The sequence below is a fragment of the Rattus norvegicus genome, chromosome 2 (assembly GCF_021556685.1).
Source record: "Rattus norvegicus strain SHRSP/BbbUtx chromosome 2, alternate assembly SHRSP_T2T, whole genome shotgun sequence".
In the NCBI taxonomy this organism is placed as follows: domain Eukaryota; kingdom Metazoa; phylum Chordata; class Mammalia; order Rodentia; family Muridae; genus Rattus; species Rattus norvegicus.
This window is the reverse complement of record NC_141535.1, coordinates 233210635-233498992: the sequence shown is the minus strand read 5'-3', so window position 1 is coordinate 233498992 and position 288358 is coordinate 233210635. Positions and strand designations below refer to the sequence as shown.

Sequence of the window (288358 nt, the reverse complement as noted above, 5' to 3'; positions counted from 1 at the left end):
TGACAATTATGTGACGGGAGGTGTTTCTTTTCTGGTCCAATCTATTTGGAGTTCTGTAGGCTTCTTGTATGTCTATGGGTATCTCTTTTTTTAGGTTAGGGAAGTTTTCTTCTATGATTTTGTTGAAGATATTTACTGGTCCTTTGAGCTGGGAGTCTTCACTCTCTTCTATACCTATTATCCTTAGGTTTGATCTTCTCATTGAGTCCTGGATTTCCTGTATGTTTTGGCCCAGTAGCTTTTTCTGCTTTACATTATCTTTGACAGTTGAGTCAATGATTTCTATGCAATCTTCTGCTCCTGAGATTCTCTCTTCCATCTCTTGTATTCTGTTGGTGAAGCTTGTATCTACAGCTCCTTGTCTCTTCTTTTGGTTTTCTATATCCAGGGTTGTTTCCATATGTTCTTTCTTGATTGCTTCTATTTCCATTTTTAATTCCTTCAACTGTTTGATTGTGTTTTCCTGAAATTCTTTCAGGGATTTTTGCGATTCCTCTCTGTAGGCTTCTACTTGTTTATTAATGTTTTCCTGTGTTTCCCTAAGTGTGTTCATGTCTTTCTTGAAGTCCTCCAGCATCATGATCAAATATGATTTTGAAACTAGATCTTGCTTTTCTGGTGTGTTTGGATATTCCATGTTTGTTTTGGTGGGAGAATTGGGCTCCGATGATGGCATGTAGTCTTGGTTTCTGTTGCTTGGGTTCCTGCGCTTGCCTCTCGCCATCAGATTATCTCTAGTGTTACTTTGTTCTGCTATTTCTGACAGTGGCTAGACTGTCCTATAAGCCTGTGTGTCAGGAGTGCTGTAGACCTGTTTTCCTCTCTTTCAGTCAGTTCTGGGGACAGAGTGTTCTGCTTTCGGGCGTGTAGTTTTTCCTCTCTACAGGTCTTCAGCTGTTACTGTGGGCCTGTGTCTTGAGTTCACCAGGCAGCTTTCTTGCAGCAGAAAATTTGGTCTTACCTGTGGTCCCGAGGCTCAGGTTCGCCCGTGGGGTGCTGCCCAGGGGCTCTCTGCAGCGGCAGCAACCAGGAAGACCTGTGCCGCCCCTTCCGGGAGCTTCAGTGCACCAGGGTTCCAGATGGTCTTTGGCTTTTTCCTCTGGCGTCCGAGATGTGTGTGCAGGGAGCAGTCTCTTCTGGTTTCCCAGGCTTGTCTGCCTCTCTGAAGGTTTAGCTCTCCCTCCCACGGGATTTGGGTGCAGAGAACTGTTTATCCCGTCTGTTTCCTTCAGGGTCCGGCGGTGTCTCTGGCAGGGGTCCTGCCGCTCCTGGGCCCTCCCCCATGGGAGCCCAGAGGCCTTATACAGTTTCCTCTTGGGCCAGGGATGTGGGCAGGGGTGAGCAGTGTTGGTAGTCTCTTCCGCTCTGCAGCCTCAGGAGTGCCCACCTGACCAGGCGGTTGGGTCTCTCTCTCACTGGGTCTGGGAGCAGAGAGCTGCTGCCTCTCTCCAATATTTTTAACATGAAGGGGTGTTGTATTTTGTCCAGTGCTTTTTCTGCATCTAAGGGGATGATCATGTGATTTTTTTTCTTTGAGTTTGTTTATATAGTGGACTATATTAATAGATTTTCGTATATTGAACCAACTTTGCATCCCTGGGATGAAGCTTACTTGACCATAGTGAATGATGGTTTTGATGTGTTCTTAAATTTGGTTTGCAAGAGTTTTATTGAGTATTTTTGCATCAATATTCATAAGCAAGATTGATGTGAAGTTCTCTTTTGTGGTAGTATCCTTGTGTGCTTTAAGTATCAGAGTAATTGTGCCTTCATAGACTGAATTAGGTAATGGTCCTTCTGTTTCTATTTTATGGAATAGTTTGAAAAATACTGGTATCAGGTCTTCTTGGAAGATCTGGTAGAACTCTGAACTAATCCATCTGGCCCTGGCCTTTTTTTTTTTTTTTTTTTTTTTTTTTTTTTTGGTTGAGAGGTTTTTAATGACTTCTTCTATTTCCTTATGGGATATGGGCCTATTTAGAAAGTTTACCTCCTCTTGATTTAACTCTGGTATGTGGTATCTGTCTAGAAAATCATCCATTTCGTCTAGATTTTCCAGTTTTGTTGCATATAGGCGTTTGTAGTGGGATCTGATGATTTTTTTAATTTCGTCTGTTTCTGTTGTTATGTTTCCCCTTTCATTTTTGATGTTGTTAATTTGGATATTGCTTCTGGGCACTTTAATTAGTTTGGCTAGGGGGTTATCTATCTCGTTGATTCTCTCAATGAACCAACTTTTGGTTTTGCTGAGTCTTTGTATTATCCTCTTTGTTTCTATTTAGCTGATTTTATCCCTGAGTTTGACTATTTCCTGCCTTCTACTCCTCTTGGGTGAGCTTGCTTCATTTTGTTCTAGAGCTCTCACATGTGCTGCTAAATTCCTAGTGTAAGATCCCTCCAGGTTCTTTACCAGTGCACTTAGTGCTATGCATTTTCCTCTTAGCACTGCTTTCATTGTGTCCCATAAGTTTGGGTATGATGTGTCAACATTTTCATTAAATTCCAGGAAGTCTTTAAATTCTTTCCTTATTTTATCCTTGACCAAATGTTCATTGAGTAGAGAATTGTTCAGTTTCCACATGTATGTGGGTTTTCTGTTGCTTTTGTTGTTATTGAAGACCAGCTTTAGGCCATGGTGGTCCGATAGAGTGCATGGGATTGTTTCAATCTTCTTGTATCAGTTGAGGATTGTTTTGTGACCAATTATATGGTCAATTTTGGAGAAGGTACCATGAGGTGCTGAGAAGAAGGTGTATTCTTTTGTTTTAGGGTGAAATGCTCTGTAGATAACTGTTAAATCCATTTGGTTCATAACCTCTATTAGTTTCACTGTGTCTCTGTTTAGTTTCTGTTTCAATGACCTGTGCATTGGTGAGTGGAGTGTTGAAGTCTCCCACTATTATTGCCGGGGCATTTAACGTGTGTGTTGAGCTTTACTAAAGTTTCTTTTATGAACGTGGGTGCCCGTGCATTTGGGGAAGATGTTTAGAATTAAGACTTTCTCTTGGTGGATTTTCCCCTTGATGAACAGGAAGTGTCCTTCCTCATCATATTTGATAACTATTGATTGAAAGTCTATTTTGGGGTTGAGGATTTAGCTCAGTGGTAGAGCGCTTGCCTAGCAAGCTCAAGGCCCTGGGTTCGGTCCCCAGCTCCGAAAAAAAAAAAAAGAAAGAAAAAAGAAAAGAAAAGAAAGTCTATTTTATTGGATTTTAGAATGGCAACTCCAGCTTGTTTCTTGGGACTATTTGCTTGGTAGACCTTTTTCCATCCTTTTACTCTGAGTTAGTGTTTGTTTTTGTTAAGGAGGTGTGTTTTCCTGTATGCAGCAAAATGCTGGATCTTGTTTGCATATCCAGTCTGTTAGCTTATGTCTTTTTATAGGTGAATTGAGTCCATTAATATTGAGGACTATTAAAGACAGTTGGCTGGTTCCTGCTATATTCGCTTTTGTAGGTAACTTTATGTGCTTGTGATTTTCTTCTTTTGGCTTTGTTGTGAGATGCTTAATATCTCATATTTCTTTGGTGTAGGTATCCTCCTTCTATTGGAGTTTTCCTTCTAGGATCCTGTGTAGGGCTGGATTGGTATGTAAATACTGTTGGAATTTGGTTTTGTCCTGGAATATTTTGGTGTCTCTATCTATGTTGATTGAGAGTTTTAATTTGAGGTATCATAACCTGGGCTGGTGTTTGTGTTCTTTTAGAGTCTACATGACCTCTGAACAGGCTTTTCTGGTTTTCATGGTCTCTGTTGAGAAGTCTGGTATAATTCTGATAGGTCTGCCTTTGTATGTTACTTGGCCCTTTTCCCTTGCAGCCTTTAATATTCTTTCTCTGTTTCTGTGTGTTTACAATTTTGACTATTATGCAACGAGGGGATTTTCTTTTCCAGTCCCATTTATTTGGTGTTCTGTAGGCTTCTTGTACCTATGAAGGCCATCCCTTTCTTTAGGTTGGGGAAGTTTTCTTCTCTCATTTTGTTGAAGACGTTTTCAGGTCCTTTGAGCTGAGAGTCTTTGTTCTCTTCTATTCCAATTATTCTTAGATTTGGTCTTTTCATTGTGTCCTGAATTTTTTGGATGCTTTGGGTTAGGAGTTTTTTATGTTTTGAATTTTCTTTCACTGTTGTGTCAATCTCTACTACTGCATCTTCTACACCTGAGATTCTCTTTTCTATCTTTTGCATTCTGTTGGTGATACTTACATCTGTAATTCCTGACCTCTTTCCTAGGTTTTCCATTTCCTGATTTGCCTCCATTGTGTTTTCTTTATTGTTTCTACTTCCACTTTTAGGTCTCGGCCCACTTTATACAATTCCTTCACCTGTTTGATTGTGTTTTCCTGCATTTCTTTAAGGGATTTATTTGTTTCCTCTTTAAGGGTTTCTACCTGTTTACCTGGGTTTTCCTGTATTTCTTTCATTAAGTCATTTATATCCTCCTTAAAGGACTCTATTATCTTCGTGAGATAGGATTTAGGTCAGCTTCTTGCTTTTCAGGTGTGTTGGTGTATTCAGGGCTTGCTGTGGTGGGAGAACTGGGTTCTGATGATGCCCATGTATATTGGCTTCTGTTGCTTATGGTCTTGCACTTGCCTCTCTCCATCTGATTATCCCTAGTGTTTGCTGGTCTGGGTGACTCTGTCTGGAGTCTGCCTCTTATGTCCCTGGGTTGTAACAGGTCTCCTGGTAGACCTGTGGCCCTGGCTATAGCAGACCTCCTATGGGGCCTTCCAACTGTGGGGTCTTCAGAGGGACAGAGAAGCTGCTGATTTGTTGCCCTGGCTGCAGTAGATCTCCTGGGAGGCCTTCAGACTGTTGGGTCTTCAAAGGAGCAATCACACTATTGTCCAGTGTAAAGCTGTTCTGGAGGTGCATGGGGGTGGGGGGCTGGGGGGGAGAGAATGGACAGTAGTATCTGTTTCCTTTGTGTGCAGCCACACTCCAGGGAGGCTTTCAATCTTTTGGGTCAGTTGCCCTGCATGCCTCAGAGCCCCTGGGAGATCTTCAGACTGTGGCGTCAATTGCCCAATTGCCCTGTGTACAGAGGATGCCTTCAAGCTGTGGTGTCCTGGGTGCAGTGGATCTCCTGGAATGTCTCCAGTTATGGTATCAGATGCCTTGGGTGCAGCAGATCTCCCGCGGCGCCTCACGATGTGGTATCAAATGTTCCGAGTGCAGTGGTTCTTCTGGTATACTTCAGGATATAGCCTCTTCCAGGGAGCAGACTAGCCAGCAGTCTGTCCTAGCAAAGAGGATCAGGCAGAAGGGGATTGGTATTCGGCGGGTAGGGTTCTGGGGGGGGGGGTGATGATTCCCCAGTCCACTGGTCCCCAGCGGCTGCTGTGGAATTTGGTGGGGTAGGATTTCTTACCAAGTGCTGAGTGCAGTGGATCCTCTGGTATGTCTGAGGATATAGCCTCTTCCAGGGAGCAGACTAACTAGCAGTCTGTTCCAGCAAAAAGGACCAGGCAGAAGGGGCTGGGTTTGACTCAATAGTCATTCTTTTCCCTCAAATCATTGTTCTCGGGTCAGGTTCCTTCCTAGTGAAATATACCCATTTAACAGTTTTCTCTTTTTATTTACTGGTTCAGTAACACCTGAAAACCTTCTCTAACTATATTCATGCCTGTGTTTTAATGGTTTCTAAAGTTAAGGGTTAGTGTGCATAAGTTCCTGAAACTGTATGCATTAAGAATGTGCCCTTCCTAGGTACAGTTAGCTCTGGTGTAACGGATGAAGGTCTAACCATCTAAAGCTCAGTAAACCGTGAACCGCACTCCGTGACCTCAGTTATGGAATTTCTTCAATACATGATGAGAAATACAAAGTGTTTTTCACTTCTGACTCAACAATCCTGTTTCCAGACAGTGTTCAAGTACCTAGAATCAGCTTCAAGGCATTCTCCAGGTATTTGTCCTCTGTGGTGGGCTTCTTTGTAACCTTAGCTCCAGAATGACGTCCTCTACACTCCAGATAAAGGTGGGAAAAAACTTAGCAACTCTGAAGACAGCTTGGGGAAGACTGTGTCATTATTTCTGTGAGTCCTGAAACATAACTAGGGTTTCTCTAAAGAAAAGGAATTGTCCCCATAGGACAGCAGTTCATAAGACTGGGGACAGTCAAGACCTGGTGCTTGGCATGGATTGAGTGCCTGTTAATTGAGGTAATTGTTTGAACAATCCTCCTGCAAGCTAAAAGCACTGTTCTGTGGATGTCCAGCAGAGGGCGCCACACAACCAAAGAAAACTGGCTTCCAGCTGAATGAAGCCTTGTAAACCAGTAAAGCTGTGAAATTTCTAGTGAAAGCCAGCACTGAACCTCAAATACAATAAACATAATAAAAGATAGGAGACTCATTTTAAAGACAAGGCTAAAACACTTACACACTTACACAACGATACCATACTTGGTACTAAAAACGCTTAAATTAGTTTTCAGAATTCATTTTTAGCCGTTACAACAAACTCACAAGTACAGTCACCAAGATTTCTACATGACCATCCATCCAATGAACAGTTTGATATAACCATTTACATTTTTAATCATTTAGTTGCGTCTGAAGAGCCTTTGCTCCTGCCTCTTTTGTATTAGCTTTCTGCCCACACTTGGTTCAGATCCACAGACGACAACTTTGCCAAAGAACAACATAGTTTTATCGTTTCCTTATTGGATCTGGGCAGGTAGCAGCACACTTCTGGGGGGGGGGGGACTGCTCTGAGAGGTTAGGTCCACTTTTGTTTTCACATGCCTGTTCAATGAGCGAGAATGTGATTCTAAACCTGTCCTAGTCCGGGTTTCTATTCCTATGATGAAATACCATGACCAAAAGCAAATTGGAGAAGAAAGCATTTATTCAGCTTACACTTCTGCATAGTAGCCCATCATCGAAGGGAGTCAAGACAGGAACTCAAACGGAGCAGGAACCTGGAGAGAGGAGCTGATGCAGAGGCGGTGGATCAGTGCTGCTTACTGACTTGTTCATTGTGACTTGCTCAGCCTGCTCATGGAGGCCAGGACCACCAGTCCAGGGATGGCACCACCCACAATGGGCTGGCCCCTCCCCCTTTCAATCACTAATTAAGAGAATGCCTTACAGGTATTTTCTCAACTGAGGCTCCCTCCTCTCTGATGACTCTAACTTGTGTCTAGCTGACATGAACTGATCAGTAAACGGGGCGTGAGCCGAAAGGCTGTGGAAACAAAATTCAATCGATATATGAGAAGTTCCAGATGGTAAGTAAAGGCATCCGGCGTTTATTTTAGTTACTCAATAGCAAGTAAGCTCCATTTCCCATGAGCCAATGTTATTACATACTTTACTTACAAGCCAGAAGGATGAAAATGCCGAAAAGAACGGTGGAAAAGGAAGATTGTATGTGGGCATCGCCCTTCTCAAATGTACATCCACTAGAGACCCCTAGAGGGCGCTGGAGGTGCAAACGTGTGTGCAGGTTTCCTCTTTGTGTCTTGAATTCTGTGTTTCAGTCACCTGTGGAATATCGCTCTCCAGTGTGTGCTCCTCCGTAAAGACATTGTCACAACGCTGCCTAGACACCTTAGTACCCACAGCAGGACACTAACTAAAATTCCTTTTTCCCCAGTGGAGGATTTATGAAAAGTATTACAAGTAACTCTTAAGATCAGTAGAATGTGTTCATTTGCTGTGACAAGGCTGTTACTCATGACCCCCATGTCATGCATTAAAAGCTGTTGAGGGTCCTTCAAAGTTACCATCTCTGAGGTAGAAGCTTCTGCCTTCCCTAGAATCAAAACCTGAAAAATGATTCTGGAGAGGATTTCCATAACAATACATTCTAAACTATAAGGCTGCGTGAGAGGAGGAGATAAAAGTTCCCTTTGTGGCCAGACACAAGATTCATTGAATACCTGACTGCCGGTCCACATTCGTCTCCTTGCCCTCCACCCAGCTTCAGAATTGTGATTACATAGGATGCCATTTAAATACCGAAGGGCAGAGCTGCCCGTGGGAGATTTACGCAGTTCTCCGGTTGCGACGCATTGATCCTAGATCACCAATTATTAAACATTGACCCTGTGACAAGTGCTCAGGCCATAGAAAAAAAATGTATTTTTCTAGATGTGTAGAGTCTGGCTCAGATGACCCTTAGTCCAGAACTAGCAAGTGACCGAGTAAGCTCCAAATCTAAACATCCAAAAAACACCCATCCTTAGTGACCTTTCTTGCTCCAAGAGTTACTGATTATAAGCACTCCAGGCAGGAGCAAGACGTCTGCCGAGCTCAGGACCTGTGAGCACTACTCCCTTTGCTTTGGATTCACAGGAGGCTCCTTCCTAGATAGGCTGTACTGGCAGATGCAGTCCAGCAACTAAACAGAAGCTGACAACTGAAACCTCACCTTCGGTAGGAAGCCGCCGTCAAGAAGGCCAGCTCTATGCTAACACTGAAGAGCAGAAACAGATCCCAACCCTTCCCACAAGACTTGAGAGATGGAAATAAAAGCTAACCACTCTGTAAGAACCGAGAACGGAAACCCATTCAGGCCAAGGATGGAAACCTGGCCTGAGTCACGAGGGGTGAGCATCCAGTCACATTCAATCATCCAGCCATTCATTCAATCATTCATTCATTCTCTAACCTCCCACTGCCAGTCACTCATTTTCCAAAAACTTCAGTCATTAGAAGAAGCCTTTAGACCTGGGCCTGGTGGCTCACCCTTAAAATCCCACACTAGGAAGCCCTGAGTTAGCGAAATCCTGAGTGGACGTGTATTGTTCGGTCTGGATCACATCAATGACCCTAGCTACAGACCCATGGGAAATGGTCTTGAGAGGCTTGGAGGGAAGGCAAAGCCTTCCTCTGGTCTATGGGCCGATGCTGACAGTCTGTACAGAACATGTCCATTACAGCCTTTTCTCTCTACCTCACAGCCTGAAGACGCTCACCTACAGAGACTACTACTATTAGCTAAGTGTGCCTCCTCGAGTCATCCATAGCCATAAACCCTGCCATCTAGTTTATATGTTTATATCCAATAACCTGACTTCCCGTTCAGATGTATACAATAACCCACATCCCTATTCAACTCTGTATAAGGATGCTGAGGTCCCGGACGCAATGGTTTCCTCCAGACCTCCCAACCCCAGTAGTTCTGTGTATGTCCATGTAAATGCATGTGTCTCTATTCCCTCTCCACACACAGTCAGGTCAAAGCCCTGAAAGCTATGCAAGGATGTAGCATCCTACCAGAGTGGGAGCTAAGGTTAAAAAGATCATAAGTTCAAGGCCAGCCAGAATATAGTTCCGGAATAATCTGAGTGTGAGCCTCTACCTCAATAAACAAAATGATGATGATGATGATGATGATGATGATGATGATGATGATGATGATAATGATACTACTACTACTAATAATAATAATGGTTGGGAATTTAGCTCAGTGGTAGAGCATTTGCCTAGCAAGCACAAGGCTCTGGGTTTCGGTCCTCAGGTCCGGAAAAAATAATAATAACAACAATCCATTAATAACAGCTGCTTATTTGTAAGTTTTCACCTTGTAGATTTTAGAAGTGTCAAGTTGTCTCTCATTTTATATCCTTTCTGTTTACAGAGTTCCAGAGTCTGTAAGACTCAAGTTTAGTAAAAACCAGATTTACAGCAAAAGTAAAGACTTCTTCCAGGTTATACAGTTATTATACTTTCTCATACTCTCTTTTCTGAGTCTCTGCTAAGCATGGGCGCTTCCCTCATTTCTGGCACCGATTCTAATGCTTTACTCCTCTCACTAGTGATCGGGAGTTACACACCCACTCTTCTGTGCCAAACCCTACTCACAGGTGTGTAACACCCTCTCCTTCATGAAACACCTTCAAGACACTCTCTCCATGTTGTATAAAAGCACATAGGCGCTGGTTGGTGGCACTTGCTGGTGGCACTCACTGGTGGCACTTGCTGGTGGCACTCACTGGACTTGTGTTCCTTTTGGCTTTACTTTTCACCAGGAGCCTCAAGTCATGCAGTCCCTGAGTAAGATGGTTCCCATTAACGGTGGCCTTGGCAATGCAGGGCCTAAGACCCCATACTTTGTCTCAGCAGAAAGCAACTGCCCTTCTAAAGGCCACCATGATGATTTTACCTGTTTGTTTTTATTTTTGCTTTTAAGAGGTCTACCAAAGGGAGTAGGTTTGAATAGTGAGTAGCCACTGGGGAGTGATTAGAGTTTACAGTAAAGCTGGTGTTTTCCTGGATTTTCAATAACTAAAGAGGAAACAGCTGCCCCCATTGCTGGTCTCAGGAAAGACACTAGAACTAGAGCCTGGGTATCTTTTACTGGCTTTTCAGTGTTACAATGCCCACGTTAACCTGTCCTGTGTAGTCAGGAATGCGTGACAAACACATATCCCTCCTGGTTCTGGGTAGTTATCGACACATGCAGTTCTCAAGCTGAGCTGGGATGCCCTCCATACTGCTAGTTAGAGTGGGGTGCCTGGGTCCAGATTAACAGGAAAGGAGGGGTGGAAACTATAGGCTTGGTAGGAGAAAGAAATTTGGAGAATGGACTTAAGACACTGAAATACCATTATTTTAGAAAAGCACTTTAAGCCTGGCTTACCTTCATCCTAATCTTAATCCTTCCCAGAAAACAAAGCAAAAAGCTGTGGAGTTTGTTGCTGTTGCTGTTGCTGTTGTTTTGGTGTGTCTTTGGTTTGTTTTAGTTTCTTTTGTTTTGTTATTTTGTTTGTTTTGGTTTTTTAAGGCAGGACTGTGAGCTAGCCTCAAACTTGCTATGTAGCCAATGATGACCTGGAATCCTTGGTCATCCTGTCCCAACTCCTGAATGCTGAACTATATATAGGCCTGTCCAAACATTTCCAGGCAGTGCCTATTTTTTTTAACTCTCATCTTTAGCTATTATAAGGGTGACCAGAGACACATTCTCCATTACCATGTGTGATGGTTTGTATATGCTTGGCCCAGGGAGGGGCACTATTAGAAGATGTGGCCTTGTTGGAGGAAGTGTGTCACTGTGGGGTGGGCTTGGAGACCCTCCTCCTGGCTGCCTGAGGGTGCTCTGTCTGATCCTGGCTTCCTTTGGGTGAAGATGTAGAACTCAGCTCCTCCTGCACCATGCCTGCCTGGATGCTGCCATGTTCCCGCCTTGATGATAATGGACTGAACCTCTGAACCTGTAAGCCAGCCCCAATTAAATGCACTTACATAAAACTTATAAACTTATAAAACTTACATTGGTCATGGTGTCTGTTCACAGCAATAAGACCCTAACTAAGACACCACCATGTCTTCAGCTCTCCAGCTGGGACTCCTTCCCGGAGTTCCTCACTCTCAGACGGCATACGCACTATTAGGATACAACCACACTTCAAGTCAGGGGTCTGATGAAGTCCCAGGTACCTTCTGATGCTCATGATTCAGAAATGGTACTAAAGTACCATTTCCTTAGGCTCCGTGAGGTGACACCATGATCACTGGGAGACACTGGGGGAACTGATTCAGTAGCTTGTCTTAGAAGCTCTTCTTCATCTGTTTACCAACTATTTCTTGGGCAATAATTATATGACTAGGTACTGCCCTTGGCTCTTCAAACATGTCAATAAAGGAAAAAGAAAGATCTTTGCCCTTGGAGAGTTCACAACCAAGCAAAGAAAGTAATAACAAACAATGAATGAAACGCACACACTGTTTTATATAAGTATTAATTTTGTTTTAAATTGGGTTTTTTTTTCACCATTTCAATCACATATATAACACTTTTCTCACCTTTCACCCATTATCTTCTCTTAACCCCTGTACTGACTCTTTTTTTTTCTATCAAGTCTTCCTCTTACATTTCTGTCCTTTTATTTTGCGGTGCCCACTGCATCTAAAATTAGCCTTGCTTACATGGCCAGAGGGGAAGGATTATGTGCTTGAGCCAGGGTAACTTGCCACTGGAAATAAACAAGTAGTAAACATGACATCCCCCTCCCCTACAACTATTAACGGCTGTATAACGTCTATACCTCCTTAAGGAAGGGTGGGTCAGCTTGAGCCCACCCATGTCTATGATGGACTGGTGATGGGCCCAGTCTTGTGTAGGCGGCAACGCTGCTCTGAGTTCATTCGTGTAGCAACCACATCATGTCCAGAAGATAATGTTCATAGCGTTTCCCCCATCTTTTGATTCTTACATCGTTTCTACCGTCTCTACTACCATGTTCCTGGAAGACTTTGAAGAGCTGATTTAGATGTGCCCCATAGGGATAAACACTGTACAGTTCTTATCTGCAGCACATTGGCCAGTTATGAGTCTCTGTGGTAACTATCACCCTCTGCCAAAAGGCTTTCCTACCCTAGGCTGAAAGCAGCACTAACCTATAGATATGTATTAAAATTTTAATAAATTGGCATTGCTGTTCATACTTACTGAAGGAGGACTCAAGGGGCATGGAGGGTGGCCTCGTCTCAGAATCCAGTATGTTTATTTCAAGTGTCCTCTTGTTCTGTAGCAGGCTGGCTCCCTAGTTCTTTAATAGAAAAAAGAAAGAAAGAAAGAAAGAAAGAAAGAAAGAAAGAAAGAAAGAAAGAAAGAAAGAAAGAAAGAGAAAGAGAGAAAGAAAAGTAAAAAAGAAAACACCAAAATAATTCAAGGTAAAACACCATGCCTTTGAGAAGAGAAAGGCTAAATCCTTTGAATATAAGCATTGCCCATGGTTCGGGAGTATGCTGGTTAAGGAGAGTGGCAGTTGCAGGTTCTTCTCCAAGATTCACCACTTTACAGGCCCGGGAAAGTTGACCAGGACTCTATCACCAGGCGTAATTCCCCATTTGTTGAGAGGATCTTAAGTCCAATTAGAGAGCAGTTGATTACCACTAAGGCGTGTGTACCACTACTGCACCTTAGGGCTATTGGGCCAGACTGGTCATTGTTGTGTTTCACAGGCATCATAGGATAGAATGTTGGTCATTTCCCTCCTTTGGAAGCTTGCATAATACCTTCTGGTACCATGAAAGCTTGTCTTCAGGGAAGAAGCCTTCAGGCCAGTACAGCTCAGGGGCCTCTGGACCCTGTGTTTTAAATACAGGCATCACAGCAATAAGAATTCCTTACCTTTCAGCTCTTTGGGAACAAGGATAATAGAAATAGCTTGTAAAGTTTGGGGGAGACTCGTGTACAACCCTGTATCTGATGTAATATCTGCTTTTCATCTCTAATTTTAATTTGAATCATCTCTTCTTTCCTTTTGGTTAAGGTGGCTAAAGGTTCATTTGCCTTATCTTTCCAAAGAACCATCTCTTAATTTTGTTGATAATTTTTTTCTCTTTAATTAATTTCTGTCAGATGTTATTTCTTTAAATCTGTTGCTGTTGGTTTTGGCGTGTTCTTGTTCTTCCAAGGCCATAAGGTGCATCATTTAACATTACTTTTGAGAGAGAGAGAGAGAGAGAGAGAGAGAGATCATTAAATGTTTGTGGACATAATGATTTCCAGCACATTCACAGCAAGCTGGGTCAGATAACTCATATTGTAATACCCAGGATGGTGGAGATAAACAGATCTCTGGGAATTACTTGTCCATCGGCCTGTCAAATCAGTAACAAACCATGTGCAAGACTTTGTCTTTAAAAAAAAATGACATCGACCCTTGACCTCCACATGTACACACACACACACACAAATAATAATAATAATAATAATAATAATAATAATAATAATAATGAGTAATGTGAGGATTTTTAACAAAGAAAAAGGAGTTTTCGTTTGCCAAAGTCCTCACCTTAACTTAGTCCTTGTTGGAGCCTGGGTGGGTTCTAGAATCTCAGCTTGTCAATGTGGCCACTTGTCCTGCAGTGAAAGAGATGGCAATGCCCAATTCTTAGCTAAAGGCTTCTAATTATTTTACTTTATTACATGTATGTTGTTTGGCCTGCATTTATATCTGTGCATTATTAGCATGCCGGGTGCCCTCAGAGGTCAAAAGAGGACATCAGAATCCCTGAAACAGGGGTTACAGGCTATTGCCAACTTCAACATAGGTGCTGGGAATCAAACCCCGGTCCTCTGGAAAAAGAGCATGAGCTCTTAACCACTGAGCTATCTCTCCAGCCATGACCAAGAGCTTTGGAAACCATTAAATTGGGAGTGCACATGTTTTGTTTAGTAGAAAGACAGTATCATTAAGTGAATCGTTTCACTTCCTCAGGCTATTAAGGGAAAGCTCTCAAGACAAGTCCTCAGTGGTGACGGTAAGGTCAAAAGATGAGTGCTGTAAGTTTAAAAGTAAAACCCATGTGGTTGCTTCAGAAATCTACCTTTGATTATTATTACTTATTATTATTACTATTGTGCGTGTGTGAGTGTGTGATGTGGTGTGCCTGTGTGGGTCAGGGGAGAACACTGTGGCAATGGTTGTCTCCTTCTTCTAACGCGCATTCTGAGCTCAGAACAGGCAAGTGCATCACTGGGCCATCTTAACAGCTCTGGTTTTCTTTTGTATCTTAAAGCATATTAAACTCATCGAAAAATAGACTTCCATCTGCCCACTCATTCGCACATGAAGCATGCTTGTTTCTGCCCCCCTCCACCTTCCTTACTAGAACCCCTCTTTTCCTCTCTTTGCTAATAGTCCCCTCTCTTCTTTATGTAATCTGTTCGTTTCTATGTTTAGGTCCCACATGGAGGAGAGCCACTCCAGATATGCCTTTCCAAACGTGCCTGCTTTACTTAGTAGGATCATCTCGGTTCCACCTGGTTTTCTGCCAATGATGTGCTCTTTTCTTCAGTGCTGAGCAACACTTTATTTCCTTGATGTGCACACCATATTATCTTTATGCGTTCGGCAGTTGGCCTAAGCTGATTCCATAGTGTGTCTACTGAGAATTGTGCTGGGAAAATACGGATGCCGTTTCTAGCATGTTAACTTTGATTCCTTTAGAATATACCAAGTTTCGAGTGTGAGTCATAAGGCTCAGTGAAGAGGAGAGAAATATCCCAGGAGGCAAGTTACTTGCTGAATGTTCTTTATAAAGTAATGAGAGAATTTACTTCTCTTGTTGGATGACTTAAGGTCTCATCCCTGATAAATATATATTTCGTACCCCAGAAACCTGACAGGATTCTATTACACCAAAAATTCTCTACTCGGAGGCTACTGAGTCTGATGTTATTTTCTTCATCTATTCCATGAATATGTCCACTTTATATATATGCCAAAATATTTATCTTAATTTATATTTTGATTATGTTTTTGACCTGCTTTTCTAATGCCTAAAGATGATTCTTTGTCTAACAAGTATCTGCAACCAAGGAATATATATATTTGAGGCTGAGGCTAGCACACCTCTTTTACTGCTTCTCCCACATCTCTCTTCTTTTGCAAAAGAGGGTTTGAGTGTGTGTGTGTGTGTGTGTGTGTGTGTGTGTGTGTGTGTGTGTGTGTGTGTGCTAGTATTAGTGAAGTATCCAGAAGTGGATAATAGATCCCTGAGAGCTGAAGTTACAGTTGGTTGTGAGCACTTGATGTTGGTGCTGGGAAGCACCTCAGGTCCTCTGTGTGAGCAATAAGTACTTTAACTACTCTTGGAACACGCTCTCCCCTGATCTTTTCAAGTCACACAAATCAATCCTATACTCATCCTTTTGTATCTTTCTTTTTTTAAATCTAGTACCATATATTGTTGTTGCTGTTGTTGTTGTGTGTATGATATACATGAGAAAGAGAAAAAACATTGAGATGAATGTGTGACGGCCAGAGGACAACATTCAGGAGTCAGTTGTCACCCTTAATGATGAGAGGTAGGATGTAGGATGGAGGTCAGGTGGTCAGATTGGTGCTGCAGGGCTATTACCAGCTGAGCCAGGCCACAACTTGCACACCTTGGCTCTGTATTGCTCCGAGTCTTCTGCCAGAGAAAGCCATGTAAACTGATGCTTCCTAAGAGCTTCTCTGAGAAAAAGAATGTGGCAATGATCACCTAAAAGAAGACCCAGGGATGAGCTGTTGAATGTGTGTTCCTTTACTTAACTGGAATGCCTGAAAGGCAGATGCAAGTTTGTCCCTATCCCTTGACTTCACTCTCCTTGAAATAAATGGTTAAAGATACTCGTTTTGTTAAATACACAACATGCCAACAAAGTAAAAAGTAGTCTAGGCTTCCTGTAGAAGACATGTTTGCTTACTCTAGACCACAGCATGTAAACCACAGCAATTATAGTATGACAGTAAAATGAATTCCAGTTTATTAGGATATACTGTGCGTAGAGCCTACTGGCACATGGTTTTTAGAGTTATGCTTAGAATGTTGACCCATTGTTTGAGATAATGATTACTAAATACAGTTCATTTTTTTTTCACAATTGATAAGAAAATCAATCCATTAGCATGCCATAAATGACCATTCCAATTGAGGTGCCAATTAGACTTCTAGGGAATTTATAAAAATTGCCACCAGAGTATATTTGAGGACACGGGAAGAGGACACTGTCCTGAACATTAAGTTACACCATTAGAAACTGGTCTTTCGTGAACTAGACTGTTGGGGGTAGGGCAGCAATGGGGGGAGGGTTGGGAGGGGAACACCCATAAGGAAGGGGAGGGGGGAGGGGGATGTTTGCCCGGAAACCAAAGAATTATTATTAAGTATTAAATAAATTTAAAAAAAATATTAAATTCCAATTTCCAAAAAAAAAAAGATATCAATAAAGTTTGGTCGCAGCTAGGAAAAAAAAAAAAAAGAAACTGGTCTTTCTACCTACAGCCTCACTTCTTCAGATCTACCCTGTAAATGTCATGATTAAATTAATCTTTCTAAATAGCAATATAGTCACATTACTGTTTTACTTAAAATTCTAGTATGATGATGTCATTATGCAGCAAGGCAGGTCCAGGATAAGGTGTAGCCTATCGTTGGATGAGAAGGAAAGGTAAGCAGGAAAATGCCTAGGAAGAAGGGAGGAGGAGAAGGAGGAGTGAGAGGAATCAAGGTGGAGGTGACAGAGCAGGATGATACAGATCCAGGTAGACTAGGTCAATTTTATCTTGTCTAGGTGGGGGGTTTCTATCTTTTATTAATTGTCGGTGAATTTATTGTGTGGATGTATTGTGGATTGAGAAATTAACATGTAAATCTAATTCCTAAATTACAGGTTTCTGGAACTTTGATATTACCCACACTGCTTTCACAGTGTGTGAAAGCAGCTAACAGAGAAACAGTTCCCTCGGATACAGCAGAGTGAGAATGCTTGGAAACTGGTTCCGCCATTGTTTTAACTTTTACTGCAACACTAGCAACACCTCATTGTCAAAAATAGCTAATCCAGTTGATTACAGTAATGGTCCCAGATGGTTTCAAAAATCAGTTACACTGAGACAATAAACATGTAAGCATAAAAATATACATTGTATCCCTCATAAACATAGGTGTTTTATAACTATCTAATGTCTTGCATGTAAATATTTTATATTTATATAAAATGTGCCTGTGGAGGCCAGAGGACAGCATGTAAGAGTTTTCCCATTCCTTCTAGCTTGTGAGTTCTGAGGCTCGAATATAGGTCAACCCTGGTAGAAAGCACCTCTACCCACTGAGCCACCTTGCCATCCATCTGCTTCATTTTTATAAATAAATTATTCTTACGATTTTAAGTAAAGGGAACTAAGCCAAACATTTGATCCCATGAAATCTCTGTGCATTTGGACAGCACACCCGAATTGTTTCGTTATTACTATGTTTCTTGTACTTCTTCAGGATTCCTTTGGAAACAAGCAGTATTGGATGCTTACTTATGTATACAGGGAGGTGGTTTGAAGCACAGGTTTCAAACATATGGCAAAGCAAATACATAAAAGCATTTGGAAATGAATTTTTCCAGTCATAAACATTCTGAGTCACCTTCGGAAAAATACAAAAGAAGCCTTTATAGCTCTCTGGTGGTGATTTTATTTAAGATGGGAAAACGTTAGTAGTCATTTTTCTTGTGCTTTATTTATGACCTTTCCTCCTTTCTATAAAAGAGCATTTTAATGAGACCATAGCTGAAACTGAGGGGAGGCTTATTTGTAGGTGCGATACTACCCCAACCTGTTTTCACTGTCCAAGTGATCAATGTCAGCATAACCGGGACAATTTTCTTCGGAACTCTTGACAAATTGCATTCTAATTCATAGAATCTTAAACACTTCAAATTGTTTGTGCTTTCTGCCTCTTTCTAGAAAAAGTATAAAGTTCATACTGCCTCTTTCTGAAATGAGTTGAAGTAAGAAAACATATCCCATGTAACCCTGGGATGACCAGTGGGTTAAGACCCTGCGTGTGTTACTCTGTTTCAGACTAATTGATAATGGCTTCCTTCAAACCCTGCCAGGATTCCCAGTTGCAGCATCATGAAGGTAGGTGAACAGCCATTGTGGGGTGACTATTTCATTATTCGAGGTAACACAGAAAAGAAAGGATTGAGTTTGAATAGTCATTTTTCTATAAACTATAAAAATTTGGGGGGCAAAGAATGTTTATGTACATTAATTAAAATTAATAAAGTGAGTCTATACACTCATTTATGAATAATTCTCATATGACCGTAGATGCTTTTTAACCTAACTGATACAATGCAGCCCCTTCACCTAAGGCTCAAGTGAGATTATGGGAGAGAAAACCAGAGGCAGAGGACTCACGTTGCATGATGTGACCCTCTAGACACAACAGGGAAGTTGTAGCCATGACATCTCAACAATGTGTTTCCCTAGATGCTTCTTTAAAATAATGAGAGGAGGGCTGAAGAAATGTCTCTTGTAGCAAAGAGCTTGTCTCAAGAGCATGAGGATCTGAGTTCAAATCCTCGGCATCCTTGTAAAACCTGGGTGAGATGGCTCACCTATTATCCCCCCCCCCCGGGAGTATGGAGACAAGAAGATGCCAGCCTGACTGAAGGCAGACAGTGAAGGTTCAGTGAGAGACCCTGTCCCGAGGGCAGAAAGCATAAGGAAGATACCCAGGATCTCTCTCTCTCTCTCTCTCTCTCTCTCTCTCTCTCTCTCTCTCTCTCTCACACACACACACACACACACACACACACACACACACACACACACACACACACACACACCGTGTCACACACTAGTAAAACGTCAGCCTTTACTGATCTGGTAGCTCCTGCCTCCACATCCACCCCACCAGTTAATCTCATGTGGAACATCCCAGTTTAAGGGTGTCCCTCCAAAGTGCATGTTGAAATGCAATCCTCTTTGTGGTAGTATGAAGTAGGCACAGCCTTTCTGGAAGCCCTTAAGTCATCAGGCTTCACCTCGTGAATGAAATTGATTCCCTATTAAAGAGTCTCTGGTGTAGTATCTGAGCTTCTGGTTCCTCTGTCACATGAGAATGTAGCAAGGGGGAAACCGAAGTCGGCCCCCATTGCACAGAAAATCTGGGGACCTTGATTTTGAGCTTCTTAACTTCTAAAAGCATGAAAAAAAAATTGTAAGTTACCCAGTAAAAATGGTTTCTACAGCATCCAAGAAAATGCCACTATGCCTGTTATCAGAGTCAAGCAAAGGGAGAGGCAGTCTAAGAACAACTGTTTTGGTTGAAGCCAGTTTCAGCCCAGTTTATCAGGACAGTTTTCCTGCCCCTCTGAACAGCAATGAATGCTGGTACAAGCTGCAAATATAAGTTCTTAGTTTTAGGTTGCTAGTTGTTTACTCTGGAGCCCCTGCTATCTAGAGACTTCTCTGTTGATAGATATCTGCATGACCCCGATTGTTTTCTTCTTTGTCAGCATAATTTTAAATTTTAGTTTAGTGTATAAAACGTTTCGTTGTGACCTTTCCTTGCATGCCTATCACTGTAGATTGCTTGTGACTCAAATTATAAATAACCTCCTTGCAGCCTCTGCCACAGCCTCCGCCAGCTAGCTGGAACATCCCTTTGCTTAGGTTTGTACAAACGCATTTGATTGTGTTGGCTGAGATGTGTTTAAAGTTGATGGAAACCCTTTCCTGGCGACCTCCCCTGCCATATGGAATCTGTGTCTTCAGCTACTCTGGCTAGAGTAGGTTTCCTTGAACCTCTCAGCCCTGGTGGATGGATTTATGGCCACCCCTAGAGTCACTGTTTAAGCAGTTAAATACTATACAATGTCACAAAAATACAGAAACCGGTGCTAAATGGAAATGTTCACTAGAGCAATCCATTCAGAAAGGGAGGTCCCTTTGTTTTCGGAGCGCCCTGGCTTCCGTTTTCCTTCTGTATTAATTGACTATTAATAAGTATACTGACTGTGGAAGTTTGTTTTTTCAGACAGTATTTTAGTAAAAAGTTTGTATTGAATTTGCCATTATTTGTCTCAGTCGCCTACAAACTAAACATCGAAAGCGTTTTCCATGTCACCATGGAAAGTCCTAAGGGATTCCGTTTCCTTATTTCTGACTTTCTCAAGTAGCCTCCTTTGAAGCAGTTCCTCCTGAGAATTTAACTGTGTCCAAGGAGGCTTGCCAATTTTCCGCTCCCACCTTTCCTTCCACTGCACAGGCATGTGGTGAGCGGCTCAGTCGTTCCGTCCGTCTTTAATATGTACATTGTGCCAAGGTGTGAAAATAGCCGTGAGTGCCAAGCACAGTCAGAGCTCAAAGCAATTGCTGTCAGAGAAGCCTCATTAAATGCAATTGCAAATCCACCATAGGACTCTGTTTAGTTCTCTCTGCTGTATACGTTTCTGGGCCTACACACAAACCCCCCTTGTGGTTTCCTGAGTTCTTACCTGCCGTCCAGCAGAGCCAGCAACAGTGACAGCTTCTCAGGATCACTTCCCTCCATCTTCCCCAAAGATAGGGAATTCTGTGGGAGAGGGTGGTGATGGGGAATGTGTACCCAACTCGATGTTTCCTCCTTTTAGTCAGTTGGCTCTCTAGTGTTTGAATCCCAGCCTCCATTGACTCTATCCTTCATCCTGTCTCAGCCATTAGCATCTAGGCTAGGCTTTGACGTTTGTCACAATTAAGATACTTGCGCAGTCTCGCGACGCCACAGGCACCCCTCCAGTAATGGAACCACACTGTCTGCTGGTGAAGGTTATTATCATGCCACGAATGGAAGCCAGCTGCCTGACTGGGGCACACACTAGTCTTACCCTCGCAACGGAGGACAGTATCTGTCTGGGCAGATTCTCATCTCTCACCATCTACTTTCTGTTAGCATCTGTGCTAGTCAACTTCCTGAGGTAAGTAACATGCACAGAGGGAAAAAAACGATGAGGAAGCCATCACATCGTTCTGGAGGGTCTGGTATGTGATACTTTGGCCTCACAGCCTTGGGCCTTCACCAGCAGAGCACATTGTGGCGGAAGCGTTTGGTAGAGTACAAATACCTTGCTAGCACAAAAACAACTGGAAAGGAGAAAAGGCTGGAGTTGATCAATTCCCTTTAGGGGAAAGCCACAGTGGCCTCACACCAGGTCTTTCTCCCAGTGGTTCTGCAACCTCCCGATAGCACCCTATCTTCGCCCTCAATTCCTCTGAAAACTGCCCCCCCATTGCTCCCCCCGCATCTTAACCGGAAGTTTTCTGAGAACAAGCATGGAGATCGGAGGACCTCTAGAGTCTGTTCTTTCCTTCCGCTTTTGCATAGGTCCCAGGGGTCATACTTGAGTTGTCAGACATAAGCAGCAAGTACCTTTATCTGCTGAGCCATCTCACTGGCCCATTTTAGTTTTTCAGTTTAATGTGGAAACTAGATTAAGCTGTTTTCCGAAATAATACTAAATTATGCAGGTGGTCTTTTTTTTTTTAATTTAGATCATCAAAGAACAAGTACTTGATTTATAACCAGATTAAACTAGGACTTTCTCTTTATTCCTGTCCTTTAGAAACAATGAAAAAACACATGGCGAAGTTCCATTGTACATGCTTATGTGTTTTCTTAAAAGATCAATTCAAGAATTTTCTTATTGCGCTGGTTTTGTAGATGCCAATCCTTAATTAATTAACTATAAATCCTGTCACTTACAACTCAGCAAAATGCCTGCCTTTTAAAAAAAATGGCCCTGTAGACATTGTAAAGTTATACAGTTGGCATTTGTTCCTCCTGCCTGACTGCTCCTTAAATGTTGGAGACTGAAAGTTCATCTTTCCTCTTTTCTGTTATTCACTCTCTTTTCTCTGGTAAGTGTTGTTAAAGAATGAAAGACAGGTGCTGGGGTGGCAGAGGCTTCTCTTCCATCCAGGACAGTCTTTCTTGGTCGCCAGCAATGCTCTTACAGGGAAAGAAAACAATTTTCAAGCCACTTTCCCATTTTCACAAGATTTTTGAGACAGGGTTGCACTATATAGCCCCGAGTAGCCTAGAATTCAATACATAGACTAGGCTGGCTTTGAAGTCACAGAGATCCACCTGCCTCCTGACTGCTAGAACTAAAGAATGTAGCAGCATGCCAGCATTCAATTGGCTAATTTAGAAAACAAAAATTGCTAGATTTGTTTTTTATTAATTATTTTATTTATTTACATCTCAAATGTTGTTTCCTCCTCCCAGTCCCTACTTGCAGAGTTCTTCCCCCACATCTCCTCCCCTTCAACTCTGAGAGGGTGTCCCCACTCTGTATCCCCCAATCCTAGGGTATCAAGTCTCTACAGGATTAGGCACATCCTAATCCCTTTCTCACTGAGGCCAGACAAGGTAGCCCTTTGCTACATATGTGCTGGGGGGGGCCTCAGACCAATCCAGGGATGCTCTTTGGTTGGTGAATCAGTTTCCGGGAGCTCCCAGGGGTCCAGGTTACTTGACACTGTTGGTCTTCCTGTGGGGTTTCCATCCCCTTCAGTCCCTTCTATCCTTCCCCTAACTCTTCCCTAGAGATCCCCCACCTCAGTCCAGTGCTTGGCTGTGTCAGCATCTGTCTCAGTCAGCTGCTGGAAGAGCCTCTCCGAGGTCAGCCATGCTCCTGTCTGCAAGCACAACATGGCATCAGTAACAGCGTCAGGGATTGGTGCCAGTTCGTGGGCTGGGACGGACCCCAGAATAGGCAGGGCACTGGATGGCACTGGATGGCACTGGATGGCACTGGATGGCACTGGATGGCCTGTCCTTCGGTCTCTGTTCCATTTTCTTCCCTGCATTTTTTTTTAAGAACAATTTTGGGCCGGAAGTTTTGTAGGTGAGTTAGTGTTCACATCACTGCGTTGGGGGTTCTGTCTGACTACTGGAGGTAGTCTCTTCAGGTTCCACATCCTCACTGTTCGCCATTTTGGCTAAGGTTGCTCACATTGCGTCCTCCGACCCTCCCTCATTCCAGGTCTCTGGGGCTTCCTAGAGGTTCCCCCACCCCCATTCCTGGCAGCTGCATTTTTCCATTTGCTCTCCTGACACTCTCCATTCCTCTTCCCTGGGCCTCTCTCCTGTCTCCTCCATTCCTGATCTTGTTCCCTCCCTCTCTCTGCCTCCCAGGGTTATTTTGCCCCCCCCCCAGTGGTATTTAAGCATCCTCACTTCCTGCTTGCTTATCTTCTTTGGGTCTGTGGGGCGTATCATGGGTGTTCTGTACTTTTTGGCTGATGTCTACTGATCAGTGGGTACAAACCATGCATGTTCTTTGGGGTCTGGATACTCACTCATACCATTCAGCTTTTAAGAACAAGGCCACCGTGAATTTTCCATGCAAATGGAGGGATACTAGTTTTAAAGACAAATGTGAATACAAACTTCTACTTGTGCAGAACTGCATCCTAAAACAGCCATTACCTTTTCTTGGCTCCCCAACACCATGAACATGTCCCTTTGTTCTTAAAAGCCAATTTTTCTTATGGATGTTTGGTTATATCCCACTATAAAAATAATAACACTGCTATCAGAATTCTTTACTGCACAACAAAACACCATATTTTTCAATAAAGATACAAAATTTTTATAGAATTTATATAAAATAGATTTTATAAAAAAATAAGATCACAGGGCTGGGGATTTAGCTCAGTGGTAGAGCGCTTACCTAGGAAGCGCAAGGCCCTGGGTTCGGTCCCCAGCTCCGAAAAAAAGAACCAAAAAAAAAAAAAAATAAGATCACTCACTTATGAAATGAAAATAGAAACTAAAAAAGTCTCGTCTTGAGAAACATAGTTTGATGGAGATTAATCTTGAATTAACATTCATCGGTTTAATTTTGGAAAGGAAAAGCTCTACTTCTTTATCCTCCAAAGAGCTAAATTATAAAGCCAACTGGCAAACAGGACCATAGAATAATGGGCTACGTGACTATGGAAAGCCCTGTGAGGCCAATTTAACATGTGTGCAGACCAGAATGTCAGAGCTGCTTGGAATGGCTGTAATTTATCTTGACTTGAACAGAATCATGGTAGGAATTGAAACCATGACCCCAGAAAAATACAGTCTGGTGTGCTGTGTCAGCCCCTGCTTCAGCCAGCTGCTAGTCAGACTCCTCCCCCACCCCTTTCTAAACCTACCACTTCTTGTCATTATGGGAAGATTATTGGAGACAGCTCACAGCCACAATTTGGTGACATACCAAAGGGGGAGGGTGACTATGCTGCACATCAGGCCACTGTCTACAAAGCCAAATGGCACAGCTCACATAGAAGCATTTGTGATCTGTCTACACAGGCAAAGAAAATGTTGCTGTAATAACAAAGCCAAGACCCACACACACCCTGCACGTGCGTACACCATCCCCAGAGGCTGCTTCAGGAATGCTAGTGACAAGGGAGATGCTCTTCCAGGAAAAAATCATCAAAAACAGCATGGACATGGAAGCCAAGTATTATATAGATTTTATGTTGAATACAGGTGACTGTCCCCATATTTGGTGGTCATATTGATGGATATTTGATGTTCCCACTGGGAAGAAGAGAGGTCTTTGGATCAGCTGAAAAGAAAAGTAGAATCTATTTTAATTCAACCTGGCAATAAGATTTACATTTATGAAGTGACCCAAGGATAAAGAAAGAAAAGTTCACATTATTAAATTAAAGCATGCTTGCCTGGCTAAGACGATGGTCATCAGAGGGAACACAGATGGTGATGTATTAGGAACACACACTATTGCTTAGAGAGAGAAATGAGCCTCATCTAAATGAGAAATGGGTTGCCCACAGGAATACCACAGAGAAATTACTGTCAACTGTGCTGCAAATACGAGTCTTGTACGTAATTTATGAGGAACAGGAAACATTTAGAATTCATAAGGTTGAATAAAAATGACGAGGAGTTTGAAAGTAGGTGACACAAAGACAGGCTAGGTAGATGTGACCGTAGTCCCTTAGAAGATAAAACAGGGGGGATAACCACAGCCTGCTAACTCGCAAAGGGACAGTATGCAGATGGGGACCAGCTGTCCTCCATCCTGTGAGCCAGAGGAAATGGTTCCAACCTCCAGCAACCTTCAGCCTGGGAGAATTGGGTTAGATATGAAGAACAGCTTCTCCGTAGCGAGCTGTAAAATACTGAGCAAATTCCTGAGCAACACGTAGACCATCCTTCCCTGGTTATCGTTTGAGAACATAATGTGCTTTTCCATCTACGGGAACAGAGTGCACTGTAGCATTGCAGCGTAGTGAAAAGGGGAGAACTCAGTATATGATATAGCTCCCGCCGCTAGGAGTCAGTACAACCAGAGCTGGCATTTTTTTTCCCCACAGGGATTTGCATAGTTGGGCTTTTTTGTTTTTATTTTTTTGGGAAGTCACCATCCGGTGGCTGGGAATTTCACTGGTAACTAATATGTCTTTATAGAAAGTTCAAACATTATCCTCTCCCTCATTTTAAATATTTGTGGCTTGTTTTTTACTGGTCTTTAAAGGTGAGTCAAATCTGTAAAAACTGCACAGCAAATTAAATGTTGACGCAGCCACTGTTCAAGAACGCACATTGCTCTTTGATCACCCTGTATCTCAATCAAAATTTCCTGGAAACCAGATCAGTGTTTTTAACTATATTTTTGGGGGGTGGGTTGGGTATTGTGCTTACTGCAATACATGAGCAGAGATCAGAAACAACCTGTGGGAACTGGCTCTCTTCTTTCACGATGTGGGTTCTAGGGATTGAACCTCTGACTTGGTAGCAGATATTTTCACCTCCTGAGCCACCTGACCAACTCTTGACACCAGTAATTGTTTTATATCCTTATGAATATATATTGCAACTTCCAGGGAAACCAAGGCTTCAATCTGAGTTCTAGCAATAAGGATCACGGTATTTTATATTTACTTGACACATATATTAAGCATTTATATTTTTTTACAGTTCTCTTGAAAGAAGAGATAAAAACCTAACTGTGTTTCTGAGCGTAAGAATCTGGCTCCCTGCTTCTGTTCTGATTATCAGAATAAATCAGGGAGGATAGACAAGTACAAGGCTTAGTAGCTATGCTTCTGTGTGCCGTGAAAATTAACATTTAAGATCTGTGTTTGTTACTTTTCTGTTGCTGTCATACAGTGCCATGACCAAAGCAAATTGCAGAAGGAAGAGCTTTTGGCTTGCAGTGCCAAAGGGATACCAGTCCATCTTGGGGGTAAGCACCAGGCACAGTGGGAGGAGCAGGAAGCCAAGAGACCACATCCCAATGGCAAGCATAAAGCTTAGAGAGCAACTGGGAGGTGGATGACATTGTTAACACTCAAGCCTGCCCCACTGATAAGCTTCCTCCAGCAAGACTCTGTCTCCCAAAGGTTCCCTAAACAATGCCGAAACTGGGGATCAAGATTTCAAAAAATCTGAGCTTATCTTAATCCGCCACTAAGTCTGCTTTCTGAATTTTCTAAGAAGGCATTTAGGTTGGGTATAGTTTTATCATTTTTATCAAATGAGTCCTTATATAATGTGTAGCATAATGAGGGAACTTGCTCATGTAAAATGACAACATCATGTTTGATATTGAATATAAGAACTTTCCATACTTGTTACCTTAGATCATCACCACAAATATAGTATTTTGACCCAAAGTGGTTAGTAACTGAAGTTAAAACTAAATTTCAGAGACTTTATAGACTGAAGTTGTCCTCTCTGGAATACTTCTCTACTCTGAAATATATTTGTATTACCTTTTTGAGGTACCTAATGACCTCTTTATCATATGTCAGTGTTGGGAGTCAGAATTCACCATGTCTAATCTCTGGTGTCTACTGCTTTTGAGGGATCAGGGTATGCAGTGTTTCTTCCTGGAGTAAAGAGCAGGCAGGTTAAGGCACCTGAAGCTCACAATGCCATCGTGGGGCAGAATTCACTGCAAGCACACATCCCATCTAACCCACTTCAAGTGGCCCGGTAAGAAACAAGTTTTCAAGGAACTGGCACAAGTTTCCATTCTCAGTCATGGCTACGGCCTGGGTTATGAATCATCTTTCCTCTCTGACCCAGGAGTCGGTGCCTCCTGCCAGCAGCCTTGAACAATATGGCTGCCTGACTCGTTTACTAGCAGGTAGGTAAATCTCATACCCTCGCCCTTTCTGACACTTCATCCCTTGTCTGGTTTCACTCGTAACCTCCTTCCGATCCCTGTGCCACACAGACTCATTCAGAGTTGAGCACCACCAACCACACCATGTCAAACGAAAAAGAAGAAACGGTCTTGATTATACATATATATAACACACAGGAGAATGCACAATGATTTGTGGACAACTACTACACTCCTCTTTTCCACATCTGAGCAAAGGTCAAAATCTATCTTTGTAATGTTATTTCCCCAATGTCCCCATTATATTCTCTTTGCCCTTGCTTACATCTCACTGGGTTTGAGGTATTCGTTGATCTAGTATTACAGCACATTGATATGTAATGTGATATACACATATCACATTATATAAAGAGAGATCTCTATAATAGATAGATAGATAGATAGATAGATAGATAGATAGATAGATAGATAGATAGAGACAATGGGCATCTGTTCCAAAATGAGTGGTGCTGAGTGAGGAGAATTGTGGAGACTAAAGGACCAAAGGGAAGAAAGGGCAGCGACACAGGGGAGGACAATCAACCAACATAAAAATGTATGAAGATGCCACAGAGAGACCTGTGAGCCGGTGGAAATAGGAAATAAGGTGCTGTCAAGATGGCTCTGTGCGAAAAGGCACCTGCTGCCAATCCTGGCGACCTGAGTTCAATTCCAGGGACCCACAGAGCAGAAGGTGGAACCCACTCCCACAAATGGTTCTCTGACCTCCACACATACCCAGTCCTCCAACATTTACACTCTAAATTCAAATACACTAAAGATACAAAAAGTAAAAATAAATGAATGAAACTGATGAATATAAATAAATGTTGGATTAAGTGAGCAGCAATAATGAACATGATACAACATTTACACTAAAACCGAGCAGAGACATATTTGGGGAGATATGTGTACATGGTAAAGCTATAATGACAAGAAAGCAGAATATAAACATGAAAAGCAGAATAGTTTTTGTACCTCTGTAGGAAGAAAAATAAAATATTTACACAGCCTTTGGAAATTAGGTAATCTGTTTGCTGGATGGATGGTGTACATTAAGATTTGTGGCATAAATACTAAGTAATAAAAATATAGGCTATAAAGATAATGATCTTTCTACCCTAGTCATAGAAAATTGGTGTAAAATATTAGTTATTTTTCACAGCACTTACTGCCTTCTTTTTCCTCTTATTTCATTGATAAAAACAAACTATGCAAAGCCTCACTTTGGTGCACATCATCTCCTTGAAGAAATTGAGCATTGATTTTATCGTTTTCTAGGTTTGTCCCTCCTGGGGATCCCTTTCCTGTAGTGATTCAATACAATCAATACTGATGGCTTGGTCCACATTTTAGACTGTCTTTCCCTTTCTAACCCAGAGCCATCTACTGGCAGAGGGGCTAACCTTGAAAGCATTTCAGAGTACAATCAGATCCAAGTGCATACAGAAATAGTGTTAATGAGGCTGTACCTAAAATGGCTTACATAGTTTAGTCTGGGTGACACTGTAATGACACCAGAAATTCTGATGATGAAATATACAATGTAGTAGAGGGAAAGGTTGTTGTTGTCATAGATGAGTTTCTCTAATTGAAGTGTTGATGAGAAACATTATAAAGAAAGAAGTGCTGGCATGTAGCTTAGTGTACAGTACCTGCCTAGCATACACGAGACACTGATTTTTTTTAAGATTGAAGATATAGTAACCACAGTAACCTATCTATATGATCTTATTTTTTTTTCTTTCTCAGACAGAATCTTAGCATCAGCCCATGGGGACTCTTTCTTCCCCAGATTCTGTCAACTGCCATTGTTTCCTTAGATAAAATGTAGAACTTCATGTCCACCTCCCCATGCTGGAATTTTTGCCTTGCTTGAGCCATAGTAAACATTCTGCATAATGTCTCAACGGCTTTGAATTCTTAGTTTCAACTGCTCTGCTGTGTCAAGAGACACTCTTTCCTTACAATCTTTCCACCTCCTCATCTACCATTATCCCCGAGCCCCGGGCGAGAGGTATGGTATAGGTGTTCTGTTTAGGATGAGCATTCTGAAGTGTCTCTCATTCTTTGTACCTTGGTCTGCTAGGGATCTCTGTGTTAACTGCCATCTACGGAAAAAAAGGAAGCTTCTCTGATGAGAGTTAACTGATGCATTAATCTAGGGGTACAACACTAAGTCATTAGGTGTCAGGCTAACACCGTGTCCATTTAATAACAATAGCAGGTTCTTCCTGAGGGCTGTTTATGTTATGTCCTATTTTAGCCACGGGTCCTTGGCCACAGTAATGATTCAGGCTATGAGTGTGAACTTGTATAGTTGAATCTAAATTCATTGAGAAACTGACTGGTTATTCCCATAAGATTTGTGCCACTATTGTGCCTATGTGGGTGGGCACGGCCTGCCAAGCCAGTCATTGTTATTTGTTTAAAGATTTATTTATCTATGTGTCTGTGTATGTACTCTGTGTGTATGTGCATTTGTGTGCATATGCCAGAAGAGGATGTCCGATCCCTTGGAGCTGGAATTAGAAGTGGTTGGTAACCCAGCCAAGGTAGGTTGTGTGAACCAAATTTGGTTTCTCTGGGAGAGTAGCATACACTCTTAACCCGTGAGCCTTCTCTTCTTTACTCCTCATGTCTGTTCTACAGACATATTGGATAGAAGTAAGAATTGTGTCTTCATTATTACCTCTCTTGAATGTTCTTTTGTGCGTAATAAATATTTCTTCTATGAATGAATGGATTACATAGCTTGGAAAATCTGCACGATCTTTTAAAGCCTTATAATCCCTTGAGGCAAACAGAACCAACATCCATTCATATAAAGGATGGCGTTCTTGGTCTGAAAATATGAATGCATTCAGACACAATAATAGATTTCTTTTGTGTAATTATAAGACATTAAAGTCCAACTACATATTGAGTATTGTGGGCAGGGGCACCTTTGAATAAATACAAGTGTGTAGTGAAAATCATTTATCTAGAGGTTTGCAGTTATTTCCATGTTCTTAATTACAAACAGAAGATAGTTTGCTGTTGTCTGTTCTAAGTAAGTATATGGTTAACTAACAGAAATTGATTGTCAAAGGAGAAGGATTTTTTTTAAGTTCTCACAAACCCAACGCTTGAGACACTCCCTTCAACACTAAATAATAATGGCCCCACTTGTGTCTGGCCATTGCTTCTGCTCTATAAATAGAAAGGAAGCAGAACAGAGCTCCTCACTTCCAACCAATGAAATGGTAGAGTGCAAGGGAATAAGGCTGAACTAGGCAGAGCTACATGCGTGGAGCCTGACCTTAACTAGCTAGCATTGCAATCCAATGATCTCATTTAGACAAATGGGGAAACTGTGCAGACACCAGGACATTAGAGTGTGGGCTTTGGTGGTTCTAAGAAAACACTGTGCCACCTCTCTCCTAGTTCAAATCAGAGAGCATTTGCTGAAGTTGACACAGGAAGCTCTGTTTTCTACTTTTGGAGCTTTAACCTTTGTCTGCCTAATCTTTTTTTTCTTGCTAGAGAACATTCTTTGGCCCTGTCTGTGTCAAAAGTGTGGTCTGGTTTTGATTTTGTTAACTGATGCTCAACACAATTCCAACACCTTTGACGCTTTCAAGTTTGTCCTTTTGCTAAGAACACTGCACAAAGAGATAAGGCGAAAGACGGCTTCATCTTGTGTGAGACTGTGTTTTACATCGGCAATTGAAAACGCACCATGGTTAATGATACTTCTATTTTAACTGGAAAAGCTCTCTGTAAACGAGCGATTTGACTTATTTTTAGGCTGTATATGACTCTGCCTCCCGAATGACACATTGCAAACTGTGTCAATGGCAGCAAAACCGTTCCTACATTTGGATCCAAGATTTTATTTAATACTCTCTGGCAGAACGCCTACCATTTCTAAGTCCAGTCTCTATCGCAAATACAAAACCAGTTGTCCCTTTAAAATATGAAAACATGGGAGAGGGGAAATACTGGGGGTTAAAAGTTTAAGTGGTGATGGGGTTGAGATGATAAAGGATGGATATGGGTTAAGCAAAACTAAGGATATATATGGAAAAGACCTATGGGAACCACTACTTTGCAAATTAAAAAAATATATAACTAGAGCTAGCAAGACCAGTGTGTAAAGTGACTGCTGCTGGATGAACTATAGGGTCCCATATAGTGGAAAGACACACACACACACACACACACACACACACACACACACACACACCCCTACACTAAATAAATATATAACAAATTTTAATATTGTATTTTTTTAAAGAAGTTTGAATGAAAAGTGCCCTGTATGGGTAGGCAATGCTTCACCCAAAACACATAAGTCAATAAACCAAAATATCAGTGTTGGGCAGGAGATACCTATGAGTTACTGGTCGGGGAAGCCCCTCAAACAACATGGGCTACTGCTTTTGTTCTTGGTTGATCTTCATGGTAAGAGCCTATTGCTGAAAAGACAACACACATTGGTTACAGCCTATGGAGAACTCAAGTTCAAACTGACCTGGAAGCAGCCTCACTGCTAGATAGCTCGCAAGGTGGAAGAAGATACTACACAGGCCACTGGGGAGACCAGTCATCGAAGGCTTTATCCAGCAGTGGATTCTACAAGTTCCAGTAGCATCCTGCCACACAAGAGGCACCCACTGATGCAGTAATGGACAGGACTTACATGGCGGTTGCCAAACACACTCAGATCAAAGTCTTGCTCCATGGGAGGAATCTGGTCAAGAGACCAGTGGAGAGGTCATAGGTCTTAGGGGATAATGTATAGTTTTGTTAATGGACATGTCGATCTGCATTCTGAATTTCTTGATACCCACGCGTTGCTGTTTTCAACCTTGGTCAGAGAAGCTCCTTGTGCAGTCATTGGCAGTAAATGCAGAGACTCGTAATTGTCAAAGAGCTGAGAGTAAGTCACTGTGGAGTGCTCACCCTTGAGAGTAAGTCACTATGGAGTGCTCACCCTTAAGTGGGACATCTGTACTAACCCCCAGCAAGGCTCAGGGGAGGTCACAGGAGGAAGGCTCTGTAAGAGCTAGAAGGAACAGTGAGAGACATTGCCATTGACCCATGAACTCGTAGCTGCTATAGCTACCTGCCCAAGACCCCAGTGGTCAACGTTCCACCTTGAAAGAAAGGGAGAAAGTGAGGTCTCACACCACGGCGTACCAGCTAAGGAGCTACACTCAGCTGCCAGCAGAGGAGTAATTTTTCTTTGTACATGTGGTTGCTAGGAGGTTGCCAATGCTCTGGGGGATGGCAGCACACGTAGACACATGCAGACAGCATGAACTGGACCCAGGAAGTCCCCCCAAAATAAAGAGGACACAAAAAGTACGAGGGGAATGTGTTAGGGCATGGGGTGGTGGTGGTGATTAGAGGGACCTGGTGATAGATACACATCATGATGTGTATCTGTATGAAACTGTCAAGAAATATGTAAAAATAATTTTTAAATTGTTTAAATTATTTCATGTATGCATATGTGTTTAGGTAAATACATGTCACATGAGTTGGGGAGTCTGTGGAGGTATAATATGGCATCAGATCCCATGCGAGTGGAGTTGTAGGCAGTTATTGCCACCGAATGTGGGTGCTAGAAACTGAGGTCAGGTCCTCTGCAACACCAGCAAGAATTCCTAACTGTTGAGCCTCTTCTCCAGCCCCTAAAATTATCTATAATAAAAATAATACTAATTAGAAACTCTCCCTCAAAAAAGCCCTCAAAATTAGTCTACTTTTTAATACATTCTAGTCCTTACCAAAATTGATGGTTTTAGAAAAATGTCTAAATCTATTTAAAATACCAATTGTAACTTCCCTTTTACACAATTTATGACTAAACAGTTGGAATCTAATTTTGAGCTATTTTGCTTGTTTTACTGTCTGTGTGTTTTAATAAAATAAATGTCCTTAACAGCGTGTCATTAAAGAACCTTCTTCAAAAATATTTCCCTGAAACAGTACATAGTTCATATCTCTAATTAGTTAGTAGCAGTCCACAGGGCTTCCAGAAAATGCTGGCTTTCCTTATTTGTGCACAGATATCACAGTTAACAAGAAAACTTCAGAAAAAATTTTACTGGGGTCACTGTGCCAAATTCCTGAGGATCCCAAAGCTCTGTCTGCCGAGATAAACTTGCTGAACTGAACATTTATGGGGTCGTTCCATGGTTTAGGTTTAAATCCAGGGCCTTCTACTCAAATAACAAAATCGCAGCGACATCTCTCATCCACCACTAATTAAATGCAACGTAAAGAGCTGTTCCCACAGTGAGGAAAGATAGAGTGAGACAGAGGTCGGGGCTGAGCTGCTCGCTGGACTAACTGTTTTCACGGTCTCCTTGCAGATTTAGCGTCTCTTAGGAGATATTCCCTCTACCGCATCATCCCACCCCAGCGCTGCTTCGGTGTTTCCCCGGAGAACTACTCCTTACCACACCGTAATTTTTCTAAAGTCCTGTCTTTTTAACACGTGCTCATCCCCTTTATTTAAAGGCTCATACTTTACAGATTTTACGTCCAGGGGTATTTTGCATGCGGGCATGTAAGGGCATCCCGTGCATGTGGTCGTGAGAAACCGGAAGAGGGCGTAAGAATCTGGAGCTATAGAGAATTGTGAGCCTCCATGTGGACATTGGCAACCAAACCAGGTTCTCTGGAAGAGCAGCCAGTGATCTTCATCACGAAACCATCTCTCCAGGGCCATCGAAATGTGCTTTTGTAACAAAAGAATGTTAGAAACTAAAAGTGCATTTGATAGACCCTATGTAATAATATCTTACTTGAAGATTTTAATACAGGCCATGTTCTTATGTACAAAAATGATTAATCTCACCCTCACAAAAAATAATTAAACTGAGAATGGGTACCTATGTCTTTAATAACAGTACTTGGGAGGCAGACGAAGGCTGGTCTCATGAATTGGAGATTAGACCGCTCTAGACAGTTCCAGGCCAGCCAAGGATACATAGGGACATCTCATCTCAAACACAGTAACAATAATGTAAACTGTTTTTAGAAACTGTTTTTAGCAAATTGTCTATTCAATGTTAGTTAAGTACTTGGTACTATCTAAAGTTTTGAAGAACTTAGAAAAGATGTTACAGCGTTTGCTCTGGAGTATCTTACAATGTAGGTGCTCAAGCTGTGCTAAGACCCAAACGACAACAATCTAACAAAGAGCTATTATGGGTAGCTTTTGCTGCAAAACATGTCCGTCAGCCTCAGTGCCTTAAGACAAGTCTTGAGGTGATTTTTCTTTTGGTCTGGCTCAGACATATAGCAGCAATTTGAAGGCTGGGTTGGCTGATGGTGGTGAGGTCTAAGAGAGACACATTTATTTCTCTAGTGGCTGATGCTTGCTATGAGTCGGTGTTGGCCCCGGGCAGGGCACAGTTATTAATGGTCTAATCATCTCCATCAGTATATGGTACACTTTTTAAAATGTAGTCCTGCAAGAGTTCAGCAAGCAAGAGAAAGTGAGCCCTGGTATGTATACAGATCTCTTTATTGCACTCTCCAAGTCTCTCCCCCCCCCCCATTTTATGTGCTTGTCAACTCGTTGGCCAAGTCTGAAGTCACTGTGGAATGGTTTATGCAAAGTCATAAACAAGGATTCAAGAAAGCATACATAAACGGGGCCACTGGAGGGACATTCCACCTCAACATTATAAAGTGTGATGAGGGTGACATCGGTGAGCAGTGCGTTCTTGAGAGAAAATCGTTCTGGTGATAATAGCTTAGGAAGAAGCTCAGGGCACTGCAGCTTGTAATCACTGTCAGGAAAAAGGACAGAAGGTGGGTGCTATGGATGAGTCTCTGGACAGAGGGTTAAGGGCCGGCGAATGAGGAAGATACTGCGAGAAAACCACAGACTGACAAAACATGCCACAGACGCGGGGCAGCAAAGAATAAACTTAAGTAGAATTGAGTGTCCATGTGGAATACTAGAAAAGAGCGTTGAATAGATGTAAGCCAAATAAATTATTAATCATATACATTTGAAAATCAAGCACAGGCTAGAAGCATGGGTGCCCTAAGACACACATCCTTTTTTTTTTAACAAAGAATCATTTAGTTACAGAAATAAAGATGAATGAGGGCAGAAGTACACAGCAAAAAGCATATATACATAAGCACATGCATATGTATGGATGTATGAATAATACACGCATATGTATATACATACATGCATGCATACATGCATACATGCATGCATACATGCATACATGCATGCATACATGCATACATGTATGTATGCATATATGTATACATACACGTATACATAAATGCATACATACATGTATACATACATGCATACATGTATACATACGTGCATGCATGTATACATACGTGCATACATACATGTATACATACGTGCATACATACATGTATACATTCATTACAGTATTCTACATTAAACTAACACTGAGACTACAGAGCAGGAATATAACATATCAAATGAGAAGACCATAAATGGACAACATTGAGACAATGTGGAAGAGTTTTGAAGGTTTGTACGCACACTTGCTCCCCCTCCCCATTACCTTCCTTTGTACATTGCAGTCTGGCATATGTTTGAGAAGAGCTGTTCTGACATGATCGGTATCTTTTTTTCTCTTTTCTTTTTCTTGTTTTTTTTAAAAAATTTATTTACATTTCAAATGTTACCCCTTCCCAGTTTCCCCTCCACAAGCCACCTATCCCCTCCTTCTCCCGCTGCCTCTATAAGGGTGTTCCCCCATCCACTCCTGCCTCGGTGCCTATTTCCCTACTTTGGGTCATCAAGCCTCCACAGGACCAAGGGGCGTCCCTCCCAGTGATGCCTGACAAGACTATTCTCTGCCACATATGCCAGCTGGAGTCATGGGTCCCCCCCACCCTGTGTACTCTTTAGTTGATAGTTTAGTCCCTAGGAGCTTTGGGATGTCCGGTTGGTTGATACTGTTTTTCTTCCTGTGGCCTTGCAAACCCCTTCAGCTCCTACAATCCTTTCCCTAACTTCCCCATTGGGCTCCCTGCATTCAGTCCAGTGTTTGGCTGTGTACATCACATCTGTATTGGTCCAGCTCTGGCAAAGCCTCTCAGGGGACAGCTATACCTGGCTCCTGTCCAAAAGCACTTCTTGGCATCAGCAACAGTATTGGGATTTTGTATTTGCAGATGGGATGTATCCCAAGGTGGTGCAGTCTCTGGATGGCCTTTCCTTCAGTTTCTGCTCCACTCTTTGTCCCTGCATTTCTTTTTGACAGGAAGAATTCTGGATTAAAATTTTTGAGGTGGGTGGGTGGCCCCACCCCTCAACCAGAGGCCATGCCTATCCACTAGATATGGTATCTACAGGTTCTATCTCCTCTTTGTTGGGTGTTTTGGCTAATGTCCTCCTTGTTGGGTCCTGGGAACCTCTTAGGTCATTGGCATCTTGGACTTTCTAGTGGCTACCCTCAGTTCCCCTTCCCCCACTGCTACATCAGAATCTTAAAAGCAATTACATTAGTTTGTCAGATGTTTCTCAGAAGTACATTTACCACCTCTGAACATCCCCTGGTTTCTCAGCAACATTAAATCTGATACCCAGAAACGTGTCCAGAATCTCCCTCCCCTACACCATGGCAGGTCAGCATTGATAGGAGCTCCAGACTTTCACCAACAAAGCTAGTTCTATATTTGTTCATCTTCCTGTGATAACACTGGCCAGTTTAGATTTATTGCATAACACAAGTAAACTCATTAGTAGTGTTATAGTGACGTTCAAAGTCAAGCACTCCTCAAAATTGGATTACTCGCAACTATTTTTTATGCCACTTTAAAATGTATTTTATTTCTATCACATATTCCTATTAGAATTTAGAAATCCTCACTCTAGACTCAAGGAATGTATAAAATCTTTAATGGGAGCCTGCTTTAGTATTATTAGCTGTGGGTGTGCGGTCCTGTGGTACTCCAATGCACAAATGTCTTGTTCAGCAGTCAGTTTGCTCCTTCCCTTGTGTGACAAGATGTCCTGAATAGTTGCAGGATACAACCGCTCTCTCTGATTTTTATGTAAACTTGATCTGTAGAGAGCAAAGAGTTTGGAGTCATGATATATAAATCCACTGGAAGTTAAGATGTTTTCTGTATGTTTGACAAGATGAGTGTAGTGAATATGACAGCCCAATCACAGATATTCCTTACAGTGAAAGACAACTATCAGTGGTGGCTTGACATCCTTCCAGCAAGGAAAGCCACACACAAAGCAATTGTCACTGTGGCTCAGACAAGGCTCCTTCCTCAGTTCCACTCTCCCTTGTCACACATTATGCCAGTTTACTGGACATCATGAGTCCTTCAGCGCTGTAATAATTTTCCAAATACAGAAAATCATTTCACCTGTTTGGCCATTGTCCTAGTTAGGGTCACCATTGCCATGATGAAACACCATGACCAAAAAAGCAAATTGAGGAGGAAAGAGTTTATTTGGCTCTTGCTTCCATATTGTAATTCATCACTGAAGTAAGTCAGGACAGGAATTCAAACTTGGCAAGAACCTGGAGTACTATCTCCTTCCGAGATCCTGAGCTTAGTCACATCTTCAAAGCACACTGTAGTCCAACTAAACCAAAAATGGTTGGCCATGAATCCAGTAGTTTCTCAGTCCACGAGGCTAGATGTCTCAGCTGGTCTTTAGTATACTCTCGAATCCTGGAGAAATAGGTCGAATGCCTGTGAAGGAGTGGACTTGCTCATGAGGCAAGAGCAAAAGCTTCCTTCTTACGTGTCCTGATGTAGGCTTCCAGCAGAGGGCATGGCCCAGATTAGATCTGGATTTAAGGTGTATCTTTCTACCCCCAAAGTCCAGATTAGAAGTAGATCATTCTACCTTAAATTAAGCAGAAATCCCTCAGACGCGTGCCCTCCAATTTGGAGTTTTAGTGAATCCCAGATGTAGTCAAAGTGACAACCAAGAGTAGCTGTCATATATAAGATCAGAGAGTTTTGGCTTCAGGAGGTGACATGCTGTTGCTGTAAAATTAAGATATTCTTTTACCCTGCACTAGATCCGGCACTGTAGTGCCCCATGGCATTTGCTTGACATCTTCACCTCAGTCAGCAAAGTGTCTCACCGCTTTGCTCCATCCCATATCACACTGCTAATGGCTGCTCTCTGAGCCTGGCAACAATTTCTCTACCCAAGCAGGTTGCCACCATGCCAGACACACACATCCCAATTCCATGGCGGCCCAATATTTCCAGCCACCATTCACTCTCTTGAATTCAATTAAATCGCCACAAGAAAGAACACACAACACAGTAATGTCTGATCCAATTCATAAGATATAATTGTTCACCTAGACATACAAAATACTGTACACATCCATCCCTTAAGAATATTCATTTAATATTCTGTAAATGTGCAGAGAGGAATCTTAACATCCACCGCCATGTTCACTCGGCTTTTCCCCCATCCCACTCCAGTCTCCTCTCCTCCTCTCTAAAACTTTTCTCCCGCCCACCCTTCCTTCTCTTCCAATGGTGGGCCTCATTCTATCTTGTAGATAGAAGGTTCTATCTGCCTCCACCTGCATAATGACATCCTCCTACAACATGTACATATCCTGAGGCCTAAATGGTAAAAGATCTCCCACAAATTTGGTGACCATGCATTACCACCTCCAATGTTAAAATATTTTTAGGAGTAAAAACTGTCTATTTTTCACATTTTGTTAAGCATAAATCCTTATGACCCAAACAAGCAAACCCATAATACAGACAATCCCTGGTTGTGATTGGTCAACTTAGCCAATTTTTTTTCCATTTTGCAATGATGATATGATAGTATATACTTTTCAGATAGTAGATAGTTTTTAGATGACATGGCGTATATACATTTTAGAAACCATGCTCATCCAGCCATCACTTTGTAAATGTTTGACGTTGCTGCCTGTATGTTTGAGGAGGGGTCTTGCTAGATATCATGAACCATCCCAGAGCCTGTTCTATTAACCAGGCTGCCCTCAAATTCATGGTCCTTCTATCTTGCCTCCCACGGTGCTGAGATTCCAGGCCTGTGCTTGGAATTGTGAGTTCTCAGACTCTCAATGCTGAGCAGTTGCCATAAACTGTAGCCCCCAGTCGGTCCATGGTCACAAAGACACTGTTACACTCTCCAGGGTGGTGTTAAACTATTGCCTTCAGATGTCCCATGTCAGGTATATCAAACGCATTTTTAGACTTTCAACATTTTCACTTTACAGTGAGTTTTATTTAAACAACTTGGGTGGAACTGTGTAAAGACAGGACTGACAACATTCAGCCAAGTGGCAGCAGGCAACATTAAGACACAAAAGAAAAAGAAATCGGTAGCCTTTCAACACACAAATGACAGACTGAGAAGGAACTCCGGAACAGGACCTTCCACAACAGCCTCAAGCAGATGGCAAATTGGTTTAAGAGCATTATTCTAAAGCAAGGGACTCTCAGAAGCCAGAACTGGAGAAGTCACCACTAGGGGGCAGTATGCTTCTCGCCTGCTGCAACCAGTTTCACCTCTGCCAAATTTCCAGGACCTCTAGCGGTTTGGGAATGTTTCTTCCTTTATATTCGATTACTTTTTCCCCAGCAGAAAACGTCTGTTGTGTAGTATCATTAGCTTTGGAAACTGGTGATTTAGAGAGATAACCCCCAAGTGAGCTTGGATGAACATTTAGAATTCATACTTTATTAATCGTCGAAGAACTAAGAAAGGTGTCACCTAAGCTTTGCAAGGGAAATAATCTCGGGCATAAAGTACCATGTTTACAAGTAAAAGTAAACATGTGAGCTGGCAAAGCTAGACTTCTGCACGCGAACTTTGCCCTTCATCTTAAACAGGCAGCTGCAATGAGAACCCCTTTGCCCAAAATAGCCTTCTGTCAGCCTGTCACTCAATCTGAACTCCGTCAGGGCGGTGCCTCCTGGCTTTTCAGAGTGAAGGCTCCGACCCTCCGTGATAATTCTTGAACTCAGAAGATATATAATATAAATGTGTGTAACGTCTAAAATACACTGCTTAAAATGCTACCATTCAAGGAACCACACACATCGGAGTGTATTGAAAGGGTAGGAGATCAGACGTGCAAATCTTTTAGTGAACAATAAGGTTCTTTTCTTAAATAGGACTATGAACCACAGATGTAAATCCAGTCTTACTGTTACAAGTTCTGGGGTCTGCAAGAAGACAGTCATTAGCCTTAGGTTATATCACAAATCCCACCTTTGACATGGAAACATCTTTATTTTTTTTTTTTATAAATCTCTTTTGAAAACACACCAACTCTCAGAAATGTTAAGTTGTGTACCTGTCTGCCTACAGTTGAGAAAGGTCAGAGTTCCTTTCCTGCCATTCATGTATTAGTACACCTGACAGAATGCTCTTGGAACTGCCTGCACATGGATTTCTCCTGAAGGCATACCAAGGTTAAAGACCTTTTACATATCGGCCGAAATTTGACCTCTCAAAGATGCCACCGTCAAGCGGTGTGTCAAGCTTGACCTGAACACGGTCCTCCGGTGTCCTACGAAAGTACGTAACAGGCATTCTTATCTCAAGTTTCCTGACATCATAGATGAACCATCTCCTGGCACTATTAAAAGACTATCTGGCATCGTGGAGCGGCGAAGAAGGCCAAGATTCCAGAACTTGTGTTGGCTGACGGTGAGGCTGTGCCACTCCGTTTTGGGAAAAGTCAAAGTGCGGAAACTTAACCGCGCACCCTACTCTGGATTCCCATTGATACATATATCAAGCTGGGGACAAAACAGTTCAACTAAGGAAAATATTCACTCAGCTCTGTGACTTTCAAGATAAGGTTCGAAGAGTAAGAAAGGCCACATCTGGTACAACCCGGAGAAAACCAATCTCAAAGATGGCGTCCAATTGAACACCAATGAAAACGCTGCCGTGCGATGTAGAGAAAGATCAGTTCATTATACTGTCCTGGCATCCAAGGTTATTTTACTTGCAGTGCTGAAATGAGAAATGGTTAGTTTTAAGCTTGTCAGATAGAGAAGAGAGGGGAGATGTGAATCATCAGTCACCCTAACAGTACAGGGTCCTCCTAAACGTCACCTCTCCTTGTCTATCACCGGGACAGACAATTTTGGATCACATTTACGTGTGTGGCCCTTTGACTTCAGCAGACACCATAGATCTGTGTCTCTTAGGCTGAGAGACACTAATTCAGCTGATCTCTTTCAAGGTCTTAGACTAGGTGGGCGATCTGTGCATAACTATACCATTAGCTCAGGTTAGCCAAACTGTAGGAGGCTAAACCAGCTAAGCCACCAGCCTCTTCTGTCCCGTGTAACTTTCCCCGTCACCAAATTACAGTACCTTGAAATGAAATCATTGATAGGAAATTCCTCTGGTCGTTCAGAGAACTTTATCTTCAGGCAAAATTATCTGCTAAATGTGACTGCATTCCTACACTCCGTCTGGAAACTAGGAAGGTGATTAGGAACGTTATAAATAGAACGGCTTCAAGTGGTTCCATGTCAGTCTTCAGACTTAAATAATGTTTAGCAGGTGTCAAACCGAGGCTCGCTTCGGTCTGATATTCTCATCAGTGACCTAGATGAGATCCTGGCCATCCACAGAGGCCAAGTCTCAAAAGTATATGATATTGGAAACGCCTTGCTGTGTCCAGCCCACAATGTCCACTCCAGTTTCTCCTCCCACACGCCCAAGCTTCAGCTCGTTCCCACAGCTCACCAGGTTTCGACTCGGAGTTGGTAACTCTGCTCGTGACCATCGAGCTGAGTAACTGATGAAATTGCTCTTCCAGATGTCCTAGATTTTTAAAGTATGTTTATTGAAAGTAATCCATTTAATAGGTAGAAATAGGAATCTTGAATTGTTTACCACCTAAGCTATTGCCTCCTGCCAAGCATGGCTAAAACGCTCCTAAATTCACAGAGTAGCATATTTGAAACTAGAGCGCTCTTTCTGAACTAAATGGCTGAACCCTTTAAGCAGACATCCACAATTGATTAATTAGCCTTTGACAGTTCGTGCAGGGGAACAATTGTCTTCTCTGATTTAATATGTGAATATGTTGCTATTTGGAGGTAGCGATTAATATTTTATTATATCAACACACCTCAGAGCTCATTCTAAATACATCTTTACATACATCTGATATACATCTTTTATTCTCTATGGTGACATTTGAAGGAGAGAAGACTTGACTAGCTTTGGTCCTGTGAAAGGGAGAGCAGCTTGTCCCGTGAGGATGGCTCAGATCTAACAAGGATGCCAGACAGTAATAAAATGCCTGCTGTAATTTGGAAATATGCAAAGGGATGTTTTAACCATATACAGTACACGTTTAATGAATCTAAAACTATGTTCTAAATAAAAGAGCAATGCCAACTGGATAAAAAAAAAAAAAAGAAAAGAAAACCATAGGGCAACTTAAGAGTGACCACAAATATCCCAGAGGCCGAGGGAGCAGACTGCCTCCTGCAGACTTTGCTGTTAAAAATATTCCAGTGATGTATTTTTGTAGCAAACCAAGGGAAAATGTCCATAAATAGCCCTAGGAAGACCGGCCGGGGACTCAAATTGCCAGGGAAAATATTAAATTCACCATCACTAGAAATCTTTCAAATTCAGTGAGTATTTTTAAAGGGGAAAAATGTGGAGACACTAAACCATGGTGATATGGAAGTGTGGAGGGAAATTCCTGCTTGCTAGATTCTTATTCATTCTCTCCCCATTTCTTACCCTATTCACCCAGACTTTAGCTTTTATTTACCATGCCGTTTTATTGTTGTATTTGTGTGTGTGTGTGTGTGTGTGTGTGTGTGTGTGTGTGTGTGTGTGTGAACCTTCCCTCTGAATTCCAAGTCATCTCTCAACAGTCAACTCCTTTGCTCCTTTTATGGGAAAACAATCCATATGGGTGGGGTGGGTGTGAGGTCACAAGAGGAAATGTCCACTTTGTGACACAGGATCTGTATCAATAAGAAGCCCTTCATCCTGATAGACACTTCCTCGGTTGTTAACCGCAGGCACTCAACCATAAAACGAAGACTTGGCAGTCGCAGACTAATCCACCTTCGGGTTTGTGAGGTTTCACAATTTTTCTCCCTTGAGAACAGCCAATGCTGAGTTAGTGCAATCCCACGGAGCCCAGATCTGTGAATAGCACACTGACAGAGTCCATATAAGGAATAGGATACTTGGCCCCTGGCAGCTGAGGAATGCCCGGCTCTTCTGAGTACACAGCAGCCATGATGATGAGCCAGAGGCTTTGCTGCCAATCTCTGAGGGCTTTCTCCCACACTAGATTGAGAAAGAGGGCTTAACAGAAACCCAGGTGCTAGTCAGGGACACTTCAGAAAGATGGCCAGTGCAGGAGACCTTCTAATTCCTTAAGAACAATAAATGCGTATTCGCTCGTAAACCCAATTAATTGGACACGATTTAACTGGTTATACATTTAATCTGGAAAGCTTCTGACATCAAAGGCTTGCGTGCTGCAGCTTCTTCCTCCGATGACTTTATGGGCCATTTAAGTTCTCCTTTTCCTCCTGCTTCAGGGAAGAAAGGGACAGAAAGGGTGGAGAGGCAGGAGGGGGAACACAGAGGGCAGCTCTGTGAAGCCTTCCCCATTGTGGAAAGGATCTCTTCTGTGTTATCTTCAAACATGGACAAGTCTCCCCCTTGAGTTTAATGTAAAAGATATTTTAAAACATTAAACATGTACGTTCGCTCATATTTCAATTTTCTCTCTGTCTCTATTCTCACGAGTCTTTAGTAATCGATTTAAAACACATCAAAAGGGGGGTTGGGGGCCAAACAACAACAAAACAGAACCATCCTGGCTTCCCTTTTTATCCTCTTCTGCCACTCAAAGCAACACAAACACTTCAGTCAGCAAAGAATGCTGTTTTCCTGTTTTCCTCCTGCAGCGGCTCCAAATTCTACCGAGAATTTCGAGGTAAGCAAGAAGTAAGTCAGTGTAAGCAAGAGAAGGGAAGGCCTCTGTGATCTTCAGACTGTGATTCCCCCCAAACCTGTGAGCTTCAGAAATGTCTGTAGGGTAGTCCAGAGGTATGCAGAATAGCCCGGGATAGATTCGATCTGTCCCTCACTTATTCTCTAACGTAATAAAACTGAGGTTTGGGACACTGAAAATTATCCTGGTTCAGAAAGTTGGTTCGTGACTCGCTGACAATTCATGTGTAATGTGTTTGCTAACGAGGAGGGAAAGGGAAAGTTACTACTCCGAGTTCAGCAGAGAGGTTTTTGGTCTCATGACAAGGGGCCACATGCACTCTTCGATGTAGCCCACCAGTTTTGGGTACCTGGCACAAGTGTACGGAAGGCTAATAAAGCCCTCTGGAATTTTAATTTCCCAACATTCCTGTGCATAAACTTAGGTGAACTAGCAGCCGATTGGAACCTGGCACTAACAGGTGACAATGACGCTTGTTTCTCACACAAAATGCTCAGCAGACAAAATGGGAAGGAGCCAGGAGCTGTCGTTTCACGACATCAGGACTTCCACAATAGTCTTGGTCTCCAAATGCTTCCCCTTGTTCTGCCCTCTGACTAATCCACCCACTCAAAATCTTTCCTGTTTACACTGTAAAAGAATGGTATTTATAGACCTGTTCTCCTTCGTCAATGAGCCCGACGTAAAGCCTTCACAGTAGCATACACAATATCTTTTATTTGAAAACCTTTTGAACGTAGTGATACCTTTACAAACCCCACACATAGTGCAAAGAAATAAAAAGTTAAACCCACAGACACTTGGCTACTATAAACATATTAACATCAAGTGTGCTGGAGCCTAAGGAGGATCCAAATTCTTGCAGATGTTACACTAACTCCCAGTCTTCTAACCCACAGAAGGGATACCAAGCCTTCAGGAGTCCCCAGCCTTGTTTTGTTTTATCTTGCAAAATGGATCCGTGCTGTGACTTAGATTTCAGAGCTTCCTTGAAGACATTGTTAAACACGAACAGGAGTTTGTTTCTGAATTTTTTTTTTCCGGAGCTGGGGACCGAACCCATGGCCTTGCGCTTGCTAGGCAAGCCCTCTACCACTGAGCTAAATCCCCAACCCCTGTTTCTGAATTCTTAACCAAAAATAAACATCTCCTAACACAGTAGGAGAAGCTCCTCTACCATTTCCCTAAGATAAACAAACTGCCTACAGCTGAGATGTCCAGAAACGTCTTTAATGGCTCCTAACCCGTCAAAGGTCAACTGGCTTGAGTTTGTTTTACTTTCTCCCCTCTGTGGGAATTTCCAAAATCACTGTTATCTTTTAAGAGAAGACCCCGTGTAGTTCCATACACTGGGAACTGTTGGGGCTTCTGTTCCGGTGCATGGTGTTTCACTCTGCCCTTCTGCGGGACGGATGCTCACCTCGTGGTTTCAGTGAACACTTGAATGACGGTCATTTGAATTTATCTGCTGGTATTGTTTTTCTATCTCCAGGACACCCCCAATTCTGCAAGATATGGCGAAGGCTGAGTTCAGATCACAGCAGAAAGCATGGATGTTGTTCTTCAGTGTTAATTTCTGCCTGATCCTCACTGTCGGTCAACACACGGCAGCCAATGCCTCTGCCAACCGCTCAAAGCCACGTTTTGCCTCTGTTGCTTTTGTGGTTTCTGGGGCCGGAGTGTGAAGCTCCGCTTACTCATAGGCGCCTCTGTGGTCACACCAGCTACCACGCAGAGGCTTTTACAGGTCCTTGTAATTCACCCCTTCCCATAATCCTCTGCCCTTAAGCATCTCTCCCCTTTAATCATTCCATAAGAAAGCAATCATAGCCGTAAGCCGCAGTTAACAATAAATGTAAGGTATCATTACTATACAATTTGGCTAAGTAATTAACATGAACTAAACGCGTTCGTGTTCTTTGACACCCAATAATTCAGGACAGAGTAGCAAAGTCAGGTCTGGGTCCTGAGCTCCCAGCTCTCTGCTGCTGCCTAGACTGAATCGCATGAGGAAATTACGCTTGTGGCCACACCAGTGAAGGCTCGCTCATGACACAGATGGGTGACTGCACTGGGTAGGGGGGAAAGAATTCTCTGCATTTGCTCAAAGAAGTCAAGGTGTCAAAACAAGCAGGGAAGGGCAGAAACTTTGAACTCTCAGGCCTCAGCAAAAATCAGATTGGATGAAGCAGAAGGGGAGCCACAAAGCTGGAGAAAATGGGACAAAGTGTAAAGGACAGGCCTGCCTACTGCCTACCCACTGATTGCAGCTCTGACAAACAAACTTCACACACACACACACACACACACACACACACACACACACACAGGCTGACCTGAGACAGAGATCAAACACATACACACACACAAAATGCACACACACACACATACACACCACACACACACACACACACACACACAGGCTGACCTGAGACAGAGATCACACACATACACACACACAAAATGCACACACACACAGACACACACATACACACCACACACACACACACTGACCTGAGATAGAGATCACACACACACATGCTGACCCTGTGACAGAGAGAGATTACACACACACACACACACACACACACACACACACACACACACACACACAGGCTGACCTGAGACAGATCTCTCTCTCTCTCTCTCTCTCTCTCTCTCTCTCTCTCTCCCTCTCACACACACACACACACACACACATACACACACACACACACACACACACACACACTGACCTGAGATAAAGATCATACACAAAATGCATGCACGCTCACATACATGCACACATACAACACTGATCATCTTAAATGGAGCTATCTGCCCCGCTCCTTCTCTCTCCCCCTCTGACCCCTGCTTGTTTTTTCAGTCCTGTAGCCTTCTCTACCATTCTCCTTACTCTGAATAACAAAGCCTCAAGTCCAGTTTTACAGACAGAAATAAAAGCCTAGACCCCCTCCAATATAGTACAAGATGCCCTTTTCCACGTCCAACATTAATTTATTGCCACAGTTTGGCGAAAGTTCTTTGAGCGAAGCAGGGAAATGTCTCTCTTTCACTGTGTTTTTTCTTTTCTAGTTGCATGGGTGATGGGGACGGAACCTTCCTAAGTGCCTCTGCTGTGACATTACATCTGGGACTCTCTTATTTTTCTTGTTTTTCTCTTGATGGCAGACACATTCCAATGATATACAAGTGTAGACCAATAATCATATAAGATACGTTTGTATTAACTGTGTTTGATCGAGATGCATTCTTCATTTGGACTATCGATCTCCTTCTTATTAGATAAAGAAAACCCTCAGAGAAAGTGAAGAGCTGTGGGCTCAATGGGAAACTTTGAAGTCAAGTGTGTACATGAATAGATGCAAAGACACATGAATGTAAACACACGTAAACAGTGAATACATGAAGCAGTGATTTCACGAAGAGCATTAGTACTCAGAAGGCAAGACAGGCAGGCCCCTGCAGACTCAAGGCGAGCCTAGTCTACAGAGCAAGGTCCAGACCAGGCCGGGCTCTGGGGTGAGACAATCTCTCAAAATAAATACATAAGTAACCGAGTAAATAAATAAATAAATAAATCTTATGCCAATGACTTATATAATCTATACATTAATGTGGGGACCTACACACCCCCACATTCCCTTAGGTGGTTTGCATGTAAACAGCTCATTTATTCTTCAAAATGCTAATTAAACTATGAGATGAGAACTACTCTAATCTATTTATTCGTAACTACTAATCAAGTATTAAGTGATAGTAAGGTTCTGGGTTCAAACCCTAGCACCTCCTGTGCCCTGTCCCACTCCAGCCCAATTCAAAGAGCCTTGTCCTCCTTGGTGAATTTGCAGCATTTAGCTAGCCACTTTTCTACAGTCTCCATGGAGTCAGCCCCGTTGTCCCCAGCACAAATGATCACTCTCAGACTCCCCATGAAGCTTAGGATCATCAAATGAGAACTCAAAACCAGGTGTGGGACTACATCCTTATCGCCCCAACACTTGGAGGCAAAAGGGTCAAGTTGACACGAGAGGATCAATAGCGCAAGACCAGCCTAGGCTGAATAGTGAGGCCCAATCTCAAAAGCACAAACCAAACCCAAACAAACACTGAGAAGCTCCTCTGGCATGGTTCAGAGCCACGCATTAAAACGAGGTGCAAACGCTGGAATGAGAAGTACTGATAGGCAAGTGAAGGAAATTCGTGGGACAGACTTGATCCCAGAATTGGTTACTGGAGTAACAGAAAGCAAACAAACACTGGCCTCTAGAAGTCCCTGTCCCACACAGTCAAGAGATCCAATGTTATTGATCTGCATGACCTTACCGGTCAAAGATTACTCTCCACGGTTCTTCCAAGAGACACTAAGCCCTCAGGAAAGAGGCCCCTGCCCCCACAGCTGACTATCAATAACAATCCCACCTCAGGCTGTCAGTGAAGAAAGGGAGTGGATTGTTTTCATTCGTGTTACTTTGTGCTTGAATAAAACAATAAAAACGGAATGAGGGTGTGCACAAGGGAGGACCGTCAGAAATACCCTATCCAAGGTGACCTTGGGAGTAAGTTAAGGAGACAGGATTCTATCACTGGCAGCTTGGCACCTCAGCCCAAGGTACAATTTCACCACTACAGCTTTAATACAGACAACACTGGTGGAGAAAGTGGAACCAACAGTCTTAGCCATTATGGGCCAATGAGTGCCCACATATTCAGTCTAACATTATTCTGGATGCGTTGTAAGGGTGTTTTTACTTGAAAATGTCATTTAAATTGGTACATTAAGCAAAGCAGACTGCCTCCTTAGTGTGAGTGGGCCTAATCTAGTCTGTCAAGGGCCTGAAGAGAACAAAAGGACTGATCCTTCACCTAGCAACAGAATTCCTTTGGCCTGACTGTCTCCACACTGAGATAGAAGCTCTGCTTGGCTCTCCAGCCTGCCAGCTGCAGGACTAGAATTGCACACAAGCCTTCTGGAAACCAAGGCTGCGGACCTGAGGCACACGATCAACTCTACTGCGCCCAAGCTTGCCATGTTCCCCTGAGCCTCTGGGATTTGCCAAAGGCCTCCTATAAACTTCTAAGCCTACCCCTTGTAATGCATCTCTTTCTGTATATGTTTGTTTTAGTTTCACTTCCTGTTGTTTTGATGAATTATTTTGAGGGAGAAAGGCCTTACTTTAGTTTACAATTCCAGGTTACATCCATCGTGGAAGGGAAGCACAGTGGTAGGAGCTTGAGAGAGCTAGTCACTTTGCAGGTGCAGTCACATTCTGCATGCAGAAGGCAACAGTGCACCTGCCATTTTATTCCCTCACAGCATAGGGTGGGACTTCCCACCTCAGTTGGCCCAGTTAAAAGCATTCTCACAGGTATGATCACAGACCGACCTAATCTAGACCATTCCTCAATGAGATTCTTCCCAGGTAACTCTAGATTGCGCCAGGTTGACAAGGATAACTAGTTGTTACTAGATATAGACCCAGATGGCTCCATTTCTATCAAGAACCCAGACGGATAAAAAACTCCATGTACATACGCCACAGAGAGTCAAGGTTCTTTACTGAGATTCTTGAAGTTGAACTAAAGGAAAATGAATATTTTACCATTATCATTTCAAAGATGTAAAAACATACTACCTTGTGTTATAACTTACGATTCTGGAAGGTTTTAGATATTCATAGAAAAATCGATTTGAAATTTAATTTCCAAATGATCAACCTAAATGTGTGAGTTCAGCAATTCACATTCATATCTCAACTTAGTCATGTAACAAACCACAAAAGCTTGTTAAAATGTGGGAACAATTTGGGTTTTTGCTTGTCATTCTTCCATATGTTATTTACTTATTTGTAGTAAAGAGAGCAGAGGGAAAGAGAGAGGGAGGACAGACAGTAAGAGTGAGAGCGAGAGAGTGAGTGTGTGTGTGTGTGTGTGAGAGAGAGAGGAGGAGGAGGAAGAAGAGGAGGAAGAGGAGGAAGAGGAGGAGGAAGAAGAGGAGGAAGAGGAGGAGGAAGAGGAAGAGGAGGGGGGAGGAGGGAGGGAAGGAAGGAGGGAGGGAGGGAGGGAGCCTGCACCATGCTGCACACTGGGAGGTCAGAGAACAGCTTGTAGAAGTCAGTTCTCTCCTTCTATCATGTAGATCTCAGGGATCAAACTCGGGTCTTAAGACCCAGTAGCAAACACCTTTACGTGCTGAGCCTTCCTGCTGGTCCAACAGCACCTCATTTCAAGGGATGAAATAGTTTGTTTTGGTTTTGTTGTTTTGTTTTTTCTGCTTTTGACTGTGTTCTTTCTCTGAAACTTGTCTGTAACTTGATTTTGCTTTTCGGTAAGACTGTTCTCTGTGGTTTCCTTCTTAAGTCTTGACTGCCCTCAGACATGCAGTTTTCATTTGCAGGTCTGATTACCACGTGAGCTTTGGGACTTGATTTTCAACTGAGAAATCTTACTCTTGGGAGCTGTTCGCTAATGTTGTTAATTGATCAAATACAAAATCTCCTCTTGAAATAGCATTAGAAATGCCAACGGCCTGTGGTTCAGTTCCCTTTATGGTTAATTCAGTATAATTTCTTTCTCCTGTTGATAAACAAGTTTTGACACAGAACATGGCCTCTCATAGTCAGTGTTCTGAGGTTTTAATTAGATAAATGTCTAGCTATTTCCTTTACTTTATGGCCTCTTAAAAATTGCCTTTTGGAACGTGAAGATTAGATAAATCTCAATCAAAAGATTAAAAATAGAACTCTTCAGAATATAAACTACTAGGTCTATGGCTTCCTGATGTAGTTATTCCTCTAATACAATAATATTTACGAACTAGAGCCTCATTAGGTATAATTGCATTCAGCTTTTTGTGTTGCTGATTAAACAGGGGAGCTGGTGAGATGCTACAGTGGGGTAAGGTGCTTGCTTAGCAAGCATAAAGACCTGAGTTTAGCATTCAACACAGCTAAACCCAGCACGGAGGTTTCTTAACAAGAAACAGACAGACAGATCTTGAAAGCCTACTGGCCAGGCAGCCTAGAAAACACTGTGAGCTTTTGGCTCTGTGAGACATTTCCTCTGCCACCTGAAGGTACTCAGGTGAAGAGCCATGAAGGGAGACACTCCATGTCCTGCTCTGACCTCCAGAGGTGCACACAAATGTGTACATGTGTGTACATGTCTCCTTACACACATGTGAATGCTTCACTACACACACACACAAAAGAAAAAAGTTAACCCAAATCAAAGCCTCTTCTTAGATTTTAAATTTATGTTCCTGTCTCCCAATAACAGACATTCAGTACGAAAAGATTGCTTGACGTAAAACAGAGACTAACAGGGAGCCAGTTATCCGGACAGTTTCGATCACTGTAACTTCCGGATAAAGGGGGTAGAGAGAGTGCCTCTTTGCCACTAAAGAGACACCTTCCATCCAGTTGGTTGGACCCACAATGGATTTCTAGGATGATATAGTAATCATCTTTCTGAAATTATACATATATAAAGGCTTAACTGACTGTTAAATGCAGATACCTCGTCTGTAAAACAAGTACCAATAGCTATTTAAATGTTGAATTAATTTGCTGACTCACTAGGAACTATCTGGGGAAGCGAGCATCTGAACAAAATAGGATAACCCTTATGCGGCCACACTGATCATTCTCTTCCATAACTGAGTTTAAACTATAAACTCGTCTTTTGTCTCTACTTAGAGGGGAGTGAAGGGGATTCTGTGTTCAAAGTCAAGCCTTCCAGCTTCAGGAGTCCTCTCATTTCCCACGAATTTCCAGGACATGACCTTCCTTTATTAGCCTTTAAATTCTTTTTACTTTCTTCTCTGGGAGAAAAATGAAGCCACTGTGAAGCATAGCATTTTCAATCCTACATTTTTATTTGTCTGTTTGTTTTGTTTTGTTTTGGTTTGGTTTGGTTTGGTTTTGGTTTTCCTGGAGCAGTTTGGTTTCATTTGTGTGACTGTGCATGTGAGTGTGTGTGTGTGTGTGTGTGTGTGTGTGTGTGTGTTTGTCTGTGTCTGTGTGTGCATGTGTGTATGTGTGTGAGTGTGTGTGAGAGTGTGTGTGTGAGTGTGTGCATGTGTGTATGAGTGTGTATGTGTGTGTGAGTGTGTGTGAGTGTGTGTGAGTGTGTGTGAGTGTGTGTGAGTGTGTGCATGTGTGTATGTGTGTGAGTGTGTGTGTGCATGTGTGTATGTGTGTGTGCATGTGTGTATGTGTGTGTGAGTGTGTGTGTGCATGTGTGTGAGTGTGTGTGAGTGTGTGTGAGTGTGTGTGCATGTGTATATGTGTGTGTGAGTGTGTGTGTGCATGTGTGTATGTGTATGTGAGTGTGTGAGTGTGTGTATGTGTGTGTGCATGTGTGTATGTGTGTGTGAGTGTGTGTGTGCATGTGTGTATGTGTGTGTGAGTGTGTGAGTGTGTGTGTGCATGTGTATATGTGTGTGTGAGTGTGTGTGTGCATGTGTGTATGTGTGTGTGAGTGTGTGAGTGTGTGAGTGTGTGTGTGCATGTGTATATGTGTGTGTGAGTGTGTGTGCATGTGTGTGTATGTGTGTGCATGTATGTGTATGTGTGTGTGTGCATGTGTGTGTGTGCGCATGTGTGTGTATGTGTGTGTGTGTGAGTGTGTGTGTGTGTGTATGTGTGTGTGTATGTGTTTGCTGAGTTGTTTGGTATAGAACTGTATCAAAATAGAAAAACAGATTTAATAGTTACACCAATTTGTTAGCCTAGAGACAGGGCGCTCCTCCAAGTGCAGTGGACTAGATCTGGTATTGAGAGGAAAACCAGAATTTTGCTTTCTGTTTAACAGGACAATGATTAGTCTGGCTGCTGAGATAATTGTAAAATGGAGGAGGGGAGGACTTGATTTTAGAGTCCAGCAGGAGAAGGAGTTTGCAGAAAATATTAGCACAGTTTGAGTATCACTTGAGGTTTTCGCACGCTTCATGAAAGGTTAATGTTAAGCGCTGTGAGTGATAGACTGTTCACAAGATAAGATTCCCTAGGAACACCGGGAGGGATGCTCAGACACATTGCTCTCCTCCAGTTATCTACTCTGACAAGATTAGGGGGCCTCTGGGGCCTTGGTATTCCTCTGCACTGAACCACAAGTCAGCCTGCAAATCGTGGGATTGAGAGTACACAGCACTCCCCAGCCCCTCCTTTCTTAAAAAAGCGAATGGTATATACAGATTTGTATAGGAAGGAGGGTTTGGTTCCTATACTATTAGTGATTCGAGTAAATAAACCACTGCTGGCTGTCAGAGAATCGAGAACGGAGGGTTAATTCAAGTATTTGCCACTGCCAATGTACATTACCAACAGAGCATCTGAGAAATACCAGAACACTTTTTAAACTGTCAAATAGCTTCCAGAGACAAAATACACAGGAGAGGAAGTACTCTTGCCATGACTCCTTCTCCGTTTGTCAAGCAGAAGACTCTCTATAGCGCCATGAATAAGTCTTCAAACAGCTTCTCAGGTAAGAAACAATACTCTGACTTTGCAGGTGCAAAAACTGGGCGTTGGTTACATAGCCCATCATCAGGTGTCAAGCCATGGTCTCACTGACTCCTCTCTGTCTACAACTTTGCCCAGTCCCCAGTGATCAAAGACAAGTGTGTGCTGCTGAGAATAGGAGCCTGTTGAACTTAGGAAGGTGTCTTGTTTCTGTGAGTGTCTAGGGGAAGACTAGGCACCACAGGATTCAGAGTACACAGCACCGCCCAGCACAACTGTGCTCTGAGGTAGGATTGGCCAAAGCACCAGAAAAACCCAAGACCAGTTATTTTCTTTGCTTTCTTTTCTTGCTCACAGATTTCTGAGGAGTGACAATTCAGCACCTTCCTGCCTATGGCCATGGCATTTCAGTGGCTGTCCCAGTGGAATGGAAAGCACAAATGAATTGGTAATAGGTGTTTGTGGGCCAAATTTGGTGCTAACATCTATACTTCTGCCTGTTCTCACACAAAGACCCAGTCACATAATTCTTCTGCGCCCAAACAGGCCGAGTGTTCGAGATGGAGTCTTTTGGAGATATTTTCTTTTTTTTTTTTTTTTTTGTTCTTTTTTTTTTTCGGAGCTGGGGACTGAACCCAGGGCCTTGCGCTTCCTAGGTAAGCACTCTACCACTGAGCTAAATCCCCAGCCCCTGGAGATATTTTCAAGATGGAGTCCTGCCCCAAGGGAATAGTGGCTTCCTGGAGGTTGAAGGAGCTGTTCACTCATCCATTTTGAACTCTCTGTTGTATGTAGATAGGGCACTCATTGAATGTGAGTTGGCTGGTGCTTTGATCTTGCGTTTTTCACTTGGTGTTGAATTTTTCCGCCTTCAGGATGTAAGAGATACAAATCTGTAAATGACATAGCTCAGACCATAGATCAGCCCTCATCAGAAGAGCTTCTTCCTGCAGTAAGTAGGAATTAACACAGAAATCCACAACTGGACAACGCACTGAAAGAGACTTCAGAGCAGTCAGTCCTAAATGGGATGTCTTCATCAACTCCTTCCTGCAAGGGATCTATGTGGAAGAAGAGGCAGAAAGATTATGATAGCCACAGGTGGTTATGATTCCGGGGAATCAGTGTCTTCCAGATACAACAGGACTGATGCATATATGAACTCACAGAGGCTGTGGCCATGTGCATGGGGCCTGGAGTATCCTTGGTTGTATCAACCACACTCGGGGACAGGCTATAAGCCAAGGAGTAGCTGGCCAACACAAAACAGACTGTGTGTTTGTTTGCTTGCTTTGTGGACTGTTTTGTTTTGTTTTGTTTCATTAATTTTGTTCGGTTGGTTTAGTTTTATGTGAGTGCTTTCTGTTTGTTTTTGAGAGAAGAACATGAGGTTGGATACATAAGGAGGTGGAGAGAAGTAAAGAGGAGTTGGGGAGAGGGGAAGACATGATCAAAATAGATTGTGTAAAAAATTAATATAAAAGAAATGTATAGCTCAAGATATTTCATAGTAGAAGAATGAATGCACTAAAACAGTGTATTGTCTGTAAGAGGAATTGACTTTGAGACCCCAGCTTGCTATCTTAAAAAATAGAGCCACAGAGGCACAAAATTGATTTAATATTGATAAAGGGAAAATGTCCCTTTGCACAGTTAAGCAACCACTGCTTCTCTTTTACTTCTTTACGGATTTTTGCTAGTGCTTTCCTTTATTTCTGTCCGTAAAACTGGACTTGAAGTCTCCTTATTCAGAGTGAGGAGAATAGTAGAGAAGGCTAAAGAACTGAATAAACAAATGGGGATGGGGTGGTCAGGGGGAGAGAGAGAGAAGGAGGGGGCAGATAGCCCCATTTTAAGTGATCGGTGCTTGCTGTGCGAGCATGCATTTTTGTGTAATCTCTGTCTCAGGTCAGTGTGTGCGTGTGTGTGTGTGTGTGTGTGTGTGTGTGTGTGTGTGTGTGCAGCCCATGACATACACAGGGAGGTCAGAGGACAGCCTTGGTGTCGTCAGTCTTGACGGAGTTTCTTGTAGCTGACCCACAAGCTTCCTGGTATTCTTTCTACTTGGCACTGCTCAGATTGTAAATGGACAGATCTTGCATGAGTTGTGTGGGCTGAACTTAGTTCTCCTGTTTGCTTAGCTAGTGTGTTACTCATAAGCAATCTTCCTAGCCCTTGTTTGCACTCTTATTATTATAGTTATTTTTTTCTTTTTTCACATGACATACATATATTAGTGATAAATATGTCAAACTGCTTTGTTATTGAAATTATAGAATTAATAAAATGTGCATTCTACTAGAATAGAGTAACAGGGGAGAAACTTGCCTTCCATATTAAACAATTAAGCATGAACAATAAATTTAAACGGATACTTTCCAGATACTGAACATCCTGTCCCTTAGTGCTGTTGTCCCATCCTGTGGTTTGGATGGGGAGAGTTCTCCAGAGGCCACATCTTAACTGCTTATTCTTCAGCATGGTGCTGTTGGAAGGTGATGGGACCTTGTACATGGTGGGATTAGTAGGAGATCCCTGGGCTATGGGTAGACTTTAACTTGAGTATAAAATACCAATCCTTGTCCTGTACCCATTTTCGTCCAGGGGCTGAAGCCATAATGCTAAGTGAACCAGTGTTTCTAGGTTGATGGTTTCAGGTGCCTTGATTCACAGTGAGACAATAACACGATTCTAACAAACAAAATCAACGCATTGGGAAGACAGAGTTCAGAATCTGGGAGGCTAAACCATTTCCTCTTACAGAATAGGAGCCAGTTGAAGAGAGTGGAACATGCCAAGGTCTGCAGGGGTCAACTGAAGGATTTGGCTCAGTTCTGTTATGCATATGTATGAGACAAGATCACCTTTCAGAGCTTAGGAAGGAAAGACCTCCAGCAAACAAGGAGCTGAGAGTTCACAGTGGAGCTGCCAATTGTGTGTTCCCACCAGCCAGAGTAGAAAAGCCTTTAAACACACAGGCATTGGGTACAATCCTCACAAAGATATATCCTAATTAGGGAATAAGATAACTGTAGTCTGGTCTAGATGCTTCTCTGGACACATCCTACCAAAGCTAAGGTAGCTTGGAAGCCTCAAGCTAATTCCAAGGAGTTTAACTCATTTTGTAAAGGCCTATATTATTTAAAGGAATATAGCAAAACACAGCACACGCTTTACAGTAAAAAAAAAACACTACGGTATTCAAAGTCAGAGAAACGCATGCACACACATATCTGCCTGTGCTCGCAAACCCAAAGAAAAATCAGGAACATATACCCCCCCATAGAGATGACAAGGTTCTGAAATGAGGAGATAAAAACTCACTATAAATATGATTTTGTTGCTCAAAATAGTAAGAAAGAGATAAATGGTACAGAAATGTAGAAGACACAAGAAGACTCGAAATTTGTTTAGATTAACAGTATAGTTTATACAATAGAAAGTATACTAGATTAATTAGACAATTAACAGGACATTGGCCGCTACAGTGAGACCAATTAAGTTAACACAGATACACGCCTAGAGAAATGGAAAACAGGAATTTTTTTTTGACAGTGACCAGTGCCTGACATGAAATATAGTATGAAATAGTCTGTTGTTATTTTTGTTGTGTTTTGTTTTGTCTTGTATTAAACGAAGTGTCTCACGTAACCCTGACTGGTGGTAAACTCCCTCTCTAGGTTGGGCTGGCCTTGGGCCTTTGATTTGCTATCTTCCCCGCTAAACAGTGCTGTGTGTTCCAGATGTGCTAGCATACCTACATCCTGGTATTATGTGCCATGCATATAAGTGGAATCTGGGAGAAGAGCATGGGAGACGATTTTCAGTACTAATTCTAAATTTACCAAGAACCATAAACCAGTAGATCACAGAATGTCAATAGACCCCAAGAAAAATAAATTAAACAGGTTCACATCACAAATACATTGATGAGGGCGGCTAGAGGCATAGGTCAATGAGAAAGCCTTGCGAGTGGGGCCAGTCCTCAGGAGGATTGAGCTTGGCTTTTGTTTGTAGGTGCAAGTGGCGCATACCTGCAATTCTAGTAGTCAAGAGGCTGAGGCAGAGGATCATGAGTTTCAGGCCAGCCAGAGCACATACTGAAAAGTGCCCAGTCTTAAGAACAGGATTGATGACTCTTCTCCTCTCCTCCGACATCGTGCGCACTACGCCCAATTCGGCTCCTCGCCAAGTCGTCTCACAAGACTTTCAGAATCAAGTGATTCCTGGCCAAGAAAAAAAAGCAAAATCGTCCTCTTCCTCAGTGGATTCGGATGAAAACTGGTAACAAAATCAGATTCAACTCTAAGAGAAGACACCGGAGGAGAACGAAGCTGAGTCTGTAAGGAGTCACACAATGGCAAGACTGAGGGTCTATACTGAATCGTGGCTGTCGATCAGTCCTACCAGATGACTGGAGACTCGCTCGTGCCTAAATTAAGGTGTTTGTCCAGTAATAAAATTTAGAGCCTTTCAAAAAAAAAAAAAAAGGAAAGAAAAGAATTGACACACAGTGAAATCTAGTTCAAGAATGAAAGTCAACTAATGACATTTTCCTAGCAAATACAAACCAGGAGGGTTCATCGCTAGAAGACTCGCCATGAAAAAAGAAATCAAAGGAAGTTCATAGGCAAAAAAAAGTAGAATGATACTAATCAAGGACAGGAAAAGAAAAGTTCCTGCCCCAGGACACGGTCAGAGTGGGAAAGCAGCAAAGACATTGTTTTCCCATTTTAAAGCTTAGCAGTGCTATAGAATAGCTCAGTGGGCAAACATGCCTGGCCTGCAAGTGTGAGGACTTTAGTCCAAGTCACAAGAACCCAGATTAGAACAGGCCACTTAGCAAGAATATCTGTAAACCCAGCACTCCTGCAGAGAGATGGACAGCAAAGTCAGAAAAACCCTGAAAATCTTAAGGGCCAGCTCTCTAAACTACACAGCAGAAAAACAACAGAGATTGACAAAGGCAGGAAGCTAGGATCAACACCCAAGGTTGTTTCCTGGCCTCTACTGGTGAGTGGGAACGTGTATGTGCTGACCTTTCCCCGTCCCCTCCCCACACACATATACAGTGTATACACACACAGACCAAAAACAAAAGGAAACCAGTTAAGGATTTGAAAAATCACATCTTCATGAGTACTGAGTTGACATTGTGAGCTGGTGGCAAACTTGAAAATGAGGGTCCAGTACAAGGATAGGGTAGCTCTCTGGGGGAGCATAAAAGGAATAGATCTTCCAGCAGAACAGCCCAGTGTTCCAGGAATTCCAGGGCTGCGAATACTAATAGAAGCCTAATCTTTTCACTATAGGAATCCTCTGAAATGTTCCCGACAGCTTTGGCTACTCTCTTACCTAAACAGAAAGAGTGATTCATCGCTCTTGTCTGCTAACTGACTTCATGCTGAAGGCATCAGGTAATACGGCAAGCTGAAACACTTGTAATTGCTACCAAGCTCCAAAGAGCAAACAAACAGGCCTCCTGGATCTAATGAAGGCCAACTGGTCCTGGTCTTGGGCTTTACTGGATAAAGGACAGATGACAAATACTTTGGAGATGGATGTGTGTGAACGGTTTTAGAGCCTGAGGCAGAACATATCATGCTACAACTGCAGCACAGGGAGGCATAGCTGGGGAAAGAAAGGAGGCTTTAAAGTAGGGGACAAGCCCAGTTCCTGCCAGAGAGAAGGAGCTGAAGTTGCACCTGTCTGTTTTAAGGCTCACTAAATGCTTGAGTGGCTTTAATACCCTGCTAAGTATTTCATTCTGGTGGTTTATTTACCATCTGGTTACTTATTTGCCATTTAAAGACTTAATTCTTATTACATTGTTACTAGTATATTTAGGAGATTTTTCACTACAAGTAGGTCAGTAGCAAGATTGTAAAATCTGAATGAATACAACAATGTAAAAAAGAAGAAAACTATGATAACTTTCTCAGTGCTGATTCCTGTTCCCTACCTGGGTAACCAACCCTTCAGTGGTCCTCACAATGCAGTGAAATCCCCCCACCCCACCCCGGCCTACAGTTCAAGCCTCAGCTGTTCTTTACATCTCTGACCACACATTTAGCTTCTCTCCTACTACCTCTCTGTGGCCTTGACCTCCCTGCACTGCTAAAAACATTACAGGCACATAATGTTAGATACTTTCTTTTTTAATTGGATATTTTATGCATTTACATTTCAAATGTTATCCCCTTTCCCAGTTTCCCCTCTGGAACCCCCATCTCCCATACCCCCTCCCCCTGCTACTAGAAAGGTGCTCCCACTCCCTCCCACCCACCCACTCCTGCCTCACTGCCCTGGCATTCCCTTTCACTGGGGAAATCAAGCCTTCACAGGATCAAGGGCTCCTCCTCCTATAGATGTCAGACAATGTCATCCTCTGCTACACATGCAGCTAGAGCCATGGATCTCTCTATGTGTATTCTTTGGTTGGTGGTTTAGTCCCTGGGAGATCTGGAGGTTCTAGTTGGTTGATATTGTTGTTCTTCCTATGGGGTTGCAAAACCCTTTAGCTCCTTCGGTCTTTCCCCTAACCCGTCCATTGGGGTCCCCATGCTGAGTCCAGTGGTTGGTTGTGAGCCTCCAACTCTGTATTTGTCAGGCTCAGGAGACAGCTACATTAGGATCCTGTCAGCATGCACTTCTTGGCATTCACAATATTGTCTGGGTTTGGTGTCTGTATTTGGGATGGATCCCCAGGTTGGGCAGTCTCTGAATGGCCTTCCCTTCAGTCTCTGCTCCACACTTTGTCCTTGTATTTCCTTTAGACAGGAGCAATTCAGAGTTAAGAATTTGGAAATGAGTGGGTGGCCCCATCCCAGAACTTTCCAGCTTCCAGTTATTACAAAAAAAAAGGCTGCTATGAACGTAGTAGAGCATGTTTCTTTGTTATATGTTGGAGCATCATGTGGGTATATGCCCAGGAGTGGTATAGCTGTGTCCTCGGGCAGTACTATGTTCAATTTTTCTGAGGAATTGCCAGACTGTTTTCCAGAGTGGTTGTACCAGTTTGCAATCCATCCCACCAACAATGGAGGAATGTTCCTCTTTCTCCACATCCTTGCCAGAATCTGTTGTCACCTGAGTTTTTGATCTTAACCATTCTGACTGGTGTGAAGTAGAATCTCAGGGTTGTTTTTGATTTGCATTTCCTTGATGACTAAGGATATTGAACATTTCTTTAGGTGCTTCTTGGCCATTCAATGTTCCTCAGTTGAGAATTCTTTGTTTAGCTCTCTGTACCCTATTTTTTAATAAGTTATTTGGTTTTCTGGAGTCGAACTTCTTGAGTTCTTTGTATATATTAGATATTAGTCTTCTATTAGATATAGGATTAGTAAAGAATTTTCCCCAATCTGTTGGTTGCCATTTTGTCCTATTGACAGTGTCCTTTGTCTTACCGAAGCCTTGCAATTTTATGAGGTCCCATTTGTCCATTTTTGATCTTAGATCATAGGCCACTGTTGTTCTGTTTAGTATCTGCCTCCATTTGGGGAAAGATATTGTGCAATTTTGGTTTTGCCATGTAATATATTGATTTCTGAGACTTTTTTCTGAGATCTTCAATTTCTTCAGAGACCTGAAGTTCTTGCTACAGATCTTTAACTTACTTGGTTAGAGTCAGACCAAGGTATTTTATATCCTTTGTGACTATTGTGAAGGGTGTCATTTCCCTAGTTTCTTAGCCTGCTTTTTCCTTTGAGTAGAGGACGGCTACTGATTTATTTGAGTTAATTTTATATTCAGCTACTTTGTCAAAGTTGTTATCAGGTTTAGCAGTTCTCTGGTAGAATATTTGGGATCACTAAGTATATTATCATATCATCTGCAAATAGTGATATTTTGACATCTTCCTTTCCAATTTGTATCCCTTTGATCTCTTTTTGTTGTCTGCTATGGCTAGGACTTCTAGTACTATATTGAATAAGTAGGGAGAGAGTGGGCAGCCTTGTCCAGTCCATGATTTTAGTGGGATTGCTTCAAGTTTCTTTCCATTTAGTTTGATGTTGGCTACTGGGTTGACGCATATTGCTTTTACTATGTTTAGGTATGGGTCTTGAATTCCTGATCTTTCCAGTACTTTTACTGTGAAGGGGTGTTGAATTTTGTCAAATGTTTTCTCGGCATCTAACAAGATGATCATGTGATATTTTTTCTTTGAGATTTTTTATATAGTGGATTATGTTGATGGATTTATGTACTTTGAACCATCCCTGCATCCCTGGGATGAAGCCTACTTCATCAAGGTGAATGATCATTTTGATGTGTTCTTAGATTTGGTTTGCAAGAATTTTATTGAGTATTTTTGCATCAATTTTCTCAATCTATGGTAATTGATGGTTTTGCTGGGTATAGTAGCCTGTGCTGGCATTTGTGTTCTCTTAGGATCTGTATGACATCTGCCCAGGATCTTCTAGTTTTCACAGTCTCTGGTGAGAAGTCTGGTGTAATTCTGATAAGTCTGCCTTTATATGTTATTTGACCATTTTCCCTTGATGCTTTTAATATTTTTTCCTTTTCTTGTGTATTTGGTGTTTTGATTATTATGTGACAGGAGGAATTTCTTTTCTGGTCCAATCTATCTGTAGGCTTCTTGTATGTTCATGGACATCTCTTTTTTTAGGTTAGGGAAGTTTACTTCTACAATTTTGTTGAAGATATTTACTGACCCTTTAAGTTGGGAGTCTTCAGTCTCTTCTATACCGAGTATCCTTTGGCTTGGTCTTCTCATTGTGTCCTGGATTTCCTGGGGGTTTTGGGGTAGAAGCTTTTTGTATTTTGCATTTTCTTTGACTATTGTGTCAATGTGTTCTATGGTATCTTCTGCCCCTGAGATTCTCTGTTCTATCTATTGTATTCTCCTGGTAATGCTTGCATCTATGACTTCTGATCTCTTTCTTAGGCTTTCTATCTCCAGTGTTGTCCCACTTTGTGATTTCTTTATTGTTTCTTTTTTCATTTTTAGATCCTGAATGGGTTTGTTCAACCTGTTTGGTTATGTTTTCCTGTAATTCTTTAAGAGCACCTACTTGTTTATCTGTGTTCTCCTGTATTTTTTTAAGGGAGCTATTTATGTTCTCCTAAAGTCCTCTATCATCATCATGAGATGTGTTTTTAAATCCAAATCTTGCTTTGCTGGTGTGATGGGGTATCCAGGACTTTCTGTGGTGGAAGAACTGGGTTCTGATGCTGTCAGGTAGCTTTGGTTTCTGTTGCTTAGGTCCTTGTGCTTGCCTCTTGCCATCTGGTTATCTCTGGTGTTAGTTGGTCTTGCTGTCTCTGACTGAAGTTTGTCCTTCCTGTGGGCCTGTGAGCCTGTGATCTTGGGAGTGAGAGCAGTCCTGGGAGACCAATTCTCTCTGGGCATGATTTGGGTATGGAGGGCTGTGGGACAGCCTCAGCTCTAGGTGCAGATGGAGACTGGACGGATCCTGTTCCCGGCTGCTCCATGGTTTCTGTGCCCTGTGTGCTCCTGGCCGGTTCCTATTTGGACAGTTATTGGAACAAAAGTATGTCTCCCCTGTGGGCTTAGGGGTGACATCATTCCTGGCAGACCAGCACTCTCTGGATGAGATTTGGGTACAGAGGGCTCTGAGACAGCCTTAGCTCTGGAGTACAGATGGAGACCGGACGGATCATCTGTTTGATGCTTTTATTCTTTCCTGAGATGTTCATAGATGTTTGTGTCCCTCATTCTACTATATCACCCAGTAGTTTGCTTGTTTATATAGCAGCCGTTTAGAAAACCTTTGCCCAAATATTGCTCTTAGGGACTATGCTGTTATCTTGATTTCATTTTTGTACAGTAGTTTGTCTAGCATCTATTGTTGCTTGAATGGAGTCTATTTACCCATTAGTGCCCAGAACATACACCAAAACATTGGGGTTTTAGACCATGTTTATCCTATCAGCCACATTTGAGCAAGTACTCAATAAATGGATGAATTAATGAATGAATGACCTTCAGCAATGATAACTACATAATTTAATGGAATATTTTCTATTATTTACTTTCTATGTTCCTACTACTCTGTATACTAGGCATAAACAAAATTGGGCACGAATATCGTTTTTCTTTGGAAAGGAAGCAAAGAACGCCCTAATCAAAAATACCTGAGTCAGTGCCATTCCTGGTTATTAAAATACTGCCAACAATCCAGCGCACTGGAATGAGTGATTAATTATGTGTTGAAAACTGAGTTGCAAAGTAGGTAAAGGGGAAAAAATTTAACGAACTCGACATTAATGTTTGTTTTCTTGCAAGGCCATTTGTCCCATCGATTCGTTTAGATTCAGTTTAGGTTCTATTTCGATAGTTCTAAGTGTCCCTAAACCACAGTAGTGCTCATGTGTGCCGACCCCACACATGTTTGCTGGGAACAGTCACCTGACTCTCCTCAGGCTTTGCCAACGCCATTCTATATCGAGCTGGACACTCCAGCCCAGCTGGTTCTGGAACACTGCCAAAGCCATGGATGTCTTCAAAGGCCTTTTTCAAATTACAGGGCAGAGCTGTGTTCTCTGGGAGCTTATGTGTGATCTTCTAGATATGCATGGTGACCTTTTCCCAACTCCAGCCATCACGCAAAGATGGCTTCGATCTATTTACAGACACAAGAACTCACTACATGGCCCAGAAAGGTGAATTCTATCTTTCCCAGCATTCCATCTAGGCAAATGAAATACTGGAGTGAAAAGCTCCCCTACTAACCTCTCTCTGAGCATTTGTAGCAGTTTAATCCAATACTGTGCTCCGCCATATATATGGCAAGATGATATCTAGTAACAAAGTACGACAGCTGGCTGAGGAAGAATGTTTTCTCTGTTTATGGTTTCCAAAGAGATGCATACTTTTCAAAAGATTTTAGGATTTCAGTCTGAAACATCTTGGAGAATGGAATAATCAAAATCTCTATAAACTTGGATGTTCTTTGAAGCTATTACATGGTCAAGTGGTTCTCGTTTTACCAATTAAGCAAAAGAACATTCAGCATGCCAATGGTTTTAGGAATCACCTCTTGATGGGCAGTAGTGCCATTTTTAAACCTATGCGTATGAAGGTATTGGACGTCAGGAGTGAAGATACCAGGTCTGACTTGCAAGCATCTGCCTGAAGCATAGGACATTGTAAACTCTGTCTAAATTGGTAATTGAAGGAAGCAAAAGTAGCATTGTCGAGAATCCCTACAACCGCTCCCAACAGGCCTGAAAGGCAGTAGAAAACACCCTGTGTTTCTGGAGGTCACTGTTATATTTGAAGCTATGACAACTGATTCATGCCAAACTCAAGAAAGAAAAGGGTTTACCAATGTTGAGTGCTGCGGTACTCGTTTGAGAGTGTCTCTGTTTGGTTCTTTATACTCCTCTGAATGTCCCGTGGATACAGACCACAGCTCAACCAGAAAAGGTTTGGAAGATCACACTGAAACTATAACAGCTCGCACGCAATCTCCAATCGACACAGCCTTCCCCCCTGCACTTCATATATTGCCTTATTTTAGAAATGATGCTTGCAGTTTTGGCTTAGATCAGTGGTTCTCAACCTTCCTTATGCTGTGACTCTTTAATACAGTTTCTCGTGCTGTGGTGATCCCCAACCAAAAAATTATTTTTGTTGCTATTTTATAACTGTAATTTTGCTACTGTTATGAATCATAAAGTAAATAGTTTTATAGCCAGGGGTTTTGCCAAACAGGTCATGACCCACTGGTTGAGAACCACTGGTTTAGATGTTATGACATATGGTTTGTTGTTTTGTTTTGCTTTTTGTTTTTATCTTTATCACTTGTTAGAAAGTACGATGAAATAAAGAACAAAAGGTTTTTTTTTTTTGGCTTTATTTTTTTTTTATTTTTTTTTATTTTATTTTTTTTTTTATTAACTTGAGTATTTCTTATATACATTTCGAGTGTTATTCCCTTTCCCGGTTTCCGGGCAAACATCCCCCTCCCCCCTCCCCTTCCTTATGGGTGTTCCCCTCCCAACCCTCCCACCATTGCCGCCCTCCCCCCATAGACTAGTTCACTGGGGGTTCAGTCTTAGCAGGACCCAGGGCTTCCCCTTCCACTGGTGCTCTTACTAGGATATTCATTGCTACCTATGGGGTCAGAGTCCAGGGTCAGTCCATGTATAGTCTTTAGGTAGTGGCTTAGTCCCTGGAAGCTCTGGTTGCTTGGCATTGTTGTACTTTTGGGGTCTCGAGCCCCTTCAAGCTCTTCCAGTTCTTTCTCTGATTCCTTCAATAGGGGACCTATTCTCAGTTCAGTGGTTTGCTGCTGGCATTCGCCTCTGTATTTGCTGTATTCTGGCTGTGTCTCTCAGGAGCGATCTACATCCGGCTCCTGTCGGTCTGCACTTCTTTGCTTCATCCATCTAGTCCAATTGGGTGGCTGTATATGTATGGGCCAAATGTGGGACAGGCTCTGAATGGGTGTTCCTTCAGTCTCTAGAACAAAAGGTTTTTATTTCTAGGTTTGTTTGTCTTGCCGTAGACAGATAACCTCTAAGTGTTTAATTCTCAGTTTTCCAATTTAGCGATGGAATTGAAGTGCTACAAATTCAGTAGTAACTCTTTAAAAAAAAAACCTGGGCTAGAGAACTGTGGCATGAGATTCTCAGCAGCAATGAACCACAGTTCTGTCAGAAACCCGCTCATGAGGCTCAACAGCTGGGCTACTGCAAGATCTACTCTTCTGCTAAACTGCCATGCTCCTACAGTAGACATATGCTATTACATGCATGGCCAACCTAAATGTTTTCTCTCCCTAATGAGTATATTTGGATACAGCCTGATGTTAGTCAAGGAGCATGAGCTTATGGCTTTCATCAAAATTTCATTTCTTGTCAGACATTGTGGTACACATGTGAACCCCAGCACTTATGACAGAGGCAGATGGATTTGAGGCCAATTGGGTCTGCATAGGGAGTTCCAGGCCAGCCAGAGCTACACAGTAAGCTCAATCTCAAACAATAATTGTCTATAACTTGAAGTGGAATAAAAGAAAAGGTGACCCAGTCAGTGGTAGAGCAGAGGTGAGCTCCTTGGCAATGCACATGCAAAAAGCAGTAATAAGTCCGCATTAAAATACCCTTAAGTTAGGTCTACTACGGAGCACTTTACTCAACCTACAATGAGATTCTTCTAGGTTGTTTGTCTTTTGTTTTCCCTCAAGAGCTTTCAGTTTTCAGGGTTTGAGCAATGGGTATCTATCGGGATTCTTAGACAACAGCAACAGGAATAACAAAGTACTCTCTGAAAGAAAAGGAAACCAGTTTAATTCATTTGCGATTGTATTCCTTCTCATTTTTTTTTCAAGTAATCAGAATGGGTTCTTTAATGAGAGAATGAGACTGTGTTACATAGTAATTTTATAAACCAGTTACCACTGAGCTTTTAAAAATAGCAAGAGTTGTCTAACTGCTATAAAGTTTTACTTGCTAATAAATTATAAAGATCTAGAATGCTCTATGACCTGTACAGTGGAGTGCTAGTAGTTAACCATGCTTCTTGTGTTATACATTTAAATTGTGAAGAGGGTAAGTCTCATGTTAATTGTATGTTCACCACTAGAAAATCCCAGAGGGACTCGGTGTTGGGATATGATGACTATGTCTGTGTCCTTGACCTTGATGAGAACCTATCACAGGTGTACACATGCCCAAAGTCATCAGATTGAATACATGAAGCATGTGCCATTCACTTCAAAACACAGTTAACTGAATAAGACAAAAAAAAACCTTCAATAATGATTCAAAGTGGAAGTATAAATTTTAGGCATTTAGTCAATCGAATACCATTATGTGGCCAACACCCTTCTAAGACTTGGACAGACAGGAAGAGAGAGCCAAAGTCCTGGCCCCCTAGTGGAGACCACACTTGTGAAGGAAGATTCCTCTTGGGCCCCACTCAGAAGGCCAGAACCTGGAGAATTTTGGTAACTTTTATCTCACCAGCTATGCTTGACTTCTAGCTGCCTGGAAGATAAGGGATGAGATTCCTACTAATTGGTTGGTGCAGTTTCCTTTAAGAGACAGGATGATACGATACACTTCGTTACAATTGTATCCTCGGGAAGAGACCACCAACACTGCTCACCCCTGCCCACATCCCTGGCCCAAGAGGAAACTGTATAAGGCCTCTGGGCTCCCGTGGGGGAGGGCCCAGGAGCGGCAGGACTTCTGCGCCTGAGACACCGCCGGAACCTGAAAGAAACAGACCGGATAAACAGTTCTCTGCACCCAAATCCCATGGGAGGGAGAGCTAAACCTTCAGAGAGGCAGACAAGCCTGGGAAACCAGAAGAGACTGCTCCCTGCACACACATCTCGGACGCCAGAGGAAAAAGCCAAAGACCATCTGGAACCCTGGTGCACTGAAGCTCCCGGAAGGGGCAGCACAGGTCTTCCTGGTTGCTGCCGCTGCAGAGAGCCCCTGGGCAGCACCCCACGAGCGAACCTGAGCCTCGGGACCACAGGTAAGACCAAATTTTCTGCTGCAAGAAAGCTGCCTGGTGAACTCAAGACACAGGCCCACAAGAACAGCTGAAGACCTGTAGAGAGGAAAAACTACACGCCGGAAAGCAGAACACACTGTCCCCATAACTGACTGAAAGAGAGGAAAACAGGTCTACAGCACTCCTGACACATAGGCTTATAGGTCAGTCTAGCCACTGTCAGAAATAGCAGAACAAAGTAACACTAGAGATAATCTGATGGCGAGAGGCAAGCGCAGGAACCCAAGCAACAGAAACCAAGACTGCATGCCATCATCGGAGCCCAATTCTCCCGCCAAAACAAACATGGAATATCCAAACACACCAGAAAAGCAAGATCTAGTTTCAAAATCATATTTGATCATGATGCTGGAGGACTTCAAGAAAGAAATGAACACACTTAGGGAAACACAGGAAATCATTAATAAACAAGTAGAGGCCTACAGAGAGGAATGGCAAAAATCCCTGAAAGAATTCCAGGAAAACACAATCAAACAGATGAAGGAATTAAAAATGGAAATAGAAGCAATCAAGAAAGAACACATGGAAACAACCCTGGATATAGAAAACCAAAAGAAGAGACAAGGAGCTGTAGATACAAGCTTCACCAACAGAATACAAGAGATGGAAGAGAGAATCTCAGGAGCGGAAGATTCCATAGAAATCATTGACTCAACTGTCAAAGATAATGTAAAGCGGAAAAAGCTACTGGTCCAAAACATACAGGAAATCCAGGACTCAATGAGAAGATCAAACCTAAGGATAATAGGTATAGAAGAGAGTGAAGACTCCCAGCTCAAAGGACCAGTAAATATCTTCAACAAAATCATAGAAGAAAACTTCCCTAACCTAAAAAAAGAGATACCCATAGGCATACAAGAAGCCTACAGAACTCCAAATAGATTGGACCAGAAAAGAAACACCTCCCGTCACATAATTGTCAAAACACCAAACGCACAAAATAAAGAAAGAATATTAAAAGCAGTAAGGGAAAAAGGTCAAGTAACATATAAAGGGAGACCTATCAGAATCACACCAGACTTCTCGCCAGAAACTATGAAGGCCAGAAGATCCTGGACTGATGTCATACAGACCCTAAGAGAACACAAATGCCAGCCCAGGTTACTGTATCCAGCAAAACTCTCAATTAACATTGATGGAGAAACCAAGATATTCCATGACAAAACCAAATTTACACAATATCTTTCTACAAATCCAGCACTACAAAGGATAATAAATGGTAAAGCCCAACATAAGGAGGCAAGCTATACCCTAGAAGAAGCAAGAAACTAATCGTCTTGGCAACAAAACAAAGAGAATGAAAGCACACAAACATAACCTCACATCCAAATATGAATATAAAGGGAAACAATAATCACTATTCCTTAATATCTCTCAATATCAATGGCCTCAACTCCCCAATAAAAAGACATAGATTAACAAACTGGATACGCAACGAGGACCCTGCATTCTGCTGCCTACAGGAAACACACCTCAGAGACAAAGACAGACACTACCTCAGAGTGAAAGGCTGGAAAACAACTTTCCAAGCAAATGGTCAGAAGAAGCAAGCTGGAGTAGCCATTCTAATATCAAATAAAATCAATTTCCAACTAAAAGGCATCAAAAAAGATAAGGAAGGACACTTCATATTCATCAAAGGAAAAATCCACCAAGATGAACTCTCAATCCTAAATATCTATGCCCCAAATACAAGGGCACCTACATACGTAAAAGAAACCTTACTAAAGCTCAAAACACACATTGCACCTCACACAATAATAGTGGGAGATTTCAACACCCCACTCTCATCAATGGACAGATCATGGAAACAGAAATTAAACAGTGATGTCGACAGACTAAGAGAAGTCATGAGCCAAATGGACTTAACGGATATTTATAGAACATTCTATCCTAAAGCAAAAGGATATACCTTCTTCTCAGCTCCTCATGGTACTTTCTCCAAAATTGACCATATAATTGGTCAAAAAACGGGCCTCAACAGGTACAGAAAGATAGAAATAATCCCATGCGTGCTATCGGACCACCACGGCCTAAAACTGGTCTTCAATAACAATAAGGGAAGAATGCCCACATATACGTGGAAATTGAACAATGCTCTACTCAATGATAACCTGGTCAAGGAAGAAATAAAGAAAGAAATTAAAAACTTCTTAGAATTTAATGAAAATGAAGATACAACATACTCAAACTTATGGGACACAATGAAAGCTGTGCTAAGAGGAAAACTCATAGCGCTGAGTGCCTGCAGAAAGAAACAGGAAAGAGCATATGTCAGCAGCTTGACAGCACACCTAAAAGCTCTAGAACAAAAAGAAGCAAATACACCCAGGAGGAGTAGAAGGCAGGAAATAATCAAACTCAGAGCTGAAATCAACCAAGTAGAAACAAAAAGGACCATAGAAAGAATCAACAGGACCAAAAGTTGGTTCTTTGAGAAAATCAACAAGATAGATAAACCCTTAGCCAGACTAACGAGAGGACACAGAGAGTGCGTCCAAATTAACAAAATCAGAAATGAAAAGGGAGACATAACTACAGATTCAGAGGAAATTCAAAAAATCATCAGATCTTACTATAAAAACCTATATTCAACAAAATTTGAAAATCTTCAGGAAATGGACTATTTCCTAGACAGATACCAGGTATCGAAGTTAAATCAGGAACAGATAAACCAGTTAAACAACCCCATAACTCCTAAGGAAATAGAAGCAGTCATTAAAGGTCTCCCAACCAAAAAGAGCCCAGGTCCAGATGGGTTTAGTGCAGAATTCTATCAAACCTTCATAGAAGACCTCATACCAATATTATCCAAACTATTCCACAAAATTGAAACAGATGGAGCCCTACCGAATTCCTTCTACGAATCTACAATTACTCTTATACCTAAACCACACAAAGACACAACAAAGAAAGAGAACTTCAGACCAATTTCCCTTATGAATATCGACGCAAAAATACTCAATAAAATTCTGGCAAACCGAATTCAAGAGCACATCAAAACAATCATCCACCATGATCAAGTAGGCTTCATCCCAGGCATGCAGGGATGGTTTAATATACGGAAAACCATCAACGTGATCCATTATATAAACAAACTGAAAGAACAGAACCACATGATCATTTCATTAGATGCTGAGAAAGCATTTGACAAAATTCAACACCCCTTCATGATAAAAGTCCTGGAAAGAATAGGAATTCAAGGCCCATACCTAAACATAGTAAAAGCCATATACAGCAAACCAGTTGCTAACATTAAACTAAATGGAGAGAAACTTGAAGCAATCCCACTAAAATCAGGGACTAGACAAGGCTGCCCACTCTCTCCCTACTTATTCAATATAGTTCTTGAAGTTCTAGCCCGAGCAATCAGACAACAAAAGGAGATCAAAGGGATACAGATCGGAAAAGAAGAGGTCAAAATATCACTATTTGCAGATGATATGATAGTATATTTAAGTGATCCCAAAAGTTCCACCAGAGAACTACTAAAGCTGATAAACAACTTCAGCAAAGTGGCTGGGTATAAAATTAACTCAAATAAATCAGTTGCCTTCCTCTATACAAAAGAGAAACAAGCCGAGAAAGAAATTAGGGAAACGACACCCTTCATAATAGACCCAAATAATATAAAGTACCTCGGTGTGACTTTAACCAAGCAAGTAAAAGATCTGTACAATAAGAACTTCAAGTCACTGAAGAAAGAAATTGAAGAAGACCTCAGAAGATGGAAAGATCTCCCATGCTCATGGATTGGCAGGATTAATATAGTAAAAATGGCCATTTTACCAAAAGCAATCTACAGATTCAATGCAATCCCCATCAAAATACCAATCCAATTCTTCAAAGAGTTAGACAGAACAATTTGCAAATTCATCTGGAATAACAAAAAACCCAGGATAGCTAAAGCTATCCTCAACAATAAAAGGACTTCAGGGGGAATCACTATCCCTGAACTCAAGCAGTATTACAGAGCAATAGTGATAAAAACTGCATGGTATTGGTACAGAGACAGACAGATAGACCAATGGAATAGAATTGAAGACCCAGAAATGAACCCACACACCTATGGTCACTTGATTTTTGACAAAGGAGCCAAAACCATCCAATGGAAAAAAGATAGCATTTTCAGCAAATGGTGCTGGTTCAACTGGAGGGCAACATGTAGAAGAATGCAGATCGATCCATGCTTATCACCCTGTACAAAGCTTAAGTCGAAGTGGATCAAGGACCTCCACATCAAACCAGACACACTCAAACTAATAGAAGAAAAACTAGGGAAGCATCTGGAACACATGGGCACTGGAAAAAATTTCCTGAACAAAACACCAATGGCTTATGCTCTAAGATCAAGAATTGACAAATGGGATCTCATAAAACTGCAAAGCTTCTGTAAGGCAAAGGACACTGTGGTTAGGACAAAACGGCAACCAACAGATTGGGAAAAGATCTTTACCAACCCTACAACAGATAGAGGCCTTATATCCAAAATATACAAAGAACTCAAGAAGTTAGACCGCAGGGAAACAAATAACCCTATTAAAAAATGGGGTTCAGAGCTAAACAAAGAATTCACAGCTGAGGATTGCCGAATGGCTGAGAAACACCTAAAGAAATGTTCAACATCTTTAGTCATAAGGGAAATGCAAATCAAAACAACCCTGAGATTTCACCTCACACCAGTGCGATTGGCTAAGATCAAAAACTCAGGTGACAGCAGATGCTGGCGAGGTTGTGGAGAAAGAGGAACACTCCTCCATTGTTGGTGGGATTGCAGACTGGTAAAACCATTCTGGAAATCAGTCTGGAGGTTCCTCAGAAAATTGGACATTGAACTGCCTGAGGATCCAGCTATACCTCTCTTGGGCATATACCCAAAAGATGCCTCAACATATAAAAGAGACACGTGCTCCACTATGTTCATCGCAGCCTTATTTATAATAGCCAGAAAATGGAAAGAACCCAGATGCCCTTCAACAGAGGAATGGATACAGAAAATGTGGTACATCTACACAATGGAATACTACTCAGCTATCAAAAACAACGAGTTTATGAAATTCGTAGGCAAATGGTTGGAACTGGAAAATATCATCCTGAGTGAACTAACCCAATCACAGAAAGACATACATGGTATGCACTCATTGATAAGTGGCTATTAGCCCAAATGCTTGAATTACCCTAGATCCCTAGAACAAACGAAACTCAAGACAGATGATCAAAATGTGAATGCTTCACTCCTTCTTTAAATGAGGAAAAAGAATACCCTTGGCAGGGAAGGGAGAGGCAAAGATTAAAACAGAGACTGAAGGAACACCCATTCAGAGCCTGTCCCACATTTGGCCCATACATATACAGCCACCCAATTGGACTAGATGGATGAAGCAAAGAAGTGCAGACCGACAGGAGCCGGATGTAGATCGCTCCTGAGAGACACAGCCAGAATACAGCAAATACAGAGGCGAATGCCAGCAGCAAACCACTGAACTGAGAATAGGTCCCCTATTGAAGGAATCAGAGAAAGAACTGGAAGAGCTTGAAGGGGCTCGAGACCCCAAAAGTACAACAATGCCAAGCAACCAGAGCTTCCAGGGACTAAGCCACTACCTAAAGACTATACATGGACTGACCCTGGACTCTGACCCCATAGGTAGCAATGAATATCCTAGTAAGAGCACCAGTGGAAGGGGAAGCCCTGGGTCCTGCTAAGACTGAACCCCCAGTGAACTAGTCTATGGGGGGAGGGCGGCAATGGTGGGAGGGTTGGGAGGGGAACACCCATAAGGAAGGGGAGGGGGGAGGGGGATGTTTGCCCGGAAACCGGGAAAGGGAATAACACTCGAAATGTATATAAGAAATACTCAAGTTAATAAAAAAAAAAATAAAAAAAAAAAAAAAGAGGAGCGCTGGAACTAAAAAAAAAAAAAAAAAAAAAAAAAAAAAAAACAATTGTATCCTCATCAAAGTAAGTGGAGTGGTGAGAGACTGCAAATCGCTGTGTCCAATGGGAGTAATAACTGAGGACCAAGGCCATGAAATGGGGGCTGGATGATGGCTGAGGAGTTAAGAGCACCGGATGCTCTTTCAGAAGACCCATGTTAGAGCCCTAGAACTCACATACAGCTCAGAGTTGTGCATCACTTCAGCCCCAGGGCACTCAACGGCCTTTTCTGACACCCTTGGATACTAGGCATTCAGGAGGCTCGCAGGCGTGCATGCAAGCAAACATGCACACACAAAATTAGATCAAAACATCTCAAAAGAATTTAAGGTAGATTCCTCTGCAAAAACGGCATATTAGTAACTTCACAGTTATAAGTCATGGGCCTCTTCATAACATAGCCATAGAACACCCCAGAGTTTTAAATTAAACTGATTTCAAAATAACCAGAAGAAATAGAAATTTTGATACACACTGTTTTGAATTATGACATTAGGGGGTTGGGAATTTGGCTCAGTGATAAAACATATGCTTAGCATGTGTGAGGCTCTGTGCTTAATTACCAACATACACACATGCACACTCACACACACATGCACATTCACACACATGTACACTCACACACATGCATGCTCATACACATATGCATACTCACACATATGCACACTCACATACATGCACACTCATACACATATGCACACTCACACACATGCACACACACACACACACACACACACACACACACACAGTGTACTGAGGATCATCTTCCCAAGAATGCAAAGTGTAAACTGACATGGCAGACAGGTGTATTAGATATATTACTATGAAAAAGTGTCATGGTATTTCCCAGGCTCCTCCCTGCTGTCCTTAATACCACACTTCATTTTGATACTTTATCCCATTTGGCACTGTAAGGCAAAACAAATAATGGAAATATTATTTATCTTTTGAGCCCACAGAAATTAAGACACCAGCAGTCTTGGCTGCATATGCCTGTAACATCAGCATTGAAGGTGAAGGGAGGCAGATCTGGAGAGAACACGAACCAGCCCGTCTAGTTGAAATGACAAACTCTTGGTTAAGTGCCAGACATTGTCACAGGGCAGTAATACAGGGAACAAAAGAGAAAACACACAATGTCCTCCTGTGGCCTCCACATATGCACACATGGGTGTGCATGCCTGCACACACACACACACACATATGTGTGTGTATATATATTATATATGAAATTGTCTAAGAATAAATGCAAAAAAATGTTTTAGAAAAGGAACACACGCTCTGCCTCTTACCCTGAACTTGCTCTGCTCATAGTAAAAAGCATCACTGCTATTTGCTATTTTTCTTAAGCCAGATGTGCAAAAAATCTTACACACCCACTTGAAAACATTTGTTTGTTAAATATATATTTAATCAGTGTATATTATGTTGTCTCCCACTTGCTAACTGCTAGGAACATATTAATGAACAAGTAAAACAACTCATGGTGCTTAGGGTCTTACAAGCAAGAGTGACGTTAGGTAACAATCATTCCAATTATAGATTATGGGAAGAGAGTACATGTGCTATAAAACCTAAATCCAAGGCTAACAAGATGGCGCACCCAGTAAAGGTGTGTGCTGTCAAGCATGTCAGCAGGACTTGGGTCTGAAAGACCCACACAGTAGAAGAAGTGAACCAATTCCCACAAGTTATCCTTTGACCTGCATGAATAAATGGCACACACACACATACACACACACAACACACCAAACACACACACACACACACATACACACACACATCAAACACACACCCACAGACACACCAAGCACACACACCAAAGACACACACATCAAACACATACAAACACCAAACACATACACAAACATCAAACACACATGCACGCTTGCGTGCACACACACACACACATGCAATCTAAATTTTTCTGTAAAAAGTAAATCTAAGTACATTGTGTCTACCTGTACAGTCTTCTCTTGGGAAACCTGAGAAGGCTGACACCAGAAAGTAACATGTAAATCAAAATCTACAGTCAGGAAAATAGATTTGTAGGGATGGTACTGAGGAAATGTAATGAAGAATCAAAAAAATAACCATCATTTCCACTGAAGATACTTTTATTTAAAAGTGATAGAAGAAAATTTTTCCTCGTCTCCACAGTCTGAAACTATTAGTCTGTTAGTGTTGATTTCATTAGATTTTCATACTCAAGGGCCAAGGAGAGAAAATTTTAACTAGTGAAATATATTAAAATTAATTAGCTTGCACAAAATCAAATATTGCGGGTTGTACATGCTAAGAACTTTTAAAATGAAGCTTCCAAAACCAAGGTTCTATGGCATGTTTACATGCGGAGGGATTTGGCTTTATTTTCTTTGGAGCCTCTTTACATGTTTGTATTTTTAGGCATCACTGCAGAGTGGAAAGAACTGGACCTGACGTCAGGAGATCTGGGGTCTATTTCTGACTGCTGATCTTCTGGGAAGCCATGGGGGAGGCACTTTAATAAAGGGAGCATTACTTACTTGAGTCACAGAGCTTAGCCCAGGGCTACCAGCTCAGGGGAGGAGAGTGTTCGCAGCAGAGGGTTCCTCAGATCTCTGTCTTCTCTTACGTCAGCATCACATAGCTCTTCCTTTTTGGCTTAAGGACATTTGGGGGGGTTGGTACGGGTCTTATTACCTTAAGATTGAAAGGAAATGGGGGAAAAGGCCCTAGTGATGTTGATAATGATTAATTAATAATTACATTATTATGAATAATAATTAAGATGAATAATTATCTTGAGAGAGAGACATGATGGGCACTGGAGGCTACTGTCACTTCAAGCCACTTGGAAACTTCACCTCCTCAGTGATCCCTGGGGATCTCCCACCAACAATAATACTGCTCCGAGCCCCATTCTTGTCACAGAATGTCTTTTCTCTATCTTGTTCTTTGTCAGGAAGCTGGATGCCTGCCCTGACCCCACTCATCTGTTCTCTCTTCCTCCTTTTCTTCATCTACTGCTTTCTTTTCCTTTCTTGATTGACTACTTTACCCCACAAGAATGTAATAATTAATGACCTCTAATTAAAAGTCTTAGTAAACAGTTGAAGCAAAAATGTGTCATAATAAAAGCCTCAAAATTTCTAATCAGTGTTTTGGCAACATACTAGGATAGTAACGTTGCCAACAAATAACACCGACAGGCCATTTCAGGAAGTAGTTACAGGGCTCTTTCTTACCTGAAGTACTATCCTGCCACGTGTTGCTACTTAAATTTTTGAAGAAAAAAAGTATGAAGATTGGGAGTTATATTTATGTTCACTGATAGGCTACTTTGAACTAAATATATTATTTTCTGATATAGTAGAACATTTCATGTCATTCTGTAATAGACACTTCAAGGAGGTGGTCAGCTATAATATTTTTAATTGCATAGACAAGAAAACAAATACAGGCAAATACACTTGAACCAAAAAATGTTTGATTTATATTTTGTAGATTAACCATAGGATTTCTTTGCAATTAAAACTAAAATGAAAATCACTTTTGGCCAGAAAATTTATATGAAATGTTTTATTTGTACATAAGATAATGAACTGTGATAATTTCAGAGATTATATATATTTGGAATAGCAAGATAATTTCTTAGTATCACTACCATGCTGTTACTATATGGTCCTCTAGCCAACCACCTTGGTGGAGGAGGAAATCCATTTTTGACATGCATCACAACAAACTGTGTTAGCAGTCAACAGGGGTGTGCTGAACTTTTTCCCCAGATGTTTTTCTTTTGTTTGGACTTAACTTTTAAGAATTTGCATCAGTACACATTAATGAAATCTGAGGTTTCCTTCTCCAAAACGTGATAACATAGAATTTCAGAAGCAGAGACATGGGAGCTTCAATCTCTGTGCCCCATAGGAGTAGGCCATTAAAGAATTCTCTAACTTTCCTGGAGGGCAGGGACACCCTGATGAGAGAAGCACTTTCTCAAATAGATAGCATAAAGTATATCTGAAAATATGATCTGTGCCAAGTTCCTCTCCGCTTATTGCAAGTAGGTCAGTTTTCCCCCAACAACCTTTCTCTACAAGCTATCTGCTTCTTCATCAAACACCAAAGAAAACCATGTAGGTTTCAATATTTCCTCACCATTCCTGAAGACTATATGACACAAAGTGTAGACTGTGTTTGCGTGCTTTGTTTCCTTGGCAATCTGTCCTTTGCTGTAGGCGATCTGTGCACAATGCTAACAATCTTATCATCCCTACATGGTTGATCAGGTCAGATTCTAATGGCTTGGCAAGGGCTGAAGCCAGGACAATGAAAGAAGTCACAAGTTGTCTGGCTGTGCTGGCCGGGTACATCTTCTTAGTGGTCCTTTATTGATTGAGTGTTAGAGCTAATCAAAGAGAAGCTGAAATCAAATGTTCTTGAAGTTCTTGCAATGTTCTCCAAGTGTGCAGGGGAAAAGGTGAGAAGGTAGTGAGGTCTTGGCCTTCCCGGTCTGTCTTAAAACATTTTAAGCTTTAAGATGTTGGTAAGTGACGCTAATATAGTAATATTATATTGACATCATGTGCATACATGAAGGGAAAAGCATCCATTTTTATTAATTTTACAGATAAATATTTATAGGGTCATGAAGTAAACAAAAAGATATTTTTCTGTAATGTTCAACCTGAAAACAAGGCAAGAACTTGGATTGTTTGATAAGCTGTCTCAGAGAGAGAGGGTTGCTATTTTGTCCTCCTATGTTTGCTTTCAGTGTGATGCAGTGTGTGTGTGTGTGTGTGTGTGTGTGTGTGCGTGCGCGTGTGTGTGCACACGTGCGCTAATGCACACATACCATAACACATATGGAGGTACATAGACAACTTCAGATGTTAATCCTTGCCTCCTACCTTACTTGAGTTCTGTTTGCCCCTGAGTATGCCAGGCTTTCGAGCTTCCAGAGATAATCTGGTTGTCATCTCCCGTCTTGCTGTAGGAGAACTGGGATTAAAGATAAACAATAGTGACTGTGGGTTCTGGGGATGCAAAGTCATGGGCTCTCATTTGTGTAGTCAGTGATTTACCCATGAGTCCTTTCCCTAGCTCCACTTTCTTTAACTATTTTAGGAAAAAGAGGAGGAGGAGGGGGAGGGGGAGGAGGAGGAGGAAGAAAAAGAAGGAGGAGGAAGAGAGGAAGAGGAGGGGGAAGAAGAGGAGGGAATCGAAGGAGAAGGGGAAGGAGGAGGAGAAGAAGGAGAAGGAGAAGGAGAAATGCTACGATTCTTTCTCTGATGCCTGGAAAAGTAGAAAAATTCTGAATACTCAGGGCTCCATAGTAGTTGATCATGTTTCTTCCTCAAGTTTGGCAATGTGCCTTGGAGTTTACTAAAGATAAAGGACTTTAAAATAAAATGGCGCTCCTGTGGATAAGCTGCAGCCATAGTAGTGTTTCAGGAGTAAAGAGAAATGGAAACCAGGCATGTTGAAAAGGAAGATTTGAAACAGCCCTTTGGTGCTGTCCAGGCGTGGGCTAGGGGAAGGAGCTATGCCTATCCTCTACTCCTTACTGAAGTCATCACCCATAAGAAGAATCCATCCTTTACAACAGCAATTACCCATGAGAAGACTCAACTCTTACAACAGTAGGCACCCATGAAAAGTCTATCCCTTACAGCAGTTATCACCCATGAGAAGAATCCATCCCTTACAATAGCAATCACCCATGGGAAGAGTCCATTTCTTATAATAGTTATTACTCAAGGGAAGAGTCCATTTCTTACAATAGTTATTACCCGTGGGAAGAGTCCATCCCTTACAGCAGTTATCACCTATGGGAAGAGTCCATCCCTTAGAACAATAATTACTCACGGGAAGAGTCCAACCCTTAGAACGGTAATTACTAATGGAAACAGTCTGTCACTTGCCCTAACAATATGAGACTTACTGGAATACTTGTTTCTCTCTTTATCTCAGTTCAGCAAAGTTCTAATCAAAAATATATTTTCCAATTACACATTTCTTTGTGTAAAATGCCTGAGAAATTGAAGACTGCCTTAAAAACATCTTTTTAGTGTGAATTAATACAGTTTTCATTACCTTCTAGAAAGCTTGTTTACTGGTATGAATGGGTCTTGGCATACCATTCAATTATACAGTTGAACTGAACGAAAGCAAATTTCTGAACATACTTAGTTTTAATTGAAGGACCTCTCTGTGTCTATCTCTCAGTTTCTCTCTGTCTCTGTCTCTTTCTCTCTGTCTCTGTCTCTCTGTCTCCTGTCTCTCTCTCTCTCTGTCTCTCTCTCTGTCTCTCTCTGTCTCTCTCTCTGTCTCTCTCTCTCTGTCTCTCTGTCTCTCTCTCTCACACACACACACACACACACACACACACACACACACACACACACACACACTGTATTTGCCTGAGAATTTCAATCTAAAAAGAACCTGTCAAGCACTGTTGTTGCCAAGATCTTTACCAGATCTCGCCAGACATAATATTTATTTAATTAAAAATTAGGTATAAAAATGGATTTTGTGAGGTTGGGGATTTAGCTCAGTGGTAGAGCACTTGCCTAGCAAGCACAAGGCCCTGGGTTCGGTCCCCAGCTCCGAAAAAAAAAAAAAAAGAAAAAAAGAAAAAAATGGATTTTGTGTTACATCAATGATAATAATTAGTGAGTCTAGATAATGGATGCATTGAAGTTCATTGTAGCATTCTTTCTATTTTGTGCACATTTGAAAAAATCCATGAAAAACTGAAACAAGAATAAGACACAAATCAAAAGACACACCAGGAGATTTAAAAACCATCTTCAAATAAATTGTACAACTGAGGTAATGTAGTTGTTCCGTGCCTGGACTCTTCCTGGATTTGTCTCCACAACAAGGAAAACTTTAGCTCCAGTTACATGGGCAAGAGTATCAAGTGTCTGCACTCTGCCTCCTGCGCTCTGCTATTCCTTTGCCAGAAGGCACTATATTTGGATTTGTGTGTAACTGTCAACACTCAACTTCAAGCTGTAAAGAATCAGCTTGTTTCTTTTCTAGGTGGGATTGATTCCTGTCTGCCTTTGCTAAGGACTTTTTAAAATATCTGTGGTAGAAAATTTAAATTTCTGCCTTCTTGATAAAATAACTGGACATTATCTTAGAATGATAGCACTCTTTCCCCTCAAAAGACATACATTTTATTTATTTATCTATTATTGGATAGTTTATGTACTTACATTTCAAATGTTATTCCTTATCCTGTTCTCCCTCTCCCCATACCCCTGTCCCTGCTTCAGTGAGGAGGCTCCCACTCTCACCCACCCACTCCCACCTCAACGCCCAGTCATTCCCCCACACTGGGGAAACAAGCCTTCATAGGACCAAAGGCTTCTCTTCCTATTGATGCCAGACAATGCTATCCTCTGCTACATATGCAGCTGGAGCCATGGGTCCCCCATTGTATACTCTTTGGTTGGTTGTTGAGTCCCCGAAGCTCTGGGGTGGGGGTGGGGGTCTGGTTGGTTAATATTGTTGTTCTTCTTATGGAGTTGCAAAGCCCTTCAGCCCTTCAGCCCTTCATCCCTTTCTCTAACTCCTCCATTGGTGTTCCCATACTCAGTATGATTGTTACCTGTAAGATTCTTAATCTGTATCAGTAAGGCTCTGGCAGAGTCTCTCAGGAGACATTCATACCAGGATCCTGTCAGCAAGCACTTCTTTTTTTTTTTTTTTTTTTTTTTTTGGTTCTTTTTTTTCGGAGCTGGGGACCGAACCCAGGGCCTTGCGCTTCCTAGGTAAGCGCTCTACCACTGAGCTAAATCCCCAGCCCCAGCAAGCACTTCTTATCATCCACAATAGAGACTGGGTTTGGTGTTTGTATAGGGGATGGATCTTCAGGTGGGACAGTCTCTAGATGGCCTTTCCTTCAGTCTCTGCTCTGCTCTTTGTCCCTCTATTTTGTTCCCCCTTCTAAGGACTGATGTATTCACATTTTGGTCTTCCTTCTTGAGCTTCATATGGTCTGTGAATTGTATCTTGGGTGTTCTGAGCTTTTGGGCTCATATTCACTTATTAGTGAGTGCATACCATGTGTGTGCTTTTGTATCTCGGTCACCTCACTCAGGATATTTTCTAGTTCCATTCATTTGCCTAAGAATTTCATGAAGTCATTGTTTTTGATAGCTGAGCAGTATTCCATTGTATAAATGTACCACATTTTCTGTATCCATTCCTTGTTGAAGGACATCTGGGTTGTTTCCAGCTTCTGGCTATTATAAATAAGGCAGTTATGAACATAGGAGAACATGTGTCTTCGTTATGTGTTGGAGCATGTTTTGGGTATATGCCCAGGAGAGGTATAACTGGGTCCTCAGGTAGGGGAATGTCCAATTTTCTGAGGAGCCTCCAGACTGATTTCCAGAGCAGTTGTATCAGTTTGCAATTGCACCAACAATGGAGGAGTGTTCCTCTTTCTCCATATCCTCACCAGCATCAGCTGTCACCTGATTTTTTTTATCTTAGCCATTCTGATTGATGTGAGGTGGAATCTCAGGGTTGTTTTGATTTGCATTTCCCTGGTGACTAAGGATGTTGAATATTTCTTTAAGTGTTTTTTGGCCATTCAATAATCCTCAGCTGAGAATGTTTTGTTTAGCTCTGTACCCCATTTTTAATAGGGTTATTTGGCTCTCTAGAGTCTAACTTCTTGAGTTCTTTGTATATTTTGGATATTAGCCCTCTATCAGATGTAGGATTGGTAAATATCTTTTCCCAATCTGTTGGTTGCCGTTTTGTCCTAATGGCAATGTCTTCTGCTTTACAGAAGCTTTGCAGAATTATGAGGTCCAATTTGCCCATTCTTGATCTTAGAGCCTAACCCATTGGTGTTTTGTTCAGGAAATTTTCCCCAGTGCCCATGTGTTCGAGATGCTCCCCACTTTTTCTTCTATTAGTTTGAGTGTATCTGGTTTGATGTGGAGGTCCTTGATCCACTTGGACTTAAGCTTTGTACAGGGTGATAAGAATGGATTTGCATTCTTCTACATGCTGACCTCTAGTTGAACCAGCACCATTTGTTGAAAATACTATCTTTCTTCCATTGGATGGTTTTAGCTCCTTTGTCAAAGATCAAGTGACCATAGGTATGTGGTTCATTTTTAGGTCTTCTGTTCCACTGGTCTATCTGCCTGTCTCTGTACCAATACCATACAGTTTTTATGATTATTACTCTGTAATACTGCTTGAAGTCAGGGATAGTGATTCCCTGAGAAGTTCTTTTATTGTTAAGTATAGTTTTCATTATCCTGAGTTTTTTGTTATTCCAAATGAATTTGCAAATTGGTTTTTCTATCTCTATAAAGATTTGAGTAGGAATTTTGAAGGGGATTGCATTGAATCTGTAGACTGCTTTTGGCAAAATGGTCATCTTTACTATATTAATCCTGCCAATCCATGAGCATGGAAGATCTTTCTGTCTTCTGAGATCTTCCTCAATTTCTTTCTTCAGAGACTTGAAGTTCTTGTCATACAGATATTTCACTTGCTTGGTTAAAGTCACACCAAGATATTTTATGTTATTTGGGACTATTGTGAAGGGTGTCATTTCCCTAATTTCTTTCTCAGTCTGTTTATCCTTTGAGTAGAGCAAAGCTACTGATTTGTTTGTGTTAATTTTATACCCCCACACATTGCTGAAGTTGTTTATCAGGTTAAGTAGTTCTCTGGTGGAACTTTTGGGGTCACTTAAGTACACTATCATATCATCTGCAAATAGTGATATTTTGATTTCTTCCCTTCCAATCTGTATACCTTTGACCTCCTTTCGTTGTCTGATTGTTCTTGCTAGGACTTTGAGTACTATATTGAATAAGTAGGGAGAGAGTGGGCAGCCTTGTCTAGTCCCTGATTTTAGTGGGATTGCTTCAAGTTTCTCTCCATTTAGTTTGATGTTAGCTACTGATTTGCTGTATATTGCTTTTACTATGTTTAGATATGGCCCTTGAATTCCTATTCTTTCCAGGACTTTTATCATGAAGGGGTGTCGAATTTTGTCAAATGCTTTCTCAGCATCTAATGAAATGACAATGTGGTTCTTATCTTTGAATTTGTTTATATAGTGGATTACATTGGTGGATTTTCATGTATTAAACCATCCCTGCATTCTTGGGATGAAGCCTACTTGATCATGATGGATGATCTTTTTGATATGTTCTTGGATTCTGTCTGCAAGAATTTTATTGAGTATTTTTGCATCAATATTCATAAGGGAAATTGGTCTGAAGTTCTCTTTCTTTGTTGGATCTTTGTGTGGTTTTGGTATAAGAGTAATTGTGGCTTCATAGAAGGAATTTGGTAGTGTTCTGTCTGATTCAATTTTGTGGAATAGGTTGGACAGTATTGGTATGAGGTCTTCTATGAAGGTCTGATAAAATTCTACACTAAATCCATCTGGTCCTGGGCTCTTTTTGGCTGGGATACTTTTAATAACTGCTTCTATTTCTTTAGGAGTTATAGGGTTGTTTAGATGGTTTATTTAATCCTGATTTAACTTTAGAACCTGGTATCTGTCTAGAAAATTGTCCATTTCCTCCAGATTTTCCAGTTTTGTTGAATATAGGCTTTTGTAGTAGGATCTGATGATTGTTTTAATTTCTTCTTATTCTGTTGTTATGTCTCCCTTTTCATTTCTGATTTTTTAAATTTGAATATACTCTCTGTGACCTCTGGTTAGTCTGGCTAAGAGTTTATCTACCTTGTTGATTTTCTCAGAGAACAAGCTCCTGGCTTTGTTGATTCTTTGTATAGTCCTTTTTGTTTCTACTTGGTTGATTTTAGCCCTGAGTTTAATTATTTCCTGCCTTTTACTCCTCTTGGGTTTATTTCTTTTGTTCTAGAGCTTTTAGGCGTGCTGTCAAGCTGCTGACATATGCTCTCTCCTGTTTCTTTTTGCAGGCACTCAGAGCTATGAGTTTTTCTCTTAGTACCACTTTCATTGTGTCCATAAGTTTGGGAATATTGTATCTTCATTTTCATTAAATTCTAATAAGTCTTTAATTTCTTTCTTTCTTTCTTTCTTTTTTTTTTTTTTTTTTTTTTTTTTTTTTTTTTTTTTTTTGGAGCTGGGGACCGAACCCAGGGCCTTGCGCTTGCTAGGCATGCGCTCTACCACTGAGCCAAATCCCCAACCCCTCTTTCTTTATTTCTTCCTTGACCAAGTGGTCATTGAGTAGAGCATTGTTCAACTTCCATGTATATGTGAGCTTTCTGTCATTATTGTTGTTATTGAAGACCAGTCTTTGTGCGTGGTGATCTGATAGGATGCATGGGATTATTTCTATCTTTCTGTATCTGTTGAGGCCTGTTTTATGACCGATTATATGGTCAAGTTTTGGAGAAGGTTCCATGAGATGTTGAGAAGATGGTTTACCCTTTTGATTTAGGATGGAATGTTCCATAAATAACTGTTAAATCTACTTGGTTCATAATTTCTGTTAGTTTCTCTATGTCTCTGTTTAATTTCTGTTTCCATGATCTGTCCATTGATAAGAGTGGGGTGTTGAAATCTCCTTCTATTATCGTGTGAGGTGCAATGTGTGCTTTGAGCTTTAGTAAGGTTTCTTTTATGAATGTAGGTGCCCTTGCATTTGGAACATAGATATTTAGGATTGGGAGTTCATGTTGGTGGATTTTTTTCCTTTGATGAACATTAAGTGTCCTTCCTTATCTTTTTTTATGACCTTTGGTTGAAAGTCAATTTTATTTGCCATTAGAATGGCATCTCCAGTTTGTTTCTTCAGGACATTTGCTTGGAAAGTTGTTTTCCAGCCATTTACTCTCAGGTGGGTCTTTCTTTGTCTCTGAGGTGTGTTTCCTGCACGCAGCAAAATGCTAGGTCCTCTTTACATATCCAGTCTGTTAGTCTATGTCTTTTTATTGGGGAATTGAGTCCATTGATGTTGAGAGATATTAAAGAATAGTGATTGTCACTTCCTGTTATTTTCGTTGTTAGTGGTGGAATTATGTTTCTTTGTCTCTCTTTTGGTTTCATTGCAAGGAAATTATATTTTTGCTTTCTGTATGGTGTAGTTTCTCTCCTTGTGTTGTTTTCTTCCATTTATTATCCTTTGTAGGGCTGGATTTGTAGAAAGATATTGTGTATATTTGTTTTTGTCATGGAATATCTTGGTTTCTCCATCTATGTTAATTGATAGTTTTGATGGATTCAGTAACTTGTGCTGGCATTTATGTTTTCTTAGGGTCTGTATGACATCTGTCCAGGATGTCCTGGCTTTCAAAGTCTCTGGTGAGAAGTCTGGTGTAATTCTTATAGGTCTGGTTTTATATGTCACTTGGCCTTTTCCCCTTACTGCTTTTCATATTCTTTCTTTGTTTTGTGCATTTGCTACTTTAATTATTATGTGAAAGGAGGAATTTCTCTTCTGGTCCAATCTACTTGGAGTTCTATAGGCTTCTTGTATGTTTATGGGCATCTCTTTCTTTAGGTTAGGGAAGTTTTCTTCTATAATTTTGTTGAATATATTTACTGGCCCCTTCAGTTGAGAGTCTTCACTTTCTTCTATACCTATTATCCTTAGGTTTGATCTTCCCATTGTGACCTGGATTTCCTGTATGTTTTGGGTTAGGAATTTTTTGTGTTTTACATTATCTTTGACAGTTGTGTCGATGTTTTCTATGATATCCTGTGCCCTGATATTCTCTCTTCTATCTCTTATATTCTGTTGGTGATGCTTGCATCTATGGCTCCTTGTCTCTTCCTGGGGTTTTCTATATCCAGGGTTGTCTTCCTTTGTGCTTTCTTTATTGTTTCTATTTCCATTTTCAATTCATTCACCTGTTTGGTTGTGTTTTCCTGTAATTCTTTCAGGGATTTTTGTGTTTCCTCTCTAAGTACTTCTACTTATTTACTTGTGTTTTCCTGCATTTCTTTAAGGGAGTTCTTTATGTCTTTCTTAAAGTCCTCCATCGTTATGAAAAAATATGATTTTAAATCCAAAGCTTGCTTTTCTGGTGTGTTGGGATATCCAGTATTTTCTTTGGTAGGAGAACTAGGCTCTGATGACGCTAAGTAGTCTTGATTTCTGTTGCTTCGGTTCCTGCACTTGCCTCTAGGCATTGGGTTGTCTCTGGTGTTTGCTTGTCTTGCTGTTTCTGAGAGTGACCTGACCCTGCTGTAGGCCTCTTTGTCAGCACTCCTGTAGAACTGTTTTCCTGTTTTCTTTCAGCCTTTTCTGAGAACAGGTGCTCTGATTTCAGGTGTGTCAGCGCTCCTGGAGACTGTGTAGGTGGGGGCAGGAATCAAAGGTCCTGCCCCAGATTGCTCCTCGGTCCTTGCACCCAGGGGGCACAGTTGGCACTATGCGATTTCCTCTTGCATCTGAACTGTGGGCAGAGGGTAGTCTCCTCTGACTTCTCGGGAGTGTCCACACTTCTGAGGTTCCAGCTCTCTCCCCCAAAGGATTTGGGTACAGGGAGCTGTTTGGCTGGTTCAGTTCGGTCCTGGGCGCAGACCAGAACCTCGGGTACTGGCGGCTGTCTGTTCCAATATCCCTGTGTCCAGAGGCACTGTGCAGTTTCCCCTCGCACCAGGGATATGGCCAGAGGTGTGCAAAGGTGGCAGTCTGACCTGCGCTCTCAGGATGTCTGCCTGAACATTTCTTTACGTACTTCTCAGGTATTGGACATTCCTCAGTTGAGAATTCTTTGTTTAGCTCTGTACCCCATTTTAATAGGGTTATTTGGTTTTCTGGAGTCTAAATCTTGAGTTCTTTGTATAGATTAAAATAGCCCTCTATCAATTTAGGATTAGTAAGGACATTTCCCAATCTATTGGTTGCCATTTTGTCGTATTGACAGTGTCCTTTGTCTTACAGAAGCCTTGCAATTTCATGAGGTCCCATTTGTCTTGATTCTTGATCATAGAGCATAAACCATTGGTGTTCTGTTCCCCTGTGCCTATGTGTTTGAGACTCTTTTATTTTGATTTAATCCATCACTTATTTTCCCCTTCCAACTTCACCTGGCTCTCTCTCCTCCCACACCCACTAGAACTTTATATATAAAGTTCCCCTCCCTCCCTCCCTCTTTCCATCCACCCCTCCACCACTCCTCACACCAAACCAAAAATCTTTATTGAGTCCATTGGCTGCATGTATGTGGCCATCGTGTTGTGCAGTGCAGCATACACAACCAAACATACTCCTGGAATCTTTATCGCCTCCGTTGACCAATTTCCTACCTGCAGCCTCTCGTCTAGCAGTAGGTCCTTGTGAGCATGCTCACCCTTCCATACTGAAATATTGAGTAGGAGACCTTGGTGAAGGTCTTTTGTACTCAGCCAGAGATGTTGAAGTTTTATGATTGCGACTGCCTGTCATGTCCAGAAGATGTTGTTCCGTGGCAGTCATACTTGACTTTTTTTTTTTTTTATTAACTTGAGTATTTCTTATATACATTTCAAGTGTTATTCCCTTTTCCGGTTTCCGGGCAAACATCCCCCTCCCCCCTCCCCTTCCCTATGGGCGTTCCCCTCCCAACCCTCCCCCCATTGCCGCCCTCCCCCCATAATCCAGTTCACTGGGGGTTCAGTCCTAGCAGGACCCAGGGCTTCCCCTTCCACTGGTGCTCCCACTAGGATATTCATTGCTACCTATGGGGTCAGAGTCCAGGGTCAGTCCATGTATAGTATTTAGGTAATGGCTTAGTCCCTGGAAGCTCTGGCTGCTTGGCATTGTTGTACTTTTGGGGTCTCGAGCCCCTTCAAGCTCCTCCAGTTCTCTCTCTGATTCCCTCAACGGGGGACCCATTCTCAGTTCAGTGGTTTGCCACTGGCATTCGCCTCTGTACTTGCTGTATTCTGGCTGTGTCTCTCAGGAGCGATCCACATCCGGCTCCTGTCGGTCTGCACCTCTCTGCCTCATCCATCCTGTCCAATTGGGTGGCTGTATATGCATGGGCCACATGTGGGGCAGGCTCCGAATGGGTATTCCCTCAGTCTCCGCTTCAATCCTTGCCTCTCTCCTCCCTGCCAAGGGTACTCTCCCTCCTCATCCAAAGAAGGAGTGAAGCATTCACACCTTGATCATCCGTCTTGAGTTTCGTTTGTTCTAGGGATCTAGGGTAATTCAAGCATTTGGGCTAATAGCCACTTATCAATGAGTGCATACCATGTATGTCTTTCTGTGATTGGGTTAGCTCACTCAGGATGATATTTTCCAGTTCCAACCATTTGCCTACGAATTTCATAAACTCGTTGTTTTTGATAGCTGAGTAATATTCCATTGTGTAGATGTACCACATTTTCTGTATCCATTCCTCTGTTGAAGGGCATCTGGGTTCTTTCCATTTTCTGGCTATTATAAATAAGGCTGCGATGAACATAGTGGAGCACGTGTCTCTTTTATATGTTGAGGCATCTTTTGGGTATATGCCCAAGAGAGGTATAGCTGGATCCTCAGGCAGTTCAATGTCCAATTTTCTGAGGAACCTCCAGACTGATTTCCAGAATGGTTTTACCAGTCTGCAATCCCACCAACAATGGAGGAGTGTTCCTCTTTCTCCACATCCTCGCCAGCATCTGCTGTCACCTGAGTTTTTGATCTTAGCCATTCTCACTGGTGTGAGGTGAAATCTCAGGGTTGTTTTGATTTGCATTTCCCTTATGACTAAAGATGTTGAACATTTCTTTAGGTGTTTCTCAGCCATTCGGCATTCCTCCGCTGTGAATTCTTTGTTTAGCTCTGAACCCCATTTTTTAATAGGGTTATTTGTTTCCCTGTGGTCTAACTTCTTGAGTTCTTTGTATATTTTGGATATAAGGCCTCTATCTGTTGTAGGATTGGTAAAGATCTTTTCCCAATCTGTTGGTTGCCGTTTTGTCCTAACCACAGTGTCCTTTGCCTTACAGAAGCTTTGCAGTTTTATGAGATCCCATTTGTCGATTCTTGATCTTAGAGCGTAAGCCATTGGTGTTTTGTTCAGGAAATTTTTTCCAGTGCCCATGTGTTCCAGATGCTTCCCTAGTTTTTCTTCTATTAGTTTGAGTGTGTCTGGTTTGATGTGGAGGTCCTTGATCCACTTGGACTTAAGCTTTGTACAGGGTGATAAGGATGGATCGATCTGCATTCTTCTACATGTTGCCCTCCAGTTGAACCAGCACCATTTGCTGAAAATGCTATCTTTTTTCCATTGAATGGTTTTGGCTCCTTTGTCAAAAATCAAGTGACCATAGGTGTGTGGGTTCATTTCTGGGTCTTCAATTCTATTCCATTGGTCTATCTGTCTGTCTCTGTACCAATACCATGCAGTTTTTATCACTATTGCTCTGTAATACTGCTTGAGTTCAGGGATAGTGATTCCCCCTGAAGTCCTTTTATTGTTGAGGATAGCTTTAGCTATCCTGGGTTTTTTGTTATTCCAGATGAATTTGCAAATTGTTCTGTCTAACTCTTTGAAGAATTGGATTGGTATTTTGATGGGGATTGCATTGAATCTGTAGATTGCTTTTGGTAAAATGGCCATTTTTACTATATTAATCCTGCCAATCCATGAGCATGGGAGATCTTTCCATCTTCTGAGGTCTTCTTCAATTTCTTTCCTCAGTGTCTTGAAGTTCTTATTGTACAGATCTTTCACTTGCTTGGTTAAAGTCACACCGAGGTACTTTATATTATTTGGGTCTATTATGAAGGGTGTCGTTTCCCTAATTTCTTTCTCGGCTTGTTTCTCTTTTGTATAGAGGAAGGCAACTGATTTATTTGAGTTAATTTTATACCCAGCCACTTTGCTGAAGTTGTTTATCAGCTTTAGTAGTTCTCTGGTGCAACTTTTGGGATCACTTAAATATACTATCATGTCATCCGCAAATAGTGATATTTTGACCTCTTCTTTTCCGATCTATATCCCCTTGATCTCCTTTTGTTGTCTGATTGCTCTGGCTAGAACTTCAAGAACTATATTGAATAAGTAGGGAGAGAGTGGGCAGCCTTGTCTAGTCCCTGATTTTAGTGGGATTGCTTCAAGTTTCTCTCCATTTAGTTTAATGTTAGCAACTGGTTTGCTGTATATGGCTTTTACTATGTTTAGGTATGGGCCTTGAATTCCTATTCTTTCCAGGACTTTTATCATGAAGGGGTGTTGAATTTTGTCAAATGCTTTCTCAGCATCTAATGAAATGACAATGTGGTTCTTATCTTTGAATTTGTTTATATAGTGGATCACGTTGATGGTTTTCCGTATATTAAACCATCCCTGCATGCCTGGGATGAAGCCTACTTGATCATGGTGGATGATTGTTTTGATGTGCTCTTGAATTCGGTTTGCCAGAATTTTATTGAGTATTTTTGCGTCGATATTCATAAGGGAAATTGGTCTGAAGTTCTCTTTCTTTGTTGTGTCTTTGTGTGGTTTAGGTATAAGAGTAATTGTGGCTTCATAGAAGGAATTCGGTAGTGCTCCATCTGTTTCAATTTTGTGGAATAGTTTGGATAATATTGGTATGAGGTCTTCTATGAAGGTTTGATAGAATTCTGCACTAAACCCGTCTGGACCTGGGCTCTTTTTGGTTGGGAGACCTTTAATGACTGCTTCTATTTCCTTAGGAGTTATGGGGTTGTTTAACTGGTTTATCTGTTCCTGATTTAACTTCGATACCTGGTATCTGTCTAGGAAATTGTCCATTTCCTGAAGATTTTCAAGTTTTGTTGAATATAGGTTTTTATAGTAAGATCTGATGATTTTTTGAATTTCCTCTGAATCTGTAGTTATGTCTCCCTTTTCGTTTCTGATTTTGTTAATTTGGACGCACTCTCAGTGTCCTCTCGTTAGTCTGGCTAAGGGTTTATCTATCTTGTTGATTTTCTCAAAGAACCAACTTTTGGTTCTGTTGATTCTTTCTATGGTCCTTTTTGTTTCTACTTGGTTGATTTCAGCTCTGAGTTTGATTATTTCCTGCCTTCTACTCCTCCTGGGTGTATTTGCTTCTTTTTGTTCTAGAGCTTTTAGGTGTGCTGTCAAGCTGCTGACATATGCTCTTTCCTGTTTCTTTCTGCAGGCACTCAGCGCTATGAGTTTTCCTCTTAGCACAGCTTCATTGTGTCCTATAAGTTTGGGTATGTTGTATCTTCATTTTCATTAAATTCTAAAAAGTTTTTAATTTCTTTCTTTATTTCTTCCTTGACCAGGTTATCATTGAGTAGAGCATTGTTCAATTTCCACGTATATGTGGGCATTCTTCCCTTATTGTTATTGAAGACCAGTTTTAGGCCGTGGTGGTCCGATAGCACGCATGGGATTATTTCTATCTTTCTGTACCTGTTGTGGCCCGTTTTTTGACCAATTATATGGTCAATTTTGGAGAAAGTACCATGAGGAGCTGAGAAGAAGGTATATCCTTTTGCTTTAGGATAGAATGTTCTATAAATATCCGTTAAGTCCATTTGGCTCATGACTTCTCTTAGTCTGTCGACATCACTGTTTAATTTCTGTTTCCATGATCTGTCCATTGATGAGAGTGGGGTGTTGAAATCTCCTACTATTATTGTGTGAGGTGCAATGTGTGTTTTGAGCTTTAGTAAGGTTTCTTTTACGTATGTAGGTGCCTTGTATTTGGGGCATAGATATTTAGGATTGAGAGTTCATCTTGGTGGATTTTTCCTTTGATGAATATGAAGTGTCCTTCCTTATCTTTTTTGATGCCTTTTAGTTGAAAATTGATTTTATTTGATATTAGAATGGCTACTCCAGCTTGCTTCTTCTGACCATTTGCTTGGAAAGTTGTTTTCCAGACTTTCACTCTGACGTAGTGTCTGTCTTTGTCTCTGAGGTGTGTTTCCTGTAGGCAGCAGAATGCAGGGTCCTCGTTGCGTATCCAGTTTGTTAATCTATGTCTTTTTATTGGGGAGTTGAGGCCATTGATATTGAGAGATATTAAGGAATAGTGATTATTGCTTCCTGTTATATTCATATTTGGATGTGAGGTTATGTTTGTGTGCTTTCATTCTCTTTGTTTTGTTGCCAAGACGATTAGTTTCATGCTTCTTCTAGGGTATAGCTTGCCTCCTTATGTTGGGCTTTACCATTTATTATCCTTTGTAGTGCTGGATTTGTAGAAAGATATTGTGTAAATTTGGTTTTGTCATGGAATATCTTGGTTTCTCCATCAATGTTAATTGAGAGTTTTGCTGGATACAGTAACCTGGGCTGGCATTTGTGTTCTCTTAGGGTCTGTATGACATCAGTCCAGGATCTTCTGGCCTTCATAGTTTCTGGCGAGAAGTCTGGTGTGATTCTGATAGGTCTCCCTTTATATGTTACTTGACCTTTTTCCCTTACTGCTTTTAATATTCTTTCTTTATTTTGTGCGTTTGGTGTTTTGACAATTATGTGACGGGAGGTGTTTCTTTTCTGGTCCAATCTATTTGGAGTTCTGTAGGCTTCTTGTATGTCTATGGGTATCTCTTTTTTTAGGTTAGGGAAGTTTTCTTCTATGATTTTGTTGAAGATATTTACTGGTCCTTTGAGCTGGGAGTCTTCACTCTCTTCTATACCTATTATCCTTAGGTTTGATCTTCTCATTGAGTCCTGGATTTCCTGTATGTTTTGGACCAGTAGCTTTTTCCGCTTTACATTATCTTTGACAGTTGAGTCAATGATTTCTATGGAATCTTCTGCTCCTGAGATTCTCTCTTCCATCTCTTGTATTCTGTTGGTGAAGCTTGTATCTACAGCTCCTTGTCTCTTCTTTTGGTTTTCTATATCCAGGGTTGTTTCCATGTGTTCTTTCTTGATTGCTTCTATTTCCATTTTTAATTCCTTCAACTGTTTGATTGTGTTTTCCTGGAATTCATCAGGGATTTTTGTGTCTCCTCTCTATGGGCTTCTACTTGTTTATTTATGTTTTCCTGGAATTCTTTCAGGGATTTTTGTGTCTCCTCTCTATGGGCTTCTACTTGTTTATTTATGTTTTCCTGGAATTCTTTCAGGGATTTTTGCGATTCTTTCAGGCATTTTTGCGATTCCTCTCTGTAGGCTTCTACTTGTTCTCTAAGGGAGTTCTTCACGTCTTTCTTGAAGTCCTCCAGCATCATGATCAAAAATGATTTTGAAACTAGATCTTGCTTTTCTGGTGTGTTTGGATATTCCATGTTTGTTTTGATGGGAGAATTGGGCTCCGATGGTGCCATGTAGTCTTGGTTTCTGTTGCTTGGGTTCCTGCCCTTGCCTCTCGCCATCAGATTATCTCTAGTGTTACTTTGTTCTGCTATTTCTGACAGTGGCTAGACTGTCCTATAAGCCTGTGTGTCAGGAGTGCTGTAGACCTGTTTTCCTCTCTTTCAGTCTGTTATGGGGACAGAGTGTTCTGCTTTCAGGCGTGTAGTTTTTCCTCTCTACAGGTCTTCAGCTGTTCCTGTGGGCCTGTGTCTTGAGTTCACCAGGCAGCTTTCTTGCAGCAGAAAAGTTGGTCTTACCTGTGGTCCCGAGGCTCAAGTTCGCTCGTGGGGTGCTGCTCACGGGCTCTCTGCAGTGGCAGCAACCAGGAAGATTTCCGCCGTTGTGCCGCCGTTTCCGGGAGCTTCAGTGCACTAGGGTTCCAGATGGTCTTTGGCTTTTTCCTCTGGCGTCCGAGATGTGTGTGCAGAGAGCAGTCTCTTCTGGTTTCCCAGGCTTGTCTGCCTCTCTGAAGGTTCAGCTCTCCCTCCCACGGGATTTGGGTGCAGAGAACTGTTTATCCGGTCTGTTTCCTTCAGGTTCCAGCGGTGTCTCAGGCAGGGGTCCTGCCGCTCCTGGGCCCTCCCCCACGGGAGCCCAGAGGCCTTATACAGTTTCCTCTTGGGCCAGGGATGTGGGCAGGGGTGAGCAGTGTTGGTGGTCTCTTCCGCTCTGCAGCCTCAGGAGTGCCCACCTGACCAGGCGGTTGGGTTTCTCTCTCACCCATACTTGACTTTTGACTCTCACAATGTATCCATCCCTTCTTCCATGGTATTTTCTAACTTTTGTGGGGATGGAGCATAGAAACATTCCATTTTTGGATGAAAGCTTCTTAGTCACTCATTTTCCGTACTTTAAACATTTATGGTTCTCTGTCTTAACCTCTGTCCACCACAAAAAGATACCTGTGTGGAGAGGTGAAGGTTGGACCTGCCTGTATATGTAAGGATAAATATTTAGAAAGCAGTTGGATACTACATCAATTTAGCAAAATTATAGTGGTAAGTCTTCCCTTGGTGTCTACAGCCTCTTTAGCCATAGGTTCTTGGCCAAATTCATATTACCTGGGAGGAGTTCCTGCCTGAACATGGGGCCTTACAGTCAATCCTATAGCGGCTGGTTACCTCACACACACAATGTTTGTGCCAGTGTTGCACAAAGGTACCTATCTTGCCAAGAATGTCAATGTCTGAATTCTCCTGTACGCCAAGTGAATCTCTTATTCAACACACACACACACACACACACACACACACACACACACACACACATATATATACATATATATATATATATATATATATATATATATATCTGTCTTTGGGCTAGAAACACTTAGGGTTACCGTGTGACTTCTTAAATAACACATTGATATAATTAGCCTTCCAGTTTGACCAGCACTCTTTTGGGGGAGATGCTGTCCTTCCTCTACTGTATATTTCTGGCTTCTTTATAAAAATCTCAGGTTCCGTAGGTATGTGAGTTCATGTTTGAGTCTTCATTTGGTTGATCACTGTATCTGTTGTGCCAATACCACACTTTTAATTACTGTAGTCTGTAGGAAAATTTGAGATGGGGAATGCTGATACCTCCAGAAATTCTTTTATTATTTAAGAGTATTTTAGCTATCCTGGATTTGGGCGTGCGCGCGCGTGTGTGTGTGTGTGTGTGTGTGTGTGTGTGTGTGTGTGTGTGTATATGTGCTAATTTTGTATCTTGCTATTTTTCTGAAAGTGTGTATAAGAAGTTTCCTCATGGAAATTTGAGGTTCTTTTATGTACAAAATCACATAATCTCAAATCCAGTTAATTTGACTTAGTCCTTTTCTGTTTATATTCTCTTGGTTTCTTACAGTTGCTTGTTCCTCTAGCCAAGACACAATGTGCTACATTGAGTAGATATTGAAAGTGGACATCCTTGGCTTGTTCCTGATTTTAGTGGAAATGTCTTGGGGTTCTCTTCTTTTAGATTGACCTTCACCATGAGCTTGCTCTAAATTTCCTTTATTATGTAGAGGTATGCCCCTTGTGTCCCTAGACCTTCCCAGGGCTTCTATCATGAAAGGGTGCTGATTTTGTTAAAGGTTTTTCAACATCTAATGAGATGGTACTGTGTTTTTTTTTTTTTTTTTTTTTTTTTTTTTGCTTTTCAGTCTGTTGATATGGTGAATTACATTTGCCAATTTATGTATATTGAACATCCCTGCATCTCCGGAACAAAGCCAAGTTGATCATAGTAGACGACATTTTTCATATGATCTTAGATTCCGTTTACAAATATTTTTAAAATAATTTTTGAGATGTAGATCGCTCCTGAGAGACACAGCCAGAATACAGCAAATACAGAGGCGAATGCCAGCAGCAAACCACTGAACTGAGAATAGGACCCCCGTTGAAGGAATCAGAGAAAGAACTGGAAGAGCTTGAAGGGGCTCGAGACCCCATCAGTACAACAATGCCAAGCAACCAGAGCTTCCAGGGACTAAGCCACTACCTAAAGACTATACATGGACTGACCCTGGACTCTGACCCCATAGGTAGCAATGAATATCCTAGTAAGAGCACCAGTGGAAGGAGAAGCCCTGGGTCCTGCTAAGACTGAACCCCCAGTGAACTAGACTGGTGGGGGGAGGGCGGCAATGGGGGGAGGGTTGGGAGGGGAACACCCATAAGGAAGGGGAGGGGGGAGGGGGATGTTTGCCCGGATACCGGGAAAGGGAATAACACTCGAAATGTATATAAGAAATACTCAAGTTAATAAAAAATAAATAAAATGTAAAAAAAAATAATTTTTGAATCTTTGTTCATAAGGAATCATGACATAATTTTATCCTTTTGATGGGCATTTGTATGGTTTTCATATAAAAATAAAGGCTTTGTAAGAAAAATTTGTTGATGTTATTTCCTGCTCCTATTTTGTGAAATAATTTCAAGAATATTGAAATTAATTCTTCTTTGAAGGTCTGGCAGAATTCTGTACTGAATTCTTTTGGCCTTGGGATTTGTTTCTTTGTTTGTTTGTTTTGGAGGTCATTAATTACTGCTTCTATTTCACTAGGAGCAATGGGTTTGTTTAAATTATTTATTTTGTCTTGATTTAACTGGGGTAAGTTGTAAATATCAAGAAACTTGTCCATTTCTTTGAGGTTTTACACTTTAGTAGAATTAAAGTGTTATTCTACTTTTAAAGTAAGCTTTTTAAAGTAAGCTTTTGCTATACTTTGAATTTTCTCAGTGTCTATATTACTGTTCCCCTTTCATATTCATTTGGAGCTTCTCTCTAGATATTTTGGTTGATTGAGCTAAGGGTTTGAAAATCTTGTTGATTTTTCTCAAAGAACTAACTCTTCATTTCATTAATACTTGGAATTTTTTGTTCTTATTTCATAGACTGAAGTCTCAAGTTTGATTATATTTTTGGGCTCTATTTTTTACTTTCTAGACCTGCCGGGTATCCCATTGAGTTAATAATATGAATTCTCTCCCCCTTTTTGGATATAGAAACTTAGGTGTATGAACTTGTCCCTTAGGACTACTTTTATCATGTTCAATTTTAGGTATGCTGTATTTTAATTTCCTATACCAAGAAGGTTCTAATTTATTTCTTTGTTTCTGTACTGGCACCATTTAGCCAATAGTTAAGTTTTTTCAGTTTTCATACATTTGAATACTTTTTTCTATTTCTGTTGCTGTTGATGCCCAGCTTTAATCCCTGGTGACCAGATAACATACATAGTATTGTTTGCTTTGTGTTTTGATATGTGGCCAATTTTGGAAATTTCTATCTGCTTAGACATAAGTTTTAGTGTTTGGGTGGAATGTTCCATAGATGTCTGCTAAGTCCATTTGATTTTATAATATTATTTAGCTCTAGCATTTCTTTGTTCAGTTTTTGTCAGGACGACATGTCTTTTGTCAAGAGTGGAATAGTAAAGTTATTTACTACAACTGTGTGAGGGTCAACAGGCGATTTAGCTAGAGTACCATTTCTTTTATGAACTTGGGTACCCTTGTGTTTGATACACAAATAATCATAGTACCAGCTTGGATTTTTTTCTTCAGTGAATATGTGTTGTCCCTCACTATTTCTACTGATTAGTTTTGGCTTGAAGTCTATTTTGTCAGATATTAAAATAACTGTACCTGCTTGGTATTTGAGACTATTTGCTTGGAATACTTTTTCTATCCGCTTACCCTAAAGTGATATCTAACTTTGATAGTGAGGTGTGGTTTTTTTTTTTTTTTTTTTTTTTTTGGATGCAGCAAAAAGACAGATCTTGTTTTCTTTCATTTTGTTTGATTGTTTTACTGTTTTTCAGAACAAGTCTTACTATGTACCTCTATATTCTTACTATATTCCATAGATCATGGAACTCACTCTTCAGAGCAGGCTGGCCTTGAGCTCACAGAGATCTGACTGCCTCTGCTTCCTAAGTGCTAGGATTAAAGGTGTGTTCCATATTTTAGGACAGATCCTTTTTCTAATTCAACCTGTTAGTCCGTGTCTTTTTACTGGGTAAATGAAACCATAGATACTGAGAGTTATTAATGAACAGTATTTATTGATTCCTATTATTTTGTTGTTGTGCTATGTTTTCTTGCCTTTTGCTTACTATTCTGGGATGATTTACTCCTTGTGTCTTTTTTTTTTTTTTTGGTTCTTTTTTTTTTTTCCGGAGCTGGGGATCGAACCCAGGGCCTTGTGCTTCCTAGGCAAGCGCTCTACCACTGAGCTAAATCCCCAACCCCTCCTTGTGTCTTTTTTATTCCTCTTCAGATTGAACTTTTCTTGCTAGTCCCTTCTGAGACTAGCTGGATTGGTAGACAGAATTAGTTATATTTGTTTTCATTCTGGGATGTTTTTCTTTTTCAATTGCTTGTATGTAATAGTTTTGCAGGGTATAGTAGTGTGGGTGGGTATCTGTTGTCTCTTAGAGCTTGTAGAACAACTGTTCAGTCCCTTCTGGCTTTTAGAGTTTCTACTGAAAGTCAAGTGTTTGAACCTGCCTTTTTATGTGACTTTATTTGGGATTGAAGGCATGTGTCAACACCACCCAGATACTGGCTGGATATTCTACTCTTGCTGTTGGCCATTGTGGATCCTAACCAGCTCTGGTGACTGTAAGGTCCCTTGTAGAGGGCGCTTCTCATGGTTGGTGGTTATACAAAATAATAAGCTGGAATAAAAGCAAAGCCTAAACAGGACATTGGAAAGAACTGGGGGCCCTTGGTCTATTGTAGAAGGCATAGTCCCCAGAGAATGGAGATGGGGTAGAAGGAGAACCTCCTATAGGCAGGCTTCAACAGAACTAAGAGTAAGGCTGGAGAGACTAGAGTAGGAAAGATAACAAAGGTCGCCTACTAATATCTAGCCTACATGGCTATCAAAGGTTCGTTTGCCTTGGAGGGTGATTCTGTGAGTCTGTTGGTGAAATGGGCCAGAAGGAAAGGCTGAGTGGGGTGGCAGGAGATACTTAGCAGGGCCCTGGATCTGCGTTAAGGGGCATATTGCCCAGGGAATATAGTGGAGGTGCGAGGAGAGGCTTCTGCAGGCAGGACTCTAGAGCTATATTTTTAATGAATTATTAGTTCACTTTCAGCACTCCATCCCTTCAATTTGGCTACGAACGGTATGCCTTCATGCTTTCCACTGTGCCTATAACATGAATGCCTTCCAATCAAAACAGCAGTTCCCTTGCTTTTCCATACAAGGGATTCTAAACACCCTTAGCGGAGGTAGTATTCTTTGGATGGAGGGGTTTTACTGTAAATAAAGCATGGTAAGATTATATTTCCCCCAAGGATCTTTCTAATCCAAAATACTACTTAAGACCTCATTTGTCCATTAGCTTGTTAATTATGTCCTTATAACTCTACCCTTGATGGAGAAATGTGTGGAAAGGTGTGACATTCTAAACCCCCTCTCCATAAATCTAAGAAAGACTATTTATTGAACTGGCAGATTAACTTCTTGCCACAACCAATTAGTAAGGTCTGCTCCAGGTCCCTTTCTTTCTTTCAAGACTCCCTCCCCAAACATCTTCCTCTGCCAAACCTTTTCAATCACTGCCCACACATTTCCTCCAAAATCATTCACGGGTTTCCAATTTCTCAAGGAGCGGTGTGAGTCCTCAGTGAATTCACCGAGGAAAACAGTGATTGTCTGAAGAATTTTTCTACTCTGCTATCTCAGACACGGAGCTCCTGCACCATTTTCAATGTCCCTTGGAGTCTCACTTCTTAGTCATAACTTACTAATCCAGCCTTTTTGTTCACTAGAGACCGCCAGCAAGATGCACTGCCCCTTTAAGAGTGTTCTTCTTATTTCAGCAGCAATTATTAATATCATTCAAAAGGAGAGACTTGAATCACTTAAGCAAACTGAAACCCTGCCTTCTTATTCGAGTATATGTTTCCTTGGTTGCCTAGAAGGTCTGGTTTTATATTCATGACCATCCTTTTATTTCTTTCTGTTTTCTCTGTACTCACCCTAAGTCTGACCTTCTCCCAAGAGTCCTATGCGTGCATTTGATTTCCATTAGAATAAATAGCACAGTCTTCTGTTTCTCCCCAATACTGAATATTCAAGTGTGAGACTAGATAATGCTGCGTCTCTGTTATAGATCTTAACCAATAAACCGGCATTCCCTGACAGTGCTTTGGAGATTTAAGATATACATTGACATAAAGTAATGTAGAAACTTTAAGGTGGTTGGTGGCTTATAAAAGCTCATCCTGGCCATGCCCTCCCATAATGAAAGGTTTCTGTTATTTTTGAAGGACTGCAAGGGGTTCTGAGTCATATGTTGGATCATAAAATGCTAAAGCAAACATTTATACACTTAGGTAAATACTATATTTGGATGGAATAGTCTACAAACTCTTTTGCCACGTTGGTTAATCTTTTGGTCCCCACTCCCATTTTGGTTCCAGCTGGTTTTGGTGGAGTTTTGAATATGGTTTCATTTTTCTACAGTGCCTCATTGCTTTGCCCTATGAGAATTGACAAGCCCATGGATGTTGGTTTGGTTTCCCAAAGGCTCAGCTCTCTTCCTGCTAGTGTGAAGTCAAAGACCGTCCGTCAAATCATGACTAACCATTTTATAAATGTTAGTCATGAAGGAGAGAGATGAAGAGGAGTCAGAACGGCTCAGTGGCAGCTCACAACAAGGCAAGTCAAGGCGTATGTCCTCCAGGATGTGGTTCATGGAGTGCATTTCCCCTCACAGACCAATAACTGAAAATTTACTTTCTAATTTGCTACAAATGGTACACGAGTGATTCTCAGAATGTTAGATTTTAGTGTTTCTTCTTTCTCTGGTTTGTAAGACTCTCTAACCTAATGAAATGGCAGTTATTTCTCATTAAATTAAAAGTATTTTATTACTTTATTTTTTATGTGTATGGGTATTTTTAAACCGTAATTTATTAATACTTTGAGAATCTCATACACGCATGATGCGTTTTGATTTTATTCCATTCTTTCTTTCAACCTTCCTTTCCTTAGGCCTTCCAAGCTTTGTATCCTTCTTAAAATTATTTTTAAATTTTTTTTGAATTACAATATTCTTACATCATCTCCCTCTTCTTCTTCCTCCCCCCAGACTCTCCCAAATACTCCACTTTGGTCCTATTAAAATTTATCGTCTCTTTTAATATGTTTTGAGAACTGGCCATTTGGTATTAGATAACCAACTGGAATGCTCTTCCCTGAGCAAACTTCCTGTCCTTCGGGCTCTTACTTGTTTCTGCTCCCTTCTCTAACGATCCCCGAGCCTTGAGTGCTTGGATTATGTTGTAGATCATTGGGGAACGGGTTCCAAATCTCTGAGTTTTGATCAGTTGTGGTTTTCTGTAATGGTCTTCATCTGCTGTGAAGGTAATTTTCCTTGATAAGGGTGATAAACATTGTTTGTGGGTAGAAGGATAAATATTTACAATGTAGTTAGGGATTATGCTGTTTTAGTAAACTGGGAGTTTTAGGTTCTCCTCCAAGATCAGTGACTTTACTAGCCTTGGGTAGTTAGCTAGATTCCCAGCACCAGACTGATTTCCCTTCCATCGGATGGGGCTTATGTATAATTAGAGAGCTGTTGGCTACCCCAAAGGCGTATGTGTTGTCACCTTAAGGGTACGATGACATGCTGGTTGCTGTTCTTGCTCATTAGTATCGTAGCTGGTTGCGTCCCTCCTTGGGAATTTTGCATGGTGCTTTCTGGCGACATGAAGACTAATCTTCAAGGAGAAGGCTTTAAGATCAGATCTAGCTCATATCCTCCGGGTCCTGTGTCAAAAATGCATGGCGTCTTCAGCAGCAGAGATTTACCTTCCACTTCCGGGTGCAACCGAACGGAACAATAGCCAGCATTCCAAGAATGATGTGGAAGTCTCTCTAGGAAACCATGACTCTCAAAAGAGGGATTCTTACACCTCGTGTTAGGGATTTTGTTAGAGAGTTTATGGCTCTTGGGGAGAGCATTGTGTTTTACCTGCATGGGCCTATGTATCACATAAGTATCTCATGCCCTCATGGTCAGAAGACGGCATTGTATTGCAGGCGGTTGTGAGCCCACATCTGCGGATTCTGGGAATCAAACCCAGTCTTCTGGAAGAGCAACCAGTACCCTTAACTGATGAGCCATTTCTCCAGCCCCATGGCTACCATTAAATTTAATCATGCTCCTCAACCACCTGTTTCCTTCTCTGAAAAAAACATGGTTGAAGGAAATTAAAGTACCACAAAGAGTGTATATTCATAATAGATGCTAAAGTTCCCTACTTATTCTTTATGACATACTAATCTAATCAATTAGGGGAGTTTTTTTATAGCTATAATTTAACACCTACTTGGTACCACTGGTACCACGCATGCTTTGTGGTGCTTTGTATATACGATCCAGACACTGTAGTTGGAATTTTGTATCAGAGGATTGAACATAACACAGAAGCATACTGTTAGAAAAAAATTATAGTTATCCAGAGTATATACAGGCATTGTTTCTTATCTCTTTCTTTATAATGCAACATAGTAACTATTTACCCTGTGATATGTAGGGTATTTAGAAATGATTTAAAGTACCAGAACTATATACATAGGCTATGTACAAACTCCACAGGATTTTACAGGAGGAATGTGAACACCCAAGGACTTTGGCATTGGAAGAAAGCCTGGAACCAATAAAGTAATATAGTTGGTATGAAGCAATATCCACAGCTATTTATAAGATAAGTGCTTCTCACCTAACCATTGTATGCAGTTAACTGGAATCTAAGAACATTTCCAGGGAAGTAGTTTTGTGAGGTTTTCTTTTGCTGTGTGGTGCCTCAAGCGGCGATGGTGGTGGTAATGGTGATCTCGGTAGAGGTGGTAATGGTGGTGGTGGTGATGATGGTGATAGAGTTGGTGGTGATGTTGGTAGGGGTAGTGATGGTGGTAGAGGTGATGGTGATGTTGGTAGAGCTGGTAGTAATAATGACTGTTAGGGAGGCTGTGGTAATGCTAGTGGCGTTACTAAGAAGAGAATGAGGCCGTCACACACATGCCAGACAGGGTTATAATTTTGGAGCTAATTATAGTTTAATAATTTCCTGGAAATGGAATGGATAGTGTTTATTTAAAAGTATGATTTTGGGAGCCATAACTAAGGGTTCTAAGTTTGGATGATACTCAGGAAAAGGCCACTTTCCAAGAGGGCAACTGGATAAGTAACATTTATCCATTCTTATGCTTATTCATTCTCCAGGCTTTGGACTGGGGCTGGGGAGGTACAGGGCCAGGTTTCCAATTAGGACTAAAACTTAAGGTACATTTGGGGGCAATCTATTCACTCTTAGCCCTTCCCTTATCATCTCAAGGTGCTTATTCTCTGGTGCTATGGTAATGAAATGGCCTTGATCTAGTTCAATTTTACTGTGTCAGCAACCAAGCAGAGGAGGAGGTGAAGAGATGAACTCTTATAAGGTTACACCAGCGACTGGCTTGTCACAAGTGGCATTGTGTATCACATGTTATAGAATCTGTTGCAACTTTAAATTTTTTAAACATTGTAAATAAGGTTGTCATCCATCTCATGGAGGCAATTGTTAAGGCTTACTATTTGATTTGCATGGGGTACTTGTTTCCATGTAGCCATTTTTAACAGTTTCCTTTTGGATGAGCTGTGAAACATAACCCTAAAACACACTAAACCTACCTCACACTGGAAAAATCTTCCCTGCAAACTAGTTTCCTTTTTAGAATGTAGTACAATCAAAAACTGTCCAACAAAATAGGCAAGTCACATCCTAGTATATACATTAAAACAGGAAAATAAATTTTAACAATGTTGTAAATAAGCAGATAATATCAACATGTAATCAACATACTTATTTTTTAAATTCACAAAGTTTAAAAAAACCCGGTACATTTATGTCAAGTTGGCCACAGTACAGTGAAATGTAGTCCTAATGAAACTTATAGTTATTAGAAATCCTATCCTATTCATATGTATAAATTTAGATTCATAAGGATAATATAAAAGGTTTTTACAGTGAGCTAAATTTTAACTCTAAAAAAAAAATCTCCTGGGTTCGGTCCCCAGCTCTGAAAAAAAAAGAACCAAAAAAAAATCTCAGTATCAACATTTCCAATAATAAATAGTCACTCCTGGCCAGTGGCTACTATTTCAACAGCTTTGGACCTACTCTAGAATTTTGCTTGCACCTCTAGGGCAGACTTTGTACCTCTAGAGGGACCTCTGTTGAGGTTTATTTTTGTTTGCTACGCCACTTGGTTAACACTTGTGCTTTTAGTATTTTAAAAGCCAATTCAAAGAGTTAGAGAAAACTGCACGTTTCTTTTGGAATGTTCACTAAACTTTACCAAAGTTTGCTTGTGAATAAAAATTCTTTGGGCAAAATCAAACAACTTTACAGAAGTAGGTAAACGTGCTGTTGATTTGGAATTAGAAAAGTAAGCCGAGGATCGGTGGCTGAATCACTTTGCCTACTGCTTTGTGTGGCTGTCTTTTAGCTTGACGACAGATTTAACTTCTGCATATTAGGGTTAGCGATTTTCACCTTCCTGACAAGCAAACTTCAGAGTTTGCACTTCTCGAGAGTATACAGAGGTCTTTCACAAAAGCAGGCGGTAGTCGCTGAACTCGCTCCGACAGACAGAGATTTAGCTAAAGCCCTTTTCTATTTTTAGCCAGACCAACTGCGGGTCAATTCAAGTTTCTGCGGGAGTGAAAAGCGCCTAAATACAAAACAGAGAAGCGGAAGGCCAGATCTTTGCCGGGTACCACTCCAAGACTACACCCCGGAGACTACGCCCACCGAAACTCCACTCGGGGAATTGTTTTTGAGGCGGCTACAGCCGGCCCCAGCAAGTCCCCGCGTACAACCCGGAGACTCCATTGCCTTCAAAGCCAGCAGCAGTGCGGCCCCGCCCAGCCCGGACCAGGGGGTGTGGCCATCAGAGAAGGGGCGTGCCCAGCCTTGGGCGCGGGGCGGGTCGAGCGCGGAGGCGGAAGTTCCCCACCGGCTTGAGAGGGACGGCGCAGGCACCGCGAGCCACTTGTCAGCGCTGGTCTGAGGCGGAGGGTGCGCCGCGCGGGTCCGGAGGTGAGTGACCGCGGGCGGCGGCGGAGCACGTCCTCCTCCGCGATGGGAGAAACGGGTGACGGGGTGCGGCGCGTGGAGGGGCGCAGGACGGGAGGAGGACGGGGTGCGCGTTTCCTCAGAGCCGCGGCTCCTCAGGTGCTCCCGGTGCGCGCGGAGGTGTGAGAAGTGCGGGGCAGGGCGGCGCGCCGCGGGTCAGCGTCCAGAGCCGGGACTCTCCGGGACCGGCGCTCGGGAGAGCCGGACGCACCAGGGGGCGCCCGCGGAGCCCGACCGCGGGGGGCGAAGGGCAGCACCTCGGCCTGGGGAGCGCCAGCCCCCTGGGAGGCTCTGGCGAGCGGAGAATGTGCGCCTGCACGGGAAAGCGGCGCTATTTTGTTTGCTGGCTCCCGGGCTACGGAGAAGCGTTTATTTTCTCCTCCGTGAAATATTTGCCGTTGTGTAACCTGTTAGGGTTACAGGTCGGTGCGTCTAGAATGAAAGGCCACTTAGATCGGTCGCGGTCGCCAGTTTTATGAAACTGGTGGACTTTTTGGGGCTTTGGCCAGATTGTGCTTCAGCGGCGTTTGACAATGAGTGGAAAAAGGAAGGGCGTATGGACTGGGCAGAACTTGGAAAGAAAATTCGTGACTGGGCTGGGCAGGTCTAGGGTGTGATCGCCGGATCCTATCCCAGGTCCGCCTTCTTGACCCGAGGACGTCTGAACCCGCCTGCTACGGAAACTGCTAGCTGGGGAACCTTATTTGGCCAACTTGGCTAGGCGTGAACCCTAGCTGGGAAACGTCTCATCCTCTTTCATCCTAAGCCTTAGCTCTTTAGTCCGCCCACCATTCTATCTCCGGAGGAGAGAAAGAATCTCTAGGTAGTCTTAATTGAAGGGCTTACCACTCACCACAGTAGGTCTGCCCCGTTACGCACACCAAAGAAGCTGACACTGAAGTGTGGGAAACCACTTTTAGCGTCCCTCACCAGCAGTAGATGGAAGGCATTATTTAGACTGCCCCTAAAAGAAAATCCAAAACTCTACAGAAATTCCAACGTTTTTTACATGTTTGAAAGCAGAATAAGCTGTTATTTCCTGCCTGCTTGGTTGGTATTTTAGCGTTTGGGCACTAATAACCACATGGGGGAGACTTGGAAAAGGCCAATGACAATTCTGCCGTTGCTTAAGGATCAGAATATTTTAAGACAAATGAATTCCAAGTGAAGCTAGCGGAAAGGGAGTTTAGGGAAGAGACTGGTGTTGCGGTTTGGCTGACTTGACTAGTACTAGAAATGTTAATAACAAATGGGAGAAATCAGGAAGGGAGTCCCTAAGAAAAGGGAAGTTACATGGATGTGGGCTGATACCCACATTCTCTCCTAGGGAAAAATGGAGCCAGAGTGCGTTTAGCGTAACTTTCACATTCTTCCCTTGACACAGTTAAAGATTAAGAGACGACAGTGGCCTGGGAACTATCAGTTGGTTTACTGATTTATTTGTACTGTATGGCACGATCAAGACTGCCTCTACTGGTCTTGGGGAGATCCTGCTCCAGCTTGTTATTAACTCCCTAGCATTTAGTTTTCACCTGCCCGTTGGCTTCCTGTGGGTCTTTTTCTATAGCCACTGCTTACTACTGCGGTACAGAAGTAACGCTACAACACAATAGTTCGGCACTACCATTCCACCTTAAAAGATTTGCAGTGCACAATATCCCGGAACTAGATTTCCTTTAAAGTGTTGCCTCATTTTCCATTCTTGAGAAGAAGGCGTCCGTTTTTTGCCTTCTCTGTGGTACGTGTGCTGCTGCTGAACTTGATGACATGGGTAGGTGTTAAAGTGGATGTAAAAAGTAGTATATTAACACGGTTGATCAGACTTCATCTATTAAATCAAGCATGTCAATATACTATATATTCATATATATACTCATATATATATATATGGCCTCATAAATGCTACACAGACTCTGTACCACTGAGATATATTTCTATCCCCAAAGCTTTGTTTTGACAAGTGTCTTTAAAGCATTATAACATCATATACCTGCCATACTTTTAGACAGAAGAACTGTATATCTCTATTATTCTTTTTAAAGAGGGAACAATGTTCATTATTCCCAATGCCTCCTAACTACCAGTAGGACCCTCTTAAGTCAACTTGAGCTTTTAAAAGAGCTACCCTGAAGTCATTATGAGCCTAAGAACAGCAAGACAGGAAAAAAAAAAAAAGAAAAAAAGAAAAAGCACTGCATCATGGTAATTTTCTAAGGCTCCAATTTAGTTTCATTAAGGTTAACCTTGTATTTCAGTTATGGTTAACATAGCCTCATTTACTCGCTTAGGAAGGCTTAGTCTCTGCTCTGCTGGATTATGTATAAGCATAAAAGAAAACAAAAATTTAGAGTAAGATACTACCTGTTCTGGAATGTGGCCCATCACTGCCTAGATGAAAGAAAAATAAGGACTTAGGTTTACTTCCTAACCCCATAAACAAAGAACTAGACAAACAAAAGCCTAGTTTTAGACATATTTCATACTTAGAAATTCTGAACTGTTACATCAGCAACCTTATCTTTCCTTCCTTGTCATACTTTTACACATTTTAAACTCCACCTAAACTTCTCTTCTATCACACCAGATTTACCAGCATATGTAGATATCTGACCCACTGAGGATGAAGCCACACTAGTTTTAGGGATTCTAGTTTCTAAGGAAGAATGACTTCAGGGATAATGTGCACTAAAGGTCCCTTAACTGTGGAAAATACCATGTTCCAATAGAGGAGGCTAGGAGTTACGGTTCTAAATCAGAATAATTACAATTCCAAAATGCTGAACAGTTTTGTTGGCTTTATAGAAAATGCATTGATAAATGAAATTAGGCTTTTAATAAGCATTTTAATTAACTATGTAATTTTCTTTCATTTTCTAGAACTGCACATCGAATCCTTCGAACCATGAGCAACTACAATGTGTCATTGGTTGGCCCAGCTCCTTGGGGTTTCCGGCTCCAAGGTGGCAAGGATTTCAACATGCCTCTGACAATCTCTAGTGTAAGCAACCTTGACAGACGTTACTGCAAATGCTGGTTCCCTGTCTGGTCCTGGGAACTGCAAGACTGGATTGCTAATTCTCTTTTGATTTGTGTCAACTCATTACAATCGTGGGGTCTTGTTTTTTCCTTCTTACCAGGTTTGCCAGTCTAATAAAGATGTACATGGAAGGTACCCGACAAGGATAGCTTATCTAAGTCCAGCTTATTTTCAGGTTCTCTGATATTAGCAGAACTAAAATAGGAAACATCTAACTGAGGAGCCAATCGTAAGGTTTTGAATAGCCCCTAGTTTGGGAAATTCTCTGAGCTTTAATTTCTTCAGAAGTACTTCTATGGCATTGTACTATCAAGTTTTAATGACCCTTTCAGTTCCCCAAACTGTGTGTTAACATGAGTGACCGTGACTGGTTTAGGCATTATTTCCTCAGCTCACATTCTAGTGGAGGTAGTGTCAGCAGTCAGATGGGAAAAAAAACTCCTTAGGTCTGTGGAGAGAAGGGTGAGGATCTCCAGCTACGTGGTCAGCCTATGAGTCATTGAGATTTGACTTTTTACCACATTGGGGATTTAGCTGGATACAGTGTGTGTGTGTGTGTGTGTGTGTGTGTGTGTGTGTGTCTGTCTGTCTGTCTGTCTGTTTGTCAAGATAGATATCTCTGTGTGTCTGGACACAGAGGGAGAATGAAAATAAGGGAAGAGAGTCAGGGGAGAGACTGACACTGTGTAGCTCTGGTCTGGAATTTTCTATGAAGACCAGGCTGGCTTTGAACTCTCAGAGACATCCTGCTCCTACTCCCCAGTGCTGAGAGTAGAGGTGTGTATCATTATGTCTAGGCTTAGAATGTCTTGATGATTTTGAGAAGGGGATAATTACAATCAGGCCTAGTTTCACTCACCAAGAGGTGATTATTACTATTATTTATTTGTATAATTCCGTGTGTGTGTCTGTGTGTGTGTGTGTGTGTGTGTGTCTGTGTGTCTGTGTGCGCGTGTGTCCTGGCACATGCTAGTCTAAGGTACTAGCCTTGGGTTGTGATTCTGATAAGAGGGAACACTATGTACACACATGCATGCCCTTCCCTGGCACAGAGAAATGCTTTCCCTGTGTAGACAGAGTGCTAATTAAAGGATTTTGAACATGCTGATTAAAAGCGACCACTCTAACAAAGCGGCTCAGTTATTTCTGTTCTCTTACAAAAGTGTCTGCCATCTCCTGTGACCTTTTTGGGCCTGTGCAGTGGGGCATGCAATTCATTCTGGACTGGACAGGATCGGGAGGGGAGGGGAGGGGAGGAGAGAAGGGAATGTTGGCTCAACTGGGAAGCTAGGTTCTTGGCCTCTTAGTATCCTTATTTTTAACCCCTGAAATGGTTTCAGTTTAAACATGCCCAATACAGTGTCTAATGAAAATTTGTGCTAATAACATTTGTATTGTGTCAAGATTGTTACTGTTACCAATGCCATATTTACTTTAATTACCTCAATGATCACACTTATTCTGCTTTTTTATATAGAATGGTTGGAGTATTTTTCAGTGATCATCAGGTTCTTTAATTAATACTATTAAGAAGCAGTTAAAACGTGATAGCATGCCTTAAAATGCGTAATTTAATGGTTCTCTTATGTAATGATGCATGTGAATGTTCTATCAAAGTTTGGTACATTAAAACCTCAATTATTTATTGTCTTTTGTAATAATATATGATGAAAATGAAAGGCCTGAAACATTTAATCTCTCAGTTTTAGGGACTATGGCACTCATTATTATGTTATTACTTTTACTTAATGAATGTTCAAACTGAAAAACAAAACCAAAAGAAACACAGAAGCCTGTACACCTTTATCTTTAGAATTCAGAAATCTACAGTTTTTCCTTGATGAGATGTGTTGAACTCTAAGAGTCATTTCCAATCCATAGAACACTGGCCCTTTGGGGGATTAAGCTGTATTTAAGGTAAATATAAGCCCCTGTCAGGGACTTAAAAGTTCCATTTCCCTGAGATTTTGTTGTAGTAGCATTTAAGGATGCTGTTCTGATCTGGTTGGACAAGCAAGCATACTACCAAATTAGCATTTTACCAAGCTTTTCCATTTATACTGGGCGATGTTCAGTGGGTGGGCTTCTAAGGTAGGCTTAGCAGCTCCCACCAGTGTTCTCAGCAGTGCTCAGATTGGGACAACAGTGTGAGCATGTCATTGTTTTCTGTTTTCTCTCTAAAATGGAGTGTTGCTGCTGGAGTTCGCAGGCCTCTTTTTATGACCCTGTGTTTATGGGACCAGCCCTGAAGCCATGGAATGTGGGGATGGGTTTCATTGTAGCAATGTTGGTTTGTTGGTCTTTGCCAGTATATTTTATAAGAAGAAATAGGAGACTAGTTGAACAATTCAAGGGTATATTTTGTCAAGCTGTTTTTTCCTCTTGGTGAAGTTATAAGAACTTTTTGTGTTTAACCATCTTTATGATTCAAGACCTCAAAGTTGAAGTACTTTACTGAGTGTTATTATCTGACGTTTGACCCCAGAGGTCTTTTCTTTATTACTAGTGTTTGGATTCCTCCAGTAAGCTCCCAGTTCTCCAGTAAACTCGTTTTGGAAGTTGCTTTAGCAGAATAGAATGAGGTTAGGTGTTTTTTTATACTCTGTAAAAAAAAAAAATCGATTCTGATTTTCAAGAGTTAGAGGAGAATAAATTGTTATAAGCTCAGACACATTTCCGTTGGATTTTAAAAAGTAGAAGAAATAGGCCAGTTTTTCAAGTATGGAACTCACTTTGTGGGTATATCAGGGAATATGGAAGACTTGGCTGGGAATTCATTTACTTGGACGTTACAGGCAGTCCTCCTGGAAGCTGTTGAAGCTATAGTTTTGGGAAATACAAAGTTATATGGTAAAGAAGAAAGGCCAGTTCTGTAGTACTGAAGAGTGTGTTATATTTATCACGTGACAGTATTTGATGAAATAACAGGCATGCTGGTCATGTTTTTCAGTTTTAGTGTGTGTAAATCTTCTGTATTGGGAGGGATTTGTTTCTTTAAAAGGCATTAATTGAAATGGTCCTCAAAGGATGTAATTTGAATACCTCCAGTTTTTCTGTCATTTTTCAGTGTACTATGAGATTAAATGCTTTCCCTGTCATTGCTTGACTCCTGGTTAACTGTGAATGCGGTTGAGTGCTTCTGCAGACATGCCAACTGCAGTTTCTCTCCTGGGGAACAGACTGAAACACCCTCCAGTCCCTTTAAGCTGAGATGAGAGAGAACTATCTTACTTTGACTAAATGGGTCCATTGTTAGCTTAAAGCTGTTGAGTCATGGTGCCCGGTTACAAAGTTAACTTCGTTTATGTGACTACATAATGTATATTTCACATGTATGTTCACTTGCTGCTTTTAAGATACTGATTGCCATGTTTGAGGGGATGGGGTGGGGAGTAGTTTGGAACTCTTACTTTTCTGGTGTGATTTTCTCTTTTGTGGCCACAGATGTCAGCCACCTTAAGGTAATTCTGAAGATAGTTTTCTGTTGTAAAGGAATAAAAAAAAATCAATCTATTTTATTACAAATGAGTAATTTTAAAGATTTTAAACTTATTTGATCTTCACAGATACTGGTTTTGTAGGGAAGTTATTTTTAAGAGGAATCTTACTGGTAAGAAGAACTCTTGTATTTCATGGAGGAAACAGTCCTACAGGGCTTGGCTTGTCAGACTAGCACTTTAGACCTAAATAGAGAAGGGCTTCGTTAAGGGCTTCGTTGTAACTGTTCACTTAGGAGTTAGTGTTTCCCCTGTGAATGGAGAGGGCTGATAGAGGCTTGTGATCTACTTTGGTTAGTTGAGAACTTTGGTGGTGTTGGGCATGGTATGTGTTGGTATGTGTGGATATGAAGTTGACCTGTTGCCTTTGTGCCTGACGTTTTATTTGTGGCTGTTCTTGCCCAGATTCCCATTTCCTCAGGATAAATCTTGATAAGATTTTACTAATCTAGGTGCTAATACTGGTTTTTTTTTTGGACACAAGAGCTTGTTCTTTTGGTGACTTCAGGGTATTATTGTGCTTCAGCCTCAGCAAGGGAGACTCTAGGCCCTTACTCCATGTCTGAGGTGAAAACAGAGACTGAGCGTGTGATGTAGAACTTGACAGAGTGAAGCACTGTGGTGAGAAATGTCAGTGTTTCTCTGCATGCAAGTAAATGGCAGAGGGGAAATGAAAAGGGAAAGCATTGATTTGAGAAAGTAAAGGATAGCAGCTCACCGCTCACCCATCTTCAGCTCTTCCAGAAGCAGAGCAGCTCCAACCACACTGAAGGCAGGGTCCATTTACAGTAATGCAGAGAGAATCACAGTAGTTCTTAGTAATGAGTCAAATGGCAAAGCAATATATATTGAACTTAAATGTTGGATTTGGGAGAATTTTCTTATGCTGCTGGTTAAGCACAATATCTTTTTTCTCTTTAAAGATGTTTTTATTTATTTTTATTTTATGTGTATGAGTATTTTGCCAGTATGTATGTAAGTGTACTGCATATGTACATGGAGCCCACAGAAGGTAGAAGAAGGCACTGGATTCCCTGGGAATTGGGGTTATGGTCTCTTATAAGCCATCATGTGGGTGCTGGGAACCAAACCTAAGTCCTCTGTAAGAGCAGCAAGCGTTCTTAACTCGGAACCATCTGTCCTGCCCCTAAATTGAATTTCTTAAGTTTTATGTTCACCTTGCCCATCGTCCTTAGCCTTCTTTCTTGTTGAGTAAGTGGAGTAATCCACCCTTTCAGCAGATACTCTAGTTTCTTTTATAGCCCATAGATATGTTGTTATCCATTTATCTGTCAATTGCTGGGGCAGAGTTCACAGTGCTTGTTGGCATTTGTGCATTTAGTACTCAGGAGGGCTACACAGGGGCAGCCCATGTCCCTGAGAGGCCTACAAGTAAGAGCTTAAAATTAATGTTGAACATTAACAGGAAAGAATGAAAAAAGAAAAAAAATAAAAAGAGAAAAGAAATACTTTTCAAAGCCTACAACCTCAGACAAATATGATCTTTAAGAAATCCTGCTTAATCCTTTACCCCTTCCTGCTATGAGAGTTTTCTTCAGTCAAATATTCCTCTGCTTTAGAATTTAAAGATTTGAATGCTTTTGCCCTGTTACTAATTTCTTTCTGTAATATTCAGTTTTAGCATTTTCTTCCACATACTTCTGGAGATAATCTGTATGCATACATATAAATCAGTGTATACCTTTTTGACACAAGAGCTAGTTACTATCTTTAAGAAAGAAAATCTCGGCAGTTTCTTTCTTCTCTTAACATCAGCTAACATGTCTTCCTAAAACAAAACTGCTACAGTTCTTTCGGATATGTCATAATTTATGTAAGCAGTTTACGTTAGTGGATTGTTAGATTTTTTTTTCCTAAGTTTTTTTTATTTACTGACACTGGTATAATTTTTTTATGCAAGTGTATACACACACACACACACACACACACACACACACACCTACCTACACACACACACACATACACACACACACACACACACCATCCCACACCCCCAACCACACACACACACACACACACACACACACACACACACACACACACCATCCCCCCCACATGCACCACACCCAGATGCATACACACACACACAACACACACATGCACACCCCCACAACCCCCAGTGTATTTACTAGATGAGTTCCTAGAAATGGAACAGCAAGTCCAAGACTTGCATATGTTTGTAATTTTGGTTGGTGTTGCAAAATATCTTTGTAGAGACCCACCAACTGGTGATACGAGGTCGTCTTCTTTCCCCATACCTGTGCTAGCATGAGTGGAAGTAGACTTTTGATCTTTTTCAATCAGATGGGCCAAGTTCCAGCTGTTTCCCCTTTCTACAGGGTTTAATTACAAGTGATAGACGAAGATTTCTCCATCTTAAACAGCTCATTATTTTCTATTTGCAATTGAGCATATGAGAGAAAAGATTTCTGTCTTTAGAACTGATATTGTTAATTTCTTAGGGATACCTAAAAAGTTTCTTCATCCAGACATTTTGTTAATAGTTATTTCTTTCATTTGTTTTTTTTTTTTTTTCTAAGTTCTCCTCTCTGTTACCACAACTCTCTGGATACATGGCAAAAGATCATTTTGTGTGTGTGTGTGTGTGTGTGTGTGTGTGTGTGTTTGCCCGTGGTTGTGGAGGTCAGAAGTCAACAACTGATGTCTTCTTCCTCAGCCACTTTGCATGTTATTTTTTGTGACAAGATCTTCCACTAAATGTGGTGTGCTCTGATTTGGCTAGGATGGCTGTCTAGGGAACCCCAGGGATCCTCTTGTCTCTGCTAGCTCTGGGATTACAGGCACATGCTGTCATATCTGTTTCTTTCTTTCCTTGTTAAAATGTGGGTTTCTGGCCTTATGTCCTTATGCTGGCTTGGCAAGCACTTTACTGATAGTCATTTCTCTGCTCCTCTACTCCCTGGTTTTGTAGAATAGTTTTTGACACAGCTCTGTCATAGTTGTTTGAGCAGTTAAGCAAACCATATTTAAGAGTTTCCAAGTTGTTATTTTTCTCTAGCTGCCTGATGAAATGCACTCTTTTGTAACTCTCTTTGTATGATATGATAGGTGCTGGGCATTCTAAGGTGCTTTATCAATTGTAGGCATAGTAAACTCATTCTTGTTCTGCTGTAGAATTTTAAATGCAAAGACTTGAATTAATAAGGAATTTCTCACTTCTATGAACTATTGCACAAACACATGCACGTGCACTCAAATGCACACCGAACTCACAGGGGTGAGTTCACAATGCACTCTTCAACACATATGTACACATATTTGCACACATACATGCATATACACATGCACATGCATGCATACGTGTACACATACGCGCGCATGCGCGCACACACACACACACACACACACACACACACACACACACTCTCCACCCCAGCTAATGGTCCTAAAGTTGATTTATCAGTAGCTATCATTGCCACAGATATATATTAATTTACCAAAAATGGAAGTATTTATTTTAATGACATTAAGAATTGAATACAATTACCATTAACTGGACATAGAATCTGTGTTGTGATTTAGTTGGGATGGGAATGTGTGTTGTACACATTTCTGTTACAGTAACACAGTATCAGCTTCTAGAGAAAGGGCTCATTTTGGCTTCTGCTTTCTAGACATTTCTACGACTGAGCATACATATTTGTTTTAGGCCTGTGATTGGGAGCCAGCACATCATGGTAGGAACACGATTCATAGCAAAATGGTTTACCTCATGGCTAGGATGAAGAAATGAGAGGGCACTGGAGAGACTAATTCTTACTGGGGTATGTCCCCTATGACCAGACTCCTACTCTTACGGTTTCTTCTGCCTCCAGTCGTTGCAAGCTGGGTGCTAAGTCTTTAAGACATGGGCCTTTGTGGGACATAAAAGATCCAAACTACAAAGGGCTCAGTTGATAATCCAGTATTTTTTCAGTTTCTGAGACATTAAATTGAGACATGTAGGCAGAAGAAGTTTGTGGATATGTTCCAAAACCCCTTAGAAAATAAATGCTTTATGCCTTATATAGGGCCTCTTAAAAGATGCTCTGGAGGAAGAAAGCCATCTGTGTGTAAATACAAACATTGTCCCACGATTCCCTGGCTTTAATCTTTACCTTGAAAGTTTGTCTGTGCTGTTCTTTTTTTTTTTTTTTTTTGTTACCATATATATTAATTTTATTTTATTTTATTTTTTTTTTTATTAACTTGAGTATTTCTTATATACATTTCAAGTGTTATTCCCTTTCCCGGGTTCCGGGCAAACATCCCCCTCCCCCCTCCCCTTCCTTATGGGTGTTCCCCTCCCATATGCTGTTCTTTTTAAATATATTTCTATCCACTTTAGGTGGTTCGAGTTGCCTAGCCTCTAGTTTCCAGAGTAATAATTTTGATATTTTAGCAGACTAGGGGGTTCCCAAAATTGGAGCTTACCCTATCACAGTCTGATTCTTTGTTCTCAGGAGGACATCTTGCCCAGGCAAGAATTACTGAATCTTATATTTAATACTGTCCTATTTTAGAACTCCAAGAATGTCTTATTAAATTCTTACTTGACTCCTCTATTATTATGACTCCTCTATGTTTCATATAAATGATCCCATTTAATACAACCGAGTTTGTAGTCGAAAATATCAACTTTGAACTCTTAAAAAGTCTTTGTTCTTTATTCTTCGTTAAAGGCCTACCTATCTTCTGAGGCATGTTCATGTGTTAGATGCTCTTTAAATGTCTGAGTAGTCAAGCTCATGTGGGACTTCCTCTTCTTCTATTAGACTGTAGTGATGGAAATGTGCTAATGCTTACTGCGCCCTTGGTTTTGCCTGGGTCCTATTGAAGATGTTTTGTTCATGTGTAACAGGATATGTAATCCTCACCACATTTCCAATGGAGAGTTTCTTAATTTTAAATCTCTTAACTTATAGATAAAGAAACATGGAAGTTAAGTAATGTATCCTAAGTCCCATAGAATCAGACCTACGATTTGAAACCAGTTTAACTAAGTAGTAGTCATTCTTAAATCATTATACTCGAGCACCAGGGACAGTTAAGTGTGTATGTACATTTCACAAAGCATAGATATTGTAATGTTGGGGGTGGTGGTGCACACCTGTGATCCCAGTACTCCGGAGATAGGGGGAGTGGATCTCGTGAGTTTCAGACCATCCTGATCTATATATGGAAAGCTTCAGTCCAGCTAGCACTGTACATAGTGAGACCCTGACTCAAAGAAAAAAAGGAAAAAAAAAAAAAAAAAAAAAAGAAAGAAAAACCAGCAGCAGCAGCAGCAGCAGCAGCAGCAGCAACAAACAACAAAAACAACAAAGGAGAAAGAAAAAGATGCTCTAGAGCCAGAGACTTGTTTTTACGGGAATAATTGAAATTAGTAATTAAAATCTGAGAGTAGTTTCTAGACTAATTGTTCCCAGTCCTCAACGAGACTTTAGAAGTGTGGATTCTGTGATTGCTACAATTTCATTTGGCTGCTTGGGATTCCGATTTACATATTTTTAACCAATAAAGTTTGATTTTCTTTGTTTTTAATATTGACCAGGGTTAAAATTTTTAGAATATGCCTTACAAATTATACTAGAGACCTTTATCTCACAAAGTATAGTCTTCCTTTGTGGTCAGCCACAGTTGAATTTAACAGTTATTTTTTCAGTGTTGAAGATAGGTAGAGTTTCTTCGGATAAATTGGAACACTTAATGACACTGAGCAAACATCGTCCACAGAGGTCACTGTGCCAGTCAGTGTCTATTCTAGTAAGGTTTTATTGTATCCAAAATCTGTAGAAGACGTAGCTTTCCCAAGGGTGTTTCCTGACCTTTGATTGACAGGTCCGTTTGGATAGAGTCTTATAAGGAGACACGGGTAGCTTCTGGCTAGACAGTAACCCTGTGATCTTCTGGGCAGTTCAGAATTATTTTATATATATTTAACCACCCAGCAGTTCTAGCTTTGTTTTCTAGTGTTATTCACTGAAGTCACTCATGGCTATATTTCAGTGTTTCACATAGTTCAATGAGTTATATTTCTTGAGGTGGCAAATAGCTTAATATGCTCAAGGAATAGAAAGGCCAGTATTGTGGCATGGGAGTAAGAGGAAAGCATCCTTAGATGAGGGAATTGTATGACATGTCTAACATGAGACTGAGAGATAAAAAGACAGTGATGAGTATGGCATTAGGGGTGCCAATAGGAAATCCACAATTCGAGTTTGATTCTGATTCCTTTGAATTAGACTGAGCTGAACAGAGTAGAGTAGATTACTAATTGTGATCTCACTGCATCTACAGGATAATGTCCTTTGTAAATTGCTTTTCATAGAAATTCCAGGGGAAGAATGTATAGGAGGATGACCTTGAATTTTTCTCATCTTCATGCCTCCTCCCAAGTGCTGGTTATTCCAGCTGCGCTCTACCATGTGAGCTCTAAACCCTGTCTGTTTTTAAGAAGAGTGAGTTTAGTCACTTGGGTGATCAGGATAATGCCAAAAGCTGTTCGTAAAGACCTTTTTATTATTTCTGATAAGGGTTTAAATAATTTGGAATTTTTTTTTACATTTATGAAATTTCAGAGATATCATTTCAGGGTTAATGTTTTCTAGAAAAAGACTGGTTGATAGTTAATAATTCTAAAACTAAGGAATTTTAATACCTTAGGAACATTATAGTTGGGCAAAAGTCATTAGTTTTATATAATGGTAGAACTACTATAAAAATCATAATGCCTATATTTAGAATAACAGTTCAATTTCTCACTTTATATTTAAGATTAGCTTTTTATAAGTTCAAGAAAATATGAGGTTTGAGATATATTTACAAAATAATGCTTAGAAAACCCACCTCTGTGTTACATTAAATAGAGAAATGAATATACCATGTATAGAACATTATTTTTCTTAATGATTTTATCCTACAATTTAAAGCAATTTAATTGTCATTGATTTCTCACTCAACAAGAATTTAAGATAACAGATTATATAGCAGATGAATGCTTAAATATTTGTGAGCATTTTATAATTAGGTAATTGTATTAGGTCTTTTTGAGGGAACAAAACACATATATAAAATCCTTCTCTTTCTTTCTTTACATATACTTATTAGATTGGCTTATAGGATTGAAGGATGGGCAGTCCAATACTGGTTGCCTGCACCCAGTATGGGAGCTAGAGCACTCAGTAGTCTGAGTTCACAGAAGGCCGGTGATGCAGCCTCACTTAGGGTCTAGAATCCTGGAAAGGATAGACATTAATCACTGCTAAACAGCAGTGATTTTACAGAAAACTATGGTGGAAGAAGCTTGGTGGGGGATTCTTTAGATAGAAAACAGAGAGCTGAGACAGTAGGGGGAGGGACAAAATACCCAGAATCATGTGCTTCAGGAAGTAGTTCCTTCCACTGGGCCCAAAAGTACCACCACTGGGAGGTGGACATGCAGTCACCACAACCTCTCGTGGGAACAACTCAAATTTAAGCCGTACATAATTGTTTCTAGAACCACCTTTACAGATACACTAAAAACCATGATTTTGGTAATTTCAATCTTTATTTCAGTCAAGGTTATGCTAATATATTAGTATTATTTCTTCATTTTTTTTGTTGTTGTTCATGGGACTTTTATCACATTTATATTTTCTCCCAAAATTCCATTTACTAGAAGATTTTGGTTACTTTTTTTTGTTTGCTTTCCTATCCGTTTGTTTGTTGTTGTTGTAGTATGTATATTTATGTGCAGATCACAGGACAACTAGGGGGAGTTGTTCCTCTCATTCCACCATGTGGGTTCTGGGGTGGAACTCAGTGTTGTCAGGCTTGGCAAGTGCCTTAGCCCAGTCAAGCTTGGACTGTTTTTGCTGGACTATATTCCATAGGCTTTATGTATAGTTACTACAAGGATAAACTCAGAACAGAATGTGTATGTGTGAAACTTGGCTCTGTAATTTATTAGCTATATACATTTGGACAGCTACAAATTACTGAACTGTACCCGGGTTCCTGACTTGCTAAATGATGTTAAAAATGGTATTTATATAATTGAATTCTTCCTTTTTTTTAAAGTATAAAAGGAAGTTTATTTGGGACTTGGTGGGGCAGTCTGGAAAAGGAAGTAAAGGCAGAGAAAAGAAGGGGGCAGAAAAGGAGAGAAAGAGAATGAGGGGAAGAGGCAGACCGAGAACACATGGGGTGAGGGGGGTACGGGGGGGGGGGGGGAGGTGCGGGAAGAATTGAATTCTTTAGAGAAATACATAGACCTATGCAAAGTTCTTAGAATTAATGTCCGGCATATGGTACGAACACTGTTAAGGATACCTAATAATTAATGTATCTTATATACCAATTATTTATTGGTAATAACTTAGTTGAAGCAATTTTGAAATAATATTTCATAGCTCTCAGTTACTACTTTTGAAATCCAGTTCTGGTTTTCTGTTTGGAAGAGTAAACGTCGTAGAATCACTCATCCTAAATTAAGTATATGCATGTACATATATACACATATACCCTTACAGCCTGAATTAAATTGCCTCCTTAAGGCTCTTCTGTGTAGTACATGTGTAATATACATTTATTGAATGACTGGCCATGTTGGTTAGTTTCTCTGTCAACCAGTTCTCTGTCTACCCAAAGCTAGAGTAATCTGAGAGGAGGGAACCACAATTTAGAAAATGTTTCCATTTGAATGGGCTGTAGGAAGTAGCCCATCTTCTTAACTAGTGATTGTTAGCAGAGGACTGAGCCCACTGTGGATATGGACAGCCCTAGGCTGGGTCCTGGGTTCTATAAGAAGGCTTAGCAAGCACCCCTCCATGACCTCCACAGCAGCTCCTGCCTCCAGGTTCCTGCCCTGTTTGAGTTCCTTCTCTGATTTCCTTCACTAATGAATATTGTAAACAAAATAAATCCTTTCCCTTTCAAGTTTCTTTTGGTCATGGTGTTTCATTACAGCAACAGAAACCCTTCCTAAGACAGGGGTTCATTTTCTTATTGCATCTTTCATGGCCTAAGCTATCAAAGACATTTGAAAGGCATCTTGATACGCTGGTGCATTCAGTTAGGTAGTCTATACACAGTGATTGGCAGTCACTGTAGTTTGTTTTCATTTTACAGTCAGGTGATATACTGTGTTCTACTGAGAAGCAGCTGCTTGAGGGACTAGTTTTCACTTGTGCTAACGAGTAAGCTTAGTTATAAAACAAGAGTTTCCACTAGGAAAAATAAGCGACATGCTGCCATTTCTTCTGTTGGCTTTCCAGGAGTGCTCATGCCCTCAACAACCCTCTGTGTGCAGGTCTCTGTGGCCCTTGTTTTTTGTTCCAGCCACAGCCAGCTAGCTTTGTGTGGGATGAGCGCCTGCAACCATTTATAGACAAAATTAGGAGACCGGTATGTGACCACACTACTTGCAGGCTTCACGAAGTTTATGACATATAAAGTTCAGCCAGTCTGAACTTTAGTCATGCTATTAAATGTAAATAATTATTGCTCATTCATTAATTTATTTATTCATTCTACAAATATTTGGTAACTTTGTAATATGCTAGATATTATCCTAGGAAACTGGTCAAAATTGCCTAAATTAAACAAAGGTTCACCCTCTTACATCTGTATTTAGGTAGGCAAGGAAGAGACAATAAAGGCAGTTTAATAGGAGGTCGATGAAGTTAAACAGAAGTATAGGCGAGTAGCAGTGGAATGGGTGTTAATACTTGGTACAAAGCAAGCAAGCAAGACCTCATGCATAGGGAAAAGACATGGAATCGGGAAGAGCAGTGCGGTAAGAAGAAACCTGAGGTGATCCAGATGCAGGTGGTTGGAGGAGACAGTGAGGGGAAGTGGCAATAGATGATTTTAGAGTTGAGGGCAGTATTTCCCCGTATTAGCTAGACCAGAAGAATCCAATGGTGCGGCTCATTGGTGGGATAGAAACTTTTTTTCGTACCTAGCTTAAAATAGGATTTTAATAGCAGAATGAGTGTTTGTCTCTTGGTAATAGATGTTTTGTTTTTTTTTGTTTTTTTTTTTTTTGTTTCAGATGTTCATAGATGCAATGCAATTTTATTAAGAATTGATGCTAATTATTAATAGTGTTTGAGACTTAAGTGGTAAATACAGACATTTATATTGTTCATTTATAGGAAGAATGACTATGAATGAAACATGGGATGAGAAAGTGTCCTTCACTGATAACTTATGGGATGGTGGTCACACACTTATTTTCATTGCTACCATCCTAGGAGTAATAACGCAGAAAATTAAGATGAAGTACTTTATTTTGTCTTTACTTTTAGCTTTAATTTTAGCTTAAAAAGGAAAATTAAGAAATTCTCGTGTTTATTGGGTACACTCCAAAGAAGTTTATTAGTCTATGCAGTGTTTAAGCATTTGTTAAGCACCATTTGAAGTTGTTTTTATACCTTTTATTTTAAGAAATACTTTGGTTTTTATTCACCTATTCTTGGTATTAATGACCTCTTGAAGACAGGTAATTTATCTGGTGAGCTTGGTAAACATTGGTCAGTTGGCTTCTGTTATAGTCACGAGAATGGATTTGTTACAGTTTTAAATAACAAAAAATTTTTCTTTGGGAGAGTGGTTTTTTAAGAGTATTTTTAGTTATTTCAAACCACTATTCCCTTAAAGATATAAACTTTTAATTTCTGGATAAGTATCTAAGTCGTCCTAATTAAACATTTTATTATTTTCGCTCTCACACTGCCCCCCCCCCCTTTCCTGAGGGAGGTGTAGAGGTGAGGAATGAGGGGGATGAAAGGAAGTGTATGAAAGGAAAGCAGAGAAGAAGCTACTGGGTGCAAACACACAGGGTGGAGGAGGCCAGCACACAGAACATTAGTTTTGAACATGCTGTAATGAAACCTAGTTCTTTCCTATTTGATTAAAAAAATTTTCCTTATTAAGGAGATTGCTGGAAGAAGGAAGGGGTCCATTCTAAGTTTAGTTCTCGGGCAGTGCTCTCTATGCAAATTGCTTCCCTAGGCCTAGTAACAGTCTACAAACTTCATTCTCAATGATTATGGTAAAAGGAGGTATTATTGTTTAAAAGATTGGAGGCTGTTTTAGCAAGTGGTTTAGTTTTGTGAGTTTCTTCTTATTTTGTTGATAGAGCAGACTCAATGTAGCTGTATATATTAGGATTGTTACTATTTCTTTTTTTTTTTCCCTGAAAAGTTAACATTTCCTTAAAAATAAGAAGAAAATAGGGGGAAAAGTAGATTGGTGGTTAGCAGGAATAAAGAAATTAGCTGGAGAATTATTTAATGTTTTACAAGATAGAAAGTTCTGGACCTGTCACGCAACAATGTAAATATATTTAACACTGGTGTCTGGGTACTTAGTGGTTAAGGTAGCAAAGAAAATAGAAGGATAGCAGCGTTTGACCTGTATGGACTTTAAAAACATTACACAGCAAATGTAGGACTTAATAAATTGATGGAAATTTTTTTATATGATGAATACAAAGTAAATGACTTAAAAGCCTTTGTTTCTTACTGGATGAGAAATACATATATTTTAAAAAATTATGTATGTGTTCTCCTACTGACAGCCCAGGCTCTTTCACCATCCAGGCTTATTTTGTTTGTAGAGAAGATGTCAATAGGAAAAGGGAAAAGAGAAAATCATAGAGCCCTTCATGTGATAGATAGCCACTAAAGTGACCTTTTCATCACTGAATTCTTAAAAAACAAACAAAACATGGGTTCAGTTTCTGTGGAGGACTAAGAAAGTGAAGTCCTGTGTAACTCAGGGCCTAAGATTTCACCAAGCTTCTTAGTATTTTTCAACCCCTGCCTATATGCAAGCCTCTCAATTAAATGATTTAGTGTTAAGAAAAATTATTCCCTTGTGTTTACTGACATAATCACCTTTAAAATAAACGTGGGTCACCGAAGATACACATATGGGCTGTTAAGTACCTCTTTCCAGATTACCAGTAATAGTCACATCTGAGTTTGAATGTTGATCTCCACCTTACCCTGCAAACAAAGGCAAAGATCCTGCAGTCAAGACTTTGTATCGTCCCTTCTGTTGCAGAAAGAGGCACAGGTCTGCTTTAGGTATCAAGTAAGTCGGGAAATGGAAACTAGATGCTTTAAGTAAGACAATTTCACATGTGTGTAAAACAGATTTTGGTTTACTGAGTACTGTGTATTGGTGAAGCAACTTAGTAAGAGCCAGAAAGCAGGCCCATTCTCTGGTTAGGAATGATGATGATACAGTGTTACCAGAGCCTGCCTGTGGGACTGTTTGGCAGGACTGAAAACTTCAGGGAAGGCATGGACACACAGCTAGGACCTGGGGCCATCATGAGACTCATAGTACCATGAGACCTATTTAGAATCCAGACAGCTAGGAATCTTGGGGAATGTAGTTTCTTGTTACACAAGGAAAGGCAGAACAAGGCAGGGATAAATCTGAAGTTATATACCAGCAGGAGGAATAAAACAAACAAAACAAACAAACCCAGCTGATTTCTTTCCTGAAGCTAGTGTTATTAGTGTTTTTGTATTCTGAGACACTTCTCTATCTGCAAGGTTCAGGATTCTTTATAAAGGAAGGAATTTTATATATGGCACATTTTTATGAATGCTTTATATTTTAATAGTAGTAAATTGTTCATTGCATTATTTCTACCAGTATCTGAATTTTTCTTAATTGTATCTTTATTGTTCATGCAGTCAAGGTAAGATTTTATTTCCATTTGTTGATATCTGTTTTTTAAAATACTTCTATAAAATCTGAAAGTCATTTAACTGTGATATGATATTTGCTTTTTCAAGGTTTTAAAAAGATTTGTTTGATTGTGTTTTGATAGGGTTTTGCTCTGTAGCCCAGGCTGGCCTAAGGTGGGTTTGGCCTGGACATCTTCCCAGTATTGGGATTATTGGCATGTGCCACATACCTGGCCAACTTTCAGTATTTTTAGTGATCAACTTGAATTATTTTGGAATTAGTTTTGATATAGGGTTAATGCATTATTTTAATATACACTTTAAAACATATTTTACTAAAAAAGCCTTAATTTATTCTCGTAAAATTTCTTATGTCTCCTGTCTTATATAAGTTTATTAATAACCAATGTTCATAATCCAAACAATATTTGAAGTGTCATTCTACCTAGTTCATCAATATATTGGTTTAAAAATTACTTTTTAAAGATTTGTCTTTGGAGTAGCTATCAACATTTTACCTCCTTAATATGAAGAAAAATGTTTAGGGTATCAGTTGATTTGGCTTAATTTTAAGACAATTATTAGCTATCAAACTGCTCAGAGTATAGTTTTGATACATCAGTGTTGCTTTTTATGTGAAAGTCTATAGAGAACTGTCTATGAGTGTCATTTAACATTTAGTCTTAACAGAAAGTAAGACTGAGTAATAGATGTCTAATACTGAAGAGTTTTGGATTGGCTTTAAAAATCAGTTACAGTCATCATATTTTTCTGGTAGTTATAGTACATACAGCATTGTCCAGATGTAGTAGACAGAAAGTAAAAGCTGGGGCATCAGGAGAGGGGGAGGATTATCGTTCAGTGATTGGCTGCATCATGAGTGTACTCATTCCTTTTGACACACTGGGACTCCATAGAGTCAGCGTTGCTGTTTATTTGCTTCTGACATAGTGTGTCAGGTAACAGAATACCATTCCAGGGCAGTGACAGAATTCTCAACTGGTCATTTTCAAATAGCTGCTTGTGGTGAGTGTGCGTGTGTGTGTGTGTGTGTGTGTGTGTGTGTGTGAGAGAGAGAGAGAGAGAGAGAGAGAGAGAGAGAGAGAGAGAGAGAGAGAGAGAGAGAGGGAGAGGGAGAGAGAGAGAATGAGAAAGTGTTAATATGTATTAATATCAGAAAAACTGTCTTCTCACTTTTAATTTCAGAGTGAGGGATTTTTTAATGGTGTTTTGCCTGCCTTTGTCTGTGTGAGGCTGTCAGATCCCCTGGAGCTGGACTTAGAGAAAGGTGTGAGCTGCCATGTGAGCCTTGGGATTCGAGCCCTGGTTCCTCTGGAAGAGCAGTCAATGCTTTTAACCCCCGAGCCATTGCTCCAGCACCTCAGAGTGAGCATTTTTTGTTTTTTGTTTTTTGTTTCTTTTTTTTGTGAATGGTTTTTTTTTAAAAACCAATTTATGTTCACAATGATACATTTTTGCCACAATTTGGTACAAATTAGCAATCCAATGGAAAAGCTAAAATCTTATTTATTTGGTTATTTGTTCATTTATTTACATCCCAAAAGTTGATCCCCACTTTTGGTCCCCCCTCACAGAGTTCCTCCTCTGCCTCTGAGAGGGTAGTCCCTGCCCCAATATCCCCCTACCCAAATGCATCAAGTCTATGCGCCTTTCCCAGTAAGGTGAGGACAGCCCTCTGCTACATATGTGTTAAGGGCCTTGGACTAGCCCTTGTATGCTCTTTTGTTGGTGGCGACTCAGTTCTGGGAGCTCCCAGGAGTCTAGCATAGTTGATACTGTTTGTCTTCCTATGGGGTTGTCATCTCTTTTAAGGCCTAAAAGGTAAAATCTTTAACAAACTTTTCAACATCTATAAAAGGAGAACAATATGATGAATCCTGTGTACAGTTTCTGATGTTCAACAGACATAGCCAACTTGTTTTTTCTCATTTAGTACTTTCATTTGAAGCTAATTCCAGCACATATATAATGTTAGCTATGCATTTAATGATAATTTGATTCTTACCTCTAAAAGTAAGAATGTTTATTTAAAAATCCTTATCAGAGCTGGAGAAATGGCTTAATGATTAAGAGCCCTGGCTGCTCCTCTAGGATGTGAGGACGTATGTTGAATTCCCAGCACCAGCGTGGTGGCTCATCGCCATCGGCAACTCCAGCTCCAGTGGATCTAATGTCCTCTTCTGACCTCTGAGGCACCAGGCATGCATGTGGGGCACAGACATACCTGCAAACAAAAGACTCATACACATAAAATAAAAGTAGTGAGAACTTAAAAATCATACTACTAGCATGTTTCAGAAGTTAATATTTTTCTAGAACCACAGTTATTTGCATTTTTAGATTTATATATGTGTACATATGCATGTATTTTTTTTCAACGTTTGAATTAGGATTTAGGTAAGGTTCATAGTTTTTGGTATTGTTCTGTAAAGTTAAGTTCATTTTTTTCCCCTGTAAGTTCCTTTTTAATAGTAATTTCTTGGGATTTTGTATTAAACTAGGCCATATGTTGAATAACACATTCTTTGATGAATAACTTATAGAAAAGTTAAATGACTTGACATTAGCATTTAACCAATTGGCTATTTGTTGCTGTGTTCATAATTACTGACATACATTTGGATTCATCATTTGTCTATTGCTGTTATGATTAATAGCCTGTTTTAAAAATAAAACTGCTCACTGTGAATTCTCATATTTGTAGAATGATGACTTGGCGTGTTTATCTTAAGTATTTTTTTTTTTTTTATTAACTTGAGTATTTCTTATATACATTTCGAGTGTTATTCCCTTTCCCGGTATCCGGGCAAACATCCCCCTCCCCCCTCCCCTTCCTTATGGGTGTTCCCCTCCCAACCCTCCCCCCATTGCCGCCCTCCCCCCACCAGTCTAGTTCACTGGGGGTTCAGTCTTAGCAGGACCCAGGGCTTCCCCTTCCACTGGTGCTCTTACTAGGATATGCATTGCTACCTATGGGGTCAGAGTCCAGGGTCAGTCCATGTATAGTATTTAGGTAGTGGCTTAGTCCCTGGAAGCTCTGGTTGCTTGGCATTTTTGTACATATGGGGTCTCGAGCCCCTTCAAGCTCTTCCAGTTCTTTCTCTGATTCCTTCAACGGGGGTCCTATTCTCAGTTCAGTGGTTTGCTGCTGGCATTCGCCTCTGTATTTGCTGTATTCTGGCTGTGTCTCTCAGGAGCGATCTACATCCGGCTCCTGTCGGTCTGCACTTCTTTGCTTCATCCATCTTGTCTAATTGGGTGGCTATATATGTATGGGTCACCTGTGGGGCAGACTCTGAATGGGTGTTCCTTCAGTCTCTGTTTTAAACTTTGCCTCTCTCTTCCCTGCCAAGGGTATTCTTGTTCCCCTTTTAAAGAAGGAGTGAAGCATTCACATTTTGATCATCCGTCTTGAGTTTCATTTGTTCTAGGCATCTAGGGTAATTCAAGCATTTGGGCTAATAGCCACTTATCAATGAGTACATACCATGTATGTCTTTCTGTGATTGGGTTAGCTCACTCAGGATGATGTTTTCCAGTTCCAACCATTTGCCTACGAATTTCATAAACTCGTTGTTTTTGATAGCTGAGTAATATTCCATTGTGTAGATGTACCACATTTTCTGTATCCATTCCTCTGTTGAAGGGCATCTGGGTTCTTTCCAGCTTCTGGCTATTATAAATAAGGCTGCAATGAACATAGTGGAGCACGTGTCTTTTTTATATGTTGGGGCATCTTTTGGGTATATGCCCAAGAGAGGTATAGCTGGATCCTCAGGCAGTTCAATGTCCAATTTTCTGAGGATTCTCCAGACTGATTTCCAGAATGGTTGTACCAGTTTGCAATCCCACCAACAATGGAGGAGTGTTCCTCTTCCTCCACATCCTCGCCAGCATCTGCTGTCACCTGAGTTTTTGATCTTAGCCATTCTCACTGGTATGAGGTGAAATCTCAGGGTTGTTTTGATTTGCATTTCCCTTATGACTAAAGATGTTGAACATTTCTTTAGGTGTTTCTCAGCCATTCGGCATTCCTCAGCTGTGAATTCTTTGTTTAGCTCTGAACCCCATTTTTTAATAGGGTTATTTGTTTCCCTGCGGTCTAACTTCTTGAGTTCTTTGTATATTTTGGATATAAGGCCTCTATCTGTTGTAGGATTGGTAAAGATCTTTTCCCAATCTGTTGGTTGCCGTTTTGTCCTAACCATAGTGTCCTTTGCCTTACAGAAGCTTTGCAGTTTTATGAGATCCCATTTGTCGATTCTTGATCTTAGAGCGTAAGCCATTGGTGTTTTGTTTAGGAAATTTTTTCCAGTGCCCATGTGTTCCAGATGCTTCCCTAGTTTTCCTTCTATTAGTTTGAGTGTATCTGGTTTGATGTGGAGGTCCTTGATCCACTTGGACTTAAGCTTTGTACAGGGTGATAAGCATGGATCGATCTGCATTCTTCTACATGTTGACCTCCAGTTGAACCAGCACCATTTGCTGAAAATGCTATCTTTTTTCCATTTGATGGTTTTGGCTCCTTTGTCAAAAATCAAGTGACCATAGGTGTGTGGGTTCATTTCTGGGTCTTCAATTCTATTCCATTGGTCTATCTGTCTGTCTCTGTACCAATACCATGCAGTTTTTATCACTATTGCTCTGTAATACTGCTTGAGTTCAGGGATAGTGATTCCCCCTGAAGTCCTTTTATTGTTGAGGATAGCTTTAGCTATCCTGGGTTTTTTGTTATTCCAGATGAATTTGCAAATTGTTCTGTCTAACTCTTTGAAGAATTGGATTGGTATTTTGATGGGGATTGCATTGAATCTGTAGATTGCTTTTGGTAAAATGGCCATTTTTACTATATTAATCCTGCCAATCCATGAGCATGGGAGATCTTTCCATCTTCTGAGGTCTTCTTCAATTTCCTTCTTCAGTGTCTTGAAGTTCTTATTGTACAGATCTTTTACTTGCTTGGTTAAAGTCACACTGAGGTACTTTATATTATTTGGGTCTATTATGAAGGGTGTCGTTTCCCTAATTTCTTTCTCGGCTTGTTTCTCTTTTGTGTAGAGGAAGGCTACTGATTTATTTGAGTTAATTTTATACCCAGCCACTTTGCTGAAGTTGTTTATCAGCTTTAGTAGTTCTCTGGTGGAACTTTTGGGATCACTTAAATATACTATCATATCATCTGCAAACAGTGATATTTTGACTTCTTCTTTTCCGATCTGTATCCCCTTGACCTCCTTTTGTTGTCTGATTGCTCTGGCTAGAACTTCAAGAACTATATTGAATAAGTAGGGAGAGAGTGGGCAGCCTTGTCTAGTCCCTGATTTTAGTGGGATTGCTTCGAGTTTCTCTCCATTTAGTTTAATGTTAGCAACTGGTTTTCTGTATATGGCTTTTACTATGTTTAGGTATGGGCCTTGAATTCCTATTCTTTCCAGGACTTTTATCATGAAGGGGTGTTGAATTTTGTCAAATGCTTTCTCAGCGTCTAATGAAATGATCATGTGGTTTTGTTCTTTCAGTTTGTTTATATAATGGATCATGTTGATGGTTTTCCGTATATTAAACCATCCCTGCATGCCTGGGATGAAGCCTACTTGGTCATGGTGGATGATTGTTTTGATGTGCTCTTGGATTCGGTTTGCCAGAATTTTGTTGAGTATTTTTGCGTCGATATTCATAAGGGAAATTGGTCTGAAGTTGTCTTTCTTTGTTGTGTCTTTGTGTGGTTTAGGTATAAGAGTAATTGTGGCTTCGTAGAAGGTATTCGGTAGTGATCCATCTGTTTCAATTTTGTGGAATAGTTTGGATAATATTGGTATGAGGTCGTCTCTGAAGGTTTGGTAGAATTCTGCACTAAACCCGTCTGGACCTGGGCTCTTTTTGGTTGGGAGACCTTTAATGACTGCTTCTATTTCCTTAGGAGTTATGGGGTTGTTGAACTGGTTTATCTGTTCCTGATTTAACTTCGGTACCTGGTATCTGTCTAGGAAATTGTCCATTTCCTGAAGATTTTCAAGTTTTGTTGAATATAGGTTTTTATAGTAAGATCTGATGATTTTTTGAATTTCCTCTGAATCTGTTGTTATGTCTCCCTTTTCATTTCTGATTTTGTTAATTTGGACGCACTCTCTGTGTCCTCTCGTTAGTCTGGCTTTATCTTAAGTATTTAACTGTGAAGATAAACGTTTTATTCATTTACCACCTTGAGTAGCACACATTGGGAAACACTGCTGTAATATTCATGTTGTGTCTCCCGTTCCTTCCACTCACCTCCTGTGCTGAAATCTAATCAGGTACCTTAGGAGGGGCCAACTTGAAACCTTAGAAACATTTCCTGTATGCGTCCAGAAACAAGGTACATTTTGTACAAAGTATGATTTTGCTAGCACAGTGCTAGTGAGGTTTGTTACCAATATGAGATCCTGGTGTAGCCACCTCAGCGTTTTCTATCTGTCAGGTTCAAATTCCATCACATGTGGCGTGTGGCTGTACAGAAGGTAAAATAGAAACAGGAGCCTCCTTTTGGATTGCTAGTAAAACCTGAAGTTTGTTATTAATAAATAAAGTTTAGCAATGATTGGAAACATTTTTCTGTGGAGTAGGATTTGGTTTTTAGGGGAAGTTAAATTTGAAGAAGATAAAACAAAAAGACAACAGTGATTTTTTTTTAAAAAAAAATACCTGAAAATTGTGAGAAAGGCAATTCAGTCTAACTGATTTGTTTGAAAATAATGAACTTTGTAGGGAATAGAATTTCTTGGATATGTCTTACATGGGTTTTTATGTGCAGCTAATGATGTCATGTATAAATGGATTGCCATTGTTTGCATTTAAAAGGGAACATATTGTATGTAAGTAAGTTCCTAAAGTTCTGGTGGTCAGGGAATGTCCTTGTTTTTAAGCTGTGCAGCTGAAGTTGTAGAGGACAGGAAGAGATGGGAAAAGAGAAGTTAATGTTTAGAGAACTGAGACAGGAGGCAAATACATGCCTCGCTAACTGTTACCTGATGGTAATTGTGTCAGTCATCATGTACAGAAGACTGAGATACAGATTCTACTTAATTATAGCCATAGTTAATCTCGCTTAGGTATCCTGGTAGCCCTCCAGTTTATTTCTCTTAGGCTTCACCATTTATGAATGTTAGCATTTTAGAAGTTGGACCACAGGGTATCTTCCCTTGCCATACTGTCTGATAACGTAGTCCAGATTGTATTTATTTCACACACCATGGCTCTAGATTATAGGATTTTAGGAAATTATGTGGTTGGAATTGAGTGAAGCACAGTGAGTTCTGTGTAGTTTATTTTATAAGCCTTGTGTTTCATGAAAAGCTTGACCTCCAGTGGGCTTTTTAGCTCCCAAACATTACATCATGTGATGGGTGTGGGTAAAGGGCAGTTGATTCTGAGTTAGGACCAAGGATGGATAGGTGGCTCTAAGGCCTTCCTCAGGGACAGGGAAGTCCAGCGTGTTTCCTAGTCCATCTCCCAGATAATCCTTTCCATCTGTGGTCTTCTGCCGGGACATCAGTTGCATTTCCTGTGCTCCAAGTGAGTAGAGCCAAGGACCGTATATTTTAAAATTAGCATTCTTTCTTTAAAAGTCTTTACATTTAATTTTGCACTTGATAACATGGTCAAGTATTAAAATACTATTTTTCTTTTAGCTTGAGATGAGCTAGGTAGTTTTCTTTTTTTTATTCTCCATCTTTATTAAATTGGTTATTTATTATTTACATTTTCAATTGTCATTAACGTTCCCAGTTTCTAAGCAAACATCCCATAATCCCTTCCCCTCCTTTTCTATATGGGTGTTCCCCTCCCCATCCTCCCCTTACCGCCCTCCCCCCAACAATCCCATTCACTGGGGTTCAGTCTTGGCAGGACCAAGGGCTTCCCCTTCCACTGGTGCCCTTACTACTCTATTCATTGCTACCTATGAGGTTGTAGCCCAGGATCAGTCCATGTATAGTCTTTGGGTAGTGGCTTAGTCCCTGGAAGCTCTGGTTGCTTGGCATTGTTGTACATATGGGGTCTCGAACCCCTTCAAGCTCTTCCAGTTCTTTCTCTGATTCCTTCAACAGGGGTCCTATTCTCAGTTCAGTGGTTTGCTGCTGGCATTCGCCTATGTATTTGCTGTGTTCTGGCTGTGTCTCTCAGGAGAGATCTACATCCAGCTCCTGTCGGCCTGCACTTCTTTGCTTCATCCATCTTGTCTAATTGGGTGGCTGTATATGCATGGACCACATGTGAGGCAGGCTCTGAATGGGCGTTCCTTCAGCCTCTGTTCTAAACTTTGCCTCCCTATTCCCTGCCAAGGGTATTCTTGTTCCCCTTTTAAAGAAGGAGTGAAGCATTTGTATTTTGGTCATCCTTCTTGAGTTTCATGTGTTCTGTGCATCTAGGATAATTCGAGCATTTTGGCTAATATCCACTTATCAATGAGTGGATACCATGTGTGTTTTTCTGTGATCGGTTACCTCACTCAGGATGATATTTTCCAGTTCCATCCATTTGCCTATGAATTTCATAAAGTCATTGTTTTTGATCGCTGAGTAATATTCCATTGTGTAGATGTACACAATTTTCTGTATCCATTCCTCTGTTGAAGGGCATCTGGGTTCTTTCCAGCTTCTGGCTATTATAAATAAGGCTGCGATGAACATAGTGGAGCATGTGTCTTTGTTGTATGTTGGGGCATCTTTTGGGTATATGCCCAGGAGAGGTATGAGAGCTGGGTAGTTTTCTAAGTAGCCTACAGAGTAAGGCTCTAGGCTGGGCATTAAAGGAAGACCCTTTGTAAGCAGGGTGTATTGATGGATGAGACTGAGAAAGTGTGAAACCTGGAGGGCTGGCTTTGGTTTGGAGTTTGACACACGTTAAGTCTTTTCATCCCTTATGGGTAGAAGTGCCTTCTTCCTTTTGGCTGTCAGGGTGCTGGCCTAAGAGATTAACTTACAGAGACTTTGCAGTGTACTCTTAGAAGATGAGGGAGGGAGTCCTATTTTGCCGAGTCAGGTTCCCTTTCTCCCCATTCCCTGTGGCATTTCCTTCTCTGTCCGGAAGTGGACATAGTGCTCGGAATCTCTTCTTGCTCCATGTGGTAATGAGCCAGATGGAACCCGTGCAGCTGAAGAGAGAGAATGCGTTCAGACCAGTGGTGTCTTCTTGTTTGAGACAACCACGCCTGGCTACAGGGACCTCATTTTGAAGCTATCTTGGACTGCTTTTCTTTACACTATTTACAGAAAGAGAATACAGTTATTTCTTTTTGAAATGACAGTAGAAGATTCTCTTTGCAGCTGAATGTAATCCTTAAAATTTGCTGTGTAAGAATCACTTCAGGTTTTATGGTAATGTGTTCGTTATTAACGTTCTCAGACACTGCTGCTATGTAGAGTTACCAGTGGATTCGCAGCCGTCGAAGACCCTAACGTGGTAGAGAATTATGTTAAGAAGCAAATTTTCAGTATAATATGAATATAAAATAATAATTCACCAAAGACCATGTGAGTCATGCTTATCTAAAAGTTTGGGTCTTATGATCTGGTGATTTGATGTCTGTGTATTGTTTTGAGGTTTTATGAATCTTGCAGTATGGCCTTTTCCTAAAAGATGAGTGGTTCCATTTCGGGCACATTGCTTATATATGGGAATTCATTATATTCTTTCTGATATTAGCTTGCCTCTGTTCCCTTTGAAATACTCATGAGGGGGAGAGTCTCGGTTGTGTTTTTGCGTCATAATATCCACAAATTGCTTTATTTTATGTAACACAAAATCATTTGTATTTTGCGTGGTAATGGAAATGTTTATATTTTCCTATAAGTGCTTGAAAATGGGTTATCTGTGGTTCTTAAGAAATGTGAAGGAAGCTGGGCATGGTGGCGGATGACCATAATTCAGTGTTTAGGAGGCTAAGAATTACAAGTTCAATGCCAAGAAGTAAGGCAATCTCAATGAACTACTTCTTCCCCAGACAGAAAAAAGTATAAAAAAAACCTTGACATAGAAGAGTCTCCGGAAATTGGTATTACTAGGAGTTCAGATGCTTGCAGATAATTCTGGCCCACTCAACACTTACTAAGCTCTCATATTTAGGGCAAGAGGTATGTGTGTCAGTCTTTCTTCCTCTTTTTCAATCATCATCATCATTAATCTGCATATGGCGGATGTTTGTATGTGTGCACTGACTGTGGTGGGCACATATTCGGAGGTCAGAGGTTGATGTCGGGTGTTTCTGTTGTTGTTTTCTATCTTAGTTTTTGAGATTGAGTCTTCCTCTGAGTATGAATTCCACCTCTGGATTAGAAGGTCAGTGACCCTCTGCAATCCTCCTGTGGCTACCCTCCTGGGTTGAGGCTGCAGGCATGCACCATCAAACCTGGCTTTTTATATGGACTTTAAGAATCTGAAGTAAGCTATCTCCCTGTCCTCTTGGAGACTATTCTTAAGCAGTGTAAATGATGTAGGAGCAGACATGTTCAGGAATCCTCTTTTGAGTTCTGTTGATTATACAGGCTCACACTGGTCCTTGAAGGTGCACTTGTAGAATAGTATCGTCAGTCTGTTCCTCTACACAAGTGTATTTCCTGTTGCTACTGACAGCAGTGCATTCTAGCTTGCTGAATAGATTAGCTCTGTAATATGAAATCAATTTTTAGCTTGTTTTTTTATGTGGCTCCTTAGAATTTGAGGAAATATTTTTCTTGGAGTAATTGAAACTATTCTTGAATGGAAACAGCCTAGTTTTCTACAGATGGCTAAGGAATTGGTTTTCCATTAATGGTGCTTGTCCAATTTGTAGGATTTATTTTCAGGTTGTCCAGAAACTAACTCCTATTTCCTTCATTTAATTGGAGAAATCGCCCTTGCTCCTCGTTCTCTCTCTCTCTCTCTCTCTCTCTCTCTCTCTCTCTCTCTCTCTCTCTCCCTCTCTCTCCTCCTACTTATAGGTGTTAACTTTTTAATCACTTTTTCCCTAGAGCACTTAGAGATGGAAGTTTTTAAGTTAAGGGAAGTAGAGCTTACTTATACTTTGAGTGGTTTTTACAAATGTAGTCTTGTTTCTAGACCCCACCCTTGGCTTTAAATGTGTATCACAGATAGCTATGGGACAGGTACTTTTTTCTTTTTCTTTTTTACTGACATAAAATTTTATTTCCAAATAAAACACACAAGGAGGACACAGCTTCACACATGCATTCGAAGCTGTTCCTAGTAAAGTAAAAACTGCGTATTTTGAAATGTCCCCACCTGTTGTGTAAGCTAGCTGGGAGATGTTTTTGAGGGCTTCTGGCTGAGCATGTGGTCTGCATTCCTCTTCCCCACCCTCTTTGTTCATTAGGCTTTTATTCATCCTAAAATACTTTACTCTTTACTAAAGCACATGCTATGAAGGATCTGCCCTAAGGGCAATTACTTCTCTATGAGTAACATCCAGGAAGAGTCCTATGGAGGTAAAGTAAACAGAATACTTCATCTCCTTTTATGGGAAGTAATTTTGCAGGAAGAACCACCTTGTCCTCCTTATTAAGAGTCAGACGTTTCAGAAAATGGCCATTTGCAATGCTACTAAAGGTGTCTTTTCTTCTGTTGATGACATAAAAATAGGCCTTGAAGGTTTGGCAGTCTCTAACTTGTGTGCTGCCTTTGGTCTTCAGGGAATAGATAGTCAAATGAGACAAGTATCTATCCAAGCCACTCTAAATCAGGCCTGTATCAGTCTGGGACATTCTGTTCCTGGTTCGGGAACTCTACGGCCCCTGGCAGTATCTGTCTGTAGGTTACACAATAAGCAGTTCACTGGAATGCATGTGTGTCTGTGATACATACCTTAGACAGAGTTGCATAGCAGTGTAAAGTAGGGCGTGCATTGAAATAATTCTAGGATTTATTGCTTTATGGTTTGGCTTACAGTACAGCCCTGTCTAATTAGGTTCAGCACATCTAGAATGTTTAGTGGTGTCTTGTAACATCTCTTTTAACACACACATAGAAACATAATCTAAAAATTAGAGTTGAATAATTTACACAATTTGAATGTATAAAGTAAGAATGATTTAGCTAATGTTTTACTTGTCATTTCTGTGCTATAACGTGTGTCACTGTCTTCTATAAAGGTAAGGCCTGAAACTTCCCTGTGTTGTGTGGTACATAGCATCAGTACATAAAAGCATCTATTTGTGCATCAACAGATTTATTAGTAATCATTGTTAGCATAGAGCTTTAAAAGTGCTTACCTTTGCCTAATGTATGCATGCATTATGTCTTCCTGTGTAAATAAGAAAAATGGGATGCAAAGTATCATTCTTTCACTGTTGAGTATTATTTGCAATTTTAGTTAAAATTGGTAAACATTTGAAAAATGACCTGTACAGCTTTATCAACAGTACCTAAAATGTGATAAATTCTGTTTATGAATATATTTCTTTATATACTTCAATGTAAAATAGCATTCTGATCGTATTTTTTTGCACCAAGTTCTTTCGTAAAACAAATCTCTGTGTAGTCCCTGGAGTCCAATATTTTCAGGACCTCCTGGGTCCTTCAGGAGGTCCTGAAAATATTGGACTCCAGGGAAAGGACCAAGCAGCAAAGATAAGGAGAGATGCAGCTCACTGCTCAGGCTTTGCAACAGGTATATAGGAGAGAAATAGCAGCAGAAACACACAGTCACATCTTTGCTAATCATATCATTTAGATGTAAAAAATTGATAGAATATCCAAGAAGTGATAGTTCCTGATATAAAATTATAATAGGCCATTGCTCTTACTGATAATAATGTTGCCCTAAGAAATAATTCGATAAATTGATTTGAAGAAGGTAGGAATGGATTCCTTTTTTTTTTTTTTCCTTTTTCTTTTTATGAATGATTCCATCCATTTACATCTTATATGATATTCCACTTCCCGGTTACCCCTCCACCAGGCCCCCCCTCCATCTCACATCTGCCCTCCCCCCTCTCTTTTGCCTGTATGAGAGTGCTCCCCCCACTCACACTCACCTGCCCCACCCCTCCAGCATCTCCCTACGCTGGGGCTTGAAGCCTCCCCAGGATCAAGGGCCTCCCTTGCTGTTGCTGTCAGGCAAGGCCATTGCCCGCTACATATGTATCTGGGGCCATGGATCCCTCTAGGCACACTAGGGATGGATTCTTAATAAGCCTTACACCCAGTTCTTTTAATGTCACTATGTGAATGTGAATTTTATACCATACGTGATTGTCATTCAAAAAATATTTTTATTGGCAATAGCCAGGAGCAAACCTTTATTTAAATCTTTGTCATAAATCAGTATATCTACAATGACTGGGAAATTTTATGTGCCAGTGTATAATTTTGCTTGTGTTCAATAACAAAGATTCTCAACTTTGATTAGGGATGTGTTCACGTTTGCATTTTGGAAGCATTGGAGTGATCTTCCCTTCGTTCAGATAAAGCAAGGATTGACTGACTACTGGGACCTCAGTTTTGTTGGCAATCTTGTATTTGTGCTGGTGTTGGTTATTGTTTTTACTTACTGGAGCCAAACATCTGACATAAACAACCTAAAGGTGGAAACCTTTGTTTTGACTCATGATTTTAAAGGGTTTGGTTCATGGCTGCTTGACTCCCCCACACAGAAAATGTCTTGGTGGAGTGAGAGAGTGGGGGGAGCTGTTCTTCATGTTAGACAGCAAGCAGAGGAGGAATTGGATTTAGACATTTGGTATAACTGTCTGAGGTCCATCTCCTCCTTCTGCTAGGTCCACCTCCTACTTTTTCATAACCTTCCAAAGTAGTGCCACCAGCTGGGAACCAAGTTTCAAACACATGAACAGTTAAGGGTCATTTTACATCCAAACCATGACAGTGCTTGAGACAAGAAAGTAGATGCTTCCAGCTTTTTGAGGTGTTCACTGTGGTGTGATTAAATCACTCCCCGCAGGCACTTCTTAACTTTGACATTGATTATCCTTAGCTGATAGAGCATTAACATCATCCTGTGACAGAACTGTTTCCTATTTCTTGTTCCTACTTAAATCCTGGAACACTTTCCTCTTCTTCTTTTGGACCAAGAACAAATTAGATATTAAATACTCTCTTAGGAATGTATCTTCAGTGCCAGTTAACTTGTTGAATATACCACTGGCATGTTATGTTGCTGTTCTTTCATGGCCTGGAATATTTCTTAATAATAAACAAGGTTTATAATCCTTATGACTAGGGAATATCACCTGTTCTTTATTGAAAACATCGGTGAGATGAATTCCCATTTTTATCATCTTTAAATATCAGGATCAGAAGACTATCACATATTGTGAGAGATATATTTAATGTCATTCAAAATGTTTCTTTTTAATTAGTTGCTTTGATTTGGTAGATGATGATTATGTATACTTATGGGATATAATGGGATGTGCTGATGTGTATAAACAACATAGATTGGATGATTTAACCATGTCATCTAAGGAGGTTTTTGATTCTTTTGTTTTTTTATTACTTCTTATGAAAGCCCCAGAGAACAAAGTTGCCCTTTGCACATGCCACATTTCTTTTCTTTTTTTTAATCTTTATTAACTTGAGTATTTCTTATTTACATTTCAATTGTTATTCCCCTTCCTGGACCAACATCCCCCTAACCCTCCCCCTCCCCTTCTATATGGGTGTTCCCCTCTCCATCCTCCCCCCATTACCACCCTCCCCCCAATAATCCCGTTCACTGAGGGTTCAGTCTTGGCAGGGCCAAGGGCTTCCCCTTCCACTGGTGCTTTTACTAGGCTATTCATTGCTACCTATGAGGTTGGAGGCCAGGGTCAGTCCATGTATAGTATTTGGGTAGTGACTTAGTCCCTGGAAGCTCTGGTTGGTTGGCATTGTTGTTCATATGGGGTCTCGAGCCCCTTTAAGCTCTTCCAGTCCTTTCTCTGATTCCTTCAATGGGGGTCATGTTCTCAGTTTAGTGGTTTGCTGCTGGCATTCGCCTATGTATTTGCTGTAATCTGGGTGTGTCTCTCAGGAGAGATCTATATCCGGTCCCTGTCGGCCTTCACTTCTTTGCTTCATCCATCTTATCTAATTGGGTGGCTGAATATGTATGGACATGCCACATTTCTATATTCATCACTGAATTCTGGAATTCTCCATCAGGCCATCTTGGTAGTGCCATCTTTGATTTTGTGAGGCAGTGTCTCTCCCACACTTGACCTCATACTCGTTATTCTGCCTCATTCTTCATCGTTGCTGGGGCTATAGGTGAGGGGCAACATGCCCAGCATTCCTTGGGATTTTAAATAACTTTCCTTTCACCACATCACAGTTACTCCCAAGCTGTTATCGATTTCCATAAGCAAACTTCTGGTATTTTTCCTCTTAAATCTAATTTTATTTTTCATTAGGTGTGTATGTGTCAATCTGTGTCAGCACATGGTTTATTTAATTATTTGAAATGAGTGTTTTACCTGCATCGATGTAGCTGTACCATTATGTGTGCCTTGTGTGTAGAGATCATAGGAGGCCATAAGAGGCCCTGGAACTGGAGTTACTGATGGTTAAATTCCAAGTGATACCATGTGGGTGTTGGAAACCGAATGGCCCTCTGCAAGAGCTACAGGAATTCCCAGTCATCTCTTCAGTACATGGAATGGTAATTTTTAAAAACACAATTTGCATCAATCATATATGAAAAATTAGTAGAAGTAAATTTAAAAGCTAAGAGCAAATAAAAGTTATGAATGTTAATACTGTTTTAATTGCTATAGTTTCATTTTTCATAATCGTTATAGATACCTTTTCTGTCTTTGTGTGTGCAATGTCTGCATGTGTGTGAATACGCTTGCCTGTGCATGTATCTGAAGGACAGGCAGAGGTGGGCACCAAGTCTTTTCTCTTTTCCTTTTTTTTTTTTTTTAGGAGCTGGGGACCGAACCCAGGGCCTCGAGCTTGCTAGGCAAGCGCTCTACCACTGAGCTAAATCCCTAACCCCCAAGTCTTTTCATTGATGGATCTCTACCTTATCTTTTGAGACATGATCTCTAAATGATGGGCTCAGGATCTGGCTCTCCCTCTATCTCCCACTGCACTTATAGGCCTCTGCTGCCAGACCCAGCCTGGACAGTACAGGGATCTGGACACTGCTCCTCAAAATTGCATAGTGAGTACTTCATCCTGTGAGCCACCTCCCCAGCCTTTTCCTCCTGAGCTGCTTTTTTTGTTTTGTTTTTCTTCCAAGTCTTTGCTCAACCTTCAGTTCTCTAGTGTTTTAAAATATGTGTGTATGTATCCATAATTCACATAAATTTCCTAGATATTGAATATAGATCCCCCCATTTGTAAGCTCTATTAAATAAAATGTTAACAAGATGTGCCCATATTCATTTGGCAAGAAAAATTATTGAAAGAATTCAGATGCTAATAAAGTTCACAGCTTTTCAAAAAGTTTTACAAGGTTTCGGAGACTCTAAAAGGGGCTACTTTTTCCAAAAGGCACAGTAACTTATCCAGAAGAAAAGTCTATTTTTATTTATTAAGGCATGTATAATGACTACTTTTTATGATGTTTTAGCAATTATAAAGATTTTTTATTAAAATTTTTCCTACAAAAGGAAATATTCATAGTTTCACCCTATAGAAAAAGCATATAAACACTAAAATACTATATTTCATCTATTTTGGGAGCTAAACTATCAGCATGAAAGCATATTGCCAAGATAGAGAGGAAGAGATACTCCGATACATTACTGGAAGATAGTTTGTCACTGATACATTAAAATTACATGTGCACTAGTTTTCCCTTTGGGAATTTGCCCTACAAACAACTTCACACATAGGGAAGGAAACACATTGGAGATTTTTTTTTTTTTTTTTGGGTTCTTTTTTTTCGGAGCTGGGGACCGAACCCAGGGCCTTGCGCTTCCTAGGCAAGCACTCTACCACTGAGCTAAATCCCCAACCCCCACATTGGAGATTTTAAAGGAGTAATTCTTCATGATAGTTGGGAATTTGTTTGTTACTGTACTCATAGACTCTGTTTCCTCCTTCGACTTTCTAAACTCTTTCCAGTGAGTCTCTTTAGTGTATGTATACCTTACAAAAGTCTCTGCAGGATTTTAAATATATGGAGGGAAGAACCCACTCATACAATCCAAGTGTTTTCATGGACCTACACCACTCAGGATAACACATTTCACAGCTGTTGAGAGCTGTTTCTTCATATACCAAGCAGTACGTTTTCAGAGGGTGCTCCAAGTCTTCAGTTCTGACACTATATGCGTGTAGACAGCCATACGCCGAGGACTTAATTCCACAGGACTGGCCCTAGTCGAGCTCCAGGTGTAAGCAGTGGGCTGTTATCTATTCAGATTGTATATTGAAGTTCCCATATCCCTCTTTGGGTTTGATTGATTTGGTGGACTGACTTCATTTGTTATAAGGGCTATTTATTACAAAAGGTGTGGATGGACGCACAGATGGAGGAGATTGCATATCGTGTACCTTGCGAGCCTCACAGCCAGTGAACTGATGATACGTGTGAGATGGAGAATTAACGTTGAGTCAGAACCATCTTTTCAGGTACTGCGTCAGAAGCTTCCAGAGTCTAACCTTGTGGTTTATTCTTCTTACACAATTAAGGATAGTAAAACTTTGTGAAGGAGTTTCCACATAACAATTATCACAACAGAACTTTAGGCATAGCTCCCTAGGAGCTCCCTAGCAAGGTAGCCCCTGTATCTGTACAATGAGAGTGGATTCGACTGGCTCATAAGCAGAGCTTAGGGCTAGGGCCTAGAGCGAGGATCTGTGCTCAGCATACGGGAAGATCCTGTTGGTGGAGAGCATGGTGCCTCTTTCATAGAGATGGGTTCGCTTCACTGAGAGACAGAGCTCAAGATTATAGCCTAAATAATGCTCAGGATGCTGAGGGGTTCAGGCGGAAGCTGGCTCCTAATAGCATAACAAAGGATCACCAGTTTGTTGGACCGCTTTCAGGCTGGCATTCCAGGTGACCAGCCATCTTTGATTTCCGTCCATTGAAGAAATAGGCCCATGTGATTGATAATCCTGGTTTCCTGAAAACTTTCTTCTGTGCATTGTACAGATTGGAGCAAGGCGTACGAGAGAGACAGTATCCATGCTGTCTCTGGGTGTGCCACTTTCCAGAGACTACCTTCTTCAGCTATCTGGAAGTTCTTTATAACGTTTTTATGGAAACCTCATCATATAGGAATGATTGGTAATGTCTTTGCCTATGGTTGACCAACTCATCTGTCTCCCTCTCCCGCTCCGCTTTTCCTTGCCTCTTAAGTACTGGGCTGAATTTTTTAGCTCTTTATTCACGATTTGGTCCTTCCAGTGACCACTCCTCATCCTGGTGCTGTCTAGGGTCTCTGAACCATCAGTTATCTCAGAAACTGACAAAAGTCATTCCTACCAACTTAGAAGTTCAAAGTTTGGATTTTAAAAGCTATATGACAGAAAGTATGGATGAAGACAAAATACCTATTTCATAGTATCACAGTTTAATCAAGTGTGTGAAAATGATTACTTTGTCCGATATAGTGACTTTAGTCCATTATTGTATTCCTAAAAGCAGTTTTTATATCTTAATTTGTTCTTTGAAAATGTCATGCCTTTATGCAATGTATTTTGATTATATCCATTCCCTACTCCTTCCAACTCTTCCCAGAACACTCCTCAAATCTCCTACCTTATGTTTTTTTTTTTTTTAATAACTCACCAACAGCAATTCCAGGTATTGCTGCTTCTATGCACAATATCGTGTGTCCCATCAGCAGTCACACCTCCAAAGAAAAGGACTCCTCCTCCAGTAGCTCTCAGTTGCCAATGGCTTCTCAGTTAGGGACAGCCTTTCTTCCATCCCTGCGGCAGATTTGACTGACTTGATGTTATAGGGGACTACAGTTGCTTGACATTTGCAGCCAAGTGCTGTGTTTACATTTATCATTCTATTTTTTTGTTATCTTGAAGATGTAAAGAGCTTTTGGTTTTTTTTTCCTTCCAGAATAAAGCACACATTCTTTTCTATACCAAATTTATTTCATGTCTTCAAGTTGGTATGCGTTCCTTCTAAATTAAACAAGTTGACTGGGGATGAAGTTCTTAGAAACTTGAGTGTTGAGTCAGCTTCAATAGTTGGAGTTGGTGTTGCTGACATCGATTATTGTGGACTTTTGAATGTGAGGATTTGGAAAATAAAAGATTACAGTGATTACATACCTAGATATATGTGTTAGTCAGTGTTTTCGTTCCGCAAACCAGGTACTTGATATTCAAAAATAGGATTTATTTTGGCCTACCGCTTCAGAGGTTTCCGTACACAGTCCTCCTGTGCTTTGTCGTTCTGGGCCTGTGGTGAGGCAGAAGGTCATGGAGCCAGAGCAAGCAGCCAGGAAATGGATACTCCTGTACTCACTGGTTTCTTCCTCCCCTTTCATTCCAGACAACTCCTCCCCTGTCTTGTGTAGAGGAGCTCTCACAGATACATCAAGACATGCTAGTGCTATGTGAGTTTAGTCAAGTTGTCAATAAAAATTAACCGTCACAATATAGTTTTAGATATCTGAATGAAAAAAGGAATATACCAAAAGTTGATTTGAATTAGCTAATGGGCTTAGTGCCAGGTCTTTTGTTTTTACATCCACTCAAGGAGATGATTTTGATTTGCAAGATGGTTTTGATGGAAGATAAGATACCCAGTACTTTTCTTCTATGATTCTTCCAGTTAAAACAAAACACAAGAAACATAATGCTTATGTGAAAAAGAAAATATCACTCCCTCTCTCTGAAATCTGGGAGTGGAACATGCCTAAGGGTGGGTACCCTTCCCCCAGTCTGAAACTCGCCCTAACTCTCAAGCAAACAGTCAGGGAACATTTGTTATTATTGCAGAGGTTTTGGATTAGAACCATTTTTAGTTCATAACATGTTTTCTTGACTTAGAAGCATTTTGAGGAATCTATTTCCCATCTGAATATTTCTGAGTAATAAGATTTGTGTGCCGTTATGTTAGTCTTGTTTGGTCCTGTAATATTGTGTAGTATATAGCTAGAAAAATCATAGAATAGAGTCATTTGTTCCTGGAATGAAAGTTTCCAAACTCAAATGATAGTTGATATTCTGGCTTCTTTCTACCTTTCTTGGAAATCTAGGAATGGACTTAATCAAAAATGACTAGTCAAGAATAATAAGTTAGATTTTCTTAAAAATACATTCTTAATGGTTAGCTTTTTTTTTTTTTAATGTTTCTTAAAGAAAGATTATCTGTTAACCCATGAACTAGAAGAGTAAGTTAACATTCCAAAAACAAGGCATTGAGCAGAGATGGCTCAGCAGTTAAGAGTCCTGAGTTCAATTCCCAGCAACCACATGGTGGCTTACAACGTGTAATGGGATCTGATGCCCTCTTCTGGTGTGTCTGAAGAGTGCAACAGTGTACCCGCATATATAAATAAAGATTAAAAAAAAAACCTATAGAAATGAGTCCTTTAAAACCTCTTTCTGTCTGATCCTTGTCAATTTTATAGAAGGTATAGAAATGAAAAAGATTGCTTAATCTAGTGCCTGGGATGAAGTGATTTTTTTTTTTTTTGGTCAGAGGGTAGGTACATAAATATTTTATATGTCCATTACTTTTACTTTCAACCTTTAAAAACTGTCACTGTGTGTGACTTCCTCCTCCGTTTGTGCAGATCTACACATGTACACAGAGATACTTTGTGTACTGCTGTGAGTAATGTTAACTCAGGTCAACAGTTTGCTGAAACAATGCCTTGTGAGCAACCCTGACGTTTTGAGATTGTCCCAGTCTCACTGAACCAGGGCCTCACTGATCTGTAGGCTGCCAGGTTGCCAAGCTTCAGGGATTCACTGTGTGGCCCCCACCTGCTGCCTGGCACCACGCCTGGCTTCTCCTCTTAGGGGGTGGGTATCTGAACTCAGCTTGTCATGCTCCTGCATCAGCTCCTTTGCCAATTGAAACATCTTCCTACCCCCCAAAGGCTCACTCTTAGAATAGCTTTCTGAACCCTTTCTCTGTTCTGTTTCTCTTTTATATGATTCATCCTGTCGTGTTATTATACACTTTATGGTTATTCACTTTTTCTTCTTTTCTCTTTCCCTGGACTGAGGTTTGAGTAAATTGTATTATTGTTGCATCATCAAGTCTGGGACAGCCTAACACATAGTAAACAATAAATGCTTGCTTCTCCTACTAGTCCAGTAGCTCATTCTTTACCACTGCCTAGTTCTTATATACTAGGAGCATAGATAGTGAATGAATGCACACATGATGAAGTATTAAATGTCAGAGGGCTCAGATGCTACGACTGGAAAGTGTTTCCATCCTTTAGATTAAATTATTAAATTAATTATTATTTAAATTATATTTGTTTTGAGGTCTGAACAAGTGTCAACTATAGATGTGCCTGTCTGAGTGAGCTCTGAAATACATTTGTTTGGGTTTCTAATGTTGCTATAGGTTTTCCTTTGGAGAAGTATATGTGTTTGTGTGAAGAGAGAATAATTTGTATGCTTCACACCTAAGCATATGTGCACTACTTAAAAAATATCTCTGTTTCGTAACTGTAGATTTCTATTCTGTTCTCACTTGTTGGAGTGGTTCACTTATTTACTCATTTTATCTATATTCTGCTTTAATTAATATAAGGAACCCAGATCTTTGGTAACTTTGAATCCTGGGTATTGAAATTTATCTTGATTGGTTTTTGTATGCTTTTTGAGACAAATACATAGCCCTCTACACAGCCCTTGTTGGCTGTCCTAGAGCTTGTCATGGAGCTCCTGCTGGTCTCAATCTCAGAGGTCTGATTGTCTCTGCCTCTCCAGTGCTAGGATTAAGGCATGCACTATCCCGCCCAGCTTATCTTGATTCTTACTCAATTATAATATCAATTTTGTTGCTGCTTTGAACAATTTCATAAAACCTTGATTTTGGTTGTACAACAGGCTTTAACAATTTCATGCAATCGCAAGAATTTTCTAAGTCTAATGTTTCGCAGCAGAGAGATAGGAATCATATATATTAAGTATGTGGGCTATAATAAAAATTTATGACAGTGAAAATGGCTACTAATGGTGATGGCAATTAGATAGATGGAAGATTGTGAAGTGTGTAAAGCAGCTATTACCTTGGAGTTGAAAGAGGCCCTAGAGTAACTTTATCGCACCATTCTGTCCATCCCAGCAGCATGAAGACACAGATGGCAGTGGCTTGCTCAGAGCACAGGAATTGCTAATGGCTGAGCTGGAACTGCCTTCAGGTTTCCTTGTACTGAAATGTTGGGCAGATGTTGGTTAGCATACAAGTGCATACAGCTTGTGCAATTGGCCACAAATATTCTGCAATTCATTTTAGTGTCATCGAGCAAAAATTGAAATGTATGAAGTTTACCTTGACAAAAGCACACTGTTTTTCCACTCTGTATTCAATAGGAACAAAATGCCTTTGATTTATACTGTAGTATTTTATCATGCCTATGTCATTTTCTGTTTAACCCATGAGTGATAGACCAAAAAGAAATATGTGATACAATGATTTCCCAGAAGGAGCATGCTTCCAGCATGGTGACCTGTAATAGTGTGGACAGACTTGAAATACGAGAATGGAGAGTAACTGGTTATAGAGCTTGTATAGTAGTTGGGCAGGATTAGTGTGTGTGTGTGTGACTGGAATGAGTACTTTACTTTCTTTTACAGAAATGTGTTAGATTTGTAGAATAATTGTATGGTAGACTGGGTAGGATGGAGGACTTTGATCTCAAGCAGTCTGAGAAGCTTTGCTTTGTGGGGAGAAGAGTATACCTGTGAAAAGTGAGAGTGCATAAACTGCAGACGAGACAAAGGGCCATGTCTTTTTATATTTTTATTGGGGTGCAGGGTAGTACTTTATTGGAATAACTATTAAATGTTGATTTATGGTATGAAGATTAGAGTTTCAAAAAATTAGGTATTTTAAAGCTATGCTTATTTCCTATTTGTATGCAAATCTTCACACACACACACACACACACACACACACACACACTCATTAAAAGCACATATCCATTTTCCTTTGGCAATTCTGACGTTTTCTTTATGTCTACGAGTTTTTATCTTGGGACATCTGAAAATGGTTTGCTTGTGGGCGATGGAAGGTTTTCTCCTCCCTGTGGAGATGGTGGTGGTGGTGGTTAGGAGCCATGTTTTGAAAAGCTCTGTGCTAAGGTTTTGCTAAATCATAAGTTCCTTGGTTTTTGGTCATAGATGCCTTTCAGAGTCTGGAGGAAGCTTTGCTAGATGGAAGATATATGCATGCTTACATGCATAGATGACGTGTCTTGGCTTGACTAGAACCTGGTGGAGGAAGAGGAGGGGAGATTAGCGACATATGCCTATCCTTGTTAATCTGTTCCATGGCAAACTAGAACTCACTATTTTAAAAAATTTCAGTGGTAGAGCGCTTACCTAGGAAGCACAAGGCCCTGGGTTCGGTCCCCAGCTCCGAAAAAAAAAAAAAAAAAAGAACCAAAAAAAAATTTTTATAATTAATCGTGACTTTGTTTAAAAAGCTATTCCACTAAGTATTCCAGATAGGAACACTGATTTTTCTACTTGTGACAAGTTTACTTGGTTTTGAAATGCTAGTGGATGTGTCCTTTTTACAAACAACCAAACCTTCACATTTCTGGTAGACTGGTATTTATATGCTAAGTGAAAAATTCATGGAATCTTTAGGCACAAACAGACAGATTAACTGTAACATGCAAATATTAATTACAGCATCTCAGTAGTGAAGCACGAAGAAGATGTTGTGTTTTATTTGAACTTGGAGCAGAAGGAGGATCGTCTAGGAAGCTGGTATGAGCACAGGTCCTGTGTTTGAATGAGGTGGCTGACTGACTTTAAGGATGGAGATGTAAACACTGTCTCACCTCTCTTTGCTTTTGTCATTCCCAGTGACACACAGTTTGAGGTATTCTCTGTACCGTGCCATATAAGGTAATTTCCCTCTAACTTTGGGTAGAATTGCTTACAGTTTGACTCACAAACTAAAAAATAGAACCCACAGTTAAAGTGCTTGCATGAGTCAGAGTCTAGTCCTTTTATTCAGAGAGGATGTCAGTGGTTGCCAGCTTTGCTGCTCCACTCTTCCAACCTACAAAAACCAAATCATTTTATGTCAAAGAAAAAGGCTTTAAATACAAAGCAAGCTCAAAATTTAAAGGGATTTTTTAATTTGACATCTGTTAGTCTACTTTCTATTGCTGTGACAAGATACTTGATTTGGGGCACTTTAAAGAGGTAAGAATTTGATCAGTTCATAGTCTTAAAACACATCACATCTTTGGGCATGGATATATAAATTAGCTATAAAATGAAGCAAACCACCTACATGCCTATATTTTCTAGCGTTTGATAGAATAGCTATTTCAGTAAAGGAAGGGGAAGGTAGGCATTTAACAAACAGCGTTCGCAGACTTTCAGTTTTAGAGAATGGAAGTTCAGGGTCATGTTACACACGGGTGAAGGCCTTCGTGCTCTGGTAGATATGTGATGGATTAGCATCATCTGGTGACAGTGTGTAGGCACAAGTCATGTGGCAAGATGGGAAGCCAGAGAGAAGGGTTGTGCCCAGTCTTGCTCTTTTATTAAAAACCTATGCTTGTGGAAGCTGAACACTCACAGTAATCCCTTCTGAGGACTGTGCATCCATCAGTGCTTCTAGTGTGCAAACCACAGCCACACCACAGCCATTTCCAAAGCAGCGACAGCCATTTTAAAGTGATCCTTAGCATCGTTTGAGGACAGGTTCCTGTACAGACAATATACCATAAGACAGAACATTACACACTCTACTGTAATATTGTAAGATAGATTAATAAGGATCACAGTGATAGCAAGCAAGTTGGGATTTGAGAAAAGCCTTAGCTGAAATTTTTTTCAAAAGAATACTACTTTATGATCATTTTATTCCTTTTGCTTTTGCTTTTTTGTTTATTTGTTTGGTTGATTGGCTTATGAGCCTCTAGTTCAGTGATTCTCAACCTTTCTAATGCTGTTCCCCTTAATACAGTTCCTCATGCTGTGGTGACCGCCGATCATAAAACTTTTTTTGTTACTACTTCATCACTGTAATTTTGCTACTGTTATATGAATCGTAAAACATGTGTGTTTTTCAGTGATCTTAGCTGACCCTGCTGAAAGGGTTATTTGATCCCCAAAGGATTTATGACCCACAGGTTCAGAATTGCTGTTCTAGCTGCTAATAGAACCCCTCTTGCATTTTATTTGTGGTTAATGGTGGTGGCAAACACTCACCACTGGCAAGAAAAGAAGACCTCTGTTGTAGGTGTGGCCTTTTACATCCTTACGTGCTTCTGAGAGTGGATGGAACAAGCTATGTTACAGCGCCCTGAGAAACACACTGCGGGTAGGCAGGTTCCTACAGCATTTCCACCATAGACCCACCCTGAGAAACACACTGCGGGTAGGCAGGTTCCTACAGCATTTCCACCATAGACCCACCCTGAGAAACACACTGCGGGTAGGCAGGTTCCTACAGCATTTCCACCATAGACCCACCCTGAGAAACACACTGCGGGTAGGCAGGTTCCTACAGCATTTCCACCATAGACCCACCCTGAGAAACACACTGCGGGTAGGCAGGTTCCTACAGCATTTCCACCATAGACCCACGCTTTTGAATTTCACTGTTAAATTCTACAATAGACACAGTAGATACTGGAAAATACATTTTAAAACAAATTAAGCATTACTCATTAATTAGACTTAAGACTATCTTTTCCAGTTCTTTGCCTCAAGAAAATCCTATTCATCAGATAAATGAAGCTTTTTAGCATTCTGAGCCCGCTAAGCCCCCTCCCCCCACCAAGTAGTCGATTGCTGTTTAAAGAAAAAAAAAAAACAACAAAAAACAATAGCTTTTATTTTCCCATGGTTTGGTTCTCATGGTTTTTGACATGGGAAACTTCTGTTAGCGTTCCTTTCTGGAGCAATCATATTTATTGTTCCTTTTTTACCCTGACTATGTCTGTGGCATTCCTGCCGTACTGGTGGTGCTAGGGTCATGTGTTTCTAAGCATTCCATATTTGTTGAAAATATGCAGAAAGCAGAAAGCTATGACTTGGTAGCCTCTCATTAAGGAGGTATATGTCTCCTACTTGTTGCTCTACATCTTCATTATAAGACACTTTCAAAAGTATTTTTTTTTTAAAGAAAAACTAACAGCAAGTGCTGTGTTTAATAAAATCAAAATGTTATATATCTTTAAAGGCTGATTTCCTATGATGAATTTGGGTTCACATATTTTAGTAAATTGTGTCTGTGGTATTTCTTTGACTTTTTGAACTGCTAGCTAATTTCCAATGAAATAAAAAAAAAAGGTTTCTACTTTTTATTGAGCATTTTTTATAATTTAGAAAGGTAAATTTCATTAGCAGATTCTAAGACAGTCACTACTGTGACCAAGCTTTGCACAGTTTAGCTGCTGGACTAGACGGTCACTTTAAAGGAGACTTAGGAGGTAGGCTGCTTGTGTGTCTGTGCACAGATGTGACGGGATGCGGGATGTGGTCGCCTTCAGGAGTGGGTAGGATGGTTTTCTAACGAGCATTGCTGGAGACAGCTGCCTTGGTAGTTTGCCTGTCTCAGATGCTTTCATTTCAGTCTTAGATGCAATGAGGCCTTTTCTTTTTAATTAAAAAGTTCTAGGAAGAAACCCTATCGGAACCATGTATTTTTAAGGAAACTACAGATTTTAGCAACTCCTAGTTACTAATTTTACTTAAGTTCTTAATTTAATTTATTATTTATTGAGTAAATTCTTAGGTAAATTAGAAAGTTACACTGTTGCACTAGTAGGTCTGTCTTGCCAGGGTGGTCATTGTTATAACTTACAAGGTTCACAGCTGGGGAAGATGGATGACTCCTTTTCTACTTGGTATAATGGAGCAACAGTGTCCCTTCTAGACAATAGAGGCCAACAAATTAAGATCTAGTCCCACAAATGGGTACCTTTTATTAGAGTTGTTAGGTTAGAGTTACAGCATTATGGAAGCTGACCAATAGGAATGGAGCATTTAGATCAGTTCCAGCATTATTTCTCCATGTTCTATGACATGAGTGGTGTTACAGAGGGTCTTACTGTCACACAGCCTAGCTATTCATCAACTGATAAATAGAAAATAAAAATATGGTATATTTACACTTGTTACTCAGCTATTAATAAATATAAAGTTATTTTATTAAATTTTAATAAAGTTATTTATTAAATAGGTGGAGCTGGAGAAATCCTGATTGACACAAGCCAGGCCAATATAAGCAAATACTGTGTGTTTTCTTTCATTTATGGGGTGTTAGCTTTGACTCTTTAGATATGTGATTTTCATTTGGAGTACTCATGAGCATCAGAAAATTACTAAGGGGCCGTATGGGAGGTTATTTTAAGGGAAGGGGGAATAGACGGCACTAGTATAAAGGCTTAATTGAAAGTGTAGAACAAGGACAGATAAATTAGGGTTGGAGAGGGGAGGGCAGGAGAAGATGGAAACTGGGAGGGATAAATAACACTAAAGATTTTTTATTATGGAGTTGCCCTAAACTGAGGCCTAATTGTTCCAGTAGGGACTAGAACAACAGAGGCTAGCAAATAAAGACCTAGTCCCAGAAGGGGGTACTTTTTTGAGTTGTTGGCCCTTGAGGTCCCAAAGACCCCAAACATTGCCGGCTATTGCCAGAGACCTTAGTTACCCTGCAGAACTTGACAGTCCTTTTTTTTTCTTTCCTTCCTTCCTTCCTTCCTTTCTTTCTTTCTTTCTTTCTTCTTCTTCTTCTTCTTCTTCTTCTTCTTCTTCTTCTTCTTCTTCTTCTTCTTCTTCTTCTTCTTCTTCTTCTTCTTCTTCTTCTTCTCCTTCTCCTTCTCCTTCTCCTTCTCCTTCTCCTTCTCCTTCTCCTTCTCCTTCTCCTCCTTCTCCTTCTCCTTCTCCTTCTCCTTCTTCCTCCTCCTCATCCTCCTTCTTCTTCTTCTTTCTTCTTTCTTCTTTCTTCCTCTTCATCTTCTTGCCAATAGTGCAGTAAGAGTGTGTAAGCTATATATAGAAAACAATTTTATTTTGGGATGCCATTCTGGAGGTCCACAGTTGACAGACCATACCTGGTGATGGCATCTTTTTTTTTGACAGAGTCCCATGAGTACAGAGAGGATGTTACTTGGGAAGGCAGGGGTGGTAAGGCAAGTTCCATTTCTGTTCTTTTTATAAGAGCCGTCAGGATTTCATCTTGGGAGCTCTCTCCTAATTACCACATTGGATACTAATCACCATGGGTTAAACTTCCAACGTCACAGTCTGGTTAAATTTCTTCAGTACCTTACAATGGAGATCAAACCACAGCAACTAAGTCTTTGGGAACACACTCAAACCATATTTAAACTTCAGAGACCACTGTTTTGGAAATGCCACTAGGGCAAAGGAAAGCCCAGGAAGACTGAGGTGGAAATTTGCATTGTAGACAAGTAGACAGGTAAGATGGAGGTGAAAGGTGATCTGTGTGTGGTCAGACAAGGAGTAGTCTAGGACTGACAACACTTAGTTATTTCTTACATGTGGTACTCAGGAAAGGAGCAGAATTCATGAAGCTGTGTGAGATTTCCGTGCTCCCTGACTTGGAAGTAAGGACAAGATAAAGACAGCTGTGAGAGAGAAAATGCTGAGAAGTCCGTTGTAAACATTGTGAGAGTAGGTAGGATCTTAGCATATAGTAGGGGCATAAGGAGTCAGAGTACAACATTCAGTTTTTGATCCTGTCTTTGGTGTAATTATATTCTTTCTGCATCCTTGCTTTTATATAAGTGCTAGAAATACAATATTCAAATTGCTTCCGATTAGCGTTTTTAGATTCAGTTTCTGTTTTAAGACTTCTATGCAAGAGGATGCTAAGTGTACAGTTAGGGTATATTAATTGATTATATTGATACTGCTAAACAGTCATCATCCCTGTTTATTGAAAAATCTTACTGTCCCAGTAGAGTCTTGGTAACATCTTCCTGGTTGCTTCCTGGTTTTGGCTTGGTCTCATCTATCTCCCAGCCACCCATGATAACGTAATGATCTGCTTACACTAATTGGATACTGAGCTTGCCATTGGGTTAAAATGGCTACTTTTGTTTGGATTTGTTTCATAATTTCTAGATATTAATGAAACCTGCATTGTTTTTCTACATACTGTACTTTGGTATGTGTTTTCCTGAGGCAGCGCAACACATATATTTGCAGCTTGAAGGAGGTCAAACTAAATGATGTAAACATTCAGACATTTACAACCAAAGAAACACTGGGAGTTGAGGACTCTGATACACAAAAACGTCTGGCAGTCTCAAATCAGCATTTCCTCCCCTTCCTGTTAGATGCCTTGAACAGGAAGCACACCCAGTATGAAAGATACTTGGGCCTGTGATCTAAAAGAAGTTAATCCCCAATGCGGATGTAAGCTGGACTCCAGAGAGGAAGGGTGCCAAGAGCCTCCTTTCATGCTTTGTGCAGACAGAAAGACAACAGTTTAAAGAGTTTTAAGTTTTTTTTTTTTTTTAAAAGTAATGTACTATGTTTTAGGTTCTATTTTTCTTTTGCTAAAATGAGAAATTTTCATGGATACTTTACTTCTCTTTCTGTTTTTTTTTTTATCACACACTACTGCAGTTTAGTAAATAAATGAAGTTATCAGAGACCATTTTCTAATATTGTTTGTTTCATAATAAAGAATTTAAGGAAAAAAAAGCACGAAAATCACTTCAATTTTAACCTCTTTTATCAAGCAAAATAATTTCACGGTGCTCTAGTACTACATCAGTGCACTTTTCTGTATTAGGAAGTATATCGTGTCCGCATTAGTGTTCTTGTATTTTAAACAGTGAGGTTTCTAATGAGATTTCTTTATTACAGCTGAAAGATGGTGGCAAGGCATCACAGGCACACGTCAGAATAGGCGATGTGGTTCTCAGCATTGATGGAATCAGTGCCCAGGGAATGACTCATCTCGAAGCGCAGAACAAGATTAAGGCTTGTACAGGCTCCTTGAATATGACTCTGCAAAGGTAAGAGAACCCAACACTCGGAATGTGCCTCTGTGCTTGCTTCAAGCTTTGGAAGATGCAGATTCTCTGCTGCTGTTTCTGGTAGACCAGATACACAGTGTCTTCGGTTGGATATGCATGTGCTGCGAGAATCGGTGAAAGACGTGGGGTGTTTTCATGTTGTCTGTGTCTTCATAGACACTGGTCATATGCTTTTTGAGAATTCAAGAATTCCCTACATTTCTCAGTAGAGCTCATCAGGCTAAACATTCTTAGGATAGGATAGATCATTGCTTCATATTCAGAACAATATGTTAGGGTACAGACCTCTTGGATATAGTTTCATTTTCCCCAGTTTCTTTCTTACCTTTCTTATTTTGAATAGATATTTTTAATATGTGCATTCGAAGAGTGGACTTTTAATTTTTTTTAAGTTCTTCTGTTTCCAATAATAAATAGTTCTCTTACTGATCCTAGACAGATATTTTGAGCATTCTAACACTGACCTGCACTGCAGTCACTCAGTGCTTCTTAAGAGCAATGTCGTCCATGCTGCATACAATGTATTTGGATTATTCACCCAGCTCTCCCTAAGTGTTCTTGATTTTATCATATGTGGAAGATACCATGCCTCACCCCTCCGCCAATCTCCTAACCATATTTTCCCATAAACTGTTATGTAAATTGTGATACTCAAATAAAGGAATAAAATACAGAGTGTATCCTAAACATATTTTTGATAGTAGAAACTTCCCTTTCAGATTTTCTCCTAAGATTAGTGTTCTATGGGGAACACTTTGGATACCTCTCTCCTCTTTGCTGCTGATGTTCCAAGGATAGATACTTAAAACATTAAGGCAGGGCAGAGTACATTTGCTTCTTTAGATGAGTATCAGTGTAAAACTGGGTAGATGAAAGCTTTAATATTTAAAGTTACTTAGATTTGTGGATCTAATGTGCTGTATTATGATATCTAACCGATTGAATCTTTCCGTTCTTGTAAGTTGAAAATTTTTTCTTTCAGTGGGACCATTGAATTGGCAGCTATACATATTTAAATTTTTGATAGCTATACATTTTAATGCATGGGAAGACAAGCAGTGAAAAAGAAAACCAGTCTACTGTTAATGTTTCCCTGCTGCCTGTCTGTCTATGTAGACGTGTGACATAAACATTGTTACTGATTAATTGAAGATGTTCAGTTTTATTTATCAGTGTCTTTGCCAAGTTTGACTTTGAAAGGCAACAAGTACTTAAGAAGCTTGCCGAGATAATTAAGAATATAAAACAAGCACATGCGATAATGGCTGCTTTGCACAGCCTGAAATCGAACTGACTCCATGTAGTCGTAGCTGCTCCTTCCTGGGTGTGATCATTTTTTCATAACTGCCTTCTTGTTTTCACATTGTCCTCTTTATTTTATAATCCAAACGCTATATTCCTCATTTTTATAAACCAGTATTCAGTATCTTACTTTCTTTTGAAAACCCTGAGTCTCATAAGAACAGATGAAAACCAGATGTTGCCCTTTTTGGATGCATTTCCAACTCCAGCAGTCTGCTACTCACTCTAATAAAACTACTGAAGTAGAGCATCTGACTAACGTACTAAACCAACTCAATACTGTAAACGTCTTGGAATTGGGTTGACTCTTCTTTTTCCAACATTGATGTTCGGGAACCCAGAATATGAAAAAGAACTTTAGAATTCTGTTGTAATTTATTGTAATTCTCTTCATGTTTCTAAAGATGTGTTGTATTGGGTAATAAAATAAGTGCCCTTTGTGATACTATATGTAAATTTGTGGTGTGTGTGTGTGTAAAAGAATCTACCTAAGATGTCATTTTCATTGACTTGTTCCTGGCCTATTAGACCAGGCTGACCTATTAGACCAGGCTGGCCTGTGAGGGGTCCCTAGGGGACTGGGCTGCCTGTTTCTATCTCCCCAGTGTTGTGATTACACTCCTGTTTTGTTTTGCTTGTTTTTTGTCTTTGGGTCTTTTTGTTTGTTTGTTTCTTTTTTCTTTTTTCTCCAAGGGTTCTGAGAGTCCAACAGGTCCTTTGGCTTGGGTGTCAATAACTTTCTTCACAAAACTATCTCCAGGTCTATTATGGATATTTTTTAGTTTATGATATAACACTGACAATACTATTGAAAAGTACTTTTCCTACAAAGGCTCATGTCTTTTTCAGTTCTTTTTCTTGTATCACAGCAAATCCTCTGAATTTGAGTAGTGTAATAGATTGCTTCTTCTTGCCCCTCACCAATCAGACTGTTCTTAACTCTCCTTCCGGGTTGAATTACCCACAACAACACTTTTCGTATGGAATGATTTTTTTATAAACAGTCTTCTTTGTGAATATTAGTCTTACTTTCCTAGAACCAGAATGTGAGAATAAGTGTTCTTGTGTAAGTACTAACTAAAGGTCTTCATTTTAATGTTACTTACAAGACTGAATGAAGCAGGATTAGTTAGAAGCAGGGGTGAACTTATACAAAGACAAGTGATTGTGATTTCATAGAGACAGCTAGCTGCCTTCTTGGATCTAGCAGGAAACTTGGGAACAAAATGGAATCTTAGCATTCTTCTTTCCTTGAGTCAGGAAACTGGACTTACTTCCTTGTTTTGCTCTTGTTGGTCCTTGGTGACTAGCTTTCTTGGAGGGACTGGGAGAGGAAGAGAAGGGCATGATTAGGACCTAGTTTCTGTTGGTTCTGGCGTAGACTTTTTTTTAGCAGCAGTGCAGGGAACCCCAGGGGTTTGGTGTGCTGGGATCCAGGCCTGACAGCAGCCTATTGTGAGGTTTTTGCCTACACCTGAGGCCTCTGCTTAGGAGGTTATGCTCCAGTTTTCTTGGAGCGCTGTCCTGTCCTCTCAGGTTACCCTTACTCATCACTAATGCCCCTCATTCTGTTTGACTGAGGTTTCTCTCTTGTCTCCGTGCTGCCTCATCAAATTCTTTTTGTCTGTTTGCTGCCAGTGCCATGCTACCAAACTTGCTTGGAACCTCATCTCCTGCTGTCCTAGTTTGCATTTCTGTTTCTGTGACAAAACACTGACCAAAAACAACTTGGGAGACGGAAAGGTTTATTTGGCTCACAGGTTAGTCTATCACTGAGGGAAGTCAGGACCAAGACTCAAAGGCCCCAACCTGGAAGCAGGAACTGAACAAAACCCAGAAGGAATGCTGCCTACTGGCTCTCCCTAAGGCTCCCTCAGTTTGCTCTCTTATGCAAACAGAACACCTGCCGGGGCAGCACTGCTCACAATAGCTGGATCTTCCTCCCACTTCTGTCATTAATCAGGCCATCTGTTGAGGCTGACTTCATGTTTTATTGCTGTGAAGAGATAGAAGCCTTAACTGGGACAATGACAACTCTTATAAAGGAAAACATTTGATTGGGGGTGCCTTACAATTCAGATGTTTACTCCATTATCATCACGGAAGGAAGTATGGCAGCGCACCCGCAGACCTGATGCCCAAAGAAGGAGAGTACTACGTCTGAATCAGCAGACAGCAGGAAGAGCCTGACATTGGGCCTGGCTTGAACGTTTGAACCCTCAAAGCAGGGTCCCCACTGACCACCTCAACAAGTCCACACATCCCAACAAGGCCACACATCCTAACAGTGCCACTCCCTAAGAGACTATGTGGACTTGTTTCATTCAAACCACCCCAGAGGCAATTCCTTAGCGAAGTTTTTCTCTTCCCAGTTTGTGTCCAGTTTTCAAAACACTAACTAGCACACTTTGTCCTTAGATTCTTTCTGTTGCTGCAACCTCTTCACTTTCCCCACTAGACTTGGAGACAGTATATGATACTCATTTCTGCATTTAATTACATGCTAGGTACAATGTGAAATATCCAGGCTAATTTCATGAGTCATTTACAAATAAATCTAATTAGTTAATAATCACACCTAGTGCTGCCTGTTATTAAGATAATTATCTCGTGTATTTTAGTACTCTTTCTTTGTCTAGGCCAATGGTTTTCAACCTTCCTAATGCTGTGATCCTTTAATAAAGTTCCTCATGTTGTGGTGATCCCTAACCATAAAATTATTTTGTTGCTACTTCATAACTGTTACTTTGCTACTGTTATGAATCGTAATGTAAATATCTGATCCGCAGAATATCTGATAGTGGCCCCCAAAGGGGTTGCAACCTACATATTGAGAACCATTGTTCTAGGCTTTGTAAAAGCAAGACCGTGCTTTCTGCACTATTTGCATCTGATATAATATATTGTATACTTTTGTGTTTTTAATATGCAGAATAACTATTTGGTATGTCAGCATTACTTATCAAACAGAATTATTTATTTCAGAAATATCATTGAGCTTTGCTGTGAGGCAGGCATTGCTGTCTATGCTGAAAACGAAACAGGGGGCCAAGCAGACCAAAACCATCTCCTCCCTCATAGTTCTGTCTGTGGACAGACAGACAGAAACCAAGTGTAGAGTGTGTTAATGGCAGTAAGTGCCACCAGAGAAAGCATTTAGGAGAGATAGGACGTGCAGATATCTGATAGCTTTATTAGCTTCCTGGGCACTAGGGCTTCAGTCCTGGAGGCGGAGGGACAGGATAACACTTTGTTCTTTAGAGCACTGCTAGGGAAGCAGTGTGTAGAAGGGGAAGTCAGAGCATAGAAATGGCTTTATTACTAGAAAGAGAGCCTAGGAAAGGGAGGATGAACTGTGTTGCTCTTTTTAGCCATGTACAAGTTCTAGATGAAGACCACTGATGCCAAATTCCTACTTCTATCCAGGAGCCCATTGTGTGTGTGTGTGTGTGTGGTATCTAAGAGAGATCACAATAAAAAAGAAAATTTTGCCATTAATAGTATAAATCAACTAATTTTTAAAGTTTATTTTTAAAAAGTAATTTCATCATAAAATTCAAACTCAATTATCATACAATAAAATTTAGTTAAGTAAGAAGGTTTTTTGTTTGGTAAGATTGTCCTGTAGCTGCTAATCCATATCTTATCTAGTTTTCTCAACCGGTAGTAAGGCGAATATTGCTTCTGTAATAACTTAAAAGAGTCAGGCTCAATTCTTCTACTACAGGTATGAATGAATAAAATAGTAAGAAATTTTATTTTCTATTATATTCCTTTTCAAGAATAGGGTAAATAAATAATTCATTTATTTGTATGACTTAAACTAATTCTAAGATTGCTACAACTGTACTATGAGAAATTCTAATTACTTCTCAATTATGATAATCAGTTAAATAGAGTGATTATTTTTAAATACCAAATCCATTCTGTTTATGATTTTTATCTAAGTCAAAATGCTTAACTTTAGAAATTGCATTATTTCAGCCAATGAGTAAAGGAAATAACTCTCTAGTGCTCTTTAGTAACAACTGACTGAAATAAAACTAGATTCTATGAGTAAGACTTTCCAGCTTCACATTTCAATAATTCTCCACATGGGGCATTATTAACAAACTTGCTACTAACTTATATGATTTAGGGAAGGTCATTAAACTTCTGTGACTTAATTTTCTTGACTATAACATGAGATCATAATTGATTTCAAAATCCCATCTTTCAGTGAAAAGTCTGGTTCTTGTTCTGGTTTTTCAACTGTAAAGGATAACTTCCCTAGAGCTTGCCTCTAGATCAAACCAGCTTCATTTGCTTATCTTGGCTGAGAGAATCAGGAAGTTGGACGTTTTTCACTGGAGCCATCTTACCCTGTGCCAGGTTAGCAAAGTGACTTTCAGGTGAAAGGTATGTCAGATAGATATGCAGATATCCAGCGCAGAGGGAACAGACACTTTTATCCTTGTTTGTTATTTTTAAATTAGGCCTGTTGAAGTCACAGAACATTTATGTATGGCTTTTTTGTTCTTCCTGGTTTTTCATTAGTGGTGGCATTTCTGGGGGTTCTTTTTTCTCCTGTTTTTCCTCTTTAAGTTTCACTTAGTCTATGTGACTCATTTGGTAGGATTGGAAATGAGAGGTCTAAAAGGGGTGAGTTTCAAAACATATTGATAGCTTTTCTTCTTGCCTCCTTTGTCTAGAGCCTTCAAAAAAACAAAACAAAATAAAACAAAACAATACAAAACAAAAATTGCCAGGGGCCCAGTCACTACTATTAATGAATGGCAGATCGGAATAATTTAACAGGCGCATTGAGTTTGAAGAAAAAAAGAGAAAGTGGTCTTGAAGCAGACTGAAGCTATTAGTCATCTTCTGTTTTGTTTTACTGGATTGCTTAATGCGCTGGTACTGAAAGCCGTGTGGGCTCTGCTCTACAGTTGTTTTGCTAGGAGCATGGAGGCTGGTTTGTGTTTTAAGATCAGATGTTCTCAGTTCTGTATCTGCAGTAATTGAATTAAAGCTATTAATCGAGTTATCTTTTTAGTAACTGGAGCTGCACATCATATTGAGCACCTTGTTTTCTTGTCATTTCACATGTCTTTTTAATACCTGTTCTGCAACTTGGCACTTACTTATTGGCTCTGGGTTTTAATCCTTAACTTGGAAAATAGCTCTCTTTCTGAAGGACTTTCTGATCATCTCCCCACCTACCAGCCTCACTGTTCGCAAGTGCTGTGTAAGCATGTATGTGTTAGGGTTAGGGTTTAAGCATGTTTGTTTTGTGAATAACTTTTCATACACATCACTTAAGGCTAAGTTAGTCCAGTAGAGGATGGGGTTAGAATGCCTGCTTCTCATAGTGTAGAGCTCATATGATTTGCCTAGCAAAACCAGTTCAAAGGCTTCCCTCAGCCTTCCCTGCCTTAACCTTCTAGGATCGCAGGCATATAACCGGGTCTGGCTGTCTTCTTTACTTTTCCTGTTACAGCAAGGAGTTCGGTGACTAAATGACTTACTCGAGTATACTTTAAACGATGGCATAGAAGCACAATAGAGATAGCTGAGTCCCAGACTTGAAAGCTTGTGGATCTCTCTGAAAAGAGTACTTTTCAGTTTCTCTCACTTCTCTGTATACTCTTCTAAGAGATGAGAACCCATTCATTTTCTTTGTGCTTAGAAAGACACTACAAATAGCCTAGCGAGCCACTAAAGGCAGTGCTGGGTGGTGGCTGCTGGGTATTTATTTGGTTGCCCGTTCTAAATTTGAATGCTGTTTGCTTTTCTTTTCCAGGTTGACTGTTCTGCTAAATTTTTATTGCTGGATTACAGTTTGAAGTTAGATTCTGTTTTGAATTAAGCTTCTTGTATGCTATTATAAGTAGTTCTGTATTCAAGAATTAGAAACAATGTTTCTGTTTAATGTGACTAGAAAAGTAGTACCTGTCTTGTATCTTTGTTTAATTCAGAACTAATAAATATTGTTAGAAATAACCATTAGAGTTCAATATAGTTCATTTGTTGAGTTGTCAATAGGACTTTGACCATAAACAAACCTGGTACACATGAACTTCACATCTTGAAAGTGTGCAGTTGTTTTAAACATGTAGCCATTTATTCTTCAGAAAGGGGAAAAATTTTCAGTGTTATAAACCCTAGGAAAACCCTAGGAAATAATGCATTTAAAGACTTGTCTGTCACTTGTAAATCAGCTCCACAGCGCCTGTTGTAAAGAGTTATTATAATGTATTATAATGAAGTGTATATAAAGAGCCTGTAAGGAAATTCAAGTATTTTTCTCTCCTTTTCTCTGTCAGCTATAGAAGAGTGTTAATGTGATATCCATTGTAAAATTACATGGAAGTCATATTTGTTTTGTCTCTTGGAAACAGCATTGGGTGTGACTGCAGGAAAACAGAAAATGAAAGAGAACTTGGCCGATGGGTACTTCTGAGGAAGAAAGATACAAGTATTAGAAGATAGGATTCTTTAAGTTTCAAATAAATGGCTTTTGTAATTAAAACTTTTCCTAAAGAGTGTAATGGTTGTACCATTCTGTCTACTGCTTATTCACCACTGCTCTGGTTCATAATTATCTTCACCCGTGATTTATGTGCCATCTGGTAGGAAAAATTGTGATGCAAAGAGGAACCAGTACACACATGTTTATTCTGTAAGACCTTGTTCTCATTAGAAGAACAGTGGAGTTACAGTTCTCTTTCACTGCGGTCAAGTCAGAAAGAGCAACAAAAAGAATGACTTTATTCCTTAACTTCTAAGTCATTTGTGTTTCCTTTAAAGTAATTTTCTAGGTAACATTGAAATCAAGTAACGTTCCAATTTTTGAACTACGCATTTAAGAAATGTTTAGAAAGAATTTTGTTTTGAAATCTGGTGTTCATCAACAGTACCATTAATACTAATGCTTAGTTGGGAAACATCAGTGGTCATGAACATGTACTTTTTCATTAGCTTTACCTTATGACTAGCAGGACCTTAAAGGGTACATAGTGATTTGTAATCTTTTCCTTTAAGAAACTTAAGAGTTTTTTAAAAATAAGGTCTTTTTAAACTTATTCATTTTTTTAAAGACTTAATTATTTAATTTTATGAATGTGAATACCGTGTCTTCGTCTTCAGACACACTAGGAGAGGGCATTAAAGATGGTTGTGAGTTACCATGTGGTTGCTGAGAATTGAACTCAGGACCTCTGGAAGAGTAGTCAGTGCTCGTAACTGCTGAGCCATCTCTCCTGCCCCCAAATTATTCATTTTTTATTTATTCATTTATTTATTTTTATATGGATACATTGTAGCTGTCTTCAGACACACCAGAAGAGGGCATCAGATCCCATTACAGATGGTTGTGAGCCACCATATGGTTGCTGGGAGTTGAACTCAGGATCTCTGGAAGAGCAGTCAGTGCTAACCACCAAGCCATCTCTCCAGCCCCCAGAATTTTTTCACTGGGATAAATCTTAGAATGCACTACATTTCAAAGGAGCACATGATCTCATTTAAACGAACCACTTCTTGAAGATGCTCAAACCTGGACCAGGCCTCAAAGGATGAAGAAGATGACTAGCAATGTGGACTGAAGTAGGTGGTGAAGACAGACGTCTACCAGGATGTGTTGAATGGACATTGTTACCCAACTAGAGAAAAATGAAAAGAACTTTGTAGGGTCCTAGAACTATTCAATATTTGGTCTAGACATGACAGTATTTAGTGATGGATCCTGGAGGAAGATGACAAGAGAGAAGTCAGATATGGCAGTAATTGAGGGCTTGTGAATCCCAATTCTGTAAGACATAGCATAGGTGAGTAGGAAGATTGAGGGAAGATTATGTAGTCCAACTGAGCCTAGGATGTGATTTCTGTCTCCTTCCCCTTGCTCCTCGATTTATTTTAGTATGGTTTCTGTTCCTTTGTGTTACTAAAACTGAGTCTCATTTGTATATCTCATAGATTCCTCTAGGGCATCCTGTACCTTGCCTCACAATTTTGTGTCTCTTACTCAGGAATGCCTTCATGAAGCACCCAACAGCCATTTCATTGCCCAGAGTGAAGAACTCTTTCCTTGTCAACCTAGCATTCATCTGAGGGCATCTGGTCCTTAGCCTTTTTATATGTGCCCAGACAGACTGTTTGAAACTAGAGTAAGTGTGGAGAGAGTGCCAGCCGCTGGTGTGCCGGTCATGGGGCATAGAAAAAACAGTCCCCGTGTTTGCCCATAGGAGATTTCAACTTTAACTAAGAACTTCTCTTTTTCATATGAAACATTTTCTTGGACAACTCTTCCCACTTCATTAGGGTAGTTAACAGGAGATTTTGTAAATACTGTAGTGCATTTTTAAATGAAGAAAGGGGTTTCTACCTTTATTATGTGTATGTATTAATGTATATATAATGGATCACTTGTAAAAACAAACCTTATGACTGAGGTTGGGATGACTAGCCAAATATATCTTAGGCCATCGGAATGTCAGGGAAGGGGAGGAGGTACACGTAGCAGGAGGGTGGAGAAGAATGTTCTAGGAAGACATAGACCTATGTCATAAAAAGACAAAGACCAGGCAGTTGAAGGAGAGTAACATGGAAATATTCTCCTGACTGGATCTACTTATCAGCAGATGAAAAGGGGTATTCCATAACACTGGATTGTATCAAATTAACTTTGTCTTTATTATAATTTAGAATTGATAAAAGGCTCATTGGAGTTTTAAGGTGAAACGAGTGGAAAGGAGTGTTTTAGGCCTGCCATCCTGGTTTAAGCAGAAAATACTCACTGCATACTTACTGCCTTGAGTTGTAGAGCGTGTTGTGCTTTAAAATAACAGTAGTTTTTGCTGTTATTGTCTGATAAGCTTAGAAATGGGAAGGTAGAAGTGAGACAGAATGGCCATTCTTCTACATTTAATGGCAGCAGTCTCCTTTGAGTTCCAAATAAACATGCTTGCCCATAGCTCAAGGAACCTTTGAAAGGGTTGAGATTCAAGCTACTCCCAACTGCTGTTGCTATTATACTCTAAAGATTGCAATAGCTCAGGCTTTATAGAAATTGGAAAGTAAATGGGAGTGGTTGGCTGTGTCAAACACATGTGGGGCAGAACGTTTACACTGTCGAGCTTGTTGTTTAAAAGGACCTCCATTTTCAAATATGTAAGCTTTACAAATACTTGGCTTAATGTCTCTGGTTCTTTTTCATAATTACATTTTTTTCTCCCTGGATTCCTATTAACAATCTTTTCAGAAAGCAATAGGAACTTTGATTGTTTTGGGTAAAGGATCTATTTTCATATTACATTAATCATCCAGTTGATAATCCTTATTTAAATTCCTGTTTTACTATTGAGTTCCCTTTATCTTGGCTCTTTTGGCTGACATTTCTAGCAATGTTTTCCCTTGAAATTCATCCTGTTACAGTGACTACACGGGACTTTCCAGAACATTTAGCTTTACTGGAATTATGTTATATATGCCAGGTCTGAAATAATGAATTACTTATTTGTCCCATGTGTTTTTGTTATCTGAGAATATTTTTGGTTATCAAATTTATACTAAAAACTAAGTTTTGTACTTGAAAGGTAAGGTAGAGTTCACTGCCTCTCTCAAAGTAGAACTTAAATGTCCAACATACTAAAATAAAGAATAATATCTTTTCCAGATTTCAAATGCTATAGAATGTTGGTATAGATTTCATTTTCTAATGTGAAACCTGGATCCCTGTAGTGTGTCAGAGAATTGCTCCAAGGCATCAAAAATGAATTGTGGAATTGTGTTGTGATGTTTTTTATTTTTGCTTGTGAATTCCATTGCTGTGTGATGCTTACAGTTGAAGTTATGTTAATAGTATGCAGAAACTCTTTTTCTTTTTTGTTTATTCATTTGAAGATGTTTATATTAATTGTAACAATATTTGTGTTTCCAAGAACTTTTGGTCATGGTTTTTCCTCTGAAATGTGAGGGAGAATATGCTAATGTTTGGCAGCTGTCTCAGTGTTGTTTTTAGTGCAGCATAAGAACTTACTAAGATTACTAGAGAAGTCACTTGGCTTTCTAAGATACAGAACAGGAACTCTATATGCATTAGTCACTTAGTTTTAACATATTTATAACAGATATTGCCTAACAAAAATCCGCTAGAGTTCTATAATTCATGTATATAAATGAAAAGTTAATCTAAATCTCTTTTCCTATTGTAAATTAGTTTTCTATATTACTACACTGTCTCAAATATAGAAATTGAAAAATGCAGTCATTTTAAATGATGCCTCTTGCCTGAAAGTTCATTTTGTTCTTCAAAATATGGAATAAATAGTTTTGACATTAAGTACAGTTCTTAGGAAATGAAGTTTTACAGTAGTTTGACTAAGTTTAAGTCATGTGGGCAATAGTAGCAAGGAGTTAAGCCTATTTGAAAAATTTTAATTTCTTAGAAGTTCGCACAATATTCTAGTAGTAGCATTACCTCATCGTTCACTCAACAGCCCCAATGAAAGGACTTTTGAATGAGTTAAAACAGCGTTAATACTCTCTTTTATGAAGTAGTTTTCAGTTGAATGAAAAGGCATGACAACTTTCTCGTTTAAAGTCTTCATAGATTTAGAGCAGTTTAGAGTTGGAAGAAACACTCCTTCTAACATCATTGGTTTCTACTTACACCTTGAAGAAAAGTTTGAGCACCCTTCAAGTTCTGAGACAACTCAATCTCAGTAGAAGCCTTGGAACTGGAGTTAGGGACAGGAGTCGTGACAATAGCAGCAGGTCTTGAGTTCCTGGCCTTTCTGCCATGCCTGCCAGTTGACCTTCATTTACTGCTTTTTCTATCTGTGGTTCACTTGGAGTGTTTTAAACACTTAGTATTATGAAATTCTGTGACTGTTACACTCACTGGTCTCTGCTTCCCATCTTATCTTTTCCTCCTATTTTATTTTGGATTTTTTATCTTTCTGAATTCTCATTTATGGAGTGTCCCCATTTCTCCACCAGCCTCTAAGATATCAAAATATCCTCTTTAAGACTATATGTGTCTGAAATTTGTATAATCCATATGTAATTGACTTACAGAAAGACCCTGGGTTCAATTCCTAATGCACAAATAATGAAACATAAATAAACAAATAAATAATAAGTAAATCAAAGGATTAATAACTGTAGGTAGTATTTTTATTGGTAGGTATGATTAATTCAGAAATCCTTTGTGCCTCTCATTTAATCTTTTCAAGAACTATTTGAGTTAAAACTGTTGTTGTTGTTATTATTATTATTATTATTATTATTATTATTATTATTATTATTATTCACTTCTGAGATGACGAAGGAAAGGGAAGAGGATTGCCCCTTGGTAACCTGCTGATGATCGTAGCCAAGATTCAAAGCCCAGGTATCCTGCCTGGTGCAATGAGCAGGGTGGAGCAAGAAGAGACTTGGTTAGGAGCCAGTTTCCCAAGAGTAGGTAGGAACTGCCAAAGGCCTGCCTCAGGGTGGGGTGAGAGCTGTGGGGCAGCCTGGGCCCAGAACAGGTTGAGTGACTTTCTGCTGAGCAGCTCTGCTGATCTTTGTCTCTTGCTTCTCTTCTTCTGTTGCTTGTTTAGAACTCTGCTCTGCTGTGTTTGCCTTTCTCTCTTTCCCTCTTTCTAGTAACATTCATTTACAAGCCCTTGCCAGCTTGTCACACTTGCGTCCCTGCTTCAGTTGCTGTTCAGATACAGAGGAAGGAAAGAGCGCCTGTTTTACCTAAGTGTTCCCTGTGGACCAACAGGGACGATTGCCAAGTCTAGAAAGGCCCTCGAGGGACCGCAGCTTATGGGGAGTGTGCATCAGTTGCCTTTATGCCTCGTCACCGCCTCACTGGATTAGAAAATATTCGAGATAATCCACATGGGCTACTCAGTGTGTAGCTCCCTGGTTTCCCTAAGGTTGGAACTTGGCCGTCTTTAGTGCCACTAATCTCTCTTTACAGCTGCAGACTGTACCTGAGACCCCTCACTCCTCAGTTTTCCAGAAGCTTATCCTGATGAGGAAAGGTAAAACCTTCTTAACACCTGCCCTCGACCTAGCGCCTGTGGAGACAAAGGTCTTCCTGTCATTTCAGTGGCCTGCTTGATGTTCCTCACAAGCTTACTGTGTGCTGAAATACTCACTGAACTGAGTACTGATCTCACAGTGAAAACCTTAAAGTGCTTCTGACCAAGAACCAGGAAATCAAAGTGCAGGAGTGAGTAAGGCTAATGAGCATGTTTGATGCTAATTTGACACTAAATTGTGGCCACCAGTGGGAAAAAAAACCAGCAGTAACATAAGATCCTCATTTTAATACCTGGATTGTGTCTCTAGTTCCTTGTTCTCATTGTCAACTGAGGAGACATCCCCACCTACCCATCATGAGAACAGAACTTCTGATCTATTCCTTCCCACCTGTTGGCTGATGAAGGATACAGTTTCTGTCCTCAGGATCAACTCTCACTCTGGGTGTGTGTAGCTCACTGGTCCTTGTTTGATAGATAGGGTCACAGTTAGCAATCTGTGAGGTAAACAGTGCTCCAGTAGGGATGTCCTCCATGTTCTGCTTTCTCACCTTCTCTTCTCATGCGGGGGTGCTCTGGGCAGAAGACATAGGTGGGCTCTTTCCAGTTTTTAATCTTTTGTTTTCACAAATGACTGGAGTGGCGGGGGAGAGAGGAGAATGGGCACTTAAACAAGATATCCCTCTGTTTGTTCTAGTATAAATCTGAAACCCTAAATTAGGGCTTAAAGGGAGCTTGAATTTGTTACATTTATTTCTCATTTGCTAACTGTTCCTTTGAAAGCATAGTCCCACAGAGACACTTGTTACCTCCTCTGTGAGAAGGGATTTGGAGTCATGACTAGTCTGTATTCTTCACATGCTGCTTGAACAGCTCTCGGTTACAGTTAGAAGTCACTGTTTTTTAATGCGTGTCCATTCTGTTGGGAAATGGGACTTTTATTATATTAACTTATTCACTGTATTTTTACTAATTTCCATTTTTTATCCTGATCTCTTAATTATTTTGCCTTCTTAATAGGTTCGTAATGATCTTTGTAAGCTTACCTTTAGCATATGTCACTAAAATAAATAAAATCACAGAAAGAGGGGTTATTTATCATTCCTAGAAATACACTGCTCCCAGACAATAGCAGCTAAACTAAGGACAGTCTCTGATGAGCTAAGCCAGACTTCCCCTCTGGCCTCAGTTTCCTACTCTGTGCGCCTTCCAGCAGCATCTGGATGTCCAGGAGTCAGGGAACCCCAGCTTGGGCCTCAGCTGATGCTGTTTCTAACTTGGGCTGAGGTCCCCACTCAAAGCTGTATTCTCCCATCCTTTTGAGTGTTGCATCAGTGCCTTCTGAGAGCCCATCACCCAACAGTGGGCAGTCTAGCATCTCCCATTTCGCCTGCCCGAGCAGAGTTCCTACACCCTGCTTGGAACTTGGAACCACACGTTTTCACCTTAGAGAAATACAAGAGACTACATTTGTATATAGATAGAGTGGGTGGCCTCTTAAACAGGTTTGTTCATGGATGGTAAAGTTACTATTGTTTGTTATATACAGTAGGGCCTTTGACCATACTACTTCATCAGATCCTTTCAACAGGTTTTGGTTACTAGAGTCGTTTTCCAGTGGCCCTGGTATAAATTACTGGAAGCTGAGGGATTGAACAATAGAAGTTTATCCTGCCGCACGTTGAAAGCACTAGTGGGGCTGCATTTCCTATGGGGGATACTGCTCCTTGCCCATCAAGCTTCAGGTAGATGTTGCTCCTCTCCTTCCGTGAGAATGTTTTTAATATTTTTAGGTGGCATACTTGGTATGACATGGCATTTTGACCTGTGCATATGGATTCCTTCATATTCATTTTTGTGGGACGTTTAGAATCTACTACTTGGCTGCTAAGACATCTCAGTGGTAAAGTGCTTGTTGTGCAAGTCTGAGGACCAGTGTGGATCCCCAGCACCCACGGAGCAAGCCAGTGCTCCTATAACTGCAGCACTGGCACGATGGAAACATGTAGGTCTTGGGGGCTTACTGTCCCTCAGGTCTGTCCTTAGTAGCACGCTCCACGTTCATTGAGAGGCCATGACCAAGAAATTAAGGGGGAGAGCACTAGAGGAAAACACCTGCCTTTGACTTCTCTTCTACACAGGCACATGCACCCGCACATATATGCACGCTAAAGTAAACAAATGAATAGTAAGATGTTTTCTAAAAGCAGTTTTCAAGAGTATAGTACATTTTTCTTAAGTGTAATCACCATGTTGTAAAATGTTTTTATTCTTGGTGGATTCTAAGAACATGATACACTGTCATTAGCTATAATTACTATCTTACACAGTAGACCTCTTGAACTCATTCCTCTGAGATTTGTATCCTTTGTCCAGTTCCTCCCAAAAGACTCTCCATCTTTTCAACCCCTAATAATCACTATGTACTCTCTACTTCTGTGAGGTCAGCTTTTTTGGAGTCTGCCTCTATGAGAGTTACTGATGCTTGTCTTTATGTGCCTGACTTAGTGTACCTAAAACCATTCCTACAGGCTTACAATTTGTTAGTACAAATTACATATTTTCTCCTTTTTTAAAGGCACCTTAGTGGTGGGGTTTGTGCCATACTTGAAATGCTGGGTTCTATTTCTGTCACCAGAAAGATGACAACAGCAGCGCCGATGAGGATGTCTTTGGTGCTTCTGTACCACTTTTCCTTGGTGATTTCGTTCATTGATTAACAGTTAGGATAATTTATTTCCTATTGTGTCTACTGTAAATAATGGTGCAGTGAGCGTGGGGATGCAGATCCTGTGTCAGCATACTTAGATAAGTTCCTTGGGGGGGTATATGCATGTGCATACATACACACACATACACATATATACATACATATTTATTCACTAGCAAGAATGTTAGATCAATTAATAGTTTTAAGTTTGTTGTAGAACCTCAATTCAGTATTTAAAGGATTTATATTACCGTTCACGTGTATATCATATCCCTTTCCACTGTATCCTTACTGATACTTTTAATGTAGCATTCCTTGTGGTTGCCTCAATCTAGTTTCTGCCTCTGAAGTCACTTTGCCTTTTACTTTTCAATGTCTGTGTCTTTTATGTCTTATAAAGACAATTGTTCTTGAATCTAGGGGGCCAGGGTGATTTTATTCAAAGGTTTTAACTTAATTACATCTGCAAAGACCCCCTTCCAGGTAGTCTATGCTTGGGTCCATAGTAGGGCGTGTGGAAGCCGATTCAATTTAGTTAGTCATGTCCTTGCTTTACAGGAGACCCTGAGTGAGAAAGTCCTGGCACTGGACAGACAGGAGTGGGAACCGGCCCTCTTCATCCCCACAGTGTGACGCCATGCTTATTTCTGGATGGCTTGTTTTGAAGCCTTACTAGTGTGATCTTGAGTTCTTTTACATAGCTGGACAGTTTTTGTTTCTGATTGTGTGGACTCTCTTTTGGAAGGTACACGCCTAAGATTCGTTGGTGAATACTGCAATGTCAAGACAAATGTTCTTTTCTCCTAGTTTGTTTCTTTGTTCCTCTGATGTTTACTAAAACTAACTGCAGCCTACAGTTTGCAATTCATCAGGAGAAGTTGAGGTAGCAGATCAAGAGAGAATCTTGTGGGGAGGAATAAAGCATGAAGAGACATTGCTTCCTCAGTACCTTTCTCAGACAGTTCAGGTACCGTAGCCTAGGGATGGCATCGCCGACAGTGGGCTGGGCACTTTCATATTATTTATTAATTAAGAAAATGCCTCACAGATCAGCCCGATGGAGGCAGTTCTTCAGTTGGGGTCCCCTCTTCCCAGATGACTAGGACGACATGTGACAAATGAAACTGTGGCATGTCATGGTTAACTCTAACAGGACAAAAGGCATCTATCTGACAGCAGCAGACTTGTTTTTCTTGTTTAGTGAAACTAATCAGAAGCATCAGGCTTCTAATCCCAACTCATTACAACGCACTGGCCTCAATGAACAGACTTCTCCACTTTTTATAATTTGTTTGTTTACTCATAAGTTAGGAATCTCTGGTTTATAAGTATTACTTTTTTTTTTTCTTTCCATTGTTTGTAGTGCTGGCAGTTGAACTGAAAGCCTCATCCCTGCTAGGCAAGCCTATCATCACTAAGCTACTTTCCCAGGCTATTAGCCTAGTTTTAAACTTGATGTTAAGACGCTATTGCTGAAGATACCTGTATTCGGTTTCTTTAAAGGAACAGAACTGATAAAATGAAAAATAAATATATTTCCTGATCTCGTGTGTGTGTGTGTGTGTGTGTGTGTGTGTGTGTGTGTGTGTGTGTGTGTGTAAATCTCTCATTGGCATTCCCAGCTCCCTGCTTTTGGTTGATTCCAGATATACACAATTTGACAGCTGAGATTATCCACCATGTGATATACTTGACTGATAGTATATGGAGAAATTAGACTGGTACGGGCAAGTTTCTGATTGGATTTAAAGCTCACTCTACAAGTTAAAACCCATTAACTGCCACCATTATTGGGGTCAAGAGTCTCTGCTAGACAGGTCACTGGCCCTAGGGCAAAACCTGATACTGTTCCACTAAATGGATGTAGTAAGTATTAAACCAACTCCTAATGACTTACCCCTGTGGGCTGGAGAGATGGCTCAGCTGTTAAAGGCTAGGCTCACAACCAAAAATGACTTACCCCTGCACCCATAAATTAGTGCGTTTCTCAGACCTCAACAACGCTTCTTGTAGTAGATGGTGGTTAACACAGAGACTTCTAGCTACTCACGATGCAGAGACTGAGAATAAGTACTGACCTTAAATGGGACATTTATATTATTTATACCGCTTCCTCTCAAGGCTCAGGAGTCAATGCATAAGAGGGAGTGGGAGGGTTGTAAGAGCAATGGGTTAAGAACTGGTGTTTTCTAGACACTAGGGTAGATAACCTTGAATTTACAATGATTGTGACAGCAAAGCTCAAGTCAGTATGAACCCCAGGATGAAGCTGGGAGGTGGGCAGTGCAGTCTAGCTGAAGAGCTGTTAGCAAGTGACAGCTTCTGGGAGACAGGGTCAGTTTTGGTCAAGGCTTGCTCCTTATGCTCCAGTGGACAGCCCCACACCGAAGACTTAGTTGGGCAGCACAAATTTTAACAACGACAGCAGCAACAGACAGTTTGGTGAGGAGGGAACTGGGGATTAGATCTGAGAAGACTTGGAAGGAGGGTTAATGTTATGGAAATACAGTGTATGAAATTTGCAAAGGATTAACGTAAAATTTAAAAAGGATAGAATCACAATGAATCTAGTTTTACAGGAGAAAAAGGTTAAGAATTTGGTGACTACTTTGCCTGAATTAAACATGGAATTTAAAATGTTCTTAAGTCTTTTCAGTGTGTGTGGTATGTCTCCGTGTCTGTGCATCATGTGTGGTATGTGTCCGTGTCTGTGCATCATGTGTGGCAGGGACTGTGGAGAGTATAACTGGGTATCAGATTCTCTGAGCTGCTACATGAGTGATGGGAGTTGAACCCAGATCCATTGGAACAGATCTTTTTATTTATTATGGGAAGTTGGGATTATATTTGGGATTATTCAGTAGCAGCAGTAAAATTTTACTGATAGATACATATTGAGTGGATGAGCTCAAATATACGTTATATCTGATGGATGAGTGTTTATTATCTGTTATCAATGCTTAGTGACTACTATCTAAATAGCTCTCTTTTATCCTGTGTGGGTTTCCCTGTGGGGTAAAATTCTAGAGATGAAACTGGTAGGTTAAAAGGTATATCCATAGAAAGGGAAGATAGGGTGTTATTTTATTTATTTTTAAAGTAAAGGTATTCTTCAGCAAATATCCAAATACTCTTAGAGAGCCCGTGAGTATGAGGCTTGCAAGCATTGTCACCCCAGAGTACACATGGGGGTCACTTAAATTCACATAGTATTATAAACTTGATCAAGGGCAAATAAGAATGACTGATACTTGTGCAAATGCTTACTCAGAGCAGTCAAGAATGTAGGAGACTGAGAGGGGTAACCCATGGGAATCCGGACAGTCAGACCAATGTTGTGCAGGTACTTAGTCCAGGATTTACATGATGAAATTCAAGCAAAATAGAGAGCATGACCAAATGAAGGACACCAAATCACTGCCCAAAGGAAACTGGATAGGGAAAGTGAGTTGAGAAATACCTATTTATCTCTAAATAAGCAGGACTTACAGGGAAGTGGGTGTGCCCCGAAGATTAGATGAATTCCTAACGTGTTTTTAAAGCAGAGGCCTGTGAGTCACTGGTAGGGAATAACCAGGCACTTAATATTTGATATTTCTTAGTTCACCTCTTTGTGATTTTTTTTTTTAACCTTTGATTTAGGAAAATAAAAACAGACCTTTTTTTTTCTCACATTGAAAATCAGATGAGCCATCTCTATGGAAACCACCAAAACCTAGCTCCACTCTCCTGTTCTCCGCAGCGGCCCTGCACATGAGTGAGGTGGGGACAGTGTTAGCGGCCCAACGTATTTCTGCCTTCCTGGTAGCAAACACATATTCTTAATGTTAGGCTCAGACGTCCACTTTCAAAATTATCTTTATAAAAATGTCACAACACAGACTTAAAAAGCAAAGGCTGTCAGTGTCTGTGAAGAGTGAGTGAACCAGTGAAGGAAAACCTGGAAGCCTTGTAAATGCTGATGGCCTGCTTATAAGCTCCACCACCACACACCGTATGCTGGGAGAAATGTGGCTGCCCTCGACCTTATTGTTACTTCTCAGAATAACTCCTGTGTATTATCTCCAGTGCTTAATTGATGCAGTGTCCCTCAAAGACCCACAGATCAATAAAGCTTCAATGACTTGTATGTCCATAATTATCTATTCTGAAACTCTGAAAAATACTCAATTCTAAAAACTCTTATTGGGAAATGCAGCTATGTCCAACAGAAATCCTCTTCGCCGCATTTATAATTAGTGGTGTTTTATTTATTTCTCTCTAAAATTATCCATCATAATTTGGAATACTCTCTGCACAAGCTAGAAAGAAATTCACGGAAATTGTATGCAACATTTCTTGGAAAGTAACTGCCCAGAATGAGACTAAGGTACTTGTTAGCATAGAATTAAATGTGTAGAAATATCTAAAAGAGTGAGGAGTCATTAAGAGATGAGACAGCTTGAATTATACATTCTGATTCCAGATTTCAGAGGAACAAACTCAGCCCCAAGAGCAGTTTAGGGACATTAGAAGGCAAGGGAAAGGACTCCCTCCCATCAGATCAGAACAGGAGCTAATTGCAGGGTGAAGGGTGTGACAGGCAGACAGGTGTGACACAGCGTCTTATGCTAAGGTAGAAATGATCATTTCTGTGTCCATTTTCAGATTAGGAAAATGTAAAGGGCTGTGTTGTTTTTTAGTGAAACTATTTAAGTTTTGCCATTTTTTTTTGAATATGCTTACTGTTTGCCTGTTCTCTGCCAATGATCTGGCAAGAACTACAGACAGAAAAGTGAGTCACCCAAAGCGTGTCCTCTTCATAAAGTCTCAACCATAACATTCCCACTTAGGTTACCATGTCTGTCAAAGCGGAACTGTAAGAATTTGTAAATGGTCAGTAAGTCGATAGACTTCCCGTAGCCTCTCCCAAAACAAGACCTCAAAACTCGACTGAGTTTACAAAGTTTGAAATAGATGACTAGAATCTATCGCAAAGAAGACTCAGACGTCTTTCTTCTCACTCTGTAGCTCATGTGTTCTGAACTATTAAGGTGCTTGAAAAGACTCACTTCATAATCAGCTGTCTTACACCTTTCTAGTATTTAGAGCAATGTTCTGACATCAGATGATGTTAAGTCTGCATGGATATGAGATTTTAAATCAGTGCCTCGGTTATATAATTAGTCACCTGTCCATCTATGAACTGTGTAGAAAGGCACAGTAAGGGTTGAAGTCAGCTCGCAAAGGAAAGTCTTCCCTGTAGTAGAGCCCGTTATTCTCTAGAAACAAATGCAGGGCTGGAAGAAGTTTCTTTGCTGCAGCATACAGAGAGGCTGATGGATGGATCTTTTTTTTCGTCTGTGTGTACTCATTATTTAGATGTTAAATAGGCAAAGAGATCTCACAGTCAAATTTTAGTTAAGAAGGTAGGAGCTTTGACTCTGCCTAAAGATATTGAAGATTAAATCATTGTTCTTAGCTGCTTCCTAATTTCTGACAAGAGTTTTTGCAGCTGAGATGACCTGTGGATATACACACACACTTTTACTGCTTTAGTTGTAAAACAGACGTTTTGATGACTTTTTTTATGTGTTACTGCAGTTAACTATTTTCAGACTTTGGGGAACTCCACTCCCAGCAACAGCCATATATTGTGTTTGGTGACATGGTTTCTTGGCAGTGTAATATATATTCTGGCATAATTTTAAGCTATCTACAGGTCTTTACATAGAGTGTCTGAGAGATTCGTTCAAAGAAACATCAACATTCTTGTGGTTGGAAAAACTAGGGGGTGAAATGAATGTATTGTTTAAAGCTCGTATGATGAAATAGATTATATCTCAGACTTAGTGTCTCTAAAATAGACTAAATTCCAACCCTTTTGCTTGTTTATGTGCTTTGAAGCTGTGCCCTGCTTTGTAGCTAAGAGTGGTTCAAGCTCTTAATTTTCCTTTCTCAGTTACACTCCCAAATTCTGGGATTATAGCTATTTGCCACCTCACCCAGCAAAATTCTACCTCACTGATACTAACTACTCCCATTTAAATGCTCTGAAGAAATAGCGTTGTTTTTAACTTCTGACTATACATAGTGTGGCTGCAGTAGAACATTTTTTGATCAATTGAATGAAAATAGATGTAAAGCTATCTTAAATTCACTGCCTATTTTAGGCGAAAATATTTTAATATATAATTTTCCATATAAACATGTAGCAATAATATAAAATTTTTCCTCAAGAAATAATATATAAATAAAAAATGCATCATGAAGGAAATGACTTTGTTTTAATTTTGTTTATAAAATAGTGGTATTTGAAATTGGCTGAAAACCTAGCAGAGAAGTGGTGGTCTTTAATCTCAGTACTCAGGAGGGAGAGGCAGGCAGATCTCTGTGAGTTACCTAGTCCACAGGATGAGTTCCTGGACAACAAGGGCTACACAGAGAAACTATGTCTGAACAAACAAAACAGAAGAATAAAAAAATTGGCTAAAACATAGAGATCTGAATGTAGTGCCTGTGGAATGAAGGCACAGAACAGGAGACCATCAGGCACATGTATGACATAGTCACAGAATTTGGGGAGGACAGGAAGGACAGGAAGTAAGGAGGCGTTTTCTTTTTTTTTCTTTTTTTTTTTTTTTTCTTTAAGAGTTTCTCATCTCAGTCAAAGTGACCAGTGATTTCTCTTGGCATTTACTTCTATATTTCTAAGAAATAGCTAACTCCTAAATGATCAGTTGTATTTCTTTCTGACACCCTCTTTGGATAGTTGAAGACCAGTGTGGGAATGTGGCTCAGTGGTCTCGTGCTTGCCTAACCGGTATCAGGCCTTCCGTTCCATTCCCAGCATCATATTTCCAAACAAAACAAAACTGAATTTGAAGATTTATTTCCTTTTTCATCTTCGCAGGCTTTTATTTGAGGATGGTTGGTTATTTAACAATAATATCCAAAAAGTCCTTATTAATTCTCATGGCAAACCATGAGCAATTTCAGCATATCAGTACACAGGGCCCACAGAGAGCGCCTGCTGCTGTGTGGTCTAAGGAGTGTTCAAGCCTGGTCGTGCTCGGACGTCCTTAGTGTGCTGTGTTCGAGCCCTATCACAGCACTGACCCTACATAGGTGTGTTCGAGCCCCGTCACAGAGCTGACCGTACATAGCATGTTCGAGCCCCGTCACAGAGCTGACTGTACATAGGTGTGTTCGAGCCCCGTCACAGAGCTGACCGTACATAGGTGTGTTCGAGCCCTGTCACAGCACTGACCGTACATAGGTGTGTTCGAGCCCCATCACAGAGCTGACCGTACATAGCATGTTCGAGCCCCGTCACAGAGCTGACTGTACATAGGTGTGTTCGAGCCCCGTCACAGAGCTGACCGTACATAGCGTGTTCGAGCCCCGTCACAGCGCTGACTGTACATAGCTGTGTTCGAGCCCCGTCACAGCGCTGACCGTACATAGCGTGTTCAGTATCTGTATACTCTATAGTCTGACTCTTGCATGTTGAGAAATTCAGCTTTTCATACAGCATGTATTTGTATGCCATCAGAAGAAGAATTAATCTGGTAAACTTATAGTTCTGAAAAAATTTAAAGTCGTTTCTTTTTTCTATACTCTTGGTATGCTTATACCCTTCCAGTGTTCTCTCTACACAATGTTTTTGCCAGTCAGTTTGTCATGAAAGCCAATAAACCTGTGGTTTTCAACCTGTGGGTCATGACCCCCTTAGGATAGAACAGACTGTTTTACAGGGCTCTCCTAAGACCATTGGAAAACACGGGTATTTTCATAATTCAAACAGCAAGATGACAGTTATGATGTGGCAGTGCTGTGGTCGGGGTCTATACAACATGTGGAACTGTGTTAAAGGGTTGCAGTGCTGGAAAGGTTGGGAACCATGGCACTAAATAGTTGTTCCTCTTTCTGTAGTTGGATGTATTACCTTTCTATTATTTGCACACAGTTTTTACAGTTTAGTTTTTTAACCTAGGAGATTGAGAATTAATTGCATTATCCATTTCTCAAGTATGGCAACCATCCCTGTTACAAAGGCAGTTTTCTAGCAAGACAAAGATAAAGACAGGCATGTGACTCACACATGACACTGCTGCACACAGGAAACTGAGGCACAGAGATTGACTAACGAGTTCCAGGCCAGCCTGACATACACTAGGAGACAATCGGACCTTGTCTCAAGAAGAGAATCCCATGTCCATCCAGAGACTGCAATCATTTTAGTGTACATCATTCTAGAATTTTCCTCTGTTTTTTTATTTCTAGGTATGTACATATGCACACATACACAGATAGATGTGTGACACACACACTATTCTTTCACCACATCTTCAGAAAGACAGACTTGTACAACTGCTATACTAGCTCATGCAAGAGGCTGCTAGTCACATAGTTTAATTTTGTGTGAAATCATGTTGTTTAAGAGCGTAAAGAATTTTAAAGAAGGAATAGCATTATAAAATTTGAGCATATTTTGTCACTGGTAAAAAGCTTACTATCTTGCTATGCAGTAGACTGCGTTTGTCACAGGCCAACAGCTGTTAGAGCCTCTGTAGTCCAAACAACTTGAAATTTAAAATGTTTGAATGGGCTCAGATTATGGAACATTTCTGATTTCATATTTTGGGATTAGAATTGCTTACGTGGTAGTTTTTGCAAATATCCTATAAATACGAACACCCTTGAAGTCAGCACACCCCTGCTTCTTAGCATTTTTGATAAAGGACACAAAACATTGAGAGAGAACAATCCTTCATTCCTGATGTGTTCAAGCTTGCCAACTGTTAATTTATTATATAATTTTGGCCTAGTAGAAGGGAACATTGGTGTGAAAAAGCCCTTCTACTTTTCATCTTCCCTTCGGCTACCCAGCTCTGATTTGAATGCTTCCTTTCAGTTCATGCAGAAGTGCCAGAGTGCTTCATGATGAATTTGCTCATGAATGCTCCGTATGGTGATTATAGTGTTAAGTGGTCCACCACATAGACACGTGGAAGTAACATACAAAACTCAGCTAGTTTGCTGATTGTATAAGCTGTGTATATAGTATGAGATAATTTACACTTGGTACATAATTTGTGTTGGGGTGAGGTGCACATGTGTGGTATATACATTTATGGTGCGTGCATGTGAGCATGTGGGTTTGCACACATGTGCTCACACATAGTAAGCCCAGAACAGGACATTGGGCTTTTCTTCTGGTGCTATCTGTGTTATTGGGCTGAAATAGGTCTCTCTTCTGTGCAAGCTTGTCCTTTCGGCTAGGCTGGCAGTCTAGCAAACTCCCAGGATGCCCCTGTCATGGCTCCCTGACACCAGGAATTCTAGGTTCTCATGGACGTGCCCTGCGTTTTATGTAGGTGTTGTGGATTCAAACATAGGTCCTTTGTGGTTCCTAAGTGGGTGCTTTTAGCAATTGAGGCATCTCCCAGTCCTTTCAATTTTTTTCATTTAATTTTTTTGCAGTACATAATTTAGTTCTCTGATAGTAACATCTTTTTTTTTAAATAGAAGAAACCTAAAATTAACAGTGGGGACTGCTGTAACTCACAAACACATTTTATGTTTTTATTTTCTTGACATTCAGTTGTTTGTATGCTGTTAAATGAGACACAATTATTATGCTTGTTTTGACTTTGAAAATAGAGGCACCTATTTGAATAAAATAGAATGTTAGCGTTTATGTTAGAAAGGGCCACAAAACAGAGCTGTTCTCTCTGAACTTGGATTTTCCTCTCTCTCTGCATGTCAGACCCTCCTGTACGATCTGAGCTTAGAGCTGCCAGCAGCTAGTGGAGTTTTCTGCTCTTTGCTTGAACATCATCCAGAAATGCTGTTATTTTTTCTGTTTTCTATAAAGTAGTCTTTTGTCTTTAGGATTTATTTATTTTATGTATTCACATGAGTACACTGCAGCTGTCCTCAGACACACCAGAAGAGTGCCTTGGATCCCATTACAGATGGTTGTGAGCCACCTTGTGGTTGTTGGGAATTGAACTCAGGACCTCTAGAAGAGCAGTCAGTGTTCCTAACCGCTGAGCTCTCTCTCTTCAGTCCCATATCTGTTTTCTATAGCCTGGCTTTAAATATATCAAGTATAATCAAGAATTATAATATTGGCCTTGTGTGAGATAATAAAAAATGGAGCTCTGGCACTTAGCTGCTGCGTTTTAGTTTTGTTCTAGGTAAGATTATGAAAATGTCAGTTCTCCCCTCTATTGTTGCCTATAAAACGATGTGTCATTTTTCTAAGGGATACTAAAAAAAAAAAGTTATTATAAGTGGATGATAATCATGGGTGTTTACTTCCAAACCTATGCAAATAGTTATGATTCATAGGTTGCTTTTTTGTTTGGAGCATTTCAGTTGTAACAGTGGTATTTTGAGTCAGTGTTTCTGCTGTGTTGGTAAACTAAAGAATAAAATTCATACTATATAATAATGATTTTGATTTTATTAGGAGTGAATTGCGATAGTTTTATAGAGACCACCTTACTTTTTCCTATTATGGAAACCAAATAAAAATGAATTATTATGACCTTGATGTTTTGATGTTTATATTGTGTAAGGGAAGTCTGTGTGGACTGCTTGTTAAGGGCCATGCCTTTTTTTTTTTTTTTTTTTGCTTCTTTATCCATTGCTGAAGAAGTGATTCAGATTTCAGAAACTGTCATACTTGTCTCATTGTCTACCTTTATCAGTCATAGATCATGGAAGATATTAAGAGTACCTTTGGAAGTGCTTCTGAAATTGTAATTTTCTGAACCAGATCTGTTACTGCTGTTTAATCTATGCTATCTCCCTAAATGTCCCTTATAAGTGAGTAGCTGCTTTTAGACACACTCAGTGTATCCTAATACATTGAACTGCTAGTCTCCTTCATAGCTCACACAGTTCACTGAGAGTGGTGAGTCATTCTACATCTTGTTTTCATAGAGACGCAGAGTATAATCATATGCCAATGTTTGCTGTGGGGTAGTTTTCCTCAGAAGAAGACATCAGTGGGATGCTGGAGTGCATGCAGTTTTATGTGCCAGACAGCTGAAAACACGGCCCTGGGTGAAAGCAACCAAACACTTAGATGTTGTGCATGTCAAAACGGGAACAGAGATCATCCTGCAAGTTCGCTTTTCTGTAAATATGGAGTCCATCATTAATTGAGTTATGTAGCTCACCACAGCTTTGGGTGTGGTCCCTGAACACAGCTGCTGCTTTGATCTCTAATTATTACATTTATTGCCATGTATGACGGGGCCTCTGGGTTATTACTAGTTATGCAAATGAAGAAGGGCATGTTGGTGTACAGAGACATGGATGGTTTTGGCTTTTGTTGTTTGTACCGTCATAACCTATTTGCTCATGAAGCTTAAACCAGTTGGAATTATTTGGAGAAAGGTTTGACATTGTGGATTTCTTCATAGGGATCAGGAGTAATGATTGTTTTCTCATCAGTCTGTGATGGCTTCTTTTTGTCATTTCTTTTATTTTTAAATGATAATATGATACATATTCCTATTCCCCTTTTCTCCCTCTAGACCCTCCAATATACCCTTCCTTGTTCTCTTTCAAGTCCGTCTCTTTCCCTCCCTCCCTCCCTCCCTCCTCTCCCTCTCTGTCTCTCTCCCTTTCTCTCTCTCTCTCTCCCCCTCTCCCTCCCTCCCTCCCTCCTTCCCCCCCCCCCCCCATCCTAAATACATGAATAGAGCCTACTTGGTCTGTATAATGTTACTTGTAGGTATGCTTTCAGTGCTGACCATTTGGTATTGAATAACCTATTCGTGTCCTCTTCCTTAGGGAATGGTTTCCTGTCTATATGGACTCGTATTTTCAATCGCTGAACTGCTTTTAGAGGCATCCATAGGCCATATTGCCCTGAAACATCCTCTCTGATAGCAAGAGCACATTACTGCATGCCATAGCCTCCTAAGTGATTTTCTTCAATCTTGGGTTCATGTGAAACCCAAGAGTACAGAAGAGAATCCGTGAATTCACATTGTTCAGAGAAACTGTTTTCTCTCATATAGTGCTGTAGATAGGAACACAGCCACCTCAACACTGGTTGCGTAGAAGACAGGACGTGAGTCTTTTTCAAGGACTTGGGGATCATTCTTTCTATTTGGGTGATTTTGAAGTGGGCTCTGTCATCTTCTATCACTACCATACTTCTTTTATTGTTATATCAGCAAGATCTGATATTTTCTTAAATAACACTACTGGTAGGGTGGCTTTTAAAGTCTTCCCTCATAAAAGACAAGATTCTAGAATAAAGTTATAGTTGACATTTGTATTCGGTTTTCAAATCATAAAAGTTGATAAATACAGCTGACCCTATGACAGAGTCTACTTTTATGGCAAATAACTTCATGGTCATTTTTCTTTTGTTTACTATTATTAGCATTCCGTTCTGATGGGAGGAATAGGGTTAGAATCTGGGCAATCTGCTTTTGAACCAGGTGTTCTCCTGGACAGTTTAAGGGCTATGATAATGCTTTATCAAACAAATCAGGTAAAGATGGATAATTTAAAAAAATAGTCCTTGAGGACCCTGTAAATACCTGTTGTTTTTTTTTTTAATAGTCTGTTCTGGTTCTTTCTGCTTATCCTGTCTTAAAAATAAATAAGTATAAAAAGTAAAACAGTCAGGTAATATAGACATGTTATCAGGGTAAAAAAAAGAAAAACAAAAAAATCCAATCCAGTTTATGCGATAGAAATGCTTATGTTCTCAGAGCTTCAGAGGTCTTGAGGGCCATTTAGTTCCCCCCACCCCCCACACACACACACAAGAATTTCTGAAGCAGCAGTTCTGGCCCTAGGTGGGCATCACTACTCGATACCCATTTTAGTTACACAGCTCCACTGTAGAGAGTGTGCACTCATGGAATTCAGCAAGGACATTTAAAAATTATTTATTTTATGTGCATGGGTGTTTGGCCTATAGATATGTCTGTATACCACACGCGTGTCTGGTTCCCCAGTAAGGCTAGAAGAAGGATCCTGCTCCCCTGGAACTAGAGTTACAGCCCATTGATAGCCACCCTGCAGATGCTGATGATGGAGCTTGGGTCCTCTGGAGGAGTAACCAGTGCTCTCAACCCAGGAGCCATCTGTCTTGCCCCAAGAAGAACATTTTTTAATACAAATACAGTGAAAATGTTAAAAAACAAAATGGTTTTGAAAAAAGAATGGTTATCTTGAGAGAGGCAAGGAACTTTGGTGTTGAGGTTAAGTAAGCATGTTGGTTTGCTGTGAATGCTTCAGTAGAGATTACACGGTAGAGCATTGTGCTTGCTTGCTTCTTCCCTCACCCTGTGAGAGGCCACACGGAGAGGACATTAGCAAGGTAGAACTTTCCTCATCTCGGTCTTCTGCAGGTCTTTTCAGAAATTGTAGTGACCTCCTTAGAAGAGCATCAGGGTGGAGGGTGGAGGGTGGAGGGTGGAGGGTGGAGGGTGGAGGGTGGAGGGTGGAGGGTGGAGGGTGGAGGGTGGAGGGTGGAGGGTGGAGGGTGGAGGGTGGAGGGATCTTTTCTTCCTCAGAAGAATTTACTATATAAGTTAGCCATCTTAAAACCTGTGTGGCCTGTCTACACTTTCAGACAGGAAAGCGCTGTTTGTTTAGTTAAGCATTATGTGTCCCTGCTAAAGGACATTATTGTAGGAACAACACATGTGATCTTCAGTCATTGTTTGTATTCTTGGTAGTTATGTCAGAATTAGATTTGGGCGGATGAGCTCTGCAGACACATCCTGTAGAGAATCTTCTGTTGCTTAGGGTGCTGTTACATCTATTTCTTTTATGCATTTGAGTAACACACAAAATAACACTCTTTAGATGTTAAAACTACTTTGCTGTACAGGGGTGCTATTTCAGAGCAACTCAATGAATATATATTAGTGTGTGACTGCTGTTAGCCAGAGTTCCAGTTTGTTAAATGGCTATAAAGCTGTCTCAGCTCCCTGCCATTTCTCAGCTCTCTCTGCCTTCGGAGCTGGATTAATGCTTATCATTCAGTTCATAGGCCCAACACCAATATCCCACACTGAGGGTAATGCATGAAAATATGTATTTTATTGGGTTGTACTTTCACTGGGTAGATCATGACATTAAATATACATCTGACTATACATTGTGATAAAATTGGAAAGAGTTGTTTAGGGCAGAACAACTCAATTATTTGTGGGCCCTGGACTAGTTGCACTGTGACATTTTTGTCATTGGTCTGGAGATGGATGCTGAAGTGGGAATAACGGCACACAGTGGTTGGACACCTCCTGAGATTTCACGTGAGCAAAGGGATTGTCTTCTGACTGGTATAGGACAGTTTGGGTTTTGAGCCTCTATGGGTATATTGTGAGCAATGTCCTGTTGAACACTGTTCTAGTTTACTTCCTAATAATGTAGTATCAAGATGGAGAAATGTAGCTAATTTGGATGGTGACCTTGTCATTTATTGAATTTCTGTCCTTTTTGTCTCTTGTGATTAGTTAGCCATTGTCTGTTCTCTCTGTAATGTGGAAAGGGGATTAGAGTGGAGAAGAAATTTTGTGTTTCATACGGTTGCTATGTTAAAAAGAAAGTGTAATACCTTGTTAATATTGAAAAGCTTTGGCATTTTGATTTGTCCTAAATTTTACAACAAAATCTTTTAAATTATCAGTCAGAAATATGAGCAGATCTGTGTTCTTTTACAAACAACCCTGTTTTTATAAGCAGAAAGTTTCCTAATAAGTAAAAGACACAAAATGAGTTTTATGTTCTTTTTGTAGTCAAAGAAATATGACTAGGTCACAAAGGACTTAGTAATGCTCAGAAGTGTTTGCTATGTCAGCTGACTGTTTTCTCTTCAGATTTTACTTGGATGAATTTGAAATTCAGTGATGAGGCAGCTGGACAAGATTCTACTTCTTAACCAGTAAATGAAGAATCAGAACTGACCCTGAACCTTAAGCAAAGATAGGCCTTGCTGATCTGTGCCTACAAACACTATATTTTGTAATTTCAAGTGCATTGACTCGGACTGTCTACCTCTAGATTAAAGACAAAAATTTAAACTTACCCATTATTTTTTAAATGTTAAGTCAGTGGGAAAAACTAAGCTGACTTTAACAAATAAAAAAATTTCACGTTGTATGTTCTTTACAAAAATAGCAGACCGAGTGCATGCCTAATAAGGCTATGTTAATACTGGAATGCTTATCCCTTTAAATTTTACTGAAATACCTAAAAATACCCCTTTATAAAAGTTTGTAATGAATGTGTTTTCCTGGACAAGAATAGCAAAGAGGATGTGTGTGGAGAAAGTGAGAGGCAGACCGCCCTGACCTTAGTGCATGGCAGGGCACACGGGCGCCCAGCAAGCTTGGCCACACCCAGGTGACCAAGATGCTAGCAAAGCAGGGAGCGGACTGGAGCTTTGTTGCTCACCTACACTTGAGACTTTGGTTAGTGATTTGTCCTACTTCTCAGAAGTTCCCTTAGCGCAGAGGAGTTTGGACATGAAAACAATATTGGTACCCTTCTGGGACTCTGAGTTTTCCTACAAAGAACAAGCTAGTCTTCAAGTTATGAATTGTGGCTGCCTGTGCTACCTCATGACCCTCAGTGAGGTTTTCCTGAGCTGCTAGTTAACTCTATCCTTCGCTTAAAGTCTGTAAACATAGTTATGAATATTTTTACTAATGCTTTCTGTTGTAATGCGGACCATCCCCTTCAAGTGAAGATTGGAGCACTATGACAGTAGATGAGAGGATGGAGAAACACAAATTGAACTCTTCCTTTGGTACAGATTGTTTGCTTTGCAAGCTCATTATTCTAATGTCGAATGTTATTTTCACATTATTTTCATACGAAGATAAAAATATTTTTCTCTGCTTTATAAAACTCTAAGGGAGAATTTTTCTCTATTGTGTTTTTAATAAACTAGAAAGGTATTATTGCCTATGGTTGATACACAATAAAGTATAGACGGGTGGTAAGCATGGGAATCATGCTGCTCAACCATTTTCATGATAGTGTATTCTTCCACTTGTTCTCCTAGCATGTCTTTAAACTGTTCCCAGTAAAGTGTATGGGTGTGTGTAGAAGACAAGGGGAGAAGGAATGAACGGAGGTGCAGGATAGCAAGGTTGAAAGGAGGCTGAGATTAAACCTCTCCTCTCACCAAATTTCTGGAGTCACTGCCTGACTGTGTGCATTTCACATGAGTGGTGGTGTGGGAGTTTAGGTTCATTTACCCAGCTCTGAAAAGTTTGACATAGAGGTTATGGAAAGAGGATTAACATGCTAGGACCTACCACCTGCAGAAGAATAATGAAAGTTTCTCATTTTCTATATGTATCCTGGACCCACTAAAGTGATTTTTATCATTTGCAGAATGATTCTGAGCTTAGAAACCCAAACAACCATGATTATGTAGGATTAGCTCCAAAAATGTTTGTTAATGTCAAAACTTTAAAGTAAGCCACTTGTGGCCATATCTGTTATCCCAGAACTGAAGACCATGAAGCATGAATAGCCAGCCTGTGAAACCATGACACACACACACACACACACACACACAGACACACACACAGACACCCACACAATCTAAACAGAAGCTGACAGTCTATGCCTTAAAATCTGAGAATAGTCCACACTCTGCTTATGTGAATAAAGTTTTATTGAAACCCTATATTCTTATTGGTCCAGGTTTTCTCTTTCTACAATGACAAAACTAAATAGTTGAATTAGAGCCAATATGACTGACAGAGCCTACACTGTTTGCTATCTTGTCCTTGTCAATAAATTTTCCTATTTCTTAATTCAATTCTTTATATAAAACCATTTATTGAAATGGTGCTTTCACATAATGAAATTTTATAGTAAAACTGGATTTTTATGTATTTTAAAATTCTTTTTTATCCTTTAGTTTATCTATGTTCTATCCATCTATCTGTTTTTCTGTGTATATATCTGTGTATCTCTCTATATCTGTCATCCATATATCTTACATTGCTTTAGACATAAAATTTTTTGTAAAGCCCAACTGGAAAAGATCAGTTTTCCCTTAAGTTACCCTGAGGTTGTTTTTAGTATGGATAAACAGCACAGTGAGTAGGTAGATTTTTTTTTCTTCAGAAAATATTATTGTGGAAAGAAATGTAAAGTATAATTTTTCTTTCTCTGGAGTAGAAACCATTGGAAAATTGCACATAAATTAAAAATAGCTGTAAGATAATAAATAAGTAATAGAATATAAAATGCCGTGTGAGAATTATCAAGTGACATGTGAAAGTTATCGAAGCTAGATAAATTCATCAGCGAATAGGATTAAATTTCCCAAGATTATGTAAACTGAACTTCACATATACAAAGGAAGAAAGAAAGGCTTGGTCTAGAAGTGGTTCTGAGTCTGACATAGCATAGGAAAATGAGAACACTGGTGAAAGTTATCACTGGTCCAAACTATTTTGATATATATAGCTAGGCTTTCTTTCTGAAAATTTGAGTACTATAGTGTGTCAAAGATCCTTAATTCACTCTTGAGCTCATAGTAATGCTGACTTTAATATTCATACTTAGCCTTTTAAAATTTAGCCTGCTAACTACTAACCTTGGCTTCTTTCTATCTTGGTAAAATAAGAAAACCATTAGGTTTGAGAGCTTAGCTGAATTAACTTCCTCCTTCCCTTCTCCTTACCTTTCTCCCATCCATCCATCCATCTATCCACCCATCCGTCCATCCTTCCATCCATCCATCCATCCATCCATCCATCCATCCATCCATCCATCCATCCATCCATCTGTCCGTCCATCCACCCACCCATCAGCTCTTTAGCTTGACTTATAACTGGTTGGTTAAAATTGACCTCAAATCTTTATCAACTGCTATCATCACTTCACAAGGAAAAGTGCAGCAAGTGATCTCAATAGAAGCAGTTACTGGGAGATAGCTTCCTGTCCTTGCTAGCTCAGAGCCACGCCCGATTTCCAGCTATGTGCAGGCACCAGGACAGGGCCCTAGATATATGGCCAGAGCAGTTGCCATGTACCTGCTCCCTCCTTTTTTGTCTGTGCATAGATATTCCATCCACATTTGTGCTCCTAGGACTGAGCAATGTGTTTTACTTACTGTAGTCAAGAAAGATGTGGAGAGGGAGTGAAAGCATTAGCACAGCACATGTGAGGAGAGAGTTTGACAAATTGAGGGTTTTTGTGTTTGATACATAACTACGTTGTGCTTTTATTTATAGGAGATATTCTCAAGTAATTTAGAAGAGGCCTGGGAAGCATGACCACAAGTGTTCAGTGCTCAGGGTGTGAGGGCAGGGAAGTACAGGGGGCTTTGTAAGAGGCATCCATTTGCACCCTTGCATGTTTGCTTTCTTTCAAGTTTGGACTTGCTTTGTTATTATAAATTGACATCTCCGTAATTACAGTGATTAATGGTGTGCCTTAGTGTTTATAGGTCCTAAGGTCAGGAGGTCTAAAGATGGCTATGCTGTGGGAAATTTAGAGCTAACTTCATAAAAGATGAACCGGATCCCACCTCCTTTCTGTGTGGCTGTTTATGAGTTAAGTGCTAAACGGGGTTGAAGGAGACACACAGCTAACCAAAAATAATGTAAATTAATTTTTATCCAAATAGTTCTGTTGCCTGATTCCTTGTTCTTAAACATTATCATGGAAGTTTCCGGGCTCCTTTTTAAAATAAAAGCTACTTGGTTTTGTAGAGCACTGTTGCAAAATGCACCATGTAAACCCATGATTTAAATATCAGCCATTGACAGAGTTGCGTTTTACATGATTCTTTTGAATCTAATTCATGACTGAATGATGTCTAGTTTAGGATCATTGTTTTATAGTCTTCATTCTAACTAGAACATCACAGTTCTAGATTTTCATAGGTCTCTTATAGCTAAAGTCCTTTCAGCTCTTAAGCTGGAAGCCCTGAAACTGGTTATATCCGTTCAGGGGTTTCTCTTTCAGATACTGCTTTTATTAAAAAGAAAACAGGCAACTTTCAAAAGCCTGTTGTGGCCACAGGGACAGCTTTGTCCTTTGCACTCCCTGTGCTGGGGATAGCTGAGCTCAGGCAGTGCTGTCTCACCATGCAGCTTACGCTTGTCAGGGCTTCCTACTAAGAAGAGACAACAATAAGCCAATTGTTGGGCCATGGCACCAGGCCATTGCCAGGCTCTCAGCAGACTGGAAACTCACCCTGAGCAGGAGGGACTCACGGTCCCTGCTGTCCAAAGGGAGAGGCAGTATTTTATGGTTTGCTTCTTAGTCCTTATACTACAGTTCCTAAATATTCATTTGTTTAAACGTCTTAAATTTACTCCTTTCCAGGTAATCTGTGACAGTGCTAAAAGAGAAAATGCTTACTGCCTGTTAAACTTAAGGAAAATAATTATAACAAATTTAAGTTTGGCAAATAATTTTTCATATTCATATGTTAGGGCTTTCTCCACAGACAATACTGAATACATATATTCATAGATATACTTGATAAAGGAAATAGAATCTACTTCTCTAAACGTGGTTATATTATGCTTCATATAAATATCCTTGGTATTTTATTAAACAAAGTTTAAGAGAGCACTAGTGAGTCAAGAAAGATAATTTGTATAGCAAATTTTTTTTAGATTATACATTATAAAGTTTTATGATTAAATATTAAAATAATTCTTTCCCTTAATTTTATCTACTACTCCTGGAAACTTAAGTAAACATTTCAGACATTGCAAAGATCTGTTCATTCTTTAAATATTTATTTTAAATGATGTTTCCCAAGCCTTATCCTCAGCTCTGCTCTTGAGAATTATTCCTAAATAACAAGCAGCCTTTCAAATATGTGTGTATGGGAATTTATAGTATTTTAAATATTTTAAGACTTGAGATGATGGATAACTTGGGCCTTCATTTTTTTCCACATATATTTCATAATAGAAGGCTTTATTTCCATTTTTACAAGATAGTTTACTATGAAATAAACTTTGAGAAAGTTTTTCTTATTATAAAAACCACATTCATTGTATATTTAGGGAAGGGGTACTCAAAAGAGACAAAATAAGTATCATTTAAATGGAAGCTTTCCTAAAGTGTTGCTAATAATATTGGTGTATTTTAGGTACATCACTAACACTGTAAGCATTTTCTCATACAGCACCAAAATGAAAATTGTTTTGAGATGGATTTTAGGGGTAAAAAAAGAAACTTTATTTACTTGAAAGGCAAAGTAAAGCATATTAATAGAACCATTTTAACAGAACATTTCAAACCTCTGCTGAAAATTTGAACTTCAATAAATACTCAGATGTCACATGATACTAAGGATATAAGAACTATAAGAATATGTTGGCATATAAGAAAACTTTTCTGGGAATTAAATAATTGTATTGGTCATTTTGTGCTTAGTGTTTAAAACAAGGAAGCTGACTTTTATTGCACTCCGTGGTATATCAGCTGTTTCATTTGGCTTATAATTATACACTGATCTATTTTTCCACACAGTAAGATGTTTGTGTAGTGGACCCACCCTGGGATTTTGAGGACACGTTGCCAGCATTCCTAAAAGACTTATCTTACTTCTTCTGAAGCCTTGTTAAAAGGCAAATAGGGTGTGTTCTGAATTTTTTTCTGTAAGTTCAATTTTTTTCCAAATACTAAATTTATAGAGCTTTCAGTTAATAACGTATGCATATCAGCATTCATTCTGAAGCTGATAAGTTGTGGGAGAACAAAATTAACAACGATATAGTTCTATAGCTTGTGTTGCTATAAATTTGAGGGAACTCTATAAAAACGAAGGGATTTGTTTTCATATATGCGGGGTATCTATATTGTTGAGTGTGGCAGCCTGGTAACCATTCAGAGAGTTTTGCTCGCTCGTTGTGATGCCGAGGATTGGACCCAGGGCCTTGCTCATGGTGGGCAAGCTGAACTACACCCCAGCTATCACATAGCCTGACCTTTGTTTACACAACACATTGCTGGACATGCTGCATGAATCTTAACTCATCCGCATGAAAAAAGATACTGCCTTCTCTATTTTGGCAGCCTTTCAGTAATGTCTTGGGTCATTTTAATGAGGAGATCCTATGCGATTAAATTGGACCATGAAATTCCAAGGAAGATTCCATTGCTCTGGACTTGAACTTCTTCTTTGTTGAAATAACCCTGCAAGTTAAAGAGAAGTTGTTTGAGAGAACACATGGGAAGTTGTGCAACGCACCTGTACTACAGTAGCCGAGTGTTAGTATCCGCTGTGGCCTTTTAGGCTGGTCCACTATTCTGTTGGTGCTTGCAGTGAGATTAGTTGCCAGTGGAAAATTTAGCTGCAGCTAAAATGTTAATTAGGGTTCATTACTAGGATATGTTTATTTAGAGATCCACTGTTCTCGGCTACTTGTGATCTGTTGTCTATTTCAACAAAACAACCTCATGTTTTATATAATAAAATTACTATAAATTACTATTTACCTACTATTCTTGCATTCTCTAAGTTCTACTCTGATGAGGCATTAGCTTGCTCTTGGTATGTTAAAGATAACCTGCAGTGAGGAAATAGAGGAGTAGAGGGGAGGAAAGGGAGGTCAGTTTGATCAAAGCACATTATATACATGTATGCAGTTCTCAAGCAGTTCTTGGAAAAGAAAAAGGAACACTTTAAAATCGAGGAAATAGCACATAAGGTATCAGTGTTCTCTATTGTTAGTAAAGACAATACTATAAAGACACCATACTCTAAAGTGTCACAGCGTGGGGCTTAGCTCTACTCCTAAGTAATTCACTTGAACTTTGAAGCCCTTGTTTCAAAAGGGGAAGATAATCGTAGTTTTATTTTATAAGGGATAGTTGCTGTAAACCAATTATTGTTACTGTTTAGCTCACCTTACCAAAAAGACACATAGACAAAACAAGGGCAGGTTGAAAGTCCCAGTCCACTTGAACTACAAATAGTCGGCACATGCCTGGAGTTTTGTTAGACTTCCCTTGATCTTACCCCTGCACATTCATTACTGGTAATGTATTACCTGCCCGGTGCCGCAGAGACATATAGATAAAAGCAGGACACGCGTTGCCTTTACAAAAGGGTTAACCTGGTGAATTCATTGAACTTGGTCTTTAACATGATATAGTAGTTACTTTTCTTACTGCTCTGACATACTACACTGGCAAGAACAAGTTTGGGAAGGAAGAGTATTCTGTGGCTCACAATGTGAGGAATGGGGACCACCATAGTGGGGGAGGGTCTGGTGGCCGAGCTTGAAGCAGCTGGTCACATTACCTCTAACCAGGAGTCACAGGTGATGAGGTCCTGCACTGGGCTCATTTTCTCTTTTTGTTCAGTTTAGGACTTCGGCCCATGGGATGTTCCTTCCCGCAGTCAAGATGTCTCTTCCCACAGTCAGTTATCCTAAGCTAGATTATCTCTCATAGACATGCCCAGAGGCATGTCTCCTAGGGGATTCTAGATTTAATGAAGTTGGGAGTTGTAGTGTTAAATATAAATATAATTTACTTTATTAAAGGTCTTAGCTCCATGTAAATATAATTGTTAACTTTTAGAAAGAGACTACCATCTGTAGTTGTTCTCATGAATATTAGGAGAAAAACACAGCTACTACTGGAAATGAAGATTCAGATTAGGTCATTGAAGAACTGCTCCAGGATCAGGAAGTCATGCTACTTTACGTTTTAATGTGGGGCTTGCCTTAGCTAGAGAGTTAAGAGCATAGGTACAATAGCAAACAGAATTGGTATTTTTTTTTCTCCTCATCTGAGCTTACAGAACTAGAAAGACTGGTAAATCTTTCAGTGTATAAGGATATTTATAACACTGACTTCTAATTACATAAATTAATTAGATAAATCCAAGCACTCTAGAGGCAGAGGTAGGATCTTTTGAGTTAGAGGTTAGCCTGGTCTACAAAGCGAGTTCCAGGATAGCCAGGGCTACACAGAGAAACTCTGTTCAAAAAAGAGCCAAAAAATGTGACTAATAAAAATTGATTTATAAAGGTATTAATTCTGGTTATTCAATTTCTTAAAGTACACAAGTAGTAGAATTCTGTTGATGACATTTCTAAATTACAAGAGGCTCAGTATCTTTTTCTTCTTCCCCCTCCAGAGCTTCTGCTGCTGCCAAGTCTGAGCCAGTTGCTGTCCAGAAGGTACGTTTCTAGTTCAGCCATGTTCTCGCTGTTCTTGTCTCAAGTTATAGCAATGTCTAGTTAACAGTCTCAACACAGTTTTTGCTTATTCTTTTCCATTAAAAACAAAGAGGGAAGTAGAAACCAGAGCTTACAAAGTTCATAATGCATCCTCGTGTTATCGAAAACCAGGTTTTTAGTAATTGATTCATATACTCTGAAGCTTTTCTTCCTCAGTTTTTGGCAGAGTATTCAATTGTTCATATCATTTAATAGACTTCTTCAGTCCTAACTTATTATTGTCTTCTTTTTTTTTTTATAATTAAGCATTGGAGTTACCAGTACATATATGTATATATATATTTATATTTTTTTAAAGAGCTGATCTGATTTTTTTGGGGGGGTGGTAAAGTGAAAGTGGTTTTTGTGTGTGAATTGTAGAAATATAATCTTATTTTAAAGGAGCCAGCTTTGAATATGAGCCCATATAAAGTTTTCCTAATTCTGGTGATTTTTAGAAAAACTGGTCTTCCTTGTTAGTCTTTGGCTCCTAGCAATGAGGAGATATATAAGATCATGTTTTTTCTCATGAGACTTATATTTTATTTTGGAAAAGGAAATAATTTTATTCTCTGAATTATATCTTAACACACCCAGGGAGGGCAACAGAAGTGATCAGAGGAGCAACACAGGATGATAGTTCTTTGCCCATCTGTGTCACATCCCTGCCCCCATTCTTCACTCATAATGACTATATGACACATACTTTTGAGTTAGGTGAATTTCCTTAATTGAAGAGTTTAAAAGTTGGTGCTTTTCATGACTCAAATAATTACACTGTGGAGAGAAATAAAATATGTTAGAAAGATGGAATTATAATTGAGGCCTTGGGTATTTTAAAGATAAAATGTTTCAGTTAATAGTAGTTTATTGATGTGGAGTAAAAATATTTATTTAAAATATATCTAAGTTGACATTTAATGAAGGCCTATAGGGTATTTCTTGCTGGTTTTCTGTTCTTTTTTTAAGTGTTTTGGAATGTTAATTTTTATAAATGAAAATGTGTTTCCTATATGCGTTAGTTTATGCATGATGAGATCGGTTAGAATGCATGTCATGCTATGTCAACTCATTGTTTTTCTTGACATTTTTGAGCTGCTAACATAGTGTTTGTCTTTTTAAATTTGGCTCTGTGTTTATGCACTTAATATATTTTGCATGTGTTTGGTGTGTTTTTCGTATATATTTATTTTTATTTCACATAGGGGGAACCTAAGGAAGTAGTTAAGCCTGTGCCCATTACATCTCCTGCTGTATCCAAAGTCACTTCCACAACCAACATGGCTTACAATAAAGTGCCACGGCCCTTTGGCTCTGTGTCTTCACCAAAAGTCACATCCATCCCATCGCCATCGTCCGCCTTCACCCCAGCCCATGCCGCCACGTCATCACACGCTTCCCCTCCACCTGTGGCTGCTGTCACTCCCCCTCCACTCTCTGCATCCGGACTGCATGCTAGTGCCAATCCTAGTGCTGCCCAGTGTTCGTCTCCACCAAACACTGGTAAACCTGCAGTTCATGTCCCACGGCAGCCCACAGTCACCAGCGTGTGTTCCGAGTCTGCTCAGGAGCTAGCAGAGGGACAGAGAAGAGGATCCCAGGGTGACATTAAACAGCAAAATGGGTAGGTGGTCCAGGGTGGTTTCTGCTCTTTTCCAAACTCTTCTTTCAGGCACTTTCCAGGGAACAGTGTACTTCTTCCTCAGCTGTTCTCTGAAGGAAGATGAAGTTATATTTGCTGCACTAACAGTGGCCTTCGTTTATTTACAAAGTACTACAAAGCAGTTACAAGTTAATCAGAACTTGATTATGCATTTTGATATGTTCTGAGCATGTAACATACTCTACAGCTTTGCCCTCCGAGTTCCTACAGTGTTGAGCAGCTGGCACTCATAATGCAAGGCAAATGAATCTTCTATCCTTCTTTCTCAAAATTTCCTTTTATTCATCACCAAAGATTTAAGCAGGGTGACTGTAATTGTTCTCAGCATATCTGCACCTCCTTAAGGAGAGGGGAAATGAGTTTGTATTGATCTTTCTCTCCAGGAGGAAGTCTAGAAAGCTGAAAACAAATCACATCTGACTCATATCTCTGTATGAGACAGCTTAGAGCATTCAGGGGTTACACGTTAAAAACTGTGTTGAGGATATTAAATTATTCAGAGCTCCAAGTTTTAAGGTTGCACATATGCTTTTGAAGCCGTTACTTCTAGTTAGGTAATCTATTTCTTTTAGAATTCAGTGAAGTTGTTTGCAGGCAAAAATGATCTATGTACAATTTTTGTTGGATTTGTTGCGACAAAATGTACTTTTAGAGGGAAATACTCGTGATGGGCTTTGCCAGTGCAAGTCTCCAGGAAATTTATAATTAAAATGACTGTGTATAGGCCCATTCTGAGAGCTCTAACCCCTCTGGAATGTTAACTCACTTAATGAAGAGGATGTGCTTTCTGTAGTGCTGTTACCATGGCAGCTCCTGGGCTTTGAAAGAGGAGGTGGCAAGGCTCCCGGCTGCTGCTGAGGGAGCAAGAAGAGCTACTGGCCGGCTCTGTGTGGCTCTGTGGCTGTAGTGGTTTTAAAGTATTGATGTAGACATTGAAGTTAACTAGTGCCCTTCCAAGAACGTTGTCTCCTGTATCCAAGGAAGAGACTGTGTTTGTGTGTTTGCTTTTATTCTTTGTTGTAGGTCTGTGTTTGACCACAGACACTGAGGAATAAAACTAGGTAGCCAGCAGAGAATGATGCTGCCTGTCAAATGCTTGTCCACAGAAAACTGGAGCACATGTTTACTATATTTATTAAATCCTAGTTTGAGTAGACAAAAATTCCATTAAAGGTAGTCATGTCTTAACTAACAACCTTTTAATACTTCTGGAAATTTTGTAAAAAGGTCTTTTCGAGGTAAAAGAAAAGTGGTTTCGAAAAAGTATTGAGCTTACAATGAGTTTCAATTTGAGCTTGGTGGACATTTCCTGAGTAGTTGAGGTTGAAATGATGTGGCGCTTATTTTGTGCAGAAATAGCGGTGCTCTAGTTTCGGGACCTCAGTGGCAGCTTCTTAATGAGTCTGCAAGTGTTCACGCAGCAGCACATGCCTGGTGTTCACCACAGAGTAACACTGAGGGTAAAGGGGATTATTACATGTTTTGCATCATTAACAAGCAAGCTACTGCTTTGCACTGGCAAACTGAACATGTTTAAAAATAGCCTGATTTCAAATGCTGTCCAGATGTTAGGACAGTAAGAACACAGTTTGGTGCCGGGCTAATTCGTGTTCTGTTTGTTACTGCATTTCAGTCGGAGGAGTGAAGAGTCACATACTTGACTAGTCAGTCTTGGGTTTTCCTGAAGAGTTAGTGTTTTGTGGCATCGATGAGTGCTTTCTCCATATCAGGTGCTAACCTGTTTCTGTCAGATGTTTTACTGCTAAGCTTCCCAGGTTTTTATGACACCAGTAAAACAAACCTCTTGTAACCTTGAGAGCTATTAGTCTTTATTAATTACTTTAAAAATAGCACACACCAATGACCAAACATTTAAAAGTTTAAAAGGATATAGTTAGTGAATAGCTTAGCTGTCTTTTACGCAAAGCATCAGGACTGTGGGTTTTTAAATGCTTCGAAATGATTGGCTAATTTGCCAGTTTTATGGGTATCCCACCCACATTTGTGTCGAATCAACAAACAAGAGACATTTTAAAAGCAAGTGCTGATTACATCATTATTAAGATAGCAAGTAGCTATTCCCTGTATAGTAAGGAGTCTGGTTAGCAAACCAATGGCTCTGAGAGTAACTGTTAATAACTACGTAGCTGTTCTTGTAACTAATAATGATTAAGGCATTTTAAAAGAAATTTAAATCCTCCTTCTGTCTATAAATTATTGCTCTTGGCACACTGCTCCTTTCTGCTACACTTTTACTCCATGAGGAACAGAATAGGGTTTTTTTATATTCCTGACTGGAAACAAGCTGTTTTACATGAAATAGATTAAGAGATTTGCCTTTGACCATCCCCATGTCCTGCATTATACTGTGCCACTGCTCTCAGGAGGTAAGTCTTTTGTGTATCCTCTATTAATTTCAATTTTCTTTGGCTGCAACTTTAACAGTTTGTATGTGGTGTTTTGTAGAATCTCCTCAAAAGATGCAAACATTAATGGTATCTTCAAATAATGGTGAAAATGCTTTTCTCTTTACAGAAAGCACACGTGACAAAGTTAGTGTCTACGTCACTGGGAAGCAGATGTGGTGACTTATAAATGAGCAGGCAGCATGGATGCTCAGCTTTTGCAAAAATTAACTTAATGTTGCAAAAGATTTGTACTTTAGAAAAAACCGCAGTGTTGGTAATAAGTTTGGTTTGCATTGCTGCTTTAACAGGTCGCCGTACGGTAGTAGTTGTATTGCTAAGCTATGTGTAAGATGGGGTAGGTTTGCTGTGCAGTGGCTAAAAGTTGAAATGCCTGGAGAAATTAATTCTAATCAGTCAGTCAAGACTGTTACAAGATAAAGATAAGCTAAAAATTTTACCAGTAGTAAGTAATATATACAAAAGCTGAATTATTTCCAAATTGATATCAAAAGTCAGTATTTCCAAAGAAACCTTTGTGATATTTTGGAGTATTAAATCCGAAAATGTTACTGGCAGGTTTAGATATGTCTGTGCAGTGTGTGTGTTTGCATGCCAGTTCTGGAAAGTCCGTGTTAAAATTACTCAAAAGGCATGGTCGACAATCTGCTAAATGTTTCAGATAGTAGGCATAGACATTGAAAACCTGACATTTTTGTTTTTCTTAATTCATATTGACAGTAAGTAAACTGACTAGTGATGGCTATCTGAAAAACTAGATTAAAACTAAATTGTGGTAACAGCTTAGCATTTCTGTATTAATTGAGCTGTGATTATTCTGAACCTATACAGAAATTTCTTTTACTAATGCACCACAGTAAAGTCTGTTTGGAAATAGGAATTGTCTATTGTCAGACATATTCAAGGGAGTTAGTTACTGAATTGTTACAACACCTTCTTTCTAATTGTCTGCAATCTACTAATCTAATTAACCCCAGCACATTAGTAAGATTCTCAGACACCCTAAATTATTGTCAATTTAAAGTTAACTGATTATATATAAAATCTGACTAGTTAGTAGGCTGCAGTGTAGCACATAATTTGTTTGAAAAAAAAGAAACATGGCACTTGAATAAAGCGTTCTTTTTTTTTTTTTTGGAGCTGAGGACTGAACCCAGGGCCTTGCGCTTGCTAGGCAAGCGCTCTACCACTGAGCCAAATCCCCAACCCCCGAATAAAGCATTCTAATAAAGAATGGAAACATATTAAATAGATAGCTTCAGAGCTCAGAATTCAGATCTATTAAGTTGTGGGCTATTACCCTATATTTTACTGTGTTTCTAAATACTGGTAACAATCCTATTTTAGTTGAGTGACCAGGAATATATTTTCTTGTCACACGTCTTGTTTGGGAGCTAAGATTTGATCCTGAGCCAAATTTGGTTGTGCCTTCCGATATGTCTGTCTCCAGATGTCTTTTTGTCAGTTTGATTTGGTGCAGCCAGGAGACCGCAGACTCACTGGGATTCTACCAGTGAGTTAGTACGCTTGGGCTACACTTCGAAAGCACTTTTCTTGAGTACCTGTGCCATATTTGCTCCTACCAACCAGTATTTGTCCGGCTTTCAAATACTTTATAAGTAGCCCTTGTAAGAAGTCTGAAGGGCAGGAAGATTTTACTGTAGAAGAAAATGTGCTCTTCCCATAACGTGGGGAATGGGCCCCTTAGCTAGTGCAGGCCATCTGGCGCTCCCACGTCATTGCTGCGTGTAAAGCATATCTGTTTGAGCATATTTTCTAAAATATGTGAACGTATTTGTTGATTATTCCAGTCGATCTCTTTAGGTTGAAATCAGTCATCTATCTGCTCATGATCTTCAAGCACAGGTCATTGCCTCTATAATTTCATGTTAACACAGAACCATTTCCTCTCAACTCTTAACTGTTGTAGTGTACATCCACGGTTGTAATGAGAGCTTATGTTGCAAAGTGATAGTCCTCTAGTGTAGTGTTGAGTGTGCTTTGCTACCACAGTTCTCCACCTGTGGGGTAAGGGGGCAAATGATTGTTTCCCCAAGGTTGCCTAAGACCATAGGAAAATACAAATATTTACATTATGATTTGTAACAGTAGCAAAATTATAGCTATGAAGTAGCTACGAAAATAATTTTATGCTTGGGGTCACCAACCAGAGGAACTACGTTAATAGGGTCACAACATTAGCAAGGTTGAGAAGCAGTGCTTACCCTTGTGAGAAAAGAAGGGTAGTACGGGGATCACCTTATTTCTGTGTTCAGTCTCCTTTAGTGGAACTGATCCCTCTGTTGGGTTTTTGCTGAGTCAGCATGTAGAAATACCATGGCTCTGCCCAGTTTTAACATTAAAGCTGGTGGGTAGTTTCCCTCACTTTGTTTATAATGCATTTCTACTCTAAACTTTAATGCAGAGTTGAAGAACCAGCTTGTTCTTCATAGCAATATAGAATAATGGAGCACAGGTGCATTTGTATTTAATAATTTTGCACATGTTAGGCTATGTAATGAACTGTATTTTAAAATTTCCCCTTTTCGGGTATTAACTGAGTTCTTTTACCATATCAACTCAGATATACCCTTTTGAGCAGTAATTCTACCCCCTGTAATACAGAGCTATGTAATTCCCACGTGCTCCTGAGTTCCTGGTGGCAGTCCTGAGTAGAAGGGAGAGATGATAACGTTGGTAAAGAGCCCACTATTCCTAGTATGCTGTCCTTTCTACATTTTCATCAACGGCTGTATTTATAAGAGAAAATGTAGTGTAACGTCCTTTTATGTAGTCAGTGTGATTTATAGGAAGAGATTTTTGTTCTTGCTAAGATACTTCTATATTGTGAGACTGAACAGTTTCCTTTCTGATTTTAAAATCCATCCTTAAACTGATCTCTAAGTGATACATCAGATTATATTTTATTATGTGCTTTTATAGGAAAATAACTGAGTTCATAACAAAATAGTTTTTCTAAGAACTTAGGCATTAAAAGAAATACATGGTTCTTCCTTGGTATTTAGGAGTTAGGACTTGAACTAACATCAGTGCATAAAGCCTTTGTCAGCGTTTTGTGGGATAAAAGCAGCTGTTAAACTGCTGTCCTCATGGTAGCAGTGCAAGAGTTTGGACTGACGCAGTGCCCGCTTGTCTGTGGTTCCATAGTTATTTTGAAGCATGGTTTGTGTGCCATCTCTTAAATTGTTTTGGATTCTGCTGTTTCATATTCTCTCCCTCTCCCTCTCCCTCTCCTCCCTCTCCCTCTCCCCCTCTTCCCTCTCCCCATCCCTTCCCCCCTACCCCCTCCCCTCCCCCTCCCCTCCCCCTCCCCTCCCCCTCCCCCTGTCTCATTTCCCATCTCCTCGTCATCTATGCTTCTGTCACCCTGGAATCTCCCTGTCTCCCCTGTCACATCTTTCCTGTGTGCACTCTCTCTCCTCCAGTAACCCTGGCACTGTGTAAGTACCCACCTGATGGTTTGTCTTGTAATTTTCACCATTCTCTAACTTCCCAACTTACCATCCCACCAAATAGTCTTAGGATCATCTCTTTGTAAGAATTTTCAAATGCGTTAAGCAATATTTGCCTGGGGGTGGGGAGGGTTCACACTAGAAGCCTTTATAGGAATCCATGGGTGTGTTTGGAATGCCCTCATCCCCACAGTAGAACACTTTAGTAAGGCTCACTAAACAGAGTGGCTAGCATTACATGCATCAAGCCCTATGTAATTTAGGTGTCCCCTTTTAGTATTGTTTTAAGAAATAACTATAAATGACTTTCCTAATTTGAAGGTCTATATTTTGAAATAAATTACTTGCTCTCAAAAGTTCAGTTTTTTTCTGCTTTAAAAGATTTAAAATACCTTATTTTTAAAAAATCTTTAATTTTATTTTAAAAATATTAATGACTTTAAAATCATCGTATTAAATTTACACTGAAGAAGTACTAGGTAAATGTTTAGAAATGTTTTGTTATTTAAGCTGAGACTTTGAGGCTGTGATGGTAAATGCCATGAGGGCTACGATGTATATTCTGTAAATATATCATGGTAACTACTTCATGGTATTGTGTTGATATTCTTTGTTCTTACCTTGAAGCCATTGTATCATGTCTTTATAGATGGAACTCATATAGAGGCTAAAGCGAGTCATAGTTCCAAGACTCTAGATTCCACCCCTGTCAGTGCTTGGCTGGGTGTGACAGCACACACCTATAATTCACTTAATATAATTCTAGTACTAGAAGGTGAGGCCAAGAGGATCAGGGTCAGAGGATCAGCCTCCATTACCTACCAAGTTTTGAGATCAGCCTGAGCTCTATGAGAACCTATCTAATTAAAGAACTTATACTTGACATTGGCAATAATTTAAGAATAAACAGTTCTTAGGAACTAATTAAAGAGAAGTTTAAAATTAATAAGCTTCCTATCTGCTACAAGTTTTTCAAGAACTTGTATAAAATTAAGAGCCTTTTAATATATGCCAAAGACTGTTTATATAAATAACTTCTTTTTCTCAGTCTCTGAAATTTTTGTTTATTCTTAAAAGGATTGGTTGTTGTTCAGTATTCATAAATATTAAGTAGTTCACCTTCATAATCATGAAATATCACTGTAAATTATGTATCTTGCTATTTTCTGCACAAATATTGATTCTTCTATTACGTATGTCTGTGACCTGTAGTCTGAGCTCAATTTTAGCTGAGCTCATTTCATATTCTTACTAAAGAGCTACCACTGATGTTTGTGGGTCATGATCTGTGAAAGCCATCTACATACATCATTGTGGGAAGCCATCGACACACATCATCTGTGGGAAGCCATTGACATACATCATCTACCTTATTTATTCCTCAGAGCCACCTTTAAGACACAATCCCCAATTTTCAGGTCTGAGACTCAGCGCAATTAAGAGACTTCTGTAAAACACATCGAGCAGAGACCCCAGCCCTTCAGTCTGTCCACATGAATTCAGAGCAGTGCTGTTAAGTTGGAATAACTTGGTCCTGACAACTAGACTCAGGTCTAATTGGCGTGACAATTAGAAAGCTTACAGTCCTGCCCTGCGGTAGTTTTCTATGGTGTTAGCCTAGCAGGTCTCACGTCTGCATCTGGACACATTTGGAGCATTGTCTCTACTCACGTCTTAGGACAGCATTCTACCAGACAAGACTTGAGCTCGCTTTGTTTTATTTTCTGAAATTAAACCCATAGCTTCCAATATCTGGCATTTGACATATTTCAGGAGAAGTAGGAAATACTTATTTTGTTCAGTTGATCCTGAGATGCTAAGTAATGTATATCATAACTATCTTAATTTTTATGCCATATTAATAAAACCATGAAAGTTTTTGACGAACTCAGTGTTTGAATACCATCCTTTCCTTGTCTTTGACATATGTGGTCAAACTTAATTCTCACAGCACCACTTTATGTGGTGGTGGTTTCTTTTCTTTATTAATGAAAAAGCCGGCTCAGTGAGATGGACCTGTCCAGAGAGTGATGGAGGCAGAGACTCAACCCTGGCTCCGTAGAGAAACTGACATGCTCACTGTGCTGACCCGGATCATGGCTGTCTATAGGACTGAAGATGATGTATATCCAACAGAGACAGTTGTAGAAATAACACATGTCCCTTTTCAAAATTAGATTTGAAATTGCTAATTTATCCATATAAACCATTCTTGGTTCTGGAGCCTAGTAAATATACAAAATCTAATTTGTAAAAGCTAATCAATTATAGCATTCCAGAAGAAATATTCATATAGAATGGCTAAATATAAATTGATTTATGTAACCCAGTATGAATATGACAGTTTCACGTTGTTGGAATTTTTATTGCCTCAGGCTTTCCATTGTCTGTTTTCCTCATTCTTTTTCTTTCCTTTTCTTCATGTTGGGAATCTTTCCTCTGCTGCCTCCTCTGTCACTTAACAGGAAAATTCCACCCAAACGGTAATCTTTCTTTCCAGTACAAGCCTTTAGCACTGTTTACTCTAACCTGTACGTGTATTTTACCACTGTGTCTATTTAGAAGGGTATTTTAATTGAGTATATTTACACAAACAAACTATGTATATAAAAGGAATATTGAGAAGTAAATATATAATTGATAGCTTACAAAAATATTTTTATCATCAATGAAATTTAAATAATTATTGATTTTTCCCTTTTTTGTAGCCCACCAAGAAAACACATCGTGGAGCGCAACACGGAGTTTTATCACATACCCACTCACAGTGATGCCAGCAAGAAAAGGCTGATTGAGGACACTGAGGACTGGCGCCCACGGACTGGAACGACACAGTCTCGTTCCTTCCGAATCCTCGCCCAGATCACTGGGACTGAGCATTGTGAGTGAGCTTCTGGAGGACATTGGAGGGGAATGGTTGGGCTCTGATAGTAAGATTTGGGCTTATCTGCAGTTACAGAGAACAGCCCTGGCAGAGATCATATTTAAACTATGTTGTACAAAAGAAGATGCCAGTCCAGGGAGTTGCACTGGAAAGAGGGCATGCGTACTAGCCTTGGTGTCTAGCCAGTGTAATAACGATATGGATTTGTTTCAGTTGTCTGTGAGGGTTTAACATTTGACATTTATGCCGATAATTATGGAAGCTATTTTGAAGTTAAAAATTTCTAAAGGTTAATTTTGGATCTGTTTACATTGCAGTGAAAGAATCTGAGAATGACAATGCGAAGAAGGCAAAGTAAGTCTCTTTTTACGAATTGGATGCTTTCTTTTTGTGAATGGTCTCAGTTTGTGGTCCTCAAACTTTCAAGTGTGATGCTGCACTTTTGTTGCCTTTGTAAATAGAAACTAAGGACTTAACCCATAGTGCCTTTCCTGTGACCTAAATGTGAAGCAACAGATTTGCAGATTAGCTGGGATTGTCTGGATTTTATGTCTAAATCGTTTTCTGTGTAATACTGAAGTAATGAATTGGCAAAGGATATTTTGCTAACAGTTCAGATCTCCGTGAATGGGTTTCTGTGCTGTCTTGGACTCCCTTTATTTGGTGCATAAAAAAATATTCCCAGGAGGACTCTGCAGACTAATTTCTGTATTTCCAAAAGCTGTCTACTTCTAAACTTTTGCTATTTTTAACAAAATGGCTGTCTGAAATAATTAAGCTTTTGCAAGGCATGTTTTTCTGCATGTTGAAATTAGTACAGAGAACCTTTTCCTTCCACCTCCTTATGCCTCTTCTACCACTCTTCTTTTATTTCCACAGGGAAAAGATACCCCTTCACGTCTTTAGTCCCAAATACACAAAATTACGTGACTGGCACCATGAAGTTTCAGCACGTGCTCTTAATGTACAGTGACTCTGAGCCTTGCTCCCCCACCTAAGCAGCTGGCACATACCTCTCATTCACATTTTCTTTCTTCCATCTCATAGCAAAATCTGTTTTACATTTGACTCGTGAAAACTAGAACAATTGGTGTGCTTTCCTAACAATTTCCAGTTGTGAAACTCAGAAGACTGAATATGCTGTGTCCTAATCAGTAGCTCACAAATACAAAACCAAAGGATGGAAAGGCCTGACCCCTTCAGTGTATTTACACCTAGTCTCACTGCCCCAGTCATGACCTTGGTACAGGCCGTCTGTTTGCAGGGTTGGTTGGTGGAAGCAGAGGTAGATGAACAAACAGTGTCCTTGTCCAATTGGGAAGTGAGCCCCTTAGGCTGTTACATTTCCTCAGTTTACTTTCAGGTTCATCATTAAGGAACGCTCAAAGTTGACTGTAAATTCTCCCAAGACAGCAAACATGGGAAGGCAGATTCAGCACAGACGACTAGTAGAGCTCATCGTAGACCTAGGCGATTGAAAAGCTGTACTGTTTAGGCGACTATCAAAACAAAACAAAACAACAACAGAAAAATATTTTACCCTTGCTTGCAGTGGGGAAACAGTATTCTTTTACTTTAGTTAATTTTTAAGATCCTGTTATCTACTAAAGGAAGTATATATAAGGCAGTGGATGTTTTCATGCTTTACACAACTTTTAGGTGCCAACAGTAAGACATGTAGAAGATAGCTTTGTTGCTTCTTTATATTGGAGGAAAATGGAAAAAATCAGTTTCAGTTTAAATGTTTATGATACTGGGGAGATATTTTTGGGGTTATAAACTACTGTGCGTGTTGTTGCTGCTGTTCTTACAAAGATATATTTTGGGCAGTATAGGGAAATGCAATATATCTGATTATAAATGCCTTCTGCCTTGTAATTTAATATGTTATATATTAGATCTAACCTTGGTAATAAATGCACTTTGACGTTTGGAGAGAATTGTAATAAAGTTGTCTGCACCTCTGCTCTATACTTGTTTTCTTTCTTTGAGGCTGGTGACCTGCTGTCCTGGACTTGTTAAAATGTTACCTGTAGGATCAGTGACTACCTGGTCTTTTCATTCGGGAACATTTACTCCATGAAGTTACCAAAGTGGGGATGTGAAACATGGCACCAGCCTCCCTCCCCTTTTGTCCTCCTGAGTTGTTAATTGTTTAAAGCAGATTCTTATGTGAACAATATGTGACCTGTCTTCCTGTGACAAGCCAAGTCTCTCTGTCTGTGACAGTGACTACTGGGGTTCTTGCCTACACTCAGAGACCAGTTTTTCCTTTTTCCTGTATTACTGACTTTTATATCTTCATAGACTAGAACTACTGTGGAGGGTAAAACAATTAACATTAATTTGGTTAGTGACTTGCTATTATGCAGCATTTGGCCTATCACGTGCATTTAAAAATAGTTCTAGGATTTAGGTGCGTTCCCCATCATGTTAAGGATGTCCTTTTATTGGAGCATTTTCTCAGATATATGAGGGCTTGCCTACTTGTGTTTTTATGATCTTGACATTATTCCCAGCTTTTACCCTACCTCTGACCTCTGAAAGAAACTCATTCTTAGACCAGGCTTTTTGTGTCTAATAATTGCTTGGTGATTTAAAAAAACAATTTCTGAAAGAAGATTGAATTAGAATCACTTAAAAGAAACCCAGATTTCATGAGAAAATATAGAGGTTGAAGAACTATTAGAATTTTAGATAAATATTTTTCCTAATACAATGGACATGTGTAGAACATATTTTTTTTTTTAGTTGAAATAGATTGTGTTGGAAAAAGAGTACCTTGCCTGATTTCAGTAGTGTCGAATATATCATCAGAAGGGCAGATGACCAGAATTATCTGCATGGAAGCGTGAGTCACCTCCAGCAGCATCAAGACAATGTTCCATTTCATCTGCCAGAACTTGGATTCCTGAGCCCAGTGACTCTTCTGGGACAGTGTATATTCCTAGCTTAAAAATCTAGCCAGGCCTTCTAAAAGTTTATAAAAAGTATTTTGTAAGTGTAGTTACCTGATTTATAACTTGTCTCTCTTATACAGATTTCATCACAGGCTCCTTTTCAATATGAATTAGGAAGTTACTCTCAATAATTCTCAACATATTTTCACATAGTGGTTTACTAGTCAGAGTATGGCATGTGCCTTTTGTGTCCATGTCCCCAAATATATTCCTCTTGCAAACAAAGACATACTTTGTTGTCATTATGCTCTTTAGGAAAGAGTGTGTGTGTGTATAGGTACATTAGCTTGTATGAATAATGTCATTAAATTAGGATACAGAATAGCAGTCCTTTTTTTTTTTTTAAGTATAGAATGAATTAGGTTTTCTTCAGACAAATAATTTTATCCTTGCTTTGTTTTTGATGTGATTTTTGACCATTTCCCCCTTGGCTCATGCATTCTGTGCTCATTCTTACAATTGAGTAGTTATTTGAACACCAGGTACCAATCTTTCCTATGGATACCCTGGTAATAAGGGATAAGTAAATGGTCCAGGTAGTTTTAGTACTAGATCATAGAATAGGCTAATAAGAAACAGATTTGGCTGGGCTAGGGCAGATTGCTGGAGATTATGTGGCTCTCTGTGGGCTTGGCCTAGTGCTGACACTTTGGAGAGAGTAAGTAGGCTGTATGAGGGCCTGAGTGTCTGAGGAAAGGAGACAGGTGACAAACAGGGTGCAGGTCTGTGGATAGGGGAGCAGGGTTCAGCCAAACCTGTGGAGGAAACAGGTATGAAAGCAGAATTCATAAGCATGTGAGCAAATAATACTTATTCCAAGTTTAACTACTTCAGTAAAATTCAAGGTGAAGAACCAGGATATGCCGGGGTGCTGGCAACTTTTTAAATAAATACATGCCAAGTAGTATGTCCAACACTGACAGTTAACTTAATATTTTTTTATTGATATTTGATGAAGATTGTAGGGGAAAAGGCTTAGGTGCACCATCTTCATACTATGTATAGAACTGAATATGCTATGGAACACAGATGACATACAACACCACAAAGTTTGAAGGTCTATGGCCTACAATCCAGGACCCATAATTTAGTTGGTGGGTTTAACGATGCTGTCCTCTCTCCACAAAGCTGACTTGAGTTATTCTTTTTGTTCCTCTTATCCAACATAATTTCATGATGCAATTTAGTATTTCCTTGATAATTTCTTGAAAAATATCCATTTGCTCTGGCTGCTGTTAGAAACAGTGAGAAATGGAGCCATCAGTGCTGGGTTCACACTCAGTTTTGTTGCTGACTGAGTTTCCACTTCAGCAGAGGCTGATCGCTATTACTGGATATGTGTTGGCCAGGCAGCCTTACTCTGATTCACCCCAGTGAGCTGATTATCTTGGTGTGGGGGATGTAGTGGTAAAAAGGCTGATGATTTCAGCCCACTTAGAGACAGTTGGTAATGTCGCCTGCATCTCTGGGACTGCCGTGGTAGATCAGCAGAGGTTGCCCCAACCCTGAATGGCCCAAGGCTGAATGCTTAGCCCTGCTACCTGACTGCTTTCTTTTATAGCTCTCGACTCTTCCTAGTAGGCGCCTTCCATGCTCAACTCTGAAACCTGGTCAGCAGACTTGGTTACACAGGTTCAGCAGCACGGTCCTCCTCATCATCTCTGTCTTCAGTCTCCCATCCTTACTCCTTGATCTTCAGCACAGACCAGAGCCACAAGATTAAAGGAAGTCTTTGAAGTGAAAGCTTAGTTAGGGTACATGGAAGTTGAAAGGAGATTCATTTACTTTTCTTTGCCTTGAATCAAAAGTGCTTCTTTGTTCATTACATTATAGGCCACCTAGACTTAATGAATGGGTAAAGGTCTTTAGAAATAAGTGATAAAGCTGTGTCGATAAAGCAATAAAGAAAGGAAAATAACTGTGTATGTGTAGTGCATACCTGAAATATTACAAGTTGAATGTTGTAAATTTAAGCCTTCAGCATTTTAGAATCCTAGGCATTTGTCTTTTGATGAGCCATTTAATAAATTTTATCTGGGTGTGTCTGTTCTCTGTACATTGTTAACTGTTCCTCCTATCCCTCCTAGGGGTGATGCTACCATTCCCTGTCCCTTCGTAATGTGTTGCATAGCATGCAGGCACACAAGGTCAGGGGGTGCTTCTCAGAGAAGTCACTGGATAGCTTTGAATGCACAGAATAGCCCAACCAATTGAAGACTTGTCCAGCCTTCAGTGCCAGTCCGTGATACTGAGAACAACTGGCCGGAGCGCTGCTGTCCTCACAGAGCTTTCTGACTCTACAACTTCACTTTGCATATTCTCCACAATTTACCATCTCTATCCCCACCCCACAGTGGCTGTGAGCATACTTCTGAACTAATTTGCTCTTCAGACTTTAACTCCCGATGCCTCTGTTTTTGCTTTTATTTATTAGTTTTTGTCTACATGTCTTGATTTCCTACCAGCCCTTACAAGACGGGGTTTTCATATAAAAATACAAATTGGGGGGTTGGGGATTTAGCTCAGTGGTAGAGCACTTGCCTAGCAAGCGCAAGGCTCTGGGTTCAGTCCCCAGCTCCGAAAAAAAAAAAAAATACAAATTGGAAGAAGAGTCCCTCTCATGGGTGTAATATTTTCGTCCGGATGCAGGTGTGAGTCTATAAGCAAAGGTCTGTGTGGTTCTGTGGAATGATTCACCTCGAAGACATCTTAGGGCCTATGATTCTCAGACCACCTCTTGATTAGAAATATGCTCTGTCAGGCAGGCTACTACAAATGCACGTGTTAGGTGGTTTGAGTGGATAGATTCATTTTTCTTATAGTTCTAGAGCCTAGAATCTAGATTCAGCAGCAGACTTGATTTCTGGTGAAGTCTGTCTGTCTGTCTGTCTGTCTTACCTACCTTCTCACTCTCTTCATACAGCATTGTTTTTCTCAGCTGCCCACAGGATAGCATAATATCAGGTAAGACGAGTTAGCCTTTTAATTTTCCCTTCTTCTGCTTATAGGACACTAGTTGTATTGCACTTTTCTCCCATATATTCTTAAGTATACATTTAAAGAAACTCTGAATACATTCTGTCACACTGAAGGTGAGAGCTTCAATATATGAGCAAGGTGGGGAGACCTTTCAGTCCCCGGCAACACCATGGCCTCCCCTAACCCTCATAAGGAGTTACTGAAGGGGAGTTGCTGCCCTGGACCCATTCGTCAGCACTGTCACTTCCTCTATGCTACCCTTCCCGCTTTGGGTAACAGGTATTTGTACCCATGTCCTGTGGGCCCAACTAGGATATAAGGTCCTAGAATGTAATACCAAGTTCCTGCTGAACTTGATATTAGCAGTCACTGTTGAATGGAATTACCCAGTTTTCTCCTCTGCTAAACAATTAGGAGAATTAGTTATAGAATAGCACACCATTCCAATGAAAGAATCAGTAGTATAGGGTCAATATTTTTGTTACAATATCAACATTAACGCTTACATGAGGAGTAAAAAATGGAACCTACCTGTCTCTTGAAGGGAAAATTACACTACTTCTGACCATGCATTTGCCTGTAGCTGACATTTTCTACTGTAGTAATCTGCTCGTAAAACAGGTTTGGAAGTGTTTTGTTTGTTTGCTTCTTTAAAGCAGCCTTTGGTTTTTAGTCACTCTTTGGAGTTTATGGGATGCTTCTGCAGGCATCATAGTGTCTCATGGGTCGAGAAAATAACTAATCTTTGAAACAAATACATGAGACACTTAGAGCTCTGATTGGGAAAAGAAATAAATCATTTGCCATTTATATGTAAAGAATCTACTTTATAACATGGACTTACAAAAGGCAACAGCAGGGCCACGGTGTACTTTGAAGTCCTTGTTCTGTATGTGTTAAGTCCTAGGTTTGGTCCCCAGAACTACAGACACAAATAAATAAGCTAAGAAGCATCATGTTAGTCACACAGTGTAACTATAAAGGAGGGTGATGATGATGGTGATGGTGGTGATGATGAAGAGTGTGTACTAGGGTAGAAAATTATAGAAAGCCATTGAAAATTTTTAAAAATTACTTCCTTAAAACATTTATACATAAAATAAATAATTTTTATCAAATATGATATGACCTATTTAAAACTAAAGGATGCTCTTCATGGTGTCATAATTTTTCTACTGAATAGGAATATTAATAGTATACAGTTTACATGTAAATAAGTATAAACTAGCATTTTAGTTGAGCAAGAGAGATTGCTTAAATTTGTTAGGATCAAGCATAGTTCATCAGTCTTTTATCCTTCTTCCACAACAGAGGATGGGGTTTTAGTATTTTAAGGTAAGAATTATAACATGGTACTGAGAAGGCGTCTCGGCAGGTAGAAGCACTTGCTATGTAAGCGTGAGGACCTGAGCTTGTGTCTCCAGCACTCAATGTAAAGAGAAATCCAGGCATGATTGGCCATGCCTGTGACTCCAGTCCTGGGGCACGGAAAGATGGATTCTGAGAGCTCCCTGACAGCTGGGCTGACAGAATGGTGAGCTTCTGATTCAGAGAGAGATGCTTCTCAGGCATCGGGGAGAGTGGTCTGTGGAAGAAGACATTCGGCATCCTCTTCTGGTCTCCACATGAATGTGGATAGGCCCACAGCACATACAGTACCGCACATATCACTAAACACACAGAGAATTACAACACAAGATGTGGTTTTCCAGTTTTCAAAGAATTAAAATGATTGGCAGATGAAAAAGTTTGTGAAAAGTTTCAAACTGGGATCTCCTGTTATACCACGTGAAGCTGACATAGTTGGGAAGAATCTTCTCTTCAGGGTTGCCGGTGGCACCCAGTGACGCCCACGAGTCCTGGCTTACAGTCATCAGAATGGGATTTTCCACTGGAAGAACGCATCTAAATTACTTCTGAACAGAGCGCTGACATTTTTTACATGTTCATCAACAATTTAGAAACAAGCTGCAGATTTCCATAATACATTCTTTTGCAAGTTAAATTTTTTACAGGCCAATAAATATAAGCCCATAAAACTTGGGTAAAACTTTCTGGCCGATTTCATGTCTTTATTATTGTTCTATTTTAGAAACATATTTATTAAGACACACGCAGGGCCTGAGGAGATGGTTCTGTCAGTGAAGTACTTGTCCTGTAAGCATGAGTTTAACCCCGTACACATGTAACAAGCCTGTCGTGTGTGCTGGTGAGGTGGACACAAGAGTCACAGGGCTTGTTGGCCTGGTAAGCTTGCCCAGGGATGAGCTGTGCGTTCAGGGAGAATTCATCCTAAGATTTAGGTGGAAGGTGATAGAACAAGACACCCTTGCTGTCTTCTGGCTTCCACATGCACATGTACAAAAGTGCTCACACACCTACATACTAATATGTGTGTATACCTACACATACACAAGGGTACATGCTACTTAAGCATATTTGTTAGCCTAAACTGCTATTTCCTAAGCTCTGCAAACAAAGTGAGAATTGTTCCCCATCTCATACTTGTTATGAGATCAGTTAGCAATCACTCTTAAACCCAAAGGACAGAAGGCCAGAACCTCTACATCCGTCTAATTTTAGAAAATGATTCTGAAAATAGCTAGGTAGAGTCCCCTGGGTACCACTGTCTTAAACATTCCCAAGTTGTATGTATGACCATCTGGAAAAGAGTCATAGGTTGGGAACGGGTACATGAGCGACTCATTCATGTCTTGTATGTATAGAGTATTTGTATGTGATCTCCACATTCTGTTGGTACATTGTTCCGTGGTATATCCGTGGTATACCAACAGTGTTGGTGACTAATGCACCTGTCGCCATCTTCTGAACACAAGTGGTTACTACACTTGAGTCTCCTGCAGTTCTTAGGTGCTCTGTATTTTCATGTATTTTTAAGTTGTCCTCTGTAGAGTTAAAAAACTGCTTGGTGATTTTGTCGAATTATTTGTGGCTCATTCCATTTTATAAAGCTCTTTATTATAAGAATCAGTATTTTAATATGTAGACTTGATTCATTTATAGAGCCGTAATCTATGCCAAGTGCCCTAGAACTTGGGCACACTTGTCAGCTCGGTAAATGTTCCGATGCTGCTTGAGTTAATTTCACCTCCTTCACAGAATAACCACAGTGTTGTTATTGTCCGTTCGAAAATGCAGTTTCGAACAAGATTGCTGTAGGCTAACTTTTCTAACACAAAGCAAACGACAATGTGGAGTACTTAGTAGCATTGGCAACAGGCAGTTCCACCATGATGAAGGCTTCATTTGACCGCTTTGGCTTCTAGTTAATTTCATTTTTCAACTACACTGATATTTCAGAGAACGAAATTATTCTGCTTTGATGTTCATGCGAAGATGTTTTTTTTTTATTTTATCTGATAAAAGAAATGAAGCTAATACATGATAAAGAAGTAAAGGACAGGAAGGACATTATAACAACTTAATTTCTATTTTCTTAAAGAATTTGATTTTCAAATTATAAGCATCTTAAAGCCTATCTCAGTTTGTCCCAGCATCCTCTTCTGTGCCTGCGTTTCAATACCTATTGAAAGGTGTCTGTGCAGCTACCCTGTGTCTGCCTTAGCGGTAGGCGCTCAGCTCACATGTCTCTCATGTGCAGTTAATTGTTCTTTTTGGTGTCTGACCTTACTGCTTTGGACAGAACAGTAAAGGTGGTAATCCTGAGGAAGTCTTGAGGTAACTTTGTTTTTTCTTGTACTTTATTCTTTGTCTAGCAATTCATATGACAGAAACTGAGAACGAACTTTTGAAAGGTTTTGTAACTTCAGATACTCGTTTGTACTGGTTAGACAGTAGGTAATTTGAAATTTGATTACAGAGGAGGCACATGTTTAAACAGTAAAAATCAAGGGTATCAAGCTGCATGAAAGGAGGCAAACGTGTAGCTCTTACAGAGGAAGTTGTAAGCATATCACATGATGTTAAGAAAATGAACCTTGATCTAGACCACTTTCTGTTGCTGTGCTAAACACCCTGGCCAATGGCAACTTGGGGAGGGAAGGGTTTCTTTGGCTTATGCTTCCCAGGGCACAGAGCATCACTGAGGGAATTCTGGGCAGGAGGTCATGGAGAAACCATACAGGAACTCTACTCAGACCCACCTGTCCAGGGCTGATACAGCCCACGGTCGGCTGGGCCGCCTCCCACCAATCTCAATGAAGACAGTTCATCACAGGCATCGCCACAGGCCACTTCTTTAATTAAGGTGGGCTTTTCCCAGGATACCTGTGACTGTGTCAAGTTTCCGATAAGGACTAACAAGCACACACCTCTATCTGAATAAATAAAGCAAATTACCAGACAGGATTAATTTGGGGCATTAAACAAGGGAAGAAACAGCAGCAATGTGAAGTTTTTGTTATTGTTGAAAGATATAATAAGACAAAGCTAACCTGATTTCCGAAACACACACTGAAAAAGTTTTGAATTGCTCACCTCTGGAAGGAATCAGTGCCCACACATACACTGATTCTAAACTACTTTGAATCAGTTTTTTCCTCCAGTCATATTTTTCTCAGTGATTTACAAAAGAAGATGGCTAAGGAGCATTGTCTACATTTTTTTTAAGCTGAAGAATGGGAAAGAAAATAGAATAAGAAGAGGAAAATATTCTTTTTTTTAAAAAGGAAAGGTTTACTTCTAGATATGCTAGTTTCAATTTGAGCTCACTTGGCATGAAGCATGAAAATCTAGATGACACTCTGAGAGACGTGGTGGGGGAGGAAAGAACACGTTCTCGCTGTCTCTGTCTCTGTGTGTGTGTGTGAGTGTGTGTGTGTGAGTGAGTGTGTGTGTGTGTGTGTGTGTGTGTGTGTGTGTATGTCTGTGTGAGAACTTGGTCACTTGTGTGCCATGGTGTGCGCATAGATCAGAGGGCAGCCTTTGGTACTGCTCTTTCCATCTTTTCTGAGACAATTTCTCTCGGTTGGTTTTCTGCTGCATATGGCAGGATAGCTGTCTTGTGGGCTCCCAGGAGTTCTGCCTTTGTCTACCATTTCCCTAAAGAGGGTAGAGATTACAACTCTTGATACTTTAGCTTTTACAGTCCTGGGGCTCTACATGCTTCTGTGGTGAACACTTTTACCCATTAAGCCATTTTGGTATTCTTAAACACACTGCTTGAGAGAGAGCAGACAAGTGAGCAGAACTGACAAGACCCAGAATGAGTTCTCAAGACGTAGATCACATGCAACCATGACATGGGTTTCAAATGGTTGAGGAAAATAGTAATCTCAACAAATCATCAAAGAAAGGGTCTTCAGACCTCTGTACAATTAATAACAATTGACGTGTATTTATATTCATATCAGGTTGGTGGAAATTAAGCAAAGAATATTGCTTAAAGGACCAGCCACTGACTTGTGTGAAGACCTCCACAACCCTGCCCCAGTTGTGGACACATGTGAAGATATGCGTCTATTACCGGATCATCCTTCAAACATGTATTGGGAATTTATGAAATTGAACCAATTCTAGTGAATAAGAAGTACAAAATTTAATGTATCTATGTGTAGTTAAAACCAACATCTTTTACTCTTCTGTGATTCTACCTCTGTATTTTAAGAGCAAGGTGTTTGAAAGTAAACCTTACGAAGTACAGTCATGTCCAGAAGACATTGTTTCGTAGAACTTCTTATCCATAAGCTCTTACCCCACCCCCATTCTGTGATCGTTATTGTAGCCCCTAAATATATTGGCACACGAGCGCAGTACTAGTAGATACCACCTCGTATATTACCTTTCAATCTTGACATTGGCTTCTAAGAGCTTCATTAGTAACCATCCTGAAAAACAAACAAGCAGGCAAGAAATTACTGGGCACTGATGTACTTTTGGATCGGGGATTGTTATATTATGCATCGAACATTTTGCTTTAATTGCAGACCTCATAGATTAGCAATGGCTCAGGCTCACGCTTAGTTCATTTGGCCCTCCACAGCTATGGGTCCTCATCCATAAATCGACCCGACTATGGATCTGTATTTTTTCCATCTTGATTGTATAGGCTTTTATTCCTAGCCATTCTCTACATAGCATAACACCTCTGTCCATGACATTCGTGTTATGTTTGGCTTTATAAGTAGTAATCCAGAACCAGTACCAATGCTGTGCACCTTTGATGTACTTACATAGGGTGGTGAGAGAGGAGAAGGGGAGGTTCAGGGTGAGCTTGGGTGGCAGAAGAAGACCTTAGCATAAACAAGCAAAGTCCAGCAAAAGCTTATGCCTTTGTCCTTACTTTGTGCCACTCACTTTCCAGATGCTAGATCATGGGAGAAAGAGGATGCTGACAGAGTGTAGTAGGACATACAGTGTGACGAGAAGTGCAAAGGTGGTTTCAGTTTACTCTGCAGCTTCTGTGTGGTGGCAGTGTGATGCGTCATATGGAAGAGAAGGCTGAGATCAGTAGGCACTAGTTAGGGATTCCCATTTATTAAAATCCCTCAGCATACACCACTTTACTCAGTTCCTCAGTCTCTCACTTTCCTTCCTAAGGTTCATGGACAACAGCCTTCTTTAAATTCCAGACTAGACTGTCTCATCTCTGGGTCACCCAGCTCTGGGTCAGCAGCTGTCTCAGTGCCCTCTTCTTTGCCTCACCCCACAGTTGTTACTACTTACCTCAGTGACGGTATAGTGAATCACAGAATACCTGGGTGACTGAATTCTTTGACTTATTTCACTTCTGGGACATACTTTTCCAAAACTAAGCTTAAGTCTTGGATTATGACAGCCACACAATCCAAATTTCTATGCAATATGCACAAAATCTAGATTTTTAAGCTCTCTTACTTACTCTCTTACTTCTTGATTTCTATCAGCCTTTTCCCAGAACGAACTTGGGTTGTTCCTAAACACAACATCATGTCCAGCTCTCTCTCTCTCTCATTCTCCAGTATTTCTACAGCCCAGCTCCTCCTCTAAAGCACACCACCAGCTCCACAGCAGAAAGGCGCAGAGGGTGCTGCCAATGAGGGGACTTAGCTGGACTAGGAAAGACACAAAAAGGGTGAAGTATGAGTAGGAGATGATGGATGAACAAGAGGAGAAGCACAAGAAGAGTCTTTGTTCAGGCTTATGGAGAAAAGAGGCTCCAGCAGGCGACCCTTTGAGGAGAGCTTTCACAGTGAAAAGTGGTTCGTGAAGACATTGTGTAGAGGCTTCCGCGCTCTCTCGGTGGACTGTAAAGCTAAGGATTTTCGATGTTGTTCTAAGTACAGCAAATACCCACCGAAGTTTTAATCCAAAGAATGCTAGGAAGAAAGACATTTAAAGGAACTTAGACTGAAAGAAGACAGGATTAAGTTGGACAAAATTTGGGAATGGTGAAGTAAGAAAGAAAAATAGCTACTTATTACAGTACTGGTAAAAGTGCTCAGTCAAGTGGAAAAAAGATGAAGACTGTGTTATGGAGCAGGAGGATGGGTTCAAGGTGGACTAACAGGGGCGTGGCAATGGAGCCAGAGGTCATGGTGGAGATAATGCAGGTAACGTCTTTCTTCTAGTTTCTGACAATAGTATGGCCATAAAATGGAATAGCATACTTTGGAGAAAATGAGAGTTCATTTTGAAAGAAAGTTCATTGTGAAAGCAAGTTCATTTAATTTTTGATTTGAGACACACACAAATAATCTAAACTATATTCATAGCACAGGCTGCTGTTGACAAATCACTGAGATAGAGACTATGTTACATTGCTATTTAAAGATATGAAAGAGTATAATGTCATTCTACAAACTATATTATTCTGGCAGTGACCTGAGAGGAAGAGTAGCCAGCAAAATACTGATATGGTAAATGTGGGGTTGTGGCACTGAACACAAGAGACAGTCACTTAAATCAGATATGGAGACTGGGGAATAGAGACTGGGGAATAGACCGTTCCCTGTGTAAGTATCAACAGAGTGGGTGAGCATTGTAGACTTAAGATGAAAACATTTGGAGTTGGTTCATAGAGCTAGTTATTTAACAGTACTGAGCTATACATTAAAATAACGATAGCACATTTTGTGTTTTGTAGTTTTTAGCCACAATAAAAACATGATAGATACAAATTGTTAATCCAGTTTAGTCATAAAGAAGTTTCTAGTGACCTTGACAAAAATATGATGATTATATTGGGGCTGAAGAGTGAGCGGTGGTGGTAAGTACACGGTTGTTTCAGTTTGACTGAAAGGGGCATAGGCAATAGAAGACGAAGGTAGTTTGCTGTCACTGATGATGTCTTTCAAAAGAACTCCTGGCATTTTGAAGGGCATATATATGAGATACCTGGTGTGGGAGAGCTCAGCTGAGGTGCTTGAGAGAAAGGAAGGAGCTGGAGAGACAGCTTAAGGATACTAGACAGCCGTGCAGGCTGGAGGCCAGAAAGCATTCTTCTCATTGGATCCTGCAGAGTGGTGGAGATGGTAGTGACTGATTTGCCTAGATAGATTATGAATATGGGTGCAAATGGAAGCACTTAGGCATGATTGCAAAGCAAAACAGACCACAAATAGCTCTTTGTTCGCTTTTCCTGAGAAAAGCAGCCAAAGGCTGCAAGCCCAGGTCTGCAGATGTATCTGGGAAGCAAACCTTCAGACCTTCCTTGTGGGAACTGAAAGCTCAGTTAAGCACAGTCAGGGCAGAAAGTCTGACTGCTCTGTATGTGCTGTTAGACAGAACCCTCCATGCTAAGAGGTATGAGCATTAGGGAATGTCAGGATGAGAGTACACGTTGTCTCCGCCATATTAGAGGTTTTAAAGTCTGACATAAACCTTGTCTTTTTAGAAACTGGCTGAATAATAAATAGGGAATCATGGAAGTTTTCCATGTGTTATGCGTGATTGTTCAGAACTTGAGAAATCTAGCTTTTAAAAATATTGTATAAATTATATAAATCTTAATCCTCAAATATTTCCAGACAGAATAGCTTCTAGAAACATCGGAAGACTTCTTTAACCCATTCTTTTAAAGATAGATGCTGATTATTAGTTAGCATGTAAATAATGAAAGTGCTTTATAGTTCTCTTAAACTTCAAGGGCTTGTTATAACACAAACGCGCTCTGTGCACGTGTTTTGAGCCCTAGTCATCCCTTCCATCATGTGTCCTTTCCTAGTCATTCCTTCAGTCATGTGTCCTTTCCTAGTCATCCCTTCCATCATGTGTCCTTTCCTAGTCATTCCTTCAGTCATGTGTCCTTTCCTAGTCATCCCTTCCATCATGTGTCCTTTCCTAGTCATTCCTTCAGTCATGTGTCCTTTCCTAGTCATTCCTTCCATCATGTGTCCTTTCCTAGTCATTCCTTCCGTCATGTGTCTTTTCCTAGTCATCCCTTCCTTCATGTGTCCTTTCCTAGTCATTCCTTCAGTCATGTGTCCTTTCCTAGTCATTCCTTCCATCATGTGTCCTTTCCTAGTCATTCCTTCAGTCATGTGTCCTTTCCTAGTCATTCCTTCCATCATGGGTCCTTTCCTAGTCATTCCTTCAGTCATGTGTCCTTTCCTAGTCATCCCTTCCATCATGTGTCCTTTCCTAGTCATTCCTTCAGTCATGTGTCCTTTCCTAGTCATTCCTTCAGTCATGTGTCCTTTCCTAGTCATTCCTTCCATCATGTGTCCTTTCCTAGTCATCCCTTCCATCATGTGTCCTTTCCTAGTCATTCCTTCCATCATGTGTCCTTTCCTAGTCATCCCTTCCATCATGGGTCCTTTCCTAGTCATTCCTTCAGTCATGTGTCCTTTCCTAGTCATCCCTTCCATCATGTATCCTTTCCTAGTCATTCCTTCAGTCATGTGTCCTTTCCTAGTCATTCCTTCAGTCATGTGTCCTTTCCTAGTCATCCTTTCCATCATGTGTCCTTTCCTAGTCATTCCTTCAGTCATGTGTCCTTTCCTAGTCATCCCTTCCATCATGTGTCCTTTCCTAGTCATCCCTTCCATCATGTGTCCTTTCCTAGTCATCCCTTCCATCATGGGTCCTTTCCTAGTCATTCCTTCAGTCATGTGTCCTTTCCTAGTCATCCCTTCCATCATGTGTCCTTTCCTAGTCATTCCTTCAGTCATGTGTCCTTTCCTAGTCATTCCTTCAGTCATGTGTCCTTTCCTAGTCATTCCTTCCATCATGTGTCCTTTCCTAGTCATTCCTTCCGTCATGTGTCTTTTCCTAGTCATCCCTTCCTTCATGTGTCCTTTCCTAGTCATTCCTTCAGTCATGTGTCCTTTCCTAGTCATTCCTTCCATCATGTGTCCTTTCCTAATCATTCCTTCAGTCATGTGTCCTTTCCTAGTCATTCCTTCCATCATGTGTCCTTTCCTAATCATTCCTTCAGTCATGTGTCCTTTCCTAGTCATCCCTTCCATCATGGGTCCTTTCCTAGTCATCCCTTCCATCATGTGTCCTTTCCTAGTCATTCCTTCAGTCATGTGTCCTTTCCTAGTCATTCCTTCAGTCATGTGTCCTTTCCTAGTCATTCCTTCAGTCATGTGTCCTTTCCTAGTCATTCCTTCCATCATGTGTCCTTTCCTAGTCATCCCTTCCATCATGGGTCCTTTCCTAGTCATTCCTTCAGTCATGTGTCCTTTCCTAGTCATCCCTTCCATCATGTGTCCTTTCCTAGTCATTCCTTCAGTCATGTGTCCTTTCCTAGTCATTCCTTCCATCATGTGTCCTTTCCTAGTCATCCTTTCCATCATGTGTCCTTTCCTAGTCATTCCTTCAGTCATGTGTCCTTTCCTAGTCATCCCTTCCATCATGTGTCCTTTCCTAGTCATCCCTTCCATCATGTGTCCTTTCCTAGTCATCCCTTCCGTCATGGGTCCTTTCCTAGTCATTCCTTCAGTCATGTGTCCTTTCCTAGGCAATAGCATGTGTTTGGCTGTAACATGTCTCTAGAGCTACAAATGTTCTAAGACAAACGCATACACATTATCATGAGCTCTGTATTTGAAAACAGGAAGTTTCACTAATTCAGTCAGTAAATAGTTAATTTATGATAAGTACTATATTATATTTAATTTTGTATTCATCTATATCATGGTTTCTGATTTTAAGAACATTTTTGTTTAGTGAGAGAGTCTGACTTTAAATAAATTAGTCACACAAACAGTACAATATAATAACACACTGCCTGGAGGAAAACACAAAATGTTATGAACACATGTAACAGGGACAGTATCACAGAGGAGATGCCCTTAAACTGAGTTGAGAAGGATGCTCAGAAATTAGTCATGTGAGGTGTGATAGAGACGTATGAAAAACAGAAGTAGCGGAGTTTGGTCTGTTTCAAGAAGAAATAGAAAGCTAGAGAGAGGAAGCACTCAGGGAGAATGCTGGAGAACAGCTAGAAGTCAGCTGTCCATACATCAGTGCTGCAAGATCAAAGCAACATGTCACAAAGTTTGTGCTTTAAAGGGCAGTATGAGAGCTACACACTGTTCTCTTTCTCTGGGATAAGGCTCAACAACTCAACACTACACTCTTTTTTTTTTTTCTTTCTCTTTTTGGCTTACTCAATATCCAGATCACAAACACATTGAATTTTGTGGGTAATAAAGTGTGCCATAATCACTCAACTCGCCACAAACTATTAACAGATAGGCATCTATAAATGAAAGAGCTTAGTAGTGTCCCAATAAAACTTTATATATACATACCAAAATATGATGCCATGTACTTTGCATGAATAAAACCATGGGAAATATTCTTAGTTTTGTAAAGATCACTTTTTAAAAATATGAAAACTATTTTTAGTTTGTAGTCTTTGCAAAATAAGGTGGAGGCCGTTTGTGTCCACGGGGCTGTATTTACTAAGTTGTGCTGTGTGATTCTTATCTGTTTCTGTGCCTCCTATACTTTATTTCTATATGGCAGTTCCTCAAGCCATGGTAATTTTTCATCACTTTAATAAAGAGATGGCCAGTTCTAAATATAAAGTGGCAATACAAGCACTCCTTTCCTTTTTATCTGCCTTAAATTTGCATCCCCATGGAAGAATCAGAATAATATGGCTGACCAATCCTGTTTTTCCACATATGGGCTTTTTTTTTTCCTATTCTTTTTTTTTTGGAGCTGGGGACCGAACCCAGGGCCTTGCGCTTGCTAGGCAAGCTCTCTACCACTGAGCCAAATCCCTAACCCCCACATATGGGCTTTTAAGCAAATGGGTAATTTTGTATTTTTCTTGTTAAATCCTCCCAATGTTACATTTGGTGCTTGCTTGTTTTCAAACCTACACTTTGCTGTTTCTGTCTTTTCTTTAGGAGATAACATTTCTTCTAAACTTATTGTTGCATCCTAAGAAAAAAATTGACATAGATAATTAAAAAAAAAAACAGTGAAAAGTCAAGGACAACAAAATATGAAAGTAGGAGAGAGATTTGAGAAAGAAGAATACAAGCAGACACTGGGGAGACTTTGATCAAAGAACATCTTTATAATAAATATTTATATAAATTGTAAAATTTTAAGAAGGATTTGTAGGAATTCAGAATATCAATACAAAAATTGTATACAAGTGTTATTATAAATTTAATTACATAAAAAAGTACCACAGCTGACTGTAGCTGTTGACTGTATAGCTAAACTATTTTCTTTATGTACATCAAGGTGTATACCATCCCTGTGCTTTCACGTCTAAAAAATGCAATGCATTACCCAAACCAGTGGAAACAGTAAGGGCAGACTTGGTCCAAATTTCATGTGACTCATATTGTATGTGCAGTGTTGGCACCTTATTAAGTTCTTAGAGTTTACATTTTTTAAAGTAATTCAATGCCGAGTAGTCAGTGAATGGGAATTTCCAGCCACCTTTCCCTTTAAGCATAATCTCTTAGTACATGGCTTTAGCCATCTTGAGTGATTTGGGACAAGAGCCTATATTTGGTGTTGAGGGACAGTGTTGGATTTGGTTTGTAGATACAGAGCTACAATAAGAGTCAATTAGTCTATTTCTAGATGTAAATTACACTGAAATGACGGCCTGCCAGGTAAACATGGTCAAAACTTTACATTAATCTTTCCTTTGCCTTGTTTTGTTCACTTCTGAAAACGTAGGTTTTACAGTTCTCTGGAAGACGCACATAAGACCGGACCACACCCACCCGCAGCTCCCCAGGTGTTAAGTGCTCATAGTCAAGTGGCCACAGTTTCTAGAGAAGCAGCCACTTACTCTAGGTAGAGTTCTGGTTTCCATCTCAGTGCCGGTGATGAGTCTAACTACTAAACTCACTGAAGTGGGAGCACGGTTGTGGTAAGGAGCTAACGTCATTAACAGACATACTTAGCCTCAGAACCCTGCTTTCCACGGCTTTTATGTTCTGTGCATACCTTGGTTTAGTTTTCAACTTCTAATACAGAACAAAGCAGTCTGTGTCCTTTGTTTAGTCACTTTGAGATCTGTTAAACTAACTTCTGAGTTTGAATTAAGTCTGCTCTTCACTTCAGTGATTTATCTCTGAAAGAAGAGAGGTAGAGAGAGATCTCATGCTCCCAACAGACATGTTCTTAGACAACAGAGAAGTATACTTACTGCCTATAAGACATTGATAGTTCTTTTGCATTTATTATTTTTTATTAACCATTGGATGGAAGAACTTCATTAGTTTCCTGTTTTCCTAGGCTGTGGGATGGTTTGCTGTTATATATTTAGCTGCCTATGTTAAACCCTGTTTCTGCTTCTGACTCACCTTCACTTTTGCTCAGTAGTAACTGTTGGCTCAATGATGGTAGTGACCGATTAACCTGAACATCGAATCGCTCGGTACCTGCTCTAGCACCCACGTGTCCTCACTGCACTAAAAACATCTTCATTTTCCCTCTTGCTTCTTCTTTTCCTAATTCTTCACAGCAGGTGTTAAAACTTAGCCCTGCTGTTCCCGTTACAGATGTGTGGGTCACCTTTGTTTCCATAGAATATATTGAAACTGATCTGTAGTTTCCAATGATTTATATAATTATATCAGTGGAGTTGAGCTCTTTTTTTTCTTTTTCTTTCGGAGCTGAGGACCAAACCCAGAGCCTTGCGCTTGCTAGGCAAGCGCTCTACCACTGAGCTCAATCCCCAACCCTTGGAGTTGAGTTCTTAATAACCTTTATGGACTTTGCCTCGTCATGTGTTAGAGGTGGCCATTGTCACAACCTTTTAAAACAAAAGGTAGTTCTAGTGCTATAGTGGTGTTAGTATTAGTAACTTACATCTAAAGAGGAAGATAAGGAAACCCCACACCATGTTTTTAGACTATCCTACTTAGAAAAAAAATGTCAACTAACCCTTGCTCACCTGTTTTGAGTGTCCTGCATCCCATTGCTGGAATGTAAATCTTGGCCCAGATATTTTTCTGTTTGAAAAAAGAAGAGAAATAATTATTTTAATAAGAACACTTTTGAATATGAAATTTTATCTCATTTAAAATCTTACACAGCTAATTCAAAATAGAATGGGGGATTCTGCAGAGAAGACGATGCTTTAGTTATTTATATTCTTAATTACTGTTTTATTTTTGCAAAGATTCTTACCATCCAGAATAGCTCAACTTATAATATTTTAAAGTTATTTCTTGTTCATGTTAATAAATGCTGTTGCTTCTGAACACATAGCCAGTTCTGCTTCTAAACCCACATCTAATTAAAATGCCATGCCTTTGGTGTGTGTCTACTCCTAGACAGAACTTCTTTTGGAAAGACGTTTTGAGGAAAGTCGCCTTATCTCTGCTTATAGAAACACAGCTCTTATTTTCAGATTCATTTTCTTCTTAGTTGTATATATCACTCTTCAAATATGTGGTATATAATTTTGATGTAGTTGACATTACATTGTGCTTGGTGAAAACCAGCCAGTTTTAGATAGGCTTATGCATTAAATTTAAATGTCTGAAATTTGGGATATAATTTTTCAGTGACCTAAACAGCTGTCACTCCTTTACATGGCTCGCCTTCAGTTCAAACACTGGTCTAGAATTCGTGCTCTTGCTTTATTCGGTTGCTTTTTCTCACTTTCATCTTTCCTCCCCCTCTCCCCGCTTCCCGTCTTTCTATCCCTACCAGCGTAAGCAGCTCTACAAGAAGTGTAGAAGGTTCTTTGGAAGGTTTTGGAAAGCTTCCTGCCTTCTCCCCTCCTGCTACATACAGTGCTGTAGTTGTCAGTGGTGCGGCTGCCACTGTGTCTGCTGCTCTTGCTGCAAAAACCAGGTAGAATTATGTGTGCAGAGTCTGTGTGTGGTTCCAGCCTCTTCCAGTGTCTGGCGGGTCACTTCAGAGAGAACTGACCTGTCCAGAAGCAGGGTTCTGTAATGCACTCCCCCTTGTGTTGCATGCATTTTGCACAGGTTCTAAATAAATCCATGGGACTGGAGAGTGTTCTTGGAAAGCAGCCATGTCTGTTTTCACAGCTACCACTCATGTGTATCTCTCAGTTGTGCTCATCATTATGTGTTATGTCCTTGCAGACTTTAGCATTTTACCGCTTCCAGTTGTCACTGAGGCTGAGTCAGGTAGAGATTAAATTTCTGATGATGCTGTTATCCTATTCCACAACGTTGAATAACGTTGAATTAAAGCCTAGTTCACCAATGAAACAGCCCTTCTATATGCTCTGTTTCTATATTATTTCTATCACAATTATAGGTTTACATGTGTTTGAAAGCTAGCCTTGCATGACTGTAATAAAAATTCCCTTAGTTATTTTTGTTTTTTGAGACATGGTCTCTCTGCATAGCCCTACCTGTCTGAGGAACTCACTTTGTAGACTAGGGGGTTTTAAATCAAATTCACAGAAAGAAAGATCTGCCTGACTCTGCCTCTCAAGTACTGGGATTAAAGGTGTGTGCCACCCTGCCCAGCAACTTTCATCAATTTTATGTAAATGAATAAAATAATACAATGTCTCTATTCACCTTCCCCACTGCTTCGTACTCCTCTCTCTTTCCTCCTCCCCATCTCTCTCTCGCTCCTAAAGGGAATGTCTCAGATCACAAACTGACAACCCACTCTCTTTTGTGGACACTGCACGTTTTCTCTGATGCCCGTCTCTGAATGCTTACCAGGCTCTCCGGCCCTGAGAACTCCCAGTCCTTTCTGGATGCGCTTTGCATCAGAACTGTTCCCAAGCCTCTAGCTTTTTCCTGTCTTCAGTCCTCTGAGGAGTCAAGTGGCTCTATCCATGTTAAGAAAAGCAGGTACTATGGGAGGGAACATGGCATGTGGAAGTTTGTTTCCTCTAACGGCGTATTACAATTCCAGCAGGCCAGAATAAAACATTGTAGAACTGACGTAACCGGTTTTGAATTAGCTGTAGTTTCAATGTAGTGCCCACGCACACGCATGCTCTCTTCTTTGCATGTCAGCTCACCTTCTAATCCAGTGTGATACTTCTAATAGCACACTTGATGTTTGGTGTGTAGTCATGAATTACTGTGCCAATATTTGAACTGTAGTGGAATCTGGACTTTTATCACATGGCTCTATCTGTAATAGCATAGTCAAATGACTAATAAGCCATGCATCTTCAAAAGACGGAAAGCAATATAATTATTATGGCTGACTACTATTTTATAGTTCATACACATGAGAATTTTACTTGAAAAGTAACTTAATTTTTACCATATGCGCTGAATGCTTTATATGGCTGTGATAATATGCATGAGGTAAACAGTCTGTGTGGAGGTGAAGATTATGGTGGCTTGGGGTTTCAATATGCGGTTGCCTGGCTCTGTTACTTTATAGTACGGTATTTAAGCTGGTAACGGAGGGCAGACCGTCTCTAGGGGAAATCTGAAACTGTTTAAGTTTTGGGTTCTTGAGTCGAGTTGGACCACACTTTAGGAACTGGATGGAATGTCTACTCCATCAGAGTTCCTGGGCTCATGGCCACACAGGTCTGCCTGTAGCTCCAGCCTGAAAGAAGCTCTCTGGGGACCCTGTGAGAGGGAACACTATTAGTCCGTACTTTGCCTTTTATCAACAGTGATATGACAGCACGCATTTTGATCTATGAGACAGGGTAACAGGTTTTCACAAGATAGGCTAATAGTATTCCCAATTGAAGGAATGAGGGTTTTCTGAGAGCAGTGAGAAGGCTACTGCGAAAGAGCAGAGGACATAGTTCCAGTATATTCTCCCTTAGCTTAGCTTCTGTATGATACCAACTTTCTAATTAAAAGTATAGAGCTAGGGGCATGGCTCAGTGGAAGAGTGCTTATCTGAGAATTCAGAGTCTGGGCTCTGTGTCTGTCACTGGAAAAATAAATATAATATACATAAGTACATGTGACTTAGTTTTTATAGCTTCTCTACAGTGTGCCTCAAATCCTTAATGTTTGAAGGGTAAGTTTAAAATGTAAGTATTATGTGCCATTGGTGAGAGGATTTATATAAACCCTTGTATACAAAGTATAAATTAAAACACTTTAGCTTACAATAGTCTTCATAGGACTTTTAACATAATTTAAATAATTGTAATTTAAAATTGTACCTCAGATTAAAATCTAGGACTGAAACTATATTTATTTATAATAAATTGTTATAGGAAGTATAATTTAGTAACCGTATTTACTAATACTGTCATTACCATTGACCTACATACTTAGAACATAGACACCATCATCAGGGCCATTTTCAGTACATAACCCCGTGCTGAGCATTGTACAAGTCCTTTATGAGCGAAACCTAGAGTTTTAGCTCGTGCTTGTTATAGCCCTGGAAGAAAGGCAATATATTTATAGAAATATAATATATAGTGAAGAAATTTACCAGGGTAAGTAATAAACCCCTCACACGGCAATGTTCCCCTCCTCAAGTAATGTACAATGTAGTTAAGTTGTAAAAATGTAGGTACATGTAAAACTTACAGGTTTTAAAACAGCCATCACAAATGAATGCAAATGTATGTGCTAGATATTAAATGATAATAAATAAATGAATTACAAGTGCCTCTACTTGTAGCAGCTTGGGGAGTTAAATATAGAACAGTGATAACTGCTTATCGTAGAGCACAGCACTAAGTGGGTACCTTTAGTTCTTCTGAAAAGCATAGGTAGAATTTGGATGCTTGCAAAAGGAAGGTGTTGAAGGATACCTGCTGTACAAAGTCTGCCTGGAGAGAAAAGTAAAGTGTAGAACAGAGAATAAGGATACCCAGAATGCACAGTTTCTGTGACACAGCAGGAGAGCTGATGGAGACCTAGCCGTTATAGCCATGTCTTCCAGGCTTGGGCTGACCTGCCGAACTGTAACTCAGTTCTCCTCTCTCTTCTTGGCCACTCCTATTTAAAGTTCCCATCTTCCCTAGGTGCCTCTCTGTTGTGACAGGACGTTCAGTGTGTGGCGCACAGGAGTTTTCCTTTGAATGGTTTTCTGTATTAGGACTGCATCCTTTATTGAAAGGCATTCACCTTGCCACAGCTTGGGTTACTGAGTAGTACACAACAGGTAACCGACCATGTAGAAGCAGCCCATGTAGATGTGCAGGGGTGCCAAAGCCACTCAAGGTTTTCCGTACCTCGGGCCATCTAGTACTGGTACTTCTAACACCTCGATTCACTAGCCTTGGCACTGGGTTCCTGTCACCCGGTTTACTGACTCATAAGTTTGGAAGATATCCTGGAAGGCAATTGTAATTTCTTCAGATGATTAAATGGACTTTAGTATTTCTGGATTTATTTTTGTATATAAGCTTTTCCCTTAAAGTCATTATGTAGCTCATTATACTGTGTAATATACATGAGTAATTTAATAAGAATAAGACGTTCCTGTGCCTTAAGACTAATTTATTTGTAATGGGTAAAATATATCGAATATAGGTAGTTTATTATTTTTATATTTATTTAATACTTTTATATTTATTATATATTATGAGTATTTTATTATTTCTATATGTTTATTATGTGTTAAGCACACTTTCTGTGCCCTTCATTCTATTTGTAGACTAAGCATCTTATATTTAATTATTCTGCTTAAACTATATGAGGTTTTTATCCCCAAAGTATTAATGACCCTATTTAAAGTTTAGATAATAGGCTCTAGAAGCAAAATAATTGCCTGTCGGAACTGAGAAAAGATAATAGTAGCTGAATCTCTTCTTTACTGGTGTTACAAACACTGGGCATTCTAGAAGGCAGGAGTTCCTGTCTCTTTGTTATACCATCCGGCATAGGCCTATGGTAGATGTCTAAGTACTCTGTCGTGGGTGAGTGACTGTACAGTGGACAGTGGTGACGGGCAAGGTGCCAGGAAGTGTGTAAACATCAGAAGAACATGTAAAAAGAGCAGTGTTGATACCGTTTCATACAAGTTATTAAGGATACTCCCGTAACTAATGCTCTTTATCTGATGCTTCTTTTGAAATGCTAACTAGGAATGGAGAGGGAGAATTCACTGGGAGGATTGGTTACATAGCTTATTGTAGACGATTTGAAAATAGTGTCCATCACACAGAAAAGAAATGTTAACTGCTTTTTCGTCTTAACAGAGGGAAGCCCTTCATGATTTCAAAATTATTTGTGTATTATTTGCCTGTAAAGCAGCAGACTTCTGTGTGGCATTTTCATTTATATGCTTTGTGGATTTTCTACTGTGCTCTTCTCTAACTCCTCACACACACTCTCCATGCCAGTGTTCCACTTCCCGTTTAATGTCTTGTGTTCTGTTCCCCAACCCACACTCGGAGTTTCCTTTTTTAAAAATAAGAGTTCACTGCTATTTTGTTTTCCTTAAAGCTTTAATGGATTTGGAGAAGAAGGACCCATTGCTGAATGAGATTGATCCACCTCACCACAGCTGTTCTTTTCTTCCTCACAGTAGCACTCCGGAGCCTTCTCAGCAGTCAGCTTCACCTCTGAGCGCGGCGGAGAGCCTGGAGAGCCCAGGTTCAAACAGGCCAGTGGTGGCTGGCCTCAGGTCCGCTGCTGCTTTCAAGCCTGTAGGATCCACCAGTGTCAAGTCACCAAGCTGGCAGCGTCCAAACCAAGCAGGTATTCCATAGAAACCCCTCACTCTTGGCTTTTCTAGAACAGAATTTTGAAACTGTGTACAGTAGACTTTGCTAGTGAAAACCATTCTCAACAATTTGTGATTTAGGAAGAAGTATAAAGAGTATCAGTGTGTGCTTTGCTCTTCAGAATGCCTCAGCATCACCCTCTGCCCCACACGTGCCTGTGCCTGTTCTGGAGACATACAGACAACAGGGGAAAGGAGCACAGAGTACCGGAAACAGTATTAAATACGGACACATAAGACCTCAGTGAAGAAAGCGGGATTCTCAGTCACCTCCATAGATAAGAACTTCAAATACAACATTCATCCCTCTGACCCTCAATCTTCTGATATATAAGATTCAGGAAGTCTAACCCACCTACTGTTTCTCCAACATAAGCAACACCTATAGGTATATAACAGAAGTAGCTGTGCGAGGAGTACGGAGATAGCTTAGGTGGTCATTAGCCAGAAGGTCTGAGCTCGGACCCCAGAATGCATATAAAACAGCCTGCATAGCTGTATGTGCTTGTAATCCAAGCATGGGGAGACAGAAACAGGAGGACCCCTAGTGCTCCACAGCCTGCCAACCTGGCCTACTCAGCAAGTCCCAGACCAGTGGGAGGTCTTGTCTCATGAAACTAGACAGATGACACCTGGCAATCCACCACAAGGTTGGCCTCAGGCTTTCACAGAACACACATACACACATGCACCACATGCACCTCTCTCTCTCCCTCCCTCCCTCCCTCCCTGCCTCCGTTAAAAGGATGGGACTGTGCTTTGGGACTTACCAACCCCAAGTTCAGCTCAGCATCTTCTCAGTGTTTCCCTTTGCCTGGATAATGTGTTACCTAGGTTCCGTATACAACCTGACCATTGATTATTTGTAACCCTGTGTCTGATGATCTCCAGCGTCCTCAAGCCCTTTGAAATGCTTGCTGTCCTGTAACATTTCAAATGCAGTGCGCCTGAAGATGTGATTTCCTACGGTGGGGAATACAGTCTGGTCAGCAGCAGATTATGAACTTTAGACTACACTTCTTCGCGCAGTAACCGTTGCTCACAGGCTCTCTGGTGTAGCATTTATCAAGCCTGCTCTCTCCTTTGCCATGGGAAGCCATTGCTTTGGTGCAGGTCCTCATCAGCGTGTTGTTGCTTGTATCATGTCATAGTGGTGTTTGTTACATGCTGTTGATTCTGCGGAGAAGCTCCGAGAATTGTCCCTCAGTCTGCATGGAAGGTTGACTCAAGGCTCTCTTGCAGATGCACAGATCCCTTATTGAAAATGGCATAAAATTTGTCTTCCCTGATGGCCAAAGATGTTGAGCACCTTGCTAGTCATTTGTATTTCTTCTCATGAAGAACCTTGGTCAGTTTTACAGCCCGTTTTGGGGGTTAGGTCATTTGTTTTGTTGTTTACTTGGTGAGTTGTTTGTCTACCCTAGATACCAGTTCTCTGTTAGATGTATCCTGGTAAAAGGTTGTTTTTTAATTCTGTAGGGACCTCTTTCTTGATTGACCACTTTATGGTACGAACCCTTTTCAAGTTCATAGGTTCAGTTGTCCTTCGTTGGCCTTCTTTTCTCAATGGCCAGAGTCCTACTGAGAAAGTCTTTACCTATGCTATGTCTTGCTGTCCTCCCTGCTTTCCCGTTAACCCTAGCTTGCGCCTATCACTATTCCATGCTGGTTTCAAAACAGGCTCAGAAGTCCCACGGGGAAGCTCCACTGTTTCGCAGGTCTCCAGGGATGAACACACTGTTTTTGTCAGTGGCGTAGCCACTAAATAAGTTGACCAAGCTCCAGTAGTCCTCCATCCGTGCTCTTGCAGACCACTCAGCACTCAGTGAGTCACCAAAGCGTGTGCACATCCTTCTGCGCACTGTCTATAGGTTCCCTGCCTACTTAGCATAACGTAAGTGACATGTACATATTGCTATACTGTATTGTTTAGGAGATACGATGTGGAATAGAAGTGTGTAGATGGTCTGCACAGACTTCTTTGCCCCTCAGATACATTTTATCCAAACAGAGACTTCAGAATGGAGGGCTGGCTGTATCTGTGTCTGGAGGAAAGAAGATAGGTCATTACATATAACATAGACCTCTTTAAGAGAATTAGACTGCTCTATTATTTCTAAACACAAAATGTTCAGACTGGCCTCTGACACTTTTGGACTATTTCTGTGGGGGGAATCATGATACAGCATATCCGTATTGAGTTATTTCCATTCTCCTCAAGCCCTTGTGTGGTGACAGGGACTCACTAGTTACATTGCTTGGGCATTTAATACCAAAATACTTTTAAGAAAAAAAAAGAAAAGGCTTTGATATAATTGGAATGTGTCAGGACAGTGTCTTATACAATAAAAGCACTTCAGAACACCCATTCAGAGCCTGCCCCACATGTGGCCCATACATATACAGCCACCCAATTAGACAAGATGGATGAAGCAAAGAAGTGCAGACCGACAGGAGCCGGATGTAGATCGCTCCTGAGAGACACAGCCAGAATACAGCAAATACAGAGGCGAATGCCAGCAGCAAACCACTGAACTGAGAATAGGTCCCCTATTGAAGGAATCAGAGAAAGAACTGGAAGAGCTTGAAGGGGCTCGAGACCCCAAAAGTACAACAATGCCAAGCAACCAGAGCTTCCAGGGACTAAGCCACTACCCAAAGACTATACATGGACTGACCCTGGACTCTGACCCCATAGGTAGCAATGAATATCCTAGTAAGAGCACCAGTGGAAGGGGAAGCCCTGGGTCCTGCTAAGACTGAACCCCCAGTGAACTAGTCTATGGGGGGAGGGCGGCAATGGGGGGAGGGTTGGGAGGGGAACACCCATAAGGAAGGGGAGGGGGGAGGGGGATGTTTGCCCGGAAACCGGGAAAGGGAATAACACTCGAAATGTATATAAGAAATACTCAAGTTAATAAAAAAAAAATAAAAGCACTTCATTCCTAAGGTCAGAGCTGAAGTGCTGACAGAAAATATAGCTGATGATTAGGTATTTCAAAAACTCGTATGAAAATATTCTTCCCGAAGTAAAAAATTCCCTGGGAAAACACTACATTAAAACCACCACAAGAGGGCGATAAAGTACTTTATTCTCTGTGTCTTAAGAGAATAATCAAACCAGACAAGCAGCAACTGTAGTCATGACCCATATGCCTAGTGTTTAAAACATGGTATTTATGGAGAAACTATAGTTTAATATGAAAAATGTTATAATCTGTTAACATATATCATAAAACAGTATTGCCAAACAAGAATATTTTCCTGTTGTGAAATTATAATTGAATTACATCCTGACCCTTTTCTCAAAATAGAAAATTCTTTTGAGACAATGCTATTACCTTAGTCTGAGGACCTAAAAATAAGCAGTTAATGCTTTCTTACTAGACAGATGCTAATTAATTTACATTATTTTGTAGAATTTAAAAAAATGTTAATTCCCAGCCTCTCATGTTTCTATTATACCGTACCTGGAAGATGTCATTTGAAAGAGAAAATGACAGTCCTTTAGGACATCCTGTTAGTATTTGACATTTCTAGGAGAGTCCTAATGAAGATTTGAAAGTCCTTTGGAATTAGGGCATGGTTGGTGGTTCTTGATTGTTTCACAGTTCACCTGTGAAAGCGGCAGTGCAGGTCAAAGGGCAGCAAAACCTGACAGCGCAGGTCACTGGGCCACCGTGACTCACACAGCATGAAAGCCAGTGACATGGCGCTGCCCCACTAAGAGCTTCATGCTTGTTTTTCTAGTCAGTTCATAGCTTTGCTCTAGTATCCAAAAAGGAAAGGAAAGCAGACTTGATCTAAGCGTGTCGGAATAATGCCCGTGGTTGTCTGGGAGAGCGGGTCGGAATGAGCAAGTTCCAATCTGAGATCGACTTACGTGATCTGAAGTCAAGGTGGTAGCTTGGAGATAGCATTTACTTAGCTCTGTTTTGTCGGGACATGTTTGTAAATCTTTACAGGGTACATTCTGGTAACTTGGCACATGTGTGCATTGTTTATGGCAGAATCAGTATAAGCAGCTCCATTTCCTCATGAGGAAGAGCATTTTACTGTGTGGGACTGTATCCTGCTGTGTATGGCCAGCATGCCCCCAGATAAAGCAGAGTGGTGTAGAACATAGCAGACTATTGGACGTGCTGTTTAAAAGCGCCGTGAGTAACTGTCATTTTATAAACATGTTTCTTGAGGTACCTCCATGAGGAAATGTGGGGATGTCAGAAGCCAGCACACACAGATATGCTTTGGATCAAAAGGTGAGGCAGCGTGCTTCTTACTGCGCTATACAGTGTGGAAAACAGTGCGAAAGACTTGATTTTAAAAACATTTACTGCTCTTTTTGGTAATTGAATTGGTCATGCACTTTTAATTGAAAGTCTAAAAAGCTCAAAAGAAAACAAAAGGAAGGACTTTACCAAAAAGGTTTTTTGAAATTATAAGACCTTCTAGTGTATTCCGCGCCTGTCCTTCACTTCTTGTAAGTCTCCTGAAGCTCTGCCTTTATTAGACGTTTCCCTTGCCGTGCTGTCGAGCTTGTCTGTACTATACACTGTAGTATATTTAGTACATGGTACACAGTATGTAGTATATACTTGTATGTAGTACTCTGGCACCTTCCAGAGAACTGTGATACTAGCCTAGATGACAGCGAGGGGTTGAGCGGTCGTGTAGCAGTTCCCGCTGCACTGTGGTTTTCTGTATATTCACATAGTTGAATAGACACTTCCTCATCACTGCCATTTCACTTCATCATTAAACACTTGCTAGCTGGTCCCAGAAGCTATTTTGAGGTACAAAATATCTAAAATTCATAGACTAGATGAAAATAGTAAGATAGAAAAGGTGGTAGGATGTCAGGCTGTTTCGAACAGGTCAGCAGCATTACTGCCTACTTCCCTCATGCCTGTGTAGTGTGACTGTCATAAATAACATGTAATGACTTTCAGAAACAGTGACTTGAGTCTAGGGAGGCACGTAAAAATGGAGTTTTTTCTTATTATTTGTCAGAATTGGGATTTTCTAAAAGCTATATCGAATCACTTTTGTTTGTTGGAAGAGGTGGGGATGAATCACAGGGCTTCATACAAACCAGGCATGTGCTATACCGCTGGGCTACGTCCTACAGCTTCAATATTTCTATCTGTCAGTTATCCATGAAAGCTTCATAGTAATATAAATAATAAATGGCTAGGTGAGTATTTTAAACCTTTATAAATTTCATATTAATAGTTTAAAAACATATATCCGTGGTTCTGTAGGTGACCTAATTTGCTATGTAATGGTTTTTCTACATTCCTAGTGAGTTATGATTAGCAGATTAGGTAAATTTAACTCACTAGATGCAAATACATGTATAAAAATACTACTGTCTTACCAAATGTAGTAAAACATTTTTTCGTGATGGCACAGAGGGTCATTTTGTGTTGGAATAAATTAATAAGCTTAATCAAACACAAAGTGCAAATGATGAACTTTCTGGAATATAAGCAGAGCCTTCTCGGTCAGGCTCCATTGTTCACTGACCTCTCGTATGTGGCAGGGGTGGCTCTGCTGTATTTAATGTGTGCCCCACCAGGAGTAGTTCTAGAGGGCTACCCTTTACAGTTTTATGTTCCTGCTTTTTCAAACAGGGTCTTGTATGGTTCTGGCAGACTTCAACCTGGAGATCCTTCTGCCTTCACCTTATATCTCTGTTAAAATAAGGATCTTAAAGTGCCCCTGTAGCACTGTTGTGGACACACGATCTGGCATATTGCTGTGCTTAGAAGGCAGAACAGGAAGGGTTCAGATTCCAACCTTTGACACTGTCATCACAGTACCAAGAAGTTATACTGTTGTGAGCCAGCAAAATGGATGTCACAGAACTTCCCTGTGTCTAGTGGTTTGGAGTTCCCTGCTACAGGTAGTGTAGCTTCTTCCCCCGGCCTTCAGCGAGTCTCCTCCTCACCTCCACTGTCTTCTGCAGCCTCATTTCATAAGGTTGCTCCATATGTTTCTAGTTCAGTTGTGAGAAGTTGCTGACAGTCTTTATTCACACACTTCCATGCTGTGTACAGGCTGCTCTTGTGTGAAGTACTTGGCCTGGTCTCCCACCCTGTAACTCCTTTAGTCAGACACAATGGGGCACTTACTCCTTGGTCCATACAACTGTGGCAATGTCTTTACCATTAGAATTCGTTATGTTCGCTTTAATTGCTTATATAGACCTTGAAGGGCGTGGCCAAGGTTTACTGTACCAGTCCTTGCTTTAAAGCACCTGCCTGGTATGTGGCAGTTTCTTTAGTAAATGTTAGTGACAGAGTCCATAGACCAAATGCCTTATTTTGAAGCCTTTCATGTAATTTGGGGGACACAGTATTGCCTTCATATTGTTCGGTGTTCTTGGGCTTCAGATTTCTTTAAGTGTTACTGAACAAAGGTGACAGCAGTGTCTACAAAGCAGCTATTTAAAAATACCAAAGCACTGAGGATAAGGCCGTGCTGCTAGCCTCACGAAGCATCAAATTAAGAGTTAGAGGAGGTGACTGTAAGCACTATTGTAATCACCTGCTGCCCTCTATCCAGTAACTCAAATATTAGCAGTTCCTAACCAGGGCCCGGTTTTCTTTCTATAAATAAATAAGTAAATAAATAAATAAATAAATAAATAAATAAATAAGGAAGTCATTGTAACAATTGACCAAGCAGTGGAGTGCAGTGGGAATATTGGGGACCTGGGCTCATCTTACTTTGGATAGTAAATTTGAGCACAAAGCACCAGTATATTGCATAGAAATCAGCAACAGACGTACAGAGAAAAGGTAACTCTGATTACAGGGCCCAGGTCAGTTGTGGAACTCGGCATCAGCAGAGGGGGAGTAGAAAACACTTGAGTAAGGAATACAACTTGGAGGTGGAAAATATATTTGTTTGTGGTGGAGTTTTATTTTGTTCAGGAATAAAATTTTCATGTTTATGCATACAAAAAGGAAAGGAAAGAAAGGAAAGGAAAGGAAAGGAAAGGAAAGGAAAGGAAAGGAAAGGAAAGGAAAGGAAAGGAAAGGAAAGGAAAGGAAAGGAAAGGCCCAAAGAACCTCAAGACCTTAAGGCTTTAAAGGAAGTACAAGTTGTGTGGGATGTTTTGGCGTCAACAGAGAAAGTAGGATTAGTGGATTAGTAGAGCGCCTGGCCAGGAAGCACGTCATAGGGTAATCTGTGTAGTGGCAGAGTGGGATTATTGAGATGATTGAGTGGCTCGATTGAGAGGTCAGTACATCTGTGGTGGTTTAACAGACCATGCCGACTTCTCTGTAGTGAGAGAACCCCATGGTAGAGGTTATTGAGGTGTTCTATCAGAGGATTAGTGATGGCAGATAGCAGTCTTCCTAGACACTGGTGATGGGAATGGAGAGAGTTCTGGGGAGAAGAGACCTGTGACCTTCTTAGCATCGTCACCTGAGTCAGGTGCTGCTTTAACCACTGTTTTCCCAGGGAAGGTGTTGTGGTACAGGACTCATTGTCAGAGTGTCAGAGTGATGAAGTATGTTAATTGTGTAGCTTAGAGAAAACAGACATTCAACCTCTTCCCAACCCCACACGCCGTATTCCAGGAATCTACCTGCATGAATTTAGTCAGCCTAGGATTTCAAATGTATGTTACAGGGAGAAAAAAACGAATCTGAACTGAAAGTACACATTTTTCCTCGTCTCCACTCCCTTAACAGTGCAATATAACAACTATTTGTATGACATTTCCAGAGTTACTCTAAAGACCTGAGATAGTTTAAAAGTATAAGATGGGCTTAGGCTGTATTCAAGTGCAGTGCCTACTACATAAAGGGCTTGTGCGTCTTGAGATTTTGGTATCTATGGGGGTTCTAAAACAGATCTCCCATAGACACTAAAGGGTTATAATTAGTTATAGGCAACTGATACCATGGCTGAGGCAAGCCATTGCCATATATTTGGTTTGTAATGTGATGTGTCAAGTTACAGTATATAAATCTGAATCGAATGTGACTGTTACTCTTTTGATGGCCTGATTCATGCAAGTTTCCTTTTGCTTATGCACTTATTTCTCATAATAAACATTTCCTTCTCATTTTCAAAATTGTTGATAGGATCTGCAAATGATAATAAATTTACTAACATTGTTTATCTTTGATAGATAGATACCTTTCCCCAAATTTCTTTCCCCCAATCATTGAACAATATATGGATTAATATTCAGTTGACATTTTCTGTTTGGAATTTTCTTTAGTTTGTAAAAGAGTCATTAAAATTAAGCATTTTGATGTTTTGTGTCTTAAGGTTTCTATTGCTGTGCAAAACACCTTGAGGAAAGCAACTTAGAGGAAAGTGTTTCTTCACCTTGCACTTCCACAGGACAAGTCACTGAAGGAAGTGACAGCAGGAGCTCACACAGGGCAGGAACCTGGAGGCAGGAGCTGATGCAGAGGCCATGAAGGGGTGCTGCTTCCTGGCTCACTTCACATGCCCTGCTCAGCTTGTTGGCTTATAGAACCCAGGACCTCCAGCCCAGGGATGGCACCACCCACATTTCCAGACCCCTCCCCACCCCCACCTCCCAGGGAATCACTAATTAAGAAAATGTGCTCTAGGCCTGCCCACAGCCCAGCCTATGGAGGTGTTTTCTTAATACGTTCCGTCCTCACAGATGATGCTGGCTTGTGTCGAGTTGACAACAGACTGTCCAGCATTTTCTTTGGCCATAATGTTAGATTTGCTGCGTCTTCTCATTTTGCTGTTTTCATTAACAGTTCTTGTGTGGTGCAGCATCGCCTGAGCGCTGGCTGTCCTCAGGTGTGTGCATGCACAGCTCCAGGTGAGCCTTGTCTGTTTCCATGTCAGCTGACGGTGGCAAGAGATGAAGGAATTTAAAAAAAATAGCTTTATTATTAAATGCTTCCATGCAAGTATAGCTATTTTGATTAAAGCATTGACCTGATATTATGGCGAGATTCTCAAACACAGTGGGCGTATGCCATTTAGTGTTTAGCATACCTAACTTCTGATGTTCCCTATTGAAAAAGCACCGATTTCCTTACTAATTTAAGTAGAGCCTCGCTCTATAGCCTTTATCGGCCTCAAACTCATCAAACGACTCTTCTCCCAGGTGCTGAGATGACAGACAGGAACCCGTACACCCAGCTCTTGTTCTCTTTATAAGAATCAGTTTTTATTAAATGCTTGCTCTTTTCTTTTTGGTATGTGAGTATATATGGTGCAGGAGTGTGAGCACTCGGGTGGGTATGCTTGCCTGTGATGTCCCTGTTAGGGACAGAGGGTGGCGTCTTCCTCTCATTCTCCAGGATGTTTTTGTGACAGGGTCTCTCACTGAACCTGAAGGCCATTATTTATTTAAACTAGATTGGCCCTCAGTTCTTGGCACTGCTGGGGTTCTGTGAGCATGCCACACACTTCTTTAGCACAGATGTAAACATACTTCATAGCATAGATGTAAATCTGTGCTAAGCTCTCCTGCTTGCTGTTTGCACGGCGAGTACTTGCTTTTCCTTTAAGACACAAGTGTGTTTTCATAAAAGCAGGGGAACCTTAACTGGTGGTGATGTCAAAGTATAAAATCGGTGCTTTTTAGAGAATATAGGCTGCGTTTTGGAGAAGCACAATACAAATGAGCACGTTTCTATTGTATTATAAAAGAGTGATGAGTTAGAGGTATTTAGGGAACAGTACCTGTGATGGGATCAGAGGTAAAGGAAAGTGACAAGCCGTAGTTTACAGAGCACTTAGTTGACTATAGAACTTCTTCACTCTCTGTTGAGGGAGAATTCATATCCCTACTTGAATACAGAGGCAGCCTAGGAAGACTAAACCGAATCACCTAACAGTAACATGGTAGATATCGTTCATTAGCAGTAATCATTTTAATGATATTCCACCTTAAATTGTTACAATTAAGTTGACTGTTATCTTACTAACAAGTTAACAGGCTCTAAGAGACGTAAAAGGAGCTCTCCAGTTTATAGTACAGTGAACTATTACTTTGACCCCAGATAGCACGTTTCTGGTGTCGCATGATGGCATTAGTGATTACATCAGGGGACCAGACCTCAAAGGGATGGCATAGAGAGACTTCTTGTTGAGGACAGAGAGAATTAGCAATGTACCTGGCTGTTAAATCTGTTTTGGGTGGCATATTGTTTGCATCTAAACTTCACGTTTAAAATTCAGACCTCTTAGCTATGATTTAGTTAATCCACCCCTTTATTCCGTGATGCTTGAACTGTGGTGTACAGTTCTGAAGTAAAATGCAGCCTTTTGCTTCATTATGAGTAGACAGTGCTGGGGAGAGATCTGATATGCTATTTTTCTTTCCAAGAAAGACTCATTTATTTGTGAGATTTGATTAGATCCAAGACTGAATGATGCTCATCTCAGTTCTAAGTGGATATAAATTCTATCTTTATTTGAAGGCTAAAGTAGATAGGGGTGAGAAGGGAAATTACTGATATTACAGCCACCCCAAATTTCATTGCAGGCTTTGTGCTGCACTAATAAGTCGAGGTAACAAGATTTGCTCAGCTTGGATGGATGGATGCATTGGTTCTATTTTTAAATTTTTTGTATGAGTAAGTAAATTGCTACAAGTTACATGTATTTCATCTCTTCTAATAATATTTTATTGCCATCTGGTCCCTGCATTTTTACATCATTAAATAGTTCACTCACTACAAAGTCCTGAGTGGAGCTGCCCACTGTCAGAATCGGATTGTGATGGAGAGAATATGCTTGCTGTCTTCATAGAGAAAATCCATTCGAATTTAAAATCAGGATTCTTAGGGGAAAAATGAGAGTAACACGTGAACTATTCACTTTCTCTTTTTGCAAATGTTTTCCATGGGAGCTGTTTTGGTGTTGGAGTCTGTTTAGGGTTGTGATGTAATCACTAATGCCATCATATAGCACATCTGTAATGTGTCTAGGGCACATCTGTAGAAACCCTACATGCTTCTCACACTAACATCTCATGCTAGCATACTCACCCTTTTTATAAGAGAAAGATTCTAGATCTGTCATAAATGATTTTCTTAGAGAGTCACCACTCATACTTCATACATTTGATTCAGATGTCCTTGGTCACATCTGGACTACCTGCTATCAGTTGTTTTAAATAAAGTTTTATTGAAGCATGGCCATGCTCATTTCTTTACATATCACCCAAGGCTATTTCCAGGCTTCAGTGATGTATTTAAATATTTGCTGTCTTAGTTGGGTTTTTATTGCAGATGACTATAGCAACTCTCAAGAAGGAAAACGTTTAATTGGGGGTTTCTTACAGTTCATTATCATGGTAAAAATCCTGATGGCAGGCAGACAGGATGCTGGAGAAGGAGCTGAGAGTTCTACATCCAGATTAGTAGGCAGCAGGAAGGGAGAGTGAGCCACTGGCCCTGGCTTAAGCTCCTGAAACCTCAGAGCCCAGCCAGACCCACTCCAACAAGCCCAAACCTCTCAAGAGTACAGCTCCCTATGGACCAGAAAGTTGTAGTATTAACCCCGTTTCACATGTTATTACTTATTTGCTTATCTGTAGCTAAAAGATGTTCAGAGGCAGGTGCTTATCCTTGGGTATATCTTTCAAGTTGAGTTATTGGTGTAAATACTGAGTCTAGTTAAGGATTGTTTTAATCATTGGATTCTTTGTTAATCAGATCAAGTCTCATGTTGAGTTTGACACCTCACATTTATGAAGCGTTTTGTGCACATTCTGTAATGTAGGTAGCATTTCCTTTACACTGCTTCACTTTCTTTCTTCCTGTTTGGTGGAAGTTATTGTTTTCCAGATTGGGAAGCTGAGCACGAATGATGGCATTTCTAATGCTGCAGCTTAGAAAACGGCATCATTTAACATGATAAAATCTTGCATTTTTATCTTTTTTTTTCTTCCTATGTCAGTCTTATCCTTGTCTGGCTAATAATGATTCTATTTCTATGGGTACTTTGAGTCCTGTTTCTTCTCTTCCTTCCTTTTCACTGAAATTAGGCTGTTTGTTTGTTTGTTTGTTTTTATTAAGAAGATGGTAAACATTTTATTGCATCTTGAAAACTATGAAATAATATATATACTTACATACTTTCTTGTGCAAATACACTCAAAATTACAGTTATTTTTATAGTTATATAGTCCAGTCTGCTTCCAAACTCACTCTGTAGCTAAAGTTGACCTGAACTCATGACCCCCTGCTTCAACATTTTAATAGCAGAATTGTAGGCGAGGACCACCATACCTAGCCAGAAATGCAATATCCATTTTTCTATGTGTGTATGGATGCACATGTTTTTATGTGTTGAGGATGGAGGTCAATGTCATGTCTTCCTTGATTGCTTCCATTTTTTTTTTTTTTAGGCATGGTGTATTAGTCAGGGTTCTCTAGAGGAAGAGAACTTATATAATGAATATATGAAATATGGGGTTTATTAGAAGGGCTTATAGGCTGTGGTCCAGGAGTCCATCAATGGCTGTCTACCAACTGAAGGTCCAGGAATCCGGCAGTTGATCAGTCCATAAGGCTAGATGTCTCAGCTGGTCTTCCATTCAGTATATGCCAGAATCCTGAAAAAGTAGGCCCAGTGCCCACACAGGAGTAGGCTTGCCCGAAAGAGTGAGGACAAACAGGCAAAGAGAAGAGCTTCCTTCTTCCTTGTCCACTAACTTTAATTTTAAGATTTAAAGTTAAATCTGGTGGGACCCAGATTAAAGGTGGATGTTTCCACATCAAAGGATCTGGATCAAAAGTGAGTCTTCCAATTTTAAATGATTTAATCAAGGAAAGGATTCCCCATAAGTATCCCCAGCCTCTTGGGTTTCAGTTAGTTCCAGATGTAGTCAAGTCTAGATGATTCTCAGTTTATCTAGACTGGCTAGCAGCAAGCCCTAAGGCTTCTCTTTCCTCACCGTGCCTGGGATTTACATGCTGTCACCGTGCCTGGCTTTATGAGGGTACTGAGGATCCAAGCACCAGTCTTCATGTTTGCGTGGCCAGCATTTTACAACTGAACGGGCTCCACAGGCTGCAGATAAGGCTGACAACCCTTTTTAATATTCCTGAGTTATAAGCCACACCCCAGTTTTGCGTTTTACTGTAATGTTTGTTCAGGTAAATAGCTGAGCAGTTATGTGCCTGACATCACCCTTTATGAGCGTCATTTGATACCTAGGCACCTCATGATGGACCGACTCCTGCCTATCGAACCCTGACCATCTCGTGTGTGCCGTGGCACATACACAAACACGCAGACACATGCTAAATAAGATTTTTAGATTATTTTCAAAAATAAATAAATGTTTGTTTGAGTCCTTTCTTGTTTCTTTTGCTCTGTATTCTTTTTCATGATACGAGTAATGCTGGCGCCCCACGATAAAAGTTCCAAAGTTACATTACTTCCCACCGCATGTCATACATAGCAACAATAACGCAATTATTCAGAAAACGCTGCACAAATTATGATAAATGAAATTATTTGCTGACTTTAATTAGTATAGTAAAATCCCATGTGTTAGCATCTTGTGTTTTTTATATGCTGAGAAATTGCAGCTGTGACCCAAAGAAAATTTTTGTGTAAGCTTAATAGAGAGAAATAGGCAAGTCTGTGTACTGAGTAGTATTTGGTAACATGCAGTATAAAAAAATTTAAAGAGAATGGTGCCTAATCCAAGTTCCTCTATTCACTTTAATTAAGACTTTCTAGATCCAGTCTAATCTGAGTTCTTAACGTTGAAAGGATGGCTGCTAATGGGAGAGGCTGTCCTCATGAGGTAGCAGTGACATTCGATACTTAGCCTTGGGTGCACCTGTTCCAGTTCTTCATGGCATACATGCCAGCATTCCCCACTGCTTACATAGATGATAATAGTTTAATCTCTCCAATTTTGCTTTTAATCATTGAATTAAGCAAGTCCTTGATTCCACTTCATAAAAATTGCACAAACCTCCGAGTGTCCTCTGATCTTGGATCTTGGCTTAACTCTTTCCATTTTTGCTGCGTATAATTTCACGCCTGGATTATGAAAAGTAGACTGTTGTTTATGCTTTCAGCATAAGGAGCTTGATAGAAAAATGCACAGACCCTGTTTTCTCTTGGCCACCATCTGTTTAAGATGTTTGGGAAGGGGCAGAGAAGAAAGGACTCACTGTCCACAGTACTATGCACTTGTGTGGCCACACTGCTACTCGATCGAGTGTGTGTAAAATTGCTACCATACCTTTGAGAACACACTCGGCTGCTGAATTACAATTCAAAAGGGGCAGAGTGTCGCTTTGATATGGACCAGTTATTTATACAAGCCCAGGATTAGCTTCAGTGTTTCAAATAGGAACGCTCCTTGCAGTTCAAACGGTTATTTTTCACATCATAAACTCACATATGATTTCTGAAAGCTGAGCCAGGACAGTGGACACTTGTCTCTTTTCTTTCTGGTAACATTCATATTCGTTAACATTTTAAAAATCAGCTCATTCTTCTGACAAGGAGAGTAAAGTATTACACGGTTTTTATAAGAAATCAGAAGTTTATGGTTACTTCTAGGTTAATTCCCATAATTTGCTTTGTTGCTTACTCATTCAAAACTGTACAAACACAAACGCATACTCTTTTAATTGTTTTTAAACATAAGAAATCCAATCTTACATATATATGCTACATTTGAAGAATAGATAGCCATGTTTAAAGAAAGAAAATATTATTGTGGAAATTAAAATAGACTTAAAATATTTTCATGTCTTAATATAATCTAAGCCGTTAGAGGCACTAGGACAAGTTTGTTCTGTTTTTACAACAAAAAGGAAAAAAAAAATAATGCTTTCATACATTTTCCCTAAATTATCCAAGTATGCTCATGTTCTAGTTTGTTTTCTGCTGCTGTGATAAAGCACTCTGACCAGAAACAGTCTGAGGAGGAAAGGGCGTATTTGGCTTAGACTTACAGACCAGTCCATCATTGTGGGATGTTGGGCAGGAACTAAAACAGAAACCACAGGCAAAGGCTGCTTGCTGGCCGTTCTCTTGCTTCCTCTCTGGCTCGTGCTCTGCCAGCATCCTTGTATAGCTCAGTCCCACCTGCTAGGGATGGTGCCACCCACCGTACGCACGTTCCTTCCACATCGGGCTCCCTCACAGATATGCTACAGGTCAACCTGATCGAAGCAGTCCCTCAGTTTGAGGTGCCTTCAGATGACTCTAGGCTGGGTCACATTGACAACTGAAGTGAGCTAGGGCAGCTTAGTAAAGAAATTAAAAATTAAAATAGCAGAAATTAATCATCTTGATTATGATCAGAAAGTTAGGAGGTGGGAGAAGGATGACCCAGATCTGGGTGGTCTTGAATGGCTCTAGGCAATTAGGTATATTTCTTAAGGGATGGATTTCTATAGGTCAATTTATCTTATCTAGGTGGCGGTTTATATCTTTTATCATTTGGTTCTGAGTTTATCGTGTGGATGTATTGTGGATTGAGAGTTCAGCAGATAAATCTGGTTGATAAATTACAGCTTACTGAGTCATGATTTTACCGGGTAGTTGGGAGTTTATGCCTTAACTACCAGGGGAAGTTGCGGGGAGTGTGGGCAGCGTCCCTGGCAGGGAGTTGCGATAGGCCAGCCCATGCTGGACTTCTAGAGCCCTGATTTTACCTGGTAGCTGGAACCAGAGAGTTCACAGCTAGCAGAGAGCCTCCAGAAGAGATACTAACCAGAGATGAATTGTGGTTAGATCCATACGGCCCCACGGGTGCTGGAGAACTAAACTCAAGGGACCTTGCCATGCTGGAACGGCTTGCAGACCACCTGGGTCCGAGAGGACTTGGGGGCAGTGTGGAGCTGCTGAGACATAACTACCCCACAGTGCCATGTGGCCCTATGGGTGTTGGCACTAACACAGGATAAAAAATTACAGCCTTTTTAATATTTACCATAACACTTGAGGATAACATTTGCCTTCATATTTTAGTGAATCGAAGCACTCACTGGCAAAGAACACGGCTTATAATTGGTTCGTATGTGTTTGAATGAATGAATACATAAGAGACAAAGACTTCAGAATTGAATGTCATTTAGGGGCCAGATTTACCACCTATACTTTTATTGGCTTCTGTGGTATATTCTCTTACATTTTCTCCTATCTATCTGTCTTTAAAGTACTTAACACTGCTTGCTCTCTATCCAAGGAGCACCTCTCTTTTCTGCTATCGCTGAATTGTAGTTCAGTCTATAACTCAAGCGTGAATATGCTGTGACTCTTGTCATTCTCGCCGCTTTAGATATTGCTCCTGAGTTCACATGTTCACTATTCATACTGTACCGAGATGAATAGCAGTAAAAAGTCTTTCAAAGGGTTCACCCATCTGAGGACCAAGATATCAATGTCCTCATCTATTGCGTATTCTTGCTTAGTAGTATGCCTTTCTATCGGACGTTTTGAACATGACTGCTATCCTAGTTTGCTTTCTGTTGCTGTGGTAGACACCATGACCCCTGCAGCTCTGAGAGGAAAGTGCTTATCTCATCGTCTAGCTTACAACCCATTGTGAAGGGAAGTCAGGTCAGGAACTCAAGGTTAATCTGGTTGCAGGGACTGAAGTGGAAGCCATGGAGGAACACAGTGTACTGGTGTGCATTTCATGACTTGCATAGCTTGCTTTCTTCTGTAATCCAGAACCACTTAACCAGTGGTGGCGCTGCCTGCAGTGGCCTGGGCCCTCCCACATCAATTACTAATCAAGTAAATGCTCCCACGGATATGACAGATTACAATCTGATGGTGGCAATTCCTCATCCATAATTTATCTTCCAAGCTCTGTCTAGGATTATGTCAAATGAACAAATAAAACTACCCAACGTACTTGCTGAATCACAGTGGAACAGCTATATAGATAAACATGCTATCTTTCTACCTCCTACCACTTACCCCATGTGTCAATCAGCTTTCTATTGGAGAAAAAATACCTGAGATAATGAACATTAAAAGATTGGATGCTTGTTTTCCTTACTACTCTTAAGATCTTTAAAATAAATTAGGTATTTGACAACTTATACAAATGTATGTGGTACATACTGACTGACCACTTTCACACACCTTCCACCTCTCCCTGCTTAACCACGCTCTTCAAGTCTCCTTCTCAAGTTCCCATCTGCTTGCCTTGTTTGTGACCTACGGAGTTTAAGCAGGGCGTCCAAGGACAATGGGCTTGGAGCTATCCACTGCAGCTTGGTAGGCTCAGCAGGAGGCACACAGCCGGAGACAATGACTCCTCCTCTCCTAGACACTAGCAAAAGCCCTTAGTTCAGTGGTTAGTCCACTGTCTAGTACATAAAATCTATGAGTGTGCTGTATTCACAGTGAAGGAAAATTCTGCCACTCATGCATTTACACTTGATTGTTAATTGCAAAGTAATTGGTAGAACTCGAGTTGCAAATCACAAGAGTCCTGTGAGCTCCTTCCACTTCTGTAACTGATCACTGATGGGACCTGTCTTGTGTAGATCCAGAGCAGGTAACTACAGCTGTGAATTCGTGAGTGCAAATGGCTGTGTGGAATCTTGAGGTTGGCATTTCATAGCCTGTCACTGTATGTTCCTATTCCTATATACTTCCCATAGAGTTGTCCAAGCCTTGGAGTCTTTTGCATATAAATATATAGTTTAGGATGAGTCCTCAACTGTCATGTATTCTCAGCTTCATGGACATCCACAAGTCTCTACATTTCACTCCCAGTTCACAGTAATGGAAGGCTTCTCTGATTAAAGCTAAGAACTTTTGCTCAATAGGTACAAACATATATTTAGAAGGCAGATTAATAACTATGTCAACATAGGTACCCTACTTGGAGAAGAATTCTCCTTGCCACTTCTTAGATAGGCTTATAGAACTAGAATCCATATGGATTCTCTATGGAGTAGGCCTCAGATCCAATTAGAGGGCAGTTGCATACCCAGCAACAGTCACACTATGTACTGGCTGGTTCTGTGTGTCAACTTGACACATCTGGAGTTATTACAGAGAAAGGAGCCTCCTTTGAGGAAACACCTCCATGAGATCCAGCTGTAAGACATTTTCTCAATAAGTGATCAGGGTGGGAGGACCCAGCCCATTGTGGGTAGTGCCATCCCTAGGCTGGTGCAAGCCAGGGGAAGCAAGCCAGTAAGCAGCATTCCTCCATGGCTTCTGCATCCTGCCTCCAAGTTCCTACCCTGTGTGAGTTCCAGTCCTGACTTCCTTTGGTGATGAACAGCAGTGTGGAAGTGTAAGCTGAATAAACCTTTTCCTCCCCAACTTGCTTCTTGGTCAGCATGTTTTGTGCAGGAATAGAAACCCAGCCTAAGACACACTATTCATACACAGATTTTGCAATTTCAGTCTATTGTCCTTTTTAGCTTGTGAATCTGAAATGAAGTCTCATCCTTACAGGAGTGCATGGCAGAGGAAGCCTGTCTATCTCACAGCCCATATCAAGAGACCATGCTGGGGTGTAAGCTACTAGGCCCTCCTTGTAAAAGATAGGTCTACCGCCATCTCCTAGCACCGTGGATGGGGACACAAAGCCATGTCAGGAGTACCTCTCAGAGACATTTTAATATCTGAACTGAACTGTACTGTAACACAATCAGTTGTCTGCTGGTCTGTGACCTTTCTTACACTGAACAAAGGCATAAATCATTCTCACTCATAGTGGTCGAGCCAAGTCCATGGCTCACTGCTGAGTAGTTCATCAGCCAGTTGCTTAACTCCATGTCCATGGCAGTCACTTCCATTCTTGGCCCCGTGTTTTTCATCTGTTAAGTGGTAGCAATAATTTGTTGATGATGCAACAGTTTCCCTCTTCTCTTTTCTTTAATTTCTTTTTTCTTTTTCTTTTTTTCGGAGCTGGGGACCGAACCCAGGGCCTTGCGCTTCCTAGGCAAGTGCTCTACCGCTGAGCTAAATCCCCAACCCCTGGGGCTGGGTTCGGTCCCCAGCTCCGAAAAAAAGAACCAAAAAAAAAAAAAAAATCCCCAACCCCTTTTCTTTAATTTTTAAACACCAAAAAAAAAAAAAAAAAAAAAAAATCCATATATGTGTGCGTGGCTTTGCATGTGTGAGTTTTGTAGATGTATGTTTGCTTTTATGTATATGTGTTAAATTATTTGGTGTTAATCTTGGTAAACTAAATGTTGGAAAGCAAATGGAATGATTGAGTATGGATGTGTGTCATTTGTGACCCTTGAAAAACTCAGCAATATTAGTTAACAAAAGGGACATTCTCACAGTTTATTGAATGATAGCCAATGGTTTTGTTGAATTTCTAGAGAGCTTTGTGATGCTGAAATATGTCTATCATAAAAGGAAAACATTTGAAACAAAGTTCCAGTTGGTTAGAGATCATCCACAAAAGAATCCAAGCTTAATGAAAATTGTTCAGGATTAACATTAAAGAAGGAATCTAGTGTAAAGTGGGGCTCACTTCCCACTATCCTGACTCATGACAGTTTTTGTGGTTTAAGTTTCCTCATTGTGAAATGGGGTGTTCTTATATGTTAGTCTTACTCGAAAGTAAAAGGAAAGGAAAACAGTGCTGTCGATATGTAAATTATCATCAAGATAGACAATTTTTACAGTGGGTTCAATATATTTGAAGCATCTAGTCCCCACGGATGAGTATTTTTCTTCGATGGTGCAGGAATTATCATGGAAACAGAACTCACTTTATTCATTTACCCAGTGCCTCATTCTCTTACACTTCATCTTGCCAAGTGACTAGATCCTGAGGTACTTAGTTCCTCAGATGCTAGTCGTTCCTCACTAAAGAGTGAGATTCAGCCCAAAGCAATAGTGTTTGATCCATATCATAAGTAACCGTGTCTTGTGACTGCTCAAGGCCCAGTATTACCAGGGACTACCTAGCATTGCGTGGCCAGTGTGGTAGTGCACAGAAGCAAACACATGTGAGAATTCCCTTCCCATCCAAGGTAGAACGTAAGACTAACAGAAGGCCGTAGCACTTAAAGCCTTCTTCTTCTTCTTCTTCTTCTTCTTCTTCTTCTTCTTCTTCTTCTTCTTCTTTTTTTTTTTTTTTTTGGTTCTTTTTTTTCGGAGCTGGGGACCGAACCCAGGGCCTTGCGCTTCCTAGGTAAGCGCTCTACCACTGAGCTAAATCCCCAGCCCCAAGCCTTCTTATTCATATTTAAGATACAGCCATTTTGTGATTAAAAATGCTTTTCACATAAATGAGTTAGTTACTCATGTACCTTCTGGAGGCCTGTGCCAGATGGATTATGTCCCATTCTACAGTGACTGTTTAAGGATTTTTGTACTCATTTATTGCTTAGAAATGTCCGGATGACTCAGTACTTTAGGGCTTATGCATAGTTAATGTGATACTGTAGATGAAAGGGTTTCATTCTCTTTGAGGTCTGATTTCCAGATTTTCCAATTAGTAACTTTTGCATTTGAAACCCTAACCCTAATCCACATTTAAGAAATGGCTTTCTGTATAGTCTAATGGCAGAGACAACAAAGTAAATGGACCTTCTTTTTCATGTTTGATTAAGTGCCTTTCACTTTCTAGTCTTAAGGTAGTTCTCCAGTAGCAAAAAGGGAGTACACACATATTTTGTACCCATTTTAAGAATTAATTGACTTGGAGAAAAAAGGATATTAATAGGAGTTTGATAAATGGTATGTAAATTATCCAGGCAGGATGCTGTAGCTGTTCAAAAAGAAAGAGAACACTTCTCCCATAGTGGTCAGTGGAGACTTGAGGAGAAAGCAAAACTTGAATGATCCTTGCAGAATCGGGCAAGGGTGAGTAAGTAAGTAGCACTTACTGGCCATTTCATTGCCTGAAGGTCACAGAGGTGAGGGCCCATTGTGATTTTCTAAAGGGACCCTGAACAAAGTCTATGTGTACATGTCCATGTTGGGGTGTGTGTGTGTGTGTGTGCTCACAAGAAATGGGGAAAGGGGAGAAATCCCAGATTACATCTGAAATAGTAATGAAAACTTGTCCTACAAGTCAAATGATAGGGTAAGGTTTGGATAAGAAAAGAGGGGGTTGACTTCACACTTGTCATGAAGTAGTTGCTGGAGTCTGAACATGAAGTATTAGGGACAAGGGAGGCAGAATGCCATCTGCACTGGCCTGCATGGGAGAATTTACAAAGGGAGTTCTTAGGGAAAGCTTTTGTGTGTCCAAGGAAAGATCTGTTTCCATGCTTTAAACGTAAAGACTTCTAGATTGAGCATGGAAAATGGTTTCCAGTATTTCAGGAGATAGCATACCTGTGCACAAAGACTGAGGGGTAAATAGAGGACCTAGGGAGAAGGCATGCCAAGTGGATATGGCACAAACGAGTGTCCTTCCCATTTAAGAGAATATGGGAACCAAAGAGTGGAAACACTATCTTTAACACACTGTTTCCTGCGTGCCTGTGACATATTTGTAACTAAGTTTAATTAATTAAAGTGAGCAGAGATAGCTGGTTGGAGGGAAGTACATCACCAACGACGGTCACCTAAGCACACCTCCTTGGGAAAGTCGGAAAGGAGTGGGTGCGCCCATTGCTCTTGCTCATAGTGACGCTCATTCTTGCTCTATTCTCCTGCTTAGCTACGGCCTCTGGTTTGGGTCACAATGTTGCCACAGTGTCTGTGGGTAAGTGAATAAGTTAACCAGTGACTTTGTTACTAGGAAAGTTCATATTTGGCTTTTTCTCATCTGGTTCTCTTGCATTTCACCCCTAGCACCTTCTACTGGGAGAATTTCAAACAGTGCAAGCTCTTCAGGTACAGGGGCACCCATGAAGCCAGCTGTGGGGCCACCCCAGCCAAGTGACCAAGACACTCTTGTGCAGAGAGCTGAGCACATTCCGGCGGGCAAGCGGACTCCCATGTGTGCCCACTGCAACCAGGCCATCAGGTCAGTCCGCTTGCTTTGACACTTTCTTCAAAGGACTTTATATTGCTGTGGATCTTTTTAATGTTCTGTAACATGTAAAGTTTTGTTAGTAAAAACTACTCTTGCTGTAAGTCCATGTAATAGGATTACCATGTATAACTATACTGTTTTGATGAAAAGTAACCCTGGGCTCCCTAAAATATTGTCAGTTAATTGATTTCTACCAGATCTAGAAAAATAATCATTAATGCAGTAACCTTTCAGAAATATTAAAATTATGAGGCTTGAAGGGACCCTGAGATCATTTATCTCAGTGTTATTATTTTACAAATTATACAAATGAGGACTTTCATTTACTTGAAAAATAACGTTTAACATAAAAAGAAGAATTGTGAGCCCTGGAGAAGATTATGTTTTAACGCTGAGGCCGTAAAAGTAGTCCTTTGTGTCTGTTCATAAGTGCCTTAAGTATTAGGATATATCGTTCAAGCATTTTCTTCAAAATCTATTTTATTGTCTCTTAAATTCCCCAAAGGGAAAATGCCCGGAGAATTTTTAAGCATATTGTACTACAGCCTCTTAAAGCTCAGCGTTCTCATGAGTGGCTTTAAAATGTTATGAGGTGTGCACGTGAATGCTGGTGGCAGGCCTGTCACCAGAAGGACCTTTGTAAGTTGCCTTGTCGGCAGTAAAAGGAGGTGCCTGAAATTCCTATACTTTCTTCTTTTTAAACTTTCCTATTTTGAATCAGTTGAAACAATGGGGTCTATAAAGGCAAATAAACTTAAGACTAACCTTTCTTTTTATTCTGTTACGTTAATATTATCCAGCATGGTATCTCTAGACCATTATTAATATGCAAGGTGGCTGATCCGATGCCTTAAAACCAAGTATGAATAAACACTCCTCTTAACCTATCAGTAATGGGATACCATGGCAGCCAGAGTACACAGCACAAGATAAAAATAGATTAGCATTCTTATTTTAATGATAGTTCATTTGTGACCATTTAAAATGCAGAAACACATAAACCAAAAGCCCGTATTTATACCATCCTACCACTAAGTTGCCGACTACTAGTTTTCTAGGTTATAATTCTTGGGGGAAGGTAAGGGAACAAAGGGTTAATACGGGGTTTCACTTTAGCCTAGAACTCATTATGTACTCTAGACTGGCCTCAGACTCTGAAGAATTGATATTTCACTTGTGAACCACCTTGCCCAGCCTAGCTCAGAACTTTAAAACATCTACATAAGAAACAAACATTGTCTTATAGAAATAGAATAGATTTTTAATCGTTATTTTTCATGTAACTTTTAATTATATCTTCTTCATAAGACAGTGGCTACCTATACATTATTTGATCAATGACAACACCAATAGACAGGCTAACACAGAAGAGGGAAATTTCAAGAGGCCCTACCCGAGACAAAAATTAGCCAACTAATTAGAGGAAGATTTAGTCTTTTGGGGTGAGCCCCTAATTGATTATCCAATAACAAGTGTTAAACCCTAGAATCATGTGCATATAAGGAACACTAAATGGACTTATCATGGGGTGTGTGTGTGTGTGTGTGTGTGTGTGTGTGTGTGTGTGTGTGTGTGTGTTTGTGAAGCAAGAATAGGACATAGGAGGAATTAGTGTTAGGTAAGAGATGTGGTAAATGATGTAATGGTATTTTAATTCAGTTTCTTGTAAAAAGAACTATCCAGTAGCTATGATGGTAGTTTTAGTGATTACTAAGAGAAGGGCCAGAGCAATAGAGGTCTCCAAAGTCTAGAGCAGTGCAAAGTGAGCAGAAGGCATTAAGTGTTCAGTGAACTGGGGTGTGACTCATAGTTCAGTCAATTGGTTTTGATTCATACTTCTATTTTATATAAATAATCTAATACAAAATCTAATGTAGCACTGCTTTATTCTAGCTAGTAAAGTACAAGTTTAATTACCGCCTACATTTGTTAAGTCTTTCGATTTAATATTAGTAGTTATTAATAATATTAATAACTTTAATAAATATTAATAAATAAGCTCTGACTGGTAACATGGTTTCTGTAAGTTATCTTACCGTGGTTACCCATACTGGTGCCAACTGATACTGTATTCTGGGTTATAATGTTCTTTGTGGAAACAGAATCATTGACTTGTGTGCTGTTACAATTATGCTGCTATCTAGTAAGTTAGTGTCAGAGCATACGTGTTGCTAATTCATGTTGATTATCAACTTCGGTACTCTCCTATAATCACAACCTTCAGTTGATTTTCCTTGAAAATAAGATGCTCAAAGCAAAAGCAACATGCGCCATTTCTCCTTGCGTCATTTCCAGATTTAATGGTAGACTAAGTTGCTTCGATGTACAGACCTTCTGCTCTCTGAAGTACTACGTATTCAGCTAAGGAGATGAATGGCTGTCACTAACTGTCCCCTCATCTGTTGAATTTTATATTGTTTGGTATTATGCAGCTCTTGTTATCATTGAAGCATTAAAACTTCATTTATTAAGGACGTTAGCAGGAATGAGGATTAGCTCATGTCCAGATCATATAACAATAATTAGCATAGCACATTTGCCCGGTGCTCAAGTTCTACAGCAGCTTGCACGTCCTGCAGTCGGCTCAGAGCCCTGGTCAAAGCATAAATCCAGCTCTTGCCCTCGGTGACAGTATTACTTACCAAAGCAAGAAGGTGTTAGATCAAGTGACATTATCTGGGACACCTGTTTCTAAAATGAGCTGCAGTTGCGGTCATACTGCTTTCAACAGAATATCACACCCTGGCAAACCGAGAAACGTGAAGTTGAGCTTATGTTGTTAGTTTTCCATTACTTATTTTTTAGAAGAGTTGGCTATTTTTAGGAAATGTGAAAGGTGTGATGTTAGCAACTGAAGTGATTGTCTTTATAGGGCACCCTTGCCCATACTTTACTGATGGTTTCACTTTGTTTCAATGTTTAAATTTTTCATGTTTATTTGAATCTTGAGAAGTTTATGGCTATTGTCCCTAATATATTCAAAGGTACTACTTTGACTAGTTACGGATGCATAAAGGTATCTAGAAACTTTCCCTGAAGCTTTTGGTTTGTGATAAAATATTTTGAGTCCACGAGGGTGGACCTAACATTACCTTCTGTATGTTAGTGAATGCATCCGCTGTTTGAACACAGTGTAGAAGGAGCACACACAGAAGGGGACTAGTGTAATTCAGACCAGGCTCTGTCTCTTTGTGCAGCAGCAGGCATGTGAAGGACTCAGCTTCTTGAATATACCGTTTTATCTCATTAAGATCAGTTGCGGTTTGTACTGTACAAGGTTAGCTGAACTTTCATGTTTAGCATCTTACATCCTTTTTTTTGAAAGAAGAAAGAATTTTCGATGCTTGGATTTCTTCCTAAGTATAGAATGTTTGGGCGGTGGTCATGTTTCTGTCACTCCATATTTGCCTGCAACACACCAGTGAGTTCATGCAATTCATTGTTTATTCCACTGAGAAAAGAAGTTTTTGTATTCCTAGGGTGTTTTGCTTGGTGATTTTCAAAAGCAGACGCTTTACTGCACCAGCCTGGTCAACTTCTGAATGCCTTTCAACTCCTGTATTTATTGGTCTTTTTTATTGTCCCTTCTGGTTCAGATTTTATTTGAAAATAAAAGGTTTCCTGGCTTAATGTATCAGCTGCTGAATTTAAGAAAACAACTAAAAACATTGGTCAAGATTTATAGGCAAGATATATAAACCAAGATTTAAAATGAGATCAGAAGAATCTAACATCTATATTTGCAATACAATATCACCATTAAGATCCTGTTTGGGGGGGCTGGGGATTTAGCTCAGTGGTAGAGCGCTTACCTAGGAAGCGCAAGGCCCTGGGTTCGGTCCCCAGCTCCAAAAAAAAGAACCCCCCCCCCCAAAAAAAAAAAAAGATCCTGTTTGGATGACAGTGTTTAGTGGATTTTTTTCTTTAGTATTCCGGATGTTGTGCAAAGTCTTGTACCTGAGTGTTGTTCCCACCCTGTGATTACCTTTGTTATTGACACTGTGTATCGATATATAAATTGATACTATGTATCGATATAGATTGATACTATGTATCGATATATAGACTGATACTATGTGTCAGTACATGGATGAAGAAACTGAAGAACAGACAGCTCATATTTGTCAGAATTGTTTAGAGTGTAAATAATAGTACGAGAGTTTTAGTCCAGATCCATCTAACTCCATTGTTTCATGTCTGTAACAACCACTGTGTAGGACAATGCTTACAATTATTAAAATGACAAAAGGAAGTATAGAACTGTAAAATAAAAATCAAACGAAGCTAAGCAAGGTAACAATAAAGCCAGCTGTTTGTTAAATCAACTGATACAGCCTGAAAGCATTGTTGGGATTACTCTCCAGTGTCTTCAGAGGACTCCATGAGGCGTATTCCTGGGATGATTTTAGCTGAGGAAGCTGGCCCTTAGATCCAGATGGACAACTCACAGAGCTGGCAAGGTGGGAGTGCAGAGGCTGGAATCCATATCTGTATGCTTATGAGCTACGTTTACTAATCAAGTCAGTGTTTGCTTAACCAATGGTTCCTTTCCTGAAAACACAACAGTGAGTAGCCCTTGCAGTCAGACCTCTTTACAAAAGGACCAAAGGAACATGGCCAAGTTAACACTGAAGACTCCTGAATCAGTTGACTCAGTGTAACGCTCAGTTTCCTCTGTACAGCATTTTGAGCTTTCTAAGTTGCATAAGTACATTACACATGAGTGTTGTAAACAGATAAACATACAATTATATATTTTTATTGAGTCAGGAAAAATAGCTTAAGCAAGCATGGCTTACTCTAATAGGTATGGCAGTATATTTTGTTCATACATTGAAATGTGCAGATAAATAAGAAAGGAGTAGATAGCATATAGGTTGAACATTGGGACGTTTTTAGCCACTCCTGTAAACAACGTTGTGGAATCTACATGCATTTCTGAGTTCTAAGGTGATAACCCCATTCACAGCTGCTCAGACCTCATGTGATGAGTCAGCAAATCCACTTGGTACTCACTGTGCATTCTGTGCAGTCGCTGTTCCTACTGCAGTCCCAATCCAGCCACCATGTCACCAGGGTAAGGGTTACTTTCTAAGTGGTCTTTCAGTGTGCCCTTGCCCTGTAGCTGGCTTTCACCAACACAGTAGCTCTGTGAATCTTTTTCCCTTTCAGAACTACATTTTTCATTAAGTAAATGAAATCGGGAAAACCAATCTGCTTATTCAGTAATAACATGCGCAGTAATAATGGTTGTAATCTCCACTATGTTCATCGCAGCCTTATTTATAATAGCCAGAAAATGGAAAGAACCCAGATGCCCTTCAACAGAGGAATGGATACAGAAAATGTGGTACATCTACACAATGGAATATTACTCAGCTATCAAAAACAACGAGTTTATGAAATTCGTAGGCAAATGGTTGGAACTGGAAAATATCATCCTGAGTGAGCTAACCCAATCACAGAAAGACATACATGGTATGCACTCATTGATAAGTGGCTATTAGCCCAAATGCTTGAATTACCCTAGATCCCTAGAACAAACGAAACTCAAGACGGATGATCAAAATGTGAATGCTTCACTCCTTCTTTAAATGAGGAAAAAGAATACCCTTGGCAGGGAAGGGAGAGGCAAAGATTAAAACAGAGACTGAAGGAACACCCATTCAGAGCCTGCCCCACATGTGGCCCATACATATACAGCCACCCAATTAGACAAGATGGATGAAGCAAAGGAGTGCAGACCGACAGGAGCCGGATGTAGATCGCTCCTGAGAGACACAGCCAGAATACAGCAAATATAGAGGCGAATGCCAGCAGCAAACCACTGAACTGAGAATAGGTCCCCTATTGAAGGAATCAGAGAAAGAACTGGAAGAGCTTGAAGGGGCTCGAGACCCCAAAAGTACAACAATGCCAAGCAACCAGAGCTTCCAGGGACTAAGCCACTACCTAAAGACTATACATGGACTGACCCTGGACTCTGACCCCATAGGTAGCAATGAATATCCTAGTAAGAGCACCAGTGGAAGGGGAAGCCCTGGGTCCTGCTAAGACTGAACCCCCAGTGAACTAGTCTATGGGGGGAGGGCGGCAATGGGGGGAGGGTTGGGAGGGGAACACCCATAAGGAAGGGGAGGGGGGAGGGGGATGTTTGCCCGGAAACCGGGAAAGGGAATAACACTCGAAATGTATATAAGAAATACTCAAGTTAATTAAAAAAAAAAAATAAAAGCAAAAAAAAAAAAAAAAAAAAAAATGCTCTTAGTTACCCCCCCAAAAAAAAAAAAAAATAATGGTTGTAATAATTACAGGACGTGTACAAGCTGATCTAAACAAATGGACCTCACTTAGTTCTACAGAACATAGAAATAACTTGGTTTCTTCACAGTGTCTGGACCGTTTTACATTCCTATTAGTGTGTGCCCGAGTGTCTGTCTACACATCGTCTTCAGCACCTGGTCCAGCAGATCATGTCAACTCTGTCTGGCTTAGCCTTGTGTAGAAGTGAGAATCCATACAGTGCATTCTCTGAAAGTTCTCCTCAGCTGGCTCTGTCCACCGACTTCATTTTCTCTCTCTGCCGTGAGGTGGAATGGAGATTGATGAGCGTTGTTACTGGAGATGAAGTACTTTTATAGTTGTAAGAAGTTGACTCCACCAAGATGGCATAACAATTGCATAAAGATTGCTCGGCCATCATCGGTCTGTCCAGCTGCACCACCCGGGCTTTGGAGAATCCTGGCACTGTAGTTTGTTATCGACATGACCCTGGCAGAGTTGGCAGATTCTAGTGTCTTCTTCATCTGTCTATGGAGTTCGTTTCTGTGCCTGAGGCTGCTATGAGGATTAAATAGGGGAAAGCAGTAAGCGCTTATGTTTAAGCTATTACTCCCTGTTGGCTTGTGCCCCTTAGGAGACAGCAGCTTCTTTCCCTTTCCAGTTTATACGGTTTCCTTTTTCTCAGCTTATTTTCTCCTTTTCAGGTTGAGGTAGGGTTGGGCAAAAACTAGTTAAAAGTTGTGTGAAGTAGTCTTTCATCTCAACCAGTCAGATGCCTGAACTCTTCCCTTCCTTTCCTTCCAGTCAGCATGTATTTCGTAAGGGCTGAGGGTGTGTGGTGTAAGGGGAGATGAATATTTAATTCCACCACATGGTTATCCAAATTTGTCTTTCGGAGTCACAGGTGGAAACCCAGTGCCTCGTGGAGCAAGACATCTTCAGTGTTAATCTGCTGTCAATAAATGTGTTAATAATTTCACTCTACTGACACAGAAGAAAATGTGCTCCCTTCTACATAGGAGGCTACTGTTTAATCTAGACATAACCTCGGGGGCACTGTCACTGCAGCAAGGAGGATCCAATTAGGTGGGCATTGTCCCTCTCGTGCTGGTTTAGAGCAAGAGCTCTGACAAGAGCAAGACTCATTTTTCTCATATTTCAAAGCCACAGAGTCATTTTCTTTACTGTCCAGGTTTTCCTTTACTGTTCATATTTGAAAAATAAAAGAAACAATGAAACATTTTAAAGTTGTTATTTTAATAAGCTAGACTATATTTTTAATTGTTAATGAATATCTTTGTGTCAAAAAGTTTTTTAATGGCTCTTAAAGAATACATGCAATGTGGTGCTGAAGAGATGGTTCAATGGATAAAGCACATGCCACAGACGCATGAAGACCTGAGTTCAGATTATTCCCCGATCCCCATGATAAGCCGACTAGCTGGACTCAGAGAGAGGTCCTACCTGCCTCAGTAAACAGCGTGAGGAGTGATCAAAGAAGACACCTAATGTCAGCTCTGTGCTTCTGCACACGTGTATGCGTAAGTGTGCAAGTGCCACATATAGCTGCACCACAACACACGAGAACACACATGTATAAGCACACACAAAAAAAGAAAACCTGCAGTGCTAGCCTTCGGAATTACAAGGAGGGCACAGAAGTGAAATCGTGGGTAAAGCCATTCAGAGTGGCGCTCGTGTTGAGATGTGGCCCACAGAGCCGTCTGTAAGCAGGCTCTCCATTCAGATTTTGGGCTGTTTGTTTTGGTTTGGTTTGGTTTGGCACCCTACTCTTCATTGTGATTAAAATTAAAATGATTACTCAAGAGAATCCAAACTGCCTGCTGCAGAAATCTGGTAGGATTTGTTTCCATGGATCCCATGTGAGCCTGACCTGACCCTGTGTGCTCTAAGAGGACCCTCACCATCATGAACTTCCAGAACACCAAGGATGTGTGCCATGAGGCTGCTTCCTATAACGACTATTGATCCTGCCTGATGCATCACACCAAACATTACACAGAGAAGGAATGACTCTCTGAGGGCTAGGTCTGGTGCAGCGCTGTGATCCATAGACCCCAATTCTCTAGTGCTTTGATTTGACCCTAAGACATACTTAAGAACATCTAGGAAAGAGAGTATATGTTCCTTACCAAGTTATTAATGTCTGTCACCCCAACCCACCCACCCCCACCACCAGAGGCACCTCCTCAGGTATTTGGGATTAGGAGATCCACTCTGGGGATTTCTGGTTTTAATCCAAGCCTGCACCAGTATTCACATTTCAGAATGCCCTCTGCAGCTGAACTGACTTCTTTTGAAAACTGAATAATCAATAAGGATGCTGGCCTCAAGGCCATTCAGTTTGTGGTGATGCTTCCTGAGGAAAAACTCAGCCTAGCATTTTAAAAACGTGTTTTAATGGCCATACAGAATATGGCGTAAAGCCCAAAGTCCTACTGTACCCTACATTATAGTCACAGTGAGTGTTTTGTTTTTTGGGTTTTTTTTTTTTTTGACTTATACATTTAGATACCTAGCTAGTGGGGAAGCTTAGAACGCTTAGAAGATCTTGTTCAGCCTTGAGAATGTAACTTCCTGATGTATCTTTCTTTGGTGAAGTACTTGCCAAGTATACACCTAGGAAAACTAATGAGATAACCTGTGAAGTGAGACTGTTCATAAAGCAGTTGTAAATGGAGGGACAGCTGACTGGAGGTAATAGATTTATTTACAATACGTGACACACTGCCGCCATTTCTTTTCTTTTACAAAGAGTTAGCAGATGCCTTCCTTGTTAGTCATTGCAAAACTAATCATGAAGTATTACCCTCCTTGCTTTTAAGCTTTACCAATAATACATTACTTACCTTTAATATAGCAAAGTCACAAGAACAAAAATACCACCAAATTCTTAATAAATAGGCTAAGAAAAGGTAAAACTAGAAAATACTTTATATGCTTCACAGAAGAAAGTTTCATTTACACAAGGTTTTCTACTGCCTGGCTTTTGCAGAATTGAGAGCTGAATCTGAGTAAACGATAGTGTTTTTATTAAGAAGCTTGGCATGTGGATTTGGACATGGTAGCACCAGACTGTTGGTTGTGGGGAACAGTTGCCAAAAGAAACAAATATAGTTTTTTTGTGTGGTGTGTGGTGTGGTGTGGTGTGGTGGTGTGTGTGTGTGTGTGTGTGTGTGTGTATGTGTATGTGTGGTGTGGTGTGCATGTACCTGTGTGTGTCTTCTGTAGAGTGTACATGAGTATGTGAGTGCATGCACCCATGTGTGTGTATGTAGAGGCCAGAGAAAGACACTGGATGTACTGTACCAATCTCTGCCTTACTGCCTTGAGACGCTCTCCGATCTCTCATTGACCCAGAAGCTCACTTCTCTACAAGCCATGGTACTCTCAGGCTCCCCATTTTCAGCTCCAGATGTGGAGTCACTGGCATATGCAGCCGTGCCCTGTGAGGTAGCTGTTAAATAACAGATTTGTGTTGTCACAGGTTAGAAGCTGTTTCGCATGATGCTTATCCCAATGAGGTACTGGTAGTAATCAGCCTATGTCCAGTGCTACGAGATAGCCAGTAATTGCCTGTGGTCATTCTGTGGTGCTGGTTTACAGGGTAAAATTGAAAGCAGAGTCTCGGGTGACTAGAACGCTGGGAAATAGAAGCATCAGCCCCTAGCTTTGGCTCAGTAATGTCTTGATGTTTGCCATGTCTTTTGAATACTCTGGCCTCGCTGCCCCGTCTGTTGAACTGAGTTATAGTAATTGCCCTGGTCTATCTCACAGGAATGCCGTATGAACAAATTAGATAAGTGTAAAAGTGCCTTGGAGGTAAAGCTGCTCAATGAATAAAAATTAGTGTGATGTAGCTACCACGAGTGTGTTGCTGACGCTAGTCTGCTTCGTCTCCAGTCTTCTAACTAGATAAGGCTTCCTAATGGGTTCCTCTTCAGGAAACCAAACAAACCATCATTTCATGGCTGTAGTATTTGGGGGGAAATCTACCAATACAAACATTTGTTACCTTGATAAAGAAAAATGCACATTAAAATCAGTCATAGCTAAGCATGGTGTCATTTATACCTATAATCCCAAGCATTTGGTAGGCTGAGGCAGGAGGATCATGAACTTGAAGCCCCTGGGGCTATCAGTTAATTTTCAGACCAGCTTAGGATATAAAATAAGCTCTTATTGTCCAACTCCCACCCCCCCAAAATCTGTCCCATTCAGAGGAGGACAAGGGGAGGGATTGGTAGACATTAGGAATAAATCTTCAATTATGCAAGTAACAATGATTTCTGTACAACACCATGGTACATGGTGTACATAGCACTGTTATTCATAGTTAAGTACAGTTCGGGGGCAGATCTCATGTCAAATGTTCTTAATGCAGTGAAATTTAAATTAGTCACATTGGAGTTAAATAAAACCCTTCCAACTAGCTTCAAAAAACTGATAATATACAGCTCAGTTTCTGTGGCCAATTTAGAAGGTGAATTCGAAACATTTAATAAAGTTGTGAAGTAAATCAGATGTGGGGAGGAAAGACTGACTCTTCTCAGGAAATCATTGTTTTTAAGGATCGAACATTGCCAAATTGAAAACTTTTTTCCTGTTTTCCTTTCATCTTATAATATGTTGCTGTGATTGACTCTTCTCTATCCTAGTCAGCATTCTCCTCTCTGTCATGGTGACACGGAGTGACTCACTACAACTCAGTCAAACAGGCCCTGAGTCCCAGCAACAGGGAACCTCCAAGAGCTAGGACAATTCATCCCCTTTCTCTTTACACAAATATAGTCTCTGTGTAGTCGACAGTGCCACCACGCTCAGTGCTGTGCAGTCGACAGACAGTGCCACCATGCTCAGTCCTAGGAAGGACATAGAGCAGACAGTTAATTAACCATATATGGAAGGGGGTTTCTCCAGGACAGCTCCAGAAGCTTTCACCTTTGAGTCTAGTTGGTCTCTTTCCCGTTGGCAGGGGACCTTTTCTCGTGGCTCTGGGGAAGTCCTGGCATCCAGAAGAATTCAACTGTGCTCACTGCAAAAACACGATGGCCTATATAGGCTTTGTGGAGGAGAAGGGAGCACTGTATTGTGAGCTATGTTATGAGAAGTTCTTTGCTCCTGAATGTGGCCGGTGCCAGAGGAAGATCCTTGGGGTGAGTATTTGAAACTACTTATTTATTTTTAGTACATCTTAAGCCATGTAGGTCTTGTAATAAAATCTTTTCATTATTTTTACCTGATTTTTCTTGTTGTTTTATCAGCCCTCTCTGCTTTTCTTTAGTAGTATTTCTTATAAAACAAAACTTAACAGACCTCTAAAGAAATATATCAGACTCCTGGGGTTAGTGGGCTTTGGTTTTGTCTTACTGGGTGCTGGCTTGTCTGGTGAAAGTCTACCTCTATGGGAAAGTAAGTGACTGTGGGTGTGTTACCTCAGCAGGGCCGTGTTTGCTCAGGAATGAAGGGGTCGCCCAGGACCACACACAGGAGCTCCAAGACCCAACACCGTGGCTGGCTTAAATTAAATTCCATAGCTTTTATAAGAGTAGCTTTTCCTACTTGTCAGAGTTCAAGCACAGGCCACTGATCTCACGAAATATACAAAATATGGAAAATGTGAACTTTATGATATTTTTATTTGAATGAATATAATGTTTGAAATGTGACTTCAGTTATAAAAGTGAACATGTGATAGGAAAAGCATTTCATGCTGTACTTTCCTTGGCAAAAGAACTTAATAACGATGAATAAATGTATATCCTGTCATGTAACAACCAGTTATCAATGGCATCATAAGAGTCAGGTACCTACTGTAGGTGACTTGTAGTGGGAATTTGACTTTAGAAGAAACCAGTGTTCTTGGCTTTAACATATAAAAGTTGGATTCTACCTACTCCTCTTAATATGAAATACAATAATGAAACTCTAGAAAAGTGTGATTTACTGAGGACATGCTTAAAGAGGTCTGAAACCTTACATGACTTATTTCTGTGGTATCATTTTGTACACTATGTTGGTAATAAGGTAGTATAATGGCTAGCTGGCCTGTTTCTTCATAACTGCTGACCAATATCAGTTAGTAAACAACATGTTAAAATACCATGTTAGTGAGTAAAAACATTCTGTGTATCAGAGGGTAATTAATAAAAAGTCAATAATAGTTGAAAACCATAAGACTCTAGGAAAAGAAAGAAAAAATTCCTATGGTATTAAGTATTCTTCGGAAATTATTTTTTAATTGTTTTACCTCTTCTCAACAATTCTTGGAAAACTAATAACCCCAAACCTCTTAATGATTCAAATGCCTTCCAAATCCTGCATCTTGGAGTATTTAACCAGAGGCCTTTTTGCTTTTGTGGTGCACACGTTAGTTACTCAGTGGAGTGAGTGAGGAGTATAGTCACGGCTGATTCCCAAAGCTAAGCCCTCAGCGAGCTGATTGGATTAAACTGATTACATTATTGCTTCCGTAATGCACTGGGGTTGAGGCTTGTTTAGTTTTTAAATGTTTCCCCCTCCTCCGTGACATTTTCAAGATAATGCCATGAAAGTTTTCTGAGTAACACGTCCTGACACCGTTGAAAAAAAGCAGAGTGTGTTGTAGCAAGCACTCCCTACTTGCTGTGTGTGTGATGGTTATAGCAGTAGTAATTGTTCTTTAAGTTTATGGATTTGTGTTAATGAAAAGCACGCATATCACAGTAGCTTCTAGTGACGTCAGCATCTACCACTGGGCATCTCCTGTTTCTTTGAAAAGTTCAAGACAGCTATGAAATCCGTAAGTCTACTTTGAGTTAGCGTGTGACACCAATTAGAGTGGATGTTGGTATGTTTCTTGTCCTCTGTCTTTACGTCCGTCCTCCTTTCTATAACAGGAAGTCATCAATGCTTTGAAGCAGACCTGGCACGTGTCCTGTTTTGTGTGTGTGGCCTGTGGAAAACCCATCCGTAATAATGTTTTCCACTTGGAAGATGGCGAGCCCTACTGTGAGACAGGTGAGACAATAAACCGTGAGCGCTCAGGTGAGAGCGAGGCCGAGACACTCACACTGCTGCAAAACTGAAAGAAAAGTCAGGGCCAACGAGCTTTCGTAACCGTTTTAGATGTATTGCATATTACTCTACATAGCATAACGACAACGATAATAACAACAACAAAACTGTTTGTGACTTTGTTGAGACAAACATTTCCAACTTCATTATGAACATTTAAGAAGATTAGCATTCCTTAGGAAAAATATTATGCTTGGATCTCCAATCCTTTATAGATATAAGTTCTACCCAAAACGTAGCTTAAAGGCACAAATTGTAGTAACAGATACCAAGTGCTTATAAGCACAAGAATGTTCACATTCAGATGTTACTGCTCTGCTTTCTAAAGCAGCAACCTTAAAAGTAAGTGTGAAATCCTTTGCTACTTCACTGAATAGGAGAGTGATCCTGGCTTAGATTGCTCCCTGGTAAAGTTATTCTTAATAATTTCGGTTCTAAGCACCTGTCAATCCCGTTTTCTCATCCCAGTGCCCAGCGCTTCCTTTTCCTTTGCACATCTGCAGTGACCTTTCTTATCTTTTACTCTTCATTCAGCTATTGCTTCCACAATGCATATTCCGAAATATGAAACGTGCTTTCCCTTACTCTGCCTCTGTTAACTACCATTAACTGCATTCCCACTGTTGAGTTTTTATCTTACTTTGGACTGAAATTACGAGTGTGGTCCTAGAAACGGGACTTTGCACAGGGATGCAGCTCAGGAAGCTTGTGTCCGAGGCTGGCTCCACACCGCTTGCATTTTCCTTCACTCTGCTCTGGTTCTCACCTTCCCCTCAGCCCCTTAGTTAGGGCAGGTTTGGCTCTGCTTCAGGCTGTCCACCAGGAAGCCCCCAGAACCTCCAATAAAATACGCCATGGGTTGTCAGTAGTAAAGTTGGCTGTAAACTGCTTACCGTTCTCAGAATACCCTGTGTTTTGCAGTGACTTATTTCTTCTGAAGAGAGACTTGGGTTTGTTTAGTTGACTTAGATTGTGAGTTTTAGCAGCTTTGTAAGACACTCTACGTGAGCCAAATCATAGACGTCTGCCTAGCCTATGGTGTTTAATACACTTTAAAGGGAATCATGACATAAAACTAATGCACTGCCTGCAGAGGGGGATTACAATCAAATTTTAGTCTTTTTTCCTTAACCAGTTCTTAGCAGTGGTCCCATCTCAGTAGATGGCTGCACAGCCCACTGTCCAGAGGCCTAGAATTTCTCTCTTTCTCTGTTCTTCCAAAACCCAATCTAACAAGTAGCTTCCGGTGGGTGTTGACAATCGTCTCCATCCATCTCCAGTGTCACCGCCACACCCAGCCTGCTCTGTGCTTGGACTTCCCAGTAGCAGCTGGGGAGAAATCAGGGCACCCTCAACAATGCCAGTCAGATTGTGTTATGTCCTGTAAAGGATTTCTATAAGAAGGGCACTATTCTCCTTGCTAGAACCTGCTTTGTGGGCTTTTATCTGCTGCCCTGTACATCTTGACCTGAGATCTAACCCACCTTTATTTCTGAACATGGCCGAGACTTTAGTTCTCCTAGGTAAGCGCTCTACCACTGAGCTAAATCCCCAGCCCCTGCTCCAGCACCTTCTTACAGTTTCTTCTAACTGATCTCAGTATGATTCTTCAAGTTTCATCATGACTGCTAGATCTCCAGAACCTTCCTGTATAATGTAGTGTAGGCTACCCATTCTCTATCACAGCACTTCTTCCTTCGTTTGTTTGTCAGTCGTCCTTATCCCAGTCTTAACAAAGTCCCCTGAGATGAGCATCCACACCTGTCCTATAGACGCTGAACCTCCGTGGGGCTGGAGCTCTGCCCAGGAGAGTCACTGGATGTGAAGTCAACACTTGGTGCTGAAGCATGTTAGCATAGCACCGCACGTTATAGAATCTCTCCCCTCCAACTTCAGCTATATTGACAGGACTGACGGCCAAAAGCTGGATCATAGGTCAGCACAACAGATGAAATGTCATAAAAGAGGATGAAAATGTGGAAAAGTGTGGGAAAGAAAAACCGTGCATCTCAGGTGTTCTTATTTAATAATAAAGAAAGGACAAGGACCGTCTGCAGAAATTGTCCTGTCTCCCATCAGTGAGGAACTCCCAACCAAGCTGCCTCACTCCCGGGGATAATGCATTCTTCACATCCACCTCAGTCTTAACCTCTGTTAACTTCCATCCTAACCACTGTCTGCTGTGACCCGCAGTTCCAAAGCCTCGCCATGTTTAAATTGCATCTCTCTCCTTACTTGACGCAGACTATTATGCACTTTTTGGAACAATATGTCGCGGGTGTGAATTCCCCATAGAGGCTGGTGACATGTTCCTGGAAGCTCTGGGCTCCACCTGGCATGACACTTGCTTTGTGTGCTCCGTAAGTAAACTGTACTGCCCTGGTCAAAGCTTAGTGCTTGATACCCCAGGGTGGGGGAGTATGGGGATGGGGGTGGGGCTCACAGAGGCAAAGGTGAGGGATGAGGGAGAACTCCGTTAACCTGGAGAGGGAGGGCAACACTTGGGATGTAGATAAATAAGATAATTAATTTTAAAAAAGCTTAGTGCTTAATGGGAGTAACAGCACTTTGGGTTTTTCCATTCCTCAAAGCTAAGGAACAGTGGTTTTTGATGTTCTTAAAAGTTGGATTTGAAATTATTTGGCATATAATAGGATTTTACCCTCTAATGCATTCTTGACTCTAAGGAGAAGATACTTTTTCTTTTTTTAATATGAGTCATTTTCTTAAATTCTTTTATTAAACAGCTCAAGGGGTTTTTTTTTGATACATTAGATATTTCTTAAATGGAAAAGAAATTATAAAAAACTAGAGAACCAGCAAGATGGTTCAATTTTCCTCCTGACTGATAGAGGTAGCTCATGGATTCTTTTCCTTTTCTTTTTGAAACTATGAACATGGAAGATATTACCTACTTCACTTGTCTTTTTTTAGTGCTTTGGGATTTGGATTGATTTATTTTTATGTGTTTGTATGTATGTGTGTTTGTGTACATGTGTGTGTTCATATGTTTACATGTTTGTGGAGACTGAAGGACAACCTCAAGTGTCACTCTGACAACACTGGCCACCTTCTTTGAAGCCAAGTTTCTCATGGGCTAGAGCTTCTGGCGAGAGATTCCCCAGTTCCCTCTCCTTCCCTCTTGGGATTACAAGCAAGCCCGCCATTTGTAATGGTTTCTCGGGGTCAAACTCAAGGGCTTTACTGACTGAGCTAGCCCCACAGCTTTTTGTAGGGACAGGGTCTCTGTGTTCCCTGACTGATATAGAACTTGATAGATAGATGACGTTAGTCTTGAACTCAGACAGATCTGCCTGCCTCTGCCTCCAGAGATCTGGAATGGAAGGTCTGCAGCCCTATACCTAGTGTTCTGACGTTCTTAATGATTAGGATAGATCAGATTAACGTTGGCATGAGGTACCTTCTGTCATTTAGAAGCTAATATTCAGTAGAGCTCTTCCATGACAGTATTTGATTTCTGTTAGCGCTGTTAGATTTAATCATATCTAACACTGTTTTGATACCTGGTGCATAAAAGAATTAGGTAAAGGTGAAATCAAATGATTTCTTCAACCATTACCTTTGAGCTCATCCATATTTTTATTTCATCGTCTTTTAGACTTCATAAAGTTTATAAAGAGCAGCTTCTACATAGTTTCCTTCTCAGGAAGATCTTATGAGCATTGTCAGCTTGCAAGGCAGCAGAAAGAACATGGAGGTGAAAGTGTGGGTAGCAGGATCTTAAAGCCACTCACCAGGCAGATGCTGCCTGCCTAAGACTTTCACGGTAGACTCAAGTTAAATCAGTTCCTTCTTGAATGGATAGTTTGTCCAGGAAGTAAATAAAAACCAGCCTGCTGGGGCTGGAGAGGTGGCTCAGTGACCTCTGAGTCAGGCTCAGAACACTGACTGCTCTTGCAGAGGATCCAAGATTGACTTCCGGTATCCATGTGAGGCAGCTGACAACCAGGGTTCTCTGGGTGCCCAAGATACCTGACGCATGCATATACCATACTCATACGTACACACAATGAAAGACAAGACAATGAGAAGAGCCATCTATGGCCAGTGTGTTATAGGTCAGACTGACTTGAGTTTTGGTCATGCTTGGCAAAGCAGTCAAACTGTGTTTCTTTTGAATGCTTTAATTCTCTGTAAGAGGAAACAGATTTTTTAAAAATCATTAGAATTTATATACTTAATGTGACTTTTGATGTATTAAAATTTCCTTTGGGACTAAGTGTTTTCCTCTTAGTAAAGAAAAGCAATTATCAGTTATTTAAATAAATCAGTCTATGTTCTAGAAAAAAAAATCACCCTTTGCTTTTTAAAAATGACAAAATGTCATGGTAATCATGAAGTGCCAGGGTATCTCACACAACTGTCTAAAGAACTTATAATGTTGCTCATTCTGGGGCAGTCACTTTCCATTGGGAGATTTGATTTAAATAATGCTATTCTTTTACATAATGCTTCTCTCTCTCTTTCTCTCTCTCTCTCTCTCTCTCTCTCTCTCCTTTTTTTTTTCCAGGTGTGTTGTGAAAGTTTGGAAGGGCAGACATTTTTCTCCAAGAAGGACAAGCCACTTTGCAAAAAACATGCTCATTCTGTGAATTTCTGAAAATCAACAGTTCCAGGAAAGAGAAGAAATTTGAAGAAAAAGGAGGAAAATTAAAATTACCATTTAATTTTTAGTTTTAATATTTATACGGAGTTCTAAAATAATAATAATAGCCCTGAAGGGATAAACTCAAACATTAAAAATCAAATCTGAGAAAACGTTTGCCTTCAGAAAGTCACAGAGTTTGGCATTTGTCATTCCTTGCCAGTATTTTCTGCCCATGAAATAGCCTTTATAAAAATCAATTTCCTGGCTATTAAGTTCATCTTAGAATAAATCAGCAAAGGATTACATTTTTAGAATTAAAATCTCTAGCCTCTATGCTGAAATGATACTTTTGAGGTGGTAGCTATGAGAATCCACAGAAGGCAATAAAAGTGCCTTAAACCTTACTAACAAGAATAATAGTTTAATAAACCCATTTTATCTTTGGAGTAGTAAGTAGAAGTTTAAATAAATTTCAAGAGTAGGCAGTCTCTTTTTCTGTTCAGCGTGTGTGCTTGCTTTGGTCTTATCATTCGTCTTACCTTTAGTAAGATGGAAATTCTTGATCAATGCGTATGATGCCAGTAAGAGATTCTGTGATCTCTCCTGTTCTCCCAGAGGCTGCCATGTTGCTTAAGGTCACAGACGCTGACCCCTCTTCAGATAGAGCAGGTCGTTTGCATTGTGCATGGCTGCCTGGTCTAGACGGCCGTGCTTGCCGTCTCTTAGGCTGAAGATATTTCAGTATCCTTGGACTCTGATAGTCCTGTCTCCTTTTTAGAAAGGAGTAGGTAGAAGATAAGGAATTAGGGAAATGAAGCAATTGTAAGCAGAAACTTAAAAGAACTGTTTCCCGCCTTCAGATGATGAGCTGACTGACTTGCACAGCTATGTCTCTCACTGAAGATTCGAAAATGCCTTGCCCAGTAATTTTTCTTTTTTTTTTTTGGATTGAGGGTTATGATTGATAAAATCCAACTAAATATTGTTACTGTGTTTTTTGCTCATTTAAAATTGTTCTGGGATTTTGTTTCTTGTTTTTCATTTGGGATTCTTTTCTATCAGTAAGTAAATCCCCTCCAGCTGTGTGATCACTGAGTTAGACAACTTTGGTTCTCTGGTGTTCGGTGGTAAGGAGGAATCATGATGCAGTTCTCACATTCCCCTGTCATCTGTTCCTCACGAGTGGGTAGAGTATCCTGCGGGCACTGCTTATAGTCAGGACAGGGACTGGAAGACAGCCGTGCAGCGTGGTTCACTCCCCAGGGAAAAAACAAATGACGGCATTTTGTATTTTTCTTATTGTTTCTACAATGAATAAAAGCCCAAGATCCTGCTGAGTTATAGCTTAAATCTGTGGGGACAAGGTGCTTTTAGAATCCAGATAGAGTTCCCAGGGTCCTGCTGCCCCATCACTCAAGTGCACTTGTACATCCCGTGTGTGTGTGTGTGTGTGTGTGTGTGTGTGTGTGTGTGTGTGTGTGTCTTAGACTACAGTATTTGTTTAACCTCACTAAGAACTTTCAAGGCATCTGTCCTGAAAGCTGCTAGTCTATGATCTAGTAAATGTGTACTACATGAAGATAGTAATGGACTGGGACATAAGCGAACAGCAAGGGTGACACCACATTGCAAACCGAAAGCTTCTCCTGTAGCAGCCCAGGTTACCTCCTCACCTGTGCTTGTGGGAAGGCAGGAAGTGTCTTTGAAAGTCAGTGCTGGAACTTGATACATTAGGTCTCTCTGCTGCTGCAGTGATCAGTACCAGACTTGATGGCTCATGTGCGTTAGTTCAGATCTGAATGTCAGGCTTTGGCTTTATACGACAAAATGAGTGGGTGATTTTGTTTTGATGTGGTAGTTTTGTTTTGTCTCTTAGATGCTGTGCAAAGATAATATTCAAAAACTCATTGGCATTTGTATATTCAAAGACTTGTCTTCAACTTGGATTTCTTATAGAAGTATTGTTCTCTAAGATATCATTTTAATTAAGTCTTTACTTCTGTGAGTTACTTGTAGAGCATAATGCTGCCTTTTATAATGCTGTATTTCTCTGAATTTAATCTGTAAAAGGCTAGCGCGTCCTATTAATTTGGCATTGTGTCTTTATTCTTTGCTGCCTGGTTTATGGCAAATTTTATATCCATTCCTAAAAAGTGAACTCTGGGAAAATGAGCTCTCACCATAACCAGATCTGTCTGTAGTGGGGATTGGCTTGTCTCGTTTACCAGCGTGGGTCTTTAGCTACCTGGCACAGTGCTTTACCCTCTGACAAGCTCCCTGGGTATTTATGGCTTCTGTGTCAGTAGCATTTTTTTTTCACTACTTTCACCTACAAACGCTGAGCTTTCCTCGTGCTGGATGTATGTTTCGAAGGCTGTACTCGATAAACTCCAGATGGAATCCATGGTGCAAGACTTTACGTCCCTCATTCGATATCACGTTGTCCAGATTTTTACGGGCCCAGATTGATTGTTTCTCTGTTGTCCTGTCTGACTGTTGCCAGTCAAGGTAGTAACCTGCTTGTGTTCCTGTGACTCCGTGCTTCCCCTTGGTAAGGTTACCTTCCCCATGTAAAAACTGAAGCCTAATTATTTGGCCATGGTATTAAAACAAAAGTAACCATTTGTTCACAAAGAGTTTGTAAACAAAATCCTTTGAATATTGATATAAAACTATGTTTAAAATGATCTATGACAAAATGTACTCTTTCCAAGGAGCTTCCATAGAAAAGTCATTACTGCAGTGTGAATTCAGTGCAGCATTAATGTTCTTCGGCATTTGCAGTTCAGTCATCTCCATGATGCAGAGGAAACCATGAGACAGTCTTACACAAATGTATTGCGTCCTGCCCCTCACCTCCAAATGCCTAAGGTATTGGACTCTTATGTGTAATGTGCCGAACCTGTCCATGCTGTCTTTTCTTTCTTCACCTTTTAAAGTCTGTGTACAGCTGCTCTTTTGCTTTTGGATATATTTTTAATTAAAAAAAAAATCACATGAGAAATGTAATCTGTGTAGTGATGCTGTAATGAGCATATACTCAATAAACAACTGCCATAATGTCGACAGCATGCCTGGCTTTTTTTTTTTTCCTCCCTGTGTGCTCTGTGCTCTCACTTAAGTGAGCATGGGGAAAAGTCACATTTCGTCGGCACAGGACTGGAGATGGCGTGACAACCCCTGATGAGTCTCTGCCGCCGTGTCAGCCAGCCTCAGAGCACGACATTTGAAAATACTGCTCTTACTGTATTATCTACCTTCTGTTCTTTGCATGTACAATGTATAAGACATGTTTGCAAGTTAGTAGATAAGCTGTCTTTATGTGTTTATCACTAAAATTACTTACTGGAGTGACATAGTATCGTGCTTTGTTGTATCTTAGATCATAATCAGAACAGATTTCCTTCTCCTCACGTTTGGTATTAGCCAGGCTGTCTCGTGTCCTCAGCTCAGCGTCATGAGCGCCATTATTACCTGGTAGGCTCACTTGTCCCTTGTTCTTTTGTTTATCTGCTTGAGGGAACTTTTTCCCTCTAACTGTGTAAGTTTAGAGGGATGCCTCTGTTTCAAGCTGCACATTGGGAATGGGAAAGAAACTCAAGTCTATTTTGCTTACAGTATATTAAACTCCAGAAGCCAAACTTTTAAGGGCATCGAGTCTGCATCTGACATTTTAATAGCTGCTGTTTGGTTTCTGTCAATCACGTCATTGCACATTAAAATGCACCGACAGAATAAGAGATCTGTCATTCCTTCGTTAAGAAACAGTAATCCAGTCCGAGATTTATAGGCTCGCGTCTCAACTGTGTGTTCACAATAAACCCCCCTTCTGTGCAGAAACCAGAGCAAGCCTCCCCACCAGTCAGTGTTTTCTGCTTGCATGTCCCCAATAGAAGATTATCAAAGGTTTTCTAACCGAACCATACATAAAACCCTTTTGCCAGCAAAAGTTTAATTTAGGTTGGCAGTTTCCCTTTTTGAGTACTCTCAGACAAGATCTTGGTTCTATCAGAAACACATAGGCGCTGATGTATTATTAGCCGGCCTGGTGTTAATTAGGGAGAATTACCAGAAATAGTTTGCCTTGTGGAAATTTATTACAAAATCACACTTGACTGATGGCAGAATAGGAGTTGCTGAGAGAGAGCAGCTCCCACTCATAACCACTAATTAATAGGGTGCCAAAATTCCGCAGAGAAGGTTTCATCCCGAGTGTGGGAGCCTCCCAGGGAAAATGGTTCCTCTGCAGTACTTAAAATTTAACAGAGGAAAGGAACCGGACACATGGCTGCCTAACAGAACAGGAGGCAGCAGGGGCATTGGGCTGTATGAATGAGAGGAAGCTTAACGAGGTAGGCGCTGAGTTTCAGAGTGGCCTGTGAGTACGGAAAAGCTACACACTTTGTTTCGTTTCATGGCCAGATCTCACTGTGTAGCCCAAACTGGCCTGAAACTTAAAAATCCTTTCTCAGTCTCCTGAGTCCTGTGATTCCTTGGGACCATAATCCCAAACTCACACATATCATTTTTAATGTGGCAAGTATCTGCTTCCTGAGGTTCACTTTATAAGAGAATTTGGTGCACGTCAATGTTGTATTTGTATTCTTGCTTCCATGATTTAGAAGCTGTCCCTATAGGTAGCAGGATCACACAGTGCTTAATAGGAAAGAGGTGGCTTCTGCCCTTGAACGTGTAGGAGGAGGAGGAGGTGCATCTAATTATGATTGGCACTAGTGGCAGAGCTCTGGGGGAGCCCTCCTAAATTACAGCTTGCCAAGAAAGCAATTTTTTTCCTGTCTATAACTACATGTAATTACTCACAATAAAGCTTGGAGCTGTTGTTTAGTATAGGAGAATAAAACATTTCCATGTCAGAAAACCGCTGATTACTGACCTCAGGGAGAAAAATAAAACAATTGAGAATTCACAGAGGGTCTAATTTTTCAATTTCGCAGTTATGCTAAATGCAGTTCCCAAGGAAAACAACTTCTGTGCCAGGCCCAAGGATTGATTGACACCATCTCTTAGGGATCCATGTTTTTAAAGACAGTTTCTGTCTCTGTGTCCAAAGTATTCTAGTTGGATTCCAAGTTAGGTTTTCATTTCATATTCTATGTATTCCCTAATTCAAATATAATTTGGATTTTTCTTCTCTCACCCTTCCCCTGCCTTTGTCTTTGCCAGTCTCCACATAGCTGGTGCCCTTATAATTTCCTCAAAAGTCTCTTTGTTTCAGGTATTGAAATTAGCTCTACTACCTTACAGTGTGCCTTTTGCTTCTGACTAGTATATCAGTAGTAACCTAACTTTTCTCTAGGTCAATGAGAAAGTGGAAGGCTCTCCAGTGATATCACACCCTATTAGCTTTGCATAAATAAAAGTTTTCTTTTGTGACACTCCTTGTTGATGCCATTTTGACTCCAGAAGCATTGTCCCTGTTTGCTTGAGAGTTCTCAGTGCCCGGCCTGAATGAAGCAGTGAGTGGAGAACATGGAGCTTACCAATTATGAACTTCACTGTGTTAAACTGATTCATCCCCTGACACTTGGAATTCATTCTTCTCTGTTAAAGTATTTTGCTACTGTGTAAAAGCTTTCTCCCCTACCCCTTGAAGTGTTTTGAATTTTTAAAAATTAAATTTAACTAGCGGGTTGAGAGGCACTTTGTTCTTGGGAAAGGTGTTCTAACCTATGCACATCTGTTGTAGCCTGCTTGGCCCTGATCTTGCAAACACTGACGCCTTTTAACGAATCCAACAGGGATTATAATAATATAAATTAAAGCTAAAGGTAAAGTGTGTTTGTTTGTTTGTTTGTTTGTTTTACATCAGTCAATCAGAACAGAAATCGCATAGTAATTTAATAGCAGTTAAGGAATTTGTCTTAAGTAACTATTAAACAGATACAAGATAGCAAATTAGTGAAGGAAATAGTCAGACAAGGAATAATGTAAGGGGCTGGAGAATTCAGTAATTACTGGGTACAACGAAGACCCCAGTTCAGTCCCCAGCATCCATATAAGAAAGGCCAGTGTAGGGACACCTAACTCTTTAACACCAAGGAGAAAACAAATTTCTGGGCCTTTCTGGCCAGACAGTCTGGCCTACTGTTTGAGTTCCAGGCCAATGAGAGACCCTGTCTCAAATCATGCACCTAGGAATATGACAGACATACAGAATAAACAATCATAGTATGTAGCTCGAGACTTCTTAGGGTTCTGTCCCTATGGTGTGTTCTCACAGCTTATTGGAGACAGTGGTTTCAGCCTACCAAATGACAGACATTCTCTGAGTGACTGAAGCCAGGTTCCAAGCACAAAGTTGTTGAGTGCCCGCCTAAGGAGTGGGGTGCTACTTAGAGCACAGGCTGGGAATAGAGGCAGTATGACAAGAGGCCCTTACAAAGGGCTGCCGCTTGCTGCTGCAGCATGTTTCTTAGCATGACAAAACTTAACACTCTGACAAAAGAGAACTGCCTGGAGTCCAGGCCAGTATCCTAGAGTAAACACTAAAGAATAATTTTGGAAATGGAAATCAATAAAGTGAGTAACTGACAATGGATTCAAAGGAAAACGAAATTCCCTAGTAAACTGATTTCCATAATACAGAACATAGCACATTGAATTGCAAAGTCAAGCCAACTGAGGCTGGAAGTCAGTCTCTTACCTAGCATATCAAAGGCCTGGGTGTAACATCACTGAAGCAAACTGGGTTGCACAAGAAATTCCAGCATTGGGTGGGAGCTCACACTTGTAGTCCTCACACTCTGGAGACTCAGAAGAGACAGCCTTGAAATAATAGTGTGTCCTTGTCCTAGGCCAATCAGGGCTATGGAACAAGACCTTATTTAAGAAAAAAAGTGTGTGGGGAGTAGGGGGTAGAGATGTGGCTCAATTAGTAGAAAGAACACTTGCCTAGAAGTTCCTGAAGCCCTAGGTTCAAGCCCCAGCATAGTACATACCTGTAATCTCAACACTGGAGAAGTAGAATCTGGGGCTCAAGGTCATCTTAGTCTTACATAATGAACTGAGACCAGCCTGAGTTTTTTGAGGAAAAATGAAGGGTAAGAAAGGAGAAAAGAGGGGGGAAGGGAAGGGAAGGGAAGAGAAGGTGAGAATACCTTGTTCTTTATTGCCAAAAGTCTTTTGAAAATATACTTTCAATGTACAGAGTAATTGCCAAATGTCTAGTAGAACTGAATGGTTCCAAATATTAAGAAACGACTTAGATATGTACTAGGTCATGACCAAAGCAGTGTCTTGCACAGATTCATAGTTCTCCATGATGCTTTTCATATATGGAAGGGGTACAGCCTTTGTTACTTAAGTGGGACTTGAGTGTCCAAATGTTACCGTGTACACAGGAATCACTTACATTGTCCTGTCCCAGATGGAAGGTTAACAGCTCCCCTCTACAGTAGCCTTGTCTAGGCAGGATTCGGATTTGTTGTAGAGACATTGTAAATTTGTGAAATGTCTTATCTGTTACCTGAAGGAACACTAGTGGTTGAAAGCACTCACTACCCTTAATAAAGTTCACTCCTTTTTACCAATAAATTTTATCACCATACCAATATGATAGTAAGCGAAATATGATCCAGATGCAGGTTCTCTGAAGGCCAGTTTGTTATTCTCCAAAAACACCGATAGTCATGTGTTTTTAATCCATTTTTTTTGGGGGGGAAATGAAGAAATGAAATAACCCTGAGAAGTTATTTTCTAAAATATACAGCTATTACCTGGAAAATCTTGAGAGTCAAACTTTTTCCTAGACTGGGGAGAAGATATATTTACTTTGAGCTCCTCTTACTAATAAAAAGAGCTATTTCTACGTTCGGTAGAAATGCTGATGTCAAGAAAGCCACGGCTTTGATGGAAGACACAGCACTGAGTGTTGAATCCACCGGATGTGCAGTTGCCTGCTGCACAGATGTCAATATTTGGGAGTCTTGCCTTGGACCATCTGTTCTTCAAGGGTATTTGTGATGCGATAGTCCTCTCTGCAATGTGCCAGTTGCCGTCCTTTGTGTTGTCACTGCATTTCAGAGTCCACACACCGCGATGCTAAAAATTCACAGGACTCCTGGGAGAGGCTTGGTTTGAAGTTTTTCAGTAATCACATTTGAAACACCAAGTGTGATTATTAACTGATTAGAGAACTGCAGGAGATGCAGTGAAAGTTGCTTCCCCAGTACTGAAGTCTGTGATGTTAGGTGTGAAATGGTGAGGAGACAACAAGTCAGCATGGCTGACGCCCACTAATGTTACCTTCTGTGTGTGATGAACCTAGATCCCAGTGTGAGGCTGAAGAATGGAAGCCGGAAGGGGAGTGGAGTGGCAGGAGGGAAGCTGCATGCGTGTGCAGTTGCACGCACAGGGTTGCACAGATCCTGATTTTATTCAGCTGAAATGAAATCTCTGCTGTGTAGTAATGGCTTACCCCCGTGCTAAGTCCACCGAGGCATAGCTGGAAAATCCAGCTGCCCACACATCTGTTTTGCATGAGCCCCCAATCATCGGTAGACACTTCTGCCATCTGAGTGGATGTCTGGGTAGGATATGGCTATGTGACTTCTCTAAGCCATCGCCCTGGAAGACATTGAAACGAAATTCACGCATGCCATGCCCCGTGTGCCAGAAATTATAGACTTGTCTGGGTGGTGTTAAAGATTTGACCTATTGAGTGTGCTCACACCTGCTTCTTACATTCAACTTGTTAATCAGAAAATGAGACATTGTGAAATATGTGAACGGGCTGCTGTGACTTAAACCGTAAGTGTTTAGGCTCTTAATCTGGCTGGAGCTAAAATAACAGCGAAGGAATCAAGTGCGGTTTGGACTTAACTTCTATTGAGCCCATTATGCTTTAGAGACCTTAGCTGCTCACACTGAGATCTACAACTTGGTGAGCATGCCTGCTTGAGCTCCAAGTGCCGGTGAAGCATTCTGTTTACTTACTGCAAAGTAATATTTTCAGTTCGGTTTTTTGAGACAAGGACTTACGTAGCTCCACCTGGCCTCAGACTTACTGTATAGTCAAACATGGTCTTAAACATTTGGTCCTCTTACCTCCACCTTCTACCTTCTGGGATTATAGTTACACACAACCCAAGCCAAAAATCAGTTGTTCTGCAAGTTATTTTCTCACAATTTCACACACACACACACACACACACACACACACACACAGAGAGAGAGAGAGAGAGAGAGAGAGAGAGAGAGGGAGAGATCTTCTTATTCTTTTCCTGGTCTACCCACCATGTCCACCTCCTACTTTCACATCATGTGTGTGTGTGTGTGTGTGTGTGTGTTTTCATGGCCCACTGCATTTAGTTCTGGTGCTACATGATCATGGGTGGGTTTACTTACTTAAACAAGGACAACTTCTCAGTAGCTACACCACTGTGGGCTAGCATTCCCCTTTCCCTTTTAATATGAAATAAAAATCATTGAAGAGACTCTTGATATGATTGTAATAAAGTTTACTCTTTCAACTAATAAATTGCATACACTAATTAGATGGAGAACCGCAGGAATATGGTCAAGATCAGCTTAAACTATTGCCAAAGTAGAATCACTAGTAATAATGGAATACAGCAATGGTGCCTAAATATACAAGTCATATGCTTAGTGGGAGATCTTATTGAGAGGAACACAGGGCTGGCCCTTGAGAAGCCTGGACATTGTGAATGTTGACTCCACTCTGGTGGAACTTAGACATAGGTCTCCCACAGGCTGACCAACAATTTGAATCATATCCAAACCAATTTAAAAAAAAAAAAGCAGTCAATTTTTACATGACAGAGGTGCAGAGCACTTTGGGAGGAGAGCGGGGGATAGAAAGGTCACAGTGGAAGAAAACTGCCTACAGAGGTTTGGGATTGGCCTCTTCAAATACTCTTTTTTTTTTTTTTTTTTTTGGTTCTTTTTTTTCGGAGCTGGGGACCGAACCCAGGGCCTTGCGCTTCCTAGGCCAGCGCTCTACCCACTGAGCTAAATCCCCAACCCCTCAAATACTCTTGTCCTTTGGCCCTGTCCTGCCCCTAGCAACAGAGCCCTTGGACCAGTACTACCTGCTGGCCTCCCCAGTCTCCCTTGCCAAACTGCTTCCGGGTGTCTCCAGTTCAAGCCCATGAAGTTCTCAGCCTAGAATCCTCAATAAATAATCGTTATTTCTACTCCCTAACATTTCCAGTGCTGTTCGCTATTTCCCAAGGACAGTCAGTTGAGGGTTTGGTTGGTTGGTTGGTTGGTTGGTTGGTGTTGTTTTTAAACTAGTCTTCACTTGTTTAGGAAGCTTGGAACGTTGGAAACGTGACAAAGGTGATGGAGCCTGCATTCCCTTACTGCCATTCTCTTGACGCCCTTGGAAGAGAGATCTCCAGTGTTCAACAAAGGTCATGACATTTAAGTGAGGTAGTGTGTCTCAAAAACACCAAGAACCCACGTCGCCTGTCTACTAGGAGACAAAGAAGCATTATCCATAAAACAAAAGAGCTAATCCTGTGCTCAGGAAATATGACTTCTTATGGTGTATATGAAAGCACTGTAGTTCAGTTCAGTGATCCCTGCATAAATTTCAGGTTACCATCAACCATCTACCCCAGAGATTCATAGTGCATACATTAATTAGCTGGACAGTTTTGCCTCCAAGTTAAATTAATTAATAGTTGCAATATGGACTTTCTAAAGACATCTGGCCACGCATTACTTTACTTGGTGCATATCTTTTCTTCTTCTTCTTTAATTAGTTAAGTGTGTGTGTGTGTGTGTGTGTGTGTGTGTGTGTGTGTGTGTGTGTGTGTGCGCGCGTGTGTATGATGGACAAACCTTTGGGTCCTTTCTTTCCTGCCATCTTATGGGTCTGAGAATCTGAATTTCACTGAAGTTGTCAGTCCTGTCTAAAATTGTTCCTAGGCTGGGTGAGCCATCATACAACCTCAAGAAACCTATTCTACATAATGCAGTTTGGGAAAGCAAGTTTCCTTCCTCTCTTATGTCCTTTGCATGCCTATCTTTGTATCTGAGACTAGTGGTTCTCAAGCTGGAGAGGCACTGAAGCTGCTGGGAGGCTCGGTTACACACTACACTGCTGCCTTTATCCCCAGAGTTTCTGAAGCAGGAGTTCTGGAGCGAGACAGGATCTACCTCTTCCCTGTGAAGCAGATCCTGCCAGTCAGTGGCCAACTAGTTCCTTGAGAAGGCCCCCAGCAGGTCCAGGCAGACCATCCCTGCTCACCACAGCAAGTGCCTTGCAGCTCTTGTTTGCGAAAGGCCTGGGCACCTCTCCACACAACCTGTTTCGGTAGGTATGGGGGCAGGGAGCAGGGTGTATATATTTGCATTCCTAATGATGCCCAGGAGACCTGCTCTGACACCACAGAAGGCTTGGGCATCATGAAATAACATGCATCTTTTCCTAGCCAACTAGTGATGACTGGTATTTCTCTCTTTTGTGTCTGCTAAAATCAGAGAATTCACACATAGACTTCTGAAAGTTAGATGCTTAGAAAAATATAATCTATGTTGGGAATTCCACAAGTTCTTCTCCATGGTTTCTTTGAAGAGTTTTACGGTGACGTGAGGAGCAGGGATGAAACAAGGTTGGCAGATCAGGTTTGCCTGCACCAGAATTCCAAATGCCTGCAATGCCATGATCCCAAAGAAGAGTTTGGAATTCAGTTAAACCTCAAATGGCATTGTTTCCTCCCACCATCTTTAGGTCTGTTAACCTCTCCAACTTTTGATGACGGTGGTACCCAACCTTAAGCTTCATGGACCAATAATACATCAGCATCTCTAGTGAAAGTCGAAGGGCTGGATTCTTCAGGCTGCTCTAGAAGTGGCACTTGACCTGTTCCCACCAATGCTTTCTTCTTATGCCAGCCAGTTTTATATTGACTTTACATAAACCAGAGTCATTTTGGAAGAGGAAATCTCAATGGAGAAAATGCCTCCCACTAGATTGGCTCCTGGGCAAACCTGTGGTGACTTTTCTTGATTGATGATTGATGTGGGAAGGACAGGCTTACTGTGCTGCCCCTGGGTTAGTAGTATCCCTGGACACGATAGGAAAGCAGGCTGAGCAAGCCATGAGAAGCAAGCCATGAGAAAGAAGCAAGCCGTGGAGAAAGAAGCAAGCCGTGGAGAAAGAAGCAAGCCCTGAATTAGCTTGCAACCATGGCCTCTGTGACAGTTCTTGTTGTGTGTTCCTGCCTTGACTTCCCTCAGTGATGGGCTGGGATATAAATCTGTGAGCTAAAATAAGCCCCTTTCCTCCCTCAGTTGCTTTTGGTCATAGTATTTTATCATGGCAATAGAGCCCCTAACAAGCACTTCTCTATAAACTCCGTCAGTGGTCTCCACACAGCATAGTAACTCTTGAAATATCCTTTTCAGAATCCAGTATCTGAGCAAGCAAGCAGAGAGGACCTGCCGTGGGCTTCTTGATCGTCTAGCTCAGTGGTTCTCACCCATCCTAACCCTTCGACCCTTTAATACAGTTCCCCCACGTAGTGGTGACCCCAACCATAAATTATTTCGCTGCTACTTTATAACTGTAATTTTGCTACTATTACAAATCATACCGTAAAAATCTGACATGGATATTGGAAATGCAACTCCAAGGGATCTCAACTCACAGGTAGACAACCACTGCTTTTGGTAAAGGTGGTTTTAACTTGGAAAACAATGGAATGAACACCGAATTCCTCAGATCCTCGTAAGCAAAGCTGGCTGCTCACTTTGCTGGGAGGCCTTGGGAATGTCTCCCATTCTAATATGAAAAGCACCGTGTGTCTGTGCTGTACATTCTATGGCCAATCAAATTCCCACAGTGACACTGACTTCTCTTGAAGAGTAGATTAGGTTTTGTTTTGAATTGTAATCTGTATCTTTGGCCTTTCCCTGCCTTAAAGCTAATAAATTGATTTCCCCAGCTCCATCTCCAAACTGTTGAAACTTGCTTTACTCCTGGTAAAAGAAAAGGCTGACTACAGACATACTGTGTGTGTGTGTGTGTGTGTGTGTGTGTGGTGGGGAGGTGCTGGGAGTCGCTTTTGTTTTCTTAGCTGTGTTGTGCAAATGAATTGAAGGTTTAACACTTATGTACTGTTTGAAGAGGTAATGCAGCAGAGCTCAGAATGGGGTGTCTGGGAGCCCCCATGGCCACCCTTACTCTAGGCCCCTTCAGTACAGCTGTTCTGAGACCAGCAAAGCTAAAACTTTGTTGCCATGGGCTTAGACCCAAACAAACCTATGCCTGTTCTGGTATGTAGATTAAGTTCTCCAAGGACAGTCCTGCTCACTTATTCCATGTCCATCTGAGGGACCCTTGGGTTTTAATCATTCCTGCACCATGTCCCGTTCTAAAGCTGCAGCTTGCTGTGTGATATAGTGCCTTGTCACTTAGCAGCAAGCTCCTGCGAGGTTGAATCAGCCCTGTTCCTCCTGCCTCCCCTAGTCATAATGAAGTCTCTGTCCTCGGGGACCTTGCTGTGGGACCACCTTGCTGGCGTTAATACTTTTCCCACTAAACCTTCTTGGATGGTGGCCAGCACGAATGCTGCTGCGTTCAGCAGGGTGATGGCGATTCCAGGATGCTGTTCAGTCCAGAGCCACGGACTCTAAAATTGCTTCTCTCTTGAATCAATAATTTCCCATTTCCCTCTCAGACTGCCCCCCTTCTGCGAGGTGACTGTCCATTTGGTTTCTTCCAATGCAATGAAACCTGCACCTGTTTTTGAGTCCCCCTTCAAGCAATGTTAAGGCCTAGGAGGTCTTCTAGAAAATGGTAAAGTAGAATCACCTCGAATTCACACGGCGTGTTAAAGAAGTAGAGAATCCGCACACACCGCTGAATCAAAGTGTAATCATGGAGTTTAACACAGAGATAATTTTCATCAGAACTCTCTCACACGTTTGCCCATATGCCTTCACTTTCTATGGTTAGGGAACTATAGTGTTATAATTTTCTGGGCAGCTGAGGGAGAGAAAAGTGTCACATGTCCTGCAGTCAGTTTAAGACATGGTATTTAATTGTTCCCCTAGAGAAATCTCCACAACCTCGGATCCTATAAGAGTTGCGTGGATCCTATATGAGCAGCGTCTAGTAACAAAACTTCTTCACTTGATTTCCCGTTCAGAATGCTTAGGAAAGGCTATCATTTGCATAAGAGCGCTAGCTCTTATCCCAGAATGCATTTCTGCAAGGGAGGAGAAAGGACCTGTCCTTTCACCTATCCACCCAGACTGCTGCTCCACTCTGTCACAAGTTCCTCTATTAAACAACCGGATTTTAAAGTTACAGGACCACGTGCCGCTTGAATCGCTCCCAATGCAGCAGCAAACAGCCGACCTCTCTACACTCCTGACACTCGCATTCTGGTTAGCAGAAACGTAATTCAGGAAAAGGACCCGAATCCAAAAAATCATTCAGGTGTAAGTGGCACGCCCCTCGTAAGGGTGTGAGGCAGACTCTGCAAGCCTCTGGGAGCCAGAGGAAGTGAGCCACAAGAGTTTTTGGGAGGAGGGTTGTTCCAGGCGAAGAAGAAAGCTTGGCACAGCCGAGGAACAGCTAAAGCCAGGGTAGCTGGAGGCTGCGAGAGTGGGAGGAGACTGGGAGAGGGAGGCCACTGAGGGGGCTCATAGGTCAGTTACAGACTGGCTTTGACTGCGATGATAAACAGGTTGATGATATCGGCATAGGTCGTTCATGCCGTCTGTTTCTCCTCTCACTTTTTGAGGCAGGTCTTTGGCAACTGGTAGACCACATTCCTACGTCTGAATGAACGGAGGCCGCAGTGTGTTGGTAACATTACTAACCATCTCTGGCTTTTACTGTGATTTGCTCACAGGGCAGGGCTTCCTGAACACTCTATTTTTGGCTTGTAAGAAAAATTATGTAGTTCTCATCTTGACGAAATTTCACAAGTCTGGACTCTCAATAATTTCCGTAATATAAATTTTAGTAGCCTTTAATTTTTCCTTTCCTTGTTTCTTCTGCTTCTCTGCTGGGAGGAAGCTGTATCTCCCAGGGAGGGCAGGGCTACTAGACTGGCTTGGGTGAGCCCTTGCTAAAATCAGCTCTTAGGTGGTTGGAAGAGGCTCCCAGGGAAGAGGGAAAGGCTGGGAGATAGGGGAACGGATGAGGTGACCGTTACTGAAAGAAGGACACAGAAGCACTCATAGGCAGGTGAAAGGAATAGACACAGCCTTCCTCCCGGAGCTGCCTACCAGAAAAGCATTGTGAACTTGAATCGAATCATGTGTTCTGTTTGTTTGCTTTGTTTGATGAAGTCAGTCCCCCCTGTCAGTCCTGCAAGGCTACACCCTAATTCTCATTTCAATCACTTTTCCTTAGAAAAATGACTCTCCCAAGCAGTTTCAAGGCACAAGACTGTCTCTGAAGGGATCTTGAATAGCCTTGTGGTTAAGAGTGAGCACAGTATAGCTTTGCTATCCTGCAGAAGGAGATGAAGACTGTGGACAGAGGCCATTCTGGAATTGTTGGCCTTTGTTTGACTCCTCGGACAATATGGTGTCTCTCCTTCGTCCTGCTCTTTGCTTTTGTCTTTTGGAATTACCGTCCAGCCAGACAGCACTTGTGTCGTTCTTCAAACTACTTTCTGGCCACATCACAATGTTTTCAAATCTCTACAGACAGTGCTCTGTAAGCACACAAAGACGTTATAAGCTCAGGATAATGTTTGTTCCTTTTGGACTCCGGTACATCAGGTACACTTGTGCCTTTGTGTGGCTAGTTTTTATGAGCCCCGAAGGGTTATGAGCAATTGGTGATGGGTCATCCCATGAGAGGAAGGGTGGCCAGAGCTGTGTCCCCGGGGTACCACCCCCATCCCTAGGCCAGTCATTTGTCAGGATAATTCCCCCACACACTTCCCTCCAATTTTTTCTCCAGATCACCACCTTTAAGTGACATCATGGGAACTCGGTGCGAATAATCTCTAGCGAAGCCTGTGTCGGACAGATATTGAAACGGATTGCCTCAGAAGGACGTTCCTTATCTCCTCCAAGAGCAGGCTGTATCACTTAAGCAGGCTTTGACAAGAAACACTCCTGAGTCTTCTGGGTACCTTGTGCCTCAAAATCAAGTCTAGATGTCGCCCCAAGCAGAGTTAGAGCAGAATCAAATTAGCAGCTGGAACTGGGGCCACGTTTCAGGTACAAGAGGAAGCAGCAGTAATCCGATATCTAGCGATATCTTAATTATTGAAGCTGTTATATTTAAACAACAGAGTAGAAGAGACTCCTGGTTCTGGATGTTGAAACTGGCGACCCTCAAATACATATCCTTTCCTAAGTCTGCATTATTTTGCATGGACATTTGATCTCCCTGCAGGGAGACCACATGGCTTTATATGTCAGACGATCTGGGAGCCAAGCATAGCTTGAAATGTACACAATTTCTCAGAGTTGTTCAAATAATTTCACTCCTTCTAACCGACCTTGGGTTCTAATGATGAGAATTGGTCACTTGCAGTGCAGAATAACACAGAGGCATGGTAGAAGAAAAGAACCTTGGGTAAGGACAAGAATTAATGCTCCAGGGGAAAAGAAGTCAAAGACGTGACCCCTGATGGGCATGCCTAGAAGGGAAACCAATTAGGCAGGAGTTGGCTACAGATGTGGGGAATTTGCTAGAAGGCTGCACAGAGAGGAGAGCACACATCGACGGTGAAGGGCAAACCTGTGGCCATGGGGCTCCAGCCTGGAAACAGAAAGAAACCATTGATCACACAGGAACTAAGAGTTACTATTTTCAAACTTGAAAGACGGAGGTCCAAAATAGTCAAATCTTTCCAAAGCAGCGAATGGCAGGACTGGGCCCATCGAGGTCTGTCTTCCAATCCCATGTTCTATCTCCTTTATGTAAGCATGAACTCTGCTATTAACTCTAGGGAAACATTGGGGGCAAATGTGTGATTTGGGCCTTCAAGTGAGTCAGGGCTCTAGGATAGTATCTTGTTTCTCAGAATGTTAATATTGTTAATATGTCGTCTCAGAAATGACAACCAGTCTACTGTTCGCCTGTCTGATGGGTGCGAGTTCCTGTGGCGGCTACATCCAGACTGTTTAGACCCAAATACCAGCAGCTAAATATTAAATACTCCAAAGATCAGAGTTCCACCTTGTCTGTGGAAAGACAGGCTTGACAGCTTTGAGTTACTGTGCTTGGCTTTAGGGGGCCAAGGCAGAATCCCCACTCTGCCTGTTTGTGCGTAGAAACTGATGATCTGTTTGTTATGGGCCCTTGGAGTTTCCAC

General features: G+C 40.6%; 1 protein-coding gene and 1 long non-coding RNA gene across 25 annotated transcripts; one reads left to right on the top strand and one right to left on the bottom strand.

The window, feature by feature from the left end:
* Positions 1–76861: 76861 nt before the first annotated feature.
* On the bottom strand, positions 76862–102857 carry LOC134485694 (uncharacterized). Its single transcript, XR_015677076.1, has 3 exons — positions 102659–102857; positions 79229–79319; positions 76862–77018 (listed from the first exon to the last, which is right to left on the bottom strand). It is a non-coding gene; the product is annotated as an uncharacterized LOC134485694 (long non-coding RNA).
* A 3232-nt stretch (positions 102858–106089) lies between these two features.
* Positions 106090–274142, top strand: Pdlim5 (PDZ and LIM domain 5). Of its 24 annotated transcripts, XM_087632688.1 has the most exons (18): positions 106090–106138; positions 109052–109172; positions 155404–155555; positions 194722–194764; positions 196009–196427; positions 202339–202353; positions 204831–204848; positions 205074–205246; positions 205567–205603; positions 224248–224367; positions 226237–226380; positions 227235–227366; positions 230986–231158; positions 252925–253099; positions 264387–264567; positions 266290–266410; positions 268712–268827; positions 270999–274142. In XM_087632688.1, the coding sequence occupies exons 2-18, from the start codon at positions 109077–109079 to the stop codon at positions 271086–271088; spliced, it is 2205 nt and encodes a 734-aa protein (XP_087488814.1). In that variant the 5' UTR covers positions 106090–106138; positions 109052–109076; the 3' UTR covers positions 271089–274142. The 24 variants fall into 24 exon arrangements, with proteins under 24 accessions (XP_087488814.1, XP_087488759.1, XP_087488746.1 ...); XM_087632633.1 differs by lacking the exons at positions 196009–196427; positions 224248–224367; positions 226237–226380; positions 227235–227366 and adding exons at positions 199002–199018; positions 235377–235442; XM_087632620.1 differs by lacking the exons at positions 224248–224367; positions 226237–226380; positions 227235–227366 and adding an exon at positions 235377–235442 and having other exon boundaries at positions 196336–196427.
* Positions 274143–288358: the final 14216 nt, after the last annotated feature.

What these genes read in the sequence shown, in the direction of transcription:
- Pdlim5 (XM_087632688.1), top strand. Translation starts at nt 109,077, where the DNA reads ATGAGCAACTACAATGTGTCATTGGTTGGCCCAGCTCCTTGGGGTTTC. An exon ending in CACTGCAACCAGGCCATCAG is followed by an intron (nt 253,100 to 264,386) that starts GTCAGTCCGCTT and finishes TCCCGTTGGCAG; the next exon opens with GGGACCTTTTCTCGTGGCTC. An exon ending in ACACTTGCTTTGTGTGCTCC is followed by an intron (nt 268,828 to 270,998) that starts GTAAGTAAACTG and finishes TTTTTTTTCCAG; the next exon opens with GTGTGTTGTGAAAGTTTGGA.